This window comes from Sus scrofa, chromosome X (assembly GCF_054392235.1).
Source record: "Sus scrofa isolate SSC_HxYL_T2T_F1_AM1 chromosome X, Sscrofa_HxYL_maternal_Yorkshire_Landrace_v2.0, whole genome shotgun sequence".
In the NCBI taxonomy this organism is placed as follows: Eukaryota; Metazoa; Chordata; class Mammalia; order Artiodactyla; family Suidae; genus Sus; species Sus scrofa.
The window spans coordinates 132598354-132883677 of NC_139401.1; the positions used below are offsets into that span (position 1 = coordinate 132598354).

Consider the following 285324-nt stretch of genomic DNA (forward strand, 5'->3'; position numbering starts at 1 on the left):
CGAAAGAGCAGTGCCTGAGAGGCTCTTGCAGGGGAATTTCAATCCTCAGAAGGGCTATGGATGGGGAATAGGAAGACATTTGCATACCTTAGTGTGTCTTCCAATCCAGCGGGTTTGTGAGTCTCTGCACCTCTCAGCTCCGAATCCATCCTTCTTTGACTGCTGCGGGATAATGGAGGGGGGCTCCGGAAATATTTCTCCCTTACCAACAGCAGTGCTCATCCTTGTCAGTAGAGGGAGCTGGAGAGCCAGGGGAGGAGATCCGTGTTGAGTGCGCCTCACTGCCCGGCCTCTGGCAGAGCGGAGAGTGGTGTTCTCCAAGCTTGGCTCCTGCACGAAGCAAGCGCATCTCCTTGTTTTTGCCCCCTGGCCACGCCCGTGGCATGTGGAATTTCCCAGGCCAGGGCTCAAACCTACGTCACAGCAGTCACAACCCCAGATCCTTAACCACTCGGCTGTCAGGGAACTCTAATCTTTTATTTCCTCTATTCTGATGCTTTGCCATCCGGGGCCTTACTGACCCCGGGAGGACTGCCGTCCAGGGTGAGCCGGCCGGTAGATGGTAAATAACGCCTGTGAGCACTTGACAGATGCAAACCAACCAGTCCCGAGCCCTTGCTCCCAACCACCCTCTTAATGGGCTTTCATGCTCCCGGCCCCCTGCCCTGATCACCCAGGTCCAGGTACCAAGTAGCTAGGGACGGCCCCTCTGCCCCAGAGCCCGCGAGAGTTACTCACACTAGCCAGTCCTACGCCCGCGTGCCCTGCCTCTTAAGACCATCCTTCCCCCAGAAACCACAGGAGGAGTTCCCATCGTGGTGCAGCAGAAACGAATCCCACTAGGCACCATGAGGTTGCGGGTTCGATCCCTGGCCTGCTGTTGCTGTGGGCTGTGGTGTAGGTCGCAGACGCAGCTCAGATCCTGCGTGGCTGTGGCTGTGGTGCAGGCCGGCAGCTGCAGCTCCAATTCAAGCCTCGCCTGGGAACTTCCACATGCTGTGGGTGCGGCCCTAAAAAGAAAGGACGGAAGGAAGGAGGAAAGACAAGAAAAAGAAACCACAGGAAAGGCTCTGGCCCACAGATCCCCCTGGCCCTCGGCCTTGTGACTGGCCCCCAGTGCTTTCCCGTGTGGCCCCAGCGGTGCGGCCTGTCCTGGCGGGATCTTCTCCGTAGCGACTGTCTCCTTACTTACTAGTCAAACTCTTGTCCCCCAACCCCGTTCGTCGTTCTTCCTGTTAAGCTTGCCCCGTCTGAAGGGCTGTGTGATTCCGTCTCCCGATCACACCCTGACGGATGCTGCGAGCTAGGCTCCACCGTCACTGTCATTATCTCTTCTGCAGGGAATGTTTAAGACGGGGAAGTTGTGGTTTCCACTGATGCTTCGCAGTAGAGACCACGCGACTGTTTCCAGAATGTCATGCAAAGCAAGAAACAGCTGAACAGGGATTTCCCTGGTGATCGCGTGGTTAGGATTCAGCACTTTCACTGCTGTGGCCTGAGTTCAATCCCTGGGCGGGGGACTGAGATCCCACTTCAAGGTGTTACACACCACAGCCAAAAAGAAGAAAAGGAAAGAAGGGGCTGAACAAAAGTCTCCAACTTTGTGGGCAGCTCTCTCCTTAGTTAGAGACACCCCCAAACTGATGACCCGCCCTCACAGGGTGGCTCGTATCTCAGCCACACACGACTGGCTGAAAGCTGCATGCTAGCATGCTGGTTCCACGGTCTGTCTGGGCTTGTGTCCTAGAACTGAGTTGGAACATTCGAGAGAATCGTGACCGCCAGGAGGAAGAAATTCAACAGAGAGGCTGTAGCTTTAAGTTTGACTTCTTTATATCCAATATCCAAAATTCTAAAAAAAGCATTTCGGGCAACTTGCAAATATATAAACAAGATAAAAATAAGTTCATCAGGGAAACTGGGAAACAAAAATAGGAACAATAGATGCGGTAATTCGATTGAATTCTTGCTTCCAGATCCCAGGCACGGAGCAGAAGTGTGTGCCACGTGTTTGTCGCTGAAGGTTTCAGCAAAGCACAGAAGACATGGCTGGTTTCATCATGTGCAGTGTCCCTGGGACAAAAATTAAATCAGTTGCTCCAAGAAAAACAATTCTTCCTGGTACGGAGACCAGGGCTTTGTGACTCTTGAACCGGATCCCCTGGTTGAAAACAAGCAAATCTGCGTCTGGCCACCGGGTCTCGTACGGCGCCTGGCGCGTGTTGAGCACTCACTAATGTTTCAGCGAAAGACTGCGTCCGTGTCTACCTCTGTGCGCTGGAGAATAAAATGCCACCGTCACCAAGTTCTTGTAAAATAACAAGACGACGGCAAGAAACGCAGAGAGATCCTGGAATTCAAAATTATTTTTGCAGTTTGACTTCCAAGAGCAAGTCCAGCTCTAAAACCTAGTCTTCTCTGCACTGCTGTCTCAGGCACGCATCCTTAGAAGCAAAGAGAAAGCAAGGATTTGAAGGCACACGATGCCGGCTAGAGAGGCCTGAAGCACAGGACAGAGCGGAGGAAGGGGGTGGCCCGAGGGCTGGGGGCCGCAGGGGTCCGGCTTCTGCCTGAGCCCGTGACAGCTCTGCAGCTAGACGTGCACCTCACCGTTGCTACAGTCTTTTTTTTTTTTTTTTTTTTTTTTGTCTTTTACCTTTTTAGGGCCGCACCCTCAGCATATGGAGGTTTCCAGGCTAGGGGTCCGATCGGAGCTACAGCTGCTGGCCTACGCCACAGCCACAGCCATGCAGGATCCGAGCCGCATCTGCGACCTATACCACCGCTCAAGGCAATGCCAGATCCTTAACCCACTGAGTGAGGCCAGGGATTGAACCGGCAACCTCATGGTTCCTAGTCGGATTTGTTTCCGCTGTGCCACGACGGGAACTCCGGTTGGTACATTCGGAGACAAAACTTATTCTCCTACGTCCGTCATTGGCTGCAAGTGGCCCCAGGGTAGGAGGGGCGGGTGGTGTCACCCTCTACAAGAGATGCTTACTCTACCTGGGAGCTCTCAGCAGCCGACACGCCCAGCAGGTAGGGGGTGGGGGCAAAGCCGGCCAAGTGGATCTCCTGGGGGGGAGTGGGGGGGGGCAGCGTTGTCTGCATCAGCATTAAAACTACTTCCCCAACCCAGCAAGTGAGAGACAAGTGTTCACAGTTGCCAGTAAATAATAGCTTACCTTTGCATCATGCTTACAACGTACCAGGCACTGTGCTAAGTGCTTCACATATATTAAAATTCATTGACTTGCCACAAGCCTATGATCAGCTCTAATAGCATTAGCATTAGTATTATTAGCACCCCCATTTTGCAGAGGAGGAAACAGCCCAGAAAAGTCCCGTGCCCCAAGTTCCCGGTCCTGCGAGTGGAGCCCCTTGCCGCCAAAGCACTGTGGCTGTCTCACCGCAGGACACAGACTCCTGTCAAAGTGTCTTAGAAGATCTCAAATATCTTAGAATATCATTGTCATCCCTGCCACTAAACATGTCCCTACTCCTCAGTGGTTACTGTCTATGCAGTTCAGCCCCTAATTACACCAAGCCAACCATCCATCCTGTTTCAGAGTTGGGAAGAGACATGCACGACCCTACATAATTCTGATGTTTTAACTTCCACGTGCATATGGCTGTCTTTATGGAGTTCCCTGGTGGAGCAGTGGGTTAAGGCTTTGGCCTTGTCACTGCTGTGGCTCAGGTCACAGCTGTGGTGCGGGTTTTATTCCTGGCCTGGGAACGTCCCCATACTGCCAGTGTGGGCAAAACAAAAAAACAAAAAACCCATGGTAATCTTTAGTATTCCAAACCCTCAAAACAGATGTTAAAACCTTCCACTGAGGGGAGTCCCCGTCATGGCTCAGTAGCTAATGAATCTGACTAGGAACCATGAGGTTTCGGGTTCGATCCCTGGCCTTGCTCAGTGGGTTAAGGATCTGTCGTTGCCATGAGCTGTGGTGTAGGTCGCAGATGCAGTTCGGATCCTGCGTTGCTGTGGCTCTGGCGTAGGCTGGCGGCTACAGCTCCGATTCGACTCCTAGCCTGGGAACCTCCATATGCCGCGGGTGCGGCCCTAGAAAAGGCAAAAAGACAACAACAACAAAAAAAAAAAAAAACACCTCCACTGAAGGCCTGGCTAAAGCAGTCCAGCTTTGCCATCCAGCCTTGCTGCTCCCTGCCCACCCTAGGGCTGGAAAGCTGCGCTGCCAGAGGCCCCCCCCCCGCCGGGCACCTGGCTGCCATGGGCCACAAAGAAATCACGTGCTTTTCTCCCCGCTTGGTTGAGCCCCATGGGGTAGGGTTGAGAATAAAAAGAATTCCTCCGAACTCCGCACAATGAGCAGGTCCATGGAAGGCTTACCCGTTTCCTGGAAGCTGAAGGCACTGCTGGGCCACCATACATTACTGTCCTGGGGGACATGAAACCCCGGACCGTTTTGGTTTGGTTTTCGTTTTAGCGGTCTGCGCAGTTCAGAAGTCTGGGACTAGCTGCTTTGAACTTGGGGTCTGCCTTTCTTCCCTCTGTGATGGTTAATTACATACATCCACTTGACGAGGCCGCAGGCTGTCCAGAGCTCTGCTGAGACAGGATTTAGTTTTGTTGTGTTTTTGTTTCTCTCTTTATAGCCGAACCTGTGCCATATGGAGGTTTCCAGGCTAGGGGTCCAATCGGAGCTGCAGCTGCTGGTCTACACCACAGCCACAGCCACGTCAGATCCCAGTCGTGTCTATGACCTACACCACAGCTCACATCAACGCTGGATCCTTAAGAATGAGGGCTGCCGGTAGTGGCGCATCGGAAACAAATCCAACTAGTAACCATGAGGTTGCAGGTTCGATCCCTGACCTCAGTGGGTTAAGGATCCGGCGCAGCTGTGAGCTGTGGTGTAGGTCACAGATGCGGCTCGGATCTGGCGTGGCTGTAGCTGTGGTGTAGGCCGGCAGCTACAGCTCCGATTTGACCCCTAGCCTGGGAACTTCCATGTGCCGTGGGTGCGGCCCTAAAAAACCAAAAATTAAAATTAAAAAAAAAAAAAAAGAATGAGGGCTGTCTCTGGGATCTGAGAGCCCTCAGCTGGCTGACAGCCCGTAAAGAAATGGGAACCTCAGGCCGACAACCCGAATGAGCAGGATTCTCCTCAGAGCCTCCAGAAAAGAGCCCAGCCCTGCCCACACCTCGGTTTCAACCCATAAAACCCTAGGCAGAGGACCCAATTGAGGCTACCTGGACTTCTGAGCTACAGAAACTGCAAGAAAATAACTAATTATTATGTTGAGAAAAGTCTAGAAACATTCACGTAGACAGGTTAACTTTTTTTTTTTTTTTTTGTCTTTTGTTGTTGTTGTTGTTGCTATTTCTTGGGCGCTCCTGCGGCATATGGAGGTTCCCAGGCTAGGGGTTGAATCGGACCTGTAGCCACCGGCCTACGCCAGAGCCACAGCAATGCAGGATCCGAGCCACGTCTGCAACCTACACCACAGCTCACGGCAACGCCAGATCCTTAACCCACTGAGCAAGGCCAGGGACTGAACCCGCAACCTCATGGTTCCTAGTCGGATTCGTTAACCACTGCACCACGACGGGAACTCCCCAGGTTAACATTTTTAAACACGGCCGAATGGTGCTTCTGGGATGAATGGACACGTGGAACTGTTGCCTCATTTGCTAGGAATTGCTTTGGGCTAAACAGCACAATAACAGACGCGAAAACAAACGCGTGAACTGGACACTCCCCCAGCCGGGCCCACAGATCGGGCCACGTTTCGCTTGATGCTGTGGATGCCCCCCCACCGTGGCTGCAGAGACTGGCTCAGCGACTTGACAGAACAACCCCTCCAAACGACGGGACCGCTTCTCTGTAGTGGCACTTAGTGTAGTTCCATAGAAGATTCCATTTGCTCCTTCCTAGCAGAATGACGTGTCTGGGAAACCCATTCCACAAGGACCAGCTCCACCTTCATTTGCTTGATTCCTTTGCCAGAAACAAAATTGGTGGCCTCACCTGTCGTTCCCCAATTGTGGGGCTGAAGATTACATGTCAGAAAAGGGTTTTCAGAGGTCCCGTTGTGGCGCAGTGGAAACGAATCCGACGAGGAACCATGAAGTTGCAGGTTCGGTCCCTGGCCTCGCTCAGGGGGTTAAGGATCTAGCGTTGCCGTGAGCTGTGGTGTAGGTCACAGACGCGGCTCAGATCTGGCGTGGCTGTGGCTCTGGCGTAGGCCGGCGGCTACAGCTCCGATTCGACCCCTAGCCTGGGAACCTCCATATGCCGCCAGTGTGGCCCTAAAAAGACAAAAAACAAACAAATTTTCAAATTTTATGAAAAATGTATCAACTTTTGACCCCTTTTCTCTCCTGAGCTCTAGGCCCCTGTGCCGACAGCCTATGGACACGTCCAAGGCACTTCCCAAGGCTGCCATGCATTGTGGCACAGGTCGAGCCGTGCCCCAAGGGGTCACATCTCAGCGACACCATTCACGGTGGAGACCTCATGGCAGTCTCTTGGCACTTGGCCGTCAGAGGCAGAGCTTGATCAAAATGGGCGGCTTGTGACAATTTTGGGGCAAACAGGAGTCCAGTGTTGTGAGGAAGGCTCCCTTTGTCTAAGGCACAGAAAAGTGCCCTGTGGACCAGGAATCGAGGGGGGTCAAACGCAACGACCGCCACGGACGCATCCTCTTCGCTCGTCGTCCTGCGCTCCTTATCTCGGCGCCCAGGGTCCCCCTCCGCCCAGTTATCCAAGTCAGAAACCTCAGTGCCTTCCTGCCGCATCTCTTGGCCTCTCCCTCCTCCTTTTCCTCACGCCCAGCAGCGCGTCAGTCACCAAGTCCTATCTGATTTCCGAGCCACCGCATCAGCTCCGTCTTGGAGTGTGGCAACCACTTCCTCCTTCATCTCCCCACGGCCGCCTCTGCACCCCCCCCACCATCATGCAAGCCCAGTTGTGTTTCCAAAGTGTAAATGTGGTCAGTTCACCCTGCGCCAAGAGCTTGCTGTGGCCCCTTGTCCTCTCTACCAGGGCGTCAGCAAGTGTGGTCCTCAGACCATCTGTGTCACAACCATGTGAGCTGCTGTATAAACTGTGACGTCTCAGCACCGCCCCTCCTCGCCAAGCCACACGATCCTCAGGCCCTTGTTTGTTTGTTCCCAGGCTAGGAGTCGAATGGGAGCTGCAGCTTCCGGCTACAGCCCCAGCCACAGCCATGCGGGATCCGAGCTGTGCCTGCAACCTACACCGCAGCTCATGGCAACACCGGATCCTTAACCCACGGATCGAGGCCAGGGATTAAACCTGCATCCTCATGGATCCTAGTCGGGCTCTTAACCCACTGAGCCAAAGGGGAACTGACCCCCCAAACGGGTCCCAAGTCATTTTGCTGCATGCAATTTTGAAGACAATTGCACTGCACAGCGCACTGTATCCCATTCCACAGCCACGCAGCAGGCGTTCATTGGCACGTCCCGCCTCCCCGGCAGGGACTGCGCGGTGCGGCTGCACAGGCAAAGGAGGCCTTGACTTTGCTCCAGGGAGCAGCAGCTTGGGCCTGCTGGTTCAGGACTCACCCCGCCTCCCACCACCCAGGCAGACATCCATCCTTTTAGAGTGATTCCTGGGAAGGCAGGGCGTCACAACCCAATACGGATGGGTGGGCCCTGCCGTGGGCCTGGCGGGACAGAGGGGGCTGGGGCACGTGTGTGCTGGCAGACAGTCCTCCACGGCTGTCTCGGGTCCGGGGCCTCTGAGCGAACGAATCTACCGCCAAACTAAGGGAATGGGTATAAGGAGGTGGTCCCAGATGGTAGAGCTTAGAGATGTCGCCCTTCCGCTCCCCGGGGAGCTGTGCTTGTGTCCCAGAGAAGATCAGAGTTTCCCAAATGTGGGAGTCCTCAGCTATGACACTCCCTGAGGCGTGTGCCGACACCACCTTCCCCCTGTGGATCAAAAGAGGTCCCAGGGCCAGGCCACGTTCAAGAGGAGGGGAGTGGATTCGCCTCTTTTTTTTTTGAGGGGGGGGATCTTTTCTAGGGCCGCACCCGCGGCATATGGAGGTTCCCAGGCTAGGGGTCGAATGGGAACTGCAGCGGCCAGCCTACACCACAGCCGCAGCAACTGGGGATCCGAGCTGCATCTGCGACCTCCACCGCAGCTCACAGCAACGCTGGATCCTTAACCCACTGAGCAAGGCCAGGGATCGAACCTGCAACCTCATGGTTCCTAGTCGGATTTGTTAACCACTGCGCCACGACGGGAACTCTGGATTCTCCTCTTAATGTGGGAGTTGCAGGTCACCTTGCAAAAGGGCATGGCACCCTGTGGAGATCGGGGCTCAGGGGATAAAGCCAAGCTATGGCCCCAGCTGCTGCTTTTGCTGCTTTGTCTCTGACTGGCGACTTCACGTTGTCTGTCAGAGTGTCAGGTGCAGTGGCAGGCTAAAGTGTTAGCTCGCTCCTAAGGGGAAAATCTCAGATCCTTCACGGCTGCCGACCTCTTAGCGTGAAGCACCTGCTCACAGGAGGGTTTGGGCGTGGAGTTCCTGCTGCGCTGCGTGTGGAAGGGTGCTGACATGGGGGACGACGTCCCTGGGGCGGGACTTCAAGAGCTGTGTTTGGATGCTCCGTTAAGGCGTCAAAACCTAGTGGCTTAAAACAACAATTTATCAGTTCTCAAAAATCTCTCAGCCAAAGGAATACATCTCTAGGTTCACATTGAGTTGGCTGGGCCGCTGGAATGGCCTCACTTCCTGCTGGCTGGGGAAGGTGGCGGGGGCCTTTCTGCGTGGCTGGTGGGGCTTCCTCACAGCCTGCAGCTGGGTTCCAAGAAAGACGAATCCCCGAAGCCAAGGTAGAAGTTGCAAGTCCCTTAAGGGCTGGCCCTGGAAGTTACCTAGCATCCTTCTCGCACACTCTACTGGTCAAGAGGAGCCACACGGCCAGTCCACACACAAAGGGAGGGGACACAGAGCACACCTTTGGATGTGGGCATGGCAAGATCCTATTGCAAAAGAGCATGTGGGAGAGGGATGTCCTTTCGGCGGTCTTTGGAGGCTCAGTCTACCCCCCGGAGGGGCTATATGGTAATAGGTCTTGGGGTGCAGTGAGCCAGCAGGCATCAGAATCCCGAACCAAGTCCAAACGTCTTAGTCCAGCGCCAGGTGCTTTATGGCCTGGCCCTGCTGGCCTCTGCTCCACCTTCTCACTAATCTTGAGCTGCAACACTCAGTTTCTTGGGGTTCCCTCGCACATAACAAGCCGTGTAACTGGCGCCGCAGATTTGTCCAAAACGGTTCCTTCCGCCCAGAACAACGTGGCTTCCTCACCCGATCCAAGCCTTCCTCTCCCCTTAGGATTCAACGTTGTGTCACCATTTCTAGGACGTCTTCCTAACCCCCTCTTCTCCCACGGCTTGGGGCTGGGCGTTCCCAGGGCCCTGAGCCCCCGCGGTGTCATTGCTAATCTGTCTCCTTCCCTCCGCGGTGAACCTCTTGGGCGGGCACGCGTCAGAGTCTGTCTCTGTTCCATTAGCCCAAAGTTTGCTGAGGGAATCGCAAGTGTAATAGTGTCACAGTGAATTCCTCTTTGGCCTAAATCCTCCTTGAAGAGAATGGGACTTAAAACATGCTGACAATGCCAGCATGTTCTTTCTGGCAAAGCTCAGGGCGCTTAGGATGCCCGCGGCTCCTTCTAACAACGTGCTGGACCAAAAGTGGGTGTCTCCGCACAGACCGCCTCAACGAAATACCACAGACCGGCGGGCTTAAACAACAGACTTTTATTTTCTCCCAGTTCTGGAGGCTGGCAAGTCCAAGAGCAAGGTGCTGGCAGGGTTCGGTGCTGTGAGAGCCCTCCTCCTGGCTTGCAGACAGCTGCCTTCTCGCCGCGTCCTCACATGGCCTTTCCTTACAAGGGCACGAAGCCCATCATTTCGGGGTCCTAGCCTTATGAGCTAATCACCCCCCAAAGGAGTCACGTCCAAATACCTCTCAATGCCAATTCGAAGGTTAGGGCTTCAACATCTAAAGCTTGAGGAGGTGGGGCAGAGACACAAACATTCTACAGCAGTGGGTTACACATTCGATTTCATAAGTTTTGGAAAACCAGAAGCCTGCAAGACGTGGGACTCCAGTGTGTCTGGGGCTCTTCCCCTCCCTCCTTCCTTCCTTCCAGCTCTCCTCACCCTGTCACCCTTGCATCCCAGACTCTCCCCCTCCCCGGCGTTATGATGGCCTCTGGGGCTTCAGGCATCAAGTCCTCACAGTTCAGGTGGAAGTTAGGAAGCCGGGAGGGTACGATGGCTTTGGAATGAGAACTAGTAACTCCTTGTCTACAGATCTGCCTTTTATCAGAAAGCGAACTATTCCCTTTATATTTCACTGGCCAGACTCGGGTTAAAGGTCGGCTGTCCATACCCAGGGCAACCACAGGCGAAGGGGCGTAGTTGCCACTCCCATCCACGTCCCCAACTAAATCAGGGGTGAGTTGAGAGTGCCTGAGCGGTTGCATAGGCAAACCCCAACAAAGTGAGCGGGGAAAGAAATATGATCCCGGAACCAAGTGGCCTAAATGCCTTTGTCGTCAGATATTGCCTTGCTTTTCACAGTGGTGACCCAGCCCACGGAAATTAAATGTTATTCTTAATATGAACCAAGGGCGGAAGTCTGAGGGCGGCATCAGAAGCCTTGGTTGCCCTAAAGACCGCAGGGAGGTGGGTTCGTGGGAGCGTGGGGAGTAGAACGGAGTGGGAGGGATTGCTGAACCGTAAGGGATTGCTCTGGGTGGGAGATGTTACGATCAGGGACGCCCAGGGAGGCTGGGCTTCTCGCACCCCACACCTTTTCTGGGAAGGACGGACAACTGAGGGAAAACTAGTCATTTTCAATCTTTGCATTTCCCTAAACTTTTTTTTTTTTAAACCCTGCATCTCTATAGACAATCTGGTAGCTTCCTGAGCAAAGCACGTTCTGCATATTCCGTTTGTTTGTCGATTTCGACCCCTTTGTCGACCCCAAGTGGCTGGGAACCTGCCGCACATCCCCCGCCCGCGGGCCTTTGCCCAGGTGGGGCTCGGGCGGGGCGGGGCGGGGCGGGGCGGGAGGGGGGACCCGGCTCCGCGCCGCGCACCGCCCCCCGCCCCCCGCCCCCCGCGCGCGCGGCCTTGTGGGTAACGCGGGGCCGCCAGGTGACAGCTAATGGCGGCGGCTGCCTGAGCCGGGCGAGCGGCAGATCGCGGCCGCGGGAGGCGCGCGGCGGGACCTTCCGGGGCGCCGCTCCCCTCCCGACTGCGGCTTCCCGGCGGCGGCGGCGGCGGCGGCGCCGGGCGGGGCGCGCCATGGACAGGCCGGCGGCGGCGGCGGCGGCGGCGGCAGCGGCAGCGGCAGCGGGCGGCGAGGGCGGCGGGGGCCTGGGCCCGGGGCCGGCGGGCGGCAGGAGGCCCCCTCGGGTCGCGGGGGGCCCCGCCGCCGGCTCCCGGCAGCCCAGCGTGGAGACCCTGGACAGGTAAGCAGGGCCCCGGCCGCCCCGGCTTCCCGCGCCCCGACTCCCTAGGGCCCCGCGCGAGGCCCGGCCGCCCCCTCCCCGCGCGCCAGGCCGAGGCCGAGGCCGAGCGGGGGCGTCCCCCTGCCGCGTCCCCTCCAGTCCCTCCCGAGCCCCGCGAACCCCCGCCCGGTGCCCGGGCCCCGCATCTGGCTCCCTCCCGCGTCGCGCCGGGCACCCCGAGGGGCTTCGCAGCTGTCAAACGGTGCCCCGCGCCCCCTCCTACTGCCCCTTGTAGCCTCCTCAGCGGCCTCCGGCCCGGCCCCGAATCGTTTGGGAGGAGGTCTCACCCCGGCTCCCCCCTTTTGGCGTGTGTCCTGGCCTGTGTGGTCTGGAGATGCAAACCCCGCCGCTGCTTGGGGTCCCCACTGTGGGCGTGGGGAGGGGGCGCTGGGGGGGGGGGCGGAACCCCGCCGGTGCCGGAGCTGGTGCAGGTGGAGGCCAAGGTACCCTTCTTTGAAAAGCTGCGATGGAAAAGTTTGAGACCGCTGCGATGCGAGAACACACCGCGGTTTACTTTCAGTTCCTCACACTTTGAAGGAACTGGTTCATTGTTTTCACGAACACGTAAAGCCCAGAGGACTGAGAACTGAGATCCAGCAGTTCGAAGCGTAAAGGGACCATATCCGACTGGGAAGGCCCCCCTGCCGCTCCGAGGACGAGGGATGGGTGATCCCACAGCCTAGACTATGCAGCTTTCCCACACCTTGGCCGTTTCGCTGACGCTAGAGTGGAATTAGGCAAGGGACACTGTTGTGACAGCCTCGGGTCAGTTCGAGGTGTTGATTCCTGCTTGCCTTAGTCATACCAATGGGGTGAACTTTCGGGAGTTTCCAGAGGCACAGGAGCAACAAGAAACACTCCCTTTGTTTCGACCTTTGTGTAATTCCAGTGTGTTTGAATAAGGTACCTACCCAAGTGGTCAGCTTTGCTGAAAATCAGTCACAGCTAAGACAGCGCATGGAATGGCCAGGATTTCACTCGGATGAAAGTGATACTGGGCGATGTATGGGGGCTTGGGGACTCGCAGGCTTTTGCTCTCTGGCTTAGCATCTAGTGGAGCAATGGGAACCAAATGTGGTCGGAGCCAGGGTGGAGGTTTGCTCTGGATGCGGTTGCGTGGGAATCACCTGAGACGCTTTTGAAGAACTCCGGGTGGCCAGAGCCCGCTCCTGGGGCTTCTGCTTCAGGAGGCTGGGGTGAGGGCCAGGAGTTAGACGTTTTCAGAAAGGCCCCACAGCCTCCGCTGGGATCCACTGCACTGTGGTACATACATGGAGGTGGCGTACTTGCTTTATTTTGTGGAAGTGGGGGGGTTTGGGGGGCAGGGGATATTTTTTGGCCCCTGGAGGCAGGGGCTAGATCCCGAAGGGGCCTGTGTGCCTGCCAAGGATTTGTGTCTTTGTCTCCTGGGCCCATACTTCTCGCAAGGCTCTTTATAACCAGCCTAAATGTCAGCTGCCCCCTCTGGGGTGGAGCCTGAAATTCCGCATTTTTGACAACCACCTTAGCTCCAAGGGTGGGCCATGTAGTCTCCTCGGCCCAGGATGGTCCTGGTTTACTGGTTGGGCCAGCGTAATATCAATAGCGTCCTTCTGCCACTCACAATAGTGTCTTGGTTTGGATGAGAAATTATACATATGGTTGCCCTGGCTGTGGGGGCCACCAGAGGCTTTGCAGCGGGTGAGCTACAGGATAGGGTAGGCGCTGGAGGACCATTCCACGCAGTAGTGTTGCTTACGGCCTGAAGGTGGGGAGGTCTCATTGAATTAGGTTAAGAAAGTTCTACAAATGCTCATCTCTCAGTCATTTATTCTGCTCTCTGTCAGGCACTGTGTTGGGCCTGAGGATACAGCAGGGAACATGCACGCCCGGATCCCTGCCCTCGTGGAGCAGCTGTTTAGTGGGAGAGAGACAAAAAAAACCCCGAGTCAGATGAGTTCCGTGTGAGATGGTGATGGGTGCCAGGGGAGAGAGGCAGCCGGGAGGGGATGGGAGAGCTGGGTGCGCACCCTGGCGGGGGCTGGGCATTTTGTGCAGGGTGGTCAGGTGAAGCCTCGCTGAGACTGTGGCGTTGCGGTGAAGAGGTGGGGGCTCAAGTCTGCGCATACACCAGGCAGAGGCCGTGCGCTCTGGGCTGGGGGTGGGAGCCGAGTGGTCCAGGATCTGCCAGGAGACCACGGGCACCGGCTGGCGAGAGAACAGTAGGGGACAAGGTCAGAGAGGTCACAGGGGCAGCCGTGGGGGCGTGGAGCAGGGGAGGGACAGTCTGCTGTAGATTCCGGTCAGCTCTCCATGGCTGCTGTGGGGGCGACAGACCCGCAGGGCCAGGAGTGGAACCAGACTGTTTGGCAGCTCAGAGGCTTCTGCGCTCCTCAGAGCCAGAGGGGATGGAGGCTTAGACCCGAGCCGTGGGCAGAGTCGAGCTGTAATTGGAAGAGCCTGCAGGGCAGAGCCAGTAGGGTTCGCCGAAGGCTGCTGGTTGGGGAGAAGAGAAGAGTCAGGGACGAGCCCGGTGTTTCTGGCCTGCGGACGGCGACGTGGCAGATGGAGAAGCCCCCAACTGGAGCAGGGTTAGGGCGGTAGGAGGCTCTCAGCCTGGACGTGTCAGTCAGTTGGATGTCCCAGAGCCGACGTCAAAGCGGCGGTTGGTCGGAGTGGTGTCCGGGCTGGGGACTGGACTTGGGAGGCCTGGGCGCAGAGCTGGGGTTTGAGTTCCCGAGGCAGGAGAACACACCGATGCCGATGCCGGGCGTGGGCTGGGCATGGGCAGGGGGTGTTCTCAGATACTTAGCACAGCAGAGCGAGGAGACTTGGCGAGCATTCAGACGTGAGAGCCAAGCAGGCGTGGCCTCCAGGGTCAGCCCAAGCTTTGGGGACTGGGGTGACCCGGCAAGGCTGGGCTTTTCCCTGACTTGGGGAACATGGGGTGTGCGTGGAGGAGCAGGTTGCAGGCAGGGCGGCTGACGCTGGTTTGGACAGGTGGAGCTGGCAGGGTCTCAGGGACCAGCTAGGGGAGGTGTCTTGTAGGGTCGGGAGAGTCCAGGCTGGAGAATAAAGCTGGGAGCCCCCAGCCTCAAGTGGTTGTTGACGGCAGGCGCGTGGAGGGAGGCGGCCGGGACTAGGGAGAGGGAGGATGGGAAACGCGCCAAGCCCTGGTTCCCATCTTTCAAGAGCGGCCCTGAGAGAAGAAGCTGGCTCCATGGGACGTGGCTCACCCGTGCCCCCGACTGTGGGCCCTCCCACCTCTTCTGAATAGTGTACTTCTCTTAATGCTGTCAGGGCTGCGGGCCCGCGAGAGGATGTGGCTTGCTCAAGGTCACGGAGCTAGCTGGTGACAGAAACAGGACCCGGATCCAGGCCTTCTGTCTACCAGCCCACCACACCACACTGTTTATAGCTCTGTTGGCCGGGATGCTTCTGGTTGCAGGTACCGAAACCACACCACCATTCTAGCTCAAGTCAGAAAGGAAGTGTCTGGGCTCCCATCTCTGCTGCAGATGAGGCAGGATGGCCGCGGGCGCATTTATAGCCAGCGTTGCACACAGCGCCCGCTGTTGGGGCCCCCCTGTCGCTGCTCTTTTCGTGTCTTACTCTTCATTTGGGGGGGGGAGTGGCCCGGCCGGGGGTGGGGGGCAGGGGGCAGGAGGAGCCCCGGTCAGCCCCCCTTCTCTGGCACAGAATCCCTCGCAGTGGGGAGGAGCAGCCCCCGCCAGTAGAGAGAAGTGTCCTTGTCCGAGGAAGCGGGAGGTGCTGTGCAGATGGTAACAGCACGTCCCCGGAGCAGGGGACAGGCGGGTTCCTACTGTCAGATTTGCCATCAGGGTAGGTGCTGGCAGAGAAAAAGGCAATGTGGCCAGAAAAGTGTGAAATAACCAGGCGATAAAGTTGACTCGGCCTTCGAAAGGGAACTAATACCCCTCCTTCTTCCTCTGAGTTACCAGTTGTGGTGAATGGCTTCTTGGCACGTGATAGGAACGTCTGCCCAGTCGGTGAATGCCTTCGCTTAATTCTCCGGCCTCGGCCTCGCAGATGGAGGGCTGTCAGAGAGGTGATTTTACCTACTGCCGAGGGATTCCAGGTTTTTCTCTCCTCCCGATACGCAAGAGTGGGGATTTAATTAATGCTGAGATTTTCCAAGGTCTGGAACACTGTTTACAGTAAAAGCTGCCTGCAGGGTAAACTTTCAGGAGTGTCTTCTGCCCGTTTACTTATTTCTTCAGTGCTTGGATGGGTTGAGAGAGGAGCCTGGCCCTGGGGGCAGTTTTTAATTCCTTCACTGCCTGGTTTGCTTACAAGGTCCTTTGAGTCAGGTGAGCGCAGCCCTACCTCTCGCCAGCCCTGTGCCCTTGGTCAAATACTAGAGCCGTAGTTTTCTCATCTGTAAGGTGGGTCCCCTCGAGGCTGAGGCTGGGTAGGGTCGTGGGTAGAGATGCCTTGGTCGCCGCAGAGCAGCGCGCAAGTGGAAGATGCCGCTTGCTCTGTTTTGCTGTGTTCTCACGTGAGGCGGTGGCAGGTGTCTGTGGCGCTGGGCTCTGCTTTGCCCTCTGACTCGGCGGGTTGGTCTCTTTTGGTTGTACCATATCCTGGAAGGAGCTGGAGGCAGGCCCACCCCTTTCTGACGGGCCATGTCACCTCCGTACCTCGCTCTGCTCATCTCAGAATCCTGTTGGCTGGTCCCTGTTCTGCCTTCTCATCACACTGTGGTCGGCAGGCTCTGATGTGATGATGGACCCGGAGGGCCTTTTGTAAGTTTTCTTTTTTTTTTTTTTTTAGGTGTATTTTTTTTAATAGTTGTACAATGATCATCACAACCCAATTTTGTAGCATATAGGTGTATTTTATTTTATTTTGTTTTATTTTATTTTTTTGTCTTTTGTCTTTTTAGGGCCGCACCCATAGCATATGGAGGTTCCCAGGCTAGGGGTCAAATCGGAGCTGTAGCTACCGGCCTATGTCACAGCTACAGCAACGCCAGATCTGAGCCACGTCCGAGACGTGTACCACACACAGCTCATGGCAACGCCAGATCCTTAACCCACTGAGCGAGGCCAGGGACCGATCCCGAAACCTCATGGTTTCTTGTCGGATTTGTTTCCGCTGCGCCACAATGGGAACTCCTTTGTAAGTTTTCAAAGACGGACAAGGTGCTAGTATTTTGCTACACTTGAGATGTAACTTTACCCATCTGTTCTTTTTAAAATCACGCAGTCGGCTTTGCTCCATTAAGAGTCACTTGAAATTACATTATTTTCTAGATTTAAAACTACCAACATGAAATTAATTGCGTTTTTAAAAAGCGTATGCTGTAAGATAAATATTTCACTTCAGAATTAATTTTCCATTTCCATTACATTAAGAATATTCACGGTATATAATGGTAAGTGCTTAATAGTTTATTAAATGATTGAAAATCACATGTTTAATTGTCTAAGGCCTGGAATCATAACCTTAAAATAAATTGGTTGATTCATTGAAATCGCCGTGGAACCTGATCTTACTTCCTAGCTGTCAGTTGGTATGTCAGTTCTTCTGCTAAATGTAAAGGTAACCAAATGGCCTAAAGTTCATTTTCTAAGAAAAAAGCACCGCGTGTAGATCCCTAGTCAGCGCTCCCTCTTTTTCAATGAGAGCCTATGTCTGCAAATATTTTAATCACACTATTTCTTTTAGTCCTACAGGATCACATGTTGAATGGTGTAAACAGCTTATAGCTGCTACAATTTCTAGTCAGATTTCAGGTTCAGTGACATCAGAAAATGTATCCAGAGATTACAAGGTAAGCAGCATTGAGTCCTTATTTCATTTCCAGTGTATTAAGTAGCCCAGAAGCTTTGCAGTTTCAATTTGCATGAGACTTTGGCCCTCTGATGCTCAATGCCATTTACTTGGGAACAAGGCTGAAAGTTTGTTGTTGGATCTGAACTTTAGAAGAGAAATGTTGCTGGGATCTGGTATATGTGATCACAGGTTTATAATTGAGAGGAAAAGCTGACTTTATGATCATTCTCTGAAAAACCCAATTCCGTTTCATTATTTCATTATGTATTTTATTAAATATTACATTTTTAGGTTTTATCATAATAAATGCCTATATTTTTTGTTAGTATTCTGAATTTCAGAAAACATATTTAGTATTTCCCTAACTTCACAATTGGTTTCTGTGTTTATTTACTACTAGTGGGTTTTTAGCATTAACGAGTGATACTAGAATGCAAAAAACTTGCAAAATCTCAAGAGTGTTGTATGGGCAGGCTCCTTTTTATGGGGGGGGCACACGCGCGGCATATAGAGGTTCTCAGGATAGGGTCGAATTGGAGCTACAGCTGCTGGCCTACACCACAACCACAGCAGCTTGGGATCCGAGCTGCATCTGCGACCTACATCACAGCTCATGGCGACGCCGGATCCCCAACCCACTGAGCGAGGCCAGGGATCAAACCTGCATCCTCATGGATACTCCCCAGATTTGTTTCCACTGCACCACAACGGGAACTCCGGGCAGCCTCATTTTAAAAATCCTTATTGATTTGAGAAATCTCTTCTTGTTTATTTTACAATTTTTTTTTGGTCTTTTCCAGGGCCGCACCCATGGCATATGGAGGTTCCCAGGCTAGGGGTCGAATCGGAGCTGTTGCTGCTGGCCTGCGCCAGAGCCATAGCAACGCCAGATCCAGATCCGAGCCGCATCTGTGACCTACACCACAGCTCACGGCAACGCCGGATCCTTAACCCACTGAGGGAGGCCAGGGATCGAACCTGCAACCTCATGGCTCCTAGTCGGATTCGTTAACCACTGAGCCATGACGGGAACTCCTCTTCTTGTTTATTTTAAAAGTTGGATTCCCTGCTTATTCTAAAGTTAAGAGTGATAAGCTCCTTGTCAACAGAGACTGGGGCTCTTTTTTTCACCTCTGCTCCTCCAGCAGGATCCTGGAACATAACAGGTGCTCAGTATATTCTTGTTGGATCAGTTAACAAAGAAAATGCTTGCGTGCTCCATCTTTGTTAAGGCTACAGACTAACTTTGTTTTAATATCCAGAAACTATTAACAGGTACCGTAAAAGATACCATGTTTACTTTTCGGTAGTAGAGTTTGCTTGAATTGAGTGTTCAGTTTATTATAGTCATTTTTGCCTGCTAGTAAGAGAGGATTCATTGTCCCAAGTATGTGCAAATTTCATATCCTGTACTACCCTAGGTCACTGGCTCTCAAAATCATGGTCCTCGCCAGGCCTCACATGTTACAAAGAGTTCAAGAGCTACAGTAATGATCCTAAGCCGTTCTTAATAGCTGTCTTCTTCAAGGGCTTTAGCCCCAGTTCCTCCTTAGCTGGTAAGGTAACAGGTGCCGAACCTGAGTCCAGAGGCTGTGTAATTGAGACTTGGTTCTGGAGCTGCACTTGCTTCATCTAAGCCTCTGGATGCTGTGGATAACACCTGCCAAAGGAGAGCATGGCTGCAGATTCGGAGAAATCGGATAATGTGCCCCGCCTGAAGAGCGACAGTATAGTCCTTACCGGGTTGCCCTGCTGCCTGGTTTTCATGTTTGTCCGCATGGGAGCAGCGGAGGCTCCTGTTCCACATCCCCCGCCCCACCCCCGGCTGGCAGACATGCAGCTTCCGGGTGGCAGAAGTGTTTGCTGCATCACCTATGCCTGAGTAGCTGGTCACTGAGTAGTTGCTGACCCGACTGGTCCCAGCTGCCCTCTTGCCCCCACCTTAGCTGAGAAACTGCCCCACTAGCAGAGAGGCGCAAGGACCTGTATTAGCAGAGACTGGCTCTCAGACCTTGGATTGATTTTCTTTGTGGACAATTGTGAGTTAACCGTAATTTTTTTTTTTTTTTTTGTCTTTTTGTCTTTTTTGTTGTTGTTGTTGTTGTTGTTGCCATTTCTTGGGCCGTTCCCGCGGCATATGGAGGTTCCCAGGCTAGGGGTCCAATCGGAGCTGTAGCCACCAGCCTACGCCAGAGCCACAGCAACGTGGGATCCGAGCCACGTCTGCAACCTACACCACAGCTCACGGCAACGCCGGATCGTTAACCCACTGAGCAAGGCCAGGGACCGAACCCGCAACCTCATGGTTCCTAGTCGGATTCGTTAACCACTGCGCCACGACGGGAACTCCGACCGTAATGTTTTCATTGTGGTTGAGCAGTTGTTAGTGCTTTGTGGATTCCGTAAAAGGATGGTGACTGCATAGCTGTTTAACCTCTACATGAATAGATCAGATGGAATCTATACTTTAACATGAAGCAACTAAGGGTTTTTTGAAAATTTTTAGTCTATTTACAAATTTTGTGTAGCAGAATTAGCTCATGTTGGAATGGTTTAACAGATGGTATTCAGAAAAAAATAAGGCTTTTCCATATTTTGTAAATTGAATTTTAAGTACCTGCATCAGATCATAGCTGGAGCTTTAGATGAATTATTTTAAGAGAGCACGTTTTCTCATTGTCTTTGTTAGGTTTGCCCTGTAGCCAGGTCTGCAACGTTGGTGTTAAATTTATAATTCAGGACTTACATTTTCTTCAAGGAGAGCGTTTTTCTTAAATAATAAAAGCATAAAATGTTTCCAAACCACAGATAATTTTGCATGCTACTTACAAGATAGTGCTTAAAAGCAAGGTAACTAACGGGGCCTTTGGGACACCTCGAGCATGGGAGCCATTGCCTGGGGTGGGCCCTGAAGGTCCAGATACAACGCCTTCAGTACTTAATTTACAGTCATCAGTCGATACCATTTGAAGTTATATATTGTGCAAATATGTTATTTGAAATACACCCTCGATGTGTGGGTTAACTTATTAGAGGTTAAACTCAAAGTCAGTAATTAAATGGGAAGTGATGCTTACGTGGCCCGGAGCCCTTGCATGCTGATTTGAAGTGCTGATTGTGCTCTGAGCTGGAGGCTGCTGAGAGTGGTTCTCCCTCTTCATCCTCAGCCACCCTCCAGCATGTACAGGGCTCTATGGTTTTGCAGGGCTTTTTTGACATATCCTTTGTTTAATTCTTACAACAACCCAGTGAGATAGCTTTTATCGTAATCATTGTTTCCCAGATGAGGAAAGCCAGGCTCGGAGAGGTTAAGCCAGTTGCTTAGTATTATGCAGTTAGACTTGGGGTTTGAACCCAAGTCCTCCTGTTAAAAAGCTAGAGCAATTTTAAAAATTTTGTCCCACCTTCCTGTTCACTGTTTTTCAAAATGTGGCCCTTGGGTGTTCTGGCACCTGCACTCCCTGGGGCGCCTGCAGAAATGCAGCTTCCATGGTCCCCCTCCTGCCACGTGAGTCAGAATCTCTGAGGGCGGGGCAGACCGAGTCTCGTGTATGTCCTGTGCACAGCAGAGCATGGCAAGATAGGCTTCCCTAGGTGAGTGTCTATTGAGATTGGTGATGAGCCCATACATTTCAGGTACATTCCCTCAAATCCCAGTAATTAGCAACTCGTGTTAAGAGTTTAGGAAACAGTTGTTTTACTATGTCCTCGTATCATAAACTGGCAGTCAGCTTAGGCTCAGATCACCCAAGGCGTGGTAAGAACATCACTGGTATCACAGGAGATGAGCTTAGATGGTATGTGTGTCCATGGACATCCTTTAACAGTTGTGTAATGACTTTCATGTGGATTAGAAAAACGGACACATCCAAGTTGTAACTTAATGGATATTACTGCTTAAAGCCAGGCAAAAATGAAAAAGCGGATTTAAAGTCAATATAAAGTTGAATACAAATATTAGTACAGGCGATATGCAGATATAGCGAACCTGACTTGTATAGGTTGTATACGAAGTTTGGAAAACATTTGTTCTAAGTGGAAGAGAAGGTAGCTATTTTTGTGTGTGTGTGAGCTTTTTAGGGCTGCACCTGCAGCATATGGAGGTTCCCAGGCTAGGGGTCGAATTGGAGCTGTAGCTGCCGGCCTACGCCAGAGCCACAACCACACAAGATGTGAGCCAGGTCTGCGACGTTCATGGCAACACCGGATCCTTAACCCACTGAGTGAGGCCAGGGATCGAACCCACAACCTCATGGTTCCTAGTCGGATTCGTTTCCGCTGTGCCACGATGGGAACTCCAAGAGAAGGTAGCTATTATGTGAACTATGGATTAAATTAATAAATAAATGTAGGCCTTAATACCAAGTATCCTGAAGATTTCCCTGATAATTAAGACTACTGGAAGAAATGTAATAAAATGATTTGTTTGCCCACCTCCCTACTACTAACTCAGTTGCTTCTGTTTTTACGGGGGTGTAAAGCTCTCTCTCCTGAGTTTGCCCGAAAATTTAAAAATAAGGCATGAATGTAATGTTCCAAAGATTAGATGAAAAAGCGTATAGTTACAAGTTGTAATGAAACATTTCTAGGAACCATTAGTAGAAATGACACAGTTGATCGGTTTCCATTGTTTGCAAAGTGGAACTGGGCCGAGAAAGCGGGACGTGGCGGAGCAGTGCAGCTGGTGCCGCTTGGCTTTGTGACCTTGTATAACCTCTGCGTGTCAGCTTCCTTTTGCCTGAGGATGAGAGAGTTTGGATTAGATTTGAGGTCTTTAAAATTCCTTTCTTTTTAGAACATTCTTTGATTCTGTTTTGTCCAAAGGGATTTGATGCTGGCCAGACCCCGGGAAATTGGGACACTGCAGTTTTAGTGTGACGTTCTCTTTCCTCTGGCTCCGTCAGCATCATCACTGCCCCTCTGAGGCTCTCCTCCTGTTCCTCCTACCGTCGTCCCTGCACGTGGAGGAGCTAGATCTCCTTCCAACATTCTGAAGTAAAAGGAGAAAATGAAGAGGCTCCTGTACTAAATTGAATTGTTTAGAGCTCAGTGAAGTGATTCAATTCATTGATAAAAGCCGGATATTTACTTGACTTAGAATCATCTTATGTGGTTTATCAGAAAGATCATAAAATTTGGAGTTGGGGCACTTGGCCCTGTGATTGACTCGCTGCTCAACAAGTTACTTTACCTTGCTGAGCCTCGGCGTTCCTGCGGGTGTAATGGATGTTACAGCAGAGGTTTAGTGTATTAAAAAGGGCAGCATATGTATGGGACGCGTACGGCGCTCACTTGCTGTACACTATGACTCTATGCGCATGTATGTAATATGTCAAAATGAATACAAGAGCAGTATATTTTAATTGCTTTAACGCCAGCCCACGTCCATAAATGTGCCGTGAGCTCCTAGTGTGTGCTCAGGCCGGGCCGGGCTGCATGGAATATTTATGGACTGTGTGTGCTGAGCGCTGACAGAGACAAGGAAACGAGGTGTGGGGGGACGAGCCAGGCAGGCAGAGCAGGGCCTTCTGGGCATATTCAGCCTACTCAGAAGGGGAACAGGTCTAGGCGGGGCCATATGGAGGGAGATTAAAAGCGGTCAGCTTGGGTTTGAATCCCCACCCTCTTAGAATACTCGTGACACCAGGTGTGTGGGGTTTTTCCCCCCACACTGTCCAATTCTCTAACACCAGCTGAGTGTTCTACAAATCAATCCGATTCTGAGACTAACCGGAGTTAGCACAGAGCCCCCAGGTTAAGGTCTTAGTACCATAGGACTTCTCGCTTCAGATGCCACTTGCAAGTAGTGGGTCCCAAGGCTACAGACTCGGGGTTCCTCCGACTCTGTCTTTAAGCTGGATCATTTGCTAGAACAACTGATAAAACCCTAGTAAACAGGTTTACCAGACCATTATAGAATAAAGGACATAAAAAAGAATAAAGATGAACAGCCTGATGAGGAGACACATAGTCCCCTCTGGGAGGGTCCCGAGATGAGGAGCTTCTGTCTCTGTGGGGTTCGGTGGCATTCAGATGCATTCAGCCCAGAAGCTCACCGCACCCTATGGTGTAGGGCTTTTTATGGAGGCCATTAAATAGGCATAATCAATTATCAACTCATTTTGCAGCCCCTCTCCCCTCTCCAGAGGATGGGGAGTGGAGCTGGAAGTTGCTGGCTTTGCATCATGGTTTGGTTGTTCCTGTAACCAGCCCCCATCCAGGAGCCCACCAAGAGTCACTTCTTTAGAAGAGAAGACACACCTATCACTCAGGAAATTGCAAGGGTTTTAGGAGCCCTGCATCGGAAAAACAGGGTCAAAGACCAAATAAACTTTTAGGCAGTCTTCTTGTGTTGTTAAAGAGATTTTTTCAGGTTTTTGCACCTTCTTGTAGGTTTTGGGCATGTGTAGGAGTTGACAGGGGATGTAGGGCAGGTCAAGAGAGTTGCTGTGAGAGTTGGGGAGGCTGCAGCCCATCGATTTAAAAAGGCCGCCTAAATGGTACTGACACGAACAGCCCCCGCTTCGTGAGGACTGTGCACTGCAGGTACAGTTGTGCCACCCGGTTTAACCCTCGCAGGTGCCTGGGAGGAAGGTGCGGTCAGCATCAGCGAGGTGGAGGAGGAGACTAGGCCCCGAGGCCTGTGTGGCTGCCTGAGGTCAGTCAGCACTGGACGCAAGATTCCAGTCCCGGAGTTTGAAAACTTTTTTAACCACGGAGCCCACTTGCCCTCCTAGGCCTAGGTTGGGAGATGTCTTCTCAAGTCTTCCAGTGAAGCTGAAATGACTGCTCGGGTTCGAGAACTGGCCAGGACCTGGAGGTCCTTCCTGGACCCCACTCCTTCTGTGTGTGTGCCAACATACAGATGCAGAGGCCTGCATCTGCCGGCGAGAGCTGGCCCCAGGCCTCCTGCCTACAAACCACCGCTCTCTCCTTTGGCCGCGATCAGAATCAGAGTCCAGAAGAAGAAAATGAACTTCTCTGTGTGCCTGACAGAGAGAACCACGGGGGGATCAAGTCAGGCGAGCCTCCCCCGAGCGGCCTGGCCTCACTCGAGCGCCGAGGGTTCAGGGCGACAGGTGAGGAGGGTGTGCGGGCCGGAGCCGGGCTCTCCCACCGCTTGCCGTTTGGGTTAGTTTCTCCTTCCGGGAGCGAAGGCCTGGTGACAGCGGTGTATCTCCTACACGTAAGGCCCCGTTTCACTGCTTGTGGATGCTGCCTTTTTAGTTTGCAGTTGTTACTGTCACTTTATAGACCAAACATTGAACGAGTAACTGTAGTTACAGAACAAATGTGAAAATAACTCGCTGGAGCGGAGGTTTGGCGGCGGGGAGGAGAAGGGAGCCGAGAGGCAGTGGCGGTGTTTGCTTCATCAGCCCTCCAGGGAGTCGGGAGCGCTCTGCGCGGGGAGGCTCCAGTTTCTGTGCGTTAATTATAGCGGCTCCCGCTGCGGCCCGTAGCAGACCATCTGGTTTAAGTACTTGCCTCACACCCTGATCTTGGCCAGATTTCTTAACTGTGCCTTGGTTTCCTCATCCAAAAATGGGGCCAGTAATAGTTTTTTATGTCACAACGTTGCTCTGGGAATGAGTTGATACATACATGGTTCTTAGAAGACTCTCTGCCCCAGAAGAATCATCACATGAGTTTTTTTTTGTTTTTTTTTTTTTTATGATGTACCTGCTGCAGAAAGAAGGTAAATAAAAGAACTAAAGATGAAAATTTCAATCAGCAGAGATTGGCAAGAGGGTGGCCGTGGTTTGAGAAAGCTTATTTTCTCATCTTTTAGAACGGGAGGTCACTAGCTACTGTTTAAAGTTGACACATCAAGAAGCAGTGGTGGGAGTTCCCGTTGTGGCGCAGCGGAAACGAATCCGACCAGAAACCATGAGGTTTTGGGTTCGATCTCTGGCCTTGCTCAGTGGGTCAAGGATCCGGCATTGCTGTGAACTGCCATGTAGGTCGCAGATGCGGCTCGGATCTGGTGTTGCTATGGCTGTGTAGGTCAGCAGCTGTAGCTCCAATTCAGCCCCTAGCCTGGGAACCTCCATATGCCACGGGTGTGGCCCTAAAAAGCCAAAAAAAAAAAAAAAAAAAAGCAGTGGTGTAACCATACTTCTAGTTATGGAAGTGTTCTGATTTCAAAATAGGTCGAGTCATAAACATGCTTATCACTGAGGAATGAAGCTCGGGAGAAGAGACTCTATTTTGAGTTTTTTTAAATTGACATAAGCATTTATTTTATTTATTTGGTATCAACCTTCCTGTTGTAATTAACAAATGATAAACTTCCCATATTTGTACTATACAAATTGCTCAGTTTTGCTAGGTGCACATTTGTGAAACTACCACCACAACTAAGATGGTAAACATTCGTCACCACCACCCTCCAAAAAAAAAAAAAAAGGGCCAGGTTTAAGCTTCTTCGTCTAAATAGTCTTTATTTAGGAACGTCTGGGCTTTAATTCTCTTTGAGCTCTGGCAACACTTAATTCAGATGCTCTTTTTGCTTTAAAGAGTGTTTTCTTTTAATGAGGATACCACGATGTTTTTTGAAGTGCATGTCCTTGCATTCATGTGATCTTCTTATCTGTCCTCAGTAAAACCTATACAGCTGGTAAGAACCTCTGGTGATTCTTTTTTAGTAATCTGCTTTCCATAGAACATCCCGTGTTCTAGCCTGGGTAACGACGATCGGAGTTCAGACTCTAGGATGGGGAACCATTTTCCCTCCCCAGGGCTCCCCGAATGCTTATGCTGCACGTCCAAGGAGGAGCGACAGCAATAACCTCGCGGGCATCACTGTCCCAATTTAGTAGAGCTTGGCTTCCCCTTGCCCGGAGCCCCCCCACCTTCCCACCTGGGGTCACCCCTTCCCGGTGCAGCAGCGCTGGTGTGACAGAGGGGCACCTTCTCCCTGGGGGGCGGCCACCTCGGGGAGGTGTATTCTGGAGTCCCAAGTGCGAGTTGGAAGTAGAATTCCTATAGAAACTGGGTCAAGATTTGTGGTCAACTCGGCTTTGTGAGTTGACCATTAACGCCATAGCGGAGCCGTGCTCGGCGTCAGCTGTGGGCGCTTTTGTGGTTTCTTGGTTCGGTTTTGTTTGGTTTCTGTGGGCTGGTTTGGGAGCAGAACCGCCTTTTTATATCATTGTTTCTATGGGGAAAAGGCATTCAGTATTCCAAACAGACACACAAATGAACTTTTCAAACACAGCCTGTTCACATTGTCTTGTAATAGCGCTTGACAGAAGGGGTTTGTATTTACAATAATGTAGTTTGTCTCAGCCTGAGGGTGATAAGTTTCTCCAAATCATAGACTTGCCTGAAAATTACAGGACAAATGTGTTAGGATTGATTGGCTATTGAATGAAACTTAGAGGGCAAATGGGTTAGGATCGACCCGCTTGCCGTTACTTGGAGGACCAGGCTGTTGCGCGGGCACGGGATCGTTCACAGGTCAATGATGATATTCTGTGTTTTAACTGACAGGTTTTCAGGAGGCCTGATATCAGGGTAAGGATGTTTGGCTTTCAGCAGACGGGCCTCCCACTCGTGTGTCTCTGTGCTTTATCGAACCCCTAGTCTATTTAGTGTTCTTTACCTTCTCACTGGTTTTATGAGTCACTCGGATCAATTTGCTCTGCTGTGTCATAGCTTTAAGTGTTCACTAGAAATGCTTTATTTGTTACAGTGTCTTGATGTGCGAAAAAGCCAATGTGTGTGAGGGCAGGATGTGCAGTACTGCCTTTTGTTGTGTTACATGAATTCTGACCCAATGGATATTCATGGCAGGGGCTTATAAAGCTAGGCCCACAGAATCCTCTTTTAACCTTGCTCTTTGTGTAATTCATGCTAAAGATCTAACAACAGCAGCAGCAACAAAGTGGTCAGTTGTTATCCACCCTGAGTAAGAGATCTGAGTAAGATTTCAAGTCTCGAGGACAAGATCAAGTAAGATTTCATGTTTGCATGCCGAATCCCCAAAGCAGAAGTGCTAATCTTGAAGATAAATTTAGCAACATCAGCCCCATTTAAAAGACAGAGGTAGCTGTTACAGCTAGTGGATTATAGCTTATGTTTTCTTCATGATGTTCCTTCCCCTTTATTTCAGAATATTCATAAAGCAAGACAAAGATTGGTAATGTGCATGCATTTAAACCTGAGTATCAAATGTTGACAATTAACCTATTTCCTTTAAGTGAAAACAATGTGTTTTAATCCTATCGAAGCCAATGAAGTAGTACAAAAATAAGCAAGCTAAAGCAGATTCTTATTCTAGTTGGTCTGTCTTTGTTTAATTTTGTTTTCACCACGTTCTCTTTTGCTCATGGGAATCGTTTTCTTTCACCAATTCACATTGTTAAACATTCGTGTTGGGCTGTACACGTGCATGGACTTTGAAATGCTGCGTGGTTTTTGGTTGTTTAGTCATTCATTCTTCTGTTTTTAAATTTCTGATCAAAGAATGATTCCATTTTCTTTGTATTTAAAAAAATGGAAATTTCAACAAACTGGCTGCATTTTAAAAATTGTCCTGCTTTGAAGGGTAGCAGTACCAACTGTGTACTTAAATTCATTCTGATGATAAAGTATAAAAATATATTAAGTACTATTTTACTGACAAAAATGAAAGGCGGGAAGGGAGTAAATGCTTTAAAAGCTTTGCTACGCCTCCACTGCTTGCCTTTTAAGGTCATTGGAACCAAAGTTTCTCGAAGGAAAAGTATATCGATGCTGAATTTTAATATTCTCAGCCCCAGAGGCTTGATACAACTTTCAAAAGGGGTCATCCTCAATATTCATACTCATTATACCACTTGTTAAACTAAAAGTGCAGGTTTTTAAAGTTTCGAAAACTGATCCTACAAAAAATTCAGAACAGTGTACGTGTAAAGGGATTGGAAAGCGTTTCAGTCAAGATATGCGATGTTTTAGCTGTTTCTTTGAAGCACGTTGATACTGTGATAAGAAATACTTCATGCGGTATTGATGTGTAACTCACGCGATGTAATTAGCAGTAAGTGACAGAGGGTGTGTACGGGTCTGGAGACGTGTGACTCCAGCACCGGGTGTGCGCATGCGCATGTGTGGGCCTCCTGCCAGTGCCAGTGGAGTTGACCCCTGGACAGCATGATAGTTCCTTAGAGTATGTGAATTCTTACCGCATTGAAAACACATGTCTAGGAACCACCTCTGTGTTTTGGCTTGATTTTGTCCATGACCCGGTTTCTCTGGTGTGTTTTATTTTATGAGCATGTTACGTGCCTGGTATTTTGTTTCGTTGCTGTACGCTACAGGTTTGCTGGCTTTTAAACAGATAGTACGTTCTTTGAAATCCATGACGTCTGTTTGCTTTTCATTTTTCTACCCCAAACACAAACACAGAATAGATACTCCATGTTAGGCCGAGGATGCTATAGATGGCCCACACGTTATTTCCTTAACTCCGAGGGGGAAAAGGTTGTGATTTGCAAAGCCGTAAAAGGTGTGTCGACTTTTACATGCTTACTGTCTCTTTAAAAAAGAACTTCTGTCCTTTCACCTGTCTGTTTGCACGTGTTTCTTCCCCCTCTTTGCCTTTTCTTGTCCATGCACCTGGTGCTGTGCAGGAGCTTCAGGAAGAACACAATGGCTACCCTTCTGAAGCTGACGCTGAGCAGGTGGCAAGTTCTACGTGTTCATCTGTTTGTAGTTACCGACCGTGTATTTAGAAGCCATTTCATACTAGACTTCTAGGCAATAAGCAAATGCTTTTACCGCTACGGTAGTACTCTCCTGTCTGAGTTTGGTAGATTCCATCATGACATTATTTGCAAAAATTGGTTTATCCAACATTTTGTCACCTAGAAATTTGGTCGTCTCTGCTTCTGGGTTTCCCCAGAGGTTGACTGATGAGGTTGACGAGCCTCAGTCACCTCCGGATTCCGAAGCGCCTTTACAAAGACTCGGAAGGGACAGATGCATATGCCAGGGGTGCTCCTCGAGGGTGCAGACGTTGCTTTATCCAAATTTGCAAGGTCTGTACCCAGCACATCACCTGGCACCCGTGGCTAATTGTGGAATGAGTCCATATATTTTCTAGTTATTAATCAGAAGAACGCAGTCCTTCATCGAGGTTTCTTGGGTGCTTACTCTTTGCTCGGTACCTCTGGACTCTCTGGAGTCTTAAAACAGCAGAAGGTCCCCCCCAAGCTTAGGTAGAAACTCAGTATATGCAACTGCTAGAAAGTGTGGCAAAGTCCCCATGCCCGCCGCGCCTTTGCCCAGCCCACCCTCCTTTGGCGACCCCGGGAGCACCTTGAGGAGCCCAGTTTGCAAACCACTACTTTCTTAGAGAGAGACTCTCCCCTCCCCCATCCCCCCCCCCTCCTGCCGGCAGCCCCCATTCAGGAGGGGGTGAAAAGAGTAGAGAGGCCAGGAGGTCGATGGGCCTTCAGCTGGACTTTCGGGGTCGCCAAATCAGGGTTGGGACGAGATCATGAGAGAGAAGCCCTCCGCCGAGGCACCGAGAGGACTGGGTGTATCCACGAGACGCATGTCACCCCTAAGCATGTTCCTTTCCTTAATTATGCTCTACATGGGTTGGATAAATCAAGGGTCAAATCATGTCCTGTGCAACTTGGAAGTTGCAGTCACAGCTCAATATAGCACCTGCGTGAGTCCTACCTCCTAACACCGGCTTCGCAGAGGGAATCTACTGTCCTCACCCACCAATGAGCCTCGAAGAACCGTTTCTCCTCCTCGATTCCTGTGCTAAAGCTAACTGTCTTTCCTGTACTCAGTGAACCTTTTGTGGGGACGTCCGAAGCATTGGTGGGTCGGTTGGTTTAGTCCGGTAGTTGCCTTTTCATCCCTTAAAAAGCATGCCCCGGAGTTGATTATCACCGGTGGGAGGTTTGTCTCTCTCTCTCTCTCTGACCAGCACATTCACGCCGCATATGACGTACAGGTATTTGAAGCCACATTTAACCTGACTGTCAGAAGAGAGGAGAAACGTTTGGTCTCCAGCCTCTGTCTCGAGAGCCTTGGACATTCTCCAAATGGTCCCAGTCACTGCTGCGTCCCATCGACAGCGCTCTCTTAGTTAGTCCTGGGTTGAGGACGTTACAGTGTCTGACGTGGCTTTGCTGTAAAGCTTCCCGTGAGTCAGATTGCCGCCCACCCCGACACACAGGCAGTGGAGGAGAACAGCTTGCTTTAGTAAATACATTTCAAAATACCCTAGTCCCGTTTATTTTTAAACATCCACTAAGGAATTTACGTCTGTATGATGTATGGTCGTATTCAGCCATTAAAATCAGCCTGAACAGTGTAACTTTTCAAGTAATTTAAAACTTGAATACTGATTCGTTTTCTCACTTTGTAACTATATTGTAAAATTGGCCACTAGTTCAGGCAATAAATGAAAGAAAGCAGACTTTCAAAATAAGACTTCTATCAGGATTCCTGATTTTTTGAAGTGTTTCTAAAACTGGACATTTAAAAGTATAAATATTGATGCATTTCCAAATCAGGTGTGAGTATAAAGGAATTCACAAATGCTTCCTCAGGCCCCCATTAGCAGTTCTCTACGTCCCTAAAAACGTTGACTGAGAAGTGTCTTAAAAGCCTACCGGGGCTAAAAATTCAACCCGAATAAAATTGCTTGGAGGTAACCATGAGTGCGAATCTGTACGATTTTAGCCGTGTTTATTGATGAGGAGGAGGAGGGACCATGTCCTTCTTTGCCTTCCCGGAGCAGACATACCTTTCCCAAGAGTTAGCACTGAGTTAGCTCTTCATATTTTGACTTTTTCCTTTATTTTGTAAAAGCGGATGAAACTACCATGTATAGTGTTTTAAAATTGACCTTTAAGTCCCTTTATAAAATCTATTGAAATGTTCTTACAACTGTGAAAAGCAGTTATTTTGAAGTTTCAATAATTTAGATCAGAATTATAAGAAGATATCGATTTTTAACATTTTGCTTCACAAAATCATGCTGAAAACTCAGTGTGGTCCAGTCTGTTTTCCACTGAACCCTGGTGGCCTCCTGATGCTGACAGGTCTCTTTAGGAGAAAGCGGCCCCTGCTGGACTAGGTGGGGAATGCAGCGACTCTCGCGCCCTCTTGCTGATTCCGCCTACGCCAGCATGCTAAGACTAGTCTCCCCGGGGAAAAGCAGAAACAACCCAGCTGAACTTGTTTTCGTTAACCCAGTATTTTCACAAAGTTCTCAGAAAAATTCTATTCACATCTCTTGGGAATTTAATGCTCCGCAAAACACAGCTTTGAAATTGCTGGGGTTTTGAACACCTTCTTTTTTTGTTTTTGTTTTTTGGCCGCGCCTGTGGCATATGGCAGTACCTGGGCCAGGGATCAAACCTGCGCCACAGCTGTAAGTAGAGCCACAGCAGTGACCACGCCAGATCCTTAACCTGCAGAGCCACCAGGGAACCCCTTGTTCGCCTTATTCTTATTCATGACCCATCATGTCAGACATGCCCCGGAGAAAGTGCCCAGTTTCCATGGCAGCATCTCACAGACTGGTAGTACCTTGGAACAGGCACGGAGTTCAGGCTCTGATTCCTAGTAGTTTGAGAAAACCATTTTCTCAGTTATCTGGCACTAGCCAACCAAACTCACAGGAGAGTGGCTACTGGGCCACGATGCCAATCTGGACGTCTAGAAAGGTGGGCATATATCTTTCCAGTCAGCCAGGACATCCTCTCCCTAGTGTCACTATAGCAGGAAGCCTGACACCTGATGAGCAATTGGCTTGGTGAGCCTGTGATCAGGGTAGAGCGAACTGACTTGGGAGAAACCAGATCCATGCACCCTGCTCTACAGGAGCGGTGGAAATTCTCTTGTCTGCCAGATGAGGGCGCAGTCTCGGGGGCTGGATGGGATACCCACCTACGCAGTGCACTCGCCCGGTCTCCCTCCTACGCTTTGTGCAACACTGGTAGCTGGGCTGCAGCAGTAAAGCCTAGGGCTTTCCTTAGTAAGAGACCCATCCCTGGTTTCTTAAATGAGACTTTGGGATTGCCCAGGCAGTGTCATAGCTGGGCCATTTCTACAGCGAGCTAAGCATCTGCATCTAATGTTGACTTTATTCATATTAGTTTCATGCTCAGAAGGTAACCTTTTTTGACCTTTCTTCCAAATTCTGGAGGCACCTTGTAATAGCTGTCTGTGTAGTGATTACAGTATCTATCTGTCATGTCAAGCCATTTCTGTATTAATGCTTTCTAACTGTGAACTTGAAATATGTGTAACAACTTGCTAGAATATGCAGCATGGTGTCCTGTGATGCTGAGCTTTAAATTGTCTTGTAAGGGGAGGGGGCGTTACACTTTGCACGCTTCTGTAGCCTTTGTGGCAAAGAGCACAGAACTCACAAGTCTTCCCCCCAGGTACACAGATGCAAAGTGAGATTTACTCCCGTTTGGTTTCTCGCCAGGCTCTAAGGGATGGAAATAAGCTGGCACAGATGGAAGAAGCGCCACTTTTCCCAGGAGAATCAATCAAGGCCATTGGTAAGTTTAAGGGGTACACCTTGCTTATATAAAGAGATCCCTAAAATGAAATGGCACTTTACTCACAAGCATGGGTGGTATATGTGCTGGAGATCAGCCGGACCGATTTGATGAGGGGACAAATGGACTAGACCCTTTCATTCTTGTTCCTGTCTTCGCGACCCTAAGAGATAAGAGGCTGAGTGCAGAGGACCACTTTAAGCTCCGGTGGAGTCTTAGGGGGCAGCAGCAGCGCAAGAGGGGCCAGCTTTTCCTGATGAGCGGGAGGCTGATCAGACTCTCGTGGCAACGTCAGTTCACTGCTTGTTGGAATCCTTTGCTCTAAGGAAAATGTATTGCTGGCCGATGCAGGTCATATGGTTTTGAGAACTTGGCAGAGAAGTTTTAGCGGCTTCTAAGGGTCCAGAGAATACAGTTTTCGTGCAGGAAGAGGGCCTGTGTTGCCACCGTGGATTGTCAGGGCGATGGCCAGAGGGCTCCCCGTTTCCCCAGGGTGGATGGCCAGGCATTTCAGCAGGTCCGTGCCCTGTGCCGTGGGGGGCGGGAGGGCGGCTGGGCGTTGGCCAGCCTGGGGTCTGGCGGGCCTGCTTCCCTCCCGGCTCCCGCCCAGAGGGGCATGCCCAGTCTCAGCCACCGTGTGTCCAGAATGTCGGAGTAGCTGGGCTCTCCTGCCCAGCCCTCCAACAGCGGCTCCGCTGGGTGGTCTGCTCTGGGGTTCTGGACTGTTCATCCCGACCTGAGCTTTGGCACTTTCTCTTTCGGGCTTCTGGAACTTCCTTCAGGCCTGGTGCTCCTTCGGCCTCTCTGGCCTTTCCTCCCCTGGGAGTGCTTCTTGGGCCGCCTCCATGCTGCTTGGAGAATGTTCTGACTCAAGTGCAGAGCTCATTATGCCAGGCCTCTCCTCCTTCTCCGCACAACAGACTACACAGACCTAAAGGCACCATGAAGAGGTCGACATACTTACTCACCTGCGAAACCATCACCATATATCTGTCACACCCTGACGTTTCCTTGGGCCCTCTTGGTCCCTCTCCCTCGAGCCTTCTCCCCCTTCCCCAAGCACTATAGGTTGGTTGGGTTTTTTTCTAGAGCTTTTTTTTTTTTTTTTTTTGGCTGCCCCAACACATATGGAATTCCCGGGCCAGGGATCAGATCCAAGCCACAGCCTCAACCTAAGCCTCAGCTGTGGCACTGCTGGCTCCTTAACCCACTGTGCCGGGCCAGGGATTGAACCTGTGTCCCAGCACTCCCAAGACACTGCCAATCCTGTTGTGCCACAGTGGGAGCTCCTAGAGCTTTATAGACCTGTTGTCATTGAGTCTGTCTCTTTCGTCGACCCCATTCCGCACCACTGCTGTAATGGTTATCCATATGGTGAGTGCCCGGCCTGGGTCAGCGGTCATTCCTTTTCATTGCCGAATAGTAGTCCATTGTTCGGATCCATCACTGCTTGCTTAGCCACTCATCTATTGATACATACTTGGGTTGTCCCCGACGTGTGGCTATTTACAAACAGAACTGCCATGAACCTTCATGAACAAGTCTTCTCTGGCCTCATCCGCCTGGTGCACCCTTTGACCCAGCCACACTCACCGCTGGCAACCGGCTGACCTCACCTCCCTTCCCCTCCTCCTGCTTCCTTTTCTGACACCCTGTCTGATAGCGTGTATCAGGCTGTGGTCTCACGGGAAGATGGCGAAGACGTGGTATCTTTGCGAGAGGCGTGAGCTTCTTAACATTCACAGGACTCGTGGATGCTGTTGATTTTGAGACTAAATATATTAGCAATAAGAATATAAAAAATTGATATGGAAGCTGATAAAGAATTTGAAGCAAGAAGTCTTTTCCCACTTCGTTGATGTGGTTTTGGGTTTTATCATCTGTAAAGCAGTTTCCTTTAGAGTTGCATCAGGGGACAGAGTAAAAGCCTTAGTTTTCATTAGCAGCAATTTAGGGTCTTGTGAGTTTGATTAATGTATTTTTGAGTGTGATTAATTTATCAGGGAAAATGTTAACCACTTGGAGAAAAAAAATGACAAAATGGAACTTATTATGAGACCCTTTGCTTAAAACCTCATTAAGTAGCAAATCAGAATTTTGTTTAATTATTTTTAATTAAAAAAAAATTTTTTTTTTTTTGGTCTTTTTGTCTTTCCTAGGGCCGCTTCTGTGGCGTATGGAGGTTCCCAGGCTAGGGGTCGAATCGGAGCTGTAGCCGCCAGCCTAAGCCAGAGCCACAGTAAGGCCAGATCCGAGCCGTGTCTGCGACCTACACCACAGCTCATGGCAACGCCGGATCCTTAACCCACTGAGCAAGGCCAGGGATCGAACCCGCAACCTCATGGTTCCTAGTTGGATTTGTTAACCATTGAGCCACGACGGAAACTCCAGAATTTTGCTTTAAGGAACAGAATTTTATTAGAAGATTATACACCTAGGTCTTTATTTAAAGTAATAAAAAATTAAAATTCCTAGAAAACTGGGACCACAGATTTGTATATTTGGAAACTCATGTTAAGATGTGTGGATGCTATTTGGGGGTTTTCTTGCAGTGAAGGATGTCATGTACATCTGCCCGTTTGTGGGAGCAGTGAGTGGAACTCTGACGGTGACCGACTTTAAGATGTACTTCAAGAATGTGGAGAGAGTGAGTATTTAAAAGTGGGTCGTTTTTGTATTTCGACCGAGCTGGCCAAAAGTTCCGTGACTAGGGATCGAACCCATGCCACAGCTGTAACTAGAGCTGCAGCAGTGACCATGCTGGATCCTCAACCTGCTGGGCCACCAGGGAACTCATTAAAGAAGACAATAAAAATGATTCTGGAATTCCTTCGCCCTGAGAGAAACAGAGGGTTATTCTTTTTTTAGACGCTTTATTTATTTTTTTGGCCATGCCCAGGGTATGCGGGAGTTCCTGGGCGGGGATTCAAACCCGTGCCACAGCAGTGACAACACCAGATCTTCAAACCACGAGACCACCAGGGAACTCCCGGAGGGTCATTTTTAAGATGTGCGCATTTGCCAGAAGATTTTTGTATCTTGGGGGGAAAAAGGCTGTTGAAGTTCCCCTCGACCTGGGGGCGGGGCGGGAAATAGTGGTGGGAATTTGTCATCTCCGCCTGTCCTTCCCAAAGCATGTTATAAGTCGGACTTGGGTTTCTTAGCCAGGCCCCAGAGGAAAGGCGAAGTGAGCAAACGTGTTCTAGACCAGCGAAGAATTAAAGTGTGAACGCCCTGTTGACTGCCATTGACAGGCACTCATGTTAACTTGTACCCTCAGGACCCGCATTTCGTCCTTGATGTCCCTTTGGGAGTGATCAGCAGAGTTGAGAAGATTGGAGCACAGAGCCATGGTGACAATTCTTGTGGCATTGAGATTGTGTGCAAGGTACAGTACAGACACAAGAGAAACTCAAAGCGGGCGCCCAGATCGCCAGCTCCTCACGGGCTTTTGGCGAGTAAGGAGTGATTCGTACGTTAGTAACTGCGGTGTTTTCAGGACACCTCTTCGGCCTTTCATCAGCCAGTTCAGACCATTAAACAAGCCGTTGCTGTCAACCTCTTTTCTCTTGAAAGTGCTCTAATGAACCTGGACCGGTAACCTAGGTGGTGACGTTATGTGTTACAGTTCAGAGAAATCGAGTGGAAAGCCGAGATCAGTCTTTTTTCCAGCTTGTCGTTTCAAGACTAATCTTCAGAACCGTGGCTGGTCAGAGATATCCTGAAGAGACAACTATATTCGTAAATTCTGTGATTAAAAACACAGTTAAGTTTCTTCGCTGTGTTGGAGTTTTCACCCGAGCCGTGCGTGTTTGGGGTGTGGTCCCCTTCTTCCAGTGGGTTCAGTAAAATGTGCGTGATGACTTTAATGGGTGGTCATTTAGGAAACACCCTCACTGATGGTTTCTCCTCACTGACTTTATCCCCTAGAATACAGTTGATCAACAACCTTACCTGAAACACCAGGACAGGGATCTGCCTGCAGTGCCCGCCACGTCCCCTCCAAATTTGGGGTGCGGATTCCTGCCCCTCTCTTTGCCTTGATCAAATCTCAAAGGAGAGCCCCTTCTGGCTGGTCCTGGCTGCACTTGAACCCGCCTTTCCAGTAACGCTTTTCTGCGCCAGGCGGGGACCCCGTGGCCTACCTGGCTCCCTTTGGGCGAGACGCGGCAGTCCTGTCCCGGGATAAATCGCCGCCGTCCCTCTCCGCCCCGGTTCCCCGTGCAGGGCAGTGCAGAGCCGCTGCACAGCTTACAGCAGAGGGGGGTTTGGTCGATTCTGCAACTTTGGGCCAGGTCCCGTCGCTACTCACAACTCTTCAGTAGCCCCCTTACGCTCAGGCTGGAGGGAAACTTCCAGAGACCCTGCAGGGTGAGGCCAGCTTCCTTTTCTGGGCAGCTTCGTCTCCAGCCACCCTCCCTCATTCTCTCCACCCCAGGTCCTAGAGGGGCTCACACTCACCTCGTGTCTCCATCCTCTGTCACACACGCCCTTGGGCCTCACGCATGCCCATCCGTTTGCTTGTAAGGCTGTCCCTCTGAGCGATCCTGCACATGGGTCAGCTCAACAGCTGCCGGCCATGTGTCTATAGCAGAAGTGACTCGGAGGGGAGGCACGGGGGACTGATGGCGCTCTGGCAGGTGTCCCGTGGCCGTTTTACTATGAGATTTTTGATGCCCGGGGTGAGCTTTTGCTAATAGCTGCTTTCAAATGTTTGCCTGCCTAGAATTACCAGGTCCGTGCCCCCAGCCCTCTGAGCTTCTAAGAGCCTTGTAAGATGTAGGATCTGTTTTTTTTTTTTTTTTTGTTAAAACAGGTGCTATGCAGCTCAAAAGGCACAAAAAGTGTAGGTAGGAAGAAGCCCCCAGCCACCCCGATCCACTCCCTGCAGGCACCCCCGCCTACTGTCGCACAGATGGCCTCTGCACACAAGCATGTGTTTGCAGATGTTCCCGGGGCTCCACGATAGCAGCACCCGAGGAGCTGCTTGTTTTTAAGAGCCCTTTAGTATTCCAGTAGCGAGGCTGGGGGTCGTTAAGCCAGGCCCTATTGGTGGACATTTAGGTTATTTCCATTCTTTCGCTGCTATAAACGGCATCACAGCAATAACCTCCTCACTTCCCTAATTGCTGTTGCTTTAATTTGTTTGTGGTCACATTTATTTTCAGTTTCATGTGAGGTTAAAGAAGAATGAGATTTTTGTGTTTAGCTGACATCCCAGGTTTAGAGGGGTCGGGGGTCGTGCTCACACCAGCCCTGGGACGCAGCGGCACCATTAGAGTCACCTCGTTGGCGTTGCTTCTGCAACTTGCACTTGGGCTGGCGGCTTGCACAGCGGGGTGTTTTCAGCAGCCGATCTGAGAGAGAGCATAATAATTTCTGGAAGGAAGTCACTGGGGGCCATGGTCTCTACGTGACTCGGGGTCCTTGCTCTGAGTTCCGAGGAGAAACCTCTGTGGCATTTCTCGTTTGTGGATGGTGTGAATTCGGTCGTTGACTCGTTTAGCAGCTTAAAGCTGACGAGTGATTCTGTGGCACCGATAGCAGGTGAGGACCCAGGACTCGAGGGCATGTCTTCGACGTACTAACCTCAGGCTTGGTTCCAGCCGATGAGATTTTTTCCCAACACGTCCCCTTCGTTCCGGTTTCCTCACTTTATTTTGCGCCGTCACATTGGAGGCGTTTTGTTAGCTGAGTAGGATGGAGTACAGGACACCTTCCTCCCCACGGCGGGACCAAAATCCCCTTGTGGAAGATGGTCACGTATTTGCATACCTCTTACGCACATCCTCCTGTGTGCTTTATTTTTTTAAATTTTTGTCTTTTTAGGGCCACGCTTGTGACACATGGAGGTTCCCAGGCTAGGAGTAGAATCGGAGCTGTAGCTGCCGGCCGACACCCCGGCCACAGCAATGTGGGATCCCGGCTGTGTCTGTGACCTACACCCCAGCTCACAGCAACGCTGGATCCTAACCCACTAGCAAGGCCAAGGATCGAACCTACGTCCTCATGGATACTCCTTGGGTTCGTTACCACTGAGCCATGACAGGAACTCCCTGTGCACTTTAAATCATCTCTAGGTTATTGATGATGTCTAAGGCAATGCCAATGCTTTGTAAATAGTTGCTGGCACTCTGCGAATTCGCTTTGTGTTTTAGAACTTTCTGGAATTTTTTCCCCCAGTGTTTTTGATTCATGCTCGGTTGGATCTGTGGGTATGGGACCTGCAGATACGGAGGGCCAATTACATAACATGAGAAACGAACAAAAATATTTCTCCCTTCATAGCGTGGTGTCTGCCTCATAGGTAGTCAGTACATGTTGAATAAATGAGTTTTTCTAATTGTTTGTCAGGATATGAGGAACTTGCGACTTGCTTACAAACAGGAAGAACAGACTAAACTCGGGATATTTGAAAACCTTAACAAACACGCATTTCCTCTTTCCAATGGGCAGGTAAGTGCACCAAAATAAACCTTTTTTTGTGCAGGTCTAAATGCCTTGGAGGGGGTCTCAGAAGGTCACGTTTCACTCCTTCTTCCCGAGGTTTCCTTTATCTGTTTTCTCTCTATTGGTAACTAATATTAGAATGTTTAAAATTTGTCAGTTCTGTCTAATGGTGAAGAAAACTACCCATCTGTTGCTTCAAAATTTATAGATTAAAGCAGGAATAACTCATAACTGAGTGCAAAGCTTTACTACTGGGCATATGACAGAGCAAAGCAATGCTGACAGATGTATTTTGTGGTTTTTGTATCCAGACACTCTTTGCATTCAACTATAAGGAAAAATTTCCAGTTAATGGATGGAAAGTGTATGATCCGGTAGCTGAATATAAGAGACAGGTAAAGTATATTGCTTGTCAATTGAGAAAGAGTAGCTTGAGCATCTTTGTTCTAAGAGGATATGGAGTTCCCTGGTGGCTCAGTGGATCTAGCGTTGTCACTGTGGTGTGGGTTCGATCCCTGGCCCAGGAATTGCCACACACCACAGGCGTGGCTGGGAAAAAAAAATCATAAAGGGTAGAGGTGCAGTGGAGAAGAAACCTTTTGAAACAAGTCGTCCATGGGTACAACTTACGTAGCTTGTAGGTTCTCCAGCTCAGGATGCCGCTCCTCCCTGTGCCAGGCCTGTTTGTTCTTCCTGCTTCCAGAGAGCAAGTGGGGTTCTTGTTAGATATTCTGGTGGCAAAGGGATGAGTAAGGGTCAAAAGCAATGGCTTAACTTGGATCTTAAGTATATGGCTGATAGGATGTTCCTATACCTAGAAGCTCTTTACTGCGTTGTTACTGTGAAGATATTCCAATAAGATATTATTTTTGTGACATTTTATTTCTGTCTTCACATTCCATTTGGTATGGTGTTTTATATTTGTGAGAAGTTTCTGTTTCTCTAAAGGGCTTCCATGGGTATTTTCAAAAATGGCGCTATGCCCATTTATTAGAGGAAACATGGTAAGAAATGTGTAGGACTGGGATTCGAGTAGATAATTTTCATGTTGTCGTAGGTTTGGAAATGACGCATCACTGAATTTTTAAGAACTGGGTTATGGTAGGAAATGGGTTATAGTAAATAAGTGTATATTTCAGCTCTTAAGTAGCAGTGAGCAACCACTTATAAATGGATTCTAGTAGAAACTAAGAAAGAACTATAATCCATCCTTAGTACTTTTGGGAAGTGTAAAAGCATGCCTCCCCCCGCCCCGGCTTTCATCTCTAACACTCTGCAGGGCTTGCCAAATGAGAGTTGGAAAATATCCAAAGTAAACAGCAATTATGAGCTCTGTGACACCTACCCCGCCATCATTGTCGTGCCAACTAGCGTCAACGATGATGACCTTTCAAAAGTGGCAGCTTTTCGAGCAAAAGGCCGAATCCCGGTAAGTAATGAACGTTGTGCTGTATTTGATCTAATGTGGAAAAAAGCAAGATGGAAGAATAAAAGGAGCGAATGAAATGGAAAGAAGAAAAATAAGTCTGTAAACCGGAACGTATCTTTGATTCTCAGGAACCACCTAATTACATCAACAGTCGGTTTGTTGTGCCCCACCTTCCATGGCTTTACATTGCTAAGCACAAGGGTAACTTCAGTTACGCTCTCAAAATGTAGCAGTGGAGCTCCCTGGTGGCTCAGCGGGTTCAGGATCTGGCATTGTCACTGCTGTGGCTTGGGTCGCTGTTGCGGTGCAGGTTCAACCCCGGGCTCGGGAAGTTTCACGTGCCGTGGGTGCAGCCAAAAAGGAAAAAAAAAAAAAAAAAACCAAATGTAGTAGAGAATAACAAGGGAGTTACAGTGCTATTGCATGAACAGTTTCTGTCCCTGGTCTCACCGAGTCATCCTAGAGAAAATGCCTTCTTTCTTGGGTGCTGAGCGGATGGCCATACCTGCCCTGGGAGATCCAGAGGTGTTTTCAGTGAGGAGACAGTGTAAAACTACTCAGTCGAATAGAAGTGGGGCTTGATGTTAGCCAGGGTTTGACCTCATTTCTGTTGTTCTTAGAATCAGAGAACTTTAAAGGGAAGGTTATTTTTAGAGCTCCTCTGGTTCGACTTCTTTCAGCCTGACCCAGTCGCTGCGTCCAGCGGCCACCGTCACACGCTGGCTTCAGGCTGACCCCTCCTGTCTGAGGAAGAGGGGCAGAAGCAGCCGTGCTTGGGGAGGAAACTTGTTTTTTACTGCTTGGGCATTAGAGCACGTGTTGTCTTAGGAACTGTTCATATTTATTGCTTTCAAACACTAGGTGTTGTCATGGATTCATCCAGAAAGTCAGGCCACAATTACCCGTTGCAGCCAGCCCCTTGTGGGTCCCAGTGACAAACGCTGCAAGGAAGACGAGAAGTACTTACAGATGATAATGGACGCCAACGCGCAGGCTCACAAACTCATCATCTTTGACGCCCGGCAGAACAGCGTCGCCGACACCAACAAGGTACCGAGCGATCGCCCTGCAGGGTCCTTTCTTCGGCCCTGTTTGTACATCATCACGCTGCTCGCAGAGCACAGCGAAGCCCTCCGCGCGCGCGCGCGCGGAGCCCTCGGCCGTGAGCAGTGTCTCCTGGGGGTGGCGATCTCGTCCCTCTCCTTGCCCCTACCTGTCCTGTCTGCTGGACTACTTACGGAAGGATCCAGAAAGAGAGTTAGCCCCTAAGGAGTCTAGTAAGTACTTCAACGAAGGGCTCGGCAGGCCCCGTGCAGTATGGTGACGGCTTGATTAATTCGTGTCTGGTCTGAAGCTCTCTTAGGGTGGACTCACCTGTGTGAGACCAGGCAGATGTACACAGTTTCCATAAGTCACACGGCTCCCGTCTGATCCCCACCCGCCGAAGGGGAGGGGACAGGACCCTGGCGACAGCTGTCAGGTGGAGCCTCCAGTACCTGCTTCTAGTTCCCACCAAGGACTTGACGACAGTGAGTAACTGCAGGCAGGCATCTGGCAGCCGGAGTCCTGGCCCTCCCACAAGTCACACCAGGTGTCAGGCCGGCGGTGACAGCGCTCACCACCTCATGTCTACCTGTAAACTGACACTTGGGTAGCAGGTATGCCGTAGAACCTGCAGGGAGGAGGTGCAGGGGGGACACCAGGACAGACCAGGCGAAGTGCTGTACACAGGAGGTGTCAGCTCCCCGCCCGCGGGAGCTCGTGGCGCTGGGGAGGGCTTCACGGAGGTGGAGGCGGCGGCGGTGGCGGAGCTGGCCTAGGAGGGTGCCTGTGGGCCCCCGCCTGCCCCCCCAGCAGTGCTTGGGGTCTTCGTTTCTCTTGGCGGCTGGTGCCCCTTCTTTCCTCAGGGGTCCGTCCGTCGCCGGCCGCAGTCTCCAGAAGGCCTACCTCCCACCGCCTCTGTCTCGGCCCCCCTACTTCCCCAGCAAGTGAGCTACCAGACAGCCCTGTCCCCCAGGGCGCCGTGGCACAGTGGCCCTGCCTGGGGGCTCGGGGGGCCGTGGGGCGAGCTCTGGGAGGGCCTGGCAGCAGCGGGGCCCTCTTTGTACGGGACCATGGGCACGAGGACCACGGTTGCCTCCTCTCTAAACTGGGAGTGACAGCGCACCTCCTTCCGGGACTGGACGGGACGCTTAAATGGGTGCCTGTCCCTGAGCAAGCATCGGGGTCAGGTTCACGGCTGTCTTCACCGACCTCGGAGGGGACACTCTGTTCTCCCGGCTCTCGTGGCGTCTCAGCCCCTGGGCCACTTCCCCTGCAGCCTGGCCGGCTTGGCCTCCCTCCCGGCTCTGGCTCCCTCTTCCTGCCCAGCAGATGGTGGCACACCCCAAACTCAGTCTGGGCCCCTCTTTTCTGCTTTGCGCAGTCACCCTGGGCCGTCTCCTCCAGTGCCATGGCTTTCAGCATGCTCTCTGTGTTGACTGTGCCACCCAGGTGTCCGCCCCCCCGCCCCCCGCCCCCGGTCCCAGTCCTTCCTGAGGTCCAGATGGGATTTCCGTCCCATTGCTTGGCTGGTGGCCTCCCGGGTAACAGACGTCAGTGCAGCCAAACCAGCCCGAAGCAGGCTAGTAAGAACCTTTGGCTTTGCACCAGTCTCATCTGGGGCTTCCTCCGGGCCCTGCACTTGGTGCTCGGTTGGACTCTGAGCAAGTTACTTAGCCTGTCCGGAAGCTCTGGTTCCTCTTCCGTAAAAGGGGAGGTGACAGCGTCTCAGGTAGAGGGCTGTGCACGGATTGCAACTAGGCGAGGAGGATCTGGGGACAGAGCCAGGATGCTGAGAAGCTCACCATCCCCAGGCATGGCCTGGCACTGAGCGGTGGTGCCAGTGACGGAGTGGAGGAAGATGGGCAGTGTGTGCATTTCCCGCGGTGCTGGGCAGGTGACACAAACCTGGTGGCTTAAGACAGCAGCACACATTTATTCGCTCACAGTTCCAGAATCTGGCAGGGCTGTGCTCCCACTGAGGGTTTTGGGGGGAGCCCATCCCTAGCCTCCTTGAGCTTCTAGTGGCTCCTCTGCGCACGTGGCCACAGCATGCCAGTCCCAGGCTCTGTCTGTGTCTTCTCCTCCTGTCTCTTCTAAGGACACGCGTGATGGCATTTAGGGCCCGCCCCAGAGGCCCCCAGGATTCTCTCTTCATCTCAACTGCAATCACATGTGCAGAGTCCCTTTTTCTAAAAAATGTGGAATTCCCAGTTGCCAGGGATTTGATGCGGGCATCTTTGTGGGGAGTGGGGGAGGCAGCATTTTTCAGCCTACCGCTGGGAGTCACCCTTAATTAGTCCTCCTTGCTTCCCATGGCTGGTGGATCAGCAACCCTGTCATTCTTTCTATGTCTCTGCGAACTTCCTGTCACCACTGCAGTACTGCCCCAAGGAAATTAAGAAAAAAACAACAACACAGAAAAGCGATATTCACAGAGGCGATCTCTAAACAGCCAACAGAGCAAGGGCAGTCCCTTACGTCTTATCCCACACAGCGGAGATGGGAGCTGGGTACCAAACTGCGTGTCTAGAATTATTTTAACTAGAGTGGGGGCATGTGTCTAGGAGCCAGACAAGGATATTTATCCGGCCAAGTCCCCACAAGCTCTTCAATACGTATCATGTCATCTGCAAGGAGACATAGTTTTACTCCTTCCTTTCCAATCTGGTGCATTTTATTTCTCTTCCTCTTGCCTGATTCTCTGGCAAGACCCTCAACTATCATGTTTTGCTTTTTTTTTTGAAGATCTTATTGGCTTTGTTAGGCAATTCACGCATCTGGCAGAATCCCGTCTAGTGACCAGAAGGGCATTTGCTCTTTAGTACCATGGGGAACACAAGTCGTGGAAACAGGAGCCCTTGATTTCTTCCTGATCTCAAGGGGAAGCTTCCAGCCTTTCACCACGACGGACAGCAGCTGTGGGTTTTTCATACACGCCCTTATCAGGTTAAGGAAATTCTCCTCTCTTCTTAGTTTGTTGAATGGTTTTATCATGAAAGAGTATTAGATTTTCAAATATCTAATGAGGTGTGTCACGCTGAGTGATTTTTGTATATCGACCACTGTAGTGGGTTGAACAGCATCTCCCAAGAATTCATGTCCATTCGGAAACTCAGAACATGACTTTATTTGGAAATGGGGTCTTTGCACATGTACTTAGTTAAGATGAGGTCACACTGGATCCAACGATTCATGTCCTCACAAGAGACACAGATGGCCATGTGACAGTGCAGGTGGGGACTGGCGTGGTGCACCGAGGATTGCCAGCAACCACTGTAAGCCAGGAGCAAGGCCTGAACAGATGCTCTCTGGAAGGAACTAACTCTGCCAGTCACTTGATCTTGGGCCTCCGGAGCTGTGAGAGGATTAAGTCTGTGTTGTTTTAAGCCACGTGGTTTGTGGTGCTTTGTTCCTGGAGCCCTAGGAAACTCATACAATGCCTTCATATTCCTGGGACCAGTCCCGCTTGCGCATGATGTGTAACTTCCTTAACACGCAACTGGATTCCGTTTGCTAGTGTTCTGGAGATTTCCCTCAATCCAGTCTCCACATTGTGGCCGGAGTGATCTTCTAAACGTACAGCTCTGTGCGCCCCCAGTGCCTCGAGGCAGCGACATCCAGTCCCGAGCGGGGCCTCTGAAGCCCTGCACCACGTCCCCCGGGTCCACATCCCAGCTGTGACAGGCGTCTTTCGGTTCCCTAAGCACATCCCGCCTCGTCACGTCTCCGCCCTCAGAGCTGACCGCTCCCCCTCCTTCAGATGGTGCTTCAGACGTCACTTCCTCAGGGCGGCCTTTCCAGAGGCGTCGAGGTCTTTCCTTTGTGGCGCCCTCATTCGCTACGCGTCCAGCCACGCGGCCATCGGCTCCGTGTGAGCAGGGACCGTGAGCATCTTGCGCCGGCCTGGGTCCCCAGAACTGGGCCATCACCCCAGAGCCGCTCCCTGACGTGGAACACTGGCCTCTGCCTGGCATGGGCGACCTGAGGGTCGGATTCAGAAGCGCAGCGTCGGGGTTCCTGTTGTGGCTTGGTGGTTAACGAACCTGACTGGCATCCGTGAGGACCCAGGTTCGATCCCTGGCCCTGCTCAGTGGGTTAAGGGATCAGGCGTTGCCGTGAGCTGTGGCGTAGGCCGCAGACGTGGCTCGGATCCCGGGTGGCTGTGGCTCTGGCGTAGGCTGGCAGCTACAGCTCTGATTCGGCCCCTACCCTGGGAACCTCCATATGCCACGGGTGCGGCCCTAAAAAGACACCCCCCCCAAACCAAGACAGAAGCGCAGCCTCCGTTATGGAGGCGGTGGGAGGGCCCCCGAGGCTTCAAAGTCGGCTTGCTTCGTGAGAAAGTGAACGCACAGGCAAGGAAAGCAGCTTGAACCTGTGCAGTCGAGGACCTGTGCGGGGAGATAGAGCTCTGGAGCTCAGAAAAAGGTCCGGGTGCAGGTTGAGCTTAGGGCTCTGGGGGCGCGGGCTGGCGGTCGGGGGATGGCGTGACCGCAGGGGCCTGCGGCACAGGAGCAGGGCCGGGCCCCGGGGCCCCCGCAGCGCTGCCTGTGGAGAGCCAGCGAGGGACTCGGTGAGGGGACCCCAGGGAGAGAGGGGAGAGGTCCTGGATGCCAGGAGAGGAGGAGGGTCTGAGGGAGAACGGGGGCCGGGTGCGGCCTGGCTGCTGTAACACATCATGGGCTGGCTAGCTCATCAGCGGCGCCAGTTATTTCAGGAAGCTCTGGAAGCTGCAAGTGTGGCCTCCAGGCGCCAGCAGAGTCAGTGTGTGGTGGGAGCCCGCGTCCTGGCTTGCGGACAGCCACGTTCTTGCTGTGTCCTCACAAGCTCTGAAAGAGCACTAGGCCAGTCACCAGGGCTCCACCTCCGTGGCCTAATCCCCTCCCGCAGGACTCTAACTGTGGCCTGTCAAGGACGGGGGTTTCAGAGTTCCTGTCGTGGCGCAGCGGAAACGAATCCAACTGGGAACTTCCCATGAAGGTTGTGGGTTCGATCCCTGGCCTCCACTCAGCAGATGAAGGCTCCCACATTGCCGTGGCTGTGGTGTGGGCCGGCAGCTGTAGCTCTGATGGGACCCCCTAGCCTGGGAACCTCCATATGCTGTGGGTGTGGATCTTAAAGGCAAACAAAAAAAACAAAAAAACAAAAAAAAAAAAGGGACTGGGGGGGTTTCAATGTGGGGCTTTGGGGAGTACAGAGTCTGCAACAGGGGGAGGTGTGGGGGTTCTGAGGGCGTGGGGCTCCTGTCCTGCCACTCGGTGCCTTCTGGAGCCACCCACCCTCTCAGAGGCGGGAGCCCTCCCTGCCACCTGGATCCGCTGCCTGGAGAGCAGCTGGCCTGAAATCAGGAAACCCAAGACCAGCCTTCAGCTGCCTCCTCCTCAAGGGCTGTTAGGCTCTTTCTCCCGAGGCTTGAGCATGGCCCTGCTGCCACTGCTATCAGCTTCTTCTTGGGGACTTGGAGGCCACTGGGGAACAGTGTCCCAACTAGCTTCTCTCTGGAACCCTGTTTTTCCCCCATACAGCAAGGGGCCTGGCCAGCAAGTTTGCGTCTTCCAGAACTCTCTGAGCTCCCTCCCCCTGTTCCTGATGGTGTACAGGAGTGCCTGCTCTCTGTCCTGGCATGGAGGAGGGCTCATGCTCCTTTTGTCCCTTAACCCCATTTTCTTCTTCTTCTTTTTTTTAAGGGCCACGCTCGTGACATATGGAAGTTCCCAGGCTAGCGGTGGAATCCGAGTTGCATCTGTGACCTGTACCACAGCTTATGGCAACGCTGGATCCTTAACCCACGGAGTGGCACCAGGGATCAAGCGCACATCCTCACGGACACTATGTTGGGTCCTTAACCTGCTGAACCACCATGGGAACTCCGATAACCCCATTTTCTGATTGTCATTGGTCTCACTTGGAGCTTCTGTAATCAGTTTCCAGGCAACAGATTGGCTTTAAATACATCCTCCCAGTTAACGCCAGCCCTCTGCATGCGCTTCCTCCATGCGGAAGCCTCGCTGGGCCTGAGGCCCACACACGCCTCAGCCTCCCCACCGCCTCGGCCTCGGGGCTCTGTCTGGCAGGGACCTGGCGGGACCCAGCAGGACCGGCTCTGCGTCCCTGCCCTGCTCGGGGCCTGGCTCACGGTGGGCGCTGGCTCGTGAGGTGGTAACCCTGCAGTGCCTGAGTACTGGGGGTGGGCGGGGGGGGGAACCAAAATCTGTGTGGATTTGCTGTAATTAAGATCATTTAGTTAGACTCGCCCCCCACAGTGACCCTGGGAAGTATTTCCGGTGAGAAAACTGAGGTGCAGAGAGAAGGTGAGGGTTCCCTGGCTCCTTGGTGGCAGAGCCGGGGTGATGAAGCCCCTCTGCCTGCCCGGGAGCCCGTGGCTTTAGTCCCGCGGCCTGGGCAGCAGCCTTCAGCGGGGCTGAGGGCCGTTCGTGGGGAAGCTCGTTGCGTCCTGGAGGCAGGGCCGTGCGAGAGACCCTTTTGTCCTGAGGCGGTGTTCCAGGCGGGTTTCTTGACGTCAGAGGGCCTCACAGGATGCTGTGCCATGGCCCGGGCACCTGCTGCCCCCCGGGCACGGGTCTCTGGCTCCCGGCTGCTGGGAAGCCAGCTCCCCGCCGCCGCCGCCGCGGCCCTCCTGGCTCTTCCCAGCGGGCGGCCTCCCTTCCCCGCTGCCCACCCCTTCCCTCTCGGCCCCGGGGCCACACAGCCGGCGCCTCAGCAGCACCTTCCACTCGCCCGGCTCCTCTCCCGAAAACCACTGCAGAGGTGACCCCCGGGGCCTGCCGGTGTCCCCGTGGCGCAGAGCGTCCGTCGCCCCTGTCTCGGCCCGGAGCGCCGCCCGAGCCCGGGGAGGCCGAGCGCCCAGCCGCTGCTCCCCCCCCCCCGGAGGTCCCCCTCCTCGGGACGTGTGTTTCCCGTCACCCGACTCCCGACAACGTGTGGCCTTGTGGCCCGGCTCCGTGGACGCCGCGAGGTGTTTTGACGGCCCCTGGCGCTGCGGCCGGGCTCTTGCTCGCGGCCTCTGTGCGCCTCCCGGTGCCGCCGCCCCGCAGCGCCTTCCCGCCGCCGCTCTCCGTGGCCGGCGGCCCTGGGCTGGCCCCCAGCTTGTGGCTGTCGTGGATGGTGCCGCTGCGAGTGGTGGTGTGCACGTTTTTGTGTGATTGCCCGTTTTCAGGTTTGTGGGCGCTGGAGCGTGTGGGTCATGCGGTAGGTCTGTGCTTAAGTTTTTGAGGAACCACCCGACTTTTTTCCACAGAGACCGCACAGTTTTAATTTCTACCAGCGACGCGTTAGGGTTTCAGTGTCTCCGTACTCTCATAGCACGTGTGCTCTGGCTGTGGGTCTCTACAAAGTCTAAGGTAATTCTAGGCCAGAGGTTGTTGAGGCTACCAGGGGGTGAGCCGTAGCTCCCTTTTTGTTGCATTTCCAGTTGATCTTACTTAAAGAAATCTCATTGTTTGGGGGTTACAAATTGTAAATTTAAATGACAAATGATAAATTTGTACGTTTATGAATTCTTTATACAGAATTTATAAGTTGCTCTATACAGAAGCTTTGCGGTAGAATTACAACTTTTATTCAGCTACACAATCCTCACAGCCATTTTATTTATTTTTTAATTTTTTATTTTTTTTGTCTTTTTTTGCCATTTCTTGGGCCGCTCCCGCGGCATATGGAGGTTCCCAGGCTCGGGCTCCAATCCGAGCCGCGTCTGCAACCTACACCACAGCTCACGGCAATGCTGGGTCGTTAACCCACTGAGCAAGGCGAGGGACCGCACCCGCAGCCTCATGGTTCCTAATCGGATTCGTTAACCACTGCGCCACGACGGGAACTCCCTCACAGCCATTTGAAAACCTATTTCGTCTTGTGTAAGATCCAATTGCTAATGGCTGTAAAATGGCTGCTGGCTGGTAGGAGATTGTTACGGGTTGAGTTGTGTTTCCATTAAAAAAATACGTTGAAGTCCTAAGTCCTGGCACCTGTGACTGGTGCTCGTTTGAAATGGGGTTTTTGCGAGTGTAATCAAGTTAAGGTGAGGTGTATGGTGTTGGGTGGGTCCTGATCCAGTCTGACCGGTGTCCTTCTAAGACGGGCGGAGCACAGACACCGGGAGAAGGCTGTATGCAGACGGGGCAGAGATGAATGTAGCTGCGAACCAGCAACACCCCGGGCTTCCAGAAGCCGGAAGAGGCAAAGAAGGATCTCGGCAAGAGGGTTCTGAGAGAGCCCGGCCCTGCCAGGACCTCGATCCTGGACCTCAGCCTCCAGAACTGTGAGAGAAAAAATTCTGTTGCTCGAAGCCACTCAGGATGCAGGAGGCTTATTATACACAGATGGGTTGCTGCTTTTTTGACCGTCTCTACCTGATAACACCAGAAAGAGCCGAAGAGTTAACTCCGATGAAGTGATGTCTGTATTTTGTCTCTGGCAGGCCAAGGGTGGGGGCTACGAGAGTGAGAGCGCTTACCCAAACGCCGAGCTCGTGTTCCTGGAGATCCACAACATTCACGTGATGAGAGAGTCGCTGCGGAAGCTGAAGGAGATCGCCTACCCCTCCATCGACGAGGCGCGGTGGCTGTCCAACGTGGATGGGACGCACTGGCTGGAGTACATCAGGGTACGGAGGGGGCCTGTCCCCGCCACGCTTTCTGCTTAGGACTTCTCTGCATCCGCGCAGCTGGGCTAGAAAGCTCTCTGTCTGGCCGGCTGTCTAGGTGGTTTCTTAACATTGCAAAGAAGTGCATCTCTGCTGCGTACTTGGGCTTTCATAGTTTCCGTGGGCCTTGTTGGGGGGGCTTTTGTGACATCATAGGAAGGGATAATGCTCGCCCCGATCAAGTTTTTAATGTCCTTTGTGGTCCTTTGATAAAGGACCCTATTTACGACTGTAGTTTTTCTTAGTGTAAGTTTTCCTTTTTTTCCTCAGGCTGCTAATGTTTCCTAGTGATTCTTAAATTCATTGCATTCTTGTTGGGTTTATTAACGTGAACTTCCAGTGTTCTCCACGGAATTCTTTTTGCTGTAATAGAAATTAAATGTAGTCTAGTTTCATGTGCCTTCTTTTCTGAAGATGCTTCTCGCTGGAGCAGTAAGAATCGCTGATAAAATAGAGTCGGGGAAGAGCTCGGTGGTGGTGCACTGCAGCGACGGGTGGGACCGAACAGCCCAGCTGACGTCTCTGGCCATGCTGATGCTGGACAGCTACTACCGCACCATTAGAGGATTCGAGGCTCTCATAGAAAAGGAGTGGCTAAGCTTTGGACATAGGTTTGCACTGGTAGGTTGGGGGGGGGGGTGCACGCCCGGCTACTTTTCTTTATCACGTGCATGTGCCTGTCACATAATTACACATACACACGTGCTGGCTTCGTGCTCTGTGCGAGACCTGAATTGCCATAATAGAAAGCCTTGGACCTCAGCATTGTATGTTTCTGGTAGGGCCTTTTTTTTTTTTCCCGTGTAGATATGCCTTTAAAAAAGTTGAGGTAAAATTCATATAACATAGAATTAACCATATTAAATCTATAGTGCACTTACAATGCTGTGCAACCACCTTCTCTATCTAGTTCCAGAACATTTTCACCACTCCCAAAAGAAGACCCCGTACACTTGAAGTAGTCGCTCCCCATTTCCCTCTCCCCCAGCCCCTGCCAACCACCGATCTGCTTTCCATGTCCCTGAATTTGCCAACTCTAAGTACCTGATATAAAAGGAGTCATGCAGGACTTCCTGTCATGGCTCAGTGGTCATGAACCCGACTAGTATCCACGAGGACACAGGTTCGATCCCTGGCTTCACTCAGTGGGTCGGGGATCTGGCATTGCCATGAGCTGTGATGTAGGTCGCAGATGCGGCTGGGATCCTGTGTTGCTGTGGCTGTGGTGTAGGCTGGTGGCTACAGCTGCAGTTTGACCCCTAGCCTGGGAACGTCCATGTGCCATGAGTATAGCCCTAAAAATACAAAAAAAAAAAAAAAAGTCATACAATATTTGCCTTTCTGTGACTGGCTTATTTCACTAAGCACAATGTTTTCAAGGTTTACCCCTGTTATAGCATCTATCAAATTTTAATTCCTTTTCTTGACTGAATACTATTCCACTGTATGGATATACCACATTTGTTTATCCATTTGCCTGTTGATGGACCTTTGAGTTATTTCTACCTGTTGGCTGTTGTGAATAATACTTCTGTGAATACTGTTGTACGAGATTTTGCCATACAAAGTTCCATAAGACTGGGTGGCTTAAATGACAGAAATGTATTGTTTCACAGTTCTAGAGAATAGAAGTACAAGATCAAGGTTATGGCAGGGTTGGTTTCTCCTGAGGCCTCTCTCCTTGGCTTATGGATAGCTGCCTTCTTGCTGTCTCCTCACATGGCCTTTGCTCTATGCACACACATCCTCGGTGTCTCTCTGTGTCCAAGTTTCCTCCTCTTCTTTTTTTTGCCTTTTTTTGTCTTTTTGCCATTTCTTGGGCCGCTCCTGTGGCATATGGAGGTTCCCAGGCTAGGGGTCGAATTGGAGCTCTAGCCACCGGCCTACATCAGAGCCACTGCAATGTGGGATCCGAGCTGCGTCTGTGACCTACACCACAGCTCACGGCAACGCCCTATCTTTAACCCACTGAGCAAGGCCAAGGATCAAACCCGCAACCTCATGGCTCCTAGCTGGATTCGTTAACCACTGAGCCACGACGGGAACACCCTTTTTTTTTGTCTTTTGAAGGCTGTACCCATGGCATATGGAATTTCCCAGGCTAGGGGTTGAATCAGAGCTACAGCTGCCAGCCTATATCACAGCCACAGTGACAGCAACATGGGATCTGGGCTGCACCTGTGACCCACGCCGCAGCTCACCGTGATGCAGCAATGCCGGGTCCTTAACCCACCGAGCAAGGCCAGGGATGCAGCTCACATCCTCATGGATGCTCGTTGGGTTCGTCACCGCTGAGAAAGCGACACCGGGAACTCCCAAGTTTCCTCTTCTAAGAACATGAGGCAGATGGCCTTAGGGCCCCCTGGGACAGCCTCCCTTGAACTTAGGCCCTTTAAGTTAAGAGGTGATTATGTCCCGGTGCAGGCCCGTTGTGAGGTACCGACGGTTAGGCCTCCACATTTGGGTATGGACCTGGGAGTGGAATTGCCGTCTCGTCTGGCCGGGCATCCTTGGGCAGCTCTTTGATTTAGTTCATGTGGCTGCTCGTTCCTTTGGGGCCCCTCCATACCCATCTCAGGCCAGGAAGTGCCTGGCACACTTCATTGCCTTGGTTATTTTCAGGTCTTCCTCCCACAACTAGACCACAGGCGAATCGTTCACTGAGCACAGATGCCATGTCTCATTTGTCTTGGTGCCCTAGCTGCCTGCTGCTCAGGGCCCTGGCCTCTGCTGGACACCACGAAACCGCCTGAGAGCCTGAGGGCCAGGCGGGAGGCCGTGCGCACACTGTAACGGTTCAGCGTGTGTCCGTTAAAGAAAGAATGCATCTTAAGTTGTGAACTGTTGATGCAAAACCTCCCCAGGTGCCTTCAGTATTGGGGAGCAGGTTCCCCAAATTATTTTGTAAAGGAGAAGTATAGAAATAAGGCAATGCATGTAGCTGCTGTGGAGACCAGTATGGCAGTTCCTCAAAAAATTAAAAATAGAACTATCATATGATCCAGCAATTCTGCCTCTGAGTATGTACCCAGATGAAGTGAAAACAGACTCAAACACTTCCTTGCACACCCATGTTCACAGCAGCATGATTTACAGTAGCCCAAAGGTGGAGGCAACCCAGTGTCCATGGAGAGACGAATGGGTGAGCAGGATGTGGTCCGCCCATACAAGGCAGTAGTATTCCGCTTCCAAAGGGAAGGAAACGCTGACGCCTGCTACCACCTGGGTGAACGCTGAGGCCACTATGCTCAGTGTAAGGGGCCAGTTGCAAGACGACAGACTGCACGATTCCATGCGTGTGCAGGATCTAGAGCAGCCAAACCCAGAGAGACCAGGTCGGATGACGGGTGCCAGGGGCTGGGGGCGGTCCTCTTTACCGAGACCCCGTTTCAGTTTGGGAAGGTGACGAAGTTCTGGAGATGGAGGGGGCTGATGGTTGAACGACAGTGTGAAGGTACTTCACGCCAGGAAACTGTACACTTGAATTCGATATGTGTGTTTCACTACAATTTAACAAAAAAGAAGGCAGGACATTGTTACTCTGAGGTGTTCATGTTGACTTGGGCATTTCTTCGTTTTTATCTCTCCTGGGCAATTTCACGGACCCAGTATTTCTCACGCTTTGTGTGTGATTTGCCTTGTATCTTCGTAACTTTTCTTTCTCCTCCTTTCGCTTAGTCATCAAATTACACGAAGCTTCTGTTAGAATGTTAGAATGTCCTGTGCTGTTTTTTAACTTGACATTTTCAGTGTTCTTGTCAGTCCCATTTATTATGTGCCTGAATCTACTGACATCTTCTAAAATATCAAAAAGTATGACATGCAATAGTGGATGTCAATTATATCTCAAAACTGGAAAAACAAAAAAAAAAAACCCGAAACAGAAACACAATCCTGGACACCTCCCCCCCCCCCAGGACTCCCCATTAGCATTTCAAGAGGGACGTTTTGAGGCTCTCTGAGTCAGGTAGAATTGGCAAAAACTTGTACACGGTTAATCCTTATTTTGATTCTCAGACTTCCTGACGTGTCCGAAAAATGGAGGACCCCCCCCAACTATACTTGTGGAGACTGGCGGTTGTAATGTGCTTTATGAGCTGCTGACCGCTAGTCCCACATAGACACTGAGCACCTGTGTGGTGGCTGGGGTCGACCCCATCACCTGGCCATTTGCTTACTACTTCTTGATCTCAACTCTATTACAGCAAAAATATGAACCAATCAGCATTTAAAAATATAGTACACTGAAATTTTGCTTCCTTAGACTAATGGAAGTCAGTTCCATTCAGGGAACGTTTTGGAGTGCCTTTTATGTGCCAGGAACTCACCACCTGGTGATTCTTACCACCAGGCAATTTAAAGTGACTTTTGAGAGGACCGTGACACACATTACAGTGTTTAACGTCTTGATTCTTTTCAGCGAGTGGGCCATGGCAATGACAACCATGCAGATGCTGACCGATCCCCTATATTCCTTCAGTTTATTGACTGTGTTTGGCAAATGACGAGACAGGTGAGAGATTTCAAGTATATTTCTGACGTTTGTAGTCTGATTCAAACATACCTTAAGGTTGAAGAGAAACTTCAGTATCTTGTACATTCAAAATGAAGACGTGCGTGCGTGTGTGTCTTAAATATGACCCAGTCCGTTATTTAACTCTGTTTTATTGTGGTCTCTGCACGCGGGTGGAAAAAGAATTTTCTGGATTTAAAGCCAGGTGTAGACAAGACAAGGTTATTGAGGTAGAGACACTGTTCACACAGTGGGCCGACTCCCGCATGATGAGGGAGCGCCGACTCCGGGCGCATGGGCGGGACTGTTTCTATGGCCCAAAGACAAAGGAGGGCGAGGAGGGGTCTGGCCGTACACCTGGTGACCTGCCGGTTGGTTGGGGAAGGACGGGGTCTTCGGGTCCCCTGGCCGGCTGGTTGGGGGTATTTGTTGCCCCTAGAGGGCGGGGTAAGGCGTGGGCCACACACCTTTCCCAGTGGGGCAGGACGGCGTAGGCCAAGGTGCTGGGCTGGGGAGGGCCTTGGGCACTTTGTAACAGTGGCGGTGAGACAGGTGGGGTGATGAGGGTCAGGCTGTTTGAGTTTTACTTCCTCGGAGAAGCCTTGAAGTCCCACATGCCCCCTCTTTTTCTGGAGGGCCAAGTCTTGGGCCCCTTTGAATACCCTGCTCGTGTCTGCCTGCCTCCTTACTTCCCTCCCTGGCGTCTGGGAGCCCAGAGTGTAAGGGAAAAGGGGTGATGACCGCTCTGGCTGCTTCCTGGTGAACGGGATTGTTGTGGGGTCCCGGGTTCCCTCCGCCTGCTCTCTGTCAGGGTCTTTCTGAAGAGGGAGGTGTGGCGCCACGGAATGATGTGGCAGCTTGTTCCAGCGTTGTTAGGTGTGGCCTTAGGGGTTGGTATCCCTGTTGCGTTACCATTTGGAGACTTACTTGCTGTATCCTAGAAGAAAGAAACTTAACAAGGAGCTTAAAGAGACATGGCCCAAAGGTTAATGGAAGTTGAAAGGCCACCAAGGGGCCTAAAAGAGGGGTTAGTAACCAAGAGAACCAGGACCAGACATCGGTTTTAAAGTCCCCCCAGTTGAATCCCCCTGAGGCTCCTCTCTTACAGAACCTCTTTGCTCTATCAGTAACGTCTTGAAGGTTAGTGTGGATTTGGCTTGATTGTTCTTCTAAAGCTGCCAAGCAGTGAAAATAGAGTTTGGGAGTCCTGCTGAGCCCACTCCTATCCCAAGGATAATCCCTAGGCCTGAAATTAGGGTGAGGGCTGCTCGCGTCTGCCTAGGGAGTTGAGAGTATAGGGGAAGTGGCAGACTGTCATTTATGACAGGGAGGTTGGGAATTATGTATGCAGGGGTGCAGGTTCCTGTCCAATTGGCCGGATGACTAAATAGGCACTGGGGCCGCAGGGAAAATAGGTTGGTTTGTAGGGTCTAGACAAACATCTAGAGCAACGCTAAAATAGGGCTCTAAACGGCCAGGGGAATGTTCTGTGCCCTCATAGGTGAAGGGTGGGGAGAGGAAGTCTTAGCCCAGTTAAAGAAGGCTTCCATCCTAGGTCATGATTTTTAGGTGTCTGAAGCTTTTTGCGGTCTTCTTGTTTGAGATGAGAGGGTTGGAACCAAAAATTGTGGTTTCGATCGAGGCAGCTAGGGTGGGAGGAGTGGGACGGATGGAAGTCCCAAACTAGCTGCCGTGAGTCCAGTCGGTGGTAATGGCAGGAGGTTTGGGGAAGGAAATGTTGTGAAAAGGGGACTCAGAATGCTCAGTGTGAAGACACTTGCTTCTGCTGTGGTCTCGAGGGCACCCAGGTTCGGGTAGGGAAAAGAGTGGAGGTATGATTGCAGGTCTTGGAAATACTGAAGAATCGACCTACAGGGGCCCCGTTCTGGAGAGAGAGGATAAGACGCAAGGCGGGGCTGGCCGTATCAGAGACCCAGGAGAACTGGGCCCTCAAAGGTGGGAGCCAGGTTTCTGGTGTGTGTGGCTGAGAAGTATATGAGCCACTGCTGCTTTTCCTCTGGATGAACGGCCCATCCGGCCCATCCGAATAGGCAGGGGCCAGGTAGGACCCATGCTGCGGGGGAAACAGCGGCGCACATCCAGCAGCTTTTGCACAAGCCTGGGGACGGCTGGTTGCGTTGGAAGGCTTCTTGAGCTGTGGGTGAGGGTTGTGTGTATGAGTCAAAGAAAGAGAAAGGAGGAGGGTCCGCGCAGTTTCCAGGACGTTATGTGTGAAATTGACGGAGTTGGTCTGGAGTATAATCCTGAGAGTCTCCTTGGAGAGGCCTTGCAGTCCCTCAAGTTCGATTATAATTCACTTAGAAATACGAGCAGAACATCAGAAGCAATCAGTTCATGCCAAAAGGTGCTTTCCCCATGCACATGGTTTTGGTCCGTCATGCTGTCCAGCAGCCGTGCAGACCCCGGCCCTCCGTCCTTCTGTGTCACTCGCCCCCTCTCTGGCAGGGTAAGCAGACACAGACCCTGCTGAGCAGGTGCTGGAAAACTCGCCAGGTGGGAGACATGGGGGTGTGACTGACGAGGGGATGAGACCAGGGAATCCAGGAAAGTGCAAGGGGAGGAGGGGAGTGAGCGAGTCTCCCAGGACCAGGGGCACACAGGAAGCTGCTGCGCATCTTGTCGTTACCTGGTAACGCACGGGGTCCTGGTGAGCCAGGGGGCCCTGCGTGGTCCCGCTTCCTTGAGCTCCTGGGCCCGATGGTCAGCAGGCCAGAGGCACGTGCCATTTCCTCCTGCACCTCCAACATCCAAATGGAGTTTGGGGTCTTAGCCTCATGCTGGGACACAGTGCTGGAGAAACGGACCTGGAGTCGGAGCCAGAGAGTGAGCTAGAGGGACCGAGACGGGAGGGCACAGAAACAGAGGCAGAGGTACGGTGAGAGAGACCGGGAGCGGGAGGGGCAAGCAGGTGCCTGCTGGGGTGGGGTTATGGGGCGGGGGAGAGCAGAGAGGAGCACAGCCTGGCTCGCTCTCTCTTGTGGACCCGGAGGTCTGGCCCTGGCTGACAGCCTCCTGGCCACCTTGTCACGAGTACCCTGAGGCCTGTGAAAGGGCGGCTGTCCCGCCACCCCACCCCCCACCTTGGAACATCTGAAATACCAGCCCATTTCCCCACTGTTACCACTGTGAGTGTGTTGGCACAGGACAAAGGCTGGGACCCACCACCCTGCCTGAGCCACCTCAGCTCAGGCCCCTCCCGTGGGCCCCGGAGCCTAGCTTTCCATCTGAGCTCTGCGTGTACGATGTTGGCGCCTGGACACTTGGGCCCCTTCCCAGAGCCCCTTCCTCCCGGGAGAGGCCTGGCTGTGTGGTTCCCCAGTGGCTCTCATGTGAAAATGAGTTAGACGAGTTAGAAGACCAGTGACCCCGACAAGTGGTTCCAAGTGCGGTCCTGGGCCAGTACCTGCAGCCTCCCCCGGAACTGAAAAATGCAGATTCTCAGGCCCCACCCCAGCTCTGCTGACACGGGGTTGCAGGGGGGTGCACTCTGCTTCACGAGCCCTCCGGGGATTCTGCTCTACACCGCGCCCACAGATCCCCTGGGGAGCTTGTGAAAATGCGGCTTCTGATTCATGAGAATGTGCATTGGGTTTTTTTTTTTTCCTTGCCCCCTTTTAGGGCCGGACCTGTGGCATATGGAGGTTCCCAGGCTAGGGGTCAGATCAGAGCTACAGGTGCCGGCCTACACCACAGCCACGCCAATGCTAGATCTGAGCCATGTGTGACCTATACCACAGCTCACGGCCACACCAGATCCTTAACCCACCGAGCGAGGCCAGGGATCGAACCCACATCCTCATGGATACTAGTTGGGTTCGTAACCCACTGAGCTACAACGGGAACTCCCAGAATCTGCATTTCTGCTGCCAGGTTGTGCTGCTGTTCCACAGATCACACTGGAGCAGCAAGGATCTCGAGAGAATAGACCTTCATAAACAAGAAAAACTGGGGTGGCGTGAGGTTCTGGGCAGCCAAAATGGATTTCGCAGAGTCCGCAGGCCCTCCCTCAGAATTTCTCTTACTTGGAGACCCAGCTGCCTCAATTCGGTTGTGCTCCTGCGTTACCTGCTCGTGCCGGTGCACAGCGGATTCAAAGCAGCCAATTAACTAGGGGGTGGGAGGCGGAAGGGGGGGTGGGAGGCGGAAGGAGGGGTGGTTCCAGAAGTGGGCGCCCAATGGTATGGGTGACAGGGAACAGCAAACACAGGGGTCAAAAGGTACGGAGGCTGGCCCCGTTTTTACCATCTCGTGGTGCCCTGTGCTTGCTATCACTCGCTGTTTCTGCTGATGCCGAGCAGTTATCGAATGCATCGGGTCCCGCGGCTGGCTGCTTACAAAATCCGTACAGATGTTGGTAGGAGGGAAAGGTGCCCTTAATCAGAATGCCAGCCATCTGGGGCGACGGTGGATGTGACAGTCTCCGAACCGCCTCTGAGGATTTCGCTGGGCCGCAGAAGTTTTAAAGGGAAACAGGCAAGTGCTCACAGTGGAGGCATCACCACCGAGGTGGGCTCCCCTCTCGCTTGCAGGCTCGTCATCGACTCTGTTTGTTGGGGAGGCGACTGAAGGGGAAGCGGGGAAGAGATCTGGTCCTCTGTTAACTCCTTGTTCTTCATTTCTGCTCCGATCTACGGAAAGAACTGGCAAGTTAGGCAACATACTGTGTGATTAGACGGTGTGGAAGGTGCGCTGGGGCCGGAGCCGGGTAGAGCGTGGGGCCGCTGGGTTCAAGGTTAGTTATGGTATCGCTTTGCTAAAGTGACCAAAAGGGAGCTTCCTGCCGAGGGGGCTTCGTGCTTCCAAATCCCCACTTCTACAGGACTGGGGGGAAGGTCTGTCTTCTGTAACACCTTCATGCTGACACTGGGTGCCATCTTCTGAGAGCGGCATCTCTTTGTGACAATTTTAGTTGCCCCTTTATATACACGGGCAGAGCAAGCTACAATTGTTTTGATGCCCACAAAGATATAGGCTATTATGAGCAGTAATGTTAATCCCCTTCTCTTGAGGCAGCAGACTCCGGACTGCTCAAGGCAGAGCAGCTTCTGTCATGGCTGCAGTCTGGTCATCATGCAGGTGCCTTTTTCCTCTGGCGGCAGCTATAGTATTTGTAAATCAAGTCAGGAATGTGCCTCAGACACTGGGTCTTGTGACTCTGTTGTTCTAATTGTGAAGTGCTTGCTGGTTTTGTACCTGCCCGGGGAGGCGGGGGGCGGGGGTGCTGCAGGGTGCTGCTTGGTTTCAAAGGCAGTAACAAAATCAAATGATGCAGGCATTCAGGTTAAGGCAAAAAGGTATGAAATACACTTTGGAAAAATTGCATAAAAGGGTTGAACACAGAAAATGATTGTAATGCTGCGGAAGGGAGAAGCCCCATTTTTGTGGATGTAACATCTTCAAACTGACTTCCATTCTTATATTGCTTAGTGCCTATTGTCTTGTCCAATCAATATCATTTTTGTAATGTTGACTGTATTTTAAGAAGGAAAATGAGGGGTTTGGGTTAGAACATTTCAGATGCCACTTACTCTGTCCACGAAATGTGTATAACTCATTTCTTCTATAATAACATTGTTAATGCATTAGGAGACACAGCAGTGATCCGTCTATCAGTTGAGTCACACGTGAGTGAGATGTGTAGCTTGTTAGAAGAGATGCTTTAATGTGACAAGATTGACTTTTTTTTAGGTTTTCTACTGCTAAATCAAGCAAGCTAGATCAGTGTCATGTTGTTAGAAATCTCAGAATAAAATGCACTAGTCTCTGCACACAAATTGACATCAAAGGAACTAAGGGGAAAGTAATAGAGGGATTCTAGAGAAGAGAGAGGCTCAAAGACATTGTGCAAGAAGCCTGGCTTCCAAGACTTCCCGCCCCTTTGGGTAGGTTTAATAGTTGATATTTTTGTCCCTCCAGAGGTGCAGGTTTTCATTGTGGATTTCAGTGGGGTTTCAGAGGCCACACATTTTAAGGAGACGGTGTGGTTTCCAGGAGAAGCCACCACAACCAGTGGGGTGAATCACACACAGAGGCTGACTCTCTTCCTCGTACCCCTCTAGTGGTTGCTCCTTCCTCGGATGAACTGTCTTCTGGGTTGAGTCAGTGCCACGGCGCCCAGGGCCCGTGAGGAGCAGTCCTGACCTAACAGGGAGTCGGCACCCTTGTGTTCCGGTGTCGTGGGTGCTGATGGGCTGGGCCTGGGCCCCGCGCACTCTGACCTCCCATCCTGCTCCACCTGCTGGGCTGATCTAGCTTGCTTGATTTAGCAGTAGGAAACCTAACAAAAGGGTCAGTCTTGTCGCGTTCATGGATCTCTGCTAACAAGCTGCACACCTCCGTCACTCAGTTGATAGACTGATCCTTGGTGTGTCTCCTAATATGCACTAACAATGTTATTGTAGAAGAAATGAGTCATATGCATTTCGTGGACAGAATCTTAAAGCTGTAAGAGGCATCCGAAATGTTCCAACCCAAACCCCTTATTTTCTTTAAAACACAGTAAACATTACAAACACCCCCAACCAAGCTCCCAGATCCAGAATGCGGGCTCGGGGTTAGAAAAGAACATGTTTCAAAAAACATGTCAATAGGAGCTTTGCTGTCCTGTTAGTAAATGTGTATTTTTCACTGTTTGAAAATAAGATCCAGACCTTCCATTTCCATCCTTGATTTAAATAAAGCTTTAGTATACATACGTTTTACATTTTTGCTTAAAATTCCCAAATTTCATGGTGCCAATAATTTATAAATAGAGCATAACCAGGTTGCCTAGAAAATTACCAGGCAGAATGGACATAATGTACTTGACCTTTTAAAAGACAGCCTTCGGGGCCGTGAGGTCATTGTCAGAGTTGCAAGGAGTGATCCCAAAGGCTCTGAGAGAGGGTTACCCAGGGGAGCTCTCCAGCATTTCAGCCAGATTTAGTTCACCCACCTCCACAGCTAGTTTCCAGAGGCTTCTGTGGACGGGGTGTTCTGATGTGGTTCCTTACAAGAGCTGTGTGTTTCTCAGGGAGCGACCTTAAGGCGGAGACAGAGGCGAGTCTCGGTCTGGGCAGCCGAGCAGAATCCCTCACAGGGGCCAGTGTAACAGTCCTGGGGAGCGGGGGGAAGAGAGCAATTTCAGATGGAGTTTGCACGGCCCCGAATGGACCGTGACCATTGTGTCTAATTGAGAAGCTTGCCTCTGGTCTAGCAAAGCAATAAAGGTAAGCTTAAAAAAGAAACCCTCTCTCGGTGACCCTGGTTGTCACGCTCGCGGTGACAGGGTCGGTTGCGCTAGTGGGCAAACATCTCTGATGAGGGACTCGGTCTTTAAAGTCAGCTGACAAATAAAACCATGCCAGGGTAGTTCTCTTTGGTTTGGTTCTGATTGGCTTTGCTCCACTGGTGCGGGGGAGGCCCGTACCTGCCTGCTGCGAGGCTCGTCACTAGCATTCCAGATGGCCCCTCCTGTCCGCTAAGTGTCACCTACCGGCTAGAACCTCCTGGCCGTGGTTATTCTTGGCTGGAATTCTGCTCAACCCCATTAAGAATTAACCTACAACAGCAATTGAGAGGACCAAGTAGTTTTCTCCCTTGTTCTGTTAATATTTTTTTTTTTTCTCCTGGCTAACACTGATCTTCAGCTCTTAAACCAGCCTCCCTGTGTCCCCAGGCAAAGCCCGATCGGTCGCATGTTCATGGAGTTGTCTCTGTGGGAAGGTTTTTAATATGGAGTTGTTTCTTTAATAGATAAAGACTTGGCCTTTCTTCTTGAGGCACGTTTGGTGCCCGCGCGGTGCCCGGGAACCCCCTCCTTTTCTCCGGGACTCAGGACGTGCGTCCAGGTGAAAGATGGGGCGACAGCCGGGTCCGTGGCTCGTCGGTTTCCGTCCGGGGGCGGGGGCGGGGGCGGCACGGCCCCGTGCTGCTGCCTGTTGCCAGGGTCTGGAAGAACTATTTCCTAAAGTTCGTCCAGCTTTCTAGTTGTTTCTGGAAGAAGGGCGAATGTAGGCCCAGTCCTCCCATCACGGTGAGGAGGAGAAGCTCCGGAAGCTCTGGTGGGCACCGCTCGGTCCGGCGGTTTCTGTGGCTCAGGCTGTGTCCGCGCCGGATCTGTGAGCCTGGACTGGCGCCTGGACATGGCTGCGTTCCACGGGGCTCGGTCTTCCTTTTAACCGTCGACCCCACTCCCAGTTGGCATCCGCCGTCTTCCACGACGCATTGGTACCAGATCGTTTTAGAGTCCGAAGCTGAAAACGACACCTCATTTCTCTCTCCGTGTCAGTTCCCCTCAGCCTTCGAGTTTAACGAGCTGTTCCTGATGACGGTGCTGGACCACCTCTACAGCTGCCTCTTTGGGACTTTCTTATGCGACTGTGAACAGCAGCGGTTCAAAGAGGTACGTGCATTTCGTCTCCCTGCTTTGCTGGCTGCTCGGTGCCCTTCCCGTGGAGGGCCGCCGTCGAAGGGTCTGGAAGCAGAGGGGCCTGGGTCTCGCCCTGCTGCTGTCTGAGCGGAGGCCCTGTGCTAAATGCCCTCCCAGGGTCCCCCGGCCCAGCGCAAGGTGCTCATCTTCCTGGTTGTTGGATGAGAGGCCGTACTTTCTGGGCCCCGGGGCCCAGGGAGCCACAGCTCTCGAGCACTCTAGGGTCAGTACTAGATTCCGGAATGCAAGGCTCCTGCTTGTTGTCCTCTGGGCTGTGGGGCAGAAGGGTGCCAGGGGACTGAGGACAAGTCTGTAGATGAGCCCAGCCTCTCTCTAGGTGGCAAGCTTCTCACAGTTAGACTCACCACTTCCTTTTCTCCTCACTTTGGAGTCAAAGACAGAAACTATCAAAAGTCAGGACGCAGTTTTAAGAATGTCCCCTGGGCGTTCCCATCGTGGCGCAGTGGTTAACGAATCCGACTAGGAACCGTGAGGTTGCGGGTTCAATCCCTGGCCTTGCTTCGTGGGTTGAGGATCCGGCGTTGCCGTGAGCTGTGGTGTAGGTTGCAGACGCGGCTCGGATCCTGCGTTGCTGTGGCTGTGGCCTAGGCTGGCAGCTGTAGCGCTGACTCGACCCCGAGCCTGGGAACCTCCATATGCCGAGGGTGCGGTCCTTAAAAAGAATGTCCCCTGGTTCATAGAAAAGGATTGCTGGCTGCGGGCTCAGCGTGCTGGACCATCAGAGAACTCGGGAGACGGCGGCGGCGGGCCCAGAGCCCAGCTCCCCCTCCCTGGGCAGCCTCCCCTCAGCCAGCCCCTCATCCCGCGCCCACACCCTCTCTGGTCCTCCCCTGCTCTGCTGGCCTTCCCCACGTGGTCTCTCCCCCCCCCCCCTTAAAAAAATTTTTTTTATTCTAGTTGGTTTACAATGTTGTGTCCGTTTCTGCAGGGCAGCAAAGTGACCCAGTCACACATGTACATACATTGCTTCTCTCACATTAGCCTCCATCATTACGAGGGACTAGATACAGTTCCCTGTGCTACACAGCAGGACCTCATTGCTTATCCACTCCAAAGGCAAGAGTGTGCATCTGTTAACACCCCGTCCATCCCACTCCCTCCCCGTCCCCCTGGGCAACCACACGTCTGTTCTCCAAGTCCATGAGTTTCTTTTCTGTGGAAAGGGTCATTTGTGCCATATATGAGATTCCATTTATGAGTGATATCATGTGGTGTTTGTCCATCTTTCTGACTTACTTCACTTAGGATGAGAGTCTCTAGGTCCGTCCATGGTGCTGCAGATGGCATTATTTTGTTCTTTTTAATGGCTGAGTAGTAGTCCATTGTGTATATATACCACGTCTTCCTAATCCAATCATCTGCGGATGGGCATTTAGGTTGTTTCCATGTCTTGGCTGTTGTGAATAGTGCTGCAATGAACATAGGGGTGCCCGTGTCTTTTTCAAGGACAGTTTTGTCTGGATAGATGCCCAGCAGTGGGTTGCTGGGTCAGATGGCAGTTCTGTAGTTTTCTGAGGAACCTCCATGCTGTCTTCCTTAGTGCTCGTATCAGTTTACATTCCCACCACCAGTGCAACATCTTTTCATGTGCTCATTGGCTGTCTCTATAGGTGTGTAGACAAATGTTTATTCAGATCCTTTGCCCATTTTTATTTCCATTATCTTTTTATTATTGAGTGAAAGAGTTCCTTATGCATTCTTTATATACACAAGTCCCTTATCAGATGAGATCTGCAAATATTCTCTCCTGTTCTGTGCAGTGTCTTTTCACTATTTTGATGGTGTCATATGAAACACACAAGTCTTTAATTTTGATGAAGTCCAAGTTATGTTTTATTGTTGCTTGTGCCTTTGGAGTCATATCTAAGAAACCATTGCCTAACCCAAGGTCATGAAGATTTAAGCCTATGTTTTCTTCTGAGAGTTTTATACTTTTAGCTCTTATATTTAGGCCTCTGGTCCATTTGGGTTACCTTTTGTATGCGGTGTGAGGTTAAGAGTTCAGCTTCATTTTTTTTTTTTTTTTTTTTTTGCATTGGTTATCCAGTTGTCTCAGCACTGTTTGTTGGAAAGACTAGCTTTCTCCCACTGATTTTTTTTTTTTTTTTTTTTGGCATCCTTGTTGAAAATCGGTCAACCATAAATGTGCAGGTTCATTTGCGTGCTGTCAGTTCTGCTCCATTGATGTGTCTGTCCAGCCTGTGCCAGTACTGACTGTAGCGACTATTGCAGCTTTGTGGTAGTTTTGAAACTGGGACATGTGAGACGTCTCAGATTTGTTCTTTTTTTCCAAGATGGTTTTGGCTGTTGGGGCTCCTTGAATCACTACTGTTGTTTCTCTTATGAATATAAAATATAAAACAGTCCTAATTGAATTTTCTGTGTCTAGATAACTTGTGAAGAATCAGCTGGCTCGGGAGCAGCAGAATGGCAGAAAACACTCCTGGCCTCACCGTTTGCTCATTTTGACTTTATCACTGTCCTTGACTGATGTTTAGTATTTATGTGCCCCGTCGTGTGTGTGGGTTGGGGTGTTTGCGATGACCACTGCAAAGAGTTTGCAGCATTTCTAAACAGTGTACTGTCCGATTGGGAGGTGGGATCTCTAATTTAACTGTATATTCTCTACACGAGGCCTCTCCAGCCTGCCACCCACAGCTCCCCCTTCCCCTGGCATGGCTGTGATTTTCCAGTGAAAGGATTCTTTCCTGTAAATTCTGCGCATAGCTCCTAATATTAAGTATCACACAAGGAAGCTGCAAATAAGAATAAAAAATGTACTTGTTAGGAGTTCCTGTTGTGGCTCAGCAGGTTAGGAACTCAACTAATATCCACGGGGACGTGGGTTTGATCCCTGGCCTCGCTCAGTGGGTTAAGGATCCTGCATTGCTGTGGCTCTGGCATAGGCCGGCAGCTAAAGCTCCAATTTGACTCCTAGCCTGGGAACCTCCATATGCTGTGGGTGCGGCCCTAAAAAGACAAAAAAAAAAAATGTATTTATTAAATATGGGCCCCCTCATCCAGGGATTTTTCGACCGTTCTTATTCTCCCTTTGTAGAGACACAGTCACAGATGTCACCTACCTCAGCAGGACCTTTTTCTAGGAAGTAACCAATGTGTTTTTAGGTCATGCCCAGCATAAGGGCATGTGTGCAGAGGGGTGGGGTAGGGCTTAATAAATGTTCCTAGCCTTTTTTTTTCTTTTTATGGCTGCTGCTTCAGCGCATGGAAGTTCCCGGGCCAGGGGTTGAATTGGGAGCTGCAGCTGCCGGCCTGCACCACAGCCACGGCAACACCAGATCCGAGCGCATCTGTGCCCTACGCCACGGCTTGCAGCAACGCCCACATCCTTAACCCACTGAGCGGGCCAGGGATCGAATCTGCATCTTCATGGAGGCAGCGCTGGGTCCTTAACCTGCTGAGCCGCAATGCAAACTCCCATAAAAACTTTTTTTCTTCTGCACCCATGGCATGTGGAAATTTCTTGGGCCAGGGATAGAACCCATGCCACAGCAGTGACCCAAGCTGCTGCAGTGACAATGCTGGATCCTTAACCTGACGTGCTACCAGGGAGCTCATAAATGTTCCTGAATTTGTATCATTTGAACTCACTTCATTATTCAAGTCCATTTCTCTACAGGATACAAATTCTTGAGGGTGTGAAGGAAAGTGGAATTTATTCCAGGGTATTTTGTTTTGTGTTTCAGGATGTATATACAAAGACTGTATCTTTATGGTCCTACGTCAATAGCCAGCTTGATGAATTTTCGAATCCCTTCTTTGTGAACTATGAAAACCACGTCCTCTATCCTGTGGCTAGTCTGAGTCATTTGGAATTGTGGGTAAACTATTACGTACGGTGGAATCCGCGAATGAGGCCTCAGGTATTGTTTTGCTTTCCTTTTCAGAAGAGCCAGTCGTTCTGCCCGCGTTTGGATGGTGCGGTAGCGGGGGGTGGTTCTGCCGCAGGTCCCGCCCGGCTCTCGGGGCTCCGTCCGTCCTTCGGGTCCTTCGCGTTCATGGCCCGTAGAGGAGGAGGGTTCGAAGTTAGTGCATTTGCTCCTTAGTCCTTCCACTGACCTGACTCAGTGGTGTCCCCCTCCCTGCCACACCTGTAATGGTGGCCTCTCCTGCGACTGAGGGAACCGTACAGAACGGCGCCCAGCAGGGCCAGGCGGCCCTTGCTGCTGTGCGGTCGCGCTCAGGCCCCTCCGAGGTGAGGGGCCCCCGAGGCCTCGGCCCTGCCTGCCCTGTCCCCGAGCTCTTCCACCAATGGCTCTCTGCCGAGGTGTCCTTTTGAAGTTGAGATTCTGAGGGTTTCCTGTCTCCAGGCCCCCGCATGCACCTCTGCCTCTGCTCTCCACCCGCTCTCTCCTCCCCGCTCCCTCCGTCAGCGTCCTCAAGCCTCTCCAGGCAGGTCGCCTCTGTCTGTTTGCTGGGGCAGCCGTGACAGAGTCCACAGAACGGGTGGGTAACGACAGAAAGTCCTGGGCCCCGGTTCCGGAGGCCGCACGTCCAGGGTTAAGGTGCAGGCAGGATGCGTTCCAGGCCCCTTGCCCTGGCTCGTCGACAGCCTTCTCCTCCCTGTGTCTGCTCACGTCGTCTTCCGTCCGTGCATCTGTGTGTCCACATGTCCCCTCTCTGTCTCTAAGGACCCTACGTCCTTAACCCTGTGATGTCTCTAAGGACCCTGCTTCCCAGCTGGCCACCTTCTAAGTTTAGGCTTCAGCCTGTGGACGTGGGGTAGGGATGGACTCACCTCTTCTAGAATGTACTCAGATCCTTACTTGTCTGAGCCGTCAGCTCCCGACGGTCATGGGGTCGGGAGCCATAGCTGCTCCAAGACGAGGCTCTCCAGGGTGCCCCCAGGCCCCAAGAGCATGGGACAAGCGGCAAGGGGACAGCCCGCCAGGCCCCAGGCACCTGCGCTTTTACCACCTGGCCCACAAGGTCAGAGCAGGGAAGGACGCACCCTGGCCAGGCCCGTCTCTGGCGCTGACTCGATGCCGCTGTGGGCAAGGGCCCTGGGCCCCGAGACCTCTCGGGGGTGCAAGTGGGAAACGGGTCCCTACAGAGCACAGGCACAGTGCTCGCGGGCCGCCAGGGGCTGCCCTTGCTCTCTGCACCCCCACTGTGCTACCCAGAAGGGGGACTGGAAGGCCCAAGAGGGGAGCTGTGACCCGCCTCCCAATGGCCTCTGGAATCGGGGACAAATGAGGCAATGTGCCTTGTTTTGGGGGGCCTCTGCCCTCAGACTCCCACACTGCCATCCCCTCCCTTCTTCTTGGGGTCAAAGTCAGGAGTCTGTTCTTAGCCTCCCGGTGCTGGTTCTCGAGCGCCCTTCTGTGTTGGAGGCCGCCCCCCCAGCCCCCCCCCCCCATTGTGACGCCTACTCAGGTCATCGGTCCCTGTCTCTGCCGTCCCTGTCCTGTCTCCCATCTCTCTGGTCGTTCACTCTCTGGTCTCGTCTGGCTCCTGCCTTCCTGCTTCCTCCCCTGGGTGTCACCATCGGCACCCCTCTGCAGGGGGACATCCCTCTGCAGGGGGATGGCAGGCAGAAACCTGCAGGCCTGGCAGGAGTGGCGTCGCTGGAAGGCTCCCCACCCCGGGCACGTGGTCTGCGGGCAGCCCCTGCAGGATGATGCCCAGCCTGTGAATGAAACGGGTGGGGAGTGGGTGCCCCAAGCAGAAGGGACTGTGCAGGCCTGGCTTCTTCCCAAACCTGGAAGGTTCTGGAATGCAGGAGGGGAGCAGAGGCAGGACCTGATGAGAGGTGAGCAGGGAGGGCAGGTTGGGAGGCCAAGGTCAGAATCTCACCTTCAGGGCAGCAGGAAGAAGTCACTGGCGCATGTTCAGTGCGTGTCCCTGGGCCTGGCTGAGGCTCAGGACGCAGGCCTGTGGCTGCTGTGCAGAGCCCAGACGGGGGACGAGTGAAGCAGGGGTGGTTCCCTGGACCCCACCCCATGCCTCCTGTGCCCCTCGGCTGGCGACTTCCCTCCCCACTCTGTCTCGCTCCTCCAGGGAAACCCCGAGTCTGGGCTCTCTGGGCCCCCGGCAGGTGCCAAGGACAGCTCCTGAGCAAGTGGTCAGATGGGGAGGCCCCGGGGCCCAGGAGAACCCTCCCCCTCCCCCCAGTGGGTTTAGGGGCGGGATGGAGAGACCGAGACCGGGAGGGAGGGGGAGCCGCCCTCCACCAGGGCGCCTGCCTCTGCCCGGGACCCATAAAACAACCCGTCTTTTCAGTCGGCAGAGCTGTTTACACAGATGCACCGACACAAGGTTGGGGGGGGGGCTGCCCCTGCCTGCTTGGCCCACAGTCTTGGCTCCTTGTCTCCTCTGGGGACCCAGCCAGCCGGGAAGGAGGGCAGAGTGCGACCAGGGCCAGCCTGGTGCCAGCTGGAGGGCCGGCTGGGGAGGCCGGGTGCTGAGGCCACGTGTCTGCCCGCAGATGCCCATCCACCAGAACCTCAAGGAGCTGCTGGCCATCCGCGCGGAGCTGCAGAAGAGGGTGGAGGACCTGCAGCGGGAGGTGGCCACGCGCGCCTCGTCCTCTTCTGAGCGCGGCTCCTCGCCGGCACACTCGGGCACGCCTGTCCACACCTCGGTGTGACGGCCGGCCCTGCCCTCGGGCCGCCCCGGCGCCCGTCGGTGTGCTAGGTGGCAGCTCCCTCTGTCGTCCAGTGCTGTTGTGTTGTGAACACCTGCTGGCCACCTGCCAGCGCTTGCCCAGCGCGTGGGAGACACTCGGGTGAGTGCCAGGCGACGCCGAGGCTCGAGGCGGGACGTCCTCGTGGAAGAGCAGCCCGCGGGCTCAGGCCCGTGGCCGCGCCCGCCCGCCGCGTTGAAAGGTGACACCTGCTGGAGGACAGACCCCGGCCCCTGCCCGTGCTTCTCCGCGCCAGGGCTCCCCGTGCCCGCTCCGGCCGGCCGGCCGTGTACATAGAGGGTATTTTTAAACGAGAGAAACACGCCTTTATTTTCCTACGCCCTTTTTTTTATGTTGAGGCCGGTCTCCGCGGGGGAGCGGCTTCCCCGGCCCGGCCCCGCCGGGCCTCCAGGCGGCGCGCACGCTGCCTCGTCGCGGTACGTCGGCCCCACGACCTGACTGTGACTGTCCGCCCCCGGCTCTGGCCCCGGCCGCCCGGCTGTCCCCAGGGCTGGCCCGGCGAGCCCCGCGGACGGAGCCCCCACCGCCCCCGGCCTCTGCGGGGCTCGGCCGCGGCGGCGCTCCCTGCGCAAGACGCGCGCCCTCGCGGTATTCCTGCCGCGGCCGCCTGGGGCCCCGGAGGCCGAGGCCGGGAGCCGAGCCCGCGCCTCCCCCGTCTCCGTCTCTGTCGCCGCCCTCAGCCCCCGCCTCGCCTCGCCTCGCGCCGGCCCGTCCCTGGCCGGCCCGTCGGTCTGGGCGGAGTTCCTGACCCATCCGCCGCCGGAGCGCAGAGCCCCCCCCGCGGGCCGTGGCACTGCCCGCCCCTGGGCCCCCCCCCGCCGCTGCGGGCACTCAGCATGCCGCGGGAGGGGCAGCCGCTCCGCGGGCACCTGCGTCGGCGTGCCCGGGCTGCTTTCAGGTTAGGGCATGTGACCCAAAGTCCAACATATTCACCTTATTTTTACCGAAAATTCTTAAAGGTTTTTTACACTCAGCTACTTAGGGAATAGATGTTTTTTCAACTTGGAACCTTCTGATTCTTAGAGAAAATTATCTGGTATCTGTAGGTAGCAAATATTTATTCAAGGTAATTTGATAACCTAAAATCGTCTCCATTTTTATCCTCTGCGGGATTTGTTTCTAAACTGTGGTTTAATTGGTATTAGCTTGTGATTTATGCTTCCAGCCATTAGCTGAAAGCCTAATTATGAATGGATAAACTGGATTAATTGTTGATAATACTGATTTTTTAAAAATGGGGACATTTCCTAATTCCCCCCCCCCCCTCGAAATATCACATAATTCCCCCAGCTGCATGAAGACTACTAACCTTGGTGTGGACTGGGTGATGCTTTTGACAGATCCAGAGAAGCCAAGAGGGCTTGTTCATGCCAAGGTCAGCCCCCCCCCCCCCCGCCCCGCGCTAGGTCCCAGACGCACCCATTCGGTTTGAAAGCAGCACAACAGATCAGTTTTCTTGGTATGTATCACAGAGCTGTTTCTAAAACAACCTGAAGTATAGTTTTGTTACTTAAGCAATTCTTTTTTTTTTTTTCAGTTTTATTTAAGTGTTCTAGAATGTAAAAACCTTTACGGTTCAGATTTTTAAAGACTGGTACAGTATCGTATTTGCCTCATCTGATGCACTGTTTCAATCTGTAATTAAAATGTTTGCTCCATGGTCTCATTTTTGGTTGTCTTTTTTTTTGGCTGTTTTTTTAGGGCCGCACCTGCAGCACATGGAGGTTCCCAGGCTAGGGGTCCAATCCGAGCTACAGCTGCCGGCCTGCACCCCAGCCACAGCAACGCGGGATCCGAGCCGCTTCTGTGACCTACACCACAGCTCGTGGCAACGCCGGATCGTTAACCCACTGAGCAAGGCCAGGGATTGAACCTGCAACCTCATGGTTCCTAGTTGGATTCGTTTCCACTGAGCCACAACGGGAACTCCGAGATTGTCTTTTTTCAAGTATTTTGGTGATTTTTCCCTTGGGGAATATTAGTAAACAGTCAATACAAACTTATCTTGTCCCAAGTACATTAATATATGTAAACTACCCTTATGTGATCGAACTCATTTGGTAAGTTGTAAATGCAGTTTATCACACGATTTGAATGTTTTGGTTGAAATGGGTTACTTTTTTTTTTTTTTTTTTTTTTAGGGCCAAACCCATGGCATATATATGGAGGTTCCCAGGCTAGGGGTCGAATCAGAGTTACAGCTGCCAACCTACACCACAGTCACAGCCACGCCAGATCCAAGCTGCTTCTGCGACCCACACCATAGCTCATGGCAAACTCCAGCTCCTTAACCCACGGAGCAAGGCTAGGGATCCAACCTGCATCCTCATGGATCCTAGTTGGGTTTGCTACTGCTGAGCCACGACGGGAGCTCCGGATTACTCTGGTTTTACAATCTAAACCTCCCTGCACCTTAACCTTCAGAAAACGCTGAAGATTCGAGGACAGGACTGGAGACCCCTGGGAGGCAAGTGCGACCCCGGCCTGTCCTCCCCCCATGCGCTGTCATTACGGCTGCATGCCTGAGCAGCAAGCCTTGGGATGGGGCACAGAACTTCGGCCCAGAAGTCATGTGGGGGTTGGGTTTGAGAACTTGGTACCATTTTATCACAAGGCTGGCATGGCACAAAAATGCCAACCCCCTCACCGTGAACCCCCCCCCCATCTCCCTCGCAATCTCTTCAGGCTGCGAGACACACAGTGTGACAAGGGCACACTTCATTCCCGGCGGACCACGCCACACATGGCAGTGGGTGACGGGCGGGGGCCTGGGCCTGGCACGTCACCCAGGTCAACCCTTGGTGGGTACTGGCTTTCTCTGAAGACAGACAAAGAGGCAGACTTGGGAGTCAGGGGGCCTGCCTCTGCCCACCCCTGTGACATTGGGCACGTCCCTCGGCGTCCAGGCCTCAGCTCCCCTGCACCACGAGGGGCAGCCCGGCCTTCCTGAGAAAGGCCTTTGGCCAGGGAGGGTGGGGAAGGCGGGGAAGGCGGTCGGCTCCCCACGCGTAGGAACCAAGAGCATCGCTCGACAAAGGGCGGGCCTTCGTGCCAGCGGGACACAGGGACTTGTTAGGCTCGGTTTTATTTAATGCAAACACGAGACGGCGTACAACTCACAGGTAATCACAAGCACAGAAAACGGACAGGGGCCGCGGAGCTCAGCCTCCAGCCTCCCTCCTCAGAGCCGGGCTCGCCCCGCGCGCCCCGGGTTCCCAGAACCGCGCAGCCCCCACCCCAGTTAAGCGCACAGGGCTCGGGCGCTGCCAGCTGGCTTTTCTCGTCGCTGTCTCCGCCGGTGCCCGGGATGGGCCCGAGCTGCCAAGGCCCCGTTCGGGCGGACACGGCTCCAAGAGGCCCCGGGCTGAGAGCTCTGCCAGCACCGGTCACAGCGGGCACCAAGCTGGACGCAGAAGGGCAGACGGGGCAGGAGACGGCTTCACAGCGAGCGCTGACGACACCACAGCCAGGCTGTCAGCGCCTTCCCCCTCGGAGGGTCCTGGCTGCAGAGCTAAGGTGACCACGGGGTCACACGGCCACCTCGCTCTTCCCAGTCGCTGCCGTTGACTGTGACTTCTTTGTACACGTCCCAGCTCCCTGGTGGCAGGGAGAGAAGCATCCGACCACGAACAAGCGCTGCCTCGCTCCTCCTCTAAACTGCCGCCCCGATCCCTCCCCAGCTCCTGGTGCAGGACACTGGCCCTCCCTGGGCCCTGAGGCCACCCTGTTCACGCACCAGCAGGCTCAAATGCACAAGTCCTCCACAGGCCTGGCCCATGGGGCCAAGTTGGCAACAATCCAGCCCGTGAGGGTGGGGCGGGGGGGGGGGAGAACGGGCAGCCCTTTGCCCTCCCGGCCCGGGCACCCGGCCTGCCTGGCCTGAGCCTGGGGGCAGGGGCCTCGTGGGGCGCCCCCGCTCTGCAGCCTGCGGTCTCCCTGGGCCTCAGCCAGCGCAGCCGACACCGCCCGGGGACCACGTGGGACCGGCCTGCAGCAGGTGGAGGTGGGCAGGACCCCGCAGGCTCCTTCACAGTAGCTGCGGCTCGAGACGTGAGCTCAGCCCGGGACAGCAGCGCAGCTCTGCTCCGGCCCAGCCCAGGCAGCGCCCGCGGGCCCCAGGCGCCCTCCCCCAGGTAGGATGTTTCCCAAACCAAGCCAACGTCCCCCTCCCCATAAACTCCAAGCGACCCGCGGGCAGGCTTCAGGCTTCTCCGTGCGTGCTGGACGGCTGGAGCTCTGCCACCAAATGAGCCCACGCCCGGGTGGGGGGTGAGCACCCCTTCCGTCGTGTGAAACTCGCAAGCACGGCTTAAATGATTCCTAAAAGTGAATCGTGTCAGCTTGGAGACCACACCCAGTCCTCTGGAATCAGATAGGAATCAGGCCTGAGAGCCAAAGCTTCCTACGTGTCCAGAAGATTCAAGTCTCAGGGCGGCCTACTGTGACACGGGTGCTAGCACTTAAATAAGTGAAAAGCCACCACGGGGAGCAGCGCTCAGGAAGCCCAGCAGCTTAAGGGCTGCGACCGGAAGGGAGGAGCAAGTCAAATCAGCGGGCAGGGCGTGCGTGCAGGGTGGGTGCCCTGCCACTCGCTGCTTGGCTCCTGGCCGCTGGGCCCTGCTGAAGGTCCCTCCGGGCCAGGGTGCCCGGCGGCCAGGCACCGCAGCGTGGAGGGGTCACGGGCTGGGTTCACTCTCCTCCCCGCCTCCCCCTCCCAGGCGGCTCAGGCCAGGGGGGCCTGGGGCACCCGTGACCCCGCGGCTCCTGGGGCTGGTCCCGGCTCTCTGGCGAGCGGGGTCTCGGATTTCCGCGGCCCGGCTCCACAGAGGCAGGGTGGGCATGCGAACCAAACTCACAAACACCCCGAGCTCATCTGGGACACTGGGAACGACGAGAAGCCAATGACATTGAAGGAGCAGTGTGGCAGCTGCGGGGCCGCATGAAACTGGGAGCTGGGTGATGAGCGGCGGCCCCACGCGTGCCCACTGCCTGCCCAGCGGGGCTCAGATCCGGGGTGGCTCGGGCGGCGGCGGCTCGGCGGACTGTGTCTGCAGCGCCGAGTACTTCACTAGGAAGAGGAGATGCCTGTTAGAAGGGGGTCCCGTCCTGCCCAGGCAGGAGACACAGATCCACAACCCTGCTCCTCCTGGGCACAGAAATCTGGTCCCCCGTCTGTCTGCCCCGGACACCTGGCCGCTGGCGCCTGCTCTGCGCCCTGGAGACCAGCTCGGCCTGCACGCCCTTATCGGTAAGACGGATGCTCCCGGCGGAGCGGCTGGGGGTTATTGCAAAGAAAGCACTCAGCACAGCACCGGGCCCCTAGGAGATGCTCACACGATGGTGGCCGGGAGTTTAAACACGGACCACGGCGACTGCTGCTGTAGAGTCCATTGTCACGCTTGAAATGCAGCATCCTAAGCGACCATGGGGGGCCCCTGCAAAGGCGCAGGTGGGCTCCCGAGTCCCTGTGTACACCCGCCTGACCTCGGCTGCTGAAACTCCTGCCTGCTCCCTGACTCCCTGGCTGGCGTGCTGAGGCCACAGGATCTGTCTGCCTTGAGACGTCGGCCACCCCAGACCCAGTGCCTGACCTCATGCAGCCTGTGATGGCTGGTGGTCTGCAGCCAGCAAGTGCTTCCTGCGCACAGGCCCCGGGGTAGGGGTGGCCTACTGCCTCTGCCTCTGGCTGTTCTGGGTCTGGGGCGGAGACTCCCCACAGCTCTGTCGGCGGGGCTGATTCTGCGGGCGGGGATCAGAGGCTGGGCACGACAGTGTGCCCAAGTCCCCAGACAGCCCCACCTGTGGGCCCCGCATCCCTGGAGTCTGGCTGGTCAGGGCAGGGTGCGGGGACCCCCACTGCTTGCGCAGCCCGGTTCTGCTCTGTGCTGGCCCCAGCGGCCGGGAGGCTTCCAGCGGGGACAGCAACCTCGAGGGGCTCACCTTGGGGCTCCTCGCACACGACGGCCTCCAGGTTTTCCCCCTTCACGTAGTCCGCGTTGAGACCTTCTGCTCAAGGCAAAGGGCAGAGTTACCAACGCAGCACCAGAGGGTCCCCAGCCATGATGGAGAACTCCGGAAACACTCCAACCCCCTTTATCAGCCTCAGACTCCCGCACCCGGGGCCACACAGCGTCCTGGTCCCCGGATCTGGGTGAGGAGCGGCCGGGAAGGTGGTGCCCCACCCAGGAGTTCTCACCATCAGCCTCAGAAGTGACACCAGGCAAAGGCCCCGACCGCCACCTCACCCCCCCACCCAGGGCAGGTGCCACCATGTGTGGGACTGTGGGCCACATGGCAGCTCCCCAGTTGGGGCACCCGATGGCGCAGCTCAGTGCCACCCATGGGTCCACGTGCCAGGACAAGGGAGGCAAAGAGGGAGCTAAGCGCTGCATGAGTGGCTGATGGAGGCGGAGCGGGATGGGGCGGGTGATGGGATGCCCTCACGACGGAGATGCTGGCGGGAGGAAGTGCTGTCCCTGCCGCGGTGTGGACGGCCCAGGGACACCGACAGCTTGTTCCGGTCTCGTTCGTTATCTGGGCTCCCCCCTCCACCCCTACCCCCCCGGCCTACTGCCCAGGGGGCCCTCAGGCTAGAAAGCACGCTCTGCCTGCCAGCACCCGGACGCCACCTGCGGAGACTCAAGAGCCTGTGTTCCCGCCCCCAATAAACCCGCGGTGGGGGCAAACTGGGCCACGTTCTAAGCAATCAACTGACTGAACAGGCACCAGCGTCAGTCACTCCACCGTCCTGGGCTGCATCTAGGCCCTCCTCATAGAAAGGGCCGCCCACCCGGCCTGGTGCTAATGGGCAGGCCTGGCAGGATGGGTGAAAGAGCCCATGGAAGGTGTTCCCCGCTGCCAGGCAGGGGCCAGGGGATGCGCCCCGCGCCTCCCGATGGCTGCCCAGCTGCCAAGCCGGTGGGCACCGGCCGTCTCCCGCCCCGGGGCAGCCCCTGGTTCTCTCAGGGGCGGCCGTCAGTGGGCAGCTGAGCCCCAGACAGGACCTCTGCCCCCGGCCCAGCATCCCTGAAACGCAGCCACACCCAACCCCGCCTCATATGGGGAGAAGGAAAAGTGAGAGTGGTCACAGCCAAGTTGGGGAGGACCAGGGAAGGGGCAGGGGGGTGGCAAGAAGGAAGGAGCGCAGCGAGGAGGGGAGGGCTGGACGATGAAGTGCACGTAGAGGCCAAAGCAGAAGAGGAAAATGAGTGAGTCAAAGCACGTTGTTACCTTGACCTTCTGCTGCATCTGAAGGCAAGACACAAAGCTTAGGACCCAGGAGCAAGAACTCAGCCCCTGGCAACAAACCATGTGGGCTTTCCGCGCCACGCGCTGACCCTTGGCACTGAGGGCAGAGACAGAGGAAGCAGAGGGTCCCCAAGGCCAGGGCCTCTTTGGCGGCAGTGAGACGGGAAGCCCCTGAGCACCACGGTGGGGTCAGGCCCTCCCAGCAGTCACGTGCCGTCACGGGCCGTCCCCCGGGTCTTGCCAGTGCAACGAGTGCAGAGCGGTTTCTGTTCTGCGTCCCCGGAATCTGCGGCGCAGTTGCTGCTCCGCGCTCGCCGTGCAGTGGGCTTTCTCCCCTGCCCGCCCCGGGTCTCTGCCCCGCGGTTTCTGCTCAGCTTCCCCAACGTCCCCGCTCTGGGCAGAGTTTTGGCAGGAAGGGCGGCGAGAGGACCCCATCCTGACCCTCAGCTTCCCAGGGGCTTAGCCACCCCGCCAACATCCACGGGGCTCCTCCGGACTCCAGCCGGGCCCAGGAGCAGGAGGCACCACGCCCGAAACACACGCGGTCCGCACGCACGGAGCTGGCAGCTCAGAGGGATGGGGGCGGCCCGCTCCCGCCCCGCCGGCCCCGCAGCAGGCCGGCAGGGGGCGCTGTGGCGGCACGAGACACAGCCTCTGGGCTGGACGGTGGAAGGACGTGGGGGCAGCTAGGTGAGGCGAGGGCACAGCGGAGAGGACTCTGGAGAGGGCAGAGTGCACCCAGGGAGGTCAGTGCGGCCGTGGAGACGGGCTTCGGCGGACAGGGGCCCGGGGAAGACAAGGGCTGTGATGGAGCCAGACCATGAAGGGCTCTGAACGGCAGGACCTGGAGGGCGGCGGGAAGGAATTGGGGTGGGGGGGGCCAGGCAGAGCTGTCCCTGTGCACTTTACACAGGTCCCCGGGGCTGCTCAGTGCAGGGAGAAGCAGGCGGGAGGGAGGGGGAAGCAGCCAGATGGAGGACAGGGCAGTGGGGATGGAAAGGCGCCCCCCGACGTGCTGATGGAATTCGGGACGGAGGCCACGGACGCGGGAGCGGACCCGACTTGGACAATGGGAAGCCCGTGCTGGCCACACAGGGAGCGGCCACAGAAGCGAAACTAGAAGTGGTGGCAGTTACTCGCATGAAAGGCCAGCTGAGGGACGGAGGGCCGTGCGGGGCCAGCGATGCCATCGGCGGCAGGCGGAGGGCAAAGTGCGGGGGGCCGGCCTTTGGGCAGATCGGGAGCCGCAGCCCGCGGCCCAGCAACCCCCCGGCCCCGCGGCCGCCCGGAGAGAGGTGGCGTCCACGCCCTCCGGGCCTGCTGCCTGAGCCTTCGCTGGCCACAGGGCCCCTTCCTGGTGGTTTCTCCTCCCCGGGCCCCACCTCAACCCTCAGGGCGGTGCACCAAGGCCTTCGTATTCTCCCCTTTCACTGGGCTTTGCTCACGGATGCAATCTGCCAAACCTCACCCCTGTTTGTTTTAGGGAACAGGTGTGAAAAGAATGTATTTTCACTTCACCTTATTGCCTCCCTAACAGATACAACCCAGCCTGCTATTCTGGGGTGGGGAAATCAACCTTTTTTTTTTGTTTTTTAATGATGATTATTTTTTCCATCAGAGCTGGTTTACGGTGTTCTGTCAGCTTTCGACTGTACGGCCAGCTGACCCAGTCCCACATCCACGTACGCATTCTTTTTCCTCACATGATCATGCTCCATCCTAAGCGACTAGATCGAGTTCCCTGTGCTACACGGCCGGCTCTCAGCGCTTAGCCACTCCAAAGGCAACAGTTTGCATCTCTGGAAATTAACCTTTCTTCCCGCCCCTCCTAGTTCCCCGCTTTGCCTTCCAGCCCGGATCCATTGCTTCCCATCTGGAGCGAGTTCCTTCAACAGCCCCCTCAGGCTCGTCCCCGCGGCATGAAGGAGGGCGCCGTGGCAGCTGCCCTGTCGGGCCAGGGCAGGCAGGGGCAGCGTGCAGTGCCCAGGAAGCCATTCTTACTCTAACTTTAGGCCCAGCCTTTAGTCTCTCGTACCCAACGTGCATTCTAAAGTCCCATCTCACTGCTGGGATATGATGCTGAACCGGGGTGAATGGTGGCGCCTGAGGGATAAGGCCACGCTCTCGTCCCTGGAACCTGTGGACGTGGCGTTATTTGGGAAAACGGTCTTTGCAGAGCTAATGAACTGAAGGATCTTGAGATAAGATCAGCCTGGATTTAGGGTGGGTCTGACATCCAATGACAAGTGCCCTTTTAAGAGACAGAAGATGACAGAGGAGAAGCCACCTGCAGACAGAGGCAGCAGCAAGCTGGAGGAAGAGGGAAGCACCCTCCCCCAGAGGGGGACCCGCCCCGCTGACCCCCTGACCTTGGACTTCTGGCCTCCACAACTGGAAGAGAATAAATAGGTTTTGAGCCACTCAGTTTCTTTGCTTTTGAGCAAAGGCCTAAGGCCAACGCGGCCTCCAGCTCTGCGCTCCCTGGGACTCCTCCTCTCACCCGACGCCACAAGCCAAGCTTCTGGATCCACTGTGGCGGGCGGGACAGGACCCCCCAGCAGGGCCACTGGAGCAGATGTGCAGGCTGTGCACTGAGATGTGAACGGTGTCTCTGGAGCCTGCGGCGCTCTCTGCGGCGGCCCCGGTCATGAACACGGTACAAGAAGCAAGGCAGCAAACATGAGGCCAGATGAAAAAACCAGCTCTACACACACACGCAAAGCATTCTGGGACCCAAGTCTGTCTTCCGAGAAGCTCCACTCCAGGCCCAGAGCAAGGCCGGGGCGGGGGTGGGGGGGCTCACAGGGGACGACTTCTCCCACTTGAACTAACAATCGCCCGTCTTCAGCGAGGCTCATCAAACAGCGACACATCTGCGCTGTGCTTATAAAGCCACCGAGCGTGGTCTCGTTCACTCTCGACAGGGTCCCCCACGGGCTCCCCCAACACAGGCTCCTGGGAGACATCCCACATAAGTAACTATTCCGTCTATGCGCCACAGAGAGCCCCGCAGCTACAGCCGAAGCAGCCCTGTGTCACCAAGCTGCTGTGGACAGGTGGGGACCACAGGCGCGTCTTCCCCCTACATCCCGGCTCCTTTAAAACCATTCTCGACTCCATACGCTGCCTGATCCTCCTGGGACCGGAGGGGATGGTGGGCGCTGGCTTGCCCCACGGTGCCACTGCGGGCTCTGAGACCCCGGCGACACTGCCTTCTGCCTCCAACGGCCCCCGGCCCCTGGGGTGCGACCCCGAGCCTCGGGGAAATTCAGGGAGAAACCCAGGGGTCACTTGGGCTTCCGGGAGCTGAACCCCTCGGAAGATCAACGTCATTGAGTCCAGCCCAATCCTCCCTTCCGGGCTGGTTCACGCTTCCGTCTGGCCTGCGTCTGTCCCCAGGGGGTCACGGACAGGAACGGGAGGGCACAGCCGCAAGGGGCCGCGGGGCAGAGCCACTTACGCTGAATGCTGAAGCAGAACTTCTTCTGCTGGTAGGAGATGTAGCTGGACACGGCGCCGATGAGAGCCATGGCCAGAGCGCTGGCCACGCCGGCGATGGTGCCGGTCTCTGCCGACATTCCTGGGCGAGGTTGGGGAGAGACGCGGGTCAGGCCGCCCAGCTGAGCTTGTTCAAACGCCCGTGACCCCCAAGCCAGTGCTGCCTGCTGCCTGTCTGGATGGACCCTGTGAACGGCTGGAAAGGTGGCCGTACAACTGGCGCAGCCCCGCCCTCCCCGAGGCCCAGACAGGCCGGGGGGGGGGTGCTTCCCGTGGGGCCACCTCCCTGGGAACCAGACTCTGATGCGGATCTCCCTTCAATGGCTGCAGCCTGCCGTCGGCCGCACGGTTCTCTGGCGGAAACAGGGTGGGCCCGGGGAAGCATGAACCCCAGGACTCACTCCAACTCACCGGATTCCGAGTCACCGTTGCTGCCATACCCGGCATCACCTGCAGAAAGGACAAAAAGCTCTCAGTGTCTGCTGTGACCACCGGCTCAGGAGCGACAGCTCCTTCCCGACTCGCTGACCCTTCTGAGTCCACCTGTGCCAAAGGCCCCAGCCGGCATCTCTGACTGTAGCAAGACCTGCTTCCTTCCGCCCATCACCTGCCAAGCCCAGGCTGCCAGGTGGAACTTTGTATCTTCCAAATGCCGGCGCCCGTGCCCCGAACGTGTTACATCCTGGCGCTCTCTGCAATCCACGGGGGCAGGGGCACCCAGCCCCATTACTGCAGGGGGGCGGGGGCAGGTGCTGAGGGATTTGCCGGCAACAGAGCCCCCACCAGGCCCCAGCTTGACTCCGAACAGCGCTGTGCATGTCCCGTGAGCCACAGCCTCCTGTACTGTTTATCTAAATCCAGAAACACAGTGATGAAAGACCAGCATGAAGATAACCCATCATCCTACCACTACCCGGAGAGATCACAGTTCCCATCTGTCTGCTTTCCTCCCGCGCCTGGCCCTTCGCACGCGTTCCTTCACATCCAGATGCTTCTGTTCCTGTCACTTAGGCACACACGCAGCGCCCTCCCCATGTGCTGCAGGATTACGTGCTGTCAGGAGGTTTCCAGGCGGGCACAGAGTTGGAGCTGTTCTTGAAACATAAACCGAGGCAGGCTGACAATCCGGTTATCTAGTATTTTGCAATCCCGCAGAGACGGGGACTAGATGAGTGGCTGCCAGGGGTCAGGGAGGGTGAAGGAGGATGGAGCTGGCTGTGATTAGAAAGGGACACGGAAGGACCCTGCGGTGACAGAGCTGTTCTTTGCTTGCGTGACAAAACTTCACAAAACTAAGCATGTTCACACACTCACACGCGCTGCCCAGACGGCAGCTCCCTGACAAGCACCTGGTGCCATTTGGGGACATGAACTAGCCTGGAGCGCGCCCTTCCGGGTGCCCTCTTGCTCCCGGGGACAGAACGCTCGTGAAGGGAGGGAGACTGTTCCCAGAGCCCGGGGCTCTCGGGGCAGCCGCTCTGGGCTGGAGGCCACGGCCTCTGACATTTCCTTCACAATCAACGAACCCGGGGGGATGTAGGTTCACGAAATGTCACAAACGCACCCCCTCCGGTGGGGGACTCTGCGGGCGGGCGGGCGGGAGTGGGGCTGTTTGGGGATTCTCTGTACGACGTGCTGCGTTTTGCTGGGAACCGAAAATTGCTCTAAAAAATTAAAGTCTATTAAAAAAAAATCTTGGAGGAGAAAATGAGGTTTGCTCTGTTCCCACCTGGGGCTGAGTCCTTGAGTTACAGGCATTTTACAGACACACCCGTGATGGGAAATGACGGGTTATTTGCAAAACAAGAAGCACGGGCATTTGCAAAGACACAATCCTGCTGCGGGAGAAAGCAGAGCTGAGAGGAGGACACGAGTCCCTGGCCTGTCAGCAGTGAGGTCACCTGTGAGGACGTGGGGTCCAGCTGTGCTGGCCCATCACCGGTCCCTTCTTCTGTGCCGGAGGTGGCCACTGTCAAGGGTAGCGGTGAGCCCCCCCCCCCCCCCAACAGGCGTCCTCTGCTGACGGATTCACGCCACTCGCTTTCCCGGGAGGAATGAGCAGTTGAGCCCACTCTTTCTTTCCCCTCGAGGTGGAATGAAGCTCAGTGTTCCCAAGTCCCTCTTTCCTTATTAATACTTGGTCACGAGGATTCCTTCCCAACAACTTGAACCTCACAATCTGTATGGCCACGAGCTACGGTGACAGTGATGGTGTTACACGAAATGGAAACAGGAAGGCTCCCTGCCTACCACGCCTCCAAGGGGCACAGGGAGAGGCCTGGCTGCCCCGGGCTATCAGAAGACCCAAAAGCTCAATTCTTCAGGCTCCAGGGATTCCTGACTATCTGACCACCTGCGACTGTACAACAGCAGTATCCCAGGAAGACGACACGCAAATGTTATTCCCGCTCAAAAAAAGTCACCCTGGCCGGGGCTCAAATGGGCGCTTGGGCTGAAGATAGTGTGAGGTTCAAGTACCACTGGAAAATAACAACCCAGTCCTTCTAGATCCTTCCATCCCTTCTAGTTATATGAACTGGAAGTCAGCCATAAAGGCTTGCCGCTGGAGTAAGCGGAGCCAGTGTCGTGGTCTTGATTCCTGCTTGTCTACTGAGTTCTGTTCACTTCCTCCGAGCACAGCCTGAATCCCGTTCCTTTACAAAATGTACGTAGGCCAATTGATGACCCACTGACCCACCAAATGTATCCAAACCAACACCACCCACGGAAGTCAGTTTCCAATAACGGTAAAATGGATGAAGCCATAAAAGCGCTAACTTCCTCAAGCTGACCCTAAAGAACTGGAAAAGACCAAATGCACATCAAAAGGGAAGACTTCAGTACAACAAAAAGACAGGAAACAAAAGAAAACAAATGGATAACTGGATCTCATCAAGATTAAAACTCCTTGTGCTTCATAGGACGTCACCAAGAAAGTGGAAAGACGACGCACAAAATGGAAAGAGACACTGGCAAATCCTATAGGTGACAAGGGACAGGTATTTAGGATAAAGAACTTCTACAACTCAATAAAAAAGCCAACAATTCAATTTACAAATGGACAAAGGGTGTGCAGACACTTCTCTGGAGAGATACGCGAATGGCCAAGAAGCACATGACAAGATGCTCGGCATCCTCAGTCATCAGGGACTCAACCTGCCATGAGCTCCCACTTCACACGCACGCGGATGGCCAGGATCCAAGAAAAGGTAAATGAGTGTGCGTGAATAAACCGGACCTTTCAGACACCGCTGTGGGAAGCAGGCTGGGCTTCCCTCTCAAAGGTAAACACACTGTCATCACAAGACGGAACGACACCGCGTCTAGACACACGTGACACCCAAGAGAACTGAAAACACGCGCCCACACGAAACCGGTGCACTGATCCCATTGCGGCAAAAAGTGGAAAGGATGCCAAGGTTCACCTGCTGGCGAAAAGGTCACTGAGATGGTTTGGAGTCATCCTCCCTAATACAAAGAGAGTCCCTCCGCATGAATGAGAAGAGATGCGGACGCCAGTTAAGGCCGGGCAAGCGGCACCGACACGAAGCAGCGTGTCCATAAGACAAAAAGGCGAAAAGTATTTCGCGTCTTGAATTCCCCAAAAGCTAACATTTAGACAGGAGAGCATCTTGTACTGAGATCAAATGCGCAAAGGTTACAAAACCGGAGTCCCCAGGGACAGGGTGTGTGTGAGCAGACGGGTACCTGTTGACTTCCCAGGGCTGGACAAGGGAGCGGGTTCCATCTTCCCGGAGCACCATCTGGCAGAGCCCTTGAAGGGCTGCATCTTTCAAAAGTTACACTGCCTGTGACGGCGCCAGTCACGTTCTAGGAATTTGACAGACTATCAAGGTTTTGCACATGTGGCGAGGGCGTCTTCACGGTGGCACTGCGTACAGCAGTCACGAGCTGGAGGGGGAGTCTCCCTGGACAAAGGGAGACCCGGTTAAATAAGGTCCAGAAAGACACTGTAGTGTGACGGGGGACACGATGCCTCAGAGCACCCTTAATGACGGAAAAAGACACTCCGGGTGTTCCGGAATAAATAACCGGTGTTCGAAGGGGAGCATCGCCCCGTTTTTGTAAAAATAAACACAAACATTTATGAATGCATACTTTACGCACAGAGAAAGTACTGCGAGCACATACGCCCGAGTATCACTAGTGATGCTTCCTAGACGGTGAAACAATACACAAGTATTTTTCATATAACTTTTTGAAATGTCTAAAATCTGCACGCTTCATGCAACTCCAGCCACCTCTATTTCCCCACAACTGGAGAGTGGCTATTTCACAGGTCGCTGGTGGGATCCTCAGTTTCAAGGACAGTATGTTTTAGATACTCGTGACTCCAGAAGGCAGGCGAGGATACATCAGTCGCCATCACATACCAAAGCGTCTCGAGTCGCCTCCTAGGTACTAGAAATTCCCCACTTCAGCCTACCCCACAGAACCACAGCTAGGGCTTTCTGATTTTTTAAATGTATTTTCATTATAGAAGAAGTGGCAGCAGAAAGGCAAAATAATTTTTTAAATTGAAAAATGAATAAAGAGGACAAAAACACCTGCTGCAAATGACCGATGGTTACAAAGCCAAACTGAACTGAGAACCACCAGCCAGACCCCGGCGGCGCAGGCAGACCGCAGCGGCTGCCGCTCCTCCCGGCTCCGGAGTCTCCAAGGCCCAGTCCGCCTCCATCTCCCACCTCCGGGAAGAGGATGCGCGGCCTGCCTTCTAGACGATGTGGCAGGTGCCCTGTCCCACGTGACCCCGAGCCCCGCAATCCGCCTTCCTAGGTTGAGCTGCCAAGACACAGAGAAGTGACCTCCGAGAGGGGCCCTGTGTTCATGCTGCACGTGTGTGTGTGTTGGGAGCAGAGGCTCTGAGGGGCTAAGTGGGTCTCTTCACATTCTAGAACACTTCAACCAGAGAGGCGTCCCTCAATCTGAAACAATCTATTTCTTTCTGTTATAAAAGCTGAAAAAGATATGGAAACGGGTCCGAAGAAGGCAGAGACACATGAAGACGAGTGCTCCAGAGGCGGCTGTTCAGAGGGACTCGGCCGTCTGGGGGCAGATCACTAACTGTTCGGCTCCCACAGTGAGCAGAGCACCTGGGGGACTTGGTGGTCACCAAGTCGCCAGCAGATGTCTGGTGGCTTTTAGCCAGTATTTCTCCGGCCAGCCTTTCCTTCAGCCCTTTGCTGTGGCTGTGTCCCCATTGAGACCCAGCTCCCTGTTGCGTGAGACTAACTCGATGGCTTGTAAGGGGCCACAAGAGGCCCAGATACTTCAACAGAGTAACTGTAAACACAGTAAAAATGGAAGAGTTCTTTAAGGACCCGCCAGGGAGCGTGTCGAACAGAATGTGGCGTTATCTATACAAGGACAAGTTAAGAAGGAACGACGTACGGAGCCGCGCGATAACGTGGGCGGACCCTGACAGCATGTAAATGATTCCATGTAAATGACGTCCAGGAGCTCCCTGGTGGCTCAGGGGGTTAAGGATCTGGTGTTGTCACAGCTGTGGCCCAGGTCACTGCTATGGCACAGGTCTGATCCCCAGCTTGGGAACTTCTGCATGCTGCAGGTGCTGCCAAATTTCAATATGTAATAAATAAGGTCCCTAAAGTAGTTGACTTCATAGCGACAGAAGGCACAAGAGTGGCTACTGCGGACTGGGGAGGGGAGGAGGCGGCCTGGCTGCTTCCGTTTGGGAAGATGGATGCTGCTGAGGGTTGTACTTCAAGCCACTGAATCGTACGCTTCCGATGGTTAAAATGGTAAATGGTACGTAACTGTTTCCCAAATAAAGTTTAAACTCAGTAAGGAGCCCTGGTGCCGTGCGTGCCATCACAAGAGAAACGACGAGAATGAAGATGCAGGGGCACGAAGCAGTGTGCCGAGTCCAGGCACGTGCAGGGCGAGGGCAGCGCCGAGGAAGCCGTCTAAGCAAAGCCCTGGGAGGGATTCAAAGCCCGAGGTCCCGCGTCTGGAGCGCAAAAGCGCTCGAAGTTACCGTCAACTAACTGACCACAGCGAATGGACGGCTTCGCATTTACCCCCGGGCACTAAAGGTGACGGGTCCCGCCTCACCCGTGGGGACACTTCCGACACCGGCATGAGGCCCAAATACCTGTAAGACAGTGTCTGCAGCTCTTCAGAACTACAGGCTTTGACTCTTGACTCTGTTTTTAAGAAGTGCATGCTTTGGGCCTGAAAAATTCCCATCTGGAAGCAATGGGGTCCTGCCGTCCCGCACGGGGAACCGCACGGTCTCCCGGGTTAGAAATGACGAAAGGGGATAAAGACAGGAACGAGGGGACGTCTGGCTGCGTCGCTTCGCTGTGCAGCAGAAATTGAAGGAACGTTATACATCAAATGTACTTTAATAAAAAATAAAAAGTAAGTATAACTTGGTCCCCATGCTGTACAGCGGGGAAAAAAAAAAAAAAAGACTCCCAGCTGGGAGGAAAGAGGTGCTCAGCCAGATTCTGATATTAGATTTCCTCTCCTGATTAAAAAAAAAAGATGCAGTATTTTCCACGTCGTGAGCCCGCAGTAATTAGAAATGAGCAGCACAGAACGGAGGAACCCAGCTGGGTGGCCGCAGGAGGTGGCGATGCGACGAAGAAAGCAAGGCTGCAAAGCGACCTCCAAGGACAAGGTCCGACAGGGCTCCTCCCTTCGTGGTGTCCTCTGAGACACAGGGAGCGTCTGCACTTGAGGCAGAAGACAGGCCCTCCCCAAAGACACCTGCTCCCGTCTAAGGCCCCGAGGACGGCCACTAGAACGAGCTGGTCCCCAAGACGCCAGCCTTGAGCAGACCCAGAAGTTCAGGGACGGTTCAGAGACAACAAGCGGGGCAAACCGTCCAGCAGGCAGGACGCAGGCAGGATGATGACGCTCGCTGTCTTCCAAGCTTGATCCCCGTGCCCAGCCCAGCTTGTCAAGAGTTGTGTGACCAAGGCAGCAGGAAGGGCAATCGGGGCGCTAAGGACATCCCCTCCGCCCCGCCAGGTTCTTCCCCAACTGAGGGCAGAAGCAAGGACCTGAGGAAGACCAGCTGAGGCACCGGCTTTACCAACAGGCTTCTGGGGACCCCCCCCCCAACTCATCACCTGACCTCTAGCGGTCACCTGGGCAAGCGTACAGGCTGCCCCGCCGCCCTCACGGCCCCCTTTGGAGTCCTGGAGAAAGCGTCTTATGCCAGGATGGCATCACTAATACGGCCCAGAGGGTGGTCAGCCTAGCCAATCAGGTGGGGGAGGCAAGCGGGCAGAGACCAAAGCCGGGTGTTCGGTCCGTCCTGGTCCCCCGCATTTCAGCAAAGCTTTTATTGGGGTGGCCAGGGACACACAAGGGAGGCACAGTGGGTTAAGGTTGCAGCATTGTCACTTTAGTGGCTTGGGTCACATCTGTGGCGTGCATTTGATCCCTGGCCCTGGAACTGCAGCATGTGGTCTGCATGTTTGGCGATAAGAGGAACTGGCAGGCCGGCCGGGCAGCAGGTATGCCAACGGGGTAAAGGCCTTGAACTTATCTTGTAGGCAGTGGGAGCCATTAAAGACTTTTTTTGGCTTCTGAAAAAAAGTTTTTCTCAACAATTAAGAAAAATTTCAAATAATCCAAAAAGTTGAAAACATTGCACGGTGGACACTCACATACCCACCATCTGGGGTCTGTAACACTTTACTTTTTTGGGGGGGGGGGGCCTGCATCTGTGGCATGTGGACGTTCCCAGGTTAGGGCTCAAATTGGAGCTGTAGCTGCCAGCCTATGTCACAGCCACAGCCTCGCCAGGTCTCAGCTGTGTCTGCCACCTACACCACACCCGCAGCAACGCTGGGTCCCTGACCCACGGAACGAGGCCGGGACACTAGTCGGGTTTGTCTCTGCGGAGCCACAACAGAAACTCCACATTTTATGTCATTTGCTTTATCATATGTCCATCCAGCCCTCTCTCGGTCCCACCTTATTTTTCTGATGCATTTCAAAGTACTCCTCGGAGATCAGTACACTTCACCCCTAAATACACCGTACCCTCGAGTTCCACATCTGCTCGTGATTCCAGGTCAAATTCGGTAACATACACACCTCATGCGCACCCTTCACAGGTTTTCACAGATGCATTAAGACAATGACCCAAGGAGCGGTGATATGGGCCTGGGCTCGAAGGGCAGGGCAAAGAGAAAGAATATTCTAGATTCAAAAGGTACTAGGGGAGAGGACTTCGGGCATGAGGCAGTCAGCAAATCTTCTTCTCAAAAAGCAACGATAATCCTGGACAACCAAAGACAGCCCTTCAGGAGACGGGCATAGTGCCTGTGCCGAGAGTTGGAATCTGTGGCCTTTTCCCAGGGCTGCTCTCATCTCCCCTTCTTCCCGGGCCTTTCAGCAGCTCGTTCACCTGCAGAGAGGCAGGCAAGCCGTGAAAGCCAGCCGCTGCACTGCACCTGCCAAACGAAACGGGACTTGGAGCGCTGTCAGTAATGTCGCCGTCTCAGGGGCAAATGAGAGGGAGAGGCGAGATAACCATAGGGGCTTGAGAGGGCGGGCCAGACATCAGTGGAACAGAACTGAGAGTTCAGAAACCAACTCTTACACATTTATGGCGTGTTGATTTTCACCAAAGCAGCCAAGACAATTCAGTGGGGAAAGGTCCGTCGTAGTGGTGCCAGGACAACTGGATATACACATGCAACAGAATAAAGGTGGACCCCTACTGCACACCGTCTACAGACGAAAGACAGAACAAGGGCCTAAATGTAAAAGCTCGACCTATAAAACTCTCAGAAGAAGGCGTAAGGAAAAATATTCATGAATGTGGTTCTTCTTAAACACCAAAGCATGATCCATAAAAGGAAAAAAAAAGGATAAACCAAACTTTATAAAAAACCTTTTTATTTGATAAAAAACTATTAACAAAAAGGCAAGTCGCAAACTAGGAGAAAATATTTTCAAAGTCAAATACCTGATAAAGAACTGATATCCAGGCTGAAAATACAACTGATAAACGCAAACTTAATTTTTTAAATAGGCAAAACAAACAAACAAACAAAAACCTGAACAGACTTTCCAGAACAATAGAAAATAAGTATAAAAAGATGCTCATCATTTCCCATCAGGGAAATACAGAGGAAAAAACCATGACATACCCCCAGGCACCTCTTAGAATATGCCTCAAATAAAAAAAAAGCCCGACTGGTGACAATTGCTGATGAGGACGTGGAACAGGAGTGACGGTACAGCCACTCTAGAGGAAAGCGGGGGATTCACTGTAAAGTTAAACACCGATTTCCCACATGACCCGGCAATCGTACACCCAAGTATTTACCCATATGGACCAAAAACCTGCAGGTTTACAGCAGCTTGATTCATAGTCACCAAAAACTGAATGCAACCCAGACGTCCTTCAATAGGTGAACTGGATAAGCTGTGCCACATCCAGACTATGGAATATACTACTTGCCGCGATAAAGAAAGGACTTATCAAGCCATGAAAAGACATGGAGAACCCTTCAATGCAGTGAAAGCAGCCCATCTGGAAAGGCTACATAACATGGGATTCCAACGCTATGACATTCTGGAAAAGGCAAAACTATAGAGACGATAAATACATTAGTGGCTGCACGCACAGACAACAGATTAGGGTTGAGGAAAGAGAGAGGAGCTGTGTCTCAAAGCGGTGTACAGGAGAACTCTTCCGGTGGCAGAACTATTCCGTATGGTATTTGGGTAGTGGACACGTGACTGTGTGCATTTGTAAAAACCCACACAACTGCATATACCAGAGTGCCCTTTAAAGTACGCAAGCCAAAGAACAAAGTGAAACAGTAACTGGGGTGGTAGGGGATCCCGGGCTGTAATGCCAACTGTGACAAATGCACCTGCATTATAAACATAGGTCATAACTGCACGGAACAGAGGGTGAATAAAGGAGCTGTCTAAGTAACTTTTAACAAACGGTATTTTGACTGAAACGGTCGGGTAAAGACAAAAGAAGAAAAACGAGCACTAGACTGTGAAGTTGTTCAGGGGTTTGGCTTAACAATTCTGATTGTGCGAATCATGAACAGTACCAGAACTGGTCAAATAAGCAACGAGTTGATGGATGGTAGGTTTTTCACTGTCAGAGGAGGAAGCTGCAGATAAGCTAGAAAAGAATACTACAACATGTCTCCAACTGCAATCGACTGCCAAAGGGCTTAAGTAGGAACTCAAGTTTAAGGTCATACAGATGCTGATAGATACTTATGTATACGTGGTCTAAAATACACCCATATACTTCCCCATTTCCTACTTCTGCTCACTTTGAGGGCACAGAACTAGCGACATCCTTCTAATGAATACACTCAACATCCAGACTTTGGTTTCTAATACCCTTCCATTCCAGTGGGTAAGAGACTAACACAGGAAACTGGACACCCAAGGAAAGAGACCCAGCAGGCAACAGTGTTTACAAAGAAGGGGATGAGACCAAGAGGAGAGAATGTGAAGGAGGAGGTGGTCACTCAAGTAAAATTCTGCACAGGTCACATGGGACAGAGGGCTGTGACCACCAAGAAGTCACTGGGGACCAGAGGGCAACTCTGGGGGAAGAAGAGTAGAGGCTTGAATACACTAGGGTGTAGACCACAGAGGGGTCAAAGAGGAGCTGCAACTGACTAGGCTCAGGCATCTCAGTCAGTGAAAATGCAAAACATGGGGTGCCTACAGGGACATTAGAAATGTTTTCTCCAGAAAAAATATATAACTGAGGACATATTTCAGAAATACAGGAATTCCCTTGTGGTGCAGGGGGTTAAGGATCCAGCATGGTCACAGCAGCAGTTTGGGTTGCTGTTGTGGATTCAATTGGATCCCTGGCCCTGGAACTTCATGTTCCCCCGCCCCCCAAAAAGACCCAACTAGAGTTTTGGAGTGTCTGTGCCTAAAACCCAAGGTTAGAAAATGCATGAATTAGGATTATTTTTATGCTGAAGATCATTTATTTAAATGTGATGTCTTATCTTCATACGTGTCAATGGCACGTTTGCATAAAAGGTCGTGTCTGAGAATTTCATCGTGAGCTTACCATAACTGTGTTTCAATGTCACACTGTATTTTTGTATTTTTTGCTGGGATTTTTTTCTATTTTCCGTTACTGACGCCTATCATGACAGATGGTATAACTTAGCTAACAACTGATTACTCTGTACATGAGAAGTTCAAATACGAGCCTAATTAGAGAATTTCCTAACACTTCCTCCTTGCTGAAACATGTACTTTTAATAAGGAAACCCCTCGACGTGTCACTCACGCTTCCTTTGTGTGCGTGCTCACACACACTACCACTGCTCCTTTCTGGAAATACCATTTGTCACCCGGGAGTAATTGGCTCATTTGCTAGCTTTGCCCTTTAAATGGTCCATGTTCTCCCGACACCTGTGAGTTTCATCAAGAGGTTTTTAGAGCTTTTGACTCAAAATGAAGGACAGACTTGACCACACACTATCCTTTCATCGGAAGATGACACTGTTCCCGTGTGAAAGACACACGGTTCCTGCACAAAAGGAGCAAATGCCAGCATCGCAGCCTGGACCGTGGGGCGTGTAGCAGGCTTACACCAGATGCGCTCGTAAGCTGCTGTCACAGCCATACCACAAGTCACAACCACAACAAGGTATCACCACAAAATGCATCACCCCCAACGACAAGGTATAATCCTGACACATCCAAGTCACAATAACAAATTATAAGCTTAACTTAGTTTGTCACATCACGTCTGGCTAAGATTGCCCCCACACTAGGATCAGACCTTGACAATATATTCAGATAAAAGGTTTCGGAGTTCCCAGTGTGGCACAGTGGTTTAAGAGTCTGACTGCAGCAGCTCAGGCTCAGTGCAGTGGGTTGAGGATCCAGCGTTGCTGCAGCTGTGGCATATAGGTCACAAGTGTGGCTCAGATCCGGTCCCTGGCCCAGGAACTTCCATACACCGCAAAATCTAATGGAATCTGAATAAGGGCTATATACATGACTTAATAACAATATTGCAATGGTGTCAACTTGCTGGTTTTGACAATGTCGCTGTGGTTAGGGTAAAATACCATCGGGGGGAGTTCCCGTTGTAGCACCGTGGAAACTGAATCCGACTAGTATCCACGAGGATGCGGGTTCAATCCCCAGCCTCGCTCAGTGGGTCAGGGAGCTGGTGTTGCCGTGAGCTGTGGTGTAGGTCGCAGACATGGCTTGGATCCCGTGTTGCTGTGGCTGTGGTGTAGGCTGGCAGCTGTAGCTCTGATTCGACCCACCCCTAGCCTGGGAACTTCCATATGCTGCAGGTGAGGCCCTAAAAAGCAGAGAAAAAAAAAAAAAAAAAGGTATCATCAGGGGAAGCTGGGTGAAGGGTGGATAGGAATTCTCCTGAACAATTTATTTTTTTTTTAACAACGTCTTGTGAGTGAGACTATTTCAAAATAAAAAGCTGTTTTACCAGATGTCTGGCTTGCTCTGGGCCTCTGAGAAACCTCCTTAGCATGCGCTCTGCTCTCCCCGGCCTGAGAGGGACAGGCTCCCCGGGTCGGGAGGGCGATTCCCAGCGAGTCCGCTGACCTTTGGTCACCGGAACCGGTGCGGCCCCAGCCGGCGGCCTCTGCCGACGGACACAGCATCCCCTGCAGCAGCTGGTTTAGGGAAAAGCCACCCGATGGGCTTACAGAGCCCCCTCCCCGGCACCGTGAGCCCCAGCGACCTGGCCGCTGTGGGGTCGTATCTTTAACGAGAACGGGGTGTCTGGCCAGATCCGAGCTCCTACCTTTACCCTTGTCAGGTCTGTATTCGCCGCCCCCTAAGATGTCTTCAAGATCCTTGTCCGAAAAACCTGGAGCAAACAGAACACATCTCAATGTCAAAGAACACTTCTCAGTGACAAGCAATTTGGTGGTGGCTATTGTCCAACGTCGCCTAAGAGTGTCCTTGAGGAGTGCAGCCGGCAGAACCCTCAAGCCGCCCCCCAGATCCCCTCCGCCAGTGAACACCCCCCAGCGCCCCGTCCCTGTGCGTGCGAGCGGGGCCGGGACAGGGACGGCCGCCACCCGCGCTCAGGTTGTCACACACCCAGGTGAAGGGACTGTGCAGGGGTCATTAAGCTACGCCCTCAATTTAACTTGGCATTAATCAAAAGGGAGCTTTCCTCGGGGGGCCCTGGGACCGAGTGAGCCCTTTCTAACAGGGCGGAGGTCTTCCCAGGCTCAAACACTGGAGGCGGTAGAGTCACCTTCCTCTCCCACTCCCCCTGCCCTTCCCCCACCCCCCTTTGGGCTCTGTTTCCCTCCCAATTTTTTTTTTTTTTTTTTGTCTTTTGTCTGTTTAGGGCTGCACCCGCGGCATATGGAGGTTCCCAGGCTCGGGGTCGAATCGGAGCTGGAGCCACTGGCCTATGCCAGAGCCACAGCAATGCCAGATCCGAGCTGCGTCTGCGACCTACACCACAGCTCACGGCAACGCCGGATCCTCAACCCACGGAGAAAGGCCAGGGATCGAACCCGCCACCTCATGGTTCCTAGTTGGATTCGTTAACCACTGAGCCACGAGGGGAACTCCCCACTTGTCTTAAAGAAGCAAACAGCCATTAGTTGTAGAACTGCAAGGAAATGGTATTCTGCCAACAATCACATGAGCTTGGAAGACAACCCAACTTGAGACGAGACCCCAGGCCTGGATGGCGCCATGACTGCAGCTGTGTGAGGCCCCGAAAGGAAAACCCAGCTTAGCTGCGCCTGAACTCCATGCCAAAGGCGACTGTGAGATAACAAAAGGGTATCATCTTCACTCGCTGTTTGTGACACTCTGTTACGCAGCAAAGACAACTAAGACAAAGACACGAAAAGGTGCTTTTAGTATAGTTCAACCGCTGATACACCACCCCTTTCAATATTCTGGGTGATGGAATGGAAGGCGTGCTTAAAGCATCTCTGTTCCATTCAAGGTACCATAGCTGAGTCAACAAAGCTCATCTGCGATAGTTTCTCTTTCTTTCCTTTTTTTTGCTTTTTAGGGCCACACTTGTGGCACATGGAAGTTCCCAGGCTAGGGGTGGAATAGGAGCTGCAGCTGCCAGCCTACACCACAGCCACAGCAATGCCAGATCTGAGCCTCATCTGCAACCTGCACCACAGCTCACGGCGACGTTGGATCCATAACCCCCTGAACGAGGCCAGGGATTGAACCCACATCCTCATGGATCCTGGTCAGATTCATTAACCGCTGAGCCATGAAGGGAACTCCAGTGGTTTCAATTCTGAATTGTCTTAGCTGTTTTCTGTCATGGAAGAACTAGAAAGAAAGAATCATGGGCAGACTCTGGCTACGGTGGCTTTTGAATATTTGGCGGATGTTTTCCCGCAAATGAATGAAATGAGGCTGTCACTTAAAAACCACTGGCAGCACTTGTTGCCAAAGATCACATTTCATACAAAAAGCAGAATTGGGAAAAATCTGTATCTACCCCTGCGAGCTTAACAGCTTCCCAATATTTAGTGACTTTTTCTAATGAGCTGGCTGGTGATACTAACAAATGTGAATTAGGGTTTTTCAGAATGAAATATGGCATTATTTCGAAGTTCAAAAGACCTCAGAATATCCATACTTTCCAAATGACTAAAGCACAAATGCGCAAAACCACAAATGGGTAAAAGTTCCATTAAAAGTGTGAGAGAGACCCTGTGGGGTTTAAGGAAATCGAGGGTGGAAAATCCGGAGATAGACTTTCACCTTCCCCACTGTACTTAACCTCTAAGACACAGCCACTGGTCGAGTATGGGCGTCTTACCAAAGGCAAATTACACGAATCAATGACATGAAAAGGCTATTACAATAGTCTTCCTCTTCTCAACTGCGTATCGATATGAGGCCGGATTTCCTTCGTATGCATCAACCATAACAACATGTCACAACGGAGTCCAGAAGCAGATGTGAGAGTCCAGCTCTTCCACTGAGATACAGACATTAGAGACATTTGCAAAAATGCACAACGATGCCACTCTCCTCGCTAAATTTTCTTTTTATCTCGCCATGGTTATTTCTTATAAAATAGACCATTTATGCTAATATGTATGGGTTTCTTGTTCATTTGAAATTAATTTTTTTCGGTTTTAACTTGAAAGATGGCAAACTTGGATCGATGCAACCCACGTGACCAAAAGCCCTTGAGAAAGTCCCTAATTTTGAGGACCGCTGTTTGATAACCGTCATTGGGGGTTTCTCCCGGGCCTTGAAGTGCCCCCAGCTCTGCTGGGCCCGGAGTGGCTCTGTGGCTGTTGTAGCTGAGAAGCTACAGTACTGGCCTGTGACTCACCTCCTCCTCCTGGACTCGGTTTCCTGCGGCCATCGTCTTGATCGTTTCCATCCAAGGCATCAGCCAAGTCAAAATCACTGCCTTCAGGGGGCGCCAAAACATAAAGGAGAGAGTCAACTGGTTAAATTACAGGTAGCTCATTTAGACACTGCCCCACAGGGAGCTCCACGGGGTCCTTCCTCAGTGCCCTCCCTCAGAGCAGCCGTGTTACCTGCAGGCTTTGCTGGAGCCCTGGTCACTCCAGGTCTCTTGGTTGTCGTGGTGACGCGGTCCCATCTCTCTAAAACAGGGGAGGGGGACAGCAAGGGGAGCGCATTTAGGAACAAAATACAGGAGCCACTGCACGGCTCAGGGAAGTCACAGCATGAGGACAGCACCCCGTCTTGGTCCTTGAGGCCTCCGAAGAGTCACTCTGAGGATGATGAAGAGATGTAAGCAGGTTTAGATCAGATGTGTTCTGCTCCCTTTTCTTTAGAGAATGGGTAGGGAGGGAGACGCGACCCCACATTTGACCTGGCAGTTTGGGGCTTGAGTGCAGATCTGCCAGAGATGGCCGTGTGAGTCAAGGAGGTCCAGAGCTTGAGCATAACCCCTGAAAGTTCTCAGCTTTGGTTTCCACCACTCTCAACCTGGCACCACAATCACAGATAATACTGCCCGGGGATGAACTGACGTTATGTCCCCAGTAGGGTACGGGAATGTCTTATAAGCTGAAAGTGGTTATAACACCACAAAATAGTTTATATAAGTGTGGTTGCTGCTGTAGTATTAGGCCTTTCAGCTCAACCATATTCCTTTAAAATTATAGGCTTCTTTCATATCAATTACATGGCATGCCATGCAGGAGTCTTCTAACAGATTCTTTTCTTAAACATCAAGACTATGCTGTTAAGCAAAATTAAAAGAAAAATTAAAAAGCCAAAAAATGGGGCTATGCCGTTTCTACAGTTAGAAGTAGTAGAGGGAAATGAAATTTAACTACTAATAGGAAAGGCAGAGATGAAACATGTTTAGCTTTATACACAGCAATCACTCAATAATTAATGAGCTATTCCAAAAAAAAAAAAAAACCCTGGCAAAAACAGAAATTGGTTGAATGTAAAAGGATGGATAAGGTTGGCTATGCACACAGCAATGAAAAGAGAGCTCCTGGAGGAGCTATACTACTAGCAGATGAAACTGTCTGTAGACAAAAATTGTTTACCAGAATGAAGAGTGACATTTTATAATAAAGAAAGGATAAACCCAGAAAGAAGATATAAAATCTTGAACATATGTGCACCTAACAACAGAACTCAAAAATATATGAAGCAAAACACAACAGGACTGAAGGGAAGGACAGACAATTCAACAACAGCCGAAGATCTCAATATGATCCTTTCAATCATAGACAGAACAGGGAGAAAAACAATGAGGAGACGTAAGATTTGAACAACACTATAAGCCAACTAGATCTACCAGACATCTAGAGAACACATTCCCCCCAGACAGGAAACACATTCTACTCGATTATACATGGAACATTCTCCAATACAGACCACATGCTAGGATGTAAAACAAATCTCAATATATTGTAAAAGCCTGAAATCATACAAATTGTGTTCTTCGACCACAAAAGAATGCAAAGAGAAATCATTAACAGAAGGGCATTTGAAAAACTCCCAGTTGTATGGAAATTAAATAACACACTCCTAATAAACAATGGGTCAAAGAAGAAATCACAAGAGAAACTGCCAGATATATAAAGATGAATGACAATAAAAATACAACATACTAAAACTTATGTCACAGCAAAGACACCATCGACAAAACAAAAACATACTGAATGGAAGAAAATATTTGCAAAAGGTATGACTGATAAGAGATTAACATCCAACATATATAAACAGTTCATACAACTCAACATCAAAAAACTCCAAAAGACCTGATTAAAAAGTGGACAGAATCGAACATTTTTCCAAAGAGGAAATGCAGATAGCCAATAGACACATGAAAAGATGCTCAACATCACTAACAGAGATAGGCAAATCAAAATCATGAGACACCACCTCACACCTGTCAGAATGGCTATCATCAAAAAGAACACAGATAGGGGAGTTCCTGCCATGGCTTGGCAGGTAACAAACCCAACTAGCGTCCATAAGGATGCAGGTTCGATCCCTGGCCTCACTCAGGGCGTTAAGGATCCAGCATTGCCATGAGCCATGGTGTAGGTTGCAGACGTGGCTCGGATCTGGCGTAACTGTGGCTGTGGTGTAGGCTGGCAGCTCCAGCTCTGATTCGACCCCTACCCTGGGAACATCCATATGTCATGGGTATAGCCCTAAAAAGACAAAAGACCCCCCCCTCCAAAAAAAAAACCCCACACACAAACAGGAAATACTGGTGAGGAAGTGGAGATAAGGGAACCCTCGTACACTCTTAGGAGGAATGTAAATTGGTGCAGTCACTGCGGAAAACAGTATGGCGATTTCCAAAAAAACTTAAAGTAGAACTTCCATATGACCAAGCAATTCTACTCCTTGGTGTATATCCAAATAAAACAAAAACTTGAGAAAAAAATACATGCACCTCAATGTTCACAGCAGCATTATTTACAATTGCCAAGATATGGAGCGACCCAAAGTCCATCAACAGATGAATGGGTAAAGATGTGGTATATATACAATAGAATACTACTCAGCCATGAAAAAGAATGAAATGTTGCCATTTCCAACAACATGGATGGACCTGGAGGGTATTATGCTAAGTGAAATAAGTCAGAGAAATGCAAATACTGTATGATATCACTTATATGTGGAATATAAAAAATACAACAAACTTGTAAGCGTAAAAAGTAAACAGACTCACAGATATAGAAAACAAAGTGGTAGTTACCAGTGAGAAGAGGGAAGGGGGTGAGGCAAGATAGAGAAGGGGATTAAGAGGTGCAAACTATTATGTACAAGACAAGCTACAAAGGAGTTCCTGTCGGGCCGCAGTGGATATGAATCTGACTAGGAACCATGAGGTTGAGAGTTCGATTCCTGGCCTTGCTCAATGGGTCAAGGATCTGGCGTTGCTGTGAGCTGTGGTGTAGGCCAGTGGCTGTGGCTCTGATTCGACCCCTAGCCTGGGAACCTCCATATGTGCTGCAGGTGCGGTCCTAAAAGGACAAAACAAAACAAAACAAAAAAAAGACAAGCTGTAAGGACATATTGTACAACACGGGGAATACAGCCAATACTCTCTAATAACTAGAATTGGAGTGGAACTTTTGAACTTGTGAGTCGCTGAATTGTACCCTGGTAACTTACATAATACTGTACATCAACCATCCTCCCATGAAAAAATGGGCAAAGGACTTAGACGTTTCTACAAAGAAAACATACAAGTGGCCAACAGGTGCCTGAAAAGATGCTCAGCAGCACTACTTATCAGGGAAATGCACATCGAAACCACAATGAGGGAGTTCCCGTTGTGGCACAGCAGAGACAAATCCAACTAGTATCTTTGAGGATGCGGGTTCGATCCCTGGCCTTGCTCAGTGGGTCAGGGATCCGATGTTGCCATGAGCTGTGGTGTAGGCCAGCAGCTGCAGCTCTGACTTGACCCGCAGGCTGGGAACATCCATATGCCACAGGTGCGGCCCTAAAAAAAAACAAAAACCCTCCATGAGACATCACCTCACACTTGTTGGGATGACTGCTATAAAAAAACAAACAAACAAACAAACAAACAAAAACCAAAAAAACAAAGAAAAAAACCCAAAATAATGTGTTGATGAGAATGTGAGATGCTTGTACACTGTCAGTGGGAACGGGAAATGGTGCAACCACTATGGAAAACAGGATGGACGGTCCTCAAAAATGGAAAAAAGAACCACCATTCGATCTAGCAATCCTACTTCTGGGTGTACATCCAAAAGAAATGAAATCAGGATCTTGAAGAGGTAGCCACGTGTCCAAGTTCATTGCGGCATTATTCTCAAAAGCCATAATATGGAAACAAGAAGGGGCAATGAAAATGTGGGATGGAGTTCCCTGGTGGCTCAGTGGGTTAAGGATCTGGCATTGTCACTACAACGGATTGGGTGGCTGCTGTGGTGCAGGTTCGATCCCTGGCCTGGGAACTTTTACGTGCTGCAGGCACGGCCAAAACAAAAGTCAATATGGTATACACAGGCAAAGGGATATTACTCAGCCTTACAGGAAAATCCAGACCTTTGGAACAACCATGGATGGACCTGGAGGATATTATGCTAAATGAAGTAAGCCAGACACAAAAGGACAAATACTACCTGATTCTGCTTTTAGGAGGCATCTAAAATTGTCAAATTCACAGAGAGTGGAACGGGGGGCACCAGGGGCTCGGGGGAGAGGGAAACGCACGTCGAGTTATTCAAAGGGCGCAAAACTGGAGATGGGCGGGAAGGGAAAGAAGCTGGCAAGGGTTCGGGGAAACCGGAATCCTCATACAGCGCTGGCGGGAATGTGAAATGGTACAGCCACCGTGGAAAACGGTCGGCAGTTCCTCTGAAAGCTAAACGTGGAATGACCACAAGACCTTGTGATGCGCCTCTCGGGTCTATGCCCTCAAGAATGAAAAACAGGCATTCCAACAAGTACGTATACATGCGGGCATCATTTACAACAGCCGAAAGGCGGAAACAGGCCAACGCCCATCAACTGATGAATAGATAAAAGGGTGATGGATCCAGACAATGGAGGATCACTCAGGCATAAAGAAAGAATGAAACACGGATACGTGCTCCAAGGCGGATGGACCCCCAAGACATTATGCGTATGTGCAAGAAGCCGGAGAGCAAAGGTCACACGTCATATGATGCTGTTTGTATGAAAGAGCCAGGAGAGATCAACTGAGAGAGAAAGCGGACTGGTGAGTGACTGGGGCGCTCTGGACAGAGGTGGTGGACACTCGCTAATGGCAATGTCTTCAAAGGCCACTGAATTGTTTGCTTTAAAAGGACTCATTTTATATTATGTGAATTTTCCTTCCATCAGTTATTTACAAAGAGGGAAGAGTGTGCATCTACCAGAATTCGGTTTGAGGAGAGAGGGAAGCTGAGACGATGGAAGGTCTTTCTGTTAAAACAATCATACTCACTCCTTGGGGACTCACTCCTTTGGGGACACGACTGCACGCTTCGATGTGCCAGATACGCCAGGGGATGGGTTTTTACGGTAAGGAAGCCACCAGTGAGCACCTGCTGTCAGTGAGTACTGTTCTGAACTTTAGATGGTCAGTTTAGAGAAATTTTACATCAGTAATTTCCATTTGACTTTGCACCTGTAAAATGAAGACGGTGAACTTACCTGTCTACGTGAGGCTCTTTACGCGTATCTTATATTATGGTGACACGTAGAGTCAGAAAAAAGAAATTCTATCAGTGAAACCATGATTTGAGCAACTTTCAGAAAAGCAACGGCCACTTATGTAATATTAGCGTAGACGCCATATGACTCACACGGCTCCTGTGTAAAAATATTTGTTTTTTTAGCTTTAACGAAAATCAACTGAACGTAGAGGTTAAGGGTTTATTTTGGGACTCTCACTTCTGTTTCATCCATCTACACGTCTATCCTTAGCCGCACCACACCCGCTGGATCCCTAGGCTGCGTGGAGTTCTGCCCTGCTTTCTCGGGAGATCTGCAGGTGCCCGGCCAAGAGAGAGTGTTCCTTACACGCGAGGCGCTCGGAGCCTGAGCCTGCGCTGACGGAGAACGTGACTTTGGTTTGGGGGACTTTTTAAGATACTATTAACTACAGATTTTCTTGTTGCGAGCCTTTAAACGGGATTTATTATCATCCGTAGTTGAGAGGAGAAAAGCGTAGCGACTCATCAAGGAATGCGAGGAGTAGGGCAACAGCATCAAAGCTGCGAGCTCCTAAAATAAAGGCATCTATTTCTGGGAAGCCGTGCTCAAAACGACAAGCTTCGAAAGGCGCCTCTGAGGCTCAGCAAACGCTGCCAGGAGCGCAGCCCTGCAGTGTGTGCGGCCAGCAAACAGTCCACAGTGCTGGGCAGCACCCCACCCCCACCCCCAGATGTGGCTCAACGACGGTGCCATGGCACTTGGTGGAAATCAGGGCACCCAGAAGCAGCTTGATTTGGCAGGAGCAGAAGTGGGTTCCCCCATGAGATGATTACACACGGAAGGAAAAAGGGAGTGATGGGGGGAGAAGAGAGAGGAAGGGAGGAGGGAGTGAAAGCAGGGGAGAGGGAGGGGCGCACTTCTGAAAGCAGGCCTCGCCAATGTGGCGCAATGGGATGCGCCAGCGTCTCTGCAGCGCCAGGATGCAGGCTGGATCCCTGGCCTGGCACAGTGGGTTAAACAGGATCCAGCTTTGCCACAGCTGAGGCCTAAGTCACACCTGTGGCTTGGATCGGATCCCTGGCCTGGCCCAGAAACTCCACATGCCATGGAGTGGCCAAAAAAGAAAGCAAATTCTGAAAGCAACGTCATGAACCTTGAAGCTGTTTGCTGAGCGAAAGCAAGCAAACCTAAGTCCACACAGCTAGGACTCCACTGACATGTGCGCACAGGGAAGTCCAGAGACAGAGAGGACATCGGTGGGTGCCAGGGGCTGGGGACAGCGGGGAGAAGCAGGGGATCAGAGGGTAGTGAGGAAAGGGCACAGAGTTTCTTTTGCGGTGATGGAAGCGTTCTAAAATTGGCTGGAGTGACGGGTGCGCAACCACGCGAATATACTACAAAGCACTGAATTGTACATTTTTAACAAGCGAATGGTATGGTATGTGACCATCTCTAAATAAAGCCTTTTTATTTTTTTGCCCACACCCCATGGCATGCAGATGTTCCTGGGTCAGGGGTCGAACGTGCACCCCAGCCGTGACTGGAGCTACAGTAGGGACGATGCCAGATCCTTAACCACTAGGCCACCAGGGAACTCCTGAAGTGTTCACTTTAAATGCTTAATTTTATGTTATATGAATTTAACTGCGAGGCTACCAGGGAACTCCAAATTGCTATGGTTCTAAGCCGGCCAGTTTGTGGTCCTTTGTTACAGGCTGCTGTAACAGAGGAGACTAATACAGCTATAGATACATTCGCTCAGGTCTTCAATCCATACTGAATTTTTTAAAGTTGTGAAGTAATATGCATACAACCGAAATAAAAAAGCCCTACACATGTTCTATAAAACAAACAATCTTTGTGTACAGATGGACATGACAGCACAGACAACTAAACGGACTTAAGCGCTTCCCTCCGGGGATGGGAGCGGGTGCTGAAGGAAGGGGCGGGATCGAATGGAATACCAGCTTGACTTTCTAAGCATGTATGCATTTTTAAAAGAACAGTTTACATTTTTTTGCTCTCTTTAAAAAAAAAAAAAATTAAAGCGAACCTGATCACAAAGCTGAGCATTTGAGAGATTACATGTAGATACCATTTGAAGAAGAGCTGTTATAAAAAGATCCAAAAGGAGAAAGAACTCCCTTACCCACTTCAAAGTATCTTTTTCTGAGCTAGAAGCTGGCAAGTCACCCCAGTAAAGGCTATGACTCGAGCCCGAGAAAATCTTGCATCAGTTATTAAACATTTTTGGTATTCTTCACAAAGGAAGCTAAGGATTTTAAATATTCGGATTTTCTTTTAAATAATGCAACTTATGATAACCATGTTATATCTGATCAAGTGAAATACAGACCACCTGCTGCTTTGCTTTAACGTGTATTTGGAATGGATGCATATATTAAGCAGCATTATTTGCTTTTAATAGTTTGCTTTTCTACTCACGCTTTGCTGAGGACGTTTCCCTTGGATAGAAATCATCATTGTCCCCGGAGCCTAAAAATTAAAAAAAAAAAAAAATTAAATTTAACTATCTTTCCACAAAACAAAATAATAGTGAAATACTTTCGTCATGGTCCTTTCCCTTTAGACAGGGCCATGCAGGTAACACCACAAAAAGAAATCAGCTGAAGCCACCCAAAGATACAACGGATAGATATCCTTCCATAAACAATTTAGTGCCACCAAAACAACCACCACCACCCCAGACTTCAGTCCACTGGAAGGCTGAAGGCTCAACTGCATGAAGCATGAATTACCATCGTATCAAAATCAGTCTTTATAGTATGATTTTTGCAACAGGGAATCCTGGAGCCCTAAGCTCCGCTAATAATGAGCCACGTTCTTTCACCCCAGCCCAGCTCTCACACCTACATCCAGACTAGTCTCTGTGACTGAGCACACATAGCCAAAAAAGCTCAGGGGAAGGGCTTCTCACAAGAGAATGCAACTGCAGACATGGACCCCCCCTGCCCAACCCTGCTTGCTATTGAACTTGGCCGCTTTCATTCCTTCTAAGCGAGCACAGAGTTTCCCAGCATATACATTACCTCTCAAGCAGAGCATTACGCGTGGACACTGAAACTGAACAACCAAATGGACAGCAGATTACAGAAGCCAGCCTTCTCACTACTGGAGAGGGAGGTGACAGATACGAGAAGGTTGGAAGGATCCATGTGATACTGGATTAGAATTGGAGACCTCCATATGAATCATGTTTAGCTTTATATATATAGACGGGTACACACTGAAACAGTCATACACATGTGTATACACGTGGGTTAGTACGCAGACACACATTCCCTTGTTCTGTTACATGAAAGGGCCTAGAAGCCACAACATCCCAGCAGCGATGAAGACGCACCCCGCATCCAGATCTTGGGTTCTAAGTACCACCTCTAATAAAAGGAACCAGACGTCCTTGGAGAGATTGCTGATTCTAGAATTGAGGCAGGAAATATCTGGATGAGCTTGGAGCATCTTACAGTGATAGGAAGTACTTTGAAAAAAATATTGATATTGGTGGGTATATGTCAGAAGGGGCAGAGGACCAACTGAAAGAGTTCTCAGTGGCTAAAGCTGAGACAATTTAAGCAACAAAATAAAGTGGCTGTTGGATAAGAACTCAAGTATAAAATAAATACCCTGGGAGTTCCTGCTGTGGCTCAGCAGAAACCAATCCAACTAGTATCCACGAGGATGCAGGTTTGACCCTTGGCCTTGCTCAGTGGGTTAGGGATCCAGTGCTGCCATGAGCTGTGGTACAGGTCACAGAGGCGGCTCGGATCCTGCACTGCTGTGACTGTGGTGTAGGCTGGCAGCTGAAGCTCTGATTCGACCCTTGGCCTATGAACTCCCATGTGCCACGGGTGCAGCGCTAAAAAGCAAAAACATTCCTTCATTCAATATCCATGAGTCCATGCTGATATAAATAACTGAACAAAAACATAAGAAGGAGAGAATAGAAAAATTCGAAGAATTCATGCAGATATGTCTCCTTCAAGGAGGTGACGCCTAAGTCCCCGCTCCGTAAACGTCGAGTCCCTTCCGAGATTAGCGTGAGAAGGCAGGGGGAAGAGAAAGCAACCTCAGAATGGAGAGACCTGGCACACACTACATCGGCCCGGCGAGCAAGGGTGGCAGTACCAGGGATAAGCCACGCTGACAGTTCACTCCCTGGTCCCTGCGTGCTCCTCCTCCCAGGGCAGCGAAACTCTAACCACAAGGAAAACAGCAGACAAATTCCAAGGGAGGGGGATCCTACAAAACGCCTGACTAGTATGCCTCAAAACTGTCAAAGGCGTCAACAACAAAGTCTGAGAAACTGGCACAGCCCGAAGAGCCAAAGAAAAAGGTCCTTGAGTAAAAACTAAGGAAATCTGGACCAGAGTACGGACTGCGCTAATGACTACCCGCGTTGGGTCACTGATTGTGGCAGACGTGCCGTGCTGATACAAGAGGTTAACAACAAGGGAAGCCGGTTGTAGAGCACATGGGAACCCCATTAGCTTTGCATTATAAATCTAAAACTGCTCTAAAAAAGTTTAGTTTTAAAAATCCATTTCCGTTCCTGTCGTGGCTCAGTGGAAAGGAATCTGACTAGCATCCATGAAGATGCAGGTTCGATCCCTGGCCTCGCTCAGGGAGTAAAGGATCTGGCATGGCTATGGGGTGTCTCACAGACGAGTCTTGGATCCCGAGTTGCTGTGGCTGTGGTGCAGGCTGGTGGCTACAGCTCCGATTCTACACCTCGCCTGGGAACCTCCATATGCCACAGGTGCGGCCCCAAAAAGACAATAAAAATCCATTTCCTACACACACACAAAATATATATATATATATATAATAATAATAATAATAATAATAATAATAAAATAAGGGTAACCACTAAAAGAGGAGACATAGGATATATAACCTCTAACTCAGTCAAGATAAAAAAGGAGTTCCCGCTGTGGTGCAGTGGCTTAAGTGCTTGGGTCACTGCAGAGTTGTGGATTCGATCCCTGGCCTGACACACTGAGTTAAGGATACAGTGTTGCTGCAGCTGTGGCTTAGATCACAGCTGTGGCTGGCCTGGGAACCTCCACATGCTGTAAATGTGGCCATAAAAAAAAAGAAGAGACGAGAAAAGGAAAGAAAGGGTCAATGCCAACAACTAAAATTCAACAAGTGTCACCAAACAGAGAAAAGAAAAACATGTTAAAAAGACAACATGGACTTCAGCATAAAAACATGTACCATCCTAACAGTTAAAAGTGAGTATAGAGGAAGTCTCCTATCAAGAGGTAAATGGGATAAAAATTACCGTATGCTGTTGACAAAATATACACCTAAAACTATATATATATATGTTATATATATAAGAGAGAAATATGTACCAGATAAATGCTAATAGGAAGGAAGCAGATGTGGCAATATTAAGATAAGATAAAATTCAAGACTCAGATCTCTAAACAGGAAAAGAGTAATATTTTTTGGGAAAATCTACCAAGAAAATAAAAGTCATACACTTAATAACCCAGTTTCTAAAATTCAAAAGTACTCTTGCTTCTTGCTATGATAGATAGAATAACTGGTGTATCAGATTAGCCTTCCCATCATAAACAACCATACGCTAGACAAAACATGAGGTAAAAAGCTTTCCGTATTGAACAACAAGCACTGAGAGACTGTAGTCCCTGAGCTCAGGGGAAAACACGACAGCTAAATCCAACAGCTGTGCCCGGATTTCATCCTGAGCCTATCAAGATCATCACCGGGACAATCGGTGAAATCTGAGCGAGGTCTCTGGACCAGATGGTAATACCGAATCGCTGTCAATTTCCTGATCTTGATGGATGTACTACAGTCAGTGGAGGAGGGTGTCCTTGTTTGTAGGAAATGAACACTGAAGTAGCAAGAGGTAATCATGTTTGCGACTGACTCTGAAATGATTCAGGAAAAAAAGCATTTGGAGATACACACACAAACCAGAGCAAATATAGTAACACTGGGAAATCTAGGTGAACAGCAAATGGGAATTCCTTGGACTAGACATCACTGGAACAACTGGTGGAACTTGCAGTCTGAGGATTAGGTGCTATTAATGGATCGACGTTAATTTCCTTATTCAGATGCTTCCATTGATGATCTACAAAGGGATGCCCTTGTCTGTAGGAAATGCATTCTCAAGTATGCTGTGGGAGGAGGGATGAGAGGCCACGGTAACTAATATCCTCAACTTGTTAGGGGAGCCAACAAAGTTCCTTGTCTGTACTTGCAAGTCTCCTGCAGGTCTGTAATGGTTTCAACATTTAAAGAATTAAAATAATTTAAATATGCATATTTCTCAACCTAACAATTGGACTTCTAGGTACCTGTTACAGAAAAAGACTTGCACATCTGCCCAGAGAGGTATGTACATGGATGTTCATAGCAGTACTGCCTACAAAAGCAAAAAGAAATGGAAACCGACCACGTGCTCATCAAAGAACAGTTAAATGAAATGTGGTTCTTCAGTACAACGAAATCTTCTATAGTTGTTTAAAAGAATGGGATACTCTCGGCAAACTAGGACGGGAAGGGAATTTCCTCAACTTGATAAGGAATATCTACCAAAAAACCTACAGCTAACATGATACTTAAGGGTGAGAAACTAAAGCTGTACAAGATCAGGAACAAGGCAACGATGTCTCCTCTTACCACTGCTTTTCAACATCATACTGGCAGTCCCAGCTACTTCAATAAGGCAAGAAAAGGAAAAAAAGGAGTAACGGTTGGGAAGGAAGAAATAAAACTGTTTTTGTTTGCAGAGGACATTGATCACCTAAAAGAATCCACACACACACAGAGCCTAGCCCAAAACAAACAAAAACCTCCTGGAACTAGGAAGTAACTACAGCAAGGTTGCAGGATATAAGGTTAATGCAAAAGTCAATCAACTTCCTATGTACCAGCGATGAACAAATGGGGTTTGAAACAAAAAAATCCCACCATTTATATTACCAACCCCCTACATAAATACCTGATGTATCTAACAAAACATGCACAAGATCTATATAAAGAAAATTACAAAACTCTGATGAAAGAAATCAAAAGAGAACTAAGTGGAGAGAGAGTCTATGTTCATGGATAGGAAGATTCAACACTGTCAAGATACCAGTTCTTCCCCACTTGATTTATAGATGCAATGCAATCCCAACCAAAATGTCAGAAAATGATTTGGTGATTGACAAACCAATTCTTAGGTTTACACTGACATACTGATTAAGTCTCTGTGGGGAGGAATGAGACCCAGAATAAGTAGCCAATACAATACTGAAGAACACAGTTGGAAGACCGACACCACCCAACTTTAAGACTTACTAAAAGTTACAGTAATCAAGACAGTGTAGTATAGTTCAGACACAGACTCACACTCAAATACAGTCAATTGTCTTTGACAAGGGAGCAAAGGCAACACAATGAAGATAATTCTTTTCACAAATGGTGCTAGAACAACTGGACAACCACATGCACAAAAATGACCTTACACTCTTCATCAGTATTAACTCAAAATAGGTAGCAGTAGGTTATCTTTTCATTTTTTCAGTGGTTTCCTTTGCTGTGCAAAACTTTTTAAGTTTAATTAGGTCCTGTTTGTTTTGCTTTTGTTTCCTTTGCCTCACATGACAGATTCAAAAAAATATTTCTGTGATTTATGTCAAAGGGTGTTCTGACTATGCTTTCTTCTAGGAGTTTTATGGTTTCCGGTCTTATTTTAGATCCTTAATCCATTTTGAATTTATTTTTATATATGGTGTGAAGAAATGGTCTAATCTCATTGGTTTACATCCAGCTGTCCAGTTTTCCCAGCACCACTCATTGAAGAGGATGTCATTTCTCCAGTGTATATTCTTGCCTCCTTTGTCACAGGGTAATTGACCACAACTGTGTGGGTTTGTTTCTAGCCTCTATATTCTGTTCTACTGATCTTTGTTCTGTTTTGGGGCCTGTATCATACTGTTTTAATGACTGTAGCTTTGTGGTATAGTCTGAAGTCAAGGAGTCCGAGTCCTCCAGCTCTGTTCTTCTTTCTAAAGATTGGCTATTTGTGGTCTTTTATGTTTCCACACAAATTTTAAAATCATTTGTTTTAATTCCGTGAAAAAATGCCATTGGTATTTTGACAGAGATTACAGTGAACTGGTAAACTCCCTTGGGTAGTACAGCCACTTTAATAACCACTGATTCTTCCAGTTCAAAAACAGAGCATATCTTTTCATCTGTTGGTGCTGTGTCCAATGTCTGGCATCAATGTCAAAATGGATCACATACATAAACATAAAACAAAATGATAAAACTCCTAGATCATATAGCAGAAAATCTTGATGACTCAGGTTTGGCAAATGACTTGTTAGATACAATTAAAGGCACAATCCATGAAAGAAAAAACTGATAAACTCAACTTCATTTAAATTAAAACATTCTGGAGTTCCCATCGTGGCACGGTGGTTAACGAATCTGACTAGGAACCATGAGGTTGCAGGTTCGATCCCTGGCCTCGCTCCGTGGGTTAAGGATCCAGCATTGCCGTGAGCTGTGGTGTAGGTCACAGATGTGGCTCAGAGCCTTCATTGCTATGGCTGTGGTGTAGGCTGGCGGCTACAGCTCTGATTCGACCCCTAGCCTGGGAACCTCCATATGCTGCGGGTATGGCCCTAAAAAGACAAAAAGACAGATAAATACATAAAACATTCTACTCTGCAAAAGACATTGGCAAAAGAATGACCAGACAAGCCACATACTGGGGGGAAATACTGGCAAAAGGCACACCTAATATAGGAATATTATCCAAAATAACATTTAAACCTTAACAATAAAAAAATAAGTGACCGCATTAAAAAATAGGCTACACATCAGTGGTCCCTAGCAACTAGCCATCTCCTGCATGTGGACCTGAAAAGACATTTTTTCCAAAGAAGAAAGACAAACAGCCAGCAGGTACATGAAAAGATGTTCAACTTCACTAATCATTAAGGAAAAGCAAATAAAAAGCAGAATGAGGTATCACCTCACACCTGTTAGAATGGCTGTTGGCCAAGAGATAAGTTTTGGTGATGATGTGGAGAAAAAGAAGCCTTAATGCACCACTGGTGGGAAAGTAAATTTGTTCAGCTGCTATGGAAAACAGTATGCAGGGTCTTTAATAAATGAAAAACAGAACTATGATGCAGCAAAGCCCACTTCTGGGTATACAGCCAAAGGAAATGAAATCACTATCTCAAAGCGATATTGGTGCGCACACACCCCTGCCATGTTCATTGCAGCATTATTTGCAATAGTCAAGACACAGAAGCTAAGTTTCCACTAATGGATGAATGGATAAAGAATCTCAAACAATGTAACCTTACCTAAAGCATCAAGAGAAGGAAAAATAGACAAAGCCCAAAATTAGGAGAAAGACAGAAATTATAAAGATCAGAACAGAAATAAATGAAATACAGGCAAAACAATAGAGATCAAGAAAAACCAAAAGCTGTTTTTTTGAAAAGATCAACAAAATTGAAAAACCTTTAGCCAGACGCATCAAGAAAAAAAGGGAGAGTGCTCAAATTAATAAAATTTGAAGTGAAAAAGAAGTTACAACTGACACCACAGAAATATGAAAGCTTCAGTAGTTCCTGTTGTGGCTCAGTGGGTTAAGAATTCACCGAAGTATCTGTAAGGATGTGGGTTCAATCCCTGGCCTCACTCAGTGGGTTAAGGATCTAACGTTGCCACAGGCTATAGCATAGGTCACAGATGTGTCTCGGCCCCAGTGTTGCTGTAACTGTGGCATAGACCTGCAGCTGCAGCTCTGATTCGACCCCTAGCACAGGAACTTCCATATGCTACAGGTGCAACCATAAAAAGAAAAAAAAAAAGGAAATACAAAGGATCATTAAGAGACTACTATAAGCAACTAGACGCCAATAAAATGGACAACCTAGAAGAAACGGACAGATTCTTACAGAGGCACGACCTTCTGATACTGAACCAAGGAGAAAGACAAAATATGAATAGATCAATCACAAGCACTGAGACTGAAACTGTGAGGTTAAAAACTTCCAAAAAACAAGTCTGGGATCTGACAGCTTCACAGCTGAATTCTACCAAACATTCAGAGAAGAGTTAACACCTATTCTTCTAAAACTCTTTCAAAAAATTGCAGAGGAAGGAACACTCCCAAGCACGTTCTATGAGGCCATCCTCACCCTGATAACCAAAACCAGACAAAGATACCACAAAGGAAGAAAAGAAAATTACAGGTCATTACACTGATGAACATAGATGCAAAAAACCTGAACAAAATATTAGTGAACTGAATCCAATAATACATTAAAAGGATCATACACAATGATCAAGTGGGATTTATTCCAGGGATGCAAGGATTCTACAGTATCTACAAATCAGTCAGTGTGATATATCACATCAACAAATTGAAGAATAAAAACCATATGATCATCTCAATAGATGCAGAAAAAGCTTTTGACAGAATTCAACACTCAATTCTGATTAAAAAAAAAACACTCTTCAGAAAATGGCAATAGAAGGAAGTTACTTCAACATAATAAAAGCCATATATGACAAACCCACAGCTAATGTCATTCTCAATGGTGAAAAACTGAAAGCATTTCTGCTAAGATCAGGAACAAGACAAGGATGTCCACTTTCACCACAGTTATTCAACATAGTTTTGGAAGTCCTAGCCACGGCAATTAGAGAAGACAAAGAAATAAAAGGACTCCAAATTAGAAAAGAAGAAGTAAAACTATCCCTGTCTGCAGATGGCGTTGATGCTATACCCAGAAAATCCTAAAGACATTAACTAGAAAACTGTTAGACCTCATTAATAAATTTGGTAAAGTTACAAGTCACAAAATCAATACACAGAAATCAAGTGCATTTCTATACACTAACAATAAAAAATCAGAAAGAGAGATTAGGGAAACCATCCCATTTACCATTGTATCAGAAAGAATAAAATACCTAGGGACAAACCTACATAAAGAAACAAAAGACCTGTACTCTGAAAACTATAAGACGCTGATGAAAGAAATCAAAGATGACACACACAGATGGAAAGATACACTCTGCTCTTGCACTGGAACAATTAATATTGTCAAAAATGACTATACTACCCAAGGTGATCTACAGATTCAAGCAATCCATATCAAATTACCAAGGACATTCTTCACAGAACTAGAACAAAATATTTTAAAATTTGTGTGAAAACACAACAATACCCCAAATAGCCAAAGCAATATTGACAAAGAGAAATGGAACTGGAGGAATCAGGCAGGATTCTTGACTTCAGACTATGTGACAAAGCTATAGTAATCAAAACAGTAAGGTACTGGAGCAAAAACAGTTATATAAGTCTATGGAACAGGATAGAAAGCCCAGAGATAAATCCACTCACCCACAGTCAACTAATCTATGACAAAGGAGGCAAGAACATACAATGGAGGAAATACAGTCTCTTCGATAAGTGGTGCTGGGAAAACTGGACAGCTACATGTAAAAGAATGAAATCACAACATTCTCTAACACTACACATACAAATAAACCCAAAATGTATTAAAGACCTAAATGTAAGGCCAGATACTATAAAACTCCTAGAGGAAAACAAAGGCAGGATGCTCCGACATAAAGTGCAGCAATATCTTGTTTTTTGACCCACCTCTTAGAATAATGACAATAAAACCAAAAATCAATGGGATCTACTTAAACTCAAAAGCTTTTGCACAGCAAAGAAAACCACACACACAAAAGACACCCACAGAATGGGGGAAAATCTTTGCAAACGAGGTAACCAACAAGGGCGTAATCTCCAAAATATATAAACAACTCATACAACTCCACAGCAGCAACAAAAAACAAACAACCCAATCGAAAAATGGGCAGAAGACCTAAATAGGTATTTCTCCAAGGAAGACATATGGATGGCAAGTAGGTACATGCAAGGATGCTCACCATCAGCAATTCTTAGAGAAGTGCAAATCAAAACTGCAATGAGGTATCATCTCACATGAGTCAGAATGGCCATCATTAATAAGTCCACAAATAACAAATGCTGGAGAGGGTATGGAGAAAAGGCAACCCTCCTACACCTGCTGCTAGGAATGTAAATTGGTACAATCACTATATAAAACAGTACAGAGGTTCCTCAGAAAACTAAGTATAGAACTACCATATGATCCAACAATCCCACTCCTGGGCATATACCCAGACCAAAACTCCAATTCAAAAAGACGCATGCACCCCTATGTTCATAGCCGCACTGTTCACAACAGCCAAGACATGGAAACGACCTAAGTGCCCATCCACAGACGAATGGATTGAGAAGATGTGGTACGTATACAACATGGACTACTACTCAGTCATAAAAAGTACAAGATAATGCCATTTGCAGCAACATGGATGGACCTAGAGATTCTCATACTAAGCGAAGTCAGAAAGAGAAAGACAGGTACCGTATGATATCACTTACATGTGGAATCTAAAATATGGCACAGATGAACCTATCTACAGAACAGAAACAGACTCACAGCCATGGACAGCAGACTCGTGCTTGTCAAGGGGGTAGAGGAGGGAGTGGGATGGACTAGGAGTTTGGGGTTAATAGATGCAAACTGTCACTTGAAGAGTGGATAGGCAAGGAATTCCCATTGTGGTGCAGTGGAGTGAATCTGACTAGCATCCATGAGGATGCAGGTTCAATCCCTGGCCTCGCTCAGTGGGGCAAGGATCCAGTGTTGCCGTGTGCTGTGGTGTAGGTCCCAGACACAGCTTGGATCATGGGTGGCTATGGCATAGGCCGGCAGTTGCAGCTCCGACTCGACCCCTAGAGCCTGGGAACCTCCATATGCCGTGGATGCAGCCCTAAAAAGAAAAAAGAGCGGATAGGAAATGAGGTCCTGCTGTATATACATAGCACAGGGAACTCTATCCAATCACCTGTGATGGAACATGATGAAAGCTAATATGAGAACGAGAGTGACTATAGGGGCATGATGGCGTCACTCTGCTGTACAGCAGAAATTGACCAAATAATGTAAATCAACTGCAATAAAAAAAAAAGCAGTAACTCAATTTTGCAGTATTTATTAACCCCTCATTGGCCTTGGAGTCAATGGATCCCAACCATCTCTGGACAAAACTATTCAAAATCTCAATCTAAGCCATTAAGACTTCAGAGCCTACAACCAAGCACAGCTGCTAAGATCACGAATGGAACAAATCTTCCCTCAGAAATACCACATCTCAAGTGGGCCAAGAGTGTCGTATTGTGACTGTTTTGCAAGATACGACTACTGAGTCACTATGCTGTGCACCTGGGCCAACAGAATTGCAGGCTCGTTGTACGTCAATAAAAAACATGAACCTACTAGAGACACAGCTCCACAGAAGGAAAAAATACCTCTTCTGTGTAACCTATAACTTCGTTTAACGACTCAGTCTGGGTGGAGGCAGACGAGAATCCTCTGCATTAAGGACACGGATTCATCCTGCGGCACCAGGCACACACTGCAAAGCAGCTGATCCATCGTAGGCTAATTTACGAGGCCTGGATCCCTGCGTCTGGGAGGCCAGCGTTCCAGCCTCCAGCAGTTCCCTCATTGCAACGCAGAGGCCCACAAGTTTCTCTGAATGGAAAATGCAGGCAGTGAGCTGGCCACACCTATCCGAAAGGGCCCTTTCACACAAACCAGACCTTTGGAAAAAACACCCATGGGCTTGTGGGCGTCCTTGAGAAGATACCTTCAATCAACAAAGTGCCGGTTCTACCCACAGACACCCAGGCAGCCTGGGTCTGTCCTGGAGTGGATTTTGTCCCTTTGGGAGGGAACACACACTTGACCTCATCATGCAACCTGACCTGCAGTGTCTGGGTGACTGGTGTCTAGAGCGAAGGGCGCCTTTAATGAGGCTGTAAAACCAGGCGCAGTGGGCCCTCGTTAAAGGGTTTCTGCCATGGCTGAGATCCAGCACCTGCCAAAGCCTTGGTCCGTGCGCGAGAGCCCCTCTGACGTGCTCCTTAAGTACCCTTCCCGAGGCTCCAGTGACGCCTCCCTCCCTCCCCTGTGGAGCTTCCACGGAGCTCACCCTGAAAGCACACCCACTCCAGCCTCGCGGTTATGTTCACCCTCTCTGGACTGGCCACGTGTTGTCACTGAAATGCATTAAAACGCAATCAAAATGGTACGTCGAGTTCCTGAGTCATACTAGCCACCTTCCAGGTGCTCAATGGCCACATGCGGCTGGTGGCGACCGTGCTGGACGGTGCCGACAGCAAACAGCTCCGTCATCGCTGCTCTGGCCCCGGAGCTGCTGGGTGCCAGGAACCTGGCCATCTCCATGCCGACGCCGATCACAGGCCGGGCGGCAGGGAGGCACTCCCCGAAGGTGCGTCCACTGTCATCCAAACTCTGTGTCTGTTTGGGGTTCCCACCAAGAGCAAGCTTGTCCCTGCAGAGGGACGTGTCTCTACTGCCGGATTCCGAACTGCAACCAGGATCCCTGCTCCCTGAAGATTTCCCAGGCAAACTGCACCTCAGCCAGGGGTGCGGGCGCCGCTCCAGCATCCGGTGCCCCCAGCGCCCTGCCCTCGAAGGGCAGTTGCCTGTCCACGTTTTCCCTTTGTACATTTAAGTGGCACTAAACGGCTTGGGTTTTCATACATTCAAATCGTGTCCCTTCGGGGACTGACAGAACACAAGGGACAGCAGAGGCTGGTAACTTGCAGCGGCATCATCTCTGGACTCGCTGTTTGTCCGAGTGGAGCCTCCATAAAAACTCCTACTTGAGTTTGTTCCCCCAGAGCCAGGGCAACTGGCCCCCTGCCTGGCATCAGGGCCTCTGCCCCAACCGCAAAGCAAGGGGGCCGCTTCCCCAAGAAGGAACTGGCTCAGGTCAACAGAGAGGCAACGCTGAAGCCAGTCATTGTGACCGTGGCACAAGCCCCTCGATCATCGGGGTTCAGGCAACAAGACTAAAATCAGCCCCAGAAGGTTGAACCTACTGACGTGAGGGGGGCCGGGCACAGCCCGACTGGAGCGGCAAGTAATAACATGGAAACATGCTGGTCACAGAAACCAGCTCCCGTCCCCTGCCGACCTTGGGACATCCCTGAAAACAACGTGTAGGGAATCTCTGCGGCCAGGTCACTGGCGCGGCGTGGCCGGTCTTACAGCCGTCTCCAGGGACACCACGTTTCTCTGTCCCCTGCCTCGCGCTGGAGGGGGTGGGGCAAACCGCAAATGCTAAGTTATGCTCGTCCCTGATGGCCCTGCATTTCTGCACCGTTTTAACTCTTGTTGCCTCCATCGAGATTCACGCACGTGTGTCTTGATAAATCTATGCTTTTCCGCCTCAAAGCGCGCCGAGTAATTAATATCCTCTGGTCAGCGAGGCCAGGCGGCCTTGCGAGGGAACACGAAAGTGGCTTTCCTCGGATTCTGATTGCTAAACGGATTTGGCCACTGCCACCTGAGCTCCCACTAGTTTCATGAATAAATTTAAGGCGCTCACAGAGAGAACAATAAGGCCGCGAAGGCAGCAGTTCCCCAGAAGGCAGGGATCAGTGTTTCAGTCCCGAGCAGCCAGCACCATCAATACACCTGCTGTGCCCAACCCTGGCCGTTGGGCGTCTGGTATTTACAGGGGGCACCTTGCGCCCCCTGTAACCCGCTCTGTAAAGGAGAACTGGGTAACCAAGGAAGGGATTTAGAGGCAGGTGACGTGGCTAAAAGCCTTTTTATATATTTCCAGGAAGCATCTCTGTGTCTTGTGTACATGGAACGTAGCTTGATTTTAAGGGTCGGGGGAGGATTTTTGTTTTCCAAATTACATTAAGTCACTTTGCTGAATGAAAGGATCATTTCAAAAATAATTAAGAAAAAAGGAAGGACCGCTTCTTCCTTTCCAGACAGAAAGGTAAATGCCTAGCATGGCTGTTCAGAGGCAACTGCAAAGCTGCCTGCAAAGCCTGCAAGGACAACCTTTTCCACAGAAGTTGGAGCTGACAGCTAGGAGGCTTCTCAGCCAAAGAAGCTGCGGTGGCTGCGCGCGTGCGGGGGGTGGGTGGCGAGGGCAAGGGCGGGGGCTGACAGCTGACAAGCACGGGGTTTCTTTCTAGAGGTGGACAGTGGCAGTGGCTGCACAACCTAGTGACTATACTAAGAACCACTGAATGGTAGACTCGGTGAATTTTATGCTATGCGAGTTTTATCCCAATAAAAAAAAACGCGGTAACTGTCACCAGGTGCTGTCCCTACCACTCGTACCCTGGGACCTCAGAGGTCAAACGCCTGATCAGGTGGGAACCTGAGGGCCACAGCACTTAATCGTTTGGCAGCAGGAACAGAAATGGTCCCAGAGCCAGAAGATACAACGTCTGGTCACAGTTCGGCCACTCCCCATCCAGGGCCCCGCGGTATTCACTGACCTCACAGGAGGGACCTGCTCCCCGTGTCTAAACTGAAGCTAGCAGATCTGGCTGCTCGACCCCCAACAGAGTACGTTGGATGACAGGAAGGAAACAGAGCCACCATGGACAAATAAAGTGCCAAGATGATGCCAGGAGACTCGGGGTCTCATGAGAGCCCTAAAACAAGAAGCACAGTTTCTAAGAAAGGCTGGCCCAAGGCTGCTTCAAGACCTCACACAAGGATCTCCATACTGGTGACCAGCTTTGGAGTCAAAGCGTTGGGTGCAGCTCCCTTTCTGCCACTCACCAGCACAGACAGGTTGGGCAAGAGCCCTGGCAGCTCTGTGCCTCAGTTTCCTCATCTGTAGAATGGATTTAACAAGAGGCTCTATCGCAGCGGGTTGATGTGAAGGTTAAATTGGTCATTACATATTAAGTGATGAGCACACTACCTGACACACAGGACTCTCCCAACTCTCAGCTGTTATTATTATTACAGTTGGTGTTAGGGAGACTCTCCCCATCTACAAGTGGAAGGGCCCGCAATACAAACGTAGGAGCCAACTGTTCCCGGGAGGCCATTAACACGTCCAAAAGCTTCGCAGATGCAGAGGGAACACAGTCCCATTCTGATGTGAACTTACCCAGTCCCTGATGAACCTCTTTATTTTATTTTTTCATTTTTTTGTCATTTCTAGGGCCGCTCCCGCAGCATATGGAGGTGCCCAGGCTAGGGGTCGAATCGAAGCTGTAGCCGCCGGCCTACACCACAGCCACAGCAACCTGGGATCCAAGCCTCGTCTACAACCTACACCACAGCTCACAGCAATGCCGGATCCTTAACCCACGGAGCGAGGCCAGGGACTGAACCCTCCACCTCATGATTCCTAGTCAGATTCATTACCCACTGAGCCACGACGCGAACTCCCCGGATGAGCCTTTAGATCCTACTGATGTGACCTATGCCTGAGAAATCAAGGCACAAGTATGTCACAAAGCTATAGCCCGAAACACTTCGGAAGCCCCAGGCTCCTGACTAATAACAATCAATGCACATGGTATTTTTTTACCCATTCAGCTGCCACTGGAGTTCCCTTGTGGTGCAGCAGGTTAAGGATCCGGCCTTGTCACTGCAGTGGCTCGGGTCACTGTTATGGTACGGGTTAAAACCCCAGCCCAGGAACTACAACATGCCAGGGGAGCAGCCAAAAAAAAAAAAAAAAAACAACAAAAACAAGAAAACCCTTTAGCCAACATAAAGCCAATGGATTTGGTATAATTTTAAACAAAGGTTTTGATTTTTTGTAATTCCTTAAGTGAGGAAGCTGTCTCTGGGTGATGTTGCATAGGTGGAAATTGCCCAACCAGAGCAAGGCAGAGGGAACAAGGCCTCAGAGATCAGCCAGTCCAACCCACTCGCTTCTGAGATAAAATCTATTAAGAGGTTGATATAGATGTGGGGGGGGGAGTGTGGTTTCAAGTTGGTTAAATAAGAACAGGATGCCTGCATTATAACGCAGCTCACTATGCGGTACACGCAGTCTGCTCAAGCCAAGCCTGGGTTGCACGTGGGCCCTCAAAGAGCCAGCCTAGGAGCGCCTGACCCACCCAGGCAGCTTCAAAGGCAAAGCAAAGCCGTCACGTCACGAGGTCCGCACTAGCCAGGGGCTCCCTGGGCCATGTTCACCAGTAGGCTGGGAGGTGGAATCGGAGTCTACCCTTGATGGGCTCACAGAGGTTTTGGCCAGGCCAGAGCCAAGGGACAAAGGCGCTGCCAGCCAAGGCGGCTCCATTATGTCCCCAGGCCAGACCTTCCCCCCGAAATCCAACCCTGCAGGTGGTGCTGCCCAGGGGAGATCCCCACACTCCCAAGAAAGGTGCCCAAGCCGCTCTGTGTCTTCCCTCGCCCTCCCAGCCCAGCTTTCTCCTCCTGCGTCCCCACCTACCTGGGCATCCGAGTCAGAAGCGTGGCCAGTCTTCTTTTTTACAATTTTTAACTGTCACCCACATTTCGAAGGCTACACTCCTCTTACAGTTATTACAAAATACTGGCTCTATCCCTCGTGTTCTACGATAATACATCCTTGTGCCTCCAGTCTCCCGCCCGGGCATGGCCATCATTTTTGACTCCTCCTTCCTCATTTATGATTCAGCCCTGACCAAGTTTTACCTATTTCAGAACCAAAATAGCTCTCACATCCACCCCATGACCTCCGCCTCTGCGGTCACTCCCTCGGCGTCTCATCTCCATGGTCACCACTGCCTGTAAGTGCCCTCCTTAAGCTGGAGGCGTCTATCCTGCTGCCAGACAAGTCTGCCGCATTACGGATCCAGCTGGGTCACCCTTGCTGCTCAAAAATGACCCATTTCTCTCCACTGCCTAAAGGATCAAGTCCAAACTCCTTGCACGGCGCTCAAAACCCGACCAGACTCTGCACTCCGCCAGCTCCATGCCCACCGCTCTCTTTCCCCAAACCCCCTTCTCTTCCTACAGAGGTTGCCAGCTTCCTCCATCGGCGCCTGCCCCCGCTCCCCTTCCCAGTCAAGTAAAACTCAGCACACGCATCATCCGTCATCTTTCAAACTAGAACAGATACTTCTGGGCATGTCACCCTGACATTTGTCTGTCAACATCCTGAAGCCAGAAGCCACCGCAAGGCCCTGTCCTACAGCAGCACTCAGTTCATTGCCCCAAATTAACTAGTACTCTCCCGGCAGATACTGTGATTGGTAACTCAAGACCACCTGCACCCAGGCAACTAACACTTACCACTTGATTCTTTAAACTACAGGGAACAGATATCCCTTCTGCCGGGAAAACCCGTGCAGTTTCTCCCGTCAGCGCTGACGTTTTGAGAAATGCCTTTATAGCGAGTGAATGGAGGGTAGGCAGACAAGGAACTTCAGAGGCCTCAAAACTCAATTCAGAGGTGCTTCCGTAGTAATCCGTCTGTTCCTGGTGATAAATCTTTGGATCAAACGGCCACATTTTGGATCAGTCAGCAAACAGAAGTCACTTTCAGGGAAAATACGCCCCTGATTAGCGGCCTAGAAGATGTGCAAAGGCCTTTTACCAAAGAGGCCTCTTGCCTTAGGGCCAACGAGAAGAAAAGCGAAACAGATCCATGAAGAGCAATGACTCGATTATCTGCTCATTTTTCAACCGGGCTGAATTTTATCACTGAGGTCTCTCCCACTGCCTTTTCACTTTCTGGATGGCTGTTTTTTTCTTTTTCTTGGCCACGCGCGCAGTATGTGGAAGTTCCCAGGCCAAGGGGAACCCGCACCACAGCAGCGCCCGAGCCGCTGCTGGGACAACAGTGGACCCTTAACCTGCTGCACCGCAAGAGAACTCCCTGGATGGTGTCTGCTGAAACACAAAGTTTTTTTAATTTTGAAGTCCACTTTTCTTCTTTCGTTCCATGTGCTTTTGGCGTCCTATCTAAAAAGGACTTGCCTCACCAAGGCCAGGAAGATTTACTCTTCTATTTTCTTCTAAGAATTTTAGACCTCTTAGCTGTCACACTTGGACCTACGATCCATTGGGTGTGAGGGAGAGGTCCGACTTCTCTTTTTTTTTGGCTGTGCCTGTGGCATGTAGATGTTCTCCGGGCCAGGAATGGACCCCACAGCACAGATCCCTAACCCGCTGAGACACCAGGGAACTCCTCATTTGGGTGGCTGGTCTTCTGCATGTGGAAATCCAGCTGTCCCGGAATCAGTTACTGAGAAGATTATTTCCCTCAATGAACTGCTTTGGCACCTGAGTCAAAATTCTAGTCATCCTGAATATGCGGGGTTATATCCCAACTCTCAATTCTATTCCACTGGTCTACAGGGTTATCGTTGTGCCAGCACCACCCGGTCCTGAATTCAGCTGCGTGCTTATAAGTTTTGAAATGAGTTAAGTGTGAGCCCACCAACTTAATTTGGTTTTCCCTAACCCTAACCCTGGCTATTTTGGGTCCCTTGAATTTCACACGCATTTGAGGGTCTCTCTGTCAGTTTCTGCAAAAGAGGCAGCTGGGATTCTGACTGGGATTGCCCTGAATCTGTACATCGGTGTGGCAAGTATCAGCCCATCTCTTTTGAAACCTGTTCGAATCTCTCTTTTGACTGTACGTTCCCCACCCTGAAACTGCCCCCTCTCCCCCATTCACAGCCACACTTAGCAAATGGCCCTTTGGACTGGATGCCTCCAACTCCCTCCCCTTCCGATCTCTCCTGATGGGACACAGCCACGTCCCACTCAGCGTGGCCAAAACCAAACGCCTGTACTTTCTGGGTTCAGGTGTTGCACCGAATGGTCCAGCCACCCGCCCTCCCGTCCAAGCCGGAAACCTGCACATCCCCCGGACAGCTTTTCTCCCGGGCTCCGGTGCCGACACCGCCACAACTGTCCAGTCTACCAGTGGCCTTGGCCATCCACAGCCGCTCGTCCCCTGCAGCCCTCAGCTCTTACTGGGACAAGAGCCATCCGCCTGGTCCTCCCAGGCCAGGTCTGCTCCCCACCCCAGCCCATTCTCCATACAGTGGCCAGGGAGACTTTATTTATTGCTTTCAACAAATATCATAGTACTGGAGTTCCCGTTGTGGCTCAGCGGTAATGAACCCAACTAAGATCCACGAGGATGCAGGTTCCATCCCTGGCCTCGCTCAGTGGGTTAGGGATCCAGCGTTGCCGTGAGCTGTGGTGCAGGTCGAAGACGTGGCTCAGATCCCGTGTTGCTGTGGCTGTGGTGTAGGCTGGCAGCTACAGCTCCAATTCGACCCCTAGCCTGGGAACCTCCAGATGCCGCAGGTGTGGCCCTAAACAGTCAAAATATATATATATATATATATCTCATAGGACATCACTTCCTTGCTCAAAACTGTCAAAGTCCTCCTCGCTACACAGAATATACATGCCACAGGCCTGATCACGGTCTGTGAGGCCCAGGCTGATCTGGCCCCTACCGCGCCTCTCTCGCTGTTATGCAATTTTTATTGTTTGTTTTCAAGTACAGTATGTCCACTGTGGAAATCTTAGAAATGCAGAATAGAAATAAAATAGCAGCAGGTGATTGTAATATAGCTGAACCTTGAGGACACGATGCTGAGTGAAACGAGCCAGTCACAAAAGGACAAATGGTATTTGGTTCCACTTGTAAAGGCACTGGGAGCGGTCAGGTGCAGAGACAGAAAGGAAAATGGTGGCGGCTGGGGGCGGGGAGCTGCTGTCTCATGGGGACAGTTGGCTTTCCAAGACGAAGACGTTCTGGAGACTGGCTGCGTGACAACGAGACCAGGCTTAACACAGAGCAACTGTAACCTCAGAAATGATGAGAATGGTAGCCTCGAGTGGTGTTTTAAAAAACCACAATTAAAAATGCAAAAAAAAAAAAAAGTAACAGCAAGTGATGGTCTCTTTCTTTCTTTCGTTTTTTTAAATCTTTTTAGGGCTGAACCTGCAGCATGTAGAAGTTCCCATGCTAAGGGTCCAATCGGATATGCAGCTGCCGGCCTACACCACAGCCACAGCCATGCAGGATCTGAACCACATCTGTGACCTACACCACAGCACGTGGCAACATGGGATCCTTAACCCACTGGGCAAGGCCAGGGATCAGACCCGCATCCTCACGGTTCCTTGTTAAATTCGTTTCTGCTGCATCCCAATAAGAACTCCCAGGGAGGGTCTCTTAAAAAGAAACCTCAGAAAGACAATCATCTCAGGGAATATTAACTTTGGGCAGAATCCGAAATGTCACCTCATCAACCGTCTCCCAGAATGCAGCAGGCTCATCTCCATGGGTAACTCACAGGTTCTCAGCCAGAACGGACAGGCTGCCTAAGCTGAGGAACGCTTCCATCTCGGAATCACCCGGGCTGGGGGACCAGGCAGGTGCTCTTGAAGGTCATTCATTGGACACTCAGGTTGTTGGCAACGTCTTTGTGTTGAGCCCACGGCTGGCCCTGACCATCCGGGCTTATAAAGAATAAGGCCAACCCCTGGAACCGGGACAGTCGTTCAGACACCTGAATCCTGCCACACCACTCACGACTTCTCTCCAGGAACCTGGCCGTGTGTGTCATTATTTGCAGGAAATGCCTTGCTCTAATTCCTTCCCTGATACACTGAAGGGCAGCTTGCTGCTTCTATCAACAACCGTGCTCAAATTCAGTGCCTGTGTACACAACTGGGGCCACAGCCCTGACGGCCTGCGGCACTTGTGTGGTGCTCTGTAAACACTGACTAAGCAATCCGAGGAACAGTGTCCAAACACAGAAAGAGCCAGGCTGTGGGTATAAATACAACCTGCTCTGTAACCTCTTCTGGGGCTGGCTTATCACTGAAACAGGCAATCGAACTTCTCGCCACCCCAAATGCGTCCCTTAACCCATAAACCAAGCCCGGCTCAGCATTAAGAACCTCGGCAACTTAGACTACGTTTATTCCCTGATTGCACCTGAATCACTGGGGTATCTGACAGATACTCCAGAGTTAGAAACCTATTCTACAGCCCTAACGAGTACAACTCAAGCAGCCAGCAGACACCAGACATCCACGCAGCCACCTGTGTCGTACACAGCACTACTGGCTGAACCGTCTTGGCACCTCTGTCAAGCAAAGGAACAGATTCGGCAAGTTGAATATTAACTTTGCTCATGGCCGTGCTCTCCGCTGGGCGCTCGGCACAGTTTTCACATGAAGTCACCTAGCCTGTTTTTGTTTGTTTGGGGTTTTTGGGTTTTTTTTTTTTTTTTTTTTTAGTAACACCAAACCTTCAAAAAGGAGTCTTTCTTCATTGGGGGTCCGGGGGCAGGAAGGAATGACTGACTGATATATACGCACCAACACGGATCAATCTCAGGATAACTCTGCTGAATGACAGGAGCTAGACTACAGATGCTGTACCACCCCACTTCTGTCAAATGCCAGGAGATGGAAATGTGTGGGAAAGCAAGATCAGTGGTTGCCTGGGGATGGGAAAAAGGGCAGAGAGGGATCACTACGGGTACAAGGAACCTTCTGGAACCTTCTGGAGCTGATGCAGTCATGATCTTGATTGTGGTGATGGCTTCACAGGTGTATACATATGCCAGAACTAGACAAACTGCACGCTTTAAATGTAGTTTATTGTGTGTTCATTATACCTCAACAAAGTTGCCCAAGAAAGTAAGATACACATCCCGAGCGGGGAAAAAGGGATGTGCCTACATCCTTGCAGTGAGCCTCTGCAGAACTTCAAGATCCACTAGGTTTTTTTCATTTGTTTTCATAAAGTCTGGGAACAACAGACACCAAACTGTTATCTATAGTTATCCACAGGTGATGCCTATCTTATTTTCTGAGACTATTAAGTGCACATCCCAAAGCCGAACTATTTTGTCAGGACAACACGATCTGAAGCAAAGGTCACACGATGAACATCCTCAGCCCTGGAACCTGTGAATGTGTCACCTCATGGAGCAGAGGGGGCTCGGCCGATGGGATGAAGACAGTGCGATGGGGAGATGAGCCTAGAGTATCACCAGGTAATCACACTGGTCCCTATGAGTCGAAGGGGCATGAGGGAAGGTCAAAGTCAATGTGAATGGAGGAAGGAGGCCATGTGACTCCAGATGCTGGAAAAGCCAAGCAAACAGATGCTCCACTAGAGCCTCCAGAAAGAACACAGCCCTGTGGACACATGCATTTTAGCCCAGAGAGACCCAAGCCAGCCTTCCCGCCATCAGGACGTGAGAGCACACACGTCGGCAGTAAGGTGTCACAGCAGCGGTAGGAGACGGATACCCACTTCCTTTCTTCGATGTCCATGTTTGTCTGTCCTGCCACCACATATCTTGACCAGCTCCTACTTGGTGTCAGACATCATCCCGGGCCTGGGGAAGAGCAAGAGCAGTGCAGTACGTGCCCAGAGAAGTCACCAGAACAGCATCTGTTCAAAAAAAACCCAAGTGTCCACCTTCGTTCTTAACAGGTCTCTGTATTCATTGGGAAATCTTTCCAGATTGCACTCTGCTAACACTGTAACGTCATATTTCAACAAGTAATTATTCCTCAAAAAAAAAAAAAGTCCTACTTACAATTATGTATATTCTAATTGGATAACATGACGGTCCATAACTCACACCTACTATATGATTAGACCTTTGCTAAAAAGTTGGCATTTGAGAACGTTACACCGTTGTTCGGTCATTTGTGCCACTTTCTCCAAGGACTGTACTTGCAGGACAGTAGTGCGATGCCAGGTGACAAACCGTGGGCGGTGACCCAACTACAGAGCCTTTCACTTACTGGAGAAAAACATCTTTGGGCCCCTCTAGCCCAGAACACAGAGAGGGGCCTCCAGCTGGGATCCACCATCCACAAGGGACTTGACGGGCTAAGTCTGGGAATGAGCACAATACTCATGTAAAGGGGGGCTGGTGAGACCCCTACTTTCGGGTGAGAAGACCAAAGCACGAAGCAGTCAGAGGCAGCAGGGGGCGTGTGGGCTGCCTGGCCAGCAGGACGTGAAGCGTCTTCTTTCGGTGGTGCTTTTTTATATGCGGTTGACCCTTGAACAACGCGGTTTTGAACTATATGGGTCCACTTACACGCAGACATGTTTCAATGGTCAAGACTATAGTACAACACGATCCCTGGGTGTGGAGAACCCCAGATACCAAGGGCTGACTGGATGTTGCACTCGGATATCCGGCTGTGCGGGACGTCAGTGCCCCGACCCCCGGGTCGTTCAAGGGTCAAGGGTGCTTCTATTTCCTATAATGGAATCTACCTGTAACACCGCACTGGGTTGAACAGTGTCCCTCCAAAATTCATGTCAATGTGACCCTGGGTGGGAACAGGGTCTTTGCAGATGTCCTGAAATTAAAGTGAGGTCATACTAGAGTACAGAGTGGCCCCTAATCCACTGACCGGTATTCTTCTAAGTGACAACTTTGGACAGAGACACAGGGAAGAGCTCTTGTAAAGATGAAGGCAGAGGCTGGTGCGGTGCAGCCACCGAGAGAAGCTAGAAGAGACGGGATTCTACCCAGAGTCTAGGATGGAGCAAAAGACCATTGCCTTGAAAACACCTAGATTCCGACCTCCTGAATTGCAAGAAAATCAGCAGCTGTGGCTTTACGTCATCCAGCTTGTGGTGCTTTGTCACAACGTCCTAGGAAAGCGATACAAGCAGACATTGCCTAAGCATTCTAGAATAATTCAGAGTCAAGAGTAGAAAAGCTATGCTTAATCTGGTAAGAGTTCCTGGAAGCTGTAACCTCAAAAGAAACTTCTAAAAGTAGGAAGAACATGGCTCGGGAAGGAGGTCAGGGGACAAAGGACATTCAACCAGGATACAGAATCTTTTGGCAGCACGGGGATCTTACATGGCACCTGCACACGCATGCCTGCAGCACTATGGGAGAACCACAGAGCTGGGAGCTGCTCAGCACAATGAGACACCACTTTATACCTGTGCGGAAGGCAAAAGGGAGCAAGATGGATGAAGCCATGATCTGGAAAGAACATGGGAATATAGGAACCCAGGGGCCCTGCTGGTGGGCGGATGAACCAAGCTGGCCACACGCAGGAGAACTGGCATGTACTCCGTGACCCACAGCCCCCCTCCCAGGCACGCAGCCTGGAGTGGGTCTGTGCACAGGACCCACAGACACATGGAGGAGGATGCTGGTGGCAGCGCTGAGTGCCAGGTGGGGAGCTGGAGACAACGTGGGTGGGTGTCCGTGACAGGCAGACCGCTGAGGTCAGCGCCACGGCCACAGCCTAGGGCAGCTGGAAGCAGCAAACCCCGCGTAGCAGTAGGCGAGTCCACAGAGACGGGCCGGGAGGGGGGAAGACATGGGGACGGGGACAGCTCGCTGGGAACGGGTTTCGGGTGGGGGTGCTGACAACCTTCTGCAATCAGCAGCACTGCTGGTTACACAAGTGTGAGTGTATTAAAAACTCCACTGAGTTGTATACTTCGTAGGTCAACTGTACGGTATGTGAAACAATAGACGGCGTGGGTGAACCTGAACAACAAAACTGGGGAGGCAGAGGCGGCAGGATCAGAGCTCCCCTGCAGCGCATGGCCTTGGATCCCTGGGGAGTGGGGGGGCGCTCCCTGTCTACACCAGGTCACTACCGGTAGGCCCGACATGAACCCAGGGCTGAGCTCTGGGAGCTCTGGGTGGGGTGACCAGCGGACGGGCACAGGGACCTGCTAGGCTGGGGACACAGTCTGGGAGCTGAACTGTGTGTGACGCACAGATCCCCAGAAGCAGCCGGAGAGTCCTGTGGGTCTGTCCTTTCTCGACCCACTCCCTGGGTGACAGGGTCCAGGCCCATGACTCGGTTTTCAGCCCCTGTTCAGACCTCCCGACCCAGGTCTCCAACCCAGCCCAGGTCCCCATCTCCTCTCCTGACACGCGCTCTCCTCCACGACACACTGGAAATGACCAGCCCAGAGCAGCCGCTGTGGCCCAGCACCTGGCACACAGCAGGTGCCAACTCCAGAGCTCTGACCTAGGGTGTGCTGTGTGACCCTCCGCCTCTCTCTCCCCCGAGTCGCCCTGTCTCAAGGACGGGGCACTCGGGCCTCGAGCAGACAGCACGTGCCCAAGTACTTAGAACGTGAAAGGCTCCGAAACACACAGCATCTCAGAGGCGGTGGCCCCGTCAACACTGGCAGGTGGTTCACTGGCCTAACGCTTTCTGGGCCTCCCTGCCAGGTTCAGCTTCCCACCTCTCTGCTGATGGCAACGACAAGCAGGCTTCCCTCTGGAAGTTGTTACAGCAGCCAGAAGGTTCTGGAAGATGCTTCTCACATTGTTAAAAGCTTTGTCCATACCAGGCACCATGCGAGGTTCCATATCGCCCACATCTCAAAGTTCTCTCGGGACCACCCCTGCCAAGTGGCTGTCATCCCAGCCCTAACTAGGGAGTGACAACGCTGAGAGAGGCACGGGCACAGTCCTGGCTCACGGGCTGCCTCTTTCCTTCCCCAGACCAGGTTCCTCCACCGATCACCAAGTGCGTCACGGGAACCACCAGCGCTGCTGCTCAAGTTGGGAGCGTGGCCACTGTGACCCTTGACCCTGCCTCGCCCCTCCCCACCCACATCCGACCCATCAACGAGGCCAATCCATCCAACTGAAAAAAATCTCTCCTGAATCCAGTCATGTCAAGCCCACTGCCACCACCCTGGTCCTTCAACAAGCACTCTGTGCACACCTGGCTCTAGAGTTAATTTCCATTGTGAGTCCGTCTCATCTGTGTGTGATTCTAACGCCCTGTCCAGACGTGTGGTCGGGCTCCTTCTGGATCTCTCCCACATGCTCTACGGACTCAACAGAAGGCACTCTTTAGACGGCCCAAAGCTCTGCCAGGTCACAGACATCCCACCAGCTGATGGCATGTGCTCTTGTCACTGCCACCGCCTACGACCTCTGCTTGGGCCCTCTTTGCCTGCCTCAATAAAGAGCAATTTTATAACCTATGCACTAAGGACAGAGCTTGAGGATAATCGGCCTCTCTCTTTGAGAAATTTTCTTTAGCCATGACTATACACGTGAGCTGGTTTAAAGAGAAAAGACCTTTCAAATCTGTTTGCATCTCTGGTGTCTGGGAAAAGGGCCGGGAAGGAAGAGAAGGGCTGGCAACTGAGAAGGTTGTTCTCAGCCCCACCACTGGCGAGGCATTTGATTTCATGAGTATTAATCAAAATCACTCTTGATTATAGCAAAAACAACCTTTGCTATAATTTTAATGCAATTAACCAGAATATATGGTAATTCTGAGCAATCTTGCTCTTGAGATTAAAGAACAGCCTGCCAGGAAACATATGAATAAAGCTTTAAGATCAAAATTTGCATAATTAGGTTTCTTCCCTGCTCTCCCCACCCCCACCCGCAGCGTCTCTGGCTGCGAGACATTCTCCTGAAGGGAGGTGTTTAGAGCTGGCAAGTCTATGACCTGGGCTGGCACTTTATGCTCCCCCCACAGGCGGAAGTACTCCTTTCCTAGAGCGTGTTCATATCTCTACAACACAGCCCTGATGGACTGACAGATGACAGAAGGCAGGGAGTTTGAGCCGGGGAGGTGGGAGCAAAAAGGGAGCAACGCCTTCCAGCTGATGGAAATTTCTCCCCAGTGCTCTCGTGCCCTGCAAACCCGTTCACCCCACTCTGAAGAAGCATCCTTTTTTTTTTTTTTTTTTTTAATTTTAACCTTAGAGTTGAAACACAATGTTGTGTCAATTTCTGCGGTACAGCAAAGTGATCCCATCATACCTATACGTACATTCCTTTTCTCATGTTACCGTACTCTCTTCCTGCAACGATTACCACAGAAACAATATCGCAAACCCCAGATCTGCAACTTTGTTGATGACACGTTTTAAATGCCTGGTCACAATGGTTGTCCTTGTCAGGAGTTATTCCTACAACCATCCGACGGGGGCTGTGACAGCCAGGGCCACTGCCTCGCCCCACTGCACCCCTCCCTGCCAGCCTAGACGACTCCCCAGCCCTCGGGAGGGAAGGAAAGGCATCAGTTATTTTCCCAAAGACGTCAGAAGCGGGACGGAACGCACATCTCGTCCTAAGAAGGGGGAGAAAAGACAAGAGATGGTGCCGGGCACCCATGTGACAAGCAGGGGACCGAGTGGTCCTGGAACCTAGTGAAACAACGCCCCCCCCTCCCCGCTGCCTTTGACCCCCATCTCACAGAGTCCTTCCCTGCCGTCCTGCCGTGAAAAAATCTTTAACATTTAAAATCGTGTAAAATGTCAACAGTCCCATTTCCTCTTAAATAAGTTATTCTTGGACCTGCAGTAAAGTTTAGGCTGAAAGGTTAATACTCCTTTATCGGAAGCCTTGGAGGAAAAAGACATTATCATTTCTGTTCTTTGCTGCTTTGAAAACAAATGTGGAAAAAGAGGAAAAACACAAAACGGGAGAACAGCCGGTCCTTTTTCCCCGACACCTTCGAGACAGGATGCCAACCAGAGACTGCTCAGATAACGAAAAACCGGCCCCGACTTCCCGCTCCCGAGGGGGGCCCACCCTGTCCCTCAGATCCGCTGGGGACTCTCCGGACAGGCGCACTAGGAGCAAGAGGGAGGGGAGAAGAGAACTTGCAGAAGAACGGATAAATGAGAGGAGCTGGACATCGCATGCTGGGGGCAGGGATGGAAAGCCGTCCAGGCACTTTGGGAAACGCTTCCAGTTTCTTAAAAGGTGAAACATAGGGAGCTCCTGCATGGCGCAGCAGCAACAAGCCTGACTAGTATCCATGAGGACTCGGGTTCGCTCCCTGGCCTTGCTCGGTGGGTTAAGGATCTGGTGTTTCAGGTCGCAGACATGGCTTGGGTCCGGTGTTGCTACAGCTGGGGTGTAGCCCGGCGGCTATAGCTCTGATGTGACCCCCAGCCCAGGAACCTCCATATGTCGCAGCCCTTAAAAGACACACACACACACACACGTGTGAAAGAGCGTCAGACCCTGAGTCAGCAGTTCCACTCCTAGGTCTCCATCCAAGAGAAATGAAACCTATGTCCACAGAAGCCTTGTACACAAGCATGGCCGGAGCAGCCCAAAAGGCGACAGTGCAAAGCTGGAAACAACCCAAATGTCTGTGGCCGAGGCAATGGACAAGCGTGCCACATCCATAGAATGGACACCCGCTCAGCAGGAAAAGGAACAGCTGACACGTGTTCTAACATGGATGAACCTTGAAAATATTATGCTGTGTAAGCAAAGCCTAACACAAAAGGGTAAATATATGGCTTACGTCTATGAAACTCTGGAAGAGCCAAAACTAACCTATGGTGTGAAAAGCAGATCAGTGGTTGCTGGGAAGAGTGTGACAGGAACTTTCTGGGATGATAAAAACATATTCTGTCTTGATACGCATTTATCAAAACTGAACTTAAGGATCTTAATACTTTAGCATTTAACCATGTGTAAATCATACCGCAATTAAAAAAACTATCTAAGGACTTACTAGAACCAAGTGCACCAAAAATTTTAAAATGCTATTGCAGAACATAACTGAAAATCTTAATATCTGAGCATTTTCTTCCAGGTAAACTATACCTAAATTTAAGAAGATACCTTAGGAGTTCCCACTGTGGCTCGGTGGATTAAGAACCCAACTAGTATCCATGAGGATGTGGGTTTGATCCCTGGCCTCGCTCAGTGGGTTAAGGATCTGATGTTGCTGCAAGTCGAAGCATAGGTTGCAGACACAGCTCAGATATGGCGGGGCTGTGGCTGTGGTGTGGCCGGTGGCTACAGCTTCTATTTGAACCCTAGGCTGGGAACTTCCATATGCTGTGGGTGTGGTCCTAAAAAGACAAAAAGAAAAAGATACTTGAAGGAGTTTCTGCTGTGACACAGCAGGTTAAAGACCTGGCGTTGTCTGCAGTGGTTCAGGTGGCTGCTGAGGTGCAGATTCGATGCCTGGGCTGGTGCAGTGGGTTAAGGATCCAGCTTCGCCACAGCTGTGGCATAGGTCACAGCTGCAGCTCAAGCCCCGGCCTGGGAGCTGGCATTTGCGGTGGGTACAGCCAAAGAAAATAATTAATCAAAAATAAAACGTGAGATCCTGCTGTGTAGCACAGGGAACTATATCTAGTCACTTATGATGGAGGATAATGTGAGAAAAAAATGTATATACGTGTGTGACTGGGTCACTTAGCTGTGCAGTAGAACACTGTAAACCAACTATAATGGAATAAAAATCATTAAAAAATGACTTATTGAGGTTTCCTCTAAAAAATTCAATAAATAAAAAGATATCTTTAAGAAATACACTACATGTGAGTGAAGAAAAACATTAAAACAGTACAGTTGATCCTCAAACAAGGCAGGAGTTAATCCAGATATAACTACTCGTCGGCCCTCCATATCCACTGTTCTGCCACAGCCAAGGACCCAACCAAGCCCTGACCATGTGGTACTCTCGCTTTCACTACTGAAAAACATCCCCGTATAACTGGACCTGCGCAGGGTCGACCTGCATTGCTCAAGGGTCAACTGTGCTGAAAACCACAGGACTTGAACACACAAAAATACCCACGCGGTTATGGAGGGGAAGACGCATCATCACAAGGACAACTCTCCCCGATTTCTAAGTATGACATGTTTCCAATGGAAATGGTCGCAACCCAGGTGGGAAGGAGCCAAGCTCAGGAGCACGCCCCCCCTTCCCAGGAGCCCCCTCCCCCGATCCTAGAGTCAGTGCGGGGAGGAAGACAGCAGCGGGAAAGGGAAGGGGTCGGGAAGCGCGTGCGGCCCCCTCACTGCAGAGAAGCTGGACGTCTTCCCTAAAGAAGCCGAGCACGCTGGCCAGGAGGAGCCGGCGGCCCAAACAGGCCCGGGACCTGGAAGGGGTCCCGTTCAGGCTAGCCCCGGCCTGCGCACTGGCTCACCACCCCCAACACACAGCCCCCGTAAGCAGCCCTCCCCTCCCCAGGCCGGGAGCTCCCGGCTGGCTCTGCCCTGAGGAATACAAGCAGACAGCAAGAGTCACCAGACAGGAACCTCCATTCGGCCATCCAACAAGCAGCCCTGATGGGCGGGTGGGACAGGTGCTCCGCTCTGACCTCAGCCCTGGAAACATCCGCGAACGAGGGCACTACCGCGGGTGGGCTCAGAGGGCAGAGCTCTGCTGCCAGGGGTCCATCCACGCAACGGAACGTTATTCGGAGATCACAAGAACTGAGCCAGGCTACAAGCCGGACGCGCCTTGAGAACCTTCTACTAAGTGACAAGAAGGCCACATACTGCAGGATTCCAAGAATATGAAGCATCCAGAATCGGTAAAGCCTTAGAGGAAGCTGAGGAGCAGCTGTGGGGGCTGGGGGAGGGGAGCATGCAGACTGACTGCTTAATGGGTCCCCGGCTTCCTCTCCGAGTGATGAAAGTGTCTTGGAACCAGACGGAGGAGATGCTCTCACAACTCTGTGAATGTCCTACGTGCCACTGAGCTGTATACCTGAAAGGGGTGAATTTTATGGCATGTGAGTTATATATCATTTCTTAAGCCATTTAAAAAAAAAAAAAAAGCAAACAGAGTTCCTGTCGTGGCGCAGCAGAAACAAATCGGACTAGGATCCATAAGGATGCATGTTCGAATCCTGGCCTCGCTCAGTGGGTTGTGGATCTAGCATTGCCGTGAGCTGTGGTGTAGGTCGCAGATGTGGCTCGGACCCTGTGTTGCTGTGGCTGTGGTGTAGGCCGGCGGCTACAGCTCCAGTTCGACCCCTAGCCTGGGAACCTCCACATACCCAGGTGCAGCCCTAAAAAGCAAAAAAAGAAAAAACAAACCCCCCCAGCCAACGGAGTCTCAGGAGGACAGCCACAGGGAAGCCAGTGTGAAGATGACCTGAGTCAGATCCGGGAACGGGGCCATCGGAGGAGGGAGTGGGAGGAGGGGCGGCGCAGAGGCTCGCTCTCCATAAATACACCTGGCCCCTAACCAGGGGCTCAGCCTGGCTGCCCAAACCGGGGACAGGGTGTACTTCCAGGGGCTGGAGGATTTGCTTGCACACAAGAGAAGGGTTCGAGGCCGCTGCCTGTGATTCAGATTTCTGCAAATCCAATCATGTTTCCAATGACCTAAGGGGGTTTCATTTTAAGGCAATCCTTCAGTGAATGCTTTTCTTAGGATTACAGAACCAACAAGATAGCCCAGGCTACTTAGTCACCGAACCCTGAAGACCTGCCAGGTCGCAGGGACTGGGAGACAGAGAAAGAGGAGGAAAGATATTTACACACATGACCTGATGACAGCTCCGTTTGGAAAGGTGAGCACACATTCTCTGGGAGCAGAGGGAACCTCCCAGTCAAGCCTCAGGGGGGCTGGAGCCTGCCACGCGGGGGTGGGGGGGTGGAACAGAGTATGTGGCAGGGAACAGACAGCAAAGGCGGAGGACGAAGGGCAGGTTGGGGCGGGGCAGTGCGGCCCAGAGGGGCTTCGGGGGTGAGACGAGCGGAAGGACGACCTGCCCGTTTCCCTTGGCCCATGGCGGATCCCACCTCTTCCTGTGATCTCAGCTCCTGCCGCCCCCACTGAAATCCCCACAAAGCAGCGGTGGGCTCTTTTTGGAGCTGGTATTTTGAATCGCCTCTTGCTTAGCTGTTTTGTGTGACTAAAGAGATGTCTCTAGGAGGGTTCCTGGGTGACACAGACTAGCTAGCTTTTAAATCACTCCTTTTTAAAAAAAAAATAAAAAAATCTTAAAGAAAAGGAGTTCCCGTTGTGGCGCAGTGGTGAACAAATCTGGGGAAGCATGAGGTTGTGAGTTCGATCCCTGGCCTCGCTCAGTGGGTTAAGGATCCAGCGTTGCCATGAGCTGTGGTGTAGGTCGCAGACACGGCTCGGATCCTGCGTTGCTGTGGCTCTGGCGTAGGCCGGTGGCTCCAGCTCCGATTCGACCCCTAGCCTGGGAACCTCCCTGTGCCACGGGAGCGGCCCAAGAAAAGGCAAAAAGACAAAAAAAAAACAAAAACAAAAACAAAATAAAGCAGTCCTTTTTTTTTGGCTGCACTGGCAGTATATGGAAGTTCCTGGGTCAGGGATCAAATCCAAGCCACGGCTTCAAACCATGCCACAGCTGTGGCAACACCAGATCCTCAACCCACCGCACCATAGCAGGAACTCTACACAGGCCTTTTTCTTTTCTTTAGGGCTGCACCCATGGCATACGGAGGTTCCTAGGCTAGGAGTCGAATCGGAGCTGCAGCTGCTGACCTACACCACAGCCACAGCAACGCTGGGTAATTAATCCCACTGAGCGAGGCCAGGGACGGAACCCGCATCCTCGTGGATGCTAGTCGGGTTCATTAGCCGCTGAGTCACGATGGGAACTCCTATTTTAACTGAAATTTCTATTGAGAGGATTATAGATTCCCATACAATTATAAGAAATAATACAAAGTGATCCCTTATATACTTGCTCACTTTTCCCCAAAGCTTATGTTACGCAAAACAGTGTATCATTACAATCAGGATACTGACATTGCTACAACCCACCCAGATTCAGATTTCCCCAGTTTCACCGACTCATTTGTCTGTTTATTATCACCTGTGTGATAAAGGCTGGTTCCGTTGGCACAGGTATCCCTTACGATGCCTTTTTATAACCATACCCACCTCCTCCCATCTTTCCTCTTCCCCTCCCCTACTCGTGATGCCAGACCACCACTAATCATCTGTTCTCCATCTCTAGAATGATGTTATTTTAAGAATGTCATAGAAATGGAATACTGTAGAATGTTTTTGAGGCTGGCATCACATACTGCCATGAAGCAGGATGAAATGAATCAGATTTATTTTCCTCTAATAGGTAACTTGCTCCTTCTGCCTATGTTTCTTAGAAAAGAAAAAAAAATCACCAAGGAGTTCCCTGGTGGTTCAATGGGTTAAGGAGTCAGCGCTGCCACTGCCGTGGCTCTGGTTATTGCTGTGGCACAAGTCTAATCCCTGGCCCCAAAATTTCCACATGGCACGGGCTTGGCCAAAACAAAAAAAATCACCAAAAGAGCATTAAAAAAAAAAAAAAGATCACTCGTTAACTTAAAAAAAATGAGGAAAGAACTGATACCTAAAATAGGATTAAGCAAGGAGAACTACTAATACAAAGGAAATCAAAGTAATAACACAAATATTTATAAGCACCTACTATGTGTCCTACCTTGTTCAACATCCTAGGGATATTCCAATGAACAGAACAGAGGAAAAGTCCTATCTTTATGGCGCTTATATTCAACTGGATTAAATGGATATTATTCTAGAACTATATAATTTGTCAATAATTAGTCCAGAAGAAAGAGAAAACCCAACACACAGGTAGACTATAACATAGATAATAGAGAAAACCTAAACAGAGCAGCATGAGGATAAAGTGGGAAAGCTGTGTATGAACCACCCCGGTAGGAGAATTAACCACGCTCAATCTGCAGGACAATTATTTCAATCCTCAAAAGACAGAGGATTCCTCTACTGCTCACATTTTCTAGAGCAGAGCAATGAGAAAAACTTCCCATCTTTTAACGACACCTGGAAAAGGCGGCACAGAAAAAGTACCCTGGAGACCAATCTCATTGTTGAATAGGGATATATAGATAAAATGTCCACAAACAGAACCCAATCATGTTTTCAAAGAGATTAAGTCCACCACGCAGTGGGCTTGCCGGGGATCACCTGGGGGCTCCCCAGGATGGGTCTACTGATAGGATTTCCTATTAACGGTTTAAGGGGGAACAGACAGATCTTGAGATACCAAACCACCGCTAGATACAATTCCGATGTCTTAAAAATCCCAATCCTTAGTAAAAGAGGAATGAGGACTGATCCTTAGTAAGACAAAACAACATATCACAAACCAAAGTCACAAACAAGCAAGGGGGACCCCGCAGCACTTGGGTGGGCTAGCTGGTAGAATCAGATAAAGAGATCGCCAAGGGGCGGGGGGAATACTGGGAAAGTGGCAAAAATCACTGCTATTTGCAGATGATATGATCCTACACCTGAAAATGCCAAGAGAATCAATAGCTTTTTCAGACACCAACAATCATTCTTAGAAAATTTAATGTGGAGTTCCCTGGCGGCATAGCAGGTTAAGGATCTAGCATTGCAAAAGAAGAACACAGAACTAAATAGAGAAACCAATATTTGGATGAGAAAATTTAATACTGCCTTTTTTTTTTTTTTTTAAGTAGGCTTTCCTAAAATCACCCTGGTCACCATAATTCCAATCAAAATCCCAATGGGCTTTTTTCTTTTAACTTGAAAATTTGACCTTTCGGAATGTATAGGGAAACAGGAAATTTTAGAAAGAGTAGTTTAAGAAAGACCTGCCCTATCAGATGGTAAAATTTCTGCAATTCGTCTGATCAGAGCAACCTCTAAAGACATTTTTAAATTCCGGGACATGAACGACCCAGCTGCATCACTGATGGCGCTTACAGCCAACACCTGACCCCTAATATCAGTTCCAAGGGCTCTGGACCCACTCTTTGAATATCACGAGTCCAGCCATTTCCTACCAGCAATTTTAAGTTATCGGTTCTCTGCCCCGCTACTTCCATTCCCTGCTCTCTGCTAAACTAATTCAAGAAGCTCCCTACATGCATCTTCCCAACAGCCTTCCTTCCAATTCCACGCCCCAGGGAGGTCACCAGTGTCAATGATTTGGGACCTGCTACTCCAATATCTACTTTGAAAAATGCACTTGCCCAGCTGGCCTTGGTGGAACCTTTCACTAGACCAGACAGGCAAGTGCCAGAGGCCACACTCCATTCTGATTGAGCAAATAAAGGGCGAGGAAGGCAAGGAGAGGACATTTGGACGGGACAGGTATTAGCTTAAAAGGGAGGCAGGGAAGGAGGGAAATTGCGGGGTGAAGGAAAATTTGAGCATATTTTCAGGCAGGTGAAAAGAACCGAGTGAAAGGAGAGGATGATGAATGAAACACACTAAGTGACGGATTTGATTAAGAAGGTCCCGTGGAGTTTCCACTGTGGCTCAGCAGGTAAGAACCCAAGATGGTGTTCATGGGGATGTGGGTTCGACCCCCTGGCCTCACTCAGTAGGTTCCGGAATCCAATGTTGCCACAAGCTGCTGCATAGGTGCAGATGTAGCTTGGATCCCGTGTTGCTGTGGCGTAGGCGGGCAACTGGCGCTCTGATTCAACCCCTAGCCGGGGAACTTCCATATGCCACAGGTGCTGCTGTCAAAAGAAAACAAAAAATAAACAAGAAGGTCCCAGCTGTCAGGTAGGGATAGGGATGGTAAGATACGTTTACAACAAGAACAATATTCCACAAAGTACCTGGGAATAAATAAATCTAATACGCAATGGAGCACAGCTCAGGTTAGCTATAGGCTGCCCGGTTCCCACCTTACTGCCCTTGGCATTGGACAGACCTTCAGTCAAGCACATGACCCAGTAAGCACCGGAAAGGATGCTCAACTTCATTAGTCACTAGGGAAATGCAAATCAAAACCACAATGAGACACTACTCAATACTCACTAGAATGCTTTTTCCTCAAAAACAAAACAAAAAAAGCCCCAGACAATAAGCATTGGTTAGAATGTGGAGAAATTGGAACCCTCATACAGTGCTGGTGGGATTGTCAAATGACGTAGCAGCTTTGTAAAACAGCCTGCCAGTGCTTTAAGAAGTCAAATACAGCATTACCACACGAGCTAGCAATTCTGCCCAAGATAACTGAAAACTTTGAGTCCACACAAAAATCTGAACGTGAATGTGTACAGCAGGATTAACAGTTGCCAAAGAGTAGAAACAACCTGAGTGTCCATCATCTGATGAATGGACAAATAAAATGTGTTATACCCATACAATGGAATACTATTTAGCCATAAAAAGTACTGCCCCGTGCTGCAATATGGATGAATGAACACTGCCAACGTATGCTGATTGAAAGAAACCAGATACAAAAGGCCACACATTGTACGAATCCATTTATATGGCATGTCTAAAAGAGGCAAGCACACAGAAACAAACCAGATTGGGGGTTGCCAGGGTGGAAGAGGATAGAATTGGAGAGGGGCTGCCAAAGGGTATGGGGCTTCTTCTGGGAGTGCAATGTGATGGTTGCCCAACTCTGAATACACTAAAAACCACGGAATTGTCTACCTTAAGTGGGTTAACTGTATGCTATGCAAAAATGGAGCCATTTCCACCTGTGTGAGGGCCAGGGCGATCAACCTGCTACACAGCCTCCTGAGCCCAGGGTACAAGGGCACCGTCTGCCGCCAGGGGCAAGCACCTGCATGACTTTTTCTATCTCCTCCTCTAGAGGGTGGATCAGGCCCTCCAGGAAACCCACTCTTGCCCTCAGCCAGCCCTCCTGCCTCTTTTTTTCCTTAGGGCCATCCTCTCCCGACTTCCAGCATATTCCCCCGTGGTCACAGAGCAAGTGGAGCGGGCAGCGGCTGGATTCTCTCCACCCCAAGTCAACCAAGTATGTTAACGCCTGCGGCCTGGGTATCCTGCCCTGGGCCCCTTGGCCTCTTTCTTCATCTCCAACGCCTTTGCTCACCTCGCTTGGCTAAAGGCAACATCATCCCCACTCTGCACAAGAAACCGTGCCACCCTGGCAAGCTGGCCAGCCCTCCTGTCCTCCGTGGGGCCTTCGCCTGACCCCTCCTCCCTTCCCACCTGGCGCAGCCCCAGCATCAGCAGCCCTTGTCACCACATTCCCCTCTCACCCTCCCTGTCCTCAACTTTGCGAGGGGGACCCACGCTCCAGCCCCACTCCACTGAGAGCTTCTTGAAGCAAGGCCCGTGCCCAAGTCACCTCCGTTGGCCCAGTACCGAGCAGGAGGCCTGGTGGCACTTAACACAGGAGGCTGCCCCCAGGCTTGTCGCATGCTGGGCCCGGACGCAGGAGCAGCTCTCACATCCTCGTGCTGACGAGCGCCCTGGCATGGCTGCCAGTTCAGGGCCTGTGACTCAAGCCAGGCCCTCAGGGTATCTTGGCAATGCATGTCCCTTAACTGGCTCCCTTTGTCGCCTGACATTACTCCTTCCAACCCTCAGCTGTCTCGCTGGCTCCCCACTCTCTCAGCACAGGCCCCCTCAGCCCCCTCACGTGTGGGGTAAGAACAGCAATGACAGCCGACGCGAACCAAGAGCTACGTTCATACCCTCTCTGTCCCGCTTTTCCCCGCCACCCTGCCATTAGGAATCATTATCCTCAACCAAATATTCTGTACAAAGGTTTGCCGAAATGTAATTTATAATAGCAAAGACCTGGAGTCCACCTTAATATTCATCAGAAATCATGCATTCAAAACAAGTTTAATTACATAAGAAAATACACTGTTATATAAACAGAATAAAGATACATCATTTTGGAGTTCACATCGTGGCGCAGCAGAAACGAAATCTGACTAGGAACCATGAGGTTGCAGGTTCAATCCCTGGCCTTGCACAGTGGGTTAAGGATCCGGCATTGCCGTGAGCTGTGGTATAGGCTGCACCTGAGGCGCAGATCTGGAGTGGCTGTGGTGTAGGCTAGTGGTTCAGGCTCTGATTCGACCCCTAGCCTGGGAACCCCCATATGCCATGGGTGTGGCTCTGAAAAAGACAAAAAAAAAAAAAAAAGATCAATTTGTGTTTCTAGTAATAATAGCAGGATAGGTGATTTGAACCAACCTTCCAATTCTATAATAGAAATTGTTAATTTCTAAAACATCCCCTTAAAAACACTAAGGAACTGACAAGATGGTAAACAAACCAACCCAACCGTGACAAAACCTCGGCGCAAGGAATGAATCCAGGCACACCCAGCTGTCTGTCCAAAGGCATTTGCCAATCTGGACAAACCTGGCCTGTGGTTTCTGGCAACCTTCCAAGACAGGCCAAGGGGACTGTAGTTTGGGCCCATGACCCCCTAAACCGAGCAACCCGTTTAACAGGAAACGCTTCCCGCATTAAACTGGGACCACAGAGGACTCCACCCTCGGGGTAAGGACGACTCAAACAAACGTGCCCCTTCCCAGTTCAAGCTCCAGATTCTCATAAAGAAATCAAATGGGACAATGAACATATGGAAAGATGCCCGACTTCATGAGTCATCACAGAGACGCAAATGAAACCCTAACAAGACACAATTGCACACCCCTGGTAGCAAAGAGTATCCTAAAGTCTGACAGTACCAAGTGTCGGTGAAGCTGTGGCACAACAGAAATGTTATTACATTGCTGATAGGACTATAAACTAGAACAACCCATCTGGCAGGCAGTGTGGCATCATCTGGTAAAACATAACCCAGAATCTCCACTCCTAGGCAGAATCTGGGGACCGCAACGCTCGGACGTTTTGGCCTCAGCACTCTGCGTACTCGAAAACGGAGAACCTCAAAAAGCTTATGTTCATGTGGGTTAGAGCCCTTGATATTTATCACATTAGAAATTAAAACTGAGAACAAGTTAAAACACAAGACGACACAAGCACACATTCCATCAGCCATCAGAGTAATGGAGTTACACGTCACATCAACTCTGGAAAACAATGTACAGTCGTGAGAAAATAACACAAAGCATTTAACATCTTAGGGTTATTATGAAAACGACTGGACTTTGCGGACTCCTGAAAAGGCCTTGGGGGCCCTCCGAGGGTCCCCAGATCATGGTTTAAGAACCAGTGCCTCAGAGAAACCTGTACATGTCTGCTTGAAACTGTCAAAAACTGTAAATGACCCAAATATCCATCAATAAGACAATGAATTTCTTTTAAAACTTGTGGTCTATTCAAACAGTGGAATAATACATGGCAATGAAAAGGCAATGAGCCACAAACACACACACGAGATCATTAGCAATATTGGAGGAAAGAGGCAAAACGCAAAAGCCTACATGCAGGGTATAATTCCACTGCTCCAAGGCTATGGGACAGGCCAAACTTTATTATTTCGGGCCGTGTGCATAGGTGGTGCAAAGAAAAAAAATGCATGCACGCTCATGTCACTTCTGGGGGGAGGGCGGGGCTGTGATCGGGAGTGGCACCAGGTGTGATCAACATTCTGTTTCTTGCTCAAGGTCTTGCTCCCCCCCTTTTTTTTGCCTTTTAGGGCCACCCCCACGGCACATGGAGGATCCCAGGCTAGGGGTCGAATTGGAGCTGTAGCCAACGGCCTACACCATAGCCACAGCTACGCGGGATCTGAGCCGCCTCTGCCATCTATACCACAGCTCACGGCAACACCGGATCCTTCAGCCACGGAGCAAGGCCAGGGATCGAACCTGCATCCTCAGGGATGCCAGTCAGATTCGTTTCCACTGAGCCACGATGGGATCTCCAGTCCCACTTTTCTATGTCCTATTTCACAGTAAAGAGGAAAGCTATATACACAGCTCGATACCAATCCCGTTAGCAGGGTTTACATTTTCTCAACACTTTCCTACATTTTCCAAGTTTACTACAAAGAGCACATATTACTCTTATAATCATGTAAACACCTGGCATTGTCAGACTTCATTATAATTTTTAGCCTACTGGAGGGTATGTAATTTTGTCTTATTAGAGTTTAATTTGCATCTCTCCAATTACTAAGGAGGTTGAACATCTTTTCATATGTTTGTTGTCCAATCTGATTTCGGCATTTATGAACTGCCTGCTCAGATCTTCGGCTCATTTTTCTGTTTATTCTTTTTTTTTTTTTTTTACCAGCTCTCAGAACACTGTAAAACATTTAAAAAGACAAGGTCGTCAGCTAAAATTGAAACTAACAAGGACCCACACAAGAGCGCCAGGACGAGCCATCAGCGGGAACCCGTGTGGGAGATGACTACCTAGAGACATCGGGGATGCGCCTGATCCACCTGGGATGGACGAGCGCCAAGCTCGCCAAGGAGCCTCGGGTGTGGACCTGGAGTCAGCTGAAGCTGGTACCAATCCACCAGGATGGGCTGTGAGCTGACGGCCTCCAACACGTCTATCCTAAGGCAGTGAGACAACAGAAAACTTCCACGCCTCACGAGCCACACTGAACATGGAGCGTGGACTTACAAAGAATACATCTGACTCTACGGGGGTAGGGGTGGATCTCAACCCCGGGGGTTCTGCCCCCAGGGGACACGGGGCAACGTCTGGACCTGGGGTTGGCCAACTTGGGGGGGGGAGAGCGACCAGCATCTAGAGGGTAGAAGCCCAGTATGCTGCCAAATCTACTACAGGGCGCCGGGCAGCCCCCTCCTGATGAATTACCCGGCCCCAGATGTCAACAGCGCCATGGCCGGGCAACTCTGTTCCATGGCTTCTACCCAGGAAGAAGCAGTGCTGAAGGCGGAGAAGGGAGAATCCTGGCAGGCGCTGAGCTCCCTGGAGGAGGCCACCCCGCCCCACCAGAGAAAGCTTGTGCAAATAGGGCCAGGTCAGCTCACAGAGCATCAGTGCTGGAAGGCCCCGCGGAGCCAGCTGGCCCATCCCCTCCATTAGGGCCAGAGCCGCATGTTGCAGGGTTTCGTCTATATGAACGTTGAGAACAGGCAAATCCACCGCGACAGAAAGCAGATGAGTGTTGCCCGGGGCTGGGGGAGGCGAGACCTGGGGGTGACTGCGTAATGGGGATGGGGTTTCTGTCTGGAGTAATGACAATATTCTGGAACCAGAGAGTAGTGATGGCCGCACAACACCGGCAGACAGCATTGCAGCAACAATGACACCCCCACGATGACGCGTGTGACAGCTTCGATAATGTAGGGGCCTCCAGGTCTGTCTGGACGGCAAGCTCCTTGAGGGCACGTGTATGTTTTATTCTGCTCCATGCCACCCACAGTGCCCCACACTGACCTGGCTAGGTATCTGCTCCTCACTCAGGCACGAGCAGGTGCGTGCTGAGCCCTCAGATCCCCTCCCATCTCTTACTGGGTTCAGCCCACAGACTGAAGCCACGGTCTCTGGCTTTTTCATCATGCCTTTAGACCAAAAGAAATACCTAACTGGTGCGTGTATTAAGTAGTTAGAAGTTAAGAGCAGCAGACATTGCATTTCCCCAAAAATTGAAAACAGCCATGGCACCACCATGACCTTGCTGCTGCTGCGAGTCCCTGCAGTGCCCAAGGGCGCCTGCGTGCAAAGTTTGGGACCCAAGGGTGTAGCCACTGGAAGGCAGGAGCAAAAGATGGGAGGATGCTCAGGTGGGGGTACTCAGCGCCTATCCTCCTGGCTCCCAACCCTGCAGGCTGCTGCAGTGCCCTCTACAGGTGCCCGGTCCTCTCCTGGGCCCTCGCTAGCCTGGATCGCAGGCCCCCCTCCTCCCCTTGCCCCTCGAAGGCCAGGGCGCTAACACTCCCCTTATGCAGCTTCACCGCCCCTTGCTGGTCTCCCTTAACCCTGCGTAGACCTTGGGCAGGGGTGGGAGCCAGAGTCGGGCCATGCCGAGGCCCCACTCTGCAGGAACTTGTAGGCCACAGATTTTCTTTTCGTCACAGCTGCGAGACCCTGCAGGGTTCCAAGCAGAGGGATGCGGTGTGATTCAGGTCTCTACAAGATGCCTTGGGGGCTGGGCTGCAGGGGCAGGAGTGGACTCGGACACCTGTGGCGAGTTCATTGCCAGGGTTCCAGTGAGAGGGGACGGCGGCCCAGCCAAGGGAGGCAGCCAGAGAGGAAGAGTCTAGATGATTCCAAGGGTGGTCCATGGGCACGGCCTGCTGACAGATCAGATGTGGGGCGCCAGGGAGAGAAAGCAGCGGCGGCGAGGCCAGAGCCACCAGCACGATGGAGGCAGCCAGCAGCAGCTCAGGTCCGCACTGGGTCTTTGGCGATGCCTATGAGCAGGGGTAAGAGTCCAAACAACGACGCGGCTGCACAGGGCACCAAGCACCCTCGGTGGCTGGATCACGGGGAATGGGGGGGGGGCTCGGTGGGAGGGAGGGCAGAACTGCTCAACCGGAAGGATTTCAACAGCTTAACAGCGGCAAGATCCACCGACCACGTGGGGATGCTGAAGGCGGGAACCAGGACCTCAAGACAGGTCAGGGCTGGGGGCAGAAATGAAGCGTCCACAGCACGCAGACGGGATTCCGTTTAAAGCCGTCAGGCTGGTGAAGGCACCTGGGAAGCGCATGCACATCAGCGCAGCTGATGGAAGCCTGAGCCCGGGACGGGACGGTAGCTAAGAGTGGCCAGCAACGCCTGTGGCTTCCCAGAAGCCAAAGGGGAGAAAGTGCTGCCAGGAGGAGGGTGTGACCAGACGTGTCAGATGACTCTCGGATTTAGCCACAGGGAAGGCATCGCTGACCTTGGCCAGGAGCAGCTTTGGAGGAGGGGTGGGAAGCCAAGCGTGGGAGGAAATTTAATAGGAGCCCCAAACTACTACAAGCCCACCTCATGGTCTCACGGTCATGAAAGATTAAAACACACTTCTTGTTTGTTTTTTCTTTTTCGGCCCTACTTTGTACTTCTGCATCTTTTTTTAAAGCCAATTGAATGAATGGTGAGAAGGCGAAAGGGATCGGATTGCCTCTGCAAGACAGCCCGGAGCGGTGCAGGAAGCACAATGAAACCCAGAGCTGCGCCCGGGCACCTGTTCCTCCGAGCCCGGCTCCCCGATTCGCCGGCACTCTGGTTCTGGTCCATAAGGGCTTTCGTAAACCCTGAATTCTCAGTAGAACCAAGGCCAGCAGGCGAGGAAGCAGCCTTTAGGCAAGTGGCCTCTTTCCCATTCTCTTCCCGCTCCAGGAGCCCAGCTCTACTAATATCTTGACAACACAGCCGCCTGTTTGCATTAGCAATTAACTGGCTGCCCCAACAATTCCGTGAGGCCCACAAAGCAGAGGCCAGCAGCCTCCTGGTGCAGATAAGGCCACTGTTGCCAGCAAATGGTGGGGCCACACTGGAATGTAGGCCCCGCGTTAATTCCAGCCTCCCAGGCTAGCTGATGCAGCAATAAAAATAAAAAGTCGATGAAAATGAGCTGTCTGGTTCTTGGCACTATTGGGAGGGCCACGAATTCCGCACTGCAACAGCTCCTGCTGAGGGGGCTGCCTCCAATTTGGAAAACAGTCCCAAACACAAGCACCTTGAAATGCTGGCTGGAGGGCGTCTGGTGCAGGGCATGCCTGGCACTCCTCGGGGCCAGGCCCACCACCGTCAACTACACTTGGAAAGCTGCAGGACCCCCGGCCTCTGAGAGCAGCCCCAGGGAGAAGATGAATACAGACAGAGCTCAAAACCAGCTGAAGGGGGAACGGCGGCCAGGCCCCCATTTCTGCTCTGGTCCCTCCCCCCAACCCACCTCAGCAAAGGGGCAGGCTCGGCCTGGACAAAGAAAAGAGCCTGTTTGATGGCCCCAGACTGCACCCTGCTTCACACACAGCCTGGGGGGGGGAACGCAGCCGGTGGCCCCCACCGCAGGTGGCCTGCAGCACAGGGTGCCCGCTCCTTGTGAAGCAGGTGAAACTCAAACCCAAGCAGAAGAAATCCAGCGACCTTCCAGGGCCCTCGGGGGTGGGGACTGGAAATGGTACAACAGAAATGCTGTCAGGCGACATCACAAGCTGGTGTTTTCGAAGAATGAAGACGCTAACAGCCCCCCCTTAAGTTCCTCCAAGCGAGCATCCTCTCGCTGCTGTGATAAATCAGGACAAGTGAAGTGCCTTAAAACAACACGCATTTTTACCTTACAGCTTTGGAGGCCAGAAGTCCAATGCGGTCCCACTGGGCGAACATCAGCAGGGCTGCGCTCCTTCGAGAAGCTCTAGGGGAGAGTCTGTTCCCCGGCCTTTCCCAGCTTCCAGAGGCGGTGTGGCCTCCCTGACACCCGGCCCCTTCACTCTGATCCTGACCCGGCTACCTCCCTCTCCCAGACTTAAAGGATCCTCGTCCTTTAATTGGCCAGGATAACCCAGGAGAATCTTATTTTCAGGCCAGCTGATTGGCAACCTCACTTTATCTGCTGCCTTAATTCCCCTTGACTAAGTAACCGCACACGGTCGGTCACAGGTTCCAGAGATGAGGGCGAGGGCATCGTGGAGGCCAAGATTGCGACTCGGCCCCGCCACAGCTTCCCACCCGCCTCCAGCCGCAACACCGCCTGCGTGGAAAGCTTTTCTCACCCGCCTCTAGTCCGTGTCTGGGAGACTTTAAGCTTTTACGTGCCAACCAAGAGGGGCCCCTCAGTGGACCTTTGAGCAGGGAGGGAAGAGTCACCCCTGCAGCCAGGCCTCCCACGCAGGACAGCAACAAAGGCCCAAGGGTAGGCCTGGGGCCATGGCAGGAAAAGCAGCAAGACCAGGTGGGGAAGGACCCGGAACGGGAAAGTCAGCGCACGTGCAAAGCATCTCACCCGAACTCACAAAAACTCCAGACCAGCTGCTCCCCCCACCCCCCCACGCCCCCAGGTCCGTGAGCCGCCCAACTGCCTCCTGACCCTGACTCTTGGCTGATTTCTCTGTGTGTTTAATAAACACACACATTTTTGTTACCTGGCATTCAAAATGATGCAGGGGACGGGGATGTGACCTCTGACAGTGAGGAAGGGGCTGAATGCCAGTTAAAACAAGCACAGTCCCCAGGCCCTGTCAGCCCAGTGCAGTGACGGCGGTACCTAAGCCAACCCTGAGCCGGGGGGGGGGGGGGGGGGGGAGGGTCCCCCCTCGCCAGGACGCACCTTTGCAGGGACCATCCCCGACTCAGGCAGGCGGAGGCAGCATACCCAACAGCCCAGGGCTGCACACGGGGCTTCTGCCCGGATCCCGGCGCCACCCGCACTTGGGGCCCCGTCTGCTCTCGCTCTCCCCAACCCCACCGAGCTCAGGGTCCCTGAGGACCAAGCCCGCCCCAGGGGTCACATGCTGCCATCCCCTTCATTTGTTCTGTTTGGGCTACAGTGAATCGATTTTAAGTGGAGATACCAGCCCCACACCATTCAACTCTCCCTTGTAAAGTCTACACTGAGTGGTTCCTGGTGCACCCACAAGGTTGCAGAGCCACCATCTCTACCGGTTCCGGGACATCCCCATCGCCCCGAAAGGAAATCCGGTGCCTACTAAGCAGCCGCTCGGCATCCCCCTTAGATCCCGGCGACCACTCATCTTTTCATCTCTTACAATTTGCCAACTCTGGACATCACATAAATGGAATCATGTAATATATGGGCTTTTGCATCTGGCTTCTTTCAATTAGCAGAATATTTTCTTTTTTTGCTTGTTTAGAGCTGCACCCACAGCATATGGAGGTTCCCAGGCTAGGGGTTGGATCAAGCTGCAGCTGCTTGATGCGAGCTGGATGCGAGCCACGTCTGTGACCTTCACCACAGCTCATGGCCACGCCAGATCCTTAACCCACTGAGCGAGGCCATGGATCGAACCCGCGTTCTCATGGATACTAGTTAGGTTTGTTACCGCTGAGCCACAACAGGCACTCCTGCGCTGTGTATTTTTAAAGTGTGGCTTGGAATGATAGTTGCTAGCACAGCGCTTGCTCGAGCCAGGCACTAAGTGCTTTATCCATTTGTACTCGATTAATCCGAGTAACAAGCCCTGGAGGCGGATGGTGGTATTAGCCCCACTTTACAGATGCGGAAACTGAGGCACCGAGCAGTCAAGTGACGTGCCCTGCGCTCCACGACCTGCCCTCTCCTTCTCTTGGCCAGGCTGCCTCTCCTTCAGGGAGCAGGCAGGAGCTGTGCCAACACACCTCGCACATCCTCGGCCACTTCTCATGTTTCTGTGACCGGTCCCAGCCCTGGCTAGAGCTGCCTTCGTGACCCCTCCGGTCAGTCAGACAAACCTGAGTTCGAGTCCCAAACCTCGCTGGACCCCACGTTCTTCCTCTGAGATGCGGGTTACCGCTCAGTTACTTCTCAAGGCCGTGTGCAAACAGCCATGATGGTGGCCGCGCCAACCTTTCAGGCCAGTTATGAGGGGTCCACGTGGGTGAGGCACTGAGGGCCTGGCACCTGGAAGACACTGGGGACATGGAGCCCTCGCATGATCACTCCCCAGCCGCACCGCTGAGAGCCTTCTCCCCGAAGCTCAAGAGAACAGCTGCCCATTTCTGTAGGTGCAGACAGGTGACCGGCCTGTCCCCAGACGATTTTTTCAGAATTACTAAAACACCCAGTGGACCAAAAACCCACCTGTAATTAAAACAGAAATGACTTGTTAGCCACCTTCTAAACTCCTGGAAAGCCTAAAGTCTGTCTGGACTTGCCTGAGTCTGGAGGGACTTCAGGAACCAGGCCCCGGGGCCCTGTGTGCCTTCGGAGGCCTGCCAGGCTTTCTAGGTCAGGCCTCATTACGGAGGACCAGGACCGAGAAGAAAGTGGCTCTTGGGCAGGCCCACCCGATCCCCCACCTCGGGGCTCCGGAGAGACACTTGCTTTGTGTTTGTGCATTTCGACACAGCAGCCCAGACACCGCTGTGACCGCTTGGAGCCCCGGGGAGGCCACCACTGCAAAACCCGTATTTGTCACCCGGATCTGCATAAGATCCAGGAAACTGGGTCCCTACCTTGAAGGCTTCTTCCGGTTCAGTGTTCTTAATGAAAAGAGAAAAGATCACTGGGTAGCATCTTCAATGGCTGGGATCCCGGCTCCATCTTTCTTTCTTCTTTTTTTTTTTTAATTTTTAAAATTTTTTTGTCTTTTTGCTATTTCTTTGGGCCGCTCCCGTGGCATATGGAGGTTCCCAGGCTCGGGGTCGAATCGGAGCTGGAGCCACCGGCCTACGCCAGAGCCACAGCAACGCGGGATCCGAGCCGCGTCTACGACCTACACCACAGCTCACGGCAATGCCGGATCATTAACCCACTGAGCAAGGGCAGGGACCGAACCCGCAACCTCATGGTTCCTAGTCGGATTCGTTAACCACTGCGCCACGACGGGAACTTCCCATCTTTCTGAATTATGTAACCTGGGGCCCCTCATCTGGAAAGGGGAGATAAAACCTAACCAGCAAAACTGCTGGGGCAATTAAAAAACTAGGTGTGAAGGGGTACACAGCAAGCACTCAGGAGCTGGGCTGCAAATCTGAGGGTGACACATGCCTGGTTCCCTCAACATACCTTCGTGAGGTTTTAGGCATTATATGGATGAGCAAACCCAGCCAAGTTCAGAGCACTTTCCCAAGGCTACATGGCCAGCAAGGTGGAGGTGGGCAGCCTCCAGGTGAGCAGGCATTAAGCCTCCAGCTTAAAAACAAGGACTCTGGAATTACACAAACCTGGGGTCAAATCCTAGCTTTGCTACCTGAGGCAAGTGACTTCCCCTCCATGTGCCTTGGTTTCCTCATCTGTTAAATGGTGGTGCAACCACCCTGTGACGCACCCAGCATAACCCATGATGGAGAAAATCTGTGTGAGACCCAACCATTTCTATTCTTCACCTTCTCAGTGTGCAAAGGATGCCGAAGGCTTTCAGAAGACAGCCTTGAAGAGAGTATCATTTTTCTAACTTTTTTGGGCTTCCACTTGCAAGTTTTCCATATCATTGGATGCAAGTCCATCGAGTGATTAGACTTTCCCCCACAAAGGCATTATAGACAAAACAAGCCTTAATCCCAAAGGGGAAAAATGCAACAAAAGTCAACCACCCTGTAACCTGATTTAATTCTCTTCATGGCACTAACACTATAGCATATAGATGGCGATGTTTGCGCTTGTTTTTCTCCCCAACCAGGATGTCGGCTCCCCCAGGACAGAGTCCGACTTTGGTTCACTGCTGCAGCATCAGGGTCTAGAACAAAGCCTAGCACTTTTGGAGAATATTGAATGGCTCTTCTGGAATAAGACTCCAGGAGGGCTGCCCACATGAGAAACATTTCTGCATCTTTTTGCAAAACTGCCTTGGGTACAGAATCCTCACTGGAAGGCAGTCGCAGGATACAGTTTTGTTTTTGCTGAGCGCATATGTTTTTCACCAGGTGAATCTGCCTTTGTATCAAGAAGCTCGGAGCACAATTCTGTGCTCAACTGCGGTGTTCTCCTCAACGCCTTTTTCTGATGTGGACATGAGATGTAAGTTAAGTGTAAGAAGATTCTGCTAGAACTCCTTGGCGACCCTATTTTTAACCACAGACTGCATTAATTCTAAGCTGCTTCGCAAACTTGAACGCGCCTGCGAATTACCCTGGGATCTAGTTAAAATGCAGACTCGGACTCAGTAGGTCAGGGGCGGGGCCGACATGCCGCCTCCCTAACAAGTTCCAGGTGATGCCGCTGCGGGGCCCTGGACCACACTCTGAGCAGCAAAGGTCTAAGAGACTTGCTTCCTTGATTTGGTAGAATTTCTCCCTCCTCCTCGGGGGCAAAATATCACGCATGGCTCAAAAACTGGGGTGGGCACCAGAAGCACCTGGAGAGCTGGTCACTTACACATCGCCGTTTCGCGTCCACCGCCCCCCCTCCCCGCCTAGACCCACACAGAGGAGGAGCGCGCCCAGGAAGCTCCCCAGGTGCTTCTGCGGCTGGTGGCCTCGAAGCGCATTTGGAGAGGCCCTGCTCGAGGGAATGAGGGCTCTCTTCAAGGTTTTTCCCAAAGGCAATCTCCCGGTGACAGATCCTAAGAGGGGACTACCCCGCTGTCTCTAGCCCAGCATCGGCTGGGGTCCCGGTCCCTCCCCATCAGCCACAAGGATCGCGACGGTGTCAGCACCCCCCCCCCCCGCCCCACCGTCCCGCACCGCCCGCCTGCCAGTCGGCTGCGTCCGCCGCAGGCCCTCGGGTGGGGGCCGGGCCGCTCATGCGCACCACCGGGCCCACCCGGCGCCGGGCCCCCGCCTCGCGGGCCAACAGGGTGGGGTCCCCGCCCGCCCCCCGCCCGCCTTACCTCTCTGGACCAGAGTGGCCAAGGAGAAAGCGAGGCAGATGAGGAACGCTGAGCGCCAGGCCACCATGGCTGGGAGCGGGCGGACGGGGCCCAGGAGAGCAGAGTTAGCGCGAGAGCGCCCGAGGGGGAAATCGGGGAGGACCCGGGAAGGAGGAGGCGGAGCGGCGGGGGGAGCAGCCGGCTGCCACTGCAGGGCCCCGCCCAGAGCCGGCGCGCGCGGCGCGGCCCCGGCAGGGCGGAGGAGGGGCGCGCACCGACGCCGGCGCAGGGGCGCGCCCGCCGGGGACCAGGGGAGGTGGGGCGGGGCCTGCGGCTGCGGCGCGAGGGGCGGGGCGAGCCTGCAGTCTCGGGGGCGGGGCCTCTGCGCGATGGGCGGGGCTGGGCCCCGCACGCGGCCGGCGGCCCCTTTCACACCCGGCCCTCGAGAAGGAAGTCTCGGGGGTGGGCCCTGCGGGCTGGGAGCCGTGAGTTGACAGTGGCTCTGGTGCTGGAAGCGCCGGCGGCGAGGGTGTGCGGTGATTTCCACCCCGCGCGCCAGACTTCCCCACCCAGACCCGAGGCGGCGCACGTGCCCAGTGCGTTCTGCCAGCCGGGTGACCTTGGACAGGGCTTTTCCCCTTCTGGCCTTGGTGTGCTGCGGGTTAAGGGCTTTTCCCTAGGGGGTCCCTCCAGCTGCGACTTCGGGACCGAGCAGCCGCGCTCCTGCTCGCGTCGCCACGGCCGAGTTTGCTTGTCAGAAGCGCCGGCTGCCTCCCACTTGGCTGATCCTGCAGTGGGACCCTGTCCAGAAATTAAAGGAAAGGGCCGTTTTCGCGGCCAGGTTAGCAGACAGCGGCACGTCTGGAGGAAATGAGTCTGAGCCCTGGGCGCGGGGTGGGGGTGGGGGTGGGGGGTTGCAGCAGAGAGGGAGGAAGGGCGGGGGGCGGCCTGGAGCCGGAGCGCCTGGGGACTAGCGGGGAGGGACCGAGTCAGCTCCCCCGAGGCTTTGATGACTGCGCTGAAAGCGCGAGTTCACATCTGCAGAGTCGATCTGCGAATGTGCTCAGTGACGGCCGCACGCGCTGCAGCCCTTTGCCATGAATCCGCTCAAACCCAGTCCAACTCTGGGACCCGGCGAAATCACATTCCGACACTGCCTGCAACAGCGACGTGCCCGCTGCAGCCTTTGACGTGAACGCTCCTGAGAAGGGTGCCGGCTGCAGCAGGCTTTCGAGGACAAAGAGAAAGCGCCACTGCTCCCCGGAGTGTCGGAGCGGTGGCGTCGAGCCTGGCCCTCCCATTATTCGTGAGCCACATCCTCCTTAGAGGGGGCTTCTACCACCCCCCCCCCGCAGTGTCCCTTCTGTTGGCTTCTTGTGTCCCCCACCGGTCCCGCACTTCCAGAAACCTCCCCCATGCGGTGGCTTCGGCCACTCCCAGAGCCATGGTAGGGGGCAGAGGTCTCCCTAACGTGGAGACCTCTGTGACTTCTGTCCATCACTCTGAATCTTGGGGCTGCAAAAACAAAACTCATGAGTGAGCGGGTGCTTATTCTATGATCCTTAGCAGAGTATTCTTATGGGAGCATTGACAGATAGCTGCTAGTTATTGGACACACACGTGTACATGGTATATTCTGGGCTTTTGATACTTTTTATTCCTGCAACACCTTCATGTATCACCTCAATAATTAATGAGGGAAAAGGAGCAAAATGGAGCTTCCTCGAGATTGGAGAGTTAAACTCCAGTCCCATCTTGTCAAAGTCCCAACTCATGGGGTCAAAGGTGGCAGGGGCCCCCACCTCCCGCCCCCCCACCGCCAGCAGGTGAATAGCTAAGAACATGTGCTTCAGAGCCAGACGGGGTGGCAGTCCTACACTCCCCACTGCCCCTGATCGTGGGTGCCGGGACCGACTCCCGGCCAGGCCTGCCTGGGCCCCATATCCTCACCCTCCTGCTCCCCCCCGCCCCTCCCTGAACTTCTCATAGCCTGAAAACTGTCACCAGCTGGAAAACCATTTGGCCTGATAAGCATCTCCCCTGAGACGCCCACCTTTCCTGGGCACTGAGCCAGGCAGAGAAGCGTGGTGTGGGCAAACGGCCGCCAGGCCGGTCTGGTGGCACAGGAGCGGCGCAGAGGGAGCTGGGAGGGCTCTCGCTGATCTGAGTGAAGTCGGCTTCTGAGGGCGAGCCTGGTCTTCCGTCAGTCCCCGCCCTGCTGCCCCCACCCGCCCTACACACCACATCCCTGGAACTTCCCAAAGAGCCGTCACCTCCCTCTCTCTGTGCCACAAACCCCTCCTTGCAAGGTCCCCCAAGGGGGCCTCCGTCACCCATGGCCAAAATTAGACCCAGCCGGTGGCCCAAGGACCTTGCAAGGAAGGGTTTGTGGCACTCGGGCGAGAGAACAGGAACTCTGCACTCATGATAGGGAGGTGACAGCTGTTTGGGAATTTCCAGGAGGGTGGGGGCAGCGGGGTGCCAGGGGGCGGGGGGGGGGGAACTGATGGAGAGGGAGTCCACCAGAGGGCAGGGGCAGGGACAAAGACCTTGCCCGATTCAGGGTCACCCTTTGGCCTGAGGACCCAGGGCAGCTCAGCCCATGTTCCTGGCTTCAGCAACCCTTCCATCTGCTTCCTCTTCTCCCCCAGCCCCGTGCCCTCACCCCTCAAACCAAAGTCATTTGCGGGCATGTCGGCTCCAGAGTGGACGGGCAGGGGACCAGCACTCTCCCCACCGGCCCAGCTCCCCACTTTCTGGGCCAGTTAAGAGTCCAAACCACCCAGCACAGCACCAGGAAGGCAGCTTCTGGGAAGGGGTGCACCGGGAGCTACAACCCGCGTCCAGATGCCTGACAGCAGGGGTGGGTCTTTACCAGCCTCCTGGCGGGCGAAGGAAGAAAAGGAGGCGGTTGTTGTTGCGGCAAGTTTTTCCCCATAAAGCTAGGGTACAGACCTTTATTATGAAGTCCTGGACGTTTGGGGGGGGGGTACACAAAAGTCCTTTGTTTTATGAAAAGATGGCAGTGTTTTGTTTAATGTGCTTACTTTGCAAAATGAAAAGCTGGCAATCCTGCCTGTCCCCAAATTTAAATAAGGACACCTACTCACCAGTGACATTCACATGTCTGGGAACCCCTGGCCGTACTGGCAAGATTTAGGCCATCCAGAGGGCTAGAAGGGAAGCAGAGGCCCACAAATGAGCATTTGAACCCAGGCTCCTGAAACATCGGGATTTTCTGGAACACACCGCATAGGTAGACAGAAGCCCGAAAGTGGATTCTAGAACAATGTTTCCTCTCTTATTTTTTTGCACGGTAAGCAGACTATCCCTCAGCCTCCTCCTCGCCACCGTCGGAGTTCTCTCCTCTCTGGGATGTTCTAGGGAGGCGGGGTCAGGCTGAGCCTCGAATGCCATGCTCATGAGTGGAGCTTGGATCCTGAAAACACTGGGAAGCAGCGGGCGAGTTTTAAGCATTCAGCGGCACAAAGGGAGGGGAAGTGAGAGGCATGGAAGGTGGTGCACAGGAGCGGCCACTGGCATCTTCTGGGAGGAGAAGCTGGGAGCCCCGGGCTGCAGAGAAGCGTTTGGATTCAGGGTGTGCGCGTGGTGGAGGCAGCAGTGGCCATACGAAGGAGGGGCTGGCTGGGGGGCCTGGCCTGTTCTCTGGGCCGGGAGCAAAGGATGTCCACGGCGCCCGGTGGGGACGAGACAGAAGACAAGCCGTCATAGTTCCAGGGGACACAGGCGTTCAGAGAAGGGAGTGCAGGGCACTGTGGGCCCCCCGCCCCCAAGAGCTGTTGGAGGGTCAGGTGAGCTGACATAAAGAGGAAGTTCACTGTGCAGAGGGTCTGGGCTGGGTGGGGGTGCTGGTCCAAGAGACCCACTGAAGCCGAGGCCCAGAGGTGCGCATTTGAATCTGAGTTGCCTGGAACCCGGTCAGGCAGTGCTCCGGGAGCAGGTGATGTTTGGACTCTATCCAAACACTACTGGGAACCCCAAAGAGTTTTTTTTTTTTTTCTTTCTTTTTACAGCTGCACCCTCAGCATATGGAAGTTCCCAGGCTAGGGGTCGAATTGGAGCTGCAGCTGCCGGCCTGCACTACAGCCACTGCAGTACGGAATCTGAACCACATCGGTGAACTATGCTGCAGCTTGTGGCAACACTTTAACCCACTGTGCAAGGCCAGGGCTCGAACCTGTGTCCTCATGGATGCTAGTCGGGTTCGTTAACTACTGAGGCGTGACGGGACCTCCTATGTTGAGTTCTTAACCCGCTGAGCCCCAGTGGGAATGCCCCAAAGAGTTTTAAGTGGGGCTGGGGTGAGGCTGCAGGGTGACAGGATCGGATGGGCATTTCATGGTCCCATCTCTGCCAGGAGGCTCAGGACCCTGTTATACAGAACCTGGCATCTGCCTCAGAAAATGCTGTTCTAGGTGACAAAGCCATTTGGGGACGGTAGGGAAGAGGTTGGGCAGGGGCGGCTGGTGCAGGAGCTCCAGCAGGGCTGCAGGTGGGCTCAGGAAGGGGACGAGCTGGGACTCAGCTCTCTAGCTCTGTCGCTCGGAGACAAGCAGTGTGTCCAGTAAGGAGCCCCAGCTCCACGGGGCTGGCAACCTTCCATCACCCCCTGCCACTCCTGTGGCTATTGCACGTGACAGAGTGGCTCTCCCCACCCCCCAGAAGGACCCCTTGACCGGAGCATTTTGTAATCAACCCCGTGCAACAAATTCCCAAGAGACACAGAGCTTCTCACCCTCTTTGATCCCTGTGAAAATTTTCATTTAGGGTTTAAGGTGTTTTCTCAACCCACCAAGGACCAGCCAACAGTGATGACCATGGCAGTGACGGCCAAGGTGACAATGGTACAGAAGGAAAAGAAGACGGGAGCAAAATGCTGGTGGGTCACCACTTAGTTTCAAGGCTCACGATCATGAGAAGGAGCCCTCTGCTTGGGAAATCGAAGTGCAGAACTCCCACCTGTCTTCGGGAAGCCTGCGTGCCAAATCGAGCTGGGCAAAACCTTATACCTGCATGTTTTCCTAACGCGAAAGACTGTGCTGTAAATTTCTTTCTGGGACCCAGTCGAGTTAAGATGGAATTTGCATAAGCACTGGCCCTCCAAAATAACTTCTGTCTCCATGATATTTCCGAGGCAGCGTCTCCCCCTCTGAATCCTGACCTCTGCGGGAGCAGGACTTAACACTGACCTCCCAAATGTGGCCCTTATTTACCTTGTTCACTGAGGTCTCCCTAAAGCACTTGGGAGAATCAAACCGCACAAACCAACGTCTGGCCTCTTTAGATCTTTGCATGTCATCGAAGCAGTCCAAGAAACCTCCTGGAAAAGGCTATAGCACCAAAATGTGGAAAACAGCATCTGATTAATAGTAATAACATTGTGTTCAGAAATTCCTCTTGTTGGTTTTCCTGTTTTTGTTTGTGCTTTCTTTTTTTAAAAAAGTGATTCTTATTTTTTCCATTATAGCTGACTTACAGTGTTCTGTCAATTTTCTCCTGTACAGCAAAGTGACCCAGTCACACATATATGTATACATTCTTTTTTCTCACATTATCATGCTCCATCCTAAGTGACTAGATACAGTTCCCTGTGCTATACAACAGGATCTCATTGCTTTTCCATTCCAAAGGCAAGAGTTTGCATCTATTAACCCCAGACTCCCAGTCCATCCCACTCCCTCCCCCTACCCCTTGGCAACCACAAGTCGGTTCTTCAAGTCCATGAGTTTCTTTTCTGTAGAAGGGTTTATTGTGCTGTATATTAGATTCCAGATATAAGTGATATTGTATGGTATTTGTCTTTCTCTTTCTGACTTACGTTACTTAGGATGAGAGTCTCTAGTTCCATCCATGTTGCTACAAATGGCATTATTTTGTTCTTTTTTTAAGACTGAGTAGCATTCCATTGTGTATATATACCACATCTTCCTAATCCAATCATCTGTCGATGGACATTTAGGTTGTTTCTGTGTCTTGCCTATTTTGAATAGTGCTGCAATGAACATAGAGGTGTATGTATCTTTTTCAAGGAAAGTTTTGTCCTGATATATGCCCAAGAGTGAGATTACTGGGTCATATGGTAGTTCTATATTTAGTTTTCTGAGGTACCTCCATACTGTTTTCTATAGCAGTTGCGTCAATTTACATTCTCAGCAGTGTAGGAGGGTACCCTTTCTCCACGCCCTCTCCAGCATTTGTTATTTGTGGACTTATGAATGATGGCCATCCTGACTGGTGTGAGGTCGTATATCATAGTAGTTTTGATTTGCATTTCTCTAATAACCAGGGATGTTGAGCCTTTTTTCATGTGTTTTTTGGCCATCTGTATAGCTTCTTTGGAGAAATGTCTATTCAGGTCTTTTGCCCATTTTTCAATTGGGTTGTTGGTTTTTTTGCTGTTGAGTTGTATAAGTTGTTTGTATATTTTAGAGATTAAGCCCTTGTCAATTGCATCATTTGAAACAATTTTCTCCCATTCCATAGGTTGTCTTTTTTTTATGGTTTCCTTTGCTGTGGAAAAGCTTGTCAGTTTGATTAGGTCCCATTGGTTTATTTTTGCTTTTATTTCTTTCTGTTGCCTTGAGAGACTGACCTAAGAAAACATTTGTAAGGTTGATGTCTGAGAATGTTTTGCCTGTGTTCTTTCCCAGGAGTTTGATGGTGTCTTGTCCTATGTTTAACTCTTTAAGCCATTTTGAGTTTATTTTTGTGCATGGTGTGAGGGTGTGTTCCAGTTTCATTGATTTACATGTGGCTGTCCAGTTTTCCCAGCACCACTTGCTGAAAAGACTGTCTTTTCCCCAGTTTATATTCTTGCCTCCTTTGTCAAAGGTTAATTGACCATAGGTGTCTAGATCTTGTTGGTTTTTGATAGGCATTGCCTCCCTTTTGGGCCACCAACACATCAAGCACCCCTACACACACAGACACACACATACATACACACACATCCCCACACACAGGACACTAGTCTATGTGATTTCAGATCTTACTGGAACCCAATCTCAGTACATTCAAGTTAATGATTCCATTAACTCCTAACATCAAAGCTCTGACTGCAGACTTTTATCACCTGACCTGGGGAAACTAAGGCAAAGCAAAATGAGAGCAGCATGGATCAGCTCTCACTGGCTATGTGAGTTGGAACAAAAAATGATTAACATGTGGAATTCCCGCTGTGGCGCAGTGGGTTAATGATCCAGCATGGCTGCTGCTGTGGCATAGGTCGCAGCTCTGGCCCAGATCCGATCCCTGGCCTGGGAACTCCATATGCCGTGGGGGCAGCCAAAAAAGAAAAAGAAATAGAAAATAAAAATAAGTAAATAAATAATGATGAACATGCATCCACTGAGGTCTTCAGGGCTTCTCAAGGCTCCCCCTTCTCTCCATCCCCACTAAGGACACCCCAACACGAGTGACCACCTGTTGGAAACGGGCCTCTTGCCTGAAGCCTTCCCTTCTCCTTCCCCTGCTCTTTCCCATCCACTCTTCAAGCCCCAAGGCACCTTCTTCCCATCGTCCCTGGGACCAGTCTAAGCTCCTGAGCTCGGCATTCAAGGCCCTGCAGGACCCAGCCCCAGATGACCTCTCCAAATGGGCTCCCTCCCTCCAGCCTTGGCCCCAGGTTCCAGCCTCACCAGAACATTCCCTGCTCCCCAAAGCTCAGTGCTCCTGCCGGCGCCTATGTTTTCGCTCATGCTGTCCCTTCTGCCGGCCCCTCTACCAGGCCCTGTCTTCCTCTCGCTCCCCCCTCTCTCCCTGGGCCATCTCATCCACTCCTACAGGCAGATCACACTTGCCTCTCCTCCCGTGAACCCAGAAATGTCGATTCAAATGCCTGTTCTGCATCATCTAATGGTTTTTCTAAAGCTCTGCAATGTCCCAAACTGGACTGTCCAGACTTGTCCAGAAGTTCCCATCTCAGGAGAGGGCACCACTGATCTCCCAGTTTCTGGCTGGAGCTCCAAACCTAGGACATAGCCTTGGCTCCTCTCCTAGTCTCACCCAGCCCATGATTGAGCCCCCTCAACACTCTTGAACGTGGACCCGCATCTCTGTCCTGAGTCACTGCATGGCCCATTCTCCACCCAACAGCCAGAGGGAGCCTCGCAAAAGGGAAATCTAATCATGGTTTTCCCTTGCTTAAATTCCACCCATCTTAGAGCTCCCCCGTGGCACAGCAGGTTAAGGCTTGGGTTGCTGCTGTGGCGCACATTCAGTCCCCGGCTGGTGAACTTGCACATGCTGTGGATGTTGCCCCTCCCCCCCCAAAAATCTGTCAATCTCTTTTTTTTTTTTTTTTTTTTTTTTTTGTTGTTGTTGTTGTTATTGTTGCTATCTCTTGGTTCTTGGGCCGCTCCCGCGGCATATGGAGGTTCCCAGGCTAGGGGTTGAATCGGAGCTGTAGCCACCGGCCTACGCCAGAGCCACAGCAACGCGGGATCCGAGCCGCGTCTGCAACCTACACCACAGCTCACGGCAACGCCGGATCATTAACCCACTGAGGAAGGGCAGGGACCGAACCCGCAACCTCATGGTTCCTAGTCGGATTCATTAACCACTGCGCCACGACGGGAACTCCTCAATCTCTTCTTAAAGGCTCTCCGTCTCAGAGCAAACCCAATCTCCTGTCCACAGCCTACACAGAGCCCTGCCTGAGCTGGCCTGAGCCACCATGCTGCCCTCACCTCCAGATTCTCCTTCGTGTTGCCATTGTCGGCAGTGGCCTTCCTGCTCTGTCCAATGGTGGGATCCACTTTATCCCTCAGGTCTAATTAGAACATACTGTCCCTCCAGCCTAGGAAGGGTTAGGGCCCCAACCGTTCTACTCCCGAGGCTTCTGTGCTGGACTCTACCTTAGCCCTGGTACTGCTGCTTTGAAATTTGCCGTCTCCTTCCACAGGACCCCTGGGTCTCAACCCTGGTGACACAGCAGAATCATCAAAGTAGCTTTCTTTCTTTTTAAAATGAGGTATATTTCACACTTTTTTGGGGTCTTTTTAGGGCTACACCCTCAGCATATGGAAGTTCCCAGGCTAGGGGTGGAATCAGAGCTGCAGGTGCCGGCCTACGCCACAGCCACAGCAACGCTGATCCGAGGGGCATCTGCGACCTATACCACAGCTTGTGGCAATGGCAGATCCTTAACCCACTGATGGAGGCCAGGGATTGAACCTGCATCCTCATGGATACTAGTCAGGTTCGTTACTGCTGAGCCACAGTGGAAACTCCCACACTTTTAAAGTACATTTTAATAGCATTTAGTACATTCACAGTATGGCATAACAATCGCCTCTATTTATTTCCAAAATATTTCCATTATCCCCAAGGGGAACCCCAAAGCCATTAGTAATCCCTCTCTATTTCCCCTCTCCTAACCCCTGGTACCCAGTTATCTCCTTTCGGTCCCTGGATTTGACTATTCTGGACAGTTCATACAAATCACATAATATGCGGCATTGTGTGTCTGGCTCATTTCACTCAGCATGTTTTCTAGGCTCATCCGTGCATTAGAACCCCATTCCTTTTCATGGCAGAATAATATTCCATTGTATGGATAGACCACGTCGTGCTTATCCAGTCATCCATGGACGGATAGTGGGCTGTTTCCTAAGCAGGGCTCTATACCTGAATGACTGGATATCAGGGAAGCTTTTAAATTACCCCCTGCCAGGCCCCATGCTGAGATTTTGATGTACTGGCCCAAGGTGGAGCAAGGCTCTAGTGTTTTTCTCAAGCCTCCCCCGGTGGTTCAGATACACAGCGAAGGCTGGGAATCCCTGCCTGAGACCATGGTGGCCCAACTAGGGCCAGTGGGCCAAGTGTCGCCTCCTGCCTGTTCACATGGCCTGCCAGTGAAGAATTCTTGAGAAAAGTAAAAAAGAAGAGTAGTTTGTAACACGTCAAATGATGTGGCATTCAAATTGCCATGTGCGTAGAGAAGTTTTATTGGCACACGGCCACACCCATTTGTTATCTATTGTCTGTGCTCGCTTTTGTGTTGCCCGGGCAGGATCGAGTAGTTCTCACAGAGACTGACCATGTGGCCTGCAGAGCTGAGACTGTTTACCATCTGGTCTCCTACAGTCAAAGCTTCCATCCATTCCCAGTGCTCCCATACCTGGCCCTCCAGCAGCACAGCTGATCGCTCTACTGCCTGAAATCCTTTTTTTTTTTACCTGACAGCTAGAACCCGCCTCTCCTGAAGCTGCCTCCCTGGAGCTGGGGCAAGCGCCATCCATGTCCGTCTGGGTGCCCAGAGTCCCGGAGCTGGCCACTTCCATGAGTCTGCTTTCCCGATCAGTCCCAGGGACCAGACTAGGACCAGACTGGATGTGCCAAGAGCCAAGGCTGCTGAGGTCTCCGAGAGCTTGGGCTGGGGAGGGCGCCTTGGCAGCAGGTGGCTGGATCTGCTTTATGTTGTGATGTGTACTCGACTAGGATCATATCTAATAATTTCAATGCCCTGTGAGGGAGGAGAACAGTGTCTAGTGGCTGCTGCAACAGGATCAGCGGTGTCTTGGGAGCACTGGGACACAGGTTTGATTCCCAGCCTGGCACAGTGGGTTGAGATCCTGAGTTGCCGCTGCTCCAGCGTAGAATGCAACTGCGGCTTGGATCTGACCCCTGGCCCAGGAACTCCATATGCCATGGGGCAGCCAAAAAAGAAAAAAAAAATACTACAAACTTTGATAAAGCAACACAAATGTCTCCTCTCATCGTTCTAGAGGCGAGAAGATCAAAGGCAAGGGGTAGGCAGGGCTGCGCTCCCTCTGCTGCCTCTAGAGGAGGCTCCTTCCTTGTCTCTTTCGGCTTCTGGAAGCTGTCAGGCAGTCCTTGTTGTTGCTTCGCTGGCAGGTGTGTCACTGCAATCTCTGCCTCTGTCTCTGCACAGGCTTCTTAGAAGGGCAGCAGTCATTGCATTGAGGGTCCGCACGAGCCCACTGGGAGCTCCTCAACTAAGTGACATTTGCGAAGACCGTATTTCCCAAGAAGATCACATTCAGAGGTTCCTGGTGGATATGAATCTGGGGCGGGGGGGACACTCCTCAACTCACTACAGGGGGACATGTCCTTGTAGCCTACAGCTGAGAAAGCAGAAGCCCAGTCTCATGACATGAGAGCAGTGACCCCCTCAGCGAGCTACTTAGTGATTTAGGAACCAGTGCCTAGCCCCGGATTATTTTAGCCCTTCACTGCTCATAGGAAAAAAGATAAACGAAACCTCCAAATCACCCTTACCTTATACCATATGCAAATAATACCTCGAAATGATCAAAGACCTAGACTTAAGAGCTGAAACTATAAAACTCTTAGAAGAAAACCATGGGCAAACGCTCCATGATGTTGGATTTAGGAGTTCAGAAACGAATCCGACTAGGAACCACGAGGACGCAGGTCCGATCCCTGGCCTCCCCGCTCAGTGGGTTAAGGATCCAGTGTTGCTGTGAGCTGTGGTGTAGGTGCAGATGCTGCTCGGATCCTGCACTGCTGTAGCTGTGGTGTAGGCTGGCAGCTGTAGCTTCGATTTGACCTCTAGCCATATGCTGTGGGTGCGGCCCTAAAAAGCAAAAAAAGAAAAAAAAAGTAAATAAAATATAAATTAAAAAAAATTAAAAAAAAGAACTCTGACACCAAAAGCACAGGGGACAAGATAAAATGTAGGTAAATTGGACTTCATCAAAATTTACAACTTTTATGCCTAAAAGGGCACTATCAACGGAACGAAAAGGCACCGATGTACAGAATGGGAGAAAATATTTGCAAATCGTATATCTGACAAGAGATTAATATAAAGGACTCTTACAAATCGACAACAACAACACAACCCAATTAAAAACAGGCAAAGTCCTTGAAGAGACATTTCTCCAATAAGTACATGAATAGATGCTCAGTGCCATCAGCAATTAGGGAAATGCAAGTCAAAAGCACCGTGAGATACCACTTCACACCTGCTAGGATGACTATAATTCGAAAAAAGACTGAAAATAACAAGTACTAGCAAAGGTAGGGAACACTCATAGGTGACTGGTAGGAATGCAAAATGGTGCAGCCTTGACGGAAAACAGTTTGGCAAGTCCCCAAAAACTTAAACACAGAGCTACCCTATGATCCAGCCATTTTACTTACATTCTATATATAAGTAGAAGTATGTATATGCATTTGTTTTTTCCCTGAAGAATTGGAAGCAGACTTGAACCGTGACTCGTGCACCCGTGATCATCACAGCAGCTTTCACAATAGTCAAAAGGTGGAAAAAACCCATGTGTCCATTGGCTGATGAATGGATTAACCAAATGTGATCCATACTCACAATGGGACACTAAGCAGCCATCAAAAGGAACAAAGTTTTGCTGGAGGCTACAGGACACTATGCTTAGCAAAATTAGCCAGACACAGAAGGACAGATATTTTATGACTCTGCTTATAAGAAGTATCTAGCTAGAATAGGCTCATCTATAGGCACAGAACACAGAATATAGGTTTTTATGAGTCGGGGGTTGGGGAAAAGGGAACTTATCTTTTTTTTTTTTTTTTTTTTTTTTTTTTTGTCTTTTTAGGGCTGCACCTGCCGCATATGGAGGGTCTCAGGCTAGGGGTTGAATCGGAGCTATAGCTGCTGGCCTGCACCACGGCAATACGGGATCCAAGCCGCATCTGCGACCTCCACCACAGTTCACAGCAATGCCGGATCCTTAACCCACTGGGGGGGCCAGGGATTGAACATACATCCTCATAGATACTAGTCAGGTTCATTAACCACTGAGCCACGATAGGAACTCCGGAAGTTATCATTTAATGGGTAGAGTTTATGTTGGAGATGATGAAAATTTGAGGGGTATAAATAGTGGCGATGGTTACACAGTATTATGAATGTAATTAATGCCACTGAATTGTGTGCTTAATAAATATTACGTGCTATAAGAAAAAAAAAGCTGTTTAAAAAGAAAACATCCTAGTGTATAGCATAGGGAACTATAGCCAATCTCTTGTGATAGACCATGATGGAAAATAATGGAAGAAAAGGAATGGACACAACATTGTAAATCAGCTATACTTTAATTTTAAATTATTTTAAAAAATAATAAAAGAGGAGTTCCCATTGTGGTTCAGTAGTAATGAACTCGACTAGTATCCATGAGGACACGGGTTCGATCCCTGGCCTTGCTCAGTGGGTTAAGGATCTGGCCTTACCACGAGCTGTGGTGTAGGTTGCAGATGCAGCTCAGATCCGGTGTTGCTGTGGGTGTGGTGTAAGTCAGAGGCTACAGCTCTGATTTGAGCCCTACCCTGGGAACTTCCATATGTCACGGGTATGGCCCTAAAAAGACAAAAAATAAAATAAAATAATAAAAAGACAAAGCAAACAAAGTCTGCGAGCTTCAAGGAAAACATTTTCGGAGAGAAAACGGAAGGCTGGCAGAAGGCAGGACAGCCAGCGGGGCAAAGCTTTAGGACCTCTGGCTCAACAGGTGACCTCACCGTGCCCCGAACGGGCTTTGTGCCTCCCTTTCTCATGAGGTTTCTCCTGTCCATCGTGCCTCCCCTTAGTCCCCCTAGTCTGGTATGCAAAGTCTACAGTCCTCTAAGCCCGAGGTCAACATGCACCTCTTTCTCGAAGCCCTTGGAGGTCAAATAGTATCGATTTAGCAAGGAATCATGGGTTACTGCCTTGGGTGGCCATTGCCAGCTCGAATTATTTTTCAAAGAGCCCCCGACGTTGATTTTATCCAGAGAGAAAGCTTCTGGAAGCCAAGGATACATCCTTACTTTGTGTTTCTTTCTGGGAGCCCTGCATGTGATTGACAGGAAATAAACAAGGTCCAGGTCGGCTTGGTGAAGAGGTGCACCTAAATATTTGGTGTTCCTGGCACTTGGGTCTTTCCTTCCTGTGCCACCTTCGCAGTTCGCATCAGACTTGGCAGGGGCTTTGACATCGGTGGGGATTTTCCTCTAGCAACTCGGACCTTTACATTTTTCCCAAGACTATCTTTCTGTGGCAGAAAAATGGTGCAGGAAGTGAATGAAAGTACCCTCCTTGCTGCCACTGCTGTTCTTGCTGGGGTTCCAGCTGTCACCACCTCACATCAGAGCTATTGGACCCTGGTCCCTCTGCCTCCAGCGTTGCCCCCACAAACCTGTGCTCCGCACAGCAATCAGGGCGGCTGTCCTAAAACACATTCCTTCTTTTGACTCCCCAGCTCACAAATGGCAGTTTGTTTCCAAGAAAAAACAAGATTCTGAGACTGCGGGTCCAGGCACCCCGACATCTGACCCCCAAGTCGCAGCCCCTGTCATAACTCCTACCATCCTGATACTTCGCCACAGCACGATTTCCGTTTTTTTCCTTAAAACATTGTTTTGGATTGAAGTATACTTGATTTCCCATGTTGCGTCAGTTCCTGCTGCACAGCGCCTCGAGCCAGCCGTACGTGTGTATCCGCCCCCTTTCTCACATCATCTTCCATCAGGGTCTTTCCCAAGAGATTGGCTAGAGCCCCCTGTGCTGGACAGCAGGACCTCGCGGCTTATCCATTCTAAATGCAATAGTTTGCATCCACCCACCCCAAACTCCCCGCCCATCCCACTCCCTCCCCCTCCCCCTTGGCAAACACAATCTGTTCTCTGTGTCTGTGAGTCTGTTTCTGTTCTGTAGACAGGTTCATTTGGTGGTGTGATTTCTTTATTTCCAAAATGAAGGGCGAACATTGATGCCTCTGGGTCTCAGTCCAGGCACGTCTCCCCTGCTGGAATGTCTGACCATCTGAGACCACTTCTGAAAGGGGCACCTCCTCTTCAAGCCCTGTTTCCTCCACTCTCCTCCCACCTTGGGGCTTTGCCGCAGTAGGAAGCCAATACCCACTCTCCAGGCCTCAGTGGGATCCCGCTTCACCCCCGCTAGGGAGGCCATAATCCAAAGGCCGATAATGACAAGTGCCGTTGAGGGTAGGGAGAAAGCGGAACCATCCTACGTTGCAGCTTGGACCATTGTCTTAGTTCAGGCAGCTGTAACAGAACGCCATGGACTGGGTGGCTTATAAAAACCGAAATTTACTTCTCGCAGTTCTGGAGACTGGAATGCCAAGATCAAGGTACCAGCAGATCTGATGTCTAGTGAGAGCCTGGTTCATAAAAGGCTGCCCTCTCGCTGTGTCTTCATGTGGCAGAAGGGACAAGGGAGCACTCTGGGGTGCCTTTATTTGTTTCATTATTTGGGTCACAGCATGCAGTGGCTTGATGTGGGATCACAGTTCCCAGACCAGGGATTGAGCCTGGGCCACAGTGGTGAAAGCTCCAAATCCTATCTGCTATACCACCAGGGAACTCCCTCTGGGATCTCTTTTATGTATTTATTTATTGTTTTTTTCAGGGCCGCCCCGTGGCACATGGATGTTCCCAGGCTAGGGATCCAATCAGAGCTGTAGCCACCAGCCTACACCATAATCACAGCAAGCCACATCTGCGACCTACACCACAGCTCACGGCAACCCACTGAACGAGGCCAGGGATCAAACCCGCATCCTCATGGATTCTAGTTGTGTTCGTTAACCGCTGAGCCACGATGGGAGCTCCTGGGGTCTCTTAAAAGGACACTCATCCCACTCGTGAGGGTTCTGCCATCATGACTTCAGCACCTCTGGAGGCCCCCACCTGCAAATATCATCACACTGGGGGCCAGGATTTCAACATACGAACTTTGGAGGAAGAGGACACAGTCAGTCTACAGCAAATGTAAAATGTTGCTGCCACTATGGAAAACTATTTGTGGAGTTCCCGTCGTGGCGCAGTGGTTAACGAATCCGACTAGGAACCATGGGGTTGCGGATTCGATCCCTGCCCTTGCTCAGTGGTTTGAGGATCCGGCGTTGCCGTGAGCTGTGGTGTAGGCCGGCGGCTACAGCTCTGATTCGACCCCTAGCCTGGGAACCTCCGTAAGCTGCGGGAAGCGGCCCTAGAAAAGGCAAAAAGGCAAAAAAAAAAAAAAAAAAAACCAAACAAACAAACAGAAAACTAGTGGGGAAACTATTTGTGAGACTCCTATCAAATTAAACATGGAGTTCCACACAACCCGGCAATTCCACCCCTAGGTATGTACCCAAGAAAAATTAAAACCTATGACCATGCAACACTTGCGCATGAGGGCTCACTAGCATTACTCCTAATAGCCAAAGTGGAAAGAGCTCGAATGTCTACCAATTGATGAATAAAGAAAATACAGTGCAGTCACACAGTACAATTCCGTTAGGCAATAAAAAGGAATGAAGTATTGATACATATGCTGTTGCACAGATGATCCTTGAAAACATTATGCTCAGTGAAAAAAGCCAGACAGGAGTTCCCGTCGTGGCGCAGTGGTTAACGAATCCGACTAGGAACCATGAGGTTGTGGGTTCGATCCCTGCCCTTGCTCAGTAGGCTAACGATCCGGCGTTGCCGTGAGCTGTGGTGTAGGTTGCAGACGCGGCTCGGATCCTGCGTTGCTGTGGCTCTGGCGTAGGCTGGCGGCCACAGCTCCGATTAGACCCCTAGCCTGGGAACCTCCACATGCCTCGGAAGCGGTCCAAGAAATAGCAAAAAGACAAAAAAAAAAAAAAAAGACAAAAAAAAAAAAAAAAAAAAAAAAAGAAAAAAGCCAGACAAAAAGACGACATAATGCATTATTCTGTATACATGAAATGTCTAGGATAGGCAAGGCCGTAGAGACAGAAAGGGGATTAGGGCCTGGGCTGGGGGCCAGGGTCGGGGAGGGGACGGGAGGGGATGGCAGGGAGGGTCGGGGTTTCGTGAAAATGTTGCGAAGGAGTTTCCTTGTGGCACAGCAGGTTAAGGATCCAGCATTGTCACTGCAGTGACTTGGGTCACTGCTGTGGTATGGGTTCAATCCCTGGCCTGGGAACTTCTACATACCTCAGGTATGGCCAAAAAAAAAAAAGAAAGAAAAAAGAAGAAGAAAATTTTGTGGAACTGGATTGTGGCGATGGTTGCACAATCTTGTGAATATACTACAAACCAGTGAATTGTGGAGTTCCTGTTGTGGCTTAGCGGTTAACGAACCCGACTAGCATCCATGAGGACTTGGGTTCGGTCCCTGGCCTCACTCCGTGGGTTAAGGATCCGGCGTTGCTGTGAGCTGTGGTGTAGGCTGGTGGCTACAGCCCCAATTCGACCCCTAGCCTGGGAACTGCTATATGCTGTGGATGTGGCCCTAGAAAGACAAAAAGACAAAAAAACAAAACAAAAAAACCCAAAAAAACAGTGACTTGTACACTTTGGAGCGCCTAAAGTGGCATGCGTGCCCTTTTGAGAAGAGAGAGCTGCGCTCTCTCTCCTCCATGTGGAGACACAGCAATAAGTCAGCCATCTGCAAGCCGGGAAGCGTTCTCACCAGAAAACGAATCCTGCCAGCGCTTTGATCTTGGACTTTCCAGCCTCCAGATGTGTGAGAAATAAATCTCCGTTGTTTAAGGCACCTGATCATTGGTATTTTGTTCTAGCAGCCCGAGCTGACTAAGGCGGATAGTACTATGTTTCTGTTCATTTCACAGCTGAAGAAGCCACGGCACAGTAAAGCAGCTTTTGCCCGAGGTCACTCGGCGCATCAGTGGCAGTACCAAGGCATGAACCCAGGCAGCCTGGCTTTCAAACGCCTGCCCTTGACTGCCTCTCAGGTAGGCACACGTGTGCTACAGTGTTCACGGTCAGAAAAGGAAGAATCGGTTCCTCATTAGCACTCAAAAGAGGGGTTCAAGGGGTCTCTAACCCCTAAAAGGTGCTTGTCCCAGGGAATCCTGCCAAAATAAGCACCCCCCCAGATCCTGTTTACAAAGCCTGGGTCAGTGGGCAGGGGTCTTCTACTCTTATCCAGAGGAGCTTTATGGGAGATATGCTTCTGCTACCCTCCGTCCAGCCTCAGTCTTGACATTTGGGCCAGGAGACCAAGCCAAGCCAGCTTGAGTTCTTGTTGTTGCAGAGACCTGTGCTGGAGGACCAGGAGACAGCCAAGGGGGAGCATCAAGCTTTCCTGATGCGAAGAGCTGGGCCTTGTGTCATGGACCAGAAGCCGAAGGAAGGGGGCTGCGGAGGCCGATACTGGGGACTGGCATTGCTTGGTGCTGGTGGGAGACTAAAGGCACGGATGGGATCCAGCGTGGTCTCTGGAGCCAACTAGCTATGGCTTCCAGTTGGGGTCCTGCCACTTACCAGCACTCACTGGGTGACCCGGGGCAAGTGCCTTTGCATTTTTGGACCTCACAGATGGGAAATACCAAACAGAGAGGAAACACATTCCCATGCGTGGAAAAGCACGCGTGCGGTGCGCTCCCGGTAGGGGTAGCTTTTTGTTTCTTCTTGTTTTAACTATTATTAGTTTGGCTAATCAGATGGGAAGGGAAGGAGACACAGTAAGAGAGACATCTGGGTTATCCTGAATCACAACAGAGAGATTGCGACATCCTGTTTCCGCATACCCTCTTGAGGGGCCTCATTCTGATCTAGAAGGAGGGAGGTGACAGTCCTACGGTCTCCTGGCCACCTGCCCTGTTCGGACTTGCAGTGACCTCCTCGAGAGCCATTAACAAGCTGGGTTCACCCCCACGACCCAGCGAGCAGGATCAGAGTGAACTCAGAATGTTCATCCAAGGAAGAAACTGGCCGTTAAAGGGTTACATGGAGAAGAGCCATGTGGGAAGCATCCTGGGGGAGCTCGTGACAGATTCAGTCTGTTCTGTGTGGCCTCAGCTTGTGGAAATGAGGATAAAGGGGAGAAGCTCTGGAGCCACGGATTCCAGAACTTTCTAAGAGGCAGAAGCATCTCAAGATGGAAGAGCTGGCTGGCCCTTTGGGGGTGCCTAGGCCTGGCTCTCCAGTCCCCCTTGGATGCCTCTTCCAACCTGCAGGGTTTCTGCCCCCCTTTCCACGCCTGCTCTGGGGTCCTGAGCCCAGACGGTGAGGCTGTGAGAGGGCGCTGCCTGGGGCTTTTAGTTGTCATCTTGTCTCTGGAAACAGGATGGGTGGGTCAAAGGGGAGAGCATACATTCTGAACCAATTCCTAGGATTCTATCAAGATCAAGGCCAAGGGCCAGCTGCTGAATGCGGGCCCAGCCCAGCCTTTCCGGAGAACTCCGTTCTACAGTGCATTTCAGGAGCTCCCACTGTGGCTCAGCAGATTAAAGACCTGACCTCATCTCTGAGAGGATGCGGGTTTGATCCCTGGTCTGGATCAGTGGGTTAAGGACCTGGCGTTGCTGTGGCTGTGGTGTAGGATGGCAGCTGCAGCTCCGAGTCAACCCCAAGCCTGGGAACTTCCTCATGCTGCGGGTGCGGCCCGAAAAAGACAAAGAAAAGGAAGTGCGTTTCCCTCTGTGCCCCTTCATCTCTTGCAAATGAAACCCTGGCATTTAAATGTGATCCATGCCCTTTACAAAGTTCTTCACCCAGATCGGTGTTGAAAGGTACATGGAAGGCTTCTCAAACTCAACCCAAGAGCGCAGAAGTCACCTTCTTCGGTGCCATTGGGTTCAGCAGCCCCTCATTTATTTACAGAGGAAGAGACTGAGAGCTTAGCGAAGGGAATCCACTGGTCCACGGGCACCCAGGGAGGCTTTGGCAACGTAAACCAGGCCCTCTGCCTTCATGTGGGCTTGTGGCTGGTGTGGCTTCCTGCGCTGTGTTTTGTGGCTATTCGGCGGCACCCTGGGGGTGCCTCCCTGTTCCCCTAGGTCTAAGACCTTGCATTTGTGCCAGGTTCTTCTGCCAAGGTTCAAGCAAGCACAATGGTTTCTGAAAAGCAACAAGGTTTTCACTTGTAAAGAAACCACAGGACGGATCAGCTCCTGACCCAACAGAGGAAGGACTTGCCAATGCTTGTAATTTACCAGTGAGGCTGCTTCTCCTACTGCCATTTCTGTGCAGCTGTTTGGAAGTGCAAATGATGCTGCCCTCATCAGAGGGTTGGTGCTTCTTTGGGGTTTGGCTCACCCATCTGCTCAGGAGGAGAGAGAGAAGTACAGAGACTGTGCTGAGTCTGATTCTGCTGGGCCCACGACGGGCCCTGTGGGCAGCGTCCTTGTAGTCCGTGAACCGAATGCTATGCCAGGGCACTGAACAGAACGAAACAACCCAAACCACTTAGCTTGCTGGACATTCTCTAAATTCCACTCCCCCTTTCAACGCACAAGCTCAAGGCCTGTTCCAAAGCGTAAATGCTGTAAACATGAAGAAATTGTCACAGGTTGTACTTGGAAAGAGTTCAACGGATACAGGTGATATATCTTCAAGGAGATTCACTTGAATGGATTTAGGCTGAAGAACAGTCAATAACAAAATGGTTATTTGCACATTAAACGTGGACGCATGCTCACCGTATTCGGAGCCTGGGAGGGGCAGCACTTCGGCAGGTTGAATTTAGATTACGGCGTGGGAGGTCTGCAGGCAAAGGATTTTCTAGTCTAAAGTGATGATTTAGCAAGAGCAGAGCCAAAGTCAACTCCAGGTTTACCAGTTGACGACCTTGCCCCACCCCACACACCTGAAATGGGCTCTGGCGGTCTTTTCATGGCCGGAGGTGGGGTCTGAAACGCAAACTAGTCAATTTGGCAACACGATCCCAGCACCAAGAGCAGATTGTGGGGAAGAAAGAAAAGGGAAACAAGGCTAAAAAGAAAGTCTTTTAATTGCCTGTGGTTTGGGGGTTTCTAGGCTGTCTGTATTCACCGCAAGATGCCTCTTGATAAACCTAGGGTTATCACATGACCTAGAAATTCCATTCCTAGGTATCTACCCAAGAGAAATGAAAAACATCTGTCCAAGGACTTCCCGTTGTGGCTCAGTGGGTTAAGAACTTTTGACATAGTGTCTACAAGGATGCAGGTTCCATCCCTGGCCACGCTCGGTGGGTTAAGGATCTGGCGTTGCCACAAACTGTGGCATAGGTCACAGATGCAACTCGGACCCTGTGTTGCTGCAGCTGGCGGCCGCAGCTCCAATGTATCCCCTCGCCCTGGAACTTCCATATGCCGCAGGTATGGTCCTAAACAGCAAAAAACAAACATCTGTCCACACAAAGACTTGTACATAAGTGTTCCTAGCCGCAGTATTCATAATAGCCCAAGTGGAATATAATCCAGCCACAAAAAAAGAATGAAGGGGAAGTTCCCGTCCTGGCTCAGTGGTTAACGAACCCAACCAGTATCTATGGGGATGCGGGTTTGATCCCTGGCCTTGCTCAGTGGGTTAAGGATCCTGCATTGCTGTGGCTGTGGTGTAGGCCAGCGGCTGTAGCTCTGATTCGACCCCCTAGCCTGGGAATCTCCATATGCTGTGGGTGCGGCCCTAAAAAGAAAGAAAAAAAGGTCACAGAAAGTTGGGGGAAGGGGAGGGATGAAGAAGAGCTGGATGATGGGGGGGGTTGTTTTTGGAGTGATAAAAATGTCCTGAAATTGATGATGACGGTGACTTTGCAACTGTCCACGTACTGAAAACCAGTGACGGTTCGCTCTAAAATGATTAAAGCAGTACACGTTGTCTTTAAAATTTTCCTCTATGGTGGCAATATACACATAAGATCAAAGTGGATCTAAGTGTCCAAATTCACATTGATCTGCAACCTTGGCCACTCTCCACCTCCAGAACTTTCTCGTCATCTCACACTGAAACCCCGTACCCCCTCCATGATAACTCACTCTGACCGCCTCCCCTCTCCGAACCCGCGGTCCTCTCCGCTGGGTCTCACCGTTTCAGGTTCCTCATAGAAATGGAATCATAGACCATTTGTCCTCTGGTGTCTGGCTTCTTTCCCTGAGCATAATATTTTCAAGGCTCATCCATGTCGTAGCAGGAGTCAAAAGTTCTAAACTGGTCAGTCGTAGCTTATGTGAGTTTAGCTCAATGAAACACACTGTATCTCAATAATAGGTTTTATCTCAGTAAAACGCATCCCGATGGGAGGCAGGTGTCAAGGGTGCAGGTAGTGAAGGGCTTGGTCGTGGAATGCCTTGAGGCCAAAGGGGGACCATCGGATTTGGTCTTGCTGTCAGCAATGGGGAGCCACTGAACGACTTATCGGGTGCAATGTAGGGAGGCGCGGGCACTAGGAAGTTCACCCTGGGGCAGGGAGGGGGCAGGTGTTCATCCGAGAGACCACTTGGCGGGCTGGCCTGCCATTAGGCCCTTGTAAGGAGTTTGGATTTTGAGATAGAACTTCCCTCGGGGGAATCGATGTGCCCAGGCTCAGTTAACATGCGCGCGAAGGCTGGAAAGTGCAATGATACATCAGCGAAGAAAAGCAGGTGGCCTTCTGATGAGAAGCCCCAGCCGACAAAGAATTAGGGGATGTGGGGCTGACCCACTGCGGGGGCTCCATAAGACCGCGGTTGACCCCGGGGCTGCAGCAGGTCTATAGTCAACGGGAGGTCCACTGGGTGCCTGCTCCCGCTCCAATCGGGACCGTGGGAATTGGTCTCATTGTAACTCAGACCAGTAGAAAGAGAACCTCTTGAGGGATCCTGGAGTCTCTCTCGTGGCCATTTAGGGGAAGGTTTGGGTTGGTCAATGCAGACTCTAAAGCCACAGGCAGACGTTTTTATGTCCATTCCTATAGAAGGCTGAGTAATGGCCCCCAAAGTATCTGAATCCCTAATTCTGAGAATCCATGAATGTTACCACCTTATACCCCAAAAGATACTTTGCAGGCGTGCTTTCATTAAGGACCCCAAGATGGGGAGATTTGCTGGATTATCCAGCGAGGCTCTAAATATCTTCGCTAGTGTCCTCATACAAGAGGCAGAGGGCCATTGCCCGCAGAGGGAGGGTGGCCTGCCGACGCATTGGTTTTGGCCCAGTGAAACTGATTATGGACACACAAGTTTGGGTTCAGGAGCAGATCATTTGGTGCCCATTTGCTCCTTGCCAAGGACAGTCTATATTGGCCTGACTCTGGAACTTGCTGGAATATTCCATGGAATGATGCACAGACTCTGGCTCCTCTAGCCAGAGGTTGTGGGGACAGCCTGTCTTACCCAGCTCTGCCATCTGCCCCACTTGTCATGGCAGAATATGTTCAAAAAGAGAATTAGCCTTTCTTTCTTTTTTTTTTTTTTGTCTTTTGTCTTTTTAGGGCCATACCCACAGCATATGGAGGTTTTCCACGCTAGGGGTTGAATTGGAGCTGCAGCCGCAGGCCTACACCACAGCCACAGCAACGCAGGCTTATGGCAATGCCAGATCCTTAACCCACTGAGCAAGGCCAGGGATCGAACCCTTGTCCTCTTGGATACTAGTCGGGTTCGTTAACCACTGAGCCACGACAGGAACTCTGAGAATTCGCCTTTCATTGTCTCAGCAAACCTACTCTTCAGGGTAAAGCAATTACCTCCCGACCCAGTGGCTTTCTCCCCAGGTATCTCTTGGCTTGTCTGGTAACCATGAGGCTGTTATGAGTGTCTACCCTGTGCCCTCAGCTATGCTTGGGTTACAGTCCGAACTTTCTTTATTCATTCACCAAACATTAACCAAGGGCCCTACTCCCTCTAGCTCTAGGTAAGGATGCATTGCAAGCCCCTCTCCTGGGTGTCCCTTGGCTTGTAGATACACCGCTCCAATCTCTTAGAAGGATACCGGCCACCGAATCTGGGGCCCACGCTAATTCAGCACGAATGCCTCTTCATTTGATTACATCTGCAGAGATCCTATTTCCAAGTAAAGTCTCATTGACAGGTACCAGGGATTAGGACCCCAGCATATCCTTTGGGGGAATAGGATTCAATCCACAATACCTTCCAAACGGTCTTGTCAATATCTTGCTGCTTTGAGGCAAGGATGGCTGTTCCACCCACTGAGTATCTGCTGTGTTCCTCTTCCTGGAACAGGAAGCAGCCATCTCCAGGGCCTGGAGATTTAAGACCGGCCGCTGGGCTCAAGGGACCTTCCGCCCTGGCTGGCAATTCAGTCAAGCAGGCCTATCGAGGAGGGGCTGCCAGCCATGGTGCCTATTCCTCCGTCCCAAACTGGAATGAGTGAAACCTCTGCCTAGCAGCACAGTGCATATTGGCCCAAAGGTAGAAACGACCCAAATGCCCATCGACAGGTGACTGGATAGGCAGCGTGTGGTCTCTGCCTAGAACGGAATATCATTTGGTCAGACGAAAGGAATGAGGTACTAGGACACGCTACGACAGGGATGAAAGAAGCCAGACATGAAAGACCACGTACGTATCATAAGATCCCATTCATAGGAAAGTCCAGCACTGGAAATCTACAGCGGCCGAAAGGACATTAGGATGTGCTTAGGGCTGGATGGGGGATGGGCTGGAGGGAAAAGACAGTGATAGTCAGTGGGTACAGGGTTTTTTTTTTTTTTTTTTTGTCTTTTTGCTATTTCTAGGGCCGCTCCCGTGGTATATGGAGGTTCCCAGGCTAGGGGTCGAATCGGAGCTGTAGCTGCTGGCCTACACCACAGCCACAGCAATGAGGGATCCAAGCTGCATCTGCGACCTACGCCACAGCTCACGGCACTGCCAGATCCTTAACCCACTGAGCGAGGCCAGGGATTGAACCTGCATCCTCATGGATGCTAGTCAGATTCGTTAACTGCTGAGCCACGACGGAAACTCCTCGAATCATAAAATTCTTAAAAGAAAACATGGAAGCAAATTGTCGCGTCCTTGGCAATGTTTTCCTAGATATGACACCAAAAGCACAAGCTATCAAAAATAAAGAAATAAATAAATCGGAGTTCCTGTGGTGGCTCAGCAGGTTAAGAAACTGACATTGTGTCCGTGAGGATGTGAGTTTGATCCCTGGCCTCACTCAGTGGATTGAGGATCTGGTGTTGCCGTGAGCTATGGCGTAGGTTGCAGATGCAGCTCAGATTCAGTGTTGCTGTGGCTGTGGCATAGGCCTCAGCTGCAGCTCCAATTCAACCTCTAGCCCAGGAACTTCTATATGCAGCAGGCACAGCCTTAAAAAAAAAAGTAGATAACTTAGACTCCTTCAAAATTAAAAACATACCTTTCTCAAAGGATATATCCTGGTGAGGGTATTTCATGCCATTATATTGTTTCAATAGCCCTGAATAAAAAATTGCATGAGGATGATACTGGCATAAGGATGGACGTGTACAACAGTGGAATAGAGTTGAGAGTCTGGAAATTAAGCTCTCCTATTTACGGCCAATTGATTTTCTAAATTGTTCCACAACAATTCAGTGGGGAAGGAATAGTCTTTTCCACAAGCAGGGCAGGGAAAACGGATATTCACACGCAAATGAGTGAATTTAGCCCCCTACTTCTCACCATATATGAAAGTTAGTTCAAAATGGATCAAAGACCCAAATATGAGAAGTCAAACTTTAAAACACTTAGAAGAAAATCTAGGTGCCAATCTGTATGACCCTGGATTAAACCATAGTTTCTTAAGCAGGATGCCAAAGCCCAAGAGACCAAAGAAAACGTTGATAAATTGGATGTTATCACAACTGAAAACTTTTGTGCTTCAAAGGACACAATCTAGAAAGAGAAAGCATGTGGAAAACACGCTAGCCGTTCTTCAAAAACTTAAACACAGAACTAGCACATGACCCAGCAAATCTCGATCATGCCCACGACATGCAGGAGTTCCCCGGCCAGGGATCGAACCAGAGCCACAGCAGTGACAACACCAGATCCTTAACCAGCTCAGCTACAAGGGAACTCGGGCTTCCAAGTACATACGTAAGAGAATTGAAAACAGGTGTTCGAACACTTTGTACACAAATGTTCAGTACAGCACTATTCGTAATAGTTAAAGGGTGGAAATGACATAAATACCCATTGACAATGACTCTGCATAGACAAAGTGCCCTGTATTCATTCAGTGGACTCTAATTCGGCCATCAAAAGGAATGAAGTACCAATACATGCTACGACACGCATGAAGCTTTAAAACATCCTGCTCGGTGAAAGAAGCCGCATGCGAGAGGCCACTAGGAGTTCCCATCGTGGCTCAGTGGTGAACGAATCCGACTAGGAACCATGAGGTTGTGGGTTCGATCCCTGGCCCCACTCAGTGGGTTAAGGATCCGGTGTTGCCGTGAGCTGTGGTGTAGGTCGCAGACGTGGCTCGGATCCTGCATTCCTGTGGCTGTGGTGTAGGCTGGCAGCTACAGCTCCGATTCGACCCCTACCCTGGGAACCTCTGCGTGCTGCGGGAAGTGGCCCTGGACAAGGCCAAAAGACAAAAAATAAAAAGAAATAAAAGAAATAAAAGAACAGGCCACCTATTGTGTGATTCCATTTATATGTCCTTCCAGAATAGGCCGAACCATAAGAGACAGCAATTAGATGAGTGGATGCCAGGGGCTGGAGGAGAGGGAAATGGGGGGTGGCAGATTAATGGGTATGAGGTTTCATTTGGGTGAGATGAAAATGTTCTAGAATTACATAGCCATGATGGTTCTGCAACCCCATGAATACACTAAAAACCACGGAATTGCCCACCTGGAGATGGTGAATTCTAGCGGCACGGGCAGCACAGAGGGTGCCTAGTGGGTGTGCCGGGTGCAGAGCATGGGCTTCAGAGTCGGGGGGACCTGGGCTCCAGTCTCGGCTCCGTCCCTTCCTAGCCAGTGTCCTCGGGCTGGTTGCCAACCGTCTGGGTGCCTCAGTTTCCTTATCAGTGAAGGCGTGTGATGTCACCCACCGCACAGAGTAGCTGTGAGGATTGTCGGGAGAGACGACGACATGCAGGCAGTGCTGTTGTAAGTACGGCCGTGGCGGTGGTTGTTTTTCGCATCCCAGACAAGAGAAGACTCAAGGGGGGTTGGTGTCTGGCTTCAGATCTCCTCAGGCGGTTTAGGAGAGAAGGAGTTAGACTTGCTCCCTGATGCCTGACAGTAAAAAGAGGACCCACGGAAAGATGTTGGGGAGAGGTAGGGAGGAGTGGGTCCCCGGAGGGATGCAAGCGGCACCTGGAGGGTCCTGGGTCGATCCGGGCCAGACGGCCTCTCAGCCTCCGACCGTGGGCGGTGCGGCGTCAGGGGTTACGCGGTGAGTCTGGGGACCGCTCTGCCGGGGGGCTGCCCACCAGCTCCGTCCACGCCGCTCTCCAAACTGGACAAAGGCCACCTGCTCTGGCAAGGAGGATGCTGACAGCAGATGGACGCGGCGGCAGCATCAGGACGTGGGGGCTGCCCCTGTGTGCACCTCTCCTCCCTGGGGTACGGGCTCCCTCCAGCCTCCTCCTGAGAGTTAAACGGGCAGCCTGCCTTCTCCTCCTCTCCTCCTGGGAGGCCGGCCTGGCGGGTGGGAGCCGAGACACAAGGAAGGGTAGGTCTCTGGGGGGCAGGGCCCCCCCAGGGGAGAGACTGGTGGGGGGAGGGGGGCTGGTCCACTCGGCGTGAAGGGCATGGCTTTCACCCCACCCTTGAATGCTCCAGTAACCGCAGAGCTATAGTCTCCCCTCAACTCCAAGGAGCCCCAAAGCCTGGTCTTGCCCGGGGGATGACGTTTCATTTGGGGGGGGGGGCAGAAATGTTCCAAATTTGACTTTGGTGTTGGTTACATGTGTCTGTGAATCTACTAAAAATCATCGGATTGTACAGCTTGAATGGGCGAATTGTACACGCGGGGCTTATATGTCAATACGGCTGTTTTGTTTGTTTAGGAAAGCCAAGCATGGGGCATGCCTTCCTCAGCTGACCCGCCGCCCTTGAAAGTCTCAAGAAATCCCAGAGGAGTGGTGCCAGGGGCCTGTCTGTGCCCGGCCCGCATGGGCACTGTTCTTGGGCCAGTCGCTGCCGGCGCTGGGTGCCGCCCCGTTGGGCTGGGTGCTGGCTGTGCTTGCGGATGGCTGGCCAAATGCACCGTGTGTGTGCAGCAATGAGAATGCTCTGGAAGGCATTTAATATAGTGACTCACAGGGTCATGCTTGGAAAATTAATTCAAATTGGCTTGGCATCGTGCCAAGAAAAACTGTCTGAAGAGGCTGTAAACAGAAGGTAATGGATTGAGGGGAAGGAGGGAAGGCGGCTGGGGGAGGTCCGGGCGCGCAGCCCCCAAGGCGGGCAGCTGCAGGGGACACGTGGTGGCCAGCACGCTCCACGCAGACTGGAGTCCCTGCTGCCTGGTCCGTTCCCCCAGGAACACTGATCCTGGTCCTTCCGGATGCTTCTGTGAGCTCCCAGAGGCAGGGACAGGCAGCCGTAGACAAATGGTAGCTCGCTGCCTCTCCACAGCGCATGCCCTGGTGGGCCCTGGAGGGGTCCCCAGTTTTCTAAATTCACATCTCATGAGTATTAATGCAAGCCTGTACTTCCAGTAGTCTGTGCTGGGAAAATAATAGGTTTCTTTATGGGTTTTCTAAAAAAAAGTCATAATGTCTTTACGTGTTTTTTTTTTTAAACAGATTTATTGAGGTTTAGTGTAGATACCGTAAATTTAGGTGTACAATTCTGTGATTTTTAGGAAACTTGTATAGTTGTGCAGCCACCACTACAATCACTTTTTAGAACGTTTCTGTCATTGGATATGCCTTTTTTTTTTTTTTTCTTTTTAGGGTCGCACCTGCAGCATGTGGAAGTTCCCAGGCCAAGGGCTGAATCAGAGCTGCAGCTGCTGGCCTACACCACAGCCATGGCAACACCAGATCCGAACCCCATCTGCGACCTATGCCATAGCTTGTGGCAAAGCCAGATCCTTAACCTACTGAGTGAGGCCAAGGATTGAACCCGAAACCTCATGGACACTGTGTTGGGATCTTAACCCACTGAGCCACAACGGGAACTCTGCTTTTTTTTTTTTTTTTTTTGAATTAAAAAAAAAATGTTTTGGCCATGCCCCATGGCATGCAGAAGTTCTCAAGCCAGGGGCAACCTGTACCACTGCAGAGACGATGCCAAGTCTTTAACTCCTAGGCAGCCAGGGAACTCCTGGACATGCCTTTTAAACTCTGCATTGCCCTCATAGTCTGATACACCCAGATTTGCAAAATGTCCCTTTTCTTCCCTCTCCCAGCTCTCGGTAGTGAAAGCTCAGTGACCAGGGTGCCAACCACCTGGGTCCTGAGGCCAGCTGCGCCACTGAGTGGCTGTGGGACCGTGCACAAGCCACTCTCAGGGCCTCGTTAGCCCACCTGGAAAGTGGCAAAGATGGCACCAGGGAGGGGCTCGGCTGCTCCTTGCAGGGCCTTCCAGCTCTGGCGTGGTGTAAGCATCTCTGCGCTGGCAGGGGGAGCTCCAGGACCCTGCAGGTCTGGAGCCTGTCACCGGGGCCTGGCTGGCACTGGCACAGGTGAGAGAGGGGCACCGAAGGCTCCAGAGACCTCCTGGGCAGAGCGCTTGGATGTGAGACTCCTTCCCCTGACAGTAAAATGGCCCCACCCGCCACAGCTGCCCTGGCCATGCCACAGCAATCACAGGAGCCCTGAGGCCCTCGGAGGGCCCCCAGGGACACCTCACATATTTGCCACGCCCCTCCGGCCCTCCCTCCCTCCCAGAGCTGAGTGAATTCAAATACATGTTTCCTGAATGCCTCCCAGGGGTCGGGGTTCAAGTGGCAGATGTGGGCTGAGCGAGACAGTTGGGGCCTTGGAAGGTGCCTTGCAGAGAAAACGGGGTGTAGAGGTACTGCTGCTGTCGTCAACTGGCACGATTTAGTGGCTTAAGGCAACGCCCATTTATGATGTGACAGGTCTGGAGGTCAGATGTCTGAAATGGGTCTCGCTGGGGTAAAGTCAAGCTGTGGGCAAGTCTGTGTTCCTTCTGGAGGCTCCTGGGGACAGTCTAATGCTTTGCCTTTTCCAGCTTCTAGAGGCTGCCCACATTTTTGGTCTTGGGCTCGCATGGCTCTGACCCCAGCTTCCGTCGTCGTAGCTCCTTCTCTGGCTCTGACCCTGCCGCCTCCCTCTTATAAGTACTTTGGGTTCACCCAGGTCATCCCCGACAAGTTTCCTATCGCCAGGTCCTCTCCTTAGTGATACCTGCTAAGTTTCCTTGGCCATGTAGCGTATGGTACCCAAGCGTTCCCAGAATTTATAGGAAGACATCTTTGAGAGGCCTTGCAGGCTGCACAGAATAATGACTCTCGACGACGTCCTTATTTTTTTTCCGAACCATTGGAAGGTAAGTTGCTGATGGGATGGATGCTCAGAACCCCAAACACTTCCGTGTGTATTTTCTAAAATCCAGGACCCTCCCCTATGTAATCACAGTATACACGTCAGAATCAGAAAATGAACATTTAACGCTACTACCTGATCCATAAACCCCATTCGCATTTCTCCGATTGTCCAGGTTTCATGTTCTTTTATTTGTTTATTTTTATTTATTTATTTATTTTTTTAGTCTTTTTGCCATTTCTTGGGCCGCTCCCGTGGCATATGGAGGTTCCCAGGCTAGGGGTCGAATCGGAGCTGTAGTCACTGGCCTAAGCCAGAGCCACAGCAACGCGGGATCCGAGCCGCGTCTGCAACCTACACCTCAGCTCACGGCAACGCCCGATCCTTAACCCACTGAGCAAGGGCAGGGATTGAGCCCACAACCTCATGGTTCCTAGTCAGATTCGTTAAACACTGCGCCACAACGGGAACTCCCAGAATTCATGTTCTTTTAACAAAACAGCAAACCAATAAATAAAAACCACGAACAATAATAATCCCTGGCAAAAAAAAAAAAAAAAAAAAAAGAACACTTTTTTTTCCTGATTTCCTCTCTGGTCCAAGATCCAGTCCACGTAGATCACCCGAATGAAGTGTCATTTGCCAGGTTTTTCCACTGTCGGCTGAACTAGAAAGGATTTTATGTGTATTAATTAGTGAGTAATTAATAAGTATTGAGGGGAGCTATTTGAGATTATATAAATATCTGTTCCTCATTAAACTTGCACCCACTGCGTTTAGCATCCATTCATCATTCTCGCCTGAATCGATGATGGTGGTGGTGGTTTCCAGGGATGACTTCCTGATGCCTCGCTCTCTCCACATTTATCAGCTGGCATTCTACTGTGCAAGAGGCTCTCCGTCCTTGCCCATGTATTTCTTTGTTTGTTTATATCGGTAGGGGCTCATTAATTCCCATTTTATTCAATGGGTTATAGATCATTCATTACTATCATTTTTGGGGCTCCATCCGGGGCATGCGGAAGTTCCCAGGCCAGGGATTGAACCCGAGCCACAGCAGCAACTTGAGCCACAGCAGTGACAATGCCAGATCCTTCACCCCCTACGCCACCAGAGAACCCTTCCCTTTTTTTTCTGATGCTCTTATTGTTCCAGACTTGGTCAGTGGGAGCCCCTTCAAACTGGCTTCTGCATCCTTTTAACAGGAACGTTTTTCTGTCAGTCTTTGAGCCTGCCCCCAGGACTTGCAAAACGATGTTGAAGAGTCGTGGCGAGAGCGGGGGCATCCTTGCCTTGTCCCGGATCTCAGTGGGAATTCTTTCAGCTTTGCCCCATGGAGAAGGATGTTGGCTCTGGGTTTGTCACATATGGCCTTTATTATATACAGGATGTTCTGGGCTCATTTGGCAACTTCAGTGCCCCAGGGAATCCATTTTTTTAAACTCTGGTCCGCTTCACATGATGTGGAAGCCAAGGTCTGGGGGCTAGGTGCGCTTGTTACTGAGACGTCGTTGCGTCTAGGCCGTCTCAGCGGCCGGGCGGGGACACGCAGCTAGGACGGCACACGTCTGCGTCCCCATCTCTGTCCCTCGAACCAGGAGTTGATGCCAAGTTTCTTCTTACACTTGCACTTCCCCTCCTATTAGCTTAGTTACTCGACCCCCGCCCCCCCATGACACTCGTCTCCTAGTGACTCTGCGGCGCCTGCCCACCGTGCCTGGCCCTGCCCCACGCTGCTGTACTCGACACCAACCCGCGTGGTACCTTGACCCTCCCTCTTCCCTCCCTTGGTCTCACCCAGGCCATGGGAGTGGCAGGGAGACTCTGTCCCTCTCCTGAGCAACGTGTGGGGCTGGAGCTGAAGGGGAGCCTGGGGCCTCAGAGATGTGAATCAGCACTTAAAAGGGGGCTCATGGGAGTTCCCGTCGTGGCTCAGTGGTTAAGGAACCCAACTAGCGTCCACGAGGATGTGGGTTCGATCCCTGGCCTCGTTCGGCAGGTTTAGGATCCGGTGTAGCTGTGAGCTGTGGTGTAGGTCGCAGACACGGCTCAGATCCCGCGTGGCTGTGGCTGTGGTGTAGGCCGGCAGCTGCAGCTCCGATTCGACCCCTAGCCTGGGAACCTCCATATGCTGCAGGTGAGGCCCTAAAAAGGAAAAAGACAAAAAAGAAAAATTAAAATTGGGCTCACAGAACCCCGGGGGCGGCCCCTGACTGCGGGGGGAGCGGAGCTCTCCTCGTGGGGGGAAGTTCCTCATGGGTCCAGGGCCACAGGTCCTGCGGCCTGGAGGGAGCATGGAGAAGTGTGAGCTGGACTGAGCACATCAAATTTGCATTTTCTTTAGAGGCTCTGGCAGTCCTGGGCCCCTGTGAGGGGAAGGGGCGAGCTGGTGGAGGCAGGGCTAAGACGGGAGGCAGAGGCCAGTTAGAAGGTCAGATGCCAGGGAGAGGGAACAGAGGTGGACACTGAGGCAGTGGCAGGGGCCGGAGAGGAACAAACCACAGCCGAGGCCAAGGTCAGGGAAACCTCCTTTCTGTGGCACTTGGAGACCAACCTGAACGGTGAGGCCTCAGACAGAGACTGGGAGGCTGGGAGAAGAGCTGCAGGGGAGGGGAAGGGCAGCGGGAGGTGAAAGGGAGGGACCTCCTGATGTGGAGGTGACAGCGGGACCTCAGAGGGACGCCTGTGCCCCAGGCAGGTGAAGATACAGAACACAGAAGGGACACTCATCAGGCCATGAGAAGGGGTGAGCTCTTGGAGGGCCAGAGATGTGGGGCCCAAGGCCAAGGCCTACTTCTGGGGGCGACCGGGGTGGTGGGAGCTTGGGGCTGACCAAGAAGAAGCAGGGGAGGGAGCGAGAGAGGACGGGAGAGAGTGCCACCCTCTCTGAACAGTGAGTCACCCACCCTGAGCTGGTCCCTGGTGGAGTCTAAGCCCGCATCCTCGAGGGAGGAGCGGGTCTGAGCCCTCCTGGACCTCTGGAGTGGCCCTAGGCCTGTCACTTGCACTCCTGTCAGGTCATCCAGCAGGAAGATCCCCGCCCTCTCCCACCTGAAGTAAGGCTTGTCCATATGGGCTCCATTCAAACTGTGGACTCTGTTGTCCTCGAGCTCCGCCCCCTCCAAGCAGGTGACCATGATTTGCAGAAGGACCCGAAGATTCAGACATTCCTGAAGAGTCGCATGTAAATCCCGGTCAAGCCCCCCCAGTGGCTTTCAGAGGGGTCCTCCTTGGGCATCCTGCGCTCAGCCGCATTGGCGCTCAATGCCTTCCCATTCCAAAATGGCACCAGGACGACTCTTCTTGCCCTGCCTACAGCCCGGAGCCCACCCCTAACTCCTCCACTGTCTGCTCTCCTGGGAAGGCCCAGAACTTTCTGAGAGGTCCCTTTCCTAGGTGCTCCTGACAGCAGGGGCTGGGGCAAGAGGGGAGGGCACGGCGCGGAGCTTCTCCCCATCACTGCCAGGAGCAGCCAAGCACCTGCTGCCCCCAGCGGCTGACAAGGCTTCCCTGCCAAGCAGGTGAGCAGCTTTCCCTAGCAGTGGCAAGGGCGCCCAGCTCAACAGACTCTCAGGCTGGCTTTGCATGCGGCTTCCTAAGCAACGGGCCGCCTTAGGCCACATGCTGGATGAATTCACAAACCTGTGCTTTATAGACCGTCAGCAGTCAGTGATTATTTGTTGCTGACTTTGAAAGCCGTGTCACATCCTACTTAGTGACTTGCGACGGTCGATTCATTGATCTGCGGGCGCGGGGCTCAGGGGATGGCAGGCCTGGGGAAGGAAGCTGGGAAGGGCCGGCAGCCAGGCCGACTCACCTTGCCTGGCCCAAAGCTGGGCATCATTAACATCCACGCAATTCGAGCCACGTTCTGGCTGCCCGCCCCCCAGAGGCGGCAGCGCACGGGGTTGGGGGGGCGCTGGGGGCTAACTCCCTCCTGTGTCCCCCTCCCTCCTACCCTCTCCCACACTCACACACACTCCTGCACCCAGACACACTCACACCACGCATGCCCAGCATGTGCTTTTGAAAGCCCCATTCTTATCATCTCATGGTCACGGGCAGATAGCCTCCCTCCCCCCAGGCCCTCACACTCAAGCATGCTCATGCCCACTCTCACACACATACACGTTTGCACTTACACACAAACCCACATCCGTGCTCCCATACACACCCTCACACACCCACACGCCCCGCACACAGCCGGACTCAGACTTACGTGACCACACACACTCCATAGCAGGTGACAGGAAGCACAGTAGGGTGGAAAGACGTACAAGCCAGAGGACGGCAGTGTGGCCCAGGGACTGCTGGGACAACTGCTCTGTGGGCCCATCTGAGACAGGTCCCTCTGCGACCAGGATGAGACGGTAACAGAAGTCCCCGCTTGCTGTGCGGAAGGGAGCGGTGGCAGACACGCCCATAAACGAGCTTGAGGGCATATGGGCATCAACACTGGCTCCCGGCCCCAGCCTGGGGCTTCTGATTCGGTAGGTCTTGGGTGGGGCCCTGGTCTGTGCATTTCTTACATGTTCCCGAGGGAGGCTGATGCCCCTGGCCTGGGGATCCCGCTGGCAGGCCTTGGCACGGTTGTCTGTGTGGGCAGGAGAAGGGGCACACGCGGCTCAGGCGAGCGCTGGCTTCAGTCAGGAAAGGCTCCCACGTATCCAAAGACAACCCTATTTGTTTCTTAGTGCTACTGGCCTTCTGATGATGAAAAGTTGGAAAGGGTCTCACCTTTTCCAGCTTCTAGAGGCCACCTGTGTTCCCTGGGACTGAACCGTATCACTCCAACCTTTACTTGGGTCATCCTGTCTTCTGTCTGACGCCCCTGCCTCCCTTATCCCTATATGCGTCTGCATAACCCAGGGCCAGCTCGCATTTCAAGGTCCTTATTTGAATCGCATCAGCATCGTCCCTTTGGCCTTGTAAGGTAACCCAGTCACGGGGATTAGGGCATAGCCACGTGGCGGGGGGGTATTCAGCTGACCACAGCAATGGACGTTAAAACCAAAGCGTAAAGGCAGTTAACCCTGACGGAGCCTCCACTACCGGGCAGGCACTGCCCTAGTGGTTTCCCATCTGCCATCTCGAATTTTCACGGCGGCCCCCTATGGCAGAGCCAGGAGGCTACCAAACTTGGAGAGGCGAAGGAACCAAACGTGGGCGAAGTGATCTTGAAACCCAAGTGGCTGGAAGAGGGAGAGGGCCAGGAAGCTGTCGCAGGAAAGCCAGATCTCAACCTGGCACCCAGCAGAGGGAAGTGGGCAGCTTTAGGTTTGTTATGTGTTCAAAGTGGCCAGTGACCTCCCAGAACCCCTCTGGTCCAGGGTGGTGGGACAAGTGATGGCACCTGGGCACTTACTGCCTCCGGGTGTGGTCCTCGTAGCTGGGTCATCGCAAATTATCACAAAGTCAGTGGCTTAAAATTTTACACAATTATTCCCTCTCAGTTTTGGAGGCCAGAAGTCCCAAATGGGGCTCAGGAGTTCCCTTGGGGGGGCAGTAGGTTAAGGATCTGGCATTGTCACTGCAGCGGCTTGAGTCACGGCTGTGGCGAGGGCTCAGTCCCTGGCCTGGGAATTTCCACATGCCATGGGTGCAGCCAAAAAAAGAAAAAAAAAAAAATTAAAACAGTGTCACTGAGCCAAAATCAAGGTGTTGCAGAGTCAGACTCCCTCTAGAGGTTCTATCGGAGAATCTATTCCTGGCCTCTTGCACCTTCTGGTAGCTGCTAGAATTCCTTGGCTTGTGGCCACATCCCTCCAGTCTCTGCCTCCATCTTCACACGGCTTCCTCTTCTTCTGTAAAGCCACATGTGATGGCACTTAGCTCCCCGCTGGGTAACCCAGGCCAAGCGCCCATCACTAGATCCCTAAGCTAATCGCACGTGCAAAACCCCACGTGGCATATAAAGCAGCAGTAACGGGAATGAGGGCCTGGCTATCTTCGGGGGCGTTATTTAGTCTCCCACAACCCTCCAGTCCTTAGCCTGGAGCCCGACTCGAAGGAGGTGTTCAAAAAGATGTTTGTGCGCTGGCTGAATGAATTGCAGTTTGAACTCTAAACCCGGTGGCTTCTCTGTGGATTCTGGGCCCCAAGCAAAGGTTTGTTTTGGAGTTAATTGTTTACTTGTCCTTGTATGGAGGGAAGAAGCTGTTACAGTTCGTTGTGAACTGTAGGGAAGAGAGACAGCTGAGTCCAAGGTCGTGAGTACTAGGCTAGCCAGGCTCTTTAAAGTAAGTTGATCGCCTTCTCTGGGCCTTGGTTCCTGCAGCAAGAACATCGGATTCGTATTTCCTGTGCTGCCTGCCTGCCTGCAGGCATCAGCACAACGACTACGTGGAGCAGGGATGTCTCGGTTATACCAATGCCGAGCATTATTAGAAACATTGTTATGGAGTTTAAAAGGAGGGCGAGGGAAGGGGCAACGTTCCACTCAAAGGATTGCATCCCTAATGGTGGAATTTAGGTCTGCATGAGGCCTGCTGGAGCATTTTGAAGGCTGTGGCCTCCTCTCGCTACCGTTAAAGTGGCCCCAGCGGAGTTCCTGTTGGGGCGCAGCGGAAACGAATCCGACTAGGAACCATGAAGTTGTGGGTTCGATCTCTGGCCTCGCTCAGTAGGTTAAGGATCCGGCATTGCCGTGAGCTGTGGTGTAGGTTGCAGATGCGGCTCATATCTGGCGTTGCTGTGGCTGTGGGGTAGGCCAGCGGCTGTAGCTCTGATTCGACCCCTCATGGGAACCTCCATATGCCGAGGCTGTGGCCCTAAAAAGCCAAAAAAAAAGGGGGGCAGTGCTTCAGCCACAGCCCCCGACACTATTCCGAGACCCTGGTTACAGGGGCCGGACTGGAAGACTGCCTTGATTTCTCTTTTCTTTCTTTTCTTTTTTCTGCAGCATGTGCGGCATTTGGAAGTTCCCAGGCCAGGGGTTGAATCAGAGCCGCAGCTACTGGCCTACCCATGGCCACAGCAACGCAGGATCTGAGCCGTGTCTGTGACCTGTGGATTGAACCTGCCGCCTCACCGACACTGCGTTGGGCTCTTAACCTGCTGAACCACAACAGGAACTTCTGCTCTGAGTTCTGATCTCTTGCTGGCTTTCCCTCTGCTTTCCCCAGTGTGGGAGCTAAAGCCAGGAAGCTAACCCGGTTCCTCATGGCGCGGAGCTGGGGAGGGCTCCCCCAGGAGCCCAGGAACCAGCTCTCTTCAGGCCAGGGTGCCTTCCTCGGGGGCTGAGGACACATGAGTGGCCTGGACCCCGGAGAAGAAACACAGCAGTGAAGTCAAGTCAGAAAGTTTCACTCCTAGAGCCTCTCCCAGGATGCGGGCTCCTTCTGCAGAGCAGGTTAGAAGTGCACTGTTGCGGGGAGTTCTCATTGTGGCTCAACAGTTGCGAACCCAAGTAGCAACTGGGTTCCATAAGGACAGAGTTTGATCCCTGGCCTCGCTCAGTGGGTTGAGGATCCGGCGTTGCCCTGAGCTGTGGTGTAGGTCGCAGATGCAGCTTGGATCCTGCGTGGCTGCGGCTGTGGTATAAGCTGGCAGCTACAGGTCTGATTCAGCCCCTAGCCTGGGAAACTCCATGTGACCTAAAAAGCAAAAAAAAAAAAAAAGCAGCAGCAGCAGCAGCAGCAGCAGCAGCAGCAGCAGCAGCAGCACACAGTTGCGGTGAGGCAGTGGTGCTGTGCAGACTTCACAGGCTCTGGGCAGGTGTCCCCTCCATGGGAACAGAACGCAGCCCCGAGCAGCACACGCTGTGCTCAGCGCAGTGGGCGGAAAGAAGCAGCGAGTCCTGCCGAGGAGCAGGCACCCCCAGGCTTCCTGTCTCACCTGTGCTCAGTGTGGACTCGGCCGTGGCTTGGCTGTCGCACCGCCCGGGGCCATTCATCGGTGGCCTTTGGTCCTGCAGGGAGTGTGAGGGAGGCACCGAGTCCAGAGCCTCAGGGCGGCATCTGACTCAAGCGCCCAGGAGTGGCCTGGGATGAGAAACAGGAACCAGGGAGGGTGAGAGGGCCAGAAGATGCTGAGGAGTGGGCAGGAAGGCACTAGAATAAAAGGGCGCCCACACCTAAGGGCTGGAGCCAAGGTCTCCACTCCGCCCTGGGACCTGGGGCAAACCCCTTCCCCTGCTGGCCCCCACTTCACCACCTGGAAATGGGGGAGTGGGGGAGAAATTCACCGAGCCTCGATGGTGTTTCAGGTTTATTCTGGAAACACTGGCTGCTGAAGATGCTGGGGGCGGGAGGCAAGGTTGCACAGCGTCCCAAGGACCCAGCACCTGAGCTGAGCGTTGAAGGCAGAGGAAGGGTGCGGAGCCAGGCAAAGGCTGAGGACGGAGGAGCTGGATGCCGACTCCCTTCCTTCCTTCTTTTCTTTTCTTCCTTCCTTCTTTTCTTTTCTTTTTTTTCTTTCCTTTTCTTTCTTCCGTCCTTCATTTCTTTCTTTCTTTACTTCTTTCTCTCTCTTCCTTCTTTTCTTTCTTTCTTTCTTTCTTTCTTTCTTTCTTTCTTTCTTTCTTTCTTCCTTTCTTTCTTCAAAATGCACAAAACAGAAGGCGCCCCGTTTTGAAGTGTACAATTCAGGGACATCTAATCCATTCACAGCGTTGTACAACCACCACCTCTATCAGATTCCGGAACTTCTTCATCACCCCCAAAGGAAGCCCCATGCGCATTAGCAGTCACTCTCCACCCCTCCCACCCCCGGCCCAGCCCCTGGCACCCACTCCTTTGCTTTTCAGTCTCTGTGGATTTGCCTGTTCTGGACACTTTCTATAAATGGAATCCTACACTGTGTGGTCTCTGGGGTAGGCTTCTTTCACCCAGTGTCATGTTTTCAGGGTTTCTCCACGTTGTAGCGGGGTCAGTGCGTCATGCCTTTGCCTGACTCATTGTACAGAGAGAGACTGCGTTTGTTTACACCTCATGACTGAGGGACAGGTCAGTTATTTCCACCTGAGGGCTATGATGGGTCCTGCTGCTATGACCATTCAGGCGTGAACCCTGGTTGGGTGGACACTCCTGATCCCTGTTTTATTTTACTTTGTTAAAAAAAAAGTTTGTTTTTTTTAGGGCTGGACCTGCAGCATATGGAGGTTCCCAGGCTAGGGGTCTAATCAGAGCTGTAGCCTCTGGCCACAGCCACAGCCACGCACGATCCGAGCCGCATCTGCGACCTACACCATGGCTCACAGCAACACTGGATCCTGAGTGAGTGAGGCCAGGGATTGAACCTGCATCCTCATGGATAACAGTCTGGTTCTTAACCTACTGAGCCACAGCGGGAACTCCTGGTCCCCGTTTTGGTGCTTTGGGGTCTCGACCTAGGAGTGGCAACATTGTTTGACTAACTGAAGAACTCAGAGGCTGTATCCATTTGTATCCACACTTGTCACTGGGACGTAAGGGCAAGTTAAGGGGAGGACTCTGAGAGAGACCAAGAAGGGGAGCTGGGAGGGGAGGAAGGTAAAGCCGGCAGGGGCTTGTGCTGTGGTAGCAGGGGAGGAAGCGGGGGTCGGGGGCGGGGGGGTTCCGGTTCCAGGGAGGGCTTGAGCGTGTTGTGAAGCCCAGAGGCCCGGCTGGCTCGGCAGCTTGTTGGAGGGGGCTGTCCGGAGCCAGCAGCCAGGAGATCTGGCTGAGGCAGTGCTATAGGGGAGCCAGGAGTCAGGGTTTGGGGAAACTCCAGAAAGCGGAAATGACGGCTCCCTCTCTCCATGGGGAGAGAGCCCAGGGCCAGCTCAGGGCCTGGGAGATGTTTGCGTGATGAAAAGAGAGGCACAGAGAGACAGACAGAGGCACAGAGAGAGGCAGGTTTCCGGGAGTCCATTTGCATGAGGTCCCCTGGAGCTCCTGGGCTGGCCAGCAGGGCCTGGGAGCCGGTGGTGGTGGCAGCTGCTGGGGCCGTGGGCAGCGGGGGGGCTCAGGAGACAAGAGGCTGGCAAGCCACTAGTCTCAGGGTCACTCTAGGCCACGTCCTCCTGCCCTCTCTTTCTTGGCCCGCTCCCCACCACTTGAGGGAAGCGCCCCAGGGGAGAGTAGAGTCCCCATGGCAGCCCTTTGGTGGTGGCCGAGCACACAGTCCTGAGCACCGTTAGCAGGGCCCATGACCCATCTCATTCGGTGGGGCCGGCAGGTGCCCAGTGGGGGAGGGGGGCGGACCCGCATGACAGGGGGATCCCAGGGCCCTGGGCTCTCTGAATGGCCTGCCGATCCCCCCAGCCTGGTCATCTTTTCACTGGAAGCTGAGAAGGCTGGACTTGCAGAACTGAAAGCAAGACGGGGAATGCAAGGGGAGGGGAGGGAAGGGCCCCTTGGGCAGCGGCAAGGGTGTCAGGACCAGCCTGCCGTGCTGCTTCTTTTCCAAAGCCTCTCCTCCCTATTCCCGAGCCTGAGCGGGCCTCTGGGCGCCCGTGTCCTCCTGGTGCCTAGCGCCCTTCTGGTGGGGGACACCGGGGGCCCTTCCCCCTCCCCTGGCAGCCTCTTGGGGGCGACCAGCTGGGATGAGCACCCTCGGGACAGCCCCTCGCCACGCCGGCGGCGGTTCCCTTTCCCTGGCTCCTTCCTTCTCCCTACCCCTCTCTGTGCACCATCTCCACTCCCCTCGCCTCCAGCCAGCGCTCTGGAGAAAGGATGGGGCGGAGGCTGCGCTGCTGTGTCCCCTGGATGCTTTCCAGGTACTTGTGCGCTCCTCTCCGCTGGACCAAGTCCCCACACTGTGGAGGGGCCCGCGTGTGTCCTAGGAGAGTCCTTTCGAGGGGAGTAAGCGAAGAAATGAAGACGGGTCTGAGCACGCAGTGGGCACGTCACTAGTCCTACGGGTCTCAATTTCTTCCCTCGCGCAGTCCTTGACCTGGGTAGCCCCTGGGCTTCCTTTGAACACTGCCACTCAGCCAATTATAAGCTGCTGTCCCATCCTCTCCAGATGTCCGGTGGCTGGTGGGCCAACTGCAAGGTGGTGTGGCCTCTGACCCCTCAGACTGGCCTTTTCTGGGGCCTGATCTTGGAACCAGTCTGGTCCTAGTCTGGTCCCTGGGACTGGTCGGGAAGGCAGATCCTCAGGCCCTGCTCCAGACTCATGGACTCAGAACGGCTGGGGGTGGGCCCAGGAATCCGGGGTTTAGCAAGCCCTCTGGGGGATGCGAACCACTCTGAAGTCTGAGAACCACAGTGGCCGACTGTCTGTCTTCGCGGGAGGAGCAGGGGACCAGTTCATCCCAAAGGGCAGGCAATGCACTGAGCCCTGGGGGCTGACATTCCATTGGAGATGCTGGCTCTTGCATGGCCTGTGTTGCACAGATGTGGGCGAGTGTGCAAACACACACACACACACACACACACACACACACTTTGTCTGCACAACAGTCCCTGAGCAGTAGCCTTCTCCCCGCCCCATTGGCAGCCTCGTTTTAGATATAGATGTGATTCCAGCAGCAGTCAGGATTTCTTTCCATGAAGGACACCACAGACAGTTAGACAGACGACAGATGGGCAGAAGATATTGGCTGTTTAAAGCTGACAAGGGATTAATGGATAAAATATACAAGACAATTCTGCAAACCAACAAGAAAAAGACCCGACAGGAAAATGAGCAAAGCATATGAATAGGCAATTCCCAGAAGGCGAAACCCAAAAGGCGAGCAAGTAACTACATGAAGACCTGCTCCAATGCATTAGTAATCAGAGAAATGCAAATTACAACAATGAGCTAGGATGCATACACGTCAGATTGGCAGAAAGCCGCTCTCTGATGCCAAGTGTTGGCTAGGATAAGGAGAAAGGGGCACCACTGTGTGGTCCTGCAGCGTCCAGCTAGATTGTGGCACCCACTACGGAAAGCCACCTGGCGGCACCTCGTCAGGTCAGGTGTACACGTCCACACTGCCCCAGCAATCCGCCTTCTAGGGACGGCCCTGGGAAATTCTCCTGCGAGCCCACAGAGAGGCTGTTACCCTGGCTGCGGTAGCAACCGATCATAAACTTAGTAGCTAGAAACAATAGAAAGGTGTGGTTCTGGAGGCCAGAAGTTCAAAATCGGTGTCACTGGGCTGAAGTCGAGCCGGCAGCAGGATCACACTCCCTCCAAAGGCTCTAGGAGGGGAGGCTTCCCTGGCTTTTGGCCACATCCCTTCCGTCTTCAAGGCCAGCATCTTCCCATCTCTCTCTGTTCCTTCTTCACATTGCCTTCTCCTGTGTGTGCGAGTGTGTGTGTGTATGTGTGTGTGTGTGTGTGTGTGTGTGTGTGTGTGTGTGTGAGAGAGAGAGAGAGAGAGAGACAGAGAGAGAGAGAGACAGAGACAGAGACAGAGACAGAGACAGAGACAGAGACAGAGAGATCCACCTGGCCTCCCTTTTATAAGGATACATGTGTACTGGTTGAATAGTGTCTCCTCCAAATTTGTGTTCCCCGGAACCTCAGGAAGTGGCCTTCTTAGCCGATAGGGTCATTGCAGATGTCATCAGTTAAGGGGAGGTCATACTGGATTAGGAGGGACCCTTAATCCAATAACTGGCACCCTTATAAAAGGAGGGAAGGATGCATGTGAGGGGGGCCATGGGAGACGAGACGGAGTAGGAAGGATTCTGCCCGCAAGCTCAGGACTGAAGGCCTGAGGCCACCGGAAACCAGCAGAGGCAGGAAGCATCCTCCCCAAGTGCCTTTGGAGGCAGTTTGTCCTGCTGACACTTGATTTCAGACGACGAGCCTGCGGAACCACGAAAGAGTAAGTGTCTGTTGTTTTTTTGTTTGTTTGTCGCTTGTCTTTTCTTTTATGGCCACAACCGCGGCATATGGAGGTTCCCAGGCTAGGGGGCTGAATTGGAGCTGCAGCCGCCGGCCTACGCCACAGCCACAGCAATGCCGGATCAGAGCCACATCTGCGACCTACGCCACAGTTTGCAGCAATGTCTGGTCCTTCATCCACGGAGTGAGGCCAGGGATTGCAACCGCATCCTCATGGATCTCAGGTGGGTTCTTAACCCGCTGAGCCACAACAGGAACTGCTGTGTGTTGTTTGAAGCCCCCCTCCCCCCAGTTCGTGCAATCGCATGGCGCCACCCTGGATTTAATCAGTCTGCAAAGTCCTATTTCCGTATACGTTTCCAGAGATTCGGAACTGATATCCTTGGGGGCTGTTACGCAGCCTGCAGCCTATAGGGACCCACACAAGGGAGGAGCTGATCGTGCATCGCCTGTGCTAGTGGAGAATCAGAGGCAACCTCGGAGCTCAGGACCGAGGGAAAGGAGACGTTGCAGAGGAGCCCCCAGCAGCACGGAGCTGTCACACACCTGGGGTAGGGTGGGAGTGGTACCCAGGAAGACGCTGCACGCGTTCTCCAGGATGACGTCACTTATGCTTATTGCAAACACACACACACCACGCTACCCCTCTGCCAGCGCACACGCTCAAGTGCGCTGCTGAAGGGAGGGAAAGCAGAGTGGAAAACAGGAGTTACAAGGGCTGGCTGGCTGGCTGGCTGGATTGATCCAGCCCGAGAGGGACCTCATCGCATCGGGGATGGTGGTGCCATGAACTGAGGGCTGTCCTTCCCCGAGGGTCAGATCAACAGCGGAGACTTTCCGTGAAGGCTGCTCCACTCTGGAAGTCCCTTGGCACGTTTTGCATAAAGATACACTGTCCCTTGCGCCGCAGCGGTAGTGGGCGGCGGCGGCCAGTGGTCCTCATCCTTCTTTTCCTTTCCGGAAGGGAGGAAGCATGTGGCCTCCAGAGTGGAGGGAGGATGCCCGCCTTAACAGCACCCGAGGAACAAAGAAAGCCCTGCGAGTGCCATTTGCTGTCGCCTGACAGTTGCTGTGCATCTGCTGTGCCAAGCGCTCCCTCCCAGCAGTCTTGAGCGGGCAGCTGACACTGCTGCTGGCGCCCCCCTCGGTCTGGGTTCAGACGGCTCATGGTTTTGTTGGTTCTCGGAACCCGCAGAAGCCTCCCGCTTCCCAGAGACAATGCTTCTCCCGATGCCATTTTGTCAAGTAGCAGGAGTACAAATTAGCACGAGGCCAGTGGCCCTGGAAACGGCCATCTACATCCCCGCGAATTCTGAATCCCTTTGGTAAATGACCAGCCTTTTGAACCCCTGGGGAGGGAGGTTGGATCCTGTTTGCTTCTTTCCCACTGGGTTCCTCTTAGTTCCCTGTCATGTTCCCTTTGAAAATGCCACCCAATTTTTAACGTTTGGTCTGTTAGTGCCATGGCCAGAGGGAGAGGGGGCGAGTACCATATTTATGCCCCACAAAGGCCTTTTTAGCAGAAGCGACCTTGAGTGTCTTTGAAGCTGGCAACCAGAGAAATCTCATTGGGACGTTCAGCGGCACGCTCCTCTGGCCTCTCTCGCATCCACTTAAGGACTCGGATATCGGGGTACACCCACAGCGGCCTCATTTTGCTAGTCACTCCCGGCCACCCCCTCACTCCCGTTACCGGCCTCCCGGCGAGACTAAATTGCCAAATACAGGTGAGGAATCAGCACTGGTTTTTCATCTCCGAAGAGGCTTTAACAGCCTGCTCAAGGTCTGTGCTCTTGGCGAACCAATATTTCATTTGGGCCTTGCCACGTTGGACACAGTGGGCAGTCCCTGTTCAAAACCGACCCTCATCTAGAGACGCCAATGTATGCTTAGTTATTTGCTGTGAAGACAGAAGCTTAGTCCACCAGGAAAGGGAAGAAGAGAGAGGGACCGTGCAGCGACGTCAGCCCCACAAATGTGCCTTGCCCGCCTGCCTGTCACTCAGCACGTGCTTGGGACCAGGTGTGTGTTTTTACACTCTGTTGGTGGAAAGTTCTGGGAGGGGCTTCAGGAGTCGTCGTGGACAAAGGCGGAGTCCGAGCCAGTGGGGCTCTTGCCCCCCTTTAAGCTATTTCCCTTCTGCTTCCATCTGTTGTCTCAAAAGGCTGTGGCAAAGAATTTCATTCCGAAAGGCATTGATTTTGCTGCTGAAAAGGTATGGAAACCACTGGACTAAATGAACTCTACCAGTGTTCTGTGGCCACCATAACAAATTACCATAAATTGAGTGGCTTAAAAAAAAAAACAAAAAAAAAAACCGCCCAGCAGTGTCCTCTGTTGTGGTTCTGAAGGCCAGGAGTCTGGAATCAGCATCACAGCACTGACATTCAGGTGCTCCAGGGAGGTTTCATCCCAGGCTCTTGCAGCCTCTGGCGGTTGCTGGCGTTCCTTGGCTTGTGGCTGACTCTCCAACTTTCAAGACCTTCGCCTTTCAAACCTCTGCCTGCTCCGTCTTGACATGTCCTTCTCTGAGGGTGTAATCTGCCTCTGCCTCTCTTACAAAGACACATGTGATTGCAGGAGGGCCCGTCCAGGTAATCCAGAATAATCTCCCACCTCACTATCCTCAGCCTTATCCCATCTGCAGCATCTGCAGAGACTCCCCCCCCCACCCCGTACAGGTTAGAATTCGGAGGTTCTGATGGGTAGGGTGTGGGTTTCTATGGTGTGGGGGGCACATTCCGCACCCTGCCACAGGCCTTTTCAACAGTAAGCTGCCAGAGTTCACCCCCCCAAATTCCCATCCTAGTAGCCTTTTCTGTATTTCCATGCCTTAAAGCACCTTAAAACATAGCTTTATTTTTTCAGTCGGCTCAGAAACAGGAAACCCGAACTTCATTCCATCACGAAGGCATGTAGATTTGAGCGCCCCACCCGACCTGGGGGTTATATTTATTTTTTTGGTGGAGCTCATGGGATGCGGAAGTTCCTGGGCCAGGCATCAGACCCGCACCACAGCAGTGCCCTGGGCCACAGCAGTGACAAGGGTGGATCCTTAACTCGCCAGGCCGCCAGGGATCTCCCCGGGTGTTTTTATTTCTGGGAAAGTCTCATGGGAATTTTGAGTTGGTTAGGTCTTGGTTGGCCCGGCTGCCAGAAGATGCACAGAGGAGAGCACCAGTTGCTGCCCCCGGGCACAAAACCATAGTCCTGGCACCTGTCCCCCAGCTTGACCTCTTTGCTCTGCCCTGTGACCCGGCCACATCTGTCTGCCCTCTGACGATAGGGAGAATACTTGCAAGGCTTGGCAGCAGTATCTTCTAGAATCTATTTGAAAAAAAATGTTTTTTGCAAGGATAGTTTTCTCCCCCTTCTATTTTTTTTCTCATCATAAAAGTAACTCCTGCTTAGTGTCAAAAACTGTAAAGAAATAGAATAAAAGATCGCCCATAATTTTGCCATTCCGGCGCAGCCACATTTCCTGAGTGCTTCCTATCTGTGCAGACACAGGCTAAGGGTCCTCCGTCCTTTATCTCCTGCGAGGTGGGTATTATCAGACCCATTTTACATATGAGGAAACTGACCATGGGGAGATTCAACAACCAGCCCAAAGGCACTAGGAAAGGATGGAGTTGAGACTCGAACTCAGGTACTCTTGATTCCAAAGCTTGTGCTCTTTTTCAAAAAATTTTGGCCACACCTGCAGCAGGTGAAGTTCTGGGACGAGGGATCGATCTCGTGGCATAGCAGGGACCTTGAGCCACAGCAGTGACAACACCAGGTTCTTAACCCACTGAGCCACCAGGGAGTCCCCCCAAAGCCTGTGCTCTTGACCTCAGCGCCCACCATGCACCTCTAGTCCAACTCTGTATTCAGACCTCTCAAGACAATACGACAGGAGTTCCTGTCACGGCTCAGCAGAAGTGCATCTGACTAGCATCCATGAGGACGCAGGTTCGATCCCTGGCCTCATTCAGTGGGTTAAGGATCCAGCGTTGCCGAGGGCTGTGGTGTAGGTCGCAGACATGGTTTGCATCCTGCATTGCTGTGGTGCAGGCCGGCAGCTACAGCTCCAATTCAACCCCTGGCCTGGGAGCCTCCATGTGCTGCAGCTGTGGCCCTAAAAAGACACATAAAAGCAAAAAGCTTGATATGACAGTAAAACCGTAAGCTCACCATGGCAGAAGCCCACCAGGACACAGCTCCCCTAGGATGTGCTCTTGGAGGCTGGCATCCTCATCCCAGCTGACTTTTACTTTGTCCTGCTCCAAGTCTAGTTCTGAGTTTCTGGTGGGGAAGTTCAGTTGGAAGGGTAAGCATCTGGCTAGGAGTCAATCAAGAGGCCTGGGTAAAGCAAGACTCCCGAGGGAGGGCTGGCGACGTGCCTCCCCCCCCCCCCCCCACCTCGCGCCCCCAGGAAGCTGTTCCCCATCTAGAAAGGGCAAAGTTCACACTAGATGCTAATGACCCTTTCACCTGTAAAGTTTTATGATTCTCAAGTGGCCACACTCTGGCATGCTAAGAGGGGATTTGAAAACCCGTCATAAATATTTAAATCAGCTAGCGACATATGCTGAGCTCATCACATAATCACGAGCCAGATCGCGGAGCAAGATCTAGGAGAGAGAGGGTGACACACGACTTGACATGCTCTTTTCTCCAGATGTCCCCCCCCCCGCCCCCGGCCCCCCATCGAGTGTTCCAGAAACTGGCTTTCCATGCATTCCCCGGCTTATCGCTTATCGTCCTCATTATCATCATCCAGCTCTTCAGATTAAAGGCCGGAAGCCAGCAGGAAGCATGTCCCAGAGGCCGCAGCGGCGGTGGCGGTGGCTGCGCAAGGCCACTGCAATTCTCCCTGCTCACCCTTGTCTTATCCACATAGCTGTTCGATCGCTGCGCTTGGCACCAAAGCCCGGCCCCTCAGCCCTCGACATACAACCATGTAGCCAATTCTACTTGGCTCAAATCTGACCCGGAGATCTTAGTGGGGGCCCAACCTAGGAAGAGAGCAGGGGAGGCAGTTCTAAGCCTGGGGCGCTCCAGGTCTGGTAGAGCAGCCAGGCAGACACAGAAATAACTAGAACAGCAGGGCTTTCAGGGGACCTCCGTCTGTGATTGGCAGGTGGGGGGCGGGTGGCAGGAACCTGGCCGGATCCAGATCTTGAGGGGTCTTTCTGGGGCTTCAGCAGCTCAAGGTTACACTGAGTCATGAAAGGCTTTTCAACTGAGCAGTGACAAGACAGAAATGTACATTTCTAAAAGGTCCCTTGGCGAGGAGAGCCAATAACATGAGAGGCTGAGCAGGGAGACCCGTCCAGGGTGGTGGTGGAGGTACCGGGCAGAGAGGATGACAGCTCGGGGGTGGGGAGAAGCAGCTGGATTGGGGACATATTCAGAGACGGGGGTGGGGGGAACAGCGTGGGAGATGAAGGGGCGGTGGGGGCCGGGCAGGAATGGGGGGTGGGGGATGGTGGTGCCACTTTCTGGGGATGTATATGGGGGAAGAACTCGGTTTGGGACACCCTGGAGAGAGTCATCTGATGACTTCAACGCTTGCCCTCAGGCCCTTTGATCTCTGCTGCCCTGCCCTCAGCCGCTGAGAACACTGGAGAGTGAAGCCTGTTTCAACGACCAGAAGGCAGGAGATGCTGCTTCGACTCCCACCTCTCCTGTTGAGGGCTTGGGGCCCTTGGGCAAAAATATTTGCTTTCTCTGGGCTTCAGTTTTTTTTCTCACCACATGCCCACATAGTTCTCAGGACCTTGGTGGGGGTGCCGGTGAGACGGCAGAAATGTGCGCACCTTGCAAGCTGTTAAGGAACAAAATGTGAGGTAGCATCGCTCCCATCACCGTTATCATTATCATCATGTTCTACTTGGGCCATTTGTAGTTGATGTTTGCGGTTCCTCGTCCTTATCATTCCATCTGATTGTTCTTTTTTCTGATGAACCGGGCCAGGTATAAACACATCCAAGAGGAAGGAGAAAGTGAAGACGATAATGAAAATAAATCAGGGAAAACAAGAAGCCTTTTGCTGGAAACATCTTAAAGTAGGCTGATCTGAGAGGCACAGCGTACGTCTAGAATCACTGGAAAAGGTCACCGAAGGCGATAGTTTATGAATATAAACATCCTTTTCCGGAGTTCCTGTCGTGGCCCAGCGGAAACAAATCTGACGAGTATCCATGAGGACGCAAGTTCCATCCCTGGCCTCACTCAGTGGGTTGGCATTGCTGTGAGCTGTGGTGTAGGTCGAAGATGTGCCCCGAATCCCGTGTGGCTGTGGCTCTGGCGTAGGCCGGCAGCTACAGCTCTGATTAGACCCCTGGCCTGGGAACCTCCATGTGCCGCGGGTGCGGCCCGAAAAAGACAAACAAACAAAACCGTCCTTTTCCCGTCTCACTGCTCGGACTCTCTCCACCTATTCATTCCTCTGGGCATTTGAGAATGGGGGTCGGGGCCGCCGCCCCCCAGCGCCCCAAAGCTCAGTGGGACACCCAGCCTGGCTCTACGGAAGGGCAAAGTGAGGGCCAGTGAGGCCGGCACGTGTCTATGGATTTTCCGAGGCCCCTTGAAGCTGTGGAGGAGCAGAGGGCAGAGCCCCTGGCTGTGCTCCTAGGACACTAGTCCTCGGAAGACACCTCTGTGGCTTGGCATGTGGAAATGCAGAGCTGTGTGCCCAGTACTTCATCAGGGCCTACCACCCGCCCCTCCAAATGCAGCAATGAGCTTGGCCCTTGTCAATTACTCAGAAGGTCCATTTCACAAATACGCATTCGTTCTACCTTTGGACAAATCGCTTCCTCACAGCAAAGTCTCACTGGCGGGTCTATGCTCTGTGCCAGGCCTTGCAGGTGGGGCCACCGGGAGATGAATGGACCAGTACCATGTCCTCAGGGCCCCCTTGCTAGTGGTGTGGGTTGGGGTGGGTGTGCGGGTGGGCCTTCAGATGCAGCTAGACTCCATCCTAGGGTGCAGGTCACAGAAAGCCCAGAGAGAGTCCAGTTGCTGGGGAAGACGCAGTTCCCAGCATGGCAGCTGTTTCTGGGCTGCGGAAAAATGTGGTCCAGGCTTGTGCCTCCTATGTTTGGATGGTCCTCTGACTGCTGCTCCTCTGCATCATCTGAAGAATTCAGACTGAGATCAAAGGTGACCGTTAGAGGAATTCCCACTGCGGCACGCTGGGTTAATGATCCGGCTTGTCTCTGTGGAGGTACCAGTTCGATCCCTGGCCTAGAAACTTCCATATATGCTGCAGCAGAAAAAGAAAAAAAGCAAAAAAAAAAAAAAAAAAAGGTGACCATTTTTTTTTCTTTTTAGGGCCACACCTGTGGCACATGGAAATTCCCAGGCTAAGGGTTGAACTGGAAGCTGCAGCTGACGCTGGATCCGAGTTGTATCGGTGGCCTACACTGCAGCTCACGACAATACCGGATCCTTAACCCACTGAGCCTGAGGCCAGGGATTGAACCCGCATTCTCATGGATACTAGTCGGTTCGTTACTGCTGAGCCACAATGGGAACTCACACAAAAGGTGACTGTGAGACTGAACCATTCTCAAGCGCTTATTTTGTGCCAGACATTGCACTGAGCGCGTCACAGCATCCCCCCAACAACATATGACATGGGTACTGTTACCACTCTCAGTGTTGCTAAGGAGGCCCCCAGGAGCTGAGAGGCGAGGTTGGTTGCCTCACACGGCTGGACGTGGCTCCCGTGCTTCCCCGCACACCCCACCTAAATGCTATGTGGTGCTATTCTTTTTCCAGCCAAAGCCCCAGTTAGCGCTGCAAATCCACCACCGGACCCCAGGACGTCTGTCCTCAGAAATGGAAGCCCCCACCCTCCCTCCAGTGCCCAGCCCTGCTTGGTGGCACCAGGCGGCCTTCTAGGAGTGGGGTAGGTGCCCAGCAACTCCCCCCCCTTGGCGGAGTTAAGTCCTCTGGTTTTCTCATCACTTCTCCCCGCCGTCTGAGAGGGCGCCACCTTCCGCACCAGCCTTCTGTACACAGGCCCGCCTTGGCTCTCTCAGGCCTCCTTTCATTCTTCCAGGATTTTTCCGAGTGTCTCCCGGGTCCCAAGGCACGTGCTCCATGGGCAGAAGCCCAATCGAGACAAACATTGAATCAGCAATTGCCCAAAGAGTGGCCAAATGACACTTGTGGAAAATGCTACAAAGGAGACCAAAGGGAGGAAGGAAAGCGTGGACGGGGACGTCCCCTCACCAGGTGGAGGCTGATCAGAGGTGTCACCACCGGTGGGTAGGACTAGCACCGGAAGGGGGAGGGGGTCCGAGGCCAAGGGAACAGCAGGTAAGCACTTGCTCCGAGGGAGGGGCCTCCCATTCCCAGGGAAGCAGGTGGGTGTCGGGGCGGGGCGGGGGGGGGGGAATGCCATCCATCCCCACTGCCATCCAAAGAGAGGCCAAGGAGGGCTGGAAGGACCTATTGCTCCTGCAGGGAGGTGGGCGGGGCACCCATTCAGCTATTTTCCCCACCCTCAGTGCCCAGGTCGGAAATCCAGGCCCAGGCCCTCCCCTGCCCATCCCCCCCCCACTCCCCACCAGCAACAGGGAGCGCTTTCTCAGATAGAGCTCTGATTGGGTCAATCTCTGCTCCGAAGCCTGCCGTGGCTCCCCTGGGGATGACGGCATCTGCCAGGACCACCTCTGTGTCTCGGGAGCAGCTCATTTTTTTTTTTTTAACCAAGGGGGGTTTATGATGATATTTATTTATTTATTTAAATGGCCGCACACGCAACAGGTGGAAGTTACCGATCTGAGCCGCAGCCAGGGCGGAATCGAACCCGTCCTCGCAGCCTTCCCAGCCCTGTCCCATCACAAGCCGAACTGAGGCCTTCCTTCCTCCCCCGCCTTCCCTAGTTCTACTTTGCTGCTCTCTGTAAACTGCAAGTTGCCTGAGGTTGGGGACTCTGCCTTCAGAAAGCAGTCAAGCTCATTGGCAAACTCATTCATTTGTTAACAGGTCTGAGAGGACTGCTGGCTCGCTCAGGCTACACGCTTGGGAAGAAAGTGGAGAACACGGAGCAGAGAGAAGTCCCTGCCCTCGTGGGGCTCACCGTCCAGTGTGGAGATGCGTTAGCGCCTGAGCTCGCATCAAGTGTGTAGACAAATAAACAGGGCGAAGGGGGGCAGGCGACAAGGAACGGACGGAGGGTGTCCATTTTCAATAGGGTGGGCAGGGAAGGTGACACTAGAGCAAAGACCTAAAGCGGGCCAGGGCAGAAGTCTTGCAGATTTAGGGGGAAGAGGGGGGCTGAGTGAGGAGAGACAACAGAGGGGGCTGTGGGGGGCTGTGACTTGCGAAAGCCCCTGAGAGTTACTGGAGAGACTTGGGCTGTTCTCCGAGGGGACAAGATAAAGGTCTGGCGGTTCTGAGCAGAGGAGGGACAGGGGCAGACAGGCTGAAGCTGGTGGGGGAGGTGACATTTTCGGTGACGACAAGTGCCGTCCTTGTCAGAGTCAGATTCTATCAGCATCCACTGGGCCCGTTTCTAAAGCCCTCTCCCCCAAGGCCTGGGCATGTGGAGGGCCTGGCAAGGCCACATTTAGGTGCATTTGGGTTTTGGGGGGGCGTGGAGGGGAACGGAGGAAGATAGGGAATCATTTTCTCCGCGAAGCCGCACCAGCCACCACCCTAAGAACAATGATGCCCTAAGAAATCTCGGGGACCAGCCACTGCCCCCCCTTTCCATGATGGGAAACTTAGGCCCAGAGACAGGGCATGAGGAGCATTTTTAAAATAGCAACTCTGGAGTTTCCGTCATGGCTTAGCGGGAATGAGCCTGACTAGGGTCCACGGGGACGAGGTTCAATCCCTGACCTCGCTCAGTGGGTTGGGGATCTGATGTTGCCATGCGCTGTGGGGTAGGTCGCAAATGTGGATCGGATCTGGCGTGGTGGTGGCTGTGGTGTAGGCCGGCCGCTACAGCTCCGAGTCGACCCCTAGCCTGGGAACCTCCATATGCTGCGGGTGCAGCCCGAGAAAGACAAAGAATTAAAAAAAAAAAAAAATCCCGCGTCATCCTCGGCTCCCCCTCTCCCTCTCTGCAGGGCAGGAACCCCTTTGGTTCAGGTGAAGAGAAACACTTGCCATCTTTTCCCAAAGAGGGGGGCGCTGGCCGGTTAGCTGCTCAGTGAGTCAGAGCTGGGCCGCCCGAAGGGCCTGCGGTATTCAGCCTTCAGAAATTCGGGGACTGGGGCTGCCGTCTAGCTTGGAGGGGGTTCGGGGTGAGGGGGTCTAGACCCGGTCGCCCAGCAGCAGTGAGTAAAGTCTTCAAGGCCCGACGGGGCAGGGCTGTTCCCCGATGGGCTGGGTCAGTGGAGGTGACCCCACTGACTGTCCCCTCCCCTCCCTGCCCCTCCCACCCAGAGCTGGACCCGGACTGGGTGTCTGGGGGGCAGGGACCCTTCGCTTCATGTTCGTCTTCCCACGAGCCCTGGCCTGCCTGACACGTGCCTGACTCTGGATGGGCTCATGCGGATCGGGACAGCAGTGTGGACAGTAACGTGGAGGAAATCCTTTGGTTGCTGACCCACTTCTGGCTTCCAGTCAGTGTGAAAGAAGGGTGAGCCGGTCTGGTGGCACTGGTGAGGCTGTGTCATGCTAAACAGTGCTGGCTCCCGTGCTCCCCCCTCCCCTGCTGACCTTTGGCTTTGTGTGGGCAGGAGAGGTGGCACTGGCTGGCCCCACCTGCCTGGCTGTTCTGAGCCTGGAACCCTTTCTTCTGGAGGGCGCTGGCTGTCCCTACCACCTCACCAATGGCCATTGCGCCCGCAGTGCAGCTCAGCTATTTTTTGGCCACGCCCACGGCATGTGGAAGTTCCCGGGCTAGGGGTGGAACCCGTGCCACAGCAGCCACCCACGCCACAGCTGTGACAACACTGGCTCCTTAACCCGCTGTGCCGCCAGGGAACTCCAAGCTGAGCTATTAAGAAGTAGACGAGTGGGACAATGAGGGTCAAGAGACAAGGCTTCCAGCCCTGGCTCGGCCGCCGACTCCCGTGGGGCCCTCTGTGCCTGGTGGAGGCTGGGCTAGCGGGCTTCCCAGCTGCGCTGCTCGGCAGCGCCCGTCAGATGAGCGCTGGGGACGCTGGCTGCCTCTGAAGACACTTTCCTCTGCTTGGGAGAAAGAGTCTAGTTGGCATGTAATTTCCACCCAAGAGCAGAGGGGGGTGGGAGAGGGGGGGTCTCCAGGCCCTGAACCAGGTCACCTGGGAGTGAGCAGAGCGGGGCAAGGGCCCTGGGAAGCTTAAGACTCCCTACCTGTGAAGCCTGGCTCCCATACCCCTATTGGGAGGCCATGCTCTTTGTGGATCTTCACACTAAGCGCCCTTAACATATTTTAAAGGATTCTACCATCCGGCCTCAACCCTTGGGGATTGAACCCATGCTACAGCAGTGGCCATGCTTGATCCTTAACCCACTGAGCCACTAGGAAACTCCTCCGCTGATTCTTAGAAGGAGGCTGGCCTGGGTGGGCCTTGGGGATGTCACCTTTAAGCCCTAGGTGCTCAAAAGGAGACCCGGGGTGGGGACAAGTTAGGTTGAGGTGGAAGAGCCCAGCATTTCATTTTGTTTAATGACGAGGATTCCCCTTAATCGCTGGGGGAGGGGTCTTGAACTGACAGGAACGGAAAAGCTCTTTGTCACACTCTGTCACATTTCCTCCTTACTTTCCATGTTTTCCTAACCTCTCCAGACAGTGACGTGGCTTGTGGGGACTCTGCTCCGGGGTGCCCCTGTGTGGATGAGGCTGGCCTCACGGCGGCCTGATGTGGTTAACGTACTTTCCAGGGACGGAACTTGGCTCCAGACGGAAGGAGCCACCTGCCTGGGAACCCCCCGAGTCCAGGCCATGGCACGGCGAGTCGCCTTTGAGAGATGACACGGAGGCTGGGAGAGGTGAGGTGACATGGCAGGAGGCCCAGCACGAAGTCAGTGACAGAGCCTGAAGCCACTGCCCTGCAGTTCCACCCCCAGTTCACCTCATCTCCCTCCTTTCGTATGAGACACTCAATATGTGTACATGGGATTGAATGAGGAGGGTGTCTCCCGAGGTGGGACCCTGCCAGGCACCGCCTGGCTGTGTGTGCGGAGGCCCCAGGGGAAGGGATGGAAGACTTGGGGAGACTGGGCCTGAGAGAGACATGGATGCCTGGGCTGATCTGTCTGTTGCCGGGGGGGGGGGGGGGGGGCCTGATCTGTCTGTTGGCAGGGAGGGGGGGAGGGGGGTACAGGCAGATCAGGGAGCCATGGCAACCACCTGCAGGTCTCTGACACAGCTCGGCGATGTCATAGTTACTTTCTGTGAGGTTCTGATGACTGGGACCGCAGGTTTAAGTTCAGGCTGAGAGCCTCCGCTTGATTAGGAAGAAAGGCTCTCTCGGGAGCAGGCATGGAAACACTCCCTCCGAAGAGTAAGAAGCCTTTCGTCATTCGAAGTAAGTTCCCAGGAGACCAAAGGGAGGGCTCTGGCAGCGGGCGGGCAAGAGGGGGTCTTGAGGTTTGGCTTTCAAGCTGCTGCCTCCGGGAATGCCCTGGGCGTGCCCCGGTGTGAGTGTGTACATGTGCTGCTTGGGACTTCGCTGTGCTTGTGCGTGTGTGCCTCACCATCCACTCAGGGGCCCACCAAGTAGTGCCTGGTGGCCTTTGAGACTGGCCACCCTGCTTCCCACAACTTGGTGCCGGCCAACTGCTAACGGCAGTTTCCCACTATGGCCAGGACCTCAGGCAGTGGCTGGACCGGGAGGAGACTCCAGTTCCCCTTGAGACCCCCCCACCCACCTCTCATTTCTAGCCTAGAACAGCCTGACTGCACTGGGAGGCTAGGGCACCCAACAGAGGGGAGGTACTGGTCACACGTGGAGGCCCTGCTCCTCTCTGGGAAGGACAGAAACAGAAGAGGAGGGAGCGGCTTGGGCAGGTTGGACCCTGAGAACCTGGTTGGAGAAGAAGCTGGAGCTGTCTGCCCTTCGAAGAGACCTGACATGCCAAGGAAATATCTGAAGGGTGAGGGATTGAAATGTGTGTAGGATGGTGACCCCACGGCTCAGAGATAGCCCCAGATGGAGAAGAGAGCCCAAAAGGGAGGTGGTAAGCTCACGATGAGTGGAGTGTATGTGAGCTGAAGGTAGGCAGCCGCTCGGCTGGCTCTAACAGGACAGGTGTTTAGACCGGGGAGCCTTAACAAGTCTGCACTCCTGGGAGTCTGTAAGCCGGAGACCCGGGAAAGTGACTTGATACTGTAGCTCTTGTCAAAAGCAACAGTATCTTTGCCCTTTAGTCACAATCGGATCCCTATTGAGAGCCCCGCAGTGCCAGCTGCTGGGGCTCAGGCTTGCCCAGGAGGTTCAAACATCCCTTAGAGGTGATACTGCTCCCGCCCCCACCCTCCCACACTTTGAAAAGCGTTGCCCCCCCCCCCCCCCGCAGAGTGACTTGCTCATGGCCATACCACCCAGTGACAAAGCCAAGGCCGAGTCAAATCCCCTTCACTCGTTCCCAGAACTTTTATTCTTCAACAGGGTGTGTGTCCGAAGAGCAAAGGGAACGCGGGCCTGAAGTGAAGCAGTGAAGAGGGGACTCCCTGCCCGTAAAACTACCACTTCTCACGATTTCTCTTCTTTCGCCAAACTCTTTTTCCTCCTCTAGCCCACCTAGCTCGCTGTTTCTGCAGTTACGGCACAAATTGACTTTCCGGCAATTAGTGGAAAGGGCCTAGTCGAGCACGATCCGCGGGAGCAGAGTCAGGTCCTTTCGGGGCGGGGGCAGCGGGGTGAGAATGCCAAAACCCCCGAGGTCTCAGTGAGCTAGTAGCCGCCTTCCGCCTAGCATACAAGAGCGAGCTGCCGCCAGGCCCCTGCGGCGGAGTCACGGCGGAACTCGGCAGAGGTGGAGGACCGTCGACCCTCGCGGTTGGTCCCCGGAGGCGTCCCGGGGCAAGGGGGCTGCCTGGGGGCCAGGGGTCGGGGGTGGGGGCGCACAGGCCGCGGCGCAGAGGGAACAGAGGGCGGCGCAGCCGGGCTCGACCTCGCCCTCCAAACATCAGAGGCTGAGGCCGCTGGGAATGGCGGGGCCAGCTCTACTAAGTCCTTTGAGATCCCAGGTCGGTTCGAAGAAGGGGGTGCGGGGGGAGGTGGGAAAGCGAGATTATTATTATTCCTCTGTTTTGCCTCGGAAGCCAGCACCGGCGGGTCGTTCTGTTTGAATGAATGATCCTAGCGGCTGCGCCCAATGGGCGCCCGCGCCTGCTTAATATTCATGAGGCCCGCAGCCAATGGCCGGGCGAGGAGGCTGTTTTAAACGGCGGAGCCCGCTGGCCAATCAGGCGGCTCTCGTGAAGGCAGCTAGCGCGAGGCTGTGGAGCGCTGAGCCGCGCGTCGTGCCCTGCGCTGCCCAGACTAGCGAACAATACAGGTACGTTTCGCACCGCCCGCCTGCCCGCCCGCCCGGCCGCTGCCGCCGCCGCCGCCGCCGCCGCCGCCGCGACCGCACAACTTTCCGGCTCGCGCCGCCGCGAGCGCGCTCCGCTGCCGCCGCCCCCTGCCTCTGCTCCCCGCGCCCTTCCCGCCCCCTTCGCCTTCCCTCTCGCTAGGTGCGGGAAGGCAGAAGCAATTCAGGTGTTTCAACTTTTCTGTGCTTCAACCCGAGCTCCCCGCTGTCGGGGCTGGGCTCCCTCGGCGGAGCCACCCTCGGCCGACGCCCCCCGGGGCAGCGGCCCGGGGACCCCGGCCCCCTGAAGCCAGATGTTCGGGCAGCTGCGGCGGCAGCGGCAGCGGCGGCCCGAGCCGAGGGGCGGCTGCGGCTCGGGCGGCGCGCGTCCCGGCGCCGGGCGGCGGCCTTGGGAAGGGGGCCGGCGCTCCCCGGCCCGGGACGCGCTCCGCGGGGGGCGGCCAGCCGCTGCCTGCCGGGGGCTGCGGCGCAGGCAAACTTCGCTCCCGGGCGCGGCGGGCGCCGCGCGGACCCGCGGGCTGCACTGCTGCTTCTGCATTAACATGGCCGTCGCGGGAGCGCCCGGCGGCCCGGGGGGGAGGGCGCGGGCCGGCCGCCCCCCGCTCGTCGCCTGCCCGCCGGGCACCGCCGCCGCCGCCGCCGCGAACATGGCTGGCGCGGTGCTGGGCTCCGGCGAGCGGAGGGCGGCCGGGCGGGCGAGGGCTCCTGGGCGGGCTCCGGCCTCGGCCCCGGCGCCCGCGGCCTGGGGCCGGCGGCTTGGAGGGCCGGGGGCGCCGCCGCGGGCCCCGGCGCGGCCGAGCGTCATGGCCGCACGGGCGCCTTTGTTATCCCGAGGAGTGCGCCCCGCGCCGGCGGGGGGGGGTGAGGTCCGGCCCGCGGCCCCCGCAGCCCCGGGCGGGGTGGGGCGGGGTGGGGGCTGGCGAGCGGGCGGCGGCGGCGGCGGCGGCGGCGGTGGCGGTGGCGGCGGGGCCCGGACCGCTTTGTTCGCCGCCGCCGCCGCCCGCGCCGGCCGCGCGCGGATCAGCCATTTTAGCGAGCGGGGCTCGGAGGCACGGCGGGCGCCACGGTCGCCGCCGCCGCGCTGCCCGCCCGGCTCCGCGCCCCCGGCGCGCCGCTGCCGCCGCCGCCCCCGGCCCCGCTGGCCCCCCGGGGGTGGCAGCGGCGGATTTCAGGGGCACTTTCTTTCATCAGGAAGCTTTTGACAAAATGGAAGGTGAATTATGTGTGTCCGGGTGACCCGGCACGGGGCCGAGCCCGGCCGCCCGCGCCAGCCTCGGGCTCCCCCGCGACTCGTCCCGCCGCACCGGCGCAGCCGCTGCGGGGCCCTAAGGCAGCCCCTCTGTCGGTCCCTGCGAAGGGGAGCGCTTTAGTTTTGCATGGTGACCTTGGGTGTGGGAAAAGGAAAAGATGGCGGGAAGCAGGGGGGGTGGGACAGGGACGATGACACGCCACAGCTGCATTTTTATTTGGAAACTTTGGAGAAAGTATTCCTGGCTGGACATGCGTTCCGCTTTACCGATGAGCAAGACTGGCCCTTTTGGTGTCCCCTCCCCCTTTAGGTAATGATGAAGTGACAGGTTTGAACTCATCGCACAGGGGAGAGCTGCTCACTTGCCAGATCACCCTTCTCCTAAAAGCCATTTTCTAAGCTAGAAGGCATCAGCAGTAGTGAAATTTCAAATGTCCCCTATTTAGAGTTCTCCTGCTTTGATCTTGTGTTTGGCAGTGGTGACAGTATTTTTGTCTCTGGCGTAGGAATAAAACAGATGACCAGTGCGCCTTAAGCTGTTGGTTTTCCAAGCTCCTGCACCTCTTACGAATGTGTCCTCCCCGTGCCCTTCCCACCCTGTGATTGTAGTTTCCAAATCGTCTTCGTTCTGAATGTAGCTCTGAGCCACCCCACTTGGGTTGGTTCCATTCGCAGAACTTGATCGCTCTCAGAGAAGTAACTTGCCAACCAGCGCACTTCATGCTGGTCAAAAGTTAAATGACAAGCGACAGGGAAACTGATTTCCTCCCTGCTCTGCCTCCAGCTGCCAGGGGCGTCAGGCGTGGGGTGGGGGGTGGGGTGGGGGGCTCTTCCTCGCTGGCAGCCTCTGGTATATCTTGTGTGGATTCATCCCGTTTGTTTTTCTTTGTCTCTCTTTCTTCCGCCCATCAGTCAAGATGGCTAAAGGTGATCCCAAGAAACCAAAGGGCAAGATGTCTGCTTATGCCTTCTTTGTGCAGACATGCAGGGAGGAACACAAGAAGAAAAACCCCGAGGTCCCTGTCAATTTTGCCGAATTTTCCAAGAAGTGCTCTGAGAGGTGGAAGGTATTTTTCTCTTGTATCTTTCAAGCTAGTCCCTTCCCTGGATCTCGGGCTCTGGTGATTCACCTTCAGTGCAGCCCCAGGAGGCTGTTTTCTTCCTCTTTGCTCAGACGCATCTTGCCTCTCTTTAGAATTTGTGTGTGTGTGTGTGCGCGTGTGTGTGTGCGTGTGCGCGCTCTTATTTTGAAGCCTCTACAGGGTAGAAGGCCTCCACCCGCTTTTGCAAGTGGTTAGAGCAGCTGTCCTGTTCTTTGCAGACCATGTCTGGGAAGGAGAAGTCTAAATTTGATGAAATGGCCAAGGCAGATAAGGTGCGCTATGATCGGGAAATGAAGGATTACGGGCCAGCTAAGGGAGGCAAGAAGAAGAAGGACCCTAATGCCCCCAAGAGGCCACCGTAAGTGACTCTAGGATTCAGGAGAACAGTTAAGAGCTTTCCTTCTTGTTTTAAAAGACACTTTCCCTCACAAATGTGGAGGTACCTCTGCAAAACATCCTGTGCTTTGAGCTTTAAAACGCAGGGCCGCGGGGTCCAGGGTTGTGGCTGTTTGTGAGCTGCGCCTGGGCTGCTGGCCTGTTCTCTACCCTCTTCCCAGCAGCATGTACTTCTGGAGCCATGGGGCGCGAGTTTGGGTGTTTTCGGGGGGACATGGGATTTCCACTGCAGCTCCCGTTCTCGGGGGTGGGGGTGGGGGGCTTCCTCGTCTAATTCATACATTTTTCTCCCCCAAGGTCTGGATTTTTCCTCTTCTGCTCAGAATTCCGCCCCAAGATCAAGTCTACCAACCCTGGCATCTCCATCGGAGACGTGGCCAAGAAGCTGGGTGAGATGTGGAATAACTTAAGTGACAGCGAGAAGCAGCCGTACATCAATAAGGCGGCGAAGCTGAAGGAGAAGTATGAGAAGGTGAGGGGACAGGAGCCTGCCCCCCCCCCCGCCCCCAGACGGGCCGGGGTCCCCGGGAGCCGCCCTGGCCGGGCCGGGCTGGGCCTGGCCGTCAGCCTGGTGCGCTGACAGGTCCTTGTGGTTGGGACGCCTGGGGGCAGAGGATTGGATCGCGCTCTTGACGGGACTTCAAGGGCCCTCAGGCGCCCATCCCCGGGGCAGTTGGAATGGCCGAGAACCCCCTTTGAATCTGGCAACAGACATCTTGGGAGAGCAGCCCCACCTCGCGGCCCTGTTTTCTTGCTCTGAGGCGGGGACAGCTTTCGCTTGTCCCCTGGGCTCACCGGGAACGTGTCCCTGTTCTTGCAGGATGTCGCGGACTATAAGTCCAAGGGGAAGTTCGACGGCGCCAAGGGGCCTGCCAAAGTCGCCCGGAAAAAGGTCGAAGAGGACGACGAGGATGAGGACGACGACGACGACGACGAGGAGGAGGAGGAGGAGGAGGATGAATAAAGAAACTGTTGCTCTGTCTCCTTGTGAATACCTTAGAGTAGGGAGCGCCGCGGTGGGCACGCCTCTTAGCCGAGCCGTGTCTCTTGCCCTCGTTAGGTTGAATTACCCACTTGGCTCATGATCCTAGCGTAGTCTCAGAGTGCTCTAGAGCTTGTCAGTGGTTTACATGAAGTGGCCATGGGTGTCTGGAGCACCCAGAACCTGTATCAAAGTTGTACATATTTCCAAACATTTTTAAAACGAAAAGGCTCTCGTGTTCTCCTCACTCTGTGCACTTTGCTGTTGGTGTGACAAGGCATTTAAAGATGTTTCTGGCATTTTTTTTTTTTTCTTTTAATTTGTCAGGTGGTGTTCACTCTATGGTTATTGGCTAGAATCCCGAGTTCTCAACTGTACATACCTATCGTTTGTAAAAAGAACAAAGCAACCGAGACACACTCTTGATGCTCCTTGCTTGGCGCGGAGGCCGTGGGGGAGGTGCCTTTCCGAGGGGCCGTAGCTCAGGGCGTGCACTGAGGCTGGACCTGGGGACACTGCAGTGGGCATCCATTTAGCTTCAGGTTGTCTTGTTTTTGTATATAGTGACATAGCATCCTGCTGCCATTCTTAGCTGTGGACAAGGGGGGGGGGTCAGCTGGCATGAGAAGTGTTTTGGATCTTTTTTTTTTTTTTTTTTTTTTTTTTAGTTGAAGTGCGGTTGTTTTGAACTGTTTGTTTTTTAAACAAACTGTAGAACTCTTCGTTGTCAGCAAAGAGCCACTGCATCAATGAAAGTTCATGAACCTTCTGTACGAAACACAATTTACCACGTTCTGTTTCTTTTTTCTTTCTTTTTTTTTTTTTTGTACGTTTAGAATGCTGAAATGTTTTGGAAGTTAAATAAACAGTATTACATTTTTACAATTGTTCTCTACGACAACAGTCTAAATTTCTGACTCACAGCAGTCTGAGCAGTAAGACAAGCCACTCCCTTGATTCGGTGACTCGCTTCCCAGCAAATCCGCTAACTTCTCTTTGACTTAACTGTAGCCAGCTTGCTGAGAGAGGACGGAGAGGAAGAGGGCTACTCGAAGCTACTGTGTGATTTTGTTTGTGTCTGAGAGGCATTAAGATGAAGTCTGAGCTGTTGAATGGAGGAGTGAGGGCCCAGGCGAGGTTTAGCAGCCTTAGGAGGTGCAGGAAGGTGGGTGTTGAGGATGGAACCTGACTACTGTGTGGGGGTCCCCCTGCCCCCGCCTACTGCAGGGCCAAATACATTGCCTAAAAGCAAAAGTTCCAGGCTTTTTTTTTTTTTCCCTTTCACCCCTGCTCCCTCCCCTCTGCCCCCACATGTCAACATTTGTTCTGCTCAAGGATCTCTGTCTCTGGACCTCCATGAGGGCTGCGTGGAGTGGGGAGCAGCATCCTTTTTTCCCCCAACTTCAAGAAGCCAAACAGGGCAAGGAAGATGACAGGGTTCCTGTGAAGGTGTCATTGTGGGGCACCCGGCTTTCCTCCCTCCCTCGGTGCATCCGTGCGTCCACCTGTGGTTTGACCTCATGCACGGGGAGGAACGTAAGATTTTTGCTAAAATGCTCTTAAAACCGAAGAAGCTTGGTTTATGCGGTTCGTTGCCGTTGCCCTTGGCAGAAGGGGTAGCGTTTTGTCTGGGTTGGGGGGCGGGGTGACGGCCGCAGTGGCAGGTGGTGATAGGAAACACCATTTGGAGGGCTCCCGCGGTGGAGCTGTTGCCACTAGGGGAAACTGTGTTGCCGGTGGGTGTTACTGTTGCCTGGTGTTGATCTGTGTAAGTTTGAGCCTGTGGAAGACTCAGGAGTGTTGTAATAACACGAAAGAGAAGTTTTCTCAAAATTCACTATTGAGAAGCTTGCATGTCTTCGGGCACTGTCGCCACCCTGCCAGGGTCGTGGTCGCTGGCCGGGTCTCTGATCAGTATTCATAGCCATTCCTTCCCACGTCACAACTGTTTGTTCTCAATGTGTTCTTCTAGTTCTAGAAAATGACCACTCATTTAAAACCCCTTGGTCCTGAGGTCTGCCCAAAGGCACTGGTTCCAGGAGTGCCCCTCCCCGTCTCAGCTGTGCCCTTGTCACTTCCCTCCAGCCGCTGGCATCGTAGGCTGAAGCCTCTGCCGCCTGACACACAACTTGCCAGGCCAAGAATCGGGCGCTGCGACCCACCTTGTCATGCAGGAGGGAAGCTCAACTCCTGGTCAGGAAGGAGCGATTTCTCGCCATGTGGTGCCCCTCTATCTGGCAGTAACTAGACCAGCCAAGTGCGGAAGGTCAAAGATTTAGGAGGGATCTTGGATTAAGCATTTAGTTGGAAAGAGACTCAACGCCACTGGGCCCATTAGCTAGAGACGCTGAGGTTTTCCACCCATGCCCCTTGCTCCTCTTAACGGTGTGATGCCTTGTAGCTTCTCTGCGATGGCTTTCGGCTGAGCCTGACTTCTGGGCCCACGGTGTGTGATCCTGCAACGCCAACCTGTTTATTATTTTTTAATCCAGAGGACAGTACCTGCCTTCTCCAAACACCTGTCTCCTAAGACCCTCACCCTGTTCTTGAATGATGCTTTTATCCTTTGGAAAAGAACAAGGCTGTGATGTAGCAACTATTGTCTGTGTCTCCTGTGTGTCTCTTGTCACAAATGTATTTGGGGACGTTGGATGCATTCATTTTCTGTAATAAAGTTTCTTAATCGGTCTTCCCAGAACGTCATCAGTGGGCTGTCTGCAATCTGTTTGAGGTACTGAACCTCCGTATTGGGTTGATTATAGTCAAGGTTTGAAAAGTACAAGCTTCACGGTATCGATCCGAACTAACAGCGGCAAGGTACCATCAGAGCAAGTGCTGAGGCCTCTGAGGCCCCTACCTAGACTAACCCTTCGGCCAGGGGCTAGACAGTTGGTTCTGGAGCCTTGTGCCAGGGTGCATATGCAATTTGCAGGATGCTAATGAGCTGCTGTTGATAAAGTGCCTGGGTACTTGTAATCAGCCAGCCCTGCCAACCAGGACTCCCCGAGGCCGGAGGCCGGGGCTCAGTTGGCGGGCAGAGCCAGGCTTAACAAGGAGTTTTGGATGAGAGCCACCGAGGCCACTTGCTGATCCCGGCCCCTGGCTTAGCTTCATGTGAAGCCCAAGCCTATTTGGGAGGGTGCGGTTGGTGGGCCAGCTGCAGTCTCAGGCTTCCCTTCCTGCTTCAGACACCCCCGCGCATCCCTTGTTTTGTATCTTGAGCATCCTTCTAAGATTTTAGCGAAGCTGAGACACCGTATTGACAAAATAAGGGAAACATCTCCGTAGATACATTAAAAGGCTTTGATACAATCCAATACCCTTTTGTAAGTAAAAATAAAACGCTCAGAAAATGTGGGCATAGAATGGAACGTCCTCAGCCAGATGGAGGAGAACGAGGAAAACACGCAGCTCAGGTCATACTCAGTGGATGACTGAAAGCTTTCTCCCAGATAGAGGAACAAGACAAACATGCCCACTTGGGCCACTTCTATTCATCATTGCGCTGGAAGTTCTAGCCAGGGTGATTGGGCAGGAAAAAGAAAAACCTCGGGACTGCAAACGAAGGAACAAAGCTGTGTGTATTTGCAGGTGACATGATCTTGTATGTAGGAAATCCTAAGGAATTTCCAAACAAAACCGTCAGAACAAATAAATGAGTTCAGCAGAGTTATAGGACACAAGATCAATATACAAAAATCGGCTGTATTTCTTTTTTCTTTTTAGGGCCATACCTGCAGCACATGGACGTTCCCAGGCTAGGGGTCCAATCAGAGCTGCAGCTGCTGGCCTATGCCACAGTCAGAGCAACCCCAGATCCTTAACCCACTGAGCGAGGCCAGGGATCAAACCTGCATCCTCACGGACGCTAGTTGGGTTCTTAACCCGCTGAGGCACAATGGGAACTCCTGTTGCATCTCTCTATATTAGCAATGTGAAAAGAAAGCTAACAATTCCATTTATAAGTGCATCAAAAAAGAAATAGTAATAAACTTAACAAAAGTGTTAAATGTACATGTGGAGAACTATAAACCATCGTTGAAAGCCACTAAGTACCTCAAGAAATGAAAAGCCGTGCCGTGCTCATAGGTTGGCTGACAATATTGCTCAGATGGCAAAACTTCTGAAATGGAGGCATAGATTCAATGTAATCCCTATCAGAACCCCAGCTTTGTAGATTCAAGGGACCCAATCTTAAAAAAGAACAAAGTTGGACGACAGGTTTCCTGAATTCAAAACTTACTACAAAGCTGCAGGGATCACACGACAATAGGGTAAATGGCATGGGAGTCCAGAAGCATCCTTGTATAGCTATAGCCAACTGACTTTCAACAAGGGTACTGATTTGATGGGAGGAGTAGTATTTTAAGCAAATGGTGTTGGGACAACCAGGTATTCACATGCAGAGAAATGTTGACGCACAACTCACACCACATACAGAAAATTGAAAATGGATCAAAGACCATATCAAACAATATCAGGGAAGCGAAAAGAGAACCTACAGAACAGGAGAAAATATTTACAAAATCATACCTCAGATAAGAATCGAGTAGCCAACACACATTAAGAACTGTTAGGACTCAATAACCAAAGGACAACCAAATTAAAATGCGGGCAAGAGATCCGAATAGACATTTCTCCAAATAAGATGGCCAAGTGACGGGGAAGTGCAAAAGCTAAACCACGAGTGACACCACTTAACTCCCACTAGCCTGCATATCATCATCACACAAAAATATCGAGTATTGGGAGGATGTGGGGACATCGGAACCCTGGCACCTTGCTGGTGGGAAGGTAAAATGGTGCAGTGTGGACACAGTCTCTGACCCGGCGATTCCTTCCATCCCTCGCTATACACCCAACAAATCGAAAACAGGTGTTCAAATACTAGTCTCTGGATGTTTAGGGCAGCATTATTCATAATAGTGAAAAAGTGAGAACAATCCAAACGCCGTCGAGTAAGGCGTGGGAAGGGAATGTGGTCTAGCCGTACGATGCAATGTTATTGAGCCATAAAAAGGAACGAAGTGCTGACACAGGTACCACACGGATGGACCTTGAAAACACTGTGGGAAGGGAAGAGGCCGGTCACAAAAGGCCGCGAAAAAATTGTATGCATCCATGTATATGAAATGCCCAGAATAGGCAAATCCCTAGAGACAGGAAGTGGATTAGTGCTTGTCAGGACCTAGGGGCTTCTGGGGGCAAATGAGGATTGAGGGCTAAGAGGTAGGAGGGTTTATTTTTTGGGGCCGTGCCCATGGCATGCTGAAGTTCCCCAGCCAGGGGTCAAATCTGTGCAGTGACAACACCAGATCCTTAGCCTGCTGAGCTCCCAGGGAACTCCAGGAGGATTCTTTTCAGAGAAAGGAAAATGCGCTAACATTAGACAGCAGTGATGGTTGTAGGACTCTGTGACTATTGTAAAAAGGGTCAGATTTCAATGGGCCGTGCGGTGGTGGAAAGACGGTTTTGCATTTGAGAGCCTGGGGAACCGGGTTCTCCTTATGGACACGGCTGGTTCTGGTTCGGGGGAGCGATGCTGATGGAGGCCCGAGTCTCCTATGCGGGCAGAGCAGCCTGGAATGGGGACGCCGCCTTTAGGAAGCCAAGCAGCGTCGGGCCTGGTTAGTACTTGGATGGGAGAAGCCTGGCTGTGCAGGGGCAGAGTGGGGGGCGCGTGGGATGAGGAGCAGAATCCGAGTGGGGTTTTCGTTTGCTGCTGCTGTTATTTTTAAGATACAGGCGAGACACAGGGTGCGATCCCCTGAGCACCGGACCTGTAGATCCAATTGTGTCTGACAAACTACTTGGATGACCCACAGGCACCTTGAACTCCATGTGTTCAAACCTAGGCTCTTCGTCTTCTCCCCAGTCTGTCTTTCACCCCAGCCTGCAGTCTGGAACTCCCAGGCTCCTTTCCTCCCCCTCTGCAGGCAATCCACTCCCGAATCCTGCCAGCCGTATTTCCTAAAATATCTTGGATGCACTCCTCCCCTCATTCATGCTGGTGTAGGTTGCAGATGTGGCTTGGATCCTGTGTTGCTGTGACTGTGGTGTAGGCCAACAGCTGCTGCTCTGATTGGACCCCTAGACTGGGAACTTCCATATGCTGCGGGTGCGACCTTAAGAAAGCAATAGAACATGATGGAAGATAATAGGAGAAAAAGAGTGTGTGTGTGTGTGTGTGTGTGTGTGTGTGTGTGTGTGTGTGAGACTGGGTCACTTTGCTGTAAAGCAGAAACTGACATAATGTAAATCAACTATAATAAAAAATTTAAAAAGTATTTTGAACTTTCCTAGGGTCAAGGGTGAGCATTGAAGATTTTTTTGGGTTTTATTTTTAACTAGTGATTTCTAGTTACTTCTTAGACTCTCCTATACTGTGGTTATCGTCTTTACTTTTTAAAAATTTGTCTTTTAAATTTTTTTGGCCACGCCCATGGCATGTGGAAGTTTCCCTGGGCAGGGATCGAACCTGTGCCATGGCAGCGACCCAAGCCACAGCAGTGACAAAGCAGATCCTTAACCCACTGAGCCACCAGGGAACTCGGAAGACTTTTCATCTGTTGGTGTTTGGGGTGTGGGGGGTGGTGACGTGATCAGATATGCCTTGTAGGTGAACTATGAGGGCATCTACGAGGGGCATTGATTAGAAGACATGGGGAGTGGCACGAGTGGAAGCAACCCTCGATTCCTAGTGACTTGACGCAGTGGATGGGGCCCGTGGCACTGATGCTCTGGTCCAGTCAGATCTGGCAGGCAGCACTCCATATTGTGACTCAGGGATCTGGGCTCCTTCCATTTGGTGCTGAGCCATCTTCCATCCACGACCTCTGTGTCACTGCAGAATAGACTTTATTTTTTTTGGCCACACCCGAGGCAGGTAGAAGTTCCCAGGCGAGGGGTCAAAGCTGTGCCACAGCAGCGACCCGAACCACAGCAGTAATTATACCGGATCCTGAACCCCCTGTGCCACCCGGGAACTCCTTTTTTTAAAAAGTCAATTAAAAAAATTTTTTTTGGAGAATAGGTTTTAGAATGAGGCCCGGAAGTGGCATTGCTTCACTTTCACCCACATTCCATGACCCCCAACTGAGCTGCAAGGGCAGATGGGGGATGCAGTTATCCCACGCGCCCAGGGGGAAAATGAACCTGTGAACACATATAGCTTTTTCCAGGGTGGTCGTGGGAGTCCGCCAGCGTGAGAGGCACTGGGGTGTGTACACAGTGGTGGCCACGGGGGCAGAAAAGGGTAGTTGGATTCAAGGGATCCTTTGGCTCGGGGGCACTTGGTGGGGGCTGGGTGTGGGTGATGAGGCAAAGGCGGGTGTTGAGAATGAGCCTGTTTGTCTCACTTGGGGTGCGGGCGGGATGGCAGAGTCCTTCGACGACAGGGTCCCTGAGGAGAAGCCGGTTTGAGAGGGAATCGTCTCAGGGCTTAGCAGCCTTCAAAAAGGGTAACGGGTCCAAGGTCGCACTTTCCCACAAGGGAGCATCTGGGACTTGGAAACACAGACCGTTCACGCTGTCAGCCTCACTCCTTCCCTCTCAGGACCAGGCTGGAATTTGCATTTTGCAGGCTTTTTGGGGTTTGTTTGTTTCCCCCATCAGTTTCCCTCCAGGGAAATTTCCAGCTCCGACACCCTGGTAAGGATCTGTCGGCTCCGGTAAGATCTCACCAGAGTGTCGGAGCTGGAAATTTCCCTGGAGGGCAACGAGATCCCTTTGCGCTAGAAGAGGGCTTCCCTTCCCACACTCAGACTTTCAAATCTGGTTCTAAACTAGGAGCATTTGAGGAAAAGCTCAAAGACCCTTCCTGCTGTTAGCCGCAGGCCACAGTTGGTTTTTCCTCAATCCACATAGGAAATATGAGCTGCACATTTTCCTGGGCTGTGTATTTTTGTTCCGAGCCTGTGGTGGGTTTTTGTTTTAACAGGCTGTTGGATGCACGTTTGACAGCTCCCATTGCAAGATGTATAGAACATATGATGCTCCTTGTCCTCTGTCCAAAACCTCAGTCATTTACATGAAAAAGGGCTCATATTTCAGTGATGAAACATTAACAGAAGGCTGAAATATGTCACTTAGAAATATTGGGCTAGCCGCGATTTTTTTTTTCAACCCTCTTGTGCCGGAGCTGCTTTTAACTTCGCTACTGAGAAACTCTCTTCTGCATATGTTTAATTTATCAAATGAAAGCAGCTGATTGAGGAGCATCATCCCTGAAGTTTCTACCTCGATTTAGATATTGAAGATCATTCCCAAACCAAGAGGCGGCTCGGGATTGTAGAGGGAACATCAAATACACAGCGCGGCGTCTGGACAGGGGGAAGGGTACAAATGGGAATGTCCCTTCCTGGTGGGGCCCCCGCCTCCAGGAATGAGAAGGGCTGGGTTCGAGAGAGTCTAAGTGACTCAGGGGACACAGATAGTTGGTGGTGGAGCCAGGATTCAAGGTGATGACCGAGGACTCCAAAGTCTGGGCTGTGACCCACCCTGCCCAGAGGGAACACATGTGATGGGCCAAGCAGCCCACCAAGAGCTGAGGATATGGCAAGCATGGCACCAGAGCATGATGCTGGTCCTTGGCTGTTCAGAGCCGGCTGCAGAGTTAAGTACACAGGCCAGCAAAATCCAGTAGCTCTGCTGATAGACATCGGCAGGGGCCTTCCTGGGAATAAGGAGGAGGAGAGATTGGTACAGTGCTCAAATACGGAAGTCTTCCTGGAGGAGGAGATGCTTCGGCTGTTTCTGTCCATGGCAGAGGGGTTAAGCTAGGGAAGAGGGGTGAGCCGAGGGGATAGCAGACAGAAAAGCATAGAGGAGAAGCAGCTTGCTGAGTCCTGGGAATTTGCACGCAGTTTCCTGTAGTGAGAGGTGGCTTCGTTATTTATTGCTGTAGAACAAATCGCCCTAAATGCTAGTGGCTTAAAATATAACAACATCTATTATCTCCCAGCCCTTTGGGTCAGGAATCCAGACCACTTAGCTAGACCATGTGGTTCAAGGTCTTGGCCAGGGTTAGAGTCATCTCAAGTCTCGTCTGGAGGAGGATTGCTTCTAAGCGCACTCACATGGTTCTAGGGAGTGTTTAGTTTCTTGTCCTCTGTTGCTTGGGAGCTGACCTCAGTTCCTTGTCACATGGGCCTCCCCACAGGGCAGCTCACAACATGGCAGCTGGATCCATCCAGGGGATGCAAGAGCGAAGAGCCAGAGAGAGTGTAGGAGCAAGACGGAAACCACAGTTTCTTTGGAACCTAAGCTCAGAAGTGAAATCCCATCACTTTTGCCATATTCTGTTTCTTAGCAACGAGTTACTGGGCCCAGCCCCCACTCCCGGGGAGCAAATGACCCAGAGGTGTGACTACGAGGAGGTAGGATCATCGGAAAGAGTCAGAAAATTTCAGTTGTATTTAACTTTACCAAAAGGTACCATTCTATATGCATTTCCCCCCCCCTTTCTTTCCTTCTTTTTTGGCCTCTCCCTGGGCCTGTGGAAATTCCTGGGCCGGGGATCGAACCCATGCCACAGCAGCGACCCAAGCCACTGCAGTGACAATGCTGGATCTCCAACTCCTTGCGCTATAAGACAATTCCTCTATGTGCATTCTTTTAAGGCTTTTTTTCCCCCCCAGAAAATTACATCACAAGGATTCATGCATATTGTTTGTTGCTTTTGTCCATTCATTTTGACCACTGTATTCATTCCATCGTATGGGCATTGGAGTTGCCCGGGGCTGAGAAATGGGGGGGAGGAGGGGGAAAATGAGGAGTTACTGCTGATGGGCTTTGGGGGAGGGGTAATTACAGTTCTACGATTAGATATTAGCAGTAATGGTCGCACAACTCTACATAGGAAAACCCATCAAACCGTGGACTTTAAATGGGTGAATTGAATGGCATGTGCATTGTATCTCAATAAAGCTGGTACAAAAACTCTATGGCAATGAATTTGAAAATGTAGAGGAAAAAAACCTGATGGTTTCCTAGCAGAATATAAAATACCAACATCGACCCAAGCAAAACTTAAGGATGTAAATAATCATTCGCAGATTACAAAGGAAATGAAAGGTCTACCATTAAAAAATCAGAGGAGCCAGTCGTCACACGAAAAGATGTTCATGAGCTAAGAGGGAAAATGCACCTTAAAACCACAATGAGATAGCCCTGCAAGCCACCAGAATGGCTGACATAAAAAAGACACATACCCCCAAATGCTGGCAACAGACCGTGTAGAGCAGCGGCTTCCTGCTGGTGAGAGTACAGATTCTGAAAAATCGCTTGGTAGTATTTATTAGAACCAAACGTTTGCTATATTTGCAAGTTGTTAAGAGATTATGTCTAAGAGTTCTCCTCACAAGGAAAAAAATGTTTCATCTTCTTTGTATCTATGTGTGAGAAGACAGAAATTAACCAGCCTTACTGTAGCAATGGTTTCACGACGTGTCAGTACGCCATACACCTGAAATGTGTACAGTGCTGTGTGTCAATTCTATCCCAATAAAGCTGGAAAAAATATGAATTGCAAAAAAGCCCCACCCCGAAACATTTGTCTGTCCTACAAAGCAGAAGTTCCACCTCGAGCTGTGTACACCATGTGCATTACGGCACTACCTGCAGGAGCCCAAACTAGAGACGACACAAAAGCGCATCAACAGGAGAAGGGAAACACCGCATGCGGCATCCTCACGGGGCCTGGGCAATAACGGCAGGTAACGAAATACAGGTCTGTTCGACAGCACGGGTGACTCTTTTAGACATAATGCTGAAGGAAGAAAATACATATTGAGTGATTCCATTTATATGACGCTCAAAACGAGCAAAAGTAATGGGTAGTAATAGATTCCTGAGACGGGGCATCAGGAACTCTTTTGGGGTGCTGAAAACACCCTGCGTTTTGATCTGAATGCTAGATATGCGGGTATATACATATATACAAGTGCATCTAGATGTACAGTGATGATTAGCAGACTTTATACAAAATTATATACAATTCCTTATCGCTTGCTAGAAAAGTTACCCATCTACACATATTTTTAAAGGAAAAAAAAACACGCATGTGTTCTGGATTTTCATTTCTGATCATGGAAGACTAGGTAACTTGAAGCAACCCTCCTGTTGAAAAAAACTGGACAGGAGTTCCCGGCGTGGCTCAGCGGAAGCTAATCTGACTAGCATCCATGAGGATGCAGGTTAGACTCCTGGCCTCACTCCGTGCGTAAAGGATCCCGTGTTGCGGTGGCTGTGGTGTAGGCTGGCAGCTACAGCTCCAATTCGACCCCTACCCTGGGAACCTCCTAAACAAAAAGATGAATAAAAAAAAAAAAAACTGGACAAAATCTTGGAAAATATCACTGTCAGAGCACCAGTGAGCTAACTAGAGAGTAGCACTTGAAACTGCTTTTGCCCTGGGATGTGTGGGGTTTGCTGGCCTAGAAGCAGCAGCTGGAGGCTTAGGACAAAGAGTCACAGTCCAGACGCCACCAAGAGCATATATGGACACTTGATCTGTGACAAATGTGTCACTGTGCTAAGACAGTGAGATGAGATTAAAGCCCTGCCTGGCACCATACACAAAAACAAATTCTGGGTGGATTTGTAGACCTAAGGCTAAAAGGTAAAACAAGAACACTTTGAGAAGGTGATATTGGAAGATGTCTTCATAAAATAGGGTCGGGAAAGACTTTGTAATCAAGACTCACACAACAAACATTTACCACAAGAGACTGATGAATTGCACTGCAATAAAATCCAGAACTCCTGTTCATCAAAAGACGTTAGCACTGGAGTTCCCATCGTGGCGCAGCGGAAATGAATCCAACTAGGAACCATGAGGTTGTGGGTTCGATCCCTGGCCTTGCTCACTGGGTTAATGATCCGGTGTTGCCGAGAGCTGTGGTGTAGGTTGAAGACGAGGCTCGGATCTGGTGTTGCTGTGGCTGTGGGGTAGGCTGGCAGCAACAGCTCTGATTAGATGCCTAGCCTGGGAACCTCCATATGCTGCGAGTGCAGCCCTAAAAAGGACAAAAAAGACAAAAAAAAAAAAAGACGTTAGCATTAAAAGGCCAGCCACAGGAGTTCCTGTTGTGGCTCAGCAGAAATGAACCCAACTAATATCCATGAGGATGTGGGTTCCATCCCTGGCCTTACTCAGTGGGTTAAGGATCTGGCATTGTTGTGGCATAGGCCATCAGCTTACAGCTCTGATTGGACCCCTAGCCTGGGAACTTCCATATGCCCTGGGTTTGGCCCTAAAAAGACAAAAAAAAAAAAAAAAAAAAAAAAAAAAAAGCAGGCCGCAGAAGGGGAAAAGATATTTGCATTGTATCTAACTGCAAAGGGCTTGCATCCAGAATATATAAAGAACACTTGCACATTAATGTGTCAGACAACGGTGTAGGAAAAAGGGCAAGAGACTTGAACAGTTATGACCAATAGCATATAAAAAGGTGCTCAGTCTTGTTAGTAATAATGAAAACAAAATGTTTATTTTATTATTATTATCTTTTATGGCCACACCCATGGCATATGAAGTTCCCAGGCCAGGGACTGAAGCTGAGCCATGGCTGTGAACTACGAGGCAACATGAGATCCTTTAACCCACTGTGCCAGGCTGGGAATGGAACGTGCCCCTCTGCAGTGACTGGAGCCACTGTAGTCAGGTTCTTAACCCACTGTGCCACAGTGGGAACTCCCCGAAAAATGAAATGTTTAAATCACAATGAGAGACCATCAGCTACTCATCAGATGGGCTGAAATGAACAAGTCTGACCATCCTAAGCACTGAGAAAGATGTGGAGCAAGCGGAGCTCCCACGCCAAGGGGCGGGGGGCGGCGAGGGGGGGGATGTTTGGCTTGGCTTCATTGAGCAAATTCAGTGTGCGTGCTGCAGAAGGATTCACAGTGGCCCTGTCTGCAACGGGCACGAAGCGGAAAGGAAGGAACTGCAGATACCCTTAGCGACACAGCCAGGGTGCTGGGGGGGAAGAAGCCGGTGTTTCCATTTATCCAAAATTCGTAGCAGGCAAAGCCAAATCCCGTTGTTTAGAGACGGAGACAGAGATGGCTCGGTTATAAGGAAAAGCAGGCAGTGGATAATCTAAAGGCGGTCATGCTGTTTCCCCTCGGCGGCAGATTAAGAAGATGGATCCTGTGAGGGGTTTTATGGGCTGAACTGCGTCCTGGAAGCTCACAGGTTGAAGTCTTTAGCCCCAGCGCCTCAGAACAAGCATGCGACCCTATTTGGAGCTAGAGTCTTCAGGATGGGGCCCAACCCAGCATGACTGGTGTCCTCAGGAGAAGAAGGGACACACGCAGAGGGGGACCATGTGATAACACGGAGAAGCCAAGGAGAGAGTTCTCAGAAGAAATCGACCCTGCTGACACCCTGATCTGACTTCTGGCCTCCAGAACCGGGAGGAACTCAATGGATGTTGCTTAAGCTGCCTCCGTCTATAGTACTTGCTTATGGCAGGCGGATCCAGGGGGCACTGGGGAGGACTTCTGGATACTTCCAATTTGCTATTTCTGGACTAGGATGATAATCGCACAGGCACTTGCTTAACCACAGATTGTTAGCTTGTATATTTAAGCTTTATTTACTTTGCTGTACACATATTCTATTTCACAATACGACAGCAAACCAATAAACCCCTGGCCTGGGCAGGGAAAAAAAAAAAAAGATTTTGCTCTCATTGAATCTTCACGCCTACCCTATCAGAAAGACCTGGAAAAGAGTCTTTTTATGAATTCTTTCTCTGAGATAAAACTCACACACCATACGATCCATTTCTTTAAATTGTCCAATTCAATGGGTTTGAGCCCACGTACAGAGCTACGCAGACACCACCACGGTCAACTTGAGAATATTTTTCTCATCTCAAAAAAAACCTTGGCGTTCCCATCGTGGCGCAGTGGTTAACAAATCCGACTAGGAACCATGAGGTTGCGGGTTCGATCCCTGGCCTTGCTCAGTGGGTGAAGGATCCTGCGTTGCCATGAGCTGTAGTGTAGGCGGCAGACACGGCTTGGCTCAGATTCCGCGTGGCTGTGGCTGTGGGGTAGGCCGGTGGCTACAGCTCCGATTCGACCCCTAGCCTGGGAACCTCCATGTGCCGTGGGAAGTGGCTCTAGAAAAGGCAGAAAGACAATAAATAAATAAATAAATAAATAAACAAACAAACAAACAAACCTTGTTCCTTTTAGCTATCATCCCCCATCCAAGCAGGCCCGCCAACCACCAATCATCTTTCGGTCTCTATAGGCTTACTCTGGACATTTCACATAAATTACATCATATAGTTTGTGGCCTTTTCTGTCTAGCTTCTTTCACTTAGCATGTCTTCAGGGTGCATTCGTGTTGTAACGTGTATGAGTACTTCATTCCTTTTTATGCCGTATGGATAGACTACATGTTTGTTTGTTTATTTGTTTATTTATTCTTGAGGGCCGCACCGGCGGCATGTGGAGGTTCCCAGGCTAGGGGTCAAATCAGAGCTGCAGCTGCCGGCCTGCACCACAGCCACAGCAACACGGGATCCGAGCCGTGTCTGAATCTACACCACAGCCACAGCAACTCCAGATTTGAGCTGCGTCGGCGACCTACACCACAGCTTATGGCAACGCCGGATCCCCAACCCGCTGAGTGAGGCCAGGGATCCAACCTGCATCCTCACGGATACTAGTGGGGTTCCTTACCACTGAGCCGGGACGGGAACACCCCATCATGTTTATCCACTCATCAGTTGATGGGCATTGGGGTGCTTTCCACTTTTTGGCCATTATCAAGGATGCTACTGTAAAAGACACACAAAATAACGCTCCTCCAAATATTTGTACACCTGTTTTTGTGCAGATACGTGTTTTCAGGTCTCTGGATGTATACCTAGGCGTGAACTGCCGGGTCCCGTGGCGACTGATGTTTAACTTCCTGAGGGGCCACCAAACTGGTTTCCCCCGAGGCTGTGCCCTTTTGCAATCCCATCAGCAGTGTGTGGGGGCTCCAGTTTCTCCCCATCCTTGCCAACACGTGTTGTCTTTGCCTTTTTTATTCTAGTCATCCTTGTAGGTGGGAAGTGCTCTCTCTTTGTGGCCTCGATTTGCATTTCCCCAATGACTAATTACGTTGAACTTCTTTGCATGTGCTCATTGGCACATGTCAGGCAGTCCGAGACACCTTTTTCCTTCCAGGAGACCCCTGCCATCTCCGTGGAAGGCAGGGTTCTTTCAGTCGATAAGCATGGTCAGCCCTGGTTCTTTTTAGGAGCATGCCCTAGCTCCAGGCTGGGGCTTTTGGTTTGTCTGGGTCTGTTTCCGTTGCTGCCACTGAACCCCTGAAAGCTTTACCGAGTCCTCTGACCTCACCTTACAGCACCTGCCCTCTGCCCGCTTCACCTGAAGCCTTCTGCTTGATGCCCAGGACTTTCCTACAGAGGGGCTCTTGGCTTTACCTAAACCAGGTCCTCAAACATCCTAGCTGAGCAAGCAGAGAATCCCAGAAAGCCAGGGCTGCCAGGACTCTGTGACGGTGTCAAATTCAGACCCTGATCATTCGGAGCGGGAAACTGAGGTTCTGGGATGGCGGGGAACGGTCTGGGGTCTGAGGACGCTGGCGGTGGAGCTGTGGAAAACAGTACGAGAAGGTTCACTTTCCCCTCTTCTTAAACAAGGGAGCTCCCAGCAAGGGCCGTCTGGAGGGGGGAGGGCAAGCACCTGCCGGGTGCCTCTCAACATAGCTTGGAGCCGATGCGCGAACAGTGCAGCCGCCGAAAGCTGGATCGGACCTGCACTAGCGGGTGCCCCGATCTGGTAGAGCAAGGTCTTCTGCCCTGGTGACAGGTTAACCACAGTCACTTGAGAAAAGTAAAGATAAATGGATTTCTCCTCTAAACCCTTTGACCTCTGCAAACCAAGTACAAAGGATGCTTAGCTGGTGGAGCTTAACCTCCAGGGGGAGGGAGGGAATAATGGGTCTTTTCTTTTTCAGTTTTACAGGCTTTGACCTTTAGCCAGCTCACTCGTTTCCTCAAATCCGGCGTCTCACTGTGGCCAGTGAGAGTAGAAAGCCTGGTACCTGCCAGGCCCTCAGCCCTGCTGCTCACCCAGCAGGGCTGTTCACGCTCCCCTTACAGGACTGGGCTGTGGGGGCTAAGCTCCAGGCTTCAGGTCAAAGTCCCATGAAGGTCATCTTTCCTTCTAGAATGTCAGTGCTGCAAGAAGGCTGTGGTCTGGAGGACGCGCCCTGGGCTGGGAGACAAAAGCCTGGCTTCCACCCGCTGCTTCTCTAGGAATTCGCTTTGTGCTTAGAGGCACAGGCTTTTCTGGCCTCAGTTTCCTCGTCTACACAAGGGAGTTAAGAACCACTCATCATTCCTTCTGCACCAGAGCCTTAGGCGGAGAAAGTCAGATACACTTTTTAAACCTAAATAGACAGAGAACCGGCTAATATCCTTACTCTAAAAAGAGCTACTGATAGCCACAGATAAAAGATGAATCCCACATTTCCAGCCAGATAACATTATTAAAAGACTCTAGCAACATGTTTGGAAAGTGCATATGCTTTATTCTTGGGGTTTACCCTAAGAGCAGAGGAGATACAGCAAAAATATAAGTACGTACCACCATATTCTTCTCCCTTAAAGTTTTGAATAATTCAGATTTTTATTAAAAGCCGACTTCCAGAGTTCCCATTGTGGCTCAGAGGAGACAAATCTGACTAGTATCCATGAGGACACGGGTTCGATCCCTGGCCTCGCTCAGTGGGTTAAGGATCCGGCATTGACGTGAGCTGTGGTGTAGGTCATAGACGCGGTTCGGATGCTACGCTGCTGTGGCTGTGGTGTAGGCCGGCAGCTGCGGCTCCGAGTCGGCCCCTAGCCTGGGAATCTCCATATGCCGCAAGTTTGGCCCTAAAAAGACAGAAAAAAAAAAAAAAAGCCAACTTTCATAGATCTTTTAACAACACAGCCCGTTCAAAAACATATTTGTATTAGGTAAAAAAATATATTTTCATTCTGATTTCCAACTACTTATCTGAGTCAAAGATTTTGAAAGATTGACAGATTTTCCCATTGGTTTTCCTTTATTGTAGCACCCAGAAATTCCGCAATTACACATCAAATGTATTTAAGTGGCAGAAACTGACACCCCATTAGGAAGTGACCGTGTTTGTCCTACGTCCTATTGATGTAAACCCCACGCTTGCCAAGGAGAGGTCCACGCAGGTTTAAGACTATACATCTTAAAACCAGGTATGCCTATGGCTTTTTATGTTATTTTCATCTTTTTTCTTTTTCTTTTTTTTTTTTTTTTTTTTTTTTTTGTCTTTTTGCTATTTCTTGGGCCGCTCCCGCGGCATATGGACGTTCCCAGGCTAGGGGTCGAATCGGAGCTGCAGCCACCAGCCTACACCAGAGCCACAGCAACGCAGGATCCGAGCCGCGTCTGCAACCTACACCACAGCTCACGGCAACACCGGATCCTTAACTCACTGCGCAAGGCCAGGGGTCGAACTTGCGTCCTCATGAATACTAGTTGGGTTTGTTAACCACTGAGCCACGATGGGAACTCCACAGTACATTTTTTTCAAAGGAAATTAATTATCAACAAAAAAACAATTGAAAAAGGTTGATTATCATAGCCTTGATTTTTTTTTTTTTTTTTTTTTTTTTTTTTTTTTTTTGCTTTTCAGGGCTGCACCTGTGGCACATGGAGTTTCCCAGGCTAGGGGTCGAATAGCTGTAGCTGCCGGCCTACACCACAGCCACAGCAACTCTAGAATCCCAGCCACATCTGCAACCTACACCGCAGCTCACGGCAACACCGATTAACCCACGGAGTGAGGCCAAGGATCGAACCCGAAACCCCATGGTCCCCAGTGGATTGGTTTCTGCGGCGCCACAACGGGAACGCCATGGCCTTGCTCATAATGGTAATAATGTAGGAGAATTTTTACGCAGCATGTTGTTCTCATAGCGCCCTCTCTGAATTACACCTGCCCAGGTCCCTCCCCACAGCTCCTTCCAGCAAGAGGCAGAATGGATTCTTGCAGCCCTTTGACTCTGGGCTGGATTCTGGGTCTTGCTTCGGCCAGTGCCGTGTAGCAGAGGTCACATGCTGTGTGAGTCCCAAGGCCAGGCCTTGAGAAGCTTTGCAGTTTCCATGTTCACCTTCTTGGAATCCTCGGACCACCAGGTTATCTTCCAGTCCCCGAGGATGAGAGGTGCGCAGTTAAGGGGTGACCTCGCAGGCATGGGGGGCTCCAAAGCTGCCTGCTCCAGAGAAAGGGCTGGCCCTCGCCTGGCTCCTGCGAGGCAGCTCCGAGCCCTTGGACCAGGCTGCCCCCAGGGTTTACGGCTGCCCGAGGCTCTGGGCCACGCTCTATCAGTCTGACCTCTGCGGAGCTGGGGTCTGCGTGGCTGAGGTCAGTCACGTGGGTCCCGAGTGTCTTCATGCCTGACCCCCAGGAAGCACCCTGGACCCTAAGACATGGGGAGCGTGCCTGGTTGGCTGCACTTGGCGTGTGTGGTCCCATGTCGTTGCCGGGAGAAGTAAACAGGTGCCCCTGAGATTGCACTGGGAGGAGATGCTTTGGGAAGCATGTGACTGGTTCCTGTTGGAGTTTGTTCCTTTGCTGATCTTGGGCCGCATCCTGTCACCATAATAAACCATAAGCCTAACTCGACCAGCTTTTCTGAGTCCTGCGAGGGTGTCTAGTGAGCCATCAAGCCTGAGGGGTGTCTCAGGGACCCCTGTCGCAGAGGCTTCATGGAGAAGTGTGGGGCCCCGGCCAGCAGCCAGCGTGAGCTGGCAGATACCTGAGTGAGAACATCTGGGGCCTTCGAGCCCCAGTCAAGCTGTCGGGTGTCTGTAGCTGCACGAGTGAGCTCAGGAGGGCCGAGCAGAAGGCTCGCCAGCCCAGCAGGAACATCACGGCAAAGACCACATCGCTGTTATTTTAAGGCACTAAGGTTTGTGCTGCTTCCTTGGTTCCCACAGGCATAGCTGCGATGGCATAGCTATATATCGAAATACGAATACGTCCTTAACGATGCTGCTAGTGGTTCCGTATTAACGTGGAGCTGTGTCCACGATGTATTTCAGGCACTGACGTGTGGTGGACAACTGGGTATATGCTCTGATCCCATTTGGAAAAAAACCTATGTGTTTACCTCTATCATCAGGACGAGCCCTGTGCAGCTGTAGACACTCAACCGTGGTTGACCTGCCCAAACCACCGTGTCCTGGGTCCAAACTCCCGCCCCTGACAGTGTCAGGGGTGGCAGGGCCCACGGCAAAATGTCGCCCGTGGCTCGGTGTGGGTGGTGCAGGGCGGGCGCGGTTTTCTTTTCGTTCCTCTGTGTTTTCTCAGCCTTGGACATGGACTAAAGGGCTAAAGAAACACCTGAACCATGATGCTTTGGGTGACCCAGAGCAAGCTGAGACGGGGGACAGGCGGCGTTGGGGCCCTGAGCCAGGTCCCCCCGGGGCCTGGGAATCGGGCTCGTGCCCCGTGGCTGAGAGCGAGTTCGCGCGCGCTCTGGAGGAGGCCAAAGGAGGCTGAGGCCGCGGGCAGAGGCTTCTATGTTGGGTGGCTGGTGGCAGCTGGGCTCAGGCTTTGGGTCAGCTTGCCCCGAGCCTCGTTAATCATTGCCTTTTGTTCCCCACGCCCCGTGGGCCTCATTCCTCCCCGGGCGGAGGATGGCGCAGGAGGACCCGCTGCCCCCCGGGTGGCTTGAGCATCTCCAGGGGCAGGGGAGGGGGTCTTAGCTCTGGAGGGAGCCTTGGAGATCGTCTAGTGCCCTCCCGGCAGGCGGCGGGACCCCCAGCGGGAGCTCCCTCCACCCCGCAAAGGCCGCCTCCCTCCGCCTGTCCCAGCACAGCCCCAGGCTCCTCCCAGAAGCACACACCCTTACTGGGAATCCCAAGTCGGCTCAAACCTCCCGCGTCAGAATCCTCTTTCTGGACTGTGGGCAGCAGTTGCTTCCTCGAAGTGAAACACCCATCTCTACAAAACGTACAAATCTTTATTGACCGTGGGGTATGTTCTAGGCGTGGAGCTTGGTGTTGTGATCATCTATTTCTTTAATTGTCCGAAGCACCCCGGAATGAGGTTTTACCACCTACATTTTCCAGATGGAGAAACGAAGGCCTGGCAAGGGAGCAGGAACGTCCAAAGTGTCACCCTGGGAAGTGGCAGCGCTGTGGTCTGACCCTGGTCTGTTGGAACCGCTGCCTCTGTCTCACTGATTGACATCTGACTTAATCCTGACAATGACTTTGAGCTACTTAGAATACCCACAATGCAATAAAATAGACACCGAGAAGCATGCCTAGAGGAAACACAAAAAGCCGTGAAATATCAAAACAAGGTCAAGAAATATACGAATCTGCAGAACATCTGGGCTCCAGTGGACAAGAAGGATTATCACAGGCTGCCAGGCTGCCCAACTGAAAGGGGAAGGCCAGTTATCTTTAGAGTTCTCATTACCAGTAAGACGTTCGTTAGAGAAGATACAGCGAGCAAAGAAAGCCACTTCTGAACCCGATCAATGATAGCGCCACCTGGCAGCGCTTGGCCCCTCCCCGAGGACATTAAGCCCACGTTTGGGTCCTGATCTGAATGACGGGGCAGAAGCGTATCTGTCTGTACCTCATCTGTGCCCCCCTCTGTACCTGCATCTATGTCACGGTCTGGATCTGGGCCCGTAGCTGTACCTGTGTCTGGATGTGTGTCTCTGTAAGTATCAGTATCTATGTTTCTATTTGTCTCTATAAAAACTTCTTTCTGTGTCTCAATCTGTACCAGTAGCTGTGTCTCTAACTGGGCCTGTACCCTTTTCTTTAGCTCTACCTCTATCTGCGTCTCTATCTGCACCTCTGACTTTCTGGAAGAGCTTGTATCTGTGTCTCTTTGTATTTCTATGTGAGTCTCTCTCTCTAACTGTCAGCATCTCTATCTGCATCTGTATCTCTGTCTCTATATGTCCCTGGGCCTGTGATTGTGTCTCTATTTGCATCTCAGACTGTGTCTCTATCTTGAACTAGTACTTGGTCTCTCTCTGCCCATGAATTGATGTCTCTACCTGTAGATCTGTCTATGTCTCCCTCCGTACCTGTATCCAGTTCTCTCGTTGTACCTGTAGGGCTTCTGCCTGTAACCGTACTCGTGCCTGTGTCTCTCTAACTAGCTATGTCTGCCTGTACCTGTGCCTATATCTTTGTCACTGTAAGTATCCATAGGTGGCTACTGGTTCCTCTGTCCTTGATTGCATGTGTCTCTGTACCCATAACTATGTCTCTGTCTGTACTTGTATCTGTTTGTCTCACTGTGCCTGTTTATCAGTGTGAGTACCTGTCTCTGTGTCTTTATTTGTACTGGTATTTGTGTCTCTACAAGTAGCTATATCTGATTCTCAATATATGTCTTTTAAAAAAATATTTATTTATTTGTTTGTTTTTTAGGGCTGCACCTGCAGCGTATAGAGGTTCCCAGGCTAGGGGTCAAATCAGAGCTCAAGCTGCCAGCCTACACCACAGCCACAGCAACGCTAGATCCGAGCTGCACCTGCAACCGACACCACAGCTCACGGCAATGTGGAATCCTTAACCCACTGATCGAGGCCAGGGATCAAACCTGTGTTCTCCTGGATGCTAGTCAGATTCATTTCCGCTGAGCCGTGATGGGAACGCCTCAGTATGTGTCTTTACCAGGGTTTCTCTTGATGAGACCAACATCTGTCTCTCCAGCTGCATCTGTAAGTGGGTCTTTATCTACCTATACATTTGCCGGCGTTTCTTTTTTCCTTTTTCGGCCGCCCCCAAGGCATGTGGAAGTTCCCAAGCCAGGGATCGAATTCAAGCCGCTGCTGTGACCTATGCCACAGCTGTGGCAATGCTGGACCCATAACCCACAGCACCAGGCTGGGGATCAAACCTGTGCTGCCACGGAGACAACGCCGGATCATTAGCCTGCTGTGCCACAGCGGGAACTCCTGTCTGCGTTTCTTTATGAATCAGCATCTGTGTTTTTATCTGCAATTATATATGTCGCTCGCTAGGTACCTGGACCATTGTCTTTATCTGTTCCTGTATCTGGGTCTCTATCTGGATCCATATATGGGTCTCTTTCCCTGTGTCTGGGTCCCTATCAGCCTGTACCAGTCGTTTTGTCTGTCCCCATATCTGCGTCTCTATCTACAAATGTGTCTGTCTGCACTGTTCCCTGTAGGTCTTTCTTGCTCTGTATTTCTACCTGTATCTGGGTTTCTATCTGTGTCTATACTGTTGACTCTTTCTGAACCTTCATCTGGTTTTCTATGTGTAGCTCTATGGTTGTCTCTGTAGCTACCTGTGTCTGCATTGATTTCTCTAGCTTTACCTCTATCAGGGCCCTATTCGTTCCTGTAGCTGCATTATTATCTGCCCTTCTTGGCCGGGTCTCTACCTCTATCCCGCCTAGATCTGCATTCGTATCTGTACCTGTGCCTGTCCCTTTGTAGGCCCCTGCATCTGGGTGTCTATCTGTGCCCGTATCTCTCTCTCCGTGTATCTGTATCTACATCTCTATATGTACCTGAATCTGTCTACCTATACCTGGAACCGTGTCTTGATCTGTGCCTGTGTCTAGGTCTATATCGTACTTGCGTATGTGCTCTGAGACTTGCAGCAAAGGTCATGAAATTGGCCGTTCGCTCTGCTGCCAGTTCCACCACTGCGTCTCATTATGTTAGTTTCCTGAGACTGCTGTAGGAGATGACCGCAAACTGGGTGGCTTCAACAAGTGAAATTTATTGTCCCCATGTCCTGAGGGCTGACATCCGAGGTCAGTGTTTTGGCAGGGATAGTTCCTTCCGAGGGCTGTGACGGAGGATCTCTTCCAGGCCTCTCTGCTGGCTTCTGGTTGTTGGAAAGCTTTGTCATTCCTTTGCTGGTCGAAACGTCACCAGTGTCTGCCTTCATCTTCATATGGCCTTCTTCCCGTGTGGCTGCCTCTGCGTCCAAATGTCCCCTTTTTGTAAGGACATCAGGCACATAAATTTGGGTCCACCCTGGAGTTCCCACCGTGAGGCACTGGGTTAAGGATCTGGTGTTGCAGCAGACGAGGCTCAGATTGCAGGCTGCAGCTGCAGCTCAGATTTGACCCCTGGCCCCGGGAACTTCCACATGCCATGGTGCAGCCAAAAAACAAAACAAACAAAAATAAGGGTCCACCCTAAGGACCTCATCTTAACTAATGACTCCTACATTGACCCTCTTTCCAAATAAGGTCACCTTTTGGAGTCTGGGGGTTAGGACTTCATATGAATTTGGGGGGACGTGACTCACCACCTAACAGTCGCCTGGCTCCTTCATGTCCCTGCCGAGCCCTGACCTTGACGAGCTCCTGACTCCATCCTTCAGACTGGAGGCTTTTCTCTGGGCTTTCACTGGGGCTAGTTGAGAAGGCCACTGCCATTAGCTGGGGAAGGGAGCTCCAGGGCAACCCCGGGCACAGGCCCGTGAGGCAAAGGTCAGAGGGGACGAGGTGGCTCTTCGGACCTAGGACTGGACCTTGGTGGGCGAGTCAGGTTGGATTAAATGACGCTGCAGTAACAAAGAGCCCCCACACCTCAGTGCTTAACTTAGCAAGGAATTCTTGCTCGCTTAGCCACTGTGTGGACCACGCGTGAGGGGGAGTGTTTGTCCTCGTTCAGAGCCCAGGCCGAGGGAGGCACTCTGCCCACGGTTCCACTAGCTTCCAGGCAGGATCAGGGAAGCATGGCCTGTCGTATACCAGCTCTTCATGTGTCTGCCCGGCACGGAGATGCCATGCTTGGATTCACGTGCCATTGGCCAGGGCAGGTCACGTGGTCACTCCTCATCGCAGGGTATTAGGAACCCACTCCACTGTGTGCCCTGGAAAGAGAGCCGGAAGCCTTTGGAGAACAACAGGCCTTAGGAAGCCTGGGAGGGGCTGCTGCTTTCTCTCCCTTGCGTCTCTCTTTGGGAGGGTGACCGCAGGTCCCGGTTGGCCAAGGCAACACATACATACTGCCCAGCCCAAATAGTAATGGTGCTTTCTTGCTTTCGGTTTTAAAGAGTCCCTCTCTGGACACAGATTCTATGCCCCGCCCCCTTCTCGTTTGTGGCAAGAGATAAAGACATTCCATGTGCAGGGAAGCAGATGCTGTTAGGAAGGGAGACACTGTGGTGGACCATATGCTAAAGTGATAAAGCCGCGTCTCATTACATGTTATTCTCTGTGTTTCTTTTTATTACCCATCAGCCCTCAGGTGAGTCTTCTTTAGATCTCTAAGCTCATCTTCGTGGTGTCCTAGGGCTGAGGACAAGGACATGTGTTCAGAGGGCTGAAAAAGAGCAGTGTCCCTCAGAGGCTGGCATGGTGGTGGCAATGGTGACAAGCAAGGGGCATCCATGGACAAGCAAATGATCAGAGTGAGTGTCGGAGCCTACCTTGCCCTGTCTTACCCTGGAAGTTGTCTAGTGATGACCAGGAATTTGGGGGGGGGGGTTCATTTTTTTTTTTTTTGGCAGCATGAATGGCATATGGAAGTTCTGGGGCCAGGGATCAAACCTGCACCACAGCAGTGACCTGATCCACAGCAGTGACAACACTGGCTCCTTAACCCTCTGAGCCACCAGGGAACTCCTGGGAGGTTCCTTTTAAGAGAAGGTGGTGCTTTCTCAAAGATCGTCACAGGTAACACCTGTTACTCCTCCACTGGATCTCTCCAGCCCAGTGGGGAAGCCACTTCCATCCCAGAGCTGGCATCCAGCACGAAGAGGCCAGGCTGGCAGCGGGCCCCTCACCATCTTGTGCCAGGGTGGAGAATGGGGACTCTTGTTGCCTATGGAAGGGCAGGCGTGCTGGCGCAACCTCCCGTCACTAGGGCAGTCATCTTTTTCTCCTCACCCCTTCCTGCCTCAGGGCCTTTGTACCTGCTCCTCTTTCTGCCTGGAATGTCCTTCCCCCACTCTTCTCATGTCTGGCTTCTCAGCCTGAGCGAATGGCCTGTGCGTTTGCTCTCTCTGCCGACGACCCTTTGCCTCTGTCCTCTGTCACGGCAGCCTGTTCATTTCCTTCATGACAATTGTCGCGGTCTTTGAATAACCATGTCTCTGTTCATTTTCGGTGTCCCCTCTTCATAAGGGTGGACACTCTACCTCTTTTGTCCATCACCGTGTCCCACAGCCTGGCACAATGCTGGTCTCCCAGCAGGTCCTCAGCACGTTTGCTGAGTGAAGAATGATGAAACAGATAAACGCGTGAACTTGAACTCAGTTTCTGCGGATTTGCTGGCCCTGAACGATAATGTAGGAAGAGGACGGACACCCTGGGAAACCAAAATAGAATTTGAGTCCAAAGGGGCCATTCCCTACAGGCTGGACCCACAAAACTGAAAATGATCTGAAGGTCAGAAGCATCATGTGGGAATTTATCGAAGGGTGGAGTCTGTCTGGCAGGGGCAGCTGGCCCTTTAGAGCATTTATTGATTTTGTCAGTAATACCCACTCCCCATTGGTGGCAAGTTCTGTGACCACGAAGACGGTGCCAACCCAGGGGTGACATGTGTAAGGCTGACCAGAGATGGCACTATAGAGCGGGCAGGAGACTGTTTTCCGGTGGCTTTGCGGGCAAGTACCCATCCTTCCTGCATGTAGAAAATACTCAGACAAGGTACTCGGGGCTGAGGTTACGAGTCCCGTTTTTTTCCGAAGAGGAAACTGCAGCTCAAAGATGTCTAAGCTCATCCAGCAGGTGTGTAGAGAGCCAGCAGGTGCCCAGTGTGGGACTCCCAGGAGGTGATGGGTGGGGGTAGGAGCCCAGAGCTTGTGCTTTGTGATCAATTGTGCCAGGGTCTGAGTCTCTGGCCGTGGTGAGTGGGGGTATTTACACTGCAAAGCCCCCCGCTCCCCAGATACCTGGAGGCCTTCCTCCTCCTGAGGGGGCTTCTCTCCATCCCACCCCTCCCCTCACCCCTGGGAACCACCACATAGGAAAGTACATGGGCAACAGGTTCATAAAGAACCGACTTGCATTTAGTGAGTTCATTATAAATTAGGCCACAGAACGTTGCCAGCCGGAGGTCAGTTACGTCCGCCTTTCTCAGACTCCCAAGGTCACTGACAATTAAGGATCTCAAGGTGAGTGGGAGGCTTGCAAGACACTCGAGTGCCTCCTCAGTGACAAAGCAAGACAGAGTTCTGGTTGGAAGACGCTTGTACTAACCAGAACATTCCATCCTATCTCCCAGGCCACTGCAGAGATTTTATGGAAAATATGTTTATTGCCTTTTTCAAACCAGGCTCGCACGTGGACACCTCAACCAGGACAGTACAGTGCATTCTACCCATGGCAGGAAGGGCTTGTCTGCTTTGAAGGGGGCTGCCTCCAAAAATGTTAAAAGCAAAGAGCTCTATTTACTGTAAAACCTGTTTAGTGAATGCCTTTGACGTATGTGCGTGGGCCCAGGAACCAGGCCCCAGGGCCCTCTGCCTCCGCCCACATTCCCCAAGTGCTCGCACTTGTGAAAAAAACGAAAAATATGTTTTTGTGGGGCTGTTAAAATAAATGAAAAAAACCAAAAAACCAAAAAACCCCAAACCCCTTCTAGCCTACTCAAAAGTCGAAGGTGGGAAACTCACAAGTCAAACGCCTGTGCTCGGCTGCCGGGAGGTGCTTCAGAGAAAAGCCCCCCATGGTCGTGCCCCTATGGTCGTGATGGGCTTTCTCCCTCAGCTTGGGGGGCCCTTCCTTCAGGAGATCTTCTGTCTGTCCCCATTCCCATGGGGGTTAATTCGCCAGCCAGCCACCCCTCCATGCACTAAGTCTTATCAAGGTGCTGGGTCGACAGGCAAGACAGCGGCGAACAGACAACACTCCCTGGCTTCGTGGAGCTGTTGGCCTAGTTGGGGGGTGCTTGCGATAGAGACGATGAAGAACCATACCCCACAGCGCCCTGAAAAGTGGTGAGGGCTGTGGATAAACCTAAATCAGGGGAAAGGCCAGCTGGTACCACATGGCAGAGGTGGCGCTGTCGTTTTGGGCTGAAGGACAAGGTGAGGGAACAGCATGTGCGAAGGCTCAGAGGAGGAGGGTGCTTGGTGCAGATGAGTGAAGGCAGAGCTCCAGGGAATGAGGTCAGTGATGTCCCCACGGCAGTGCTACTGTGTCATTACTGGCACTCTTATCAATTGGGTTCCCAGGGACACTGGCTTGGGGCGGAGCTCAGGGTGCTCTCAGGACCCATATCGGGGCAAAGGAAGGGCGGGAAGCAGCTCCGGGATGGGTGGAGGAGGGGCCGGGCCATCCTCTGGTCACTGCCTGGCGCTGCCCTGCAGGGGGTGTGCCCTGGGGCCAGGCTGCTCTCTTCAGATGGTAGGCAGTTCCTACAGAAGGGACCTTCAGGGAAAGTGACACTTGAGAGTCCACCTGGCCCTGAAGGGAGATTGGGGGGGCCCGAGGCCTGCCCCACCCTGCCGGCCCCGGGGGCTGCGGGTAAGCCAGGCCCTCTGCTGAGCACTTCGCGACAAAGATCCCATTTAGTGCTCACGCAAAACCTGTGAGTTAAGCATTATTAGCGCTATTTTATAGAAGACACTCAGAGAGACTGAGTAGCCTGCCCGGGGTCCACGCTACTGTGCACCGAAGTGGGGGTTCCCATGCAGACACAGCTGACTCTAAAGCCTGGGCTCCTCACCACTGGACTCCCCTCCCTTGTTCTGAACTCCTTGCCTCTGTTGATATAGCCCCAGGGTGGGGCCCGCACATCACTACGCTGACTCATACCCAGCAGGTGGCTACTGCTTGCATCTCCCTGGCCCACCGCTCTGCCTTGCTCTGGTGCTGTGGAATTGATGGGCCTCGATGCAGGGTCTCTGATCCTCTCCTAAACATTTTCCTTGGAAGTTTGCCCGGCCGTGAACCCTGATGCGAGGGTTTACAGCCTTGAGGGTCAGGGCTGAACAGAACCTTAGAGACCTGGGCATTCTGGCTTCGTGGGGGCGGGGGGCAACGTTGAGGTCTGGGACCTGCCTGAGGCTGACAGCCCGGGAGGGTGGGATGGACTCAGACTGACTTGGATCCCTCAAAAGTCCTACGCCGAAGTCTTAATGAACACCTAGGACCGCACAATGTGACTCTATTTGGAGAGAAGGTCTTGCAAGAAGTAACTGAGATGAAATGAGGCCGCTAGAGCAGGATCGAATCCCACCTGACTGGTATCCTTGGAAGAAGAGGAAACTGGGACATAAACATGGACAGAAGGAAGACCACGTGACCTTGGCCTTGGGCGTTTAGCCTCCAGATTTAGAAGAAAATAAGTGTCTGTTGTTGAAACACCCAGTCTGTTGCATTTGGCTGCGACGGCCTGAGCAGACTTACTCCCCAGGCCTGTGCTCCCCGCTCAGTGCCCATCCCTGCAGCCTGGCATCGCTCCGTGGAGCTTAGCTGGGTGTAGCGCCAAGAGCACGAGTCTTCGAGTCAGAAAATCTGAGGACATTCTCGTCTTTTGTCCACCTGTGTGGATGTGACTAAGTCACTCAATCCCCCTGCGCTTCTATGGCCCCAGCGGGAAACCGAGGCATGAAGGAACCATTCGATGTGCGGGCACTCTCAAGGGCCTGATGGGAATGTTGGGGGGTCTGAGGACAGACAGCCCTTTGTCATCCTAAATCCCAAACACTTGACCAGAGCGTGACGTCACATGAAAAGAGCCTGGCCTGGCATGGACGGTACCACGTGCCGAATCCACTTCCAGGGAGAAGAGAAAAGCGCACATGAGCACTGCATCAGGGGCCTGGATTACTGTCCTGAGCAACTGGCAGCGGCTGGAAGGCCATACCCTGCAGGTGCCAGGGCAACGATGCCAGAGGAGCCCAGGGGAGTCAGAAGGTGGATGGGCCTTGTGCCAGGCGGTGGTGTCTGCCTTCAGGAGTCTGGTGCACCTCTACCTCCCACGAAGGAGAGAGCGAGACAGTGAGGAGGGGGGAGGTGGGGGGGAGGAAAGCCGTCGCAAGCCGTCTACGCCTCTGTGTCCATGAACGTGAGCGGCACAGCCAGGTAGTACCACCCCGGGGGCTCGAGAGGAGTGGGGATGGTGAACCCTTCTGAACCACATGGAATGAGCAGGGATGCCATGTAGTAGTAATAATAATAATAATAATAATAGTAATAATAATATCGGCTATTATGGGGAGGCAGTACAGCACCAAACCCCAGGATTTTTTGCTTTCGTGTTTGCAGAACCAAAATATTGAGGTTCAGAGTGGAAGTGAGGAGAGGTGGGAACGCACTCGACCTAAAGCCGCAAGTCGGCCCGGAAGCCAGCCGGCCCCTCCCTCCGCGGACATCACTGTTTCCGGGAGCCGAGGGAGCTGGCTGATCCTCGCTGGGAGGCAGAACCCTGGGTTCTCTCCGTCGTCGCTACAGCTGGACTAAAATTAACACCGTTTTACTAACCATAGCAGATAGATGCCTTTCTGTTGGCCCAACAGCTGCTCCTTTTCTGCCTACCACCTGCTAGATGTATAGCCTTGGGCAAGTTATTCAACCTCTCCCTGCTTCAGTTTCTCATCTTTCGAGTGAGGCTAGTAACACCTACCTCCCAGGGTTTCGATGAGCAATAATACATTCCTCAAATAATGACACAGACACTTAACATATTAAGGGCTTAGAAGAGCGTGCTTGAAGCATACTAAGCGTTCAATAGGGGTTATTATTATTAGGAATCTCATGACTATTATCCCTCTTCTATCCTATGTGGTGAGTGGTCCCCAAGCCCTTCAGTCTTAGGAATGACATTGCCTGGCTCAGTCCTGGTCAATAAGAATGCACGATCTCGGGCAAAGGTGAAGTCAAACTCCAAGAGAGCAGGAATCACAATCTTATCATCAGAGCAGGTTGAATCAAGAAACAAAGGAAGGGGTAGGATCCACAATTTTCTAATCGTCCAGAAAAAGTGTGGACCCAATAGGAGAGGATCGAAGTTCATGCAGGAAAAAAAGCACAGAAAATGCAAGGAGAAATCGAAACGCATTTGTAGTAAAGAAATTTCTCTCTCTCAGCACATAGAAGAACACGAGGACAAAAGATTCGCAAGTATATAGAAGATCTACAGAATAGAATAAAGTCTATCCAGATCTACCATCTTTTGCCAGGTTCTGCTGTGATAAGAAACAGCTTCCAAGGTCCAGTGGTTTGCAACAGCAAATGTTTGCTTCTCCATCGCATTACACGTTGATGACTGTAGACTTTGGCTCTTCTTCTTTTTTCTTTTTTTTCTTTTTTTCAGGGCTGCACCTACAGCTTATGGAGATTCCCAGGCTAGGAGTCGAATCGGAATTGGAGCTCCAGCTGCCGGCTTAAACCACAGCCATACAACTCGGGATCCGAGCTGCGTCTGCGACCGACACCCCAGCTCTTGGCAACACCGGATCCCCGACCCACTGAGTGAGGCCAGGGACTGAACCCGCATCCTTGTGGAAGCTAGTTTCCACTGCACCACATGGGAACTCTGCCTTTGGCTCTTCTCCATCTGTTTTCTTTATTCTGAGCTCCAAACTCAAGGAAGAGCCTCTCTCCAGGACCTAACCACATTGTGACGGAGAGAAAAGAGCAATGGCACAGCCAGTGATGGCTCAAGTCATGTAGCAGCAGGCAGAAATTGTAGTCTTTCTACGTGGAAGGCAGCAAATAAGAACAATAATACCATCTATCACAATATCTTATTGATCTATGTCATACTCTATACCATGTAATACAGCTTGTATGTACCGCTGCACATTCACAAAAAATGAACATATATTGGCCCCAAAAGAAGATGTCAACATATTCTAAAATGCAGAGATAAAACACTGCCTTCAGAAACAGCGGACTAGGTTGTTGCAATTCAATTCTCCAGCTGAGCACAATGAGAAAAGTATTAAGATGATCTACCTGAAAACATCAGAGGGCTACAGGCACGGAGAACTTTCAGGGCCAAGAACTGAAAAAAGAAGGGAAGCCAGAGACCTGAGCCTGGCATGGCTCTGCTTTTCCCCCAGGGTGGGAAAGCGCCCATTCTGAAAGCCAGAGCTGGGAGTTCCTGTCGTGGCTCAGCAGAAATGTACCCAACTAGCGTCCATGAGGAGGCAGGTTCGATCCCTGGCCTCACTCAGTGGGTTAAGGATCCGGCGTTGCTGTGAGCTGTGGTGTAGGTCACGGATGTGGCTTGGATCCCGTGTTGCTGTGGCTGTGACGTAGGCCGGCAGTGGCAGTGGCAGCTCTGATTCGACCCCTAGTGAGAACTTCCATATGCTGTGTGGTACAGCACTAAAAAAATAAAATTAAATTAAAAAAGCCAGAGCTGAGAGGAAGAGAACTTGTGAGATTCAAGACCCACTAAAGAGGAGCCCTGGTTACACCCTCCCATCCCCCAGGTTTTGAGTTGGGATCCTAAGGGTGACATCCCAAGAGTAAAGGTGAACCCAAACTATGTAAATCAACTATAATAGAAAAAATAAAAATTAAGAAAACTAAAAAAAATATATAAAGTGATGGACTTTGAGCAGGAAAAAAAAGTAACTAACCAAAACTAGATTCATCCTAAATAGGACTGAATATCAGTTTAAAATCATCTCAATCAATCCCTAATTGGATTAAGCTACTCTGTTCCTAGCCTGGTGGTCTGCCAGAAACACAACTGTAATGGAATATATCACTAACCATAGCTTCACAATATCATGTATCTATTAAATTTTTTATAAACCGTATTTTTCACTTAGTAAAAAATAACTAGTAATAAAGAAGACAAGCTTTGATCCAAAAAACCTTAAGGAAAAAATGAACAATTGAAATCAGTCCTTTATTCCTAGTTAGCTGAGTTCTTTTTTTTTTTTTATCATCAATGAATATTGGATTTCGCTACATGCTTTTTCTATGCTAATTTATATGATTGCACAATTTTTCTTCTTTAGCTTGTTTTTGTCCCTTTTCTTTTTTTAGGGCTGCACCTGCGGCATATGGAAGTTCCCGGGCTCGGGGTCGAGTCAGGGCTGCAGTTGCCGGTCTACACCACAGACAAACCAAGGCCAGATCCAAGCTGCATCTGCAACCGATACCGCAGCTCACCACAATGCCGGATCCTTAACCCACTGAGCGAGGCCAGGGATCAAACCCACATCCTCATGGATGCTAGTATCCATTAGCAGCCACAGTGGGAACTCCTAGCTTGTTAATCTGGTGGATTATACTAGCTGATTTCAATCTTGAACCCGTCTTGCATACTTGGAATAAATCCCGCTTGACTGTGGTATATAATTTTTTCATGCATTGCTGGATTTGAGTTGCTAATATTTTGTCAAGGATTTTTGCATCTATGTTCATGAGCAATATTGATCTGTAATTTTCCTTTCTGGTAACATCTTTGATTTTGGTACTGGTGTAATTCTGACCTCATAGAATGAATTAGACAGTGTTCTCTCGGCTTCTAGTTTCTGGGAGAGATTGTAGAGTATTGGTATTATTTCTTCCGAAAATGTTTGGTACAATTCATCAGTTGCACCCTCTGGGTCTCATGCTTTTTGTTTTGGAAGATTTATAATTATTGATTCAATTTAAAAAAATAGACTTTTTTTTCATATTCTCTATTTCTCCTTGTGTGAGCTTTGTAGTTTATATCTCTTAAGGAATTGATCCATTTCATTTAAGTTATCAGATTTGTGGGCATAAAGTCGCTCATAGTATTTCTTTATTATTCTGTAGTCCATGGGATCAGTAGTGATGGCTCTTCTTTCATTTTTGATGTTAGTAATTTGTTTCTTCTCTCTTTTTTTTCCCTTGGTTAGACTAGCTAGGGTTTCTTCATTTTTTTTTTTTTTTTTTTGTCTTTTGTCTTTTTGTTGTTGTTGTTATTTCTTGGGCTGCTCCCGCGGCATGTGGAGGTTCCCAGGCTAGGGGTCGAATTGGAGCCATAGCCACCGGCCTACGCCAGAGCCACAGCAACGCGGGATCCGAGCCGCGTCTGCAACCTACACCACAGCTCACGGCAACGCCGGATCGTTAACCCACTGAGCAAGGGCAGGGACCGAACCCGCAACCTCATGGTTCCTAGTCGGATTCGTTAACCACTGTGCCACGACGGGAACTCCGGGTTTCTTCATTTTTATTGATCTTTCAAAGACTTAGCTTTTGGTTTCATTGATTTTCTCTATTGTGGTACTATTTTCAATTTCATTGATTTCTGCTCCAATTTTTATTATTTCATTTCTTCTGCTTTCCTTAGGCTTAAATTGCTTTTCTTTTTGCAGTTTTCTAAAGTGGAAGATTAGATTATTGATATTAGATCTTTCTTCTTTTCTAGTATGTGCATTTAATGCTGTTTCCTTCTAAGCATTGCTTTTGTTGCATCCCACAGATTTTGATAAGTTGTATCATTTAATTAAAAATATTTTTAGGAAATTCCCATTGTGGCTCAGTAGTAAAGAACCTGGCTAGTATCCATGAGGATGCAAGATTGATCCCTGGCCCCGCTCAGTGGGTTAAGGATCCAGGGTTGCCGTGAGCTGCAGCGTAGGTCACAGACAAGGCTTGGATCTCATGTTGCTGTGGCTGTGGTGTAGGCCAGGAGCTGTAGCTCCAATTCAGCTCCTAGCCTGGGAACTTCCATATGCTGCAGGTATGGCCCTAAAAAGAAAAAAAAAGAAAGAAAAATAAATTTTTTTTTTAGATTTATTTGAGCGTTCTTTTCAAACGCTCAAATAAAGGTTTAAATTAATTTGGTTTTTAAATTAATTTGGCAATTTTCTAGCTACCTGTTTTGATTTCTAATTTAATTCCACTGTGGTATGTGAATATATTTTGTGTGATTTCTATTCTCTTAAAATTTAAGGTATATTTATGACCCACGATGAGGTCTATCTTGGTGAATGTTCCAGGTGAGCTTGAGAGGAATGTGTATTCTGTGGTTGTTAAATGGATTATTTTATTTTCATGCTATATTATAATTATTTTATTTTATTTTCATGCTATATTATAATTAATTAATTTCCAATCACATTACCTGATATAAATTATTCTACTTGCCAGTCTGTTTGGCCTCCAGTCTCTTGTCTCTCTCTTCAGCAGTGGTGAGGTGGATACTTTTTCCTCAGGGAAGAGAAATCCATGGTCTGTTGCCTTTGCCAATAAAATGGTGGAGACCTAGGTGGCAAAGCTCTTGCCTTTGGCATCTTTGCCATGAACCATATCAAAAGAGCCAGGATGTCTCTCTGTTGGTGATCATACCAACTCTTCACAGGTTAGCGGTTCTGGTTGCCGCCATACACAGTCTCCAGATCAATCTGAGTGGTGTCATTTACCCTGGCAAGGGTGTCAGGGTAGCAGATAACTTGAGCATCACTGGCCACCAGAGAAGGGATTCCTTTTGTGCCCACAAAGATCTTTCTCACTTTGCACAACTTGCGTGTGACCTCTTTGGGCATAATCTGATGAACAGCAAAGCAACCTTGGTGTCATAGATTGGTCTCATCAGTGCTGGTGACATCCATAAAACCAGTGGGATAGGTGATATCAGTTCAGATCTCACCATCAATCTTAATGAATGGCTGCATGCAAATCTTCTTTGCCCCATGTTGGGACATACTTAAGTCTGTTACTTTAGGAAAATGATGAGGGGCAGGTGTTCTCTCAGATTGTGGGGATTAGTAGATGGACAAGGAGCAAGCATATTATTAGGCAGTTTTTTTCAGCATCCATTGCTTTGGAGCTGCTATACACTTCAGATGCTTCTGGGTACTATGAGCCATGGCTGCACTAGGTGCTGAAAGAGCTGCATGGAGTATTCTGTAATTGTCAATTAGATCAAGCTGATCGATAGCACTGCTCAGGTCATCTGTGGTCTACTGATCTTCTGCCTGTGTGATGTATCAATTACTGAGGGAGGGTTACTGGTTCTGTATGTATTTTTTCAGTTCTATCAATTTTGGCCTTATGACACAGAACTGCAGATGGCATGGTTGTCTAAGGAACTTGTGGCTGGGAACTTCTGAAGGATAAGGCACTGAGCAGTGGGACCAGAGGTTGGAAGCAGATGAGGTCAACAGAGATCAAAGGAGCCGTGAGATGTGCTGTACCTCTGCCAAGTTCTGAGGAGGCTGAAGTTATGAGGGAGCATGATCCATAAGAGTGTAGAAGCCATGAACAGAGAAGCAAAGAGTAGAGGGTGAGGAAATCAGCTTGGGCTGGTAGCTATGGGCAACCAATGCAGAGTAGCTGGCCCATGTTGGTGTCGGGGTGAAGATCCATAGACTTCTGGGTAGCCATGTATGTGCATTGCTGTTGTCAGGACAAGTTAGGTGACAAGTATGGAAACCCACCTCAAACTAGCTTGAGGGCAAAGGGCATTTGGCTGTGGGTGCAGCCCTTAAAAAAAAAAAAGAAAGAAAGAAAAAAGCTCACTAGACTGGGAAGTCCAGGGATTGAGCTGACTTTAGGGGCCTAAGGGCTTTTCCCTTCCTTCCTTGTCCTGGTATGTTTTTTTCTCAAAACTTGACTTCATTCTGTAGACAATTTTTTCTTTCTTTTTAGGGCTGTACCCGCAGCGGATGGAAGTTCCCGGGCTAAGGGTCGAATCAAAGCTGCAGCTGCTGGCCTACACTACAGCCCCAGCAACATGGGATCCAAGCCACATTTGTGACTTACACCATAGCTCACAGCAATGCTGGATCTTTAACCTACTGAGTGAGGCCAGGGATTGAAGTTGCATCCTCATGGATACTAGCTGGATTTGTTTCTGTTATGCCACAACGGGAAGTCCGCATGCTGCAGACAGTTTAATTCTTCTGTGGACAGCCACTAATGACTGCAGTTAATTGGTTCTTAGTGTTGGTGATGCTAGCAGAGAAAAGATCCTCAACCACCATGCGAGTCTCTCTGAAGAGTCTCGTTGGCCCAGCCTGAGTCAGGTGTTCACCCCCAGATCAATTCCTGCGGCTAGGGAGATGGGTTGCCCTCATTGGCTAGTCTGAGATAAGATTAACAGTCCCCTCCTTCTAGGACCATATTAATTGAGGAGGAGGAGTTCCTTAAAGGGGAAACGCAGCATTCTTGGAAGATGGAGCACGGGTTACGGGCCGGCCAAAGCATCCAATCCCCTCCCCAGGGTCCTTCCTGCCCCCACTTGAGGAAACCGGAGTCCCTAGAATAAGTGCTGCCTGTTTCTCTCCCTTGGTTTTTGTTCTCCCGGTATTTAGGGAAGTTGTGTGGCATGCTAAGGGGGAATAGCAAGGAGATTTATTTGAGTGTGTACCAGCAGAAGGGGACATGATGGGCTCCCTGGCGAAGCTGGCACTTGAGGCAGCTTGTGAGGGGTGGGTGGTGAGACGAGAGGGGTTCGGGAAGATTAAAGGATGGAGACCCAGGTGTACACGCCCCTGCGAGCATCCCTGGCTTCCTGAGGGCCCTTCTCTCCAAATCCTTTAGTCTGTCTTCACTCCTTTTCAGTAATGACGAAGGATACACATGAAGAAATAATTCATGATGGGAGATTGAAAATTTACACTCACCATTCCCAGATGTGCAAAGAAGTTCATCTTCCTAATTTCCTATGATTCTACTTCTCTTACTTTGAAACTCCTGTTTCTATTGATGTCGAAGAGAAACACTGTGGACTCGGTAACTAAAGGAAATGAACTCTCCTTCAGATTAAAGCCACGTTTTAGGTACTTTAATCTCACTAAATGCTCAGTCTTTTTTTCTTGTTCTTCTTCTTAGGGCTGCACTCGTGGCATATGGAAATTCCCAGGCAAGGGGCTGAACACAGCAACGTGGGATCCTAGCTGCATCTGCCACCTACACTGCAGCTCGCAGCAGTGCTGGATCCTTAACCCACTGAGCCACGCCAGGGATCGAACCTGCATTCTCGCAGACACTATGTTGGGTTCTTGACGTGCTGAGCCACAACAGGAATTCTGATGCTCAGTCTTTTTGGCCTAACGTCTCCAAATACTTCTGCTATCCAAAATGGCACTGGCACGGGGAGAGTCTTACGTATCCTCAGGGAGAGGGCGTCCCACCTGGAGTCTCTGTGTTGCCCTCTGGGTCCACAGTATTGCCCGCTGTGGTCATGTCCTTTGCCCTACCTGGTCACTGAGTGTCTTGCTGGCATCGGCTGCAGAAGGGGGTGTTAATGAAACTCAGGAGGCGGGCCGCCAAGTTCTGATCATGCCACCGCCACGCCACTCAGCCCCATCTTGGGTCTGATTGGTACTGAAGGTCTCCCCAAGCACTAAGGTGTGCAAAGTGCCACGACGTCGTGACTTCAAGGGAATGGATAACATGACAGCTTAATTCTCTGCATCCCTGAATTTAAGAAGCACCATGTTTTTGCATTATACCCCCCAACAACGTGAAAATGTCGCCAGCTAAACTATGAAGTAGCATTGCTTGTCAGACACATCTCAATTTCAGAGGTGAAATGAATGCATCTCAGAACTTTTAAATTACAATATTTTTGTAACGAGCGTAATGGTTAAAAGCCCTGATACTGGAGCCAGGCTGCTGGAGTATGAATCCCAGCTCCGTCATGTCCAAGCTATGGGGTCGTGGGCCTGTCACTCACTGTCACGGTGCTTTCGTTGCCACAACAGTATAAAGGGGATAGATTTACTTCCTAGGGGGGTTGTGAGGATTGACTATATATGCAAAGCATTTCAGATAGGGCCTGGCACACAGTAAGCACTACATGTATTTGCTATTTTTATTTAAAAAAACACGAGATCCATCACACCCACAAATAAGGGATCAATGGCCTTTGCCACCATCCCAACCGCCTTGCTGCCAATCCTTTCATCCGGTGAGCAGGGCTCTTGCCAGCCCTCCACAAACCTCTTGGCAGCCCTTGCCAGGAATAAGTTCCTTGATGCCCTGCAGCCAATCTGGGACTGCCATCCGGGCATGTCTGAGACCAGTCGTTTCCAGCCAGCTTGCTCATCAACTGCAATGCTCAGACACTTCGGGAGGGACACAAGCCCCTTTCCCACCCAGTGTCGCCATCCCCTTTTCGCTGTGGCCATTCCTCCCCTGGCTTCTCCCAACTCGTGCCCCTTCCCATCAGGCTCTTGCCAAGACCTCCCCTTCCGCTGCAAACAGAAGCTGCTACCTTCTCGATCTCTTCCCAGCAGGTTTGCTTCCTTGTCTTGTGGCCCTAATGGGAGCCTGCCCCCACTGCCCCCATCGCTGGGCTACCACCTCCTCCACAGCACCCCATCTGGGGAGCCAGGGGACAGATTCTTCCCGCCCCTTTACGCTGGGTCTAGACTAGAACATGATTCTTCTGCTGTCAGCGCTGACCCTTCTATGAGCCTTAAACTATCAAGCTGAACATTTTGTCTTAAAAACAAAGGAGTTTTAAATTGTGCAATTAATACACGATAAATCCTCCTTTTAAAAATGTCATCCTTCAGAGATAAAGCCAGCCCTCGGCCCCATCCCCGGCTGCTCTTGGGTGAATCGCACTTATCTGCTTGGCGCATCTCTCTCCTGACCTTCTCCTCTGCAATAACCCATCTAGGGACATGTGGAGTTTTGGTGTGTGTTACACAAACAAACTACAAATGGCGTTTTACTATAAACGTTGTTTTGTAGCTTGCTTTTTTTCATCTATCTGTCCCGACAATCTTTCCATGTATGATTAATTTTTTTAAGTTGCCCTTTTTGGAAATATTACCTTTCTTTTTTTTTTTTTTTTTCATGGCCGCACCCATAGCATACGGAAATTCCTGGGCCAGGGATGGACTTCAAACCACAGCCGTGACCTACACCGCAGATGTGGCAGCACTGGATCCTGAACCCACTGCGCTGGCCTGGGGATCCAACCCGCGCCTCTGCAGCGACCCCAGCTGCTGCTGGTTCTTAACCCACTGCACCATGTTGTTTGCATTTTTCCTTATTATAAAAAATGCATCCATAAACAGCTTTCTATGTGTTGGTTTGCACACAGCAAGAATGCTTCTTCATTCGTGAACGTTTTCTTTTGGCCGCCCCACTGGTGGCATCTAGAAGTTCCCAGGCCAGGGATCAAACCTGTGCCACAGCAGTGACAATGCTGGATCCTTAACCCACTGAGACACCAGGGAACTCCCATTCTTAATGTATATATTAAGATTATGTAATCCTCTGGTATAATTTACTTTTATTTTTTGCTTTTTAGGGCTGCACCCTTGGCATATGGAGGTGTCTAGGCTAGGGGTCCAATCAGAGCTGCAGCCGCTGGCCTACACCACAGCAATGCGGGATCCAAGCTGCATCTGCAACCCACACCACAGCTCACGGCCACGCTGGGTCCTTAACCCACTGAGCGAGGCCAGGGATCGAACCTGCAACCTCATGGTTCCTAGTTGGGTTCGTTTCCACTGTGCCACGATGGGAACTCCCCCATTCTTTGTATTTTTAAAAGAATAACAACTTCATTGTTTTTCTAAAGTAGGTTACAATTACAAAATTGAAGCAATTTAAGCATTACAATGAAGAAACAAATAAATCACCAATGACTTCATTGCCTGCCCATCTTTTTATACACAGGTCCAGGAAGGAGACAGCAAGTTATCTAGAAAGAATTTAATAATACTGCGTTCATGGCGATCATGTGATTTTTAATAAAAAGCGTAAAATTCGGTTCTACTTGCATTTAAATGATAAAAAGGAGCTGGTGTAAAAATAAAGCTGAACTCGATGTAAATGTGTGTCCCCCCAAGGTCTGTGAGCCCCAGAGAGTCCCCTCTGGGGGACAAGCAGGGGGTAAAGAGGGTTAAGAGATTGGAAATAGACTTTCCGTTTCCTCTCCTCCCTTCCCTGCCCCTCCCCTCCCCTTCCCTCTTCAAATCTGTGTAACTGGTTCCCTTGATGCCCCGCTAGGGATGCTGAGACTTGTACGTTTTCTAGTTTTCCACGTTCCAATTTTTGTTGGTTCTGTTGGCTTTACTTTGTTAATGGCCATAATGCACCTCCTTCTGCTAGAGTGCGACTCCTCTGGTCACTCAGCAGAGAGTCAATAGTCTTCTTTCATATTTAATGGATTCAGTGCTCACGGCTGTGTCTGTTTCTGAATTCTGACCTACCTCTTGGTTGGCAGGATTTTTCTCATTGGGTATGTTTTTCAAGAAGAGCTAATGAATACCCAATTCCCTGAGTCTTTCCTGACTGTGAATAGCATTTACCCTTGAATAATAAATTGGCTGGGTGTAATATACTAGAGCCAGACTTTCTTTCCCTCCGAACTTTGTAGAACATGGCCCCACTGTCTTCTGGCACTGATAGTTTCTATGGAGAAGCACAGGGAAGTCTGATTTTTATTCCCTTTGGTTATTTGCTTTTTCTGCTTGACTATCTGAAGAACTCTCTTGCTTATATTTCAAGTTAAATAATTTACTCAGGACATGCCTCCAAAGGGATGATTCTATATCCATTTTTTTCTTCATATGTGGTATACTTTTATGACCTACAGATTCAGTTCTTGCTTTATTTTGAGAACATTTATTCACAATAGACCTTTGCATTTTTTCCTATTTATTAAGTTTTTTGAGTTCTTATTTTATTTAATCCATTCATCCATACAATCAAGAAATTATTTATTTATTTATTTATATTTTAGGGCTGCACCTGCTGCATATAGAAGCTCCCAGGCTAGGGGTTGAATCTGAGCTGCAGCCACTGGCTGACGCCCCAGCCACAGCAATGCCAGATCCAAGCCACATCTGTGACCTACACCATAGCTCACGGCAATGCTGGATCCTTAATCCACTGAGCAAGGCTAGGGATCGAACCCACATCCTCATGGACACTAGTTGGGATGGTAACCCCTTGAGCCACAACAGGAACTCCAACAAATATTTATTAAGAGTCCATCGAGTGCCAGGCATTGTGCCAGATAAAAGTCCCTGCCCTCCTGTAGTTGACATTTTAGTGGGATGAAGACAACAGGAAATAAAATAAACACATCCAGTAGACAGTGTATTAGATGGCGATGCGTGCTACATCAATCAGGGAACACGTGGAGCTAGGATTCTAAGAGGGGTGGCCAGGGAAGGCCTCCTGCAGCAGCAAACATCTGAGGAAGCTGCCAGCTTCCATTTCTTTTTTTGGCCACACCCACAGCATGTGGAAGTTTCCAGGCCAGAGATGGAACCTGTGCCACAGCAGTGACGACGCTGGATCCTTAAGCCACAGAGCCACCAGGGAACTCCAGCTTTTCTTGATTTGCATTTCCCTGATCAGTAATGAGGTGGACCCTGTGTGTGTGTGTGTGTGTGTGTGTGTGTATACAGAGGCAGAGACAGAGACACAGAGAAATTAAACATATTTCCTTTCCTGTGAAATACCTGCTATATCCTCTGCTTGTTTTCATTGCAGCTCTTAGCCTTCTTTTTTCTTTTTGGCTGCACCCTCAGTATATGGAATTTCCCAGGCCAGGGATTGAAATCCGACCCGCATCTGTGACCTACACTACCGTGTGCTAACATTGGATTCCATTGCGCCCGCCAGGGATCAAACCCGTGCCTCTGCAGCCATCCAAGCCACTGCAGTCAGATTCTTAACCCACTGTGCCACAGCGGGATAACCCACTCCTATCCATTTTTTAATGATTTGTAAGTTCTTTGCCTTGGGTATTTTGTTGTTTATATGTGTGGCAAAAATCTCCCAATCTTGGACTTGTCCTTTCGTTTCGATTATGGTCTTTTGTGTAAGAGAATTTTCTAATTTATCAGTCTTTTCATAGTTTAGTGCATTCTGGATCTTGGTTAAGAAAGTTTGTCCCCCACCCCCAAAGTCAGAAAGCTGCGTCTCCTAAAAGTTTTTACGTCTTGCTGTTAACACTTAAACCTGTGATCCATCTGGAGTTGACTTTGGGACATGGTGTGAGATGGGGGAAAAATCGACAGTTAGCAGTGGTAGCCTCTGGGGGTGGAGAAGGTGAGGGAGAACTTTCAGTTTTTTAAAGGAATAGGTTTTGAGTTCCCGTTGTGGCTCAGTGGGTTAAGAACCTGACATTGTCTCGGTGAAGTTGAGGGTTCTATCCTTGGCCTTGCTCAGTGGGTTAAGGATCTGGCATTGCCACAAGCTGCACTGTAGGTTGCAGATGTGGCTTGGATCTGGTGCTGCTGTGGCTGTGGTGTAGGCTGGCAGCTATGGCTCCGATTTGACCCTTAGCCTGGAAACCTCCATATGCTGCAGGTGCAGCCGTAAAAAGCAAAAAATAGGTTTTATCAAAGTAATACATAAATGCAATTAAAAATCCTAGCACTCTCAGCTAGAATGTTAATTGTATTTATGTAAGTAGATTAATATTGAAAACAGCAGGGCCCACCTTCCTCCTCATTCCTGAGCGCCACTCTCCAGAGATAACAACATTCAAATCACATCTTTTTAAACTGGTATTAACCCTCCACGTTCAAAAATAACATTCTCGTACTAATATTCTTTGCTTTTTCATTTTAGATGTGATTTATTAAGGCCCTGCTATTTAAGATGAGAAATGGTCCCTTTCTCGCTAGTGTGTCTCCCCCCACCCACCCCCTTACTCCCTCTTCTCCCTGCTGCCAATACAGTTCGATCATAATCTCTCTCTCTCTCTCTTTTTTTTAATGGCCTTACCTGCAGCATATGGAGGTTCTCGGGCTAGGAGTCAAATTGGAACTGTAGCTGCCAGCCTACACCACAGCCACAGCAATGCAGGATCCTTAACCCACTGAGTGAGGCCAGGGATTGAACCTGCAACCTCATGGTTCCTAGTCAGATTCATTTCCGCTGTGCCACAACGGGAATTCCAGTTCTATCATAATCTTTGGTGGAATAAATGTTCAGGGGTTACGCTGTTATGACTAAGTAGATATTGTTCTCAGCTGTGCAATATCTCTTTTCGGCATTGAAACACATCTTTTGATTTTTCTTGGAGTCAGAACTTGCTGCCTTTAGTTGTCTGGCTTTCACTTTCTCTGCACCTATGATTAAGTTTTCTTCTAGACTTTCTTTTTTTTTTCTGCCTTTGGCTGCACCCAGTGACAACGCCAGATTCTTAACACACTGAGCCAGGAGTGAAAGTCCTTGCAGACTTTCTAATCAGAGATGTAAGGGTCCTTGTAACACAGCACCGCACATCAGATTGGCTTCCTTACCTTCCACCCTTGGAGGCAGCCTTCCTGCAATGGCTTCCTGTAATTTTCTTTCTCCTGCCTCCCTCTCCCCCATTTTCTTAGATCCCGTGTTATTCTCTTTGATGTCTTAATTCTCCCTCTGGGGGCACACGTGCTCTAGTAGCTTCCTGAGAAAGGGTACCTAGGAGTTACATATTTTGGGGACTTGCATATGTTTGAAAATAGCTTTATGCTTCCCTCACATGGGATTGATACTTTGCTGGATATAGAACCCTAACTGGGAAATAATTTTCTCTGAAAAATTTACGGCATGCCTCCATTGTCTTCTAGCTCCCATTATTGCAGTTGGGAAGTCATACATCATTCCGATTGCCAATCTCTGGAACCACTTTTCTTTTGCTGAAGCTTTTAGGATCTCCTCCTTGTCTGCAGTATTCTGAGCTTTCATGATGCTGTATATTCATGTGGGGATTTTTTCATTTATTTTGATGGGTACTTGGTGGGGACCTTCTCCATGTTACATCCTTCATGAAGACTCATGTCCGTTAGTTTTGGGAAAGTTCATTGCTATTTTCTCGCTCCCCTATTTACTCTATTCTCTTTTTCTAGAAGTCCTATTAGCTGAATGTTGGACCTCTTAGATGGCTATTCTAATTTTAAAATATTTTCTTCCTTCTCTCTCGTTCCCTGTTTCTCAGAGATTTTTCTCAATGTTGTCTTCAAACTTTGTCTTGAATTTTAAATTCCAGTTATCATATTGTAAAAGTTACCAATAGCTTTTCCTTTTCCTCTTTCATTTCCCATAATCTCCTTCCCTTCTTTCATTATTGCCACGTTTTGCTGCATCTCTCTTCACATTAGTGCTTGTGTGAAATGTGTCTTTCTGTTTCCACTGGAATCTGTGTAGTGTGTGTGTGGTGGGGTAAGCTGGTCACCTAGTGGTCTTAGCTTCCAGAGTTCTGGGAGCTGGAAGAGGGAGGGACTTACCACCTGTTGTGTACGTTTGCTAATCTCTCTGTTTTCCCTCCCATCCTTCACAGTGCCTGGTGCATTGCCCTGCCTTCCTTGGTACCTGGCATCTCCAATTCTGAAGGCTTTCTGGGTTCTCTGGAAATCAGTTTGCTTCTCCCGCTCATGGCTTCCTCTGCCTGGCTAAGCCCGCCACTTCTCTTGTGTCCACTTTGCAGCTTCCAACCATTGATATTTCACTTGCAGATCTTTTCTTTTGCTCTTTTTGCCATTGTGAGTTGATAATAGTTAAAGAAAAGCCACACACACATCACTTTAGATTCAATTGGAACAAGATTGCTGGAGGGAGCAGAATAAACTCATCTGTTCAATCTGCTGTGCTTAACAGAATTGTTAGCCAATTCTTTTTCTTCTCTTTAGAACTCTGTTACAAAGAATTGGATGAATCATAACCCTTGGTTTACAATGCACTATCGCTATGGCTTTTTTTCATGGCCTTAATATAGTCATTTTAATTATTTAATTTATAATAGAAAGACCACCCATGATCCTTATATCCACCTTGAGAACTAAATTATAATGTTGCCCATATTTGACATCTGGCTTTGTGCTCATCTTCCATCCTATTCCATCTCTTCCATGACTAAGAGGTAATCACGATCCTGAATTTTTGTGTTTATAATAGAAATGCACATAAATATATATAATTTTATCATATATGCAATAGATTGTCATTTCTACTTAGCTCTGAAATTTATTAAAAGAGGGTCATACTATATATGCAAACTTCTTAGCTTGCTTTTTTCACTCAACATTGTTACTAACATTTTTTCATGTTACTATTTAAGATTTTGGTTCATTAGTTTACACTGTTGAATAATAGTACCATACCTTGTTTATCCATTCTCCTCTTGTCATTTAGGTTGTTCTGGTTTTGTGCTTTTGCAGGCAGTACTGCTGTGAACATTTTTCTGCATCTCCTATTGTACTTAAAAGTGTTTGCTACACTGTGGGGTATACAGACATCCTGCTTCACAGTATTAGGCCAAGTGGTTTTGGCTAAGTGGTTGTACCAATTTTCACTGCCATCAGAAAAGCATAAGATATTCTGATGTTCCTCATCCTCTCCAACACTTGTCAGACTTCTTAATTTTTGCCAATGGATGGAGTATAAAATGGCATCTCACTGTAGTTTTGGTTTGCGTTTCCCTGATTGCTAATGAGCTGGAGCATCTGCTTGTATGGATGTTGGCCATATGTGTTTCCTCTTTTATGAAATGTCTGCTCACGTCTTTTGCCTATTTACCTGTTGAGTTATTTGGAGTTTTTTCTTATTTTTGGTTTGCAGTCCTTTATATACCATTCCTTTGTCAATTGTATGTATTACCAAATGTCTTTTCCCGATTTGTAGCTGGTCTTTTCATTGTCTTTCAGGAGACTTTCAATGGGTCAAACTTCTGTATTTTGATGTTGTAAATTTATCTTCTCTTATTGTTGCTGCTTTTGGCGACTGAGAAACCTGTGCTGGACATTTGCCTGTTTGCGCTCAGATTCATTCTCTGCCCTCTCCCTGCTCTGCTCTGAATCATCAGGGGCTGGCATCTTTCAGGCTCACATCCCCACTGGCTGCCGGCTAGAGTTCGGCCAAATGGAGGAACTGGGCTGATATTTAAAAGCAAGAGGAGGGAGAAGCCAGCGTATTTCCCCTCTCCTCTCTTTGCTTTGGGTGGCGTCCCTGGCAGTGGCCATGTCTCCTCCATGGTTACAGTTCCTACCAGGCGAGCCTGTTTCTGCTCTAACTGAATAGTCTGTGCTCTCCAGTTCCAGCTCCTACTGGGTGACCCCAGTTCCTGAGCTCTGGTGATATCATTTCCTCCCTTTCCTTCCATCCGTAGGGGTGGAAGGGACTTTCTGCATTGTCCTTTGTTTGCCTTTTCACCTTTCCAACACCTTTGCAACGAGTTCCATCTTAACTTCCCTCTCTTGATCTATCAGTGTGGATTTTGTTTTTATAACTGGTTCACCACACTAAAGTGAAAATGAATTCATCCCTAGTCTGAACGAAAAGTTTAATGTTTTTCTTTTGATAATCAAATTCTAATCTGTCTGGAGTTAATTGTTGTATAAGGTAATTCATTTCATTGTGGTATAAAGTAGTGATGAAATGTAATCTTTTCACATGGACAACCACTTTTTCCAGCTCCACTTACCAAATAATCCCTTTCCTCTATTGATTTGCCACACTCCCTCTTTCATAGGGCAAATGCTCATATATATCTGAATCAGTCACTAGTATCACTAGTTCCATTGGTCCATTTAACTGTCCATATAGAGGACCTTAATACCCCACTCTCAATAGTGGGTATATTATCCAGTTAGAAAATCAATAAAGAAAAAGGAGATTTAAAAAACGCAAAAGACAAAATGAACCTTGCAGACATATGCTCAACATTCTACTAAACAGCAGCAGAATACACATTCTTCTCAAACATACATGAAATATTCTCCAGGTCAGATCATACGTCAGGCCTCAAAATAAACATTAACAAACTCAAGAAGATTCAAATAATATCAAGAGTCTTTTCCAAGCACAATGGTATGAAACTAGAAATCAGTTATAAGAAGAAAAGTGGAAAATTCACCAATACGTAAAAATTAAACAACACATTTCTGAACAACCAATGGATCAAAGAAGAAATAAAAAAGGAAATAAAAATATCCTGAGACAAATGAAAATGGAAATAGAACACACTCAAACTTATAAGATGCAGTAAAGGCAGTCCTAAGAGGAGTATTTATAGCTATAATCACCCACATTAAGAAAAATGAAAGATCCCGAGTAATCGACCTAACATTATATCTCAAGTTATTAGAAGAACAAACTAAGCCTAAAGGTAGCAGAAAGAAGGAAATAACAAAGATCAGAACAGAAATAAGTGAAAATAGAGAATAGGAAAATAATAGAAAATACTGATGAAAATAACAGTTGCGGTTTTAAAGTTGGTTTTTTTTTTTTTGTTTGTTTTTGTTTTTGTTTTTTTTTTGTCTTTTTGTCTTTTTGCCATTTCTTGGGCCACTCCCGCGGCATATGGAGGTTCCCAGGCCAGGGGTTGAATCAGAGCTGTAGCCACTGGCCTACGCCAGAGCCACAGCAACGCGGGATCCGAGCCGCGTCTGCGACCTTCACCACAGCTCACGGCAACGCCGGATCGTTAACCCACTGAGCAAGGGCAGGGACCGAACCCGCAACCTCATGGTTCCTAGTCGGATTCGTTAACCACTGCGCCACGACGGGAACTCCCTAAAGTTGGTTTTTAAAAAATAAACAAAACTGACAAATATTTAGGTAGACAAACCAAGACAAAAAGAGAGAAGACTCAAAATTATAAATGAAAGAGGACACATTGCCTATATAAATGATTTGGATTTGTAAAAGACACCAAAATACAAAGGATGATAAAAGACTACTATGAGGGAGTTTCCACTGTAGCTCAGTGGTAATGAACCCAATGAGCATCCACGAGGATGCAGGTTTGATCCCCGGCCTCGCTCAGTGGGTTAAGGATCTGGCGTCACTCTGAGCTGTGGCATAGGTCACAAACGCAGCTTGGATCTTGTGTTGCTGTGGCTGTGGCAAAGGTTGGCAGCTACAGCTCCTATTCAACCCCTAGCCTGGGAACTTTCCATATGCAACACAAGTGGCCCTATAAAGGAAAAAAAAAAAAAAAAGGACTACTATGAACAATTATAGACCAACAAATTCGACAATCTATAAGAAATGGGTAAATTTTTTTAATTTTTATTTTTTAAATTTAATTTATTTTTTTGGCCATGCCCACAGCATATGGTAGTTCCCTGGCCAGGAATCAAATCCATACCACAGCAGTAACCTGAGCTGCTGCAGTGAAAATGCTGGTTCCTTAACCCACTGCACTGCTAGGGAACTCCTAGATAAATTTTTTTCTTTATTTTTATTTTACTTTTATTTTTAGGGCCACGCCCATGGCATATGGAGGTTCCCAGGCTAGGGGTCGAATAGGAGCTGTGGCTGCTGGCCTATGCCACAGACATAGCAATGTCAGATCTGAGCAGTGTCTGTGAACTACACCACAGTTCATGGCAATGCCGGATCCTTAACCCACTGAGTGAGGCCAGGGATCAAACCTGAGACCTCATGGATGCTAGTCAGATTTGTTTCTCCTGAGCCATGACGGGATCCCCCCTAGATAAGTTCTTAGAAACATACAACCTACCAAGACTGAATCATGTGGAAACAGACAATCTGAATAGACAATAATGAGTAAGGAGATTGAATTAGTAGCCAAAACCTTCAAACAAGAAAAACCTCAGGATCAGATGGTTTCCCTGGTGAATTTTACCAAAATTTAGAGAAGAATTAATGCCAATTCTTATCAAACTCTTCAGAAAAAAAAAAAAAAAACTGAAGAAGAGGGGACATTCCCAAATTCATTTTATGAGGCCAACATTACCATAACAAAACACTAAAAGAAGATAAAACTACAGGCCAATATCCCTGATGAGTATAGATGCAAAAATTCTCAACAAAATACTACCAAACCAAATTCAACACCACATTAAAAGAATCATCCATCATCATCAAGTGGGATTTATTCCTGGGATGCAAGGATGGTTCACCATATGCAAATCAATAAATGTGATATACCGCATTAATAAAATGAGAGATGAAATCATATGGTAATTTCAATAGATGCAGAAAAAGCATTTCACACAATTTGACATTTGTTTATAAAAACTCTCAGCAAATTGGGTATGGAAGGAATGTACCTCAACATAATAAAGTGGGACGACATCAAGCTAAAAAGCTTCTGCACAGCAGAAGAAACTGCCTACAGGGTAAAAAGGCATCCTACAGAATGGGAGAAAATAATCACAAACCATACATCTGGTAAGGGGTTAATTTCCACAATATAGAAGGAACTCTTGCAACTCAACAGCAAAACTCCAAATAATTGACTTAAAAATAGTCAAAGGACCTAAACTGACCCTTTTTCCAAAGAAGACATACAGATGGCCCATAGGTACATGAAAAGGTGCTGATCATCACTAACTATCAAGGAACTGCGAAGCAAAGCCACAACGAGACATCACCTCACACTTGTTAGAACGGCTATTATCAAAAAGACAAAGAAAAGTTGGCAAGGATGTGGCGAAAAGAGAACGCTTGTGCACTGTTGGTGGGAATGGAAGTTGGTACAACCCCCATGGAAAACAGTATGGAGATTCCTTTAAGAATGAAAAATAGAACTCTCTTATGACCTAGCACTTCTCCGTCTGGGTACACATCTAAAGGAAATGCAATCGTTGTCTGGGAGAGATGTCTGCACCCTCATGTTCACTGCAGCACCTTTCACTGTATCCAAGATATGGAAGCCTCCCAAGTGTCTGTAATGGAGGAATGAATAAAGAAGTAGTTATGCCATGGAACACGATTAGCCACGAGGAAGAAGGAGATCTTGTCCCTTCTGACGACATAGATGGACCTTGTGAGCTCAGTGAAATAGGTCAGTCAAAGAAAAATATTGTATGGTATTACTTATATGTGAAATTTAAAAAAGCCAAATGCAGGCGTTCCCATCATGGCTCAGTGGCTAACGAACCCAACTAGCATCCATGAGGAGGCAGGTTCGATCCCTGGCCTTGCTCAGTGGGTTAAGGATCCGGCAGTGCTGTGAGCTGTGGTGTGGGTCGCAGACGCAGCTCGGACCTCATGTTGCTGCGGCCATGGCGAGGCTGGCAGCTGCAGCTCCGGTTCAACCCCTGGCCTGGGAACCTCCATATGCCGCGGGTGCGGTGCTAAAAAGACAAAAGACAACAAAAAGTAAATAAGCCAAATTCATAGAAACAGAGAGTAGAATGGTGGTTGCTCGTGTCTGGGGGTGTGGGGAAATTGTGGACAGGTTGGTCAAAGGGTACAAACTTTCAGTTTTAAGACGAATAACTTCCGGGGAGCTAATGTACAGCGTGGTGACAATAGTTAACAATACTGCACTGTGTAGTTGAATTTGTTACATGAAGATCTTGACTGTTCTCAGACACACACACACACAGGCACACACACAAGTAGTAACTGTGAGATGATGGATGTATCAACTAACTTCAATGTGGCAACCATGTCACAATGAATAATGTGTATCAAATCATCACATTTCACACTTTCTGCCTAACACAATGCTATTTGTCAATTATATCTCAATAAAGCTGGAAAAGAAAAGAAAATTCTAATATTACAAAATTCTTGGACTTCCCGTCATGGCGCAGCAGAAACAAACCTGACTAGTATCCATGAGGACGCAGGTTCAATCCCTGGCCTCGCTCAGTGGGTTAAGGATCCACCGCTGCCATGAGCTGCAGTGTAGGTCGCAGATGCGGCTCCGATCCCGCATTGCTGTGGCTGTGGTGTAGGCCAGCAGCTGCAGCTCTGATTCGACCCCTAGCCTGGGAACCTCTATATGCCTCGGGGGTGACCCCGAAAGGCAAAAAAAAAAATTCCTTGTATTCTTGGGACAAATTTAGATTGGTCAAGGTATGCTGTCTTTTTTTGTAAACGGTTATATTTCATCTTCAATAGTATTTAGCTAGAATTTTGCATAAAATGGGTCTGTAATTTTGATTTATCTTCTCTCTTGCAATAGTTTAAATACGTGTGGAATCATTTGCTCTTTACAAGTCTCATAGAATATCCCTGTGACATCATCGGGACCTAGTATTTTCTTCAGAGGAAGATTTTCAAACTACCGCTTCTTACTAGTTAAAGGACTCTGGCAAATGGAAAGTTGAGTCATTCCTTTGTAATAGGATATTGCACCTCGACACCGTCATTCTGCCTCGATAATAGGAGGGGTACGTGTCCTTGCTGCTTGATTTTGGACTTGCCATGTGCTTTGCTTTAGTGGACACGAAGCCACCGAGGCTTGAAATGTGCTTGCTCTGTTGGGCTTGCTTTCTTGGGCACCAGTGAGACTCAGTGAGAAAAACCTGTCCCACGTGGCCACTGCCCTTTCAGCCTATAGCCCTGGAACCGTCACCTATGGAACACACCCGACCCCAGCCTGTCACCTAGAACCAAGCACAGCCAACCCACAGCTTGAAGCAGGGCCAGTCGGGGAGCCCAACCTACATCGGTCAGACTGCAATTGACCTGCATGTCGTTGAGGATGACAATAAATACTCGTCGTAAGCCAGATACCTTGTTTTTGTTGGGTTCTCTTCTTTGGTGGCTGCGGTCCACCCTCGCTGCGGCAGCTGATGACCCGAACAGAATGAGGACTCAGACCTTCTATTTTTTCATAAGTCCGTTTAATAGGTGATCGATTTTCTAAGAATTTGTCCATTTCACAAAAATATCCAAATTTGTTGGCATAAAGCTGTTGAACACATTCTTTTAATATATTTTAAACGTCTACCTCATTTGTAGTTCTAGCCGTGTTTTCATTAATAACATTATTTGTGCCTTTGCTCGTCTCTTGATCAGTTTTCTGAGAAGTCTATTTTGTTTGGCTTCCTTTATCCCTTGGGTTTGTTTATTCTTTCTATTGCGTCTCTTTTCATTCTCTTCTGCTCTTAGGTTCACTTTTCCTTCCTTCCATTTTCTCTTGGTGTATTCTGATTTTTTCCAACTCTTAAGTTGGACACTAACATTATTGACTTTTCAGCCTTTATTATTTTCGAAGCTATAAATTCTCACTGAATCCCACAAGGTCTGCTGTGTACTGTTCTCAACATTATTTAGTGGTTTTCTTCTTTTTTTGGCAGTACCCACAGCATGCAGATGTTCCCAGGACAAGGACTGAACCGGCACCGCAGCAGTGATCCGAGCCATAGCCGTGACAACACTGGATCCTTAACCCACTGAGCCACCAGGAAACTCCTATTTAGTGGGTTTAAAAAAACTTTTTGGTTTGTTTTACTAGATTATAATTATAAACTCTATTTATAAACAAACATTCGGTCTTCATAATTCCGACAAATGTATTACTGTGTTTATACGCTGAAGAAAAGCAGAGGTCACAGGAGACATTTCAGGGGCACAGTTGCAGGTTTTGTGGAATGGTTAGGCATATGCATAAAGGAATCGTGAAATAAGACCTAAAATATTCAAGCCTGGGTAACCGGGAGAAAAAGGCACTTTAAAGTGTCAGAGAAAAGGTCAGAAAATGAAACTATTGACAAGATTTCTGTACATCCATTGTACTGATCAAGCCACTATCTGGGGTGAAAGAGTAAATGCTTCAGTATTTTTCATGACTAACTGAGAGCTTTCCCACAATTAGTGTACCCAAAGGATTCATTTTGGTGTACATTTTTTTCTTTCTTTCTTTTTTTTTTGGCAAACCTGGGGCACGAGGAAGTTCCCAGGCCAGGGATGGAACCCATGCCACAGCAGTGACCCAAACCACCACAGTGACAATGATGGATTCTTAACCCACTAGGCCACCAGGGAGCTCCTGGTGTAAATCTTTTGATGCCAAGTAAGGACTGAAGATTTCTCACGTTAGGTGGAGCATCCTTGAACTCAGAGGTCTTTATTCCCATAGAAAGTTTTTCTACAGTAGGACTTTTCTGATAATGAACAAGATTTGGGGGCTTCTGTTGAAGGTTTTCCCATCCTACGTTCACTCTACATTCCAATCCACTATGAATTATCTGATGCTGAATAAGGGTTGAACTCTGGCTGAAGGTCTTTTCTTTCTTTCTTTTTTTTTTTTTTAACATTCGTTAAACCCATAAGATATCACCAGAATGAATTCCCTGATGGGCTGAACTGTGATGGCTTTCCCACAGACATCGTATTCAGAGGGTTTCTGGATTATCTGATGATTTCTAAGGACAGATTGATGATCAAACTGTAAGGAAAGGCTTTTCAACATCTATAATATACTGAAAAGACTGAGCTCTAAAGCTAAAGGCTATCTCCCAATCATTATATTTGAAGGGCTTCTTTCCAATGTGAATAAGATTTGAGACCTGGTCGAATGGTTTTCCAGCACCGTGATATTCAGAGGTTTTCCTCGGAGGCAAACTTTCTGACGCTTCCTCAGATATGCACGCCGGGTCAGGGCTTTTCCTGTACTTGTCACAGTACCAACAGGGTGAGGTCTGTTCTGTGGCGTTTGAAAGCGTGAACCTCCTATCAAGGGCCTCGCATGAGTTCTTGCATGTTTCACGAGGTGGCGCTCCATCTAAACGCCTTCCCTCTTGCACTGCATTCATAGGTTTTCGCCCTCCTTAGATTCCCTTTAAATGGACTCACGTGCTGGTTTTCCCCTGGGGCTTCTCCGATGCCCCAGCGAGTTTGAACACCTTTGGAAAGCGTTATCATTTTTATTGCATTGTGAAGTTTTTCACTGCCCTGAAATCTCTGATGGTTTTGGAGAACAGAGTGTGGGCTGAGAGGTTTTCCACAGTCATTGCACGCAAGGACCTTCTCTCCAGGGTTGATATTCTGACGTCGAGTCATTTCGGGGCTTCCTCTGAAGGTCGTCCCACTTTTGCTACTCCTACATGGATATTCAGCTTTGTGAGTTTCCCTTAGCTCGGTAGATCCAAATTCCATTTGAACCTTTGGCCACATGGGCCGTAGGGCTGAGGCCTCTCTTCTGGAGGAATATTCCTTGATGTATAGGAGGGTTTAGGCTCAGACTGAAGAGCCACTCAAATGCATCACATTCCAAGGCTTGCTCTCGGGATCGCTCCATCTCTCACGAGGGTGTCATTACAGAGAGCACGTCAAGCTCAGATGCGGGAGAAATATGACTGATCTTGTTTCTTGATTTCTGCCTGTAGTTCAGAAATTTCTTCCCTTTGACGCAATTCCTTGTTTTAAGCCTGATATCACTTCTTTGAATCATACACTGACTCCCATTACATCTCACTCGTTCCTCCTCTGCTGTTTGGCTGGTAATGGGGCGCGTGATGTGGCATTCCTGAAGGGAGAGCATCAAGGGCATGGCCGATGCAGGGCCACTGAGCAGAGGACCCAGGGTGCGGCCCCCTGGTCGCCTGCTCCAGCACCACCTCCTTGGGGAGGACTGCTGAGTCTGGACAGGGTAGATGGACTCTGATGGGGGCTGCACTGAAAGAGTGCTATGGGACCTGGAGGGGCTCTGTTCACCTCGAGTGTCTCTTTCATCATTTAAAACAGTATAAAATTCCTCTTAAGATTACTTTAATCCATGAAGTTTTTAAAGGGCCGCACCAGTGGCATATGAAAGTTCCCAGGCTAGGGGTTGAATCAGAGCTGCAGCCGCCAGCCTACACCAGAGCCACAGCAACACGGGATCCGAGCTGCATCTGTGACCTACACTGCAGTTCACAGCACTGCCGGATCCTTAACCCACTGAGCAAGGCCAGGGATTGGACCCGCATCCTCATGGATACTAGTTGAGTTTGTTACTACCGAGCCACAATGAGAACTCCCTTGAATTCTTTAGAAGAGTTTAAGTTCCAAATATCTGAATTCTAATTAATTTCTTCATATTCACTTATAACTGTGTTGTGATCACAGAATGTGGTCGATATAGTGTGGATTCTTTGAAATTTTGAGGAGGCTATCTTTTTTTTGGCTGCACTCAGGCATGCGGACGTTCCCCGGGCCAGGGATCAAAACCGGGGCCACAGCAGTGACCTGAGCCACTGCAGGGACAATGCCTGATCCTTAAACCACTGAGGCACAAAGGGAATTCCTGGCGAGGCTGTCTTTATGGCCAATTTTCGTAAATGTTTTGTGTGTTTTTGAGAGCATGCTGTTGACTTCAGAGCTCTACGTGTGGCCATTAGATCAAGGGTATTAATTGCGTTCTTCAAGTCTTATGGTTGCTACTTTTTTGGTCTTGGCTGTTGACAATTGATAGTCCTGATATATCCATTGATCACCTGCAGCTTGTTCTTCTGTTTATCAGTTTTGGTGGCTGGTGTTGTGTTTAATTCTGCTGCCACCTGCCTCCATCTTAGGTGGCAAAGCCCTATGCCCCTTAATTTTTTTCACCATCGAAAGCTGGTTTTTAGCAGAAAAAAAATTTCTCTCTCTCTCTCTCTCTTTTTTTTTTTTTTAGGGCCACACCTGCTGCATATAGAGGTCTCTAGGCTAGGGGTGGAGTTGGAGCTGTAGCCACCAGCCTACGCCACAGCCACAGCAATGCCAGATCCAAGCCGCCTCTGTGACCTACACCACAACGCATGAAAATGCCAGATCCTTAACACACTGATGGAGGCCAGGGATCGAACCGGCATACTCATGGGTACTAGTTAGGTTCCTTACTGCTGAGCCATGATGGGAACTCAATGACCCAGTGATTTTTCAGTGGAGGAAAGGGCTTAAGGAGAGGAGTGTTTCTTTGTAAGCACTTTTTACATATCCTGTCTCTCCACACCAGAGAGAGATCATGAGACCAGCTGCAATTGTCTTCATTGTCCTACGTCCAGGAGCTGGAGGGTTGCGTGCTGTCGTCTAGACTCCTCTTTTGCTTTAGGACAGGTTATACTGTGTCTGGTATATGCATTCACCAGAGAAAATTTTTTTCCTCTCTCTTTGGGCCTTTTTGTTCATTTCAATGGGAGATTTCTGTCAAGGCACACTTAAATCCTGGCAACTTTCCCAGACATCAGCCCCTTTTGTAAATACAGAAGAAAGACTAAAAAGAAAAGATTGATCATTGAATTCAAGAAGTTAGAAATCATCACAGTATCAACAATAATGAAAAACCCAAGGAAAATAAAGGGAAGCGATTGATAAAGACAAAAGAAATGACTGAAGTTGAAGACAATTGAACAAATACATCGAAGAGCTTGTTCTTTGAAGAGATAAAATAAAATTGGCTAAACTCTGGCAAATAATATCAGTTAAACAAAAGGATCATACAAGTTCATATGGCTCAGAAGGATAGTTCTGGCCAAGATATAGAGATTTCTTTCAAATTAAAAGTATTATTATGTTAAGTCTATGCTTAAATTTTGAAAATCTGAGATGTCATGGAGCGTTTTATAGGCAAATATAAATGACCAAAATTGACCAAAGCATAGATAGAGGGTTGAATGGATGAATAACACGGCAAGAAATTGAAAATATTAAAGCATGTTGTTTCCTAATAATGGGCCCTGAACCACCTCCATCAGAGTCCTATGGACTTTTCTCTTTTTATTTTTATTTTTCTTTATAGAGGCACACCTGCGACATATGGAAGTTCCCAGGCAAGGGGTCCAATCTAGAGCTACACCTGCTGGCCTACACCACAGCCACAGCAAGGTGGGATCAGAGCCACGTCTGCGACCTACAGCACAGCTCACGGCAATGACAGATCCTTAATCCACTGAATGGCGCCAGGGATCAAACCCGCATCTTCATGGATACGAGTTGGGTTCGTGACCACTGAGCCACAACAGGAACTCCTGGACTACTTTTAAAAGGAAGATTCCTGGGCTCTAACCCAGACCAATTAGATCAGAGTCTGTAGCATAGTGTGGGCTTCAAAAGTTGAAAATGAGAGCCCCAAAAGAAAAAAGAAAGTGCAGACCAAGAAGAAAAACATTCCTAAATAAAATGCTAGCAAACGAGTTCAGCACAATAATAAATGACGAGACACACTTGACAGGTGTTATTACAGACGCGTGTATCCAAATGCCCACCTGACTTCTCCTCCTGCGGGTCTAACAGGCATCTCAAACTCAACATGTCTCAAAGCAAACACCTGATCTTCCCTCCACAGCCTGCCTCTCCTGCACTTCTCCTTTCTGCCACCTGTGAGTCCTCTGTTTCTCTCGTGCTCCCACAGCCCATCTGGTGGGCTTTCATCTTCAAAATATATTCAAATACGTCCAACATGCACCTCCACCGTTACCTATACAGTCCGAGCCAACGTCTTCTGTTGGCTCATACTTGGACAAGTGCTTCCATTCTTGCTCTTCTCCAACCCATTCCCCACACAGCAGTCAGAGGGATCCTTTTCACGCATAAATCAGACCCCCTCCCTTACACTCGCCAAAGCCTTCTTAGCCACCCAGGTCATCTCGGCATTCTTCAAACAACGCCAAGGGAGTTCTTGTCTTTTGCATGCACATTCCATATTTGCCTCGTTATTGACTCTACCATGAGAAAGAGAGGGGAGACTTGGTTTGCTGTTGTGTTGTATTCCTCGAGCCCAGAACACTGCCTGGCACATAGTAGCTGCTGAATAAATATTTTCTCTCTGAATGAATACACAAACACAAGGGCACGTCAACGTCGGAAAAAGCACCGTTAAAATGAATCGCATCAGCCAATAGTTCAAAGGTGACTGAGCACGTGGTAACTGCAGTAGATGTCAAAGAGATAGCTGATGAAATTGAACAAATATTTCTAGTAAAGATTTGCTAAGCTTCCCGACTTAAAAAAACAATTCCATAGGAATAGCTCAAATCGCAGCTAATTGTGAAACCCTAGAGACTACTGACAGCGATGTAACACCAATTTATTTTTTCTTCTGTACTTGTATTGGGACTTACTAAACCCTAGGTACTGTAATAAATACCTTACACATACCATGTGATTAACCCCATGCCAATCCTATGAGGTCTGTGGTATCTTCTGTTTACGGTCAGCGAAATGGTGGCTCAGCAAAGGTAACCTCTGTCCCAAAGTTACCCAGCAAGTCTGGGAGGCAGCCAGGACACAAAGCCAGGGCCGGGGGCCCTTCAGGAAGGATAGGGCAGCCATGTGCCCCAGAATAACAGTGACCCCACTAAGATCATCAATTCCAAGTGGCCCACAGATATGAAAAATAGTTCCTCCTCCCTAATAACCAGAGATGTGCAAATGAAAGCAGTAACACCTATCAAGTGAGCACGTATTTTTAAGAAAGTAGAACAGCCAGCGATGGTGTGGGTCCAAGATGTCAGCCTGTAGCTTAAGCCATGTGACCGTTCCTTTGCTTTGACCCAGCAGTTCTGCTTCTAGAAATTTATCCTTAGGGGATAATTCAGGATATGGGCAAAGATTGAGTTGCAAGGATCCTCAGTGCAGAGCAGTCTTACAAAACAGCTTGTACTGCATGAATTCCATTTATGAGGTATGTGTATGTATTTCTACACTTACCTACCTATCTCTATCTGTCATCTACCTACTACCTCTCTATTCACCCACCTATAGAGGGAAGGAGAGAGAGAGAGAGAGAAGAAATATATCGAAATGGGAGTTCCTGCCGTGGCTCAGTGGAAATGAATCCGACTAGGAACCATGAGGTTGCGGGTTCGATCCCTGGCCACCCTCAGTGGGTTAAGGATCCGGCGTTGCCATGAGCTGTGGTGTAGGTCGCAGACGCGGCTCGGATCTGGTGTTGCAGCAGCTGTGGTGTAGGCCGGCTGCTACAGCTCTGATTCGACCCCTAGCCTGGGAACCTCTACATGCCGCGGGAGCGGCCCAAGAAATACAAAAAAAGACAAAAAAAAAAAAAAAAAAAAAAAGAAGAAGAAATACATCAAATTAGTAATGGGGATCGTCTTAGGCAATCAGACGACGTGTTTTGTTCCTCTTGTTCTGAATACTTTGCTCTATTTTCTGAAGGTTTACAATGATCATATATTACCCTTATAATCAGAGAACACGATAAAATTATTTTCCTTCTGGGAATAAAGTGGGTGCTTTCTTTAGCAAAGAAAACCATAAAGAAAACAAAAAGAGGGAGTTCCCATTGCGGCTCAGTGGTAACAATCTCGACTAGTAGCCATGAGGTCCTGGTTTCAATCCCCGGCCCCGCTGGTGGGTTAAGGATCCAGCGTTGCCATGAGCTGTGGTGTAGGTTGCAGATGCGGCTCGGATCCTGTGTTGCTGTGGCTGTAGTGTAGGCCGGCGGCTACAGCTCTGATTCAACCCCTTGCCTGGGAACCTCCATATGCCATGGGTTCGGCCTTAAAAAGCCAAAAAAAAAAAAAAAAAAAAAAAGACAAACTACAGATTGTGAGAAAATATTTGTAAATGATGTGATGATGTGACCCATAAGGGCTTAATTTCCAAAATACATAAACTGCTCATACAACTCAGCAACAAACAACAACTCAGTCGAACAATGGGCAGCAGACCTGGATAGACATTTCTCCAAAGAAGACATACAAATGGCCCACAGGCACATAAAAAATGCTCACCATCACTGATTATCAAAGAAATGCAAAGCAAAACTACAATGCGGTACCACCTCACACCGGCCAGAATGGCCCTCATTAACAAATCTATAAGTAACAAATGCTGGAGCGGGTGTGGCGAGAAGGGACCCTCCCGTACTGTAGGTGGGAATGCAAGTTGGTGCAGCCATTACGGAAAACAGTTTGGAAGTTCCTCTAAAAACTAAAAATACAACCACCATGTGATCCAGTAAACCCACTTCTGGGCCTATAGCCAGAGAAAACTCTACTTCGGAAAGATACCTGCACCCTATGTTGATAGCAGCACTATTCACAATAGCCAAAGATAAGAAGATGTGGTACATATATGTTATTCGGCCACAAAAAAGAATGAAATAATGCCATTTGCATACTAAGTGAAGTCAGGCAGAAAGAGAAAGACAAATAGCATATGCTAGCACTTATACGTGGAATCTAAAACATGACACAAATGAACTCATCTCCCGAACAGACTCACAGACTTAGAGAACAGACTTATGGTTTCCGAGGGGGATGAGGTGGGGTGGGGAAGGGTCAGTTGGGAGTGTGGGGTTAGCAGGTGAAAGTTATGTAGACGATGGATAAACAACGCAGGGAAGGAGATTCAATATCCTGTGATAAACCCTGATGGAAAAGAATATGGAAAAGAACATACACGTTATCACTGAGTCATTTGCTGTTGAGCAAAAATGAATACGACTTTTTTTTTGGTTTTGTTTTTTTGTATTTTTGCTATTTCTTTGGGCCACTCCTGCGGCATATGGAGGTTCCCAGGCTAGGGGTCGAATCGGAGCTGGGGCCGCCGGTCTAGGCCAGAGCCACAGCAACGCGGGATCCGAGCCGTGTCTGCAACCTACACCACAGCTCACAGCAACGCCAGGTCCTTAACCCACGGAGCAAGGGCAGGGACCGAACCCGCAACCTCATGGTTCCTAGTCGGATTTGTTAACCACTGAGCCACGACGGGAACTCCGAATATGACATCGTAAATCAACTATACTTCAATAAAATTGAAAAAAAGAAAGGTGGATGCGTTCTTTTCTTGTATCTGGCATTTGAGGTTGGATGACCTGGGTTTGCTCATTCAACAACTAGGTAGTCTGCCAGGGATGGGCATATAGCAGCAGATGACAGAGTCCAAGCCCCTGCCTGCTCGGAGCTGACCTTCTAGTGTGGGGTGACATTAAACAAGGGATATGTGCTATCCAGAATGATCAAGGTGGAGCCAGGGACACAGTGTGCTGTTTTCGATTCGATGGTCAAGGAAAGTCTGTCTGCGGAGGTGCTGTTTGTAGAGGAGGTGGGGGAAGAGTGTAAAAAGCGGAGCGGACAGCACATGCAAAGGCCCTGAGACAGGAGGTGCTTAAAATGGTGGACGTGCAGCAAAGAGGCTGGTATCCTGAGAGGAGGGGGGGGTGGATGAGAGGAGGTGACCTCAGAGAGGTTATGGACACCAGCTCAGGTGAGGCCTTGTGGGCTGAGGGGGTGATGTGGCTTCTGGCAGCTTCTGCAGGAAGAGAGCCGTCCACATGCCCTGCCCCGGCGCTGCTTGTTCCTGATGCCCGCTCTTTCCCTGCTCCCTCTTTGGGGCAGCAGATAGAATCTTCCGCCAGCGCCTTACATGACAAGAGGGCGGTTTACAGGGATGTGTATGCACTTTTGCTCTTTTCTGAACTGCACATGCGTTACTTTCACTACCAAAAAAAAAAGAAGTTACTTAAAAATGTGACAGTGGCAAAAAGTGTAGCAATATGGAAATATCGATCATGCAATTTGGCAGGGAGGGGGGTGGGAGAAAAAGCAGAGTGTAAGATCGTTTGTATCCGACGGTGATAACAATACAAACATGTGGCTGCTCTTGGGGAGGCCGAGAAGGGAGACAACGCTGTGAGAATAGGGGCTACGGACGTTTTTCTTTCATTGCAAAATCCTTGTAACATTGTGGTATTATTTTCTAGAGACCAGAGAGTGACCCAGGTTCGTGACTCTCTGGGCTGCATGCAGGAAGTGTCTCAAGTGTCACTTGGGCCTAGCATCCCCTGTTCTTGCTGTCTCTGTCATTGATGGGTGGGTTTTTTTTTTTTTTTTTTTTACTTTTTTAATTCAAGTATAGTTGATTTACAAAGTTGTGTTAGGTTCAGGTGTATAGCAAAGTGATTCAGTCACACACACACACACACACACACACACAGATATTCTTTTTCGGATTCTTTCCCCCCACAGGGAAAGGGCTCGCCTCTCTGGCTTCTGTGTTCAGCGTACTTTCTTGTAAGGAAAGGGCCATCGCTCTAGCAAAAGCCACAGGCGGTTCAGGGGCATTCTTCAACCCATGGCAGCAGACGTCGGGGGACCACGCAGACATCCTTTGGTGTGAACTAATCTAGCTGCAGTGAGGACCCTCAGTCCTCCGGATCAAGCTGGCTCTTGACCCCTGCTGGCCATGCCTACACCCAGTGTCTTGGTCTGGGCTATGGTGTCACCTGTGCTAGCTCTGGACACCACTCAGAAACCCTTGGCCAAGGTCGCAGGGTTGAGGATTCCAGATCTGACACATTTGAGTTCCCATGACACAAATCATTAAGGTAAGGGGAGGGGAGGGGGTGTCTGCTATTATTGCCGTTTTAGGTCAGAGGACGGAGGCTCACGAAGACTGTGAGTAGCAGAGTCAGGACACGTGGCCGGGTTTTCTGATCCTCCTACTCTGCCACTCAGCCTGGTTCACTTTCTAGACTTGAAGACGACCGTAACTCCTAGTTCGATTTCAATTAAAGGTTACTTCATTAAAATCATGTAAACATTTTCCCCTTTCAAACCAGAGTGGTTTGAAAGCATCTCGGTGAGTATTAAGTGAACATGTGTGGGATTTAGCGTAGAGATGATTAATATCAGTTTATAACTCAGCTAAATACCACTATCCCCCATGGTCATTTGGACTCATTATACACTTGTAAATTGATTTTATTCTTATGTAAATAAAATATTGTTTATTTTATATCTGTAGAGGGCCATTGCTTAAAGGCACAGACATAAGGATTACCTGATAGTCAAATACAAGTTTCTATTCCATAAAAAAAAAAAAATCAAGGTTAAAAAGAGGAAATAGAGTGGCAATTATAGCCCATTCAACCTTTTCTTTTTTTGGAATAAAGCCTAGCAAATTATTTTGGAGAAAAGTCCTTAAAACTAGCAGCCTTAATGTCATTTCTTAGCTAATCATTTAGACACAAGATCTGCAAACTGAAAGTAATAATGACTTTTTGGAGTTCCCTGGTGGCTCAGTGGGTTAAGGACCTGACATTGTCACTGCTGTGGTATAGGTTTGATCCCTGGACCAGGAACTTCTGCATGCCATGGGGGCAGCCCAAAAATAATGATTTTATTTACTTATGATTTATTTATTTTGGCCATGCCCATGGTATGCCAAAGTTCTAGGGCCAGAGATTGAACCTGAGCCACAGCAATGACAATGCCAGATCCTTAACCCACTGAGCCACTGGGGAACTCCAAAATACTGATTTTTCAAGTGAAAATAAAAGACTCTCAAACATTGTGTCACAAGAGTAGGTTGTGAATCTCTTTGCTCCTGTGACACGTGATTGGATGTATTCTCCGCCTTAATAACATACGTTTGATCTTCAAGCTAATCATCATTTAAGAGAGATTCGGTGACAAAACATGTTTGTGTTTCATAACTAATACACATAAAAATGAAGAGTCCACGTCACTTCTTAAAATGGAAAAAGTCTAAATTTGTCTATTTATTATGCATGTTATATTGTCAGCATTAGTACGAAAGGAGATTCCAAGTCAGAAACGATGGAGACGTGCCAGCCCGGACGTTTCTCCAGTTCTTTCCCATTCTCCCCTCCCATCCCCAGTTCGCGTCCCACGGAACAGGGCAGAGGAAAGAGTGCCAGGGAAATAACATTGCCCACAGCACCCATGCTGGGAGCACACATGGGTGAACGCAGGTGTGTGAACCTGAGAGTGTCCGTGCATCTGTGTCTGTGATTTTCTGTATGTGGGTGTGAGTATATATAGGGTCAGGGTTAGTATGTAAGTGACCAGGTGCGTGCATGGGTAAATTCATGTCTGTGTGATTGTGTAACCAAAAGTGTGTATATGTGCGTGTGTGTGGTAAAACATCCCAAGCCCTGAGGACGAGAATCTGGATTTACATGACTGTGGACTAGAAAATTCTAAAACACACAAACCTCTTACACAAAAGTGATTTCCCAGGATCCTGAGTGGAGCTGGTCAGTCATGTTTGGAATGAGGCTGTGTCTGGGTTGGAAGAAGTAGATGCTGTGTGTGTGTTGAAGGGGGACTGGTGAGCAACGCTCCCGAAGTGGCCCAACCCATCGGGTTCAGCCCACTGGGTGCTCTCAGGGGGGAGGGCCTCTGTGGGTGGCAGCAGCAGGAACCCACCGCACCAGAGTGTAGGGGACGTCTCCCCAGCGCCTTGTCTGGCCCTCCCCCCACCCCCGCTTCCCCCACTTCCCCCAGGACACACACCCAAGTGGTGTGTCTTGAACAAGCTCCGAAGACAGTAAATCACTGTAATGAGGAAAACAAGGGGCACATTTGCTGCCGATGAAGCGCGGCACACGGATGCTCAATTGCTCGAGAAAGTGTCCCTTGGACACTCCTCAGGCTGAGCTTGTCCTGCCGGCGCGGTTTCCCTCATGTAACTGGATGAGGTGTCAGATGGTGCAAGTCCCTCTGGTGGGATCAGTATCCTGCTCTCTGTTCAGGCCCCTCCGACTAAGGAATGTGGGCTTGTGTTTCTAAAGGGCCTTTCAACTTTTTTTTTTTTTTTTTAAACCTCAGCACCCACTTTCACAAAAAACAATTTTAGCCAAAGGGTGGTGACCCCCCGGGATCAGCTGGTGAAATGGCAGCTTCTAATCCCCGAAATGTGTTTGGATGCTCCCGGCAACACTGACCACCCCCCAGCGCCGCAACTCCCCACGAATCCACGTCTGTTTGTGACAATGATGGGAGGCAGCCTGTGATTAAAAGGAGTTGTGGGGCTGGCTGTGAGCTCCTCGCGAGTCTGCTCCTCCCTCAACCAGCTAAACACTCCTCCGCCACATCCAGAGTCACAAGGTAAGGGCCTTATAAGCACACAGCCTCTTAGGGCTTCTAAGGAGGGCACCCATAGGACATATGCATTCATTCATTCACTCAGCACTGGTTTAGACGCACCTGGGATACATCAGTGAAGCAAAGATCCCTGGCCTTCCGAGGTTTACAGGAATGCAGGTAGACAGACATTCAGGAGGCATCATGAAGGAGGAAACAAGAGCGTAGTTAGCAGAGGAACAGATGAAGAAGATGAGGTACATACATACAATGGAATAGTACTCAGCCATGAAAAAGAATGAACTAATGCCATTTGCAGCAACATGGATGGACCTAGAGATTATCACACTAGGTGAAGCTAGTCAGAGAGTGAAAGACAAACATCATATGATATCACTTATTTGTGGAATCTAAAAAAAAAAAAGGATACAAATGAACTTATTTGCAGAACAGAAACAGACTCAGACTTTGAAAAACTTATGGTAACCAAAGGGGACAGGTGGTTGGGAGACGGATGGACTGGGGGTTGGGACTGACATATGCACCCTGAGGTCTATGGAATGGTTGGTCAACAGGGACCTGCTGTCTAGCACAGGGAACCCTACCCAATATTCAGTGATCCCCTACGTGGGAAAAGAAACTGGAAGAGAATGGATGGATGGATGTATCACTGAACCGCTGTGTCGTGCAGCAGAAATGACCACTGTCTCGTACATCAACTCGACTTCAGGATGGGAGGGGTCATGAGTATCAAACAGGGTGGTCAGGGAAGGCCCCGATGATAAAGTGACATTTGAGCAGCCTGGAAGGATGAAGCTGGTATCAGGGAAAGTGCATTCCAGCAGAGGGGACAGCCTGAGCACAGCCCCAGGGCAGGAATGTGCCTGGCCTGTTGGCGGACCAGCAAAGAGGCCTGTGTGGCTGATTCAGAGAGCGAGGGGCCGAGGGAGGGGCCGGGTAGAAGGAGAAGAGGGGAGGGTGGGGATGGGGAGGGTGGGGGTCCAGAAGACGATGGGGCCGGCAGGCCGCGGTGAGGACGCTGGCTCTCACTGTGTGAGATGGGAGCTGGTGCGGGGTTCTCAGCAGAGGAGGGAGGGGGCCTGGCTTGTGTTTTAATACCATCTCTCCGGCTGTGGTGCTGCAAAGGGGCTGTTAAGGCAGCACGTGTTGGAAGCTCCTATAGTTATTCAGGTGAGAGGTGATGGCGGAATTGAGAAACCCGCCTCCAGGGCAGGCCTTGCGCAGGGGAGGCTTGAAAGGCTGGACGTGGACAAGGTTTTGGCAGGTTGGGGTTCAGTGTTGCTTCCAACTCATCTGGAGCTGGCCGTGTATGTGGCACTCTACAGGACAGAGACAGAGAGACATTCAGGCTTTTCTTAGAAAGGCAGACCCTAAGGGGAGGCTACTGCTGGGGGCTTAAGAGCATAAACATGAACCCCTTCAGGGTCTGGGGGCCGGGGCCAAGGGCCTGGGTGCCCAGTTGGGGTATCAGATTCCAGGCCTGGCAGGCCGGTGGGAAGGTAGGCCGACTCCTCTTTAATGACGAGCTGCCTCAGTTTCCCCCGGAGCATCCGCTGGCTTGTGCTGGCAGTCTCAGGAAGGTTTTAGGACACAGGGAGAATGGAAAAGGCCTCAAACCTCGCCCAGGACTTGGCTCGGCTGGGCTTGCATGGTGTGTCCCGAGCCGAAATCTGGAAAGACCCATGCCCCCTGGCCCCTCCCAACCTGTCGGCTGTGCCCTGGAGTTGTTCTGGGAAGTGGGTCAGTAGGCAGCCCGGGCTGAAGCCTTTCTGGAGGGGGAGGAAGCAGCATACTTAGGGGGTCTCTGGCGGGAGTGGCAGCAAGACGCCAGGTAAAGGGCTGAATAGGGAGCTCTGCAATGGGGACCTTGAGTCCACTGTACAGACCGGGGCATCCAGAATTTCGCAGAGGGTCCTGGACCGCTCGGTACGCAGGTCGCTGGGTTTCCGGTCCTGAGTGCCCCACCCTGGAGCTTGAGGAAGGACCCCGACCCCTCTGGATGCCTCCCTTGAAGTAGAGGGTGGGCCTGGGTGACCCCCAAGGCCTTCCGCCTCGAACCCGAGGCACTGCGGCTTAGCCAGACGCCGGCTTCTCGCGTTGCGCTGAGCCAGCTCCGCAGAGGTCGAGACGCGCCGATGCGGGAGCGCACGCTCGCTCGGAGTCAGGGCTTTAATAATTCACGCGGTGTCCGCCGCGCTTGGAAGGCAAACGCCGCGGCCAAGGGCGGGTGGGCGGGGCGGGAGCGCCGGGACCTCCGCGGGGCTGCGCGGACGCGCCCGCCACCTTGCGGCCGTCCTGCGCATTGCAGGCTGCGCTCTCCACTCTTGGCGTCTTTGGCGGCGCCCCGGGGACGGAGGTGCACCTCTCGCTGTCTCAACTGCTTGCTCGTCTCCTCAGTCCCTTCCTGACCATCTCTTGGAAATCCGTCCCTACACAGAGTCACAGAATGCCTTTCCTCTTCCGAGTGTCAGCTTTGGGGATGGTTCAAAGGAGGCAACAGCATCCACCCGGCAAGGGCTCTAGTGGCTCCTGCCCTTAAACCTGGGCAAGCAGAGGCCCTGCTCCTGGGTCCTGTGTCTCAGGGGTCCAAGGCTTTGCAGTGCCTTCCTCCAAGGAAGCCCCATAACCAGTTCCAGGGAGCCCCGCACCCGGACAGAGACCTGCTTGGGTCTGGGGTCCCCAATTCGCTCCTCTCCAGGTTCTTGGCTCCTCTGCTCTGCCCCCACCCATGGGATCAATCAGATGTCCTGAGATGCTCCAGCATTCCTGCCTATGGGAACCATCCCAGGGCCCCAGGGCCACACCTTTGTTCGAGGGGTTCCATCTGGAGGGAAGACCCCTCCCATCTGGAGCGAAGAGCCAGAATGATTGGCCGCCAGACTGTGCCAACTTGCTGATTTCAGTGACTTGAATTGTTTGTATGGACAGGAGCGCAGTCCACTCTCGGGGTGCCCCGTGGCACACAAACATGTGAACAACTGTGGCCTGTACTGTTTATTACAAGGAAATATATATATTTTTTTCTTTTTAGGGCCATAACTGCGGCATATAGAAGTTCCCAGCCTAGGAGTCAAATCGGAGCTGTAGCTGCCAGCCTACAACACAGCCATAGCAACGTAGGATCTGAAGCCGTGTCTGCAACCAGCTCACAGCAATGCCAGATCCTTAACCCACTGAGCAAGGCCAGGGATTGAACCTGAGTCCTCACAGATACTAGTCGGATTCGTTACTGCTGAGCCACGACAGGAACACCCACCAAGGAAACATTTAAGCATCGACTCCCTCCTTCTACAAACCTGGAGTGCCTCTGCTGTGCCAGGGATGTGGTGGGGGCTGGGGGCTGGGTACCAGGACTGGTATCTAGACTCAAAGAGAGTCTCATCTTCTGGGACTTCTTGGCTGCTCTGGCCTGTTGCTCTTCTTCTGAGAGGGTCTCTTCCACAGGCTTCTGGAATGCCACCTCTCCTGGCTTTCCTCTGACCTCAGTCCACTCCAAGTCTCCTGTACAAAATTCTTCATCCCTCAGGGCTCTGTTTTGGGTTCCTGAGCCTTTCTTGGCTCACACTTCCTTTCCACCAAGCCCACCCACACTGGGACTTGAATTACCCAAAACCAGGCGAGCCCTGGACAGTGGGAGTCAAAAAATAAAGGGGGGGTTTCAAGGAGGATGGTATGTACGTCAGGCAGATTAAAGATCAGAAGTTGACCAAGGGATTTGGTGACAAAGGAGGACCTTGGTGACCTTAACAGAAATTGTTTGGGGACATGATAGGGTTAGACGGAAACCAGTTGGGAGTGAGCCGAGGCGTGAATGGGGCCCCAGTGAATCCTGGGTTCTCATGCTTCAGGGCTTCCATGGACATGGTTCCCGTTGCTGGAAACCCTTTCTCTGTCCTCCTTGCCTAGGTCATTTCTATCTAGCGCAGCATCTCCAAGTGACCATCGCATCCAGAAGGAAGCCTTTTCGTGCCCCCGACTCAGACACCTTCTCCCAGGCTGTTCTTTCGTCTTTACCGTCAGAGTCTTTCCTACAAACTCTTCATTTCTTTGAGGGACTGCAGAATCAGAACCTGGCTCCCCCACTGGACTGGAAGCTCGTGAGGACAGGTTCTGATCTTTGTTCGCCACTGCGTCCCAGCGTCTAACCCCGTGCCTGATGCAGAGTGGGGCTCGATGAATCTTTGTTGCATGGATGATGGGGGTGGGGTGCTTTAGAGACCCCCCCATGAGAACAACCTAAGGGGCGGTGGCCGGATCACGTGATGACCGCGGAAGGAATTTCAGAGATTGAGGACATTTGGGTCGTGACTGTGGGAGGGGTAGCTGAGGAGGGGTAGAGGGAGGGTCACTGGTGATGAGAAGAAGAGCCCATCGCTCCTTGAAAGTCTTCGCGGTCACATGTGGTGACAGACAGACACACAGGTGCCTAGAGGACTCCGGTTTGTCCTGACTGCTTTCCTCTGTTTTACCCCCAACTCTTCTTCCCAGCGGTGGCCGGGGGCTTCGGGCCCACCACCAGGCACTTGGTTGTGGACCTACCAGAGGTGACAGAACACAGAGGTGGCAGCTTTCATAGATTTCCCCACAAACTCTTGGCTGACTTAAGCAGCTAAATGTACTTAGCTTCTCAGACCCCCGGAGCCCCCTGACTGGCTCGCTGTACCAGCGCTTCATGGGAAGAGCCCAGTAGCTCTGGCTCTGATCCGCCACCTCTCCCTTCCAGACCTTCACTTCCCAGCACCCCTGTCGCCTCGTGAGGGCTAATTTCCCATCGTGGCTGTGCTTCCCTGACTCATCCGGGACTGGTAGGTACAGTATGGCGGCTGGGTTGTCCTCCTGGACATTGAAGTCACCCAAGACGATGGTCTGGCTTTGGGGGAGGAGGAAGACCAGGATCCTGCAGGCTGAGTCTCCAGGGACAGGAGCAGGAGGCCATTCGATGGCAGCAACCAGGAGTGAAGTAGGTCAGCGGAGCCCAGAGGTTGGAGGGCGGAGCCCAGAGGTTGGAGGGCGGGGCCCAGAGGTTGGAGGGCGGGGCCCAGAGGTTGGAGGGCGGAGCCCAGAGGTTGGAGGGCGGAGCCCAGAGGTTGGAGGGTAGCTCAAGAGGAGGAGCTTTGAGAAGAATGCTCACCTCTCTCCTACCTGCTGAGAAGCAGGGCTCAGGAGGAGGAGGTGGGGAGACCCTCCAGCCAGAGAGCCGGGCTGAGGAGTTTGATTTTACAGCTGCAATGGCCGATGGTGCCATATGGTGATAGCCGTGGCCGCTAACCTGTTGCGTGACCTTGGGAAAGGTGTGCCCTCTCCGTCTCGGTTTCCCTGTCTGTTCCAGAAACTCATGGTGGTACCTGCCTCTTAGCGCTGGTGAGGAAATTAAATGAATACATGCCAAGGGCTCAGACCCGTCCTCCCTCGAGCGGGGCTTGATAAGTAAGACACACTCCAGTTTTTTTTTGTTTTTTTTTTTTAATTTCCTTTGGCCCGCATCAAAATTCGGAGGGATCCGTAGGTGGGGATTTTTACCCCCCGTTGAGGAATGTGAAGCTCAGGGAGGTGAAGGGACTTTACCGAGACGGGTGTCTGAGTGGTGGCGCGAACGGCTCAAATGAGAAGCAGCATCAAATCCCACCCTGGCAGCGCCCACGATTACAGCTGCCCTGCCTAATGGTGGCCCAGGCTGATCCCCGTCAGCCCCTTCAAGCTGTGGTCCAAGCTCGCAGCATCTGTTTCCGAGTCCCGCCCCTGGCTGGTCCTGAGAGCAGAGGCTGGGGGAAGATTTAATCCGCCCCGGGTCTGACCCGCTACCCCCACCGAGTTCCTGCTGAGCCTAATGTGCAGACCAACGAGTGATCTGATTAGCCCGGCGCCTCCTGCTCTGCTCAGCCCCCTGCGGCGCTAATAGAGGGGGAGGGAGATTGAATTAGCAACGAGGCTGAGGTGGTGGAGCTGCTGAAACGCGTTTACAAATGGATTTTTAATATAAAAAATAAGGGCAAGTGGCCCTGGCAATTAGGCTATAATGAAGGCCTTTGTAGCTGGAGCTGCTGATACGAGGGGCATAAATTGAAGAATGAGAAACTTCCAAACCAACAGACTCTGAGAGCAAATATCTGGAGACATCCATACAACCAGTAACGATGGACTTTCCATCGTCATTGGCTGTGGTGACCAACTAGGGGAGCAGACAAGTAGGACGTAGAAATGTCCCCAGTATCACGAGGGCACAGGGCAGAACGGGATCCTCTTAGCCAGGGGGGAAGGGCATCAGGCAAGGGGCTCAGGGAGGCTGGTGATGACAGGGTGGTAACGTGCCGTGGAAACCAACCTGCAGCCAATCTGACAAAGGCAGTACAACTGTTCAGGACTCTGAACTGTCACCTGGCTGCATTTTTAAATAACAGCTTCTGAGCTACAATTCGCACGCCGCAAAATTCACTTTTAAAGACCACAATCTGGCGAGTTCCCTGGTGGCCTAGCAGTTAAGGACCTGGCATTTTCACTGCTGTGGCACAGGTTCAGTCACTGGCCTGGGAACTTCAACATGCTGTGGGTGTGGCCAGAAAAGGGTACAACCCAGTACACTTTTTTCAGGCATATTCATAGTTGTGCAGTTATCACTGCAATCAATTTTAGAACATTTTATTACCTCCGAAAGAAACCGTTCCCTTTAACGTCCACCCCCATTCCTCCCCACCCCCAGCCATTGGCAACCACAAATCTGCTTTCTACCTCTATGCTTTGCTTATTCTGGATATTTCATATAAATGGAATCTACATTATCTGGCCTTTTGTGTCTGGTTTCTTCTACTTCATATGTTTTCAAGGTTCATCCATGTTGTAGCAGGTGTCACTGCTTTGTTCCTTTTAATGGCTGAGTAATATTCCATTGTATGAAGAGACCACATCTGGTTTCTGCATTGATGAATATCTGGATTGTTTTCATATGGGGAATATTAACTTTTTTGGCTTTTCTAGGGCCACACCCACGGCACATGGAGGTTCCCAAGCTAGGGGTCCAATCAGAGCTGCAGCCACCGGCTACGCCAGAGCCAGAGTAACACAGGATCCGAGCCATGTCTGCAACCTACGCCACAGCCCATGGCAACACCAGATCCTTAACCCACTGAGCGAGGCCAGGGATCGAACCTGTGTCCTCGGGGATGCTAGTTGGGTTGGTTAACTGCTGAGCCACGACGGGAACTCTGGTATGGGCAATGCCATTAATAGCAATCCTAGGCAAACTTGTGTACAGGTTCTTGTGTGGGCATGTGTTCATTCCTCATGGGTCTATAACTAGGAGTGGTATTGCTGGTTGTATGGTGTGTTTAACTTTTTAAGGAGCTACCAAATTCTTTTCCGCAGTGGCTGCACCATTTTACTTTCCTACCAGCAATGTCCAGGAGTTCTGATTTCTCTGTTCTTTATCAGCACGTGTTATTTTCCAGTTTTTAAAATCATAGCCTTCATGGTGGGGGTGAGGTGGGATCTCAGTGTGGTTTCACTTTGCAGCTTCCTCATGACTAATTCTGTTGAGCATGTTTTCATGTGCTTCTTGGCCATCTGGGTATCTTCTTTGGAGAAATGTCTCTTTAGATCTATGGCCCCCCACCTTTTTTTCCTCTTTTTATGGCCACACCTGTGGCATATGGAAGCTCCCAGGCTAGCGGTTGAATCAGAGCTGCATCTGCTACCTATGCTGCAGCTTGAGGCAACACAGGATCCTTAAGCCACCAAGTCAG

General features: G+C 51.0%; 3 protein-coding genes, 2 long non-coding RNA genes and 1 pseudogene across 24 annotated transcripts in view; 3 read left to right on the forward strand and 3 right to left on the reverse strand.

Annotated features, from left to right (window-relative positions):
* Positions 1–11149: 11149 nt before the first annotated feature.
* MTMR1 (myotubularin related protein 1) lies at positions 11150–71715 on the forward strand. Of its 10 annotated transcripts, none has more exons than XM_085006769.1 (18): positions 11150–11494; positions 17204–17309; positions 26804–26827; positions 27426–27452; positions 28924–28977; positions 32757–32832; positions 35385–35479; positions 36113–36220; positions 39187–39288; positions 39594–39677; positions 40562–40711; positions 41573–41761; positions 50193–50378; positions 50832–51038; positions 54838–54930; positions 63221–63334; positions 67090–67266; positions 69831–71715. In XM_085006769.1, the coding sequence occupies exons 1-18, from the start codon at positions 11328–11330 to the stop codon at positions 69990–69992; spliced, it is 2121 nt and encodes a 706-aa protein (XP_084862895.1). In that variant the 5' UTR covers positions 11150–11327; the 3' UTR covers positions 69993–71715. The 10 variants fall into 10 exon arrangements, with proteins under 10 accessions (XP_084862895.1, XP_084862896.1, XP_084862898.1 ...); XM_085006770.1 differs by having other exon boundaries at positions 28924–28974; XM_085006775.1 differs by lacking the exon at positions 11150–11494 and adding an exon at positions 16244–16278.
* Positions 71716–73118: 1403 nt separating this feature from the next.
* CD99L2 (CD99 molecule like 2) lies at positions 73119–152325 on the reverse strand. 6 transcript variants are annotated; one of them, XM_013991049.3, is made up of 11 exons: positions 152176–152325; positions 125670–125810; positions 103902–103952; positions 96350–96418; positions 96139–96219; positions 93598–93663; positions 81207–81245; positions 80758–80877; positions 77280–77297; positions 75990–76055; positions 73119–75117 (listed from the first exon to the last, which is right to left on the reverse strand). In XM_013991049.3, exons 2-11 carry the CDS (start codon positions 125710–125712, stop codon positions 75053–75055), a joined length of 618 nt encoding a protein of 205 aa, XP_013846503.1. In that variant the 5' UTR covers positions 125713–125810; positions 152176–152325; the 3' UTR covers positions 73119–75052. The 6 variants fall into 6 exon arrangements, with proteins under 6 accessions (XP_013846503.1, XP_020936170.1, XP_020936169.1 ...); XM_021080511.2 differs by lacking the exon at positions 152176–152325 and adding an exon at positions 147027–147210 and having other exon boundaries at positions 125670–125754; XM_021080510.2 differs by lacking the exon at positions 152176–152325 and adding an exon at positions 147027–147210.
* Positions 134555–143211, forward strand: LOC110257812 (uncharacterized). The gene is made up of 4 exons (XR_002340809.2): positions 134555–134675; positions 138301–138404; positions 139769–139862; positions 143075–143211. It is a non-coding gene; the product is annotated as an uncharacterized LOC110257812 (long non-coding RNA).
* Positions 152326–193688: 41363 nt separating the features above from the next.
* Positions 193689–285324, reverse strand: part of LOC110257769 (uncharacterized) — a 103439-nt gene continuing 11803 nt past the window's right edge. The window contains exons 3-5 of one of the 6 annotated variants that reach the window (XR_014834749.1): positions 238157–238551; positions 236543–237112; positions 232923–233547 (exon numbers count right to left, since the gene is read on the reverse strand). This is a non-coding gene — a long non-coding RNA (uncharacterized LOC110257769). Of the gene's footprint in view, positions 197562–199182; positions 199294–199471; positions 201250–201290; positions 202147–214011; positions 216833–232922; positions 233548–236542; positions 237113–237732; positions 242167–285324 lie in introns of those variants that run through there. The other 5 variants (XR_014834750.1, XR_014834753.1, XR_014834751.1 and 2 more) reach the window with 5 other exon arrangements.
* HMGB3 (high mobility group box 3) lies at positions 209377–215917 on the forward strand. The gene is given in 6 exon segments (XM_005657943.4): positions 209377–209448; positions 211646–211800; positions 212055–212194; positions 212530–212704; positions 213053–213192; positions 213194–215917. Coding segments are annotated over 5 exon segments (729 nt in total). The 5' UTR covers positions 209377–209448; positions 211646–211650; the 3' UTR covers positions 213318–215917.
* Positions 247298–248002, reverse strand: LOC110257695 (small ribosomal subunit protein eS4, X isoform-like; annotated as a pseudogene).

Excerpts from the sequence above, each read along its gene's own strand:
- CD99L2 (XM_003135467.5), bottom strand. The coding sequence starts at position 152,242 with ATGGTGGCCTGGCGCTCAGCGTTCCTCATCTGCCTCGCTTTCTCCTTG. Across the intron at positions 96,419-103,901 it reads GGAAACGTCCTCAGCAAAGC|AGAGATGGGACCGCGTCACC; the intron begins GTGAGTAGAAAA and ends CCCCTGTTTTAG. Across the intron at positions 93,664-96,138 it reads ACCGAGTCCAGGAGGAGGAG|GTTTTTCGGACAAGGATCTT; the intron begins GTGAGTCACAGG and ends TGTTTGCTCCAG.
- MTMR1 (XM_085006769.1), top strand. The coding sequence starts at position 11,328 with ATGGACAGGCCGGCGGCGGCGGCGGCGGCGGCGGCAGCGGCAGCGGCA. Across the intron at positions 26,828-27,425 it reads TCAGGAGGCCTGATATCAGG|AATATTCATAAAGCAAGACA; the intron begins GTAAGGATGTTT and ends CCTTTATTTCAG. Across the intron at positions 54,931-63,220 it reads TTTGGCAAATGACGAGACAG|TTCCCCTCAGCCTTCGAGTT; the intron begins GTGAGAGATTTC and ends TCTCCGTGTCAG.